At 34.7% G+C, this 284202-nt stretch overlaps 2 protein-coding genes and 1 pseudogene across 2 annotated transcripts; 1 reads left to right on the top strand and 2 right to left on the bottom strand.

Moving 5' to 3' along the window:
- Positions 1-3427: 3427 nt before the first annotated feature.
- On the top strand, positions 3428-39312 carry LOC138376986 (platelet glycoprotein 4-like). Its single transcript, XM_069461648.1, has 14 exons — positions 3428-3547; positions 19990-20150; positions 24532-24679; positions 25123-25301; positions 26554-26646; positions 28554-28600; positions 30059-30128; positions 31144-31331; positions 32090-32208; positions 33848-33921; positions 34431-34485; positions 35320-35475; positions 38660-38770; positions 39181-39312. The coding sequence occupies exons 1-14, from the start codon at positions 3428-3430 to the stop codon at positions 39310-39312; spliced, it is 1653 nt and encodes a 550-aa protein (XP_069317749.1).
- A 54951-nt stretch (positions 39313-94263) lies between these two features.
- SEMA3C (semaphorin 3C) lies at positions 94264-249126 on the bottom strand. Its single transcript, XM_069461916.1, has 17 exons — positions 248981-249126; positions 175685-175845; positions 174521-174583; positions 165878-165997; positions 159380-159470; positions 154653-154772; positions 153135-153277; positions 151778-151892; positions 149919-149988; positions 147856-148000; positions 139354-139576; positions 115898-115986; positions 112829-112870; positions 109568-109725; positions 103834-103901; positions 101443-101573; positions 94264-97042 (listed from the first exon to the last, which is right to left on the bottom strand). Exons 1-17 carry the CDS (start codon positions 249081-249083, stop codon positions 96629-96631), a joined length of 2256 nt encoding a protein of 751 aa, XP_069318017.1. The 5' UTR covers positions 249084-249126; the 3' UTR covers positions 94264-96628.
- An 18232-nt stretch (positions 249127-267358) lies between these two features.
- On the bottom strand, positions 267359-267904 carry LOC138377360 (ferritin heavy chain pseudogene; annotated as a pseudogene).
- Positions 267905-284202: the final 16298 nt, after the last annotated feature.

Genomic DNA, 284202 nt, shown 5'->3' with positions numbered 1-284202 from the left:
GTGCAATTTTTAATGGCCTCTCAAAATTATAGGATTCTACAGAGGTTTTTCTAGAGCTTCCTAAAAGCGTGAAAGGAGAGTGTCAGGGAGGAGTGGGGAGACCGAGTTAGGAATGAGTCTCAGCTGTATAATCACAGTCATTTTTGCCTATTGGTCTTTCATGTATGAATTGAAGAACCAGTTCAGCTGCTTAAATTAACAACTGCTGATCACATCTGAGCCTGTTATTTTACACATGATGAATATGAAATATAGAGAGATTAAGTGGCTTACCCGCTGTCACCTAGCAAGAGAATGGAGAATCATTCTTTGGTTTAATCTCTAGTCTCCTAACCTCAACTGCACCAGATTAGATCCCTGTATTGTGATTGCTTAAGTGTAACTAGCAAATAAGAGTTGGGGGAATGATCTATGAAATGAACATTCAGTAAAATGTCACGTACTTAATAAGCTACCCTGAATATGATTATTGGTTCCCAGCAGATTGAAGAGCAGAATGGTATTCTCTATTTAGCAATTAATATGGTTACTTAAAAATTTATGTTTCAAGAAAAGTTTAAGGTGCTTTACAATTACACTTTGCAGAAGAAATTCCATTTGTTAATATCTAGCCCTTATCGTCAGCCTTAAATAACATGTTCCATTGCAATATGACAACACTGGTCAAAGACATAGGAGGTAGCACATTAAGTGATTTCAATGGGCAGGAAAAGCTATTCTTCCCACTCCACTTCCAAACAGTTAATACCATGTCAGTTCAGTCCCATTTGCTCAGTGAGACATAAAATTCCACAGGAAAAACAATAACCCTTTTAGGCTTTGTATTTTCCTTTTACATTAAAAAAAATAACACTAATGAAATATTCAAGCTTCTCCTCACAAAGACATTGGTGTGAACGAGTTTGCTGCATCCTATGGTTTACAGTAGACGGGCCCCAGGTATAAGGGAGTAGGTAAAGAGAAATTCTAAAGGGTAAGAAAGAGTACATAAGTAAATAAATTAAATTTCAAAGCAAAAATTTAGCGACATTTATCTCTCTTCATTTTAGGAAACAATCTTATTTTCTTAGCTATTATGCTAGTAAGAATTTTTGAAAAACTAGACAGTTCCTCAAGTGAACCATTTAGTTTTTCAAGTGAAAATAAATACTAATAAAATCATAAAAGTGGTACTTCTATTGCAGCAGAGCTGTGGAGGCAAAACCTGAAACCATAACCAACCATAATTTTTATTATTAATAGTTAAGATAAAGACAAAAATATTCTGTGTGCCTTTTTTGTCTGTAGCTCTCTTTTCTGTTGGTATGTATGTTTTTCTTGGCCATGGGTATTTTGAAGTAGAGAATATTTGTTTATAAACTACAACACACGTTCTGACTATCAATGACAGGTCAACCCCATTATTTCAAAAAATTCCATTAAAATAAAAATCTCAAATTAATGTGTTTGTTAATATTAGTCATAAGTGATAAATTCATGTCAATTTTATTACAACCTGATCCACTCATTCCATATATTATATTCTTCCTGTCTTTATATAATAACAACCACATGCTATATAAAGGTACCAAAAATAAGATTGACTGAAATACATACTAGCACAAGCTGTTTGGTTTTTAAAATATTTGGCAAAAAATCAACTGCATGTGACAAAACAGTATTAGTTGAATATGTTAAAACATCTTTCAGATTAGTAAGAAAGCAATGCATATTGTTAAAACAAGACATTCTCTACATTATATATTTTCTTCAAATTCTTTACATCTATATTCTATCCAAAGGTCATTAACAATGAAAGTGAAAATAAAGTGGACTTCTTTGAAACAATTCAATGTTTTAAACACTGTATATAAGACAAACAATTCAGGCATAAACTTAGTATTTATGAAAATGAGATTTTTTTTTTTCTCCTAAGGAGGATTTATTTTACATTCCCATCAGTAGTATATAAGAGATCTAGTTCCTCTGCATATTCAACACTGGTTGACATGATCATTTTTTAATTTTAGGTATTCTAGTATGTGAGTAGTGACATCTAATTGTGGTTTTAAATGTTATTTTTTAATGAATGTTTTTCAACATCTTTCCTTCCTTGTGCTTATTTTCCTTCCATATACCTTCTTTGGTGAATTGTCTGTTCAAATATTTTACCAAGGTTTTCACTGGATTGTTGGTTTTCTTGAGTTTTGACAGTCCTTTATATATTGATAAAAATTCCTTATGTGATACAGTGCTTAATGGTGACCTAGTATCTTTTGTAAAAACCTGGGTGTCTGGAGACCATTGTTCTAAGTGAAATATCCCAAGAATGGAAAGACAAACACCACATGTACTCAACACTAAATTGAAACTAATAGATCAACACTTTTGTGCATATATGGAAGTAAAACTCAACGGAAATCAAGTAGGTGGGAGTAGGGATGAGGAGAGATGGGTAAATTCACACCTAACAGGTACAATACACACTACCTAGGTCAAGGGCATATTTATAACTTTGACTCAGATACAAAAGCAAATTATGTAACCAAAAGGTGTCTATCCCTGTAATATTCTGAAATTAAAAATAAATAAAAGAACAAAAGGATATAATGAACACTAGCAAAATTAAAAACTTCTCTTTGAAGAACACTGTTAAGAAAATGCAAAGACAAGTCACAAAGTGAGATTTTCTTTAGACACTTGTTATAATTATGGTGATATTAGAGGGTATGCTAGTATTAATTTTCTGACAATTTTTTTTTTCTGTTTACCTATGCTTTTTTAACAGCTACCTTTCCAATGATTAGAGGAATTGATTCTGAGATTTATCAGATTATTTCCTGTAAAATTCATGTCTTGCTGTTTCTTTGTGAATAAGGTATAGTAAAGAAAATATTTGTGACTGCATTTGCTTAGCATTAGGTAGAGAAGACAACAGTCCATCCACATCTATTTGCAGAACTCCAGGCAGGATGTGGTTGGCTGTGTTTGGGTGGAGAAGCCAGATAGAGGGTGAGGATGCACTTAAGTGTCCAAGCATCCCAGCCTGAGGGAAGAAAGATGAGGGAGAGAGTTTTCCAGAGATAAGGTTTCAATATGTTAATCATCCACAGCAAGAAAATTTAAAAGAGAATTCTGAAGAAATTCAAATATGATGCTATAACTTCTGCCACCAGTAAGTAGTCTGAAGGAAAAAAGGGGGAAAAGATCTATAAAGTCATTTTGGTAAAACAAAAAGAAAATCATTTGTTTATTCATAACTGGCAAAATGACTTATTCTAGTTGTTTGTCTTCTTTGTACTTTGATGTGTTTGTAGTGATAATTAAGCTTTTGTTTTGTTATCTCTTTCTAATGATAGAACCAGACCTTTCAGAAACTCCCTTACTCATATCTTGGAGTGTGAAAGAAAGAGGTGCTTAACCTTAATTCATCCCCTGAATAAGAAAAATGGGCTCTGATCGAAACTGTGGGCTCATCGCTGGGGCTGTCATCGGTGCCTTTCTGGCTGTGTGTGGAGGTATCCTAAGGCCAGCTGGAGACAAGCTGATTGAGAAGACAATTAAAAAGGTACAAGTAGTTTAAAGAATAGTTTTTGCATTCTAACTCATTCTATCTTCTGTCTCTTTTTTGTATTGGGTACCTGCTTTATATGTCATGGTAACTGCTAATTTTATGTCTTTGATAGTAAGGTAATTATGAACCACTGCAACTGTATATGATAGAGAAGTGACCATGTGTGAGATATTATAATTATAATGCATATTTCACATCAGTATATTGCTATCTTATATGCATATCTACACTGTGATACATGCTGTCTCTAGGTAGTGGAAATTTTTTTTAATTATGTCCAAAGAATGTGTTGGCATGCTTTTGAATAAGAAATGAGTCTATTCGGTGATGGAATATTTATAAACAGTTGCATTTTAGTTAATACTGAGAAAAGTAAAACCAAATATATGAGTACATATGTGTGTATATATCTATATTAAATATTGTGGTTGATATTGAAGCAGAAATCTTTGGTAAACTGGTAAACTTTGTTCTTTGGTTTGGTAATCCACTGCTTTATGTAATGTTGTAATTACCTGATTATCTCGTAAATTTTTCCTATTTATGAAGCTTCATATTAATATTTGACTCTTCAAAAATACTTTCAGAAATACATAAGAGGTATCTCAGTATATGAGGAATTGACTGTAGTTTAAAATAATAGAATGATTCAATAGACAGACTTTGAACAACAATCTAGAATTCATCTCCCACTCTAGTTCATTCTAATTTTCTACAAATGTACTCAACAGAAACTTTAACTAATAGAGGGAAGAAGAGAATAGCATGAGCATATCTGCTGAAATCCTTAACCGGGAATGGAAAATTCAAATGACTTCAGGAGTTTGGAGATAGGGATCAAACAAAATTTAAGGTGTCAAGAATAAGATAAATGAAGATAAGGAACTGATTGTGAACTGAAGAATGTGTGTCATGCCTGAAGGCATGCATGACCATTTTCTGAAACATAATGCTGGACAAGTAAAACATTTCCGAGTGCTGCCTTCAGCTCTCTACCTGGTTAGGATGGCAATGACCTAGACAAAGGGTTGGTAAATACAATCATGATGGAGAACAACAAGAATTAAATTTTATTAAATTTTTCATTGTTGTCTTCTTTTTAATATATTTGATCCATGGTTGGTTGAATCTGTGGATGTGGAACCTGCAGATACAGAGGGCTGATTGTAGAGTGATTTCTGTCTTTTTATTGCTACCATAGTGTAGATCTTTAACCTCATCCATTTAACTAAAAAAATATGTATATAAATTGAATGGTATCCCTGTCTTGGATTTCCCAGTTTTCTCAATAGTATTTTTAATATAGGCCAATGGAGAGAGACTGTGATGGTGAGGCAGGGCTGGTCTATCAGTGGATAGAATTCCCATTGCTCTAACATCCTTCCTGCTCTGTAAACTGTTTCCCACATGGATCTGCTGTGGAGAAAGGACAGGATCTGTCTGTGTTAACACATAGATTATAACTTATCTTTTTATTTCCAAATAAAAATGTCGCAGTAATCTTACAGTTCACAGCGACTTAGTCTATTTTCCTAACACATAATGAATGATCAATAGCTGAGTCTTGATCATTTATTTTCTTATTTGTCATGCAACGAAACTGGTACATGTGGACTGTCATGTGTGGTGCTACCATCTATTTTAATTTAGTTCTTTCATATTTATCTCTATGCTCATAAGGGTTAATCATGAGAAAGTGTTCTGAGATATCAAGATGTACTTTTGTATAGTGACTAAGAAAATAAATTATCTCAACAAGTGTATGATATAACCAAGGAAAAGTATATGGTAATAAAAAATACAAAGACTGTGAGACTCTAGAATTGAATTTGAAAAATAAATGTTATTTAGAAGAGAAATCTCTGAGTATTCAAGAAACTTCAAGAAAAGGGTGGGACTTGGGTTAAATTTTAAGGAGTATAAAATTTTGAAAAAATTGTGGAAATACAATTAAATGCAGTGAGGAGGGATGGAAGAAGGCAGAGAATATGTTAAGAATACTGGATTAACAAGAGAAAAGTTTAGAAAGGAACCTTAAGAAGCTTTGAATATCAGGCAGTGGAATATTTAATTGATGATGTGATACACAATGCTAGTTGGTGTATGTTTTCCGGTAACTGTAAGGCATAATAAAACATATATTGAGAGATTTATGTCATCAAATGACTAGCATTTGAATATAGGAAGCTTACTAAAAGCTTCCTATAGTCCTACATAATTCATTTAATCATCAGAAATATGTATCATAGGGTCCTATTATTTTACCCATTTTACAGGCACAAGTACCTAAATCAACTTGCCAACTCACCTAGCCAATAGGAAGAGGAGTCAGTTTCCAAACACCAGCAATCTGAAGCAAGAGCCTAAATGACACACAGTCTCGTACACTATGCTTCTGCCGTAGAAACCACTGGAAAGCGAGGAGACCAAAGACAGAAAAACAAGAAAAAAACTATGTAGGACATGACCAGTTTCAAGAACAATTTAATGTTCCCTTGTAGAAAGATCTTTCCATGGTGGAGGAGGTATGAAAAACTGATGGGTGAGGCATGCAATTGAAGTTTAGATAGGGGGACTAAATTAGGAGAGAGGGGAGTAAAAATAGTAAACTCAGATGTCCAGTTGAGTTACAGATAGAAATGTGCACCTTAGGAAATGAAAGAGAGGTTTTACAAGTAGTTTGATAGGTACATGAATCTGTATTTCAAAGGTCAGTTCTCAAATAGATTTGACCATTTCTATAGAGATTATAAATAAAGCTACATATTAGATTTGCTTTTAGGGAGTTTGAATGTAGAGGGGAAAGAACAGAAAGATTACTATAGCATTTGTACACAATTCAAGGGCAGGAAGACAAAAGTAGAAAAGGAAAAGAATGGTCTTATATGGAAAAATAGAAACAAAAGAGTCTCATTTCCTGGAAGTTAATAGGAGGCCAGAACTCAAGGAAAGAGAGAATGAAATGTTCTCTGGCAGATGAAAATTAAGGAAATAACGGTTACAACATGGTCACTAATGATTTTGAAGGTATAATTTAAGGTAAGTAGGTAAATAAAGGAGGGGGAATGAAATAAAGAAATAAAGTGTTTTTCCTTCTTGTTTTTGAAATGAGGTTTATCTGTGCAATCTTTTACAAGACAAAAGGGAGCAGTATGGATTCAGACTCCAGGAGGAGGAGGAGGCACAAAACTGAAATTTGTGAAGATTGTAAATGATAGTTTGCATTGTATGCCCACTACAAATCGAAAGACTAAGACACATTAGAATCCCTACAATGGTCAAGGTCTAGAGTCCATGTTAGCCTTAGTCCGAGTTTGCTCTCAGATTTCTATATAACCATGTTGCCCTTATCAATTTTAGTCACGTAATGATGGTAGAACTTTTTCTTTGTTTACATAAGGCTGTTTTTTTTTAGTTTACAAAACTATTTTGAAAATGATATTGGCATATGTGTATCTTTGCCATATATTAGGACTGAAATCTCTGAATTATGTATAAACCTAGAGAGCCAATTGACTTACCTCTGCCTCAGAAACACTTAGAATAATGCTATTATTTTACAAACATATGAGTGTCTCACTGGGGAATTCTTTTATAACATTGAAACTCACTGAATGTTAGTTTATTTAATTGACTAATAGCAAATCCAGGAAGCTATTACTTGTATACAAGTGACATTTTGAGAAAGAATTAAAATATTTAATTGAAAAAGATCAGAAAATCATCTATTTTTATCTCATTTATAGAATTGGAGTGTTATGATGCCTTCTAATTCTGAAAGATGACACGCTGACACTATCATTTGAAATGGTGAAAAATGGTTCAGAAACCTTACTTATGATAGATGATATTTTGCTCTTTATTTCCAAGGACGTTTTCTGGAAACTTCATTTTTTTTTTTTTTTTTTTTTTTTTTTTAATTTTAGCTGAAACCCTTCTTACTAGTATTTTTGACCATGATTCCTAATAGATGTCTGTGGAGCCAGCAAGTGTATGCAATCTTTCTAGATAGACTAAAAGTCAACAGCAGGAGCTACCATGAATGTAGAAACTACCAAAGGACTTTGACGAAAGGTCAGAGTTTTGCCACCTCCACAAAAGATAATTTATCACTTGATACTGTTAATATTAATATCACATGATAAAATGTTTAGTAAATACTGTATAAGAGAGGAAATTTTAAATACATTTTAATTTAATTTTCCTATGCTATTAAATATAGAACACCAAAAGAGAATTATAGGTTTTATCCTATGAAAACACTAATATTCAATTAAACCATCATTTTCCCTTCCCCATTTCTTGAAAAAAAAATGATCCTTTAATAGCTGGTAATAAATGTTTTCAGAGAGAATAAATTGAAAGAATAATTATTTATTAAAATGACTATACTTCTGAATCAATAGTCCATATTTTAATGAAATTATGTTTATGTTAACTTTATAATATATGCTTATATTTCCAGATATGATAAAATAATGTGTACTTTTTGAAGTATTTATAAAGCACAAAAAGAAATGCCTTAAATTTTAGTTGTTAAAGGTGGTAAAATTTGTTCTATATTTAATGACATAAGAACAAGAAACCATACAAAAAAATTAAGTTAAAATATTAACAGTATGAAAATGAACTAAACACTACATTTATTTGCCTATAATTCCAATAACAAATGACATCTAAAAGCAATGTTTCTAGAAATAGCAGGTAAGCATATGTTACTTTTTTCCTCCAGCCCAACTTAGTGTAACATAGTTTACTTTTCATGCCAAATACAAAATTTCCCATTTTAGGTTCTTAACAAATTATTGGTGTCTAATTTCTGAGTTTTAGAAAGCTACTAAAGCTTCCTTCCCCAATACATTTTACCAGTTTATTCTTGATTTTAGTTAATGATGATAATCTGAGACTAAAACCATTTTCTGATTCTTGGCACAGCTGTCATTAATATTCTAATTCATTCTCTCCTCCTCAACTTACACATGCATGTAATGTGTAAAGATGTGAGAATTTTTTGAAACATGGGGAAATTGTTCTTTTTAGGACCACTTACAAGCAAATTATAATAAAGGGTAGGAATTATAGAGGCCATTTCCAGTATGCTTTCTGCTTTTTTGTAATAGTTGGTGAAAATTATGGAGGCTATTTCCAGTATGCTTCTACTTTTTTGTAATAGTTGGTGAAAATTATGGAGGCAATTTCCGGTATGCTTCTGCTTTTTTGTAAAGGAAATTTTTATTTTACTGGAGAGAAAATAAACATAGAAATGATTAAGTAGCAGAAAAAGAAGTATCATAGGATTTTACATTAGATGTTGGCACATAACTGGCTTAGACAGTAAATGTTATGAACCTACCAGTGAAAGCAATGTGTGGAATAAATGATACAAGAGTTCTTCCTCTAGAGGGTAGAAGAAAGTGATTTTAAAAAAAGATGGATAGGATTTAAAAAATATTAATACCTGACACACTGAATGTCTTCTTTTTGCTAACACTGTTCTAAGTGCCTACTTTTATTAATCCTAGTAACAACCTATGAGGGTGAGGAGAAATATTTAATTAAACCATATGAAAATGCCAAACTTAAACATTTTAGACTTTCAGAAATACCAAGTTTATATTACTATTATTACCCTAACACATAAGGAGAAACTGAAGTACAATGAAATTAAATAACCTGCTCAAATGTAAATGGCTTTTAAGTGACCAAACTGGAGATCAACCTCATAGCAGCAAATATCATTGTTAACCATTTCACTCTATACCTTAGGGAAGAATCCACTGCATTTTGTTAGGGTAAAGATAGGGTAAGAGAATCTGACTCATAAATTAACATCTGCTAAATATGAATCTGTCTCTTAGTATTATTAGTACTTCCTAAGGTGCTTGAGAAATGAGGCAATATGTTTTCTACATTTGTACTCTACCTACTGCATGCACAGGAACATATCAAGGGCATTTTAATAATTACATTAAAGTTGCCAGTCCTGTAGATGACTACTATTTGCAGCAACAGTAATAATGAAGAGAGTTGTGACTATATAGAAGATATTACTGTCACAAACATCTGTTTTCAAATTAATGTAGCAGAATAGAAGTTTCAAGGTCAGTGGCTTCCATCCCAGCTGTAGACCATGCTGTATGAGACTCACTAGGTTCGAATCCAACTGTTACCAGGGCTGGATGGTTTCCATACTTAAAGTCAAGGATAAATACTGACTTTCACATTAATCAAGTGAGAATATTTTAAATTATATCATTTTTTTCTGTACACCTAATTATCAGTGTTGAACTTTAAACTTACTGAAATATTTGCGAAACAAATTTAAAATCAAGCCCTTTTTTATTCACACACACACAAAAAAATATAAATTTTCCAGGTATCGTGGCTCATGCCTGTAATTCTAGCACTGTGGGAAGCTGAGGCAGGAGGATTGGTTGAGGCCAGGTTTTCAAGCAAGAAAAGCAAGAGCAAGATCCTGTCTCAACTAAAAATAGAAAAAAATTAGCCGGGCATGGTGGCGCATGCCTGTCTGTAGTCCCAGCTACTCAGGAGGCTGAGGCAGGAGGATTGCGTTAGTCCAGGAATTTGAGATTGCTGTGAGCTATGATGATGCCACTGGCACTCTAGCCAGGGTGACAGAACGAGACTGTCTCAAAAAAAAAAAAAGAAAAAGAAAAAAATTCTTTTGCTTCTTTTAAAATGGAACTTATCATATGTTTAGTCTTGGTATTCAAGGAGTGGTTATACAATTTTCTAATACATACAGTAGTGTTAGCATCAGAAGAATTGCATTCCTGTTTTGACTACTTCAATATCCCTTATCTCTTTGTCTCTGAACAAATCATGGTGCTATGGAAACCACAAAATTTAAGTGAAAGGTCCCAATTTCCCCATTATTTCCTATAAAATTTGTCATGTAATATTCACTAGGACATCTCTTTTGGTCAAAAACTCATTTTCTACCTCTGAAAAAATGGATGGGGTTGGGTGGTCCATATTCTAACAATTAATAATCCATTGGCTGTGCAGAAGCTTTTTAATTTGATCAGCTCCCATTTATTTATTTTTATTGTTGCTGTGAGTGCCTTTGGGGTTTTCTTCATAAATTCTTTCCCTAGGCCAATGTCTATGAGAGTTTTTCCAACATTTTCTTCTAGAATTCTTATAGTTGCTTGCCTTAGGTTTAAGTCTGTTATCTACTGTGACTTGATTTTTGTGAAAGGTGAGAGATGTAGACCTTGTTTCAGTCTTCTACAGTGCATTCATGTCTACTCTTGGTGTTTCAACTTTGCCTTATTTGTTGCCATAGATATTTTTTAAGTGACTTATGAGTTTAGAAAAAAGGCATAATGCAGTACTATGTCTTTTGGTATTTAGACACACATGCATCACTGAGGCATTCTGTCCTTCAAGCATATTGTATCATAAACTGTTTTCATTTTCATGAGAATTTAATGAGTTCCTTTCATTAAGAACTGAAATAAAATATGTACCCTGAGAAGAACTTTATAAATAAAAGTTATCGCTTTTATCATCAAGATTCTTATACTGTGAGAATGATAAAGTATGTGTATGGTGTTTCTGTGTGTTTCCCTTTTATAAAGTCTCTTGGAATAGGTAAATTATCACAGTTTTCAGCTTCTATATAGCTTTCAGCTTTAACATCCTCATCAAATACTTTTATACTTAGAAGAACAGTCATATTGCTTTAAGCATTTTTGTTGTAATGTCAGAATTGTTAGTGTGGAAATAAGCTCTTCAAAGAGAAAATAAAAAGCTTTTTAAGGACAATTCATTGTAAAAAGTAAAAGATTCCAGCATCATTCCAGCAGGTCCAATGTACCCAGTGTAAATGGATTGCAATAGTACAAGACTCTGTAATTCCATTTTAACTGAGTGCCCAGTTCTTCTATAATGAATTCCCTTATTCTCTGCATTAAGCAATAGGTAAAATATCCTGAAAATATGAAACTCTTATATTTTACCAACTAAGTGCACAGGGTCATAGGGGAAAAAGGGGTAGTAAAAATATGATGTAAAAGAGGACTAGTATCAGGGTCAGAAACAAAAGTTTTCATTATGAATCCACTACTATTTGCCTAGGCTACCCTTAGGCTAGCCACCTGGCTGCTCAGAACTATGGTGTGCCCTACTAGAAAACGGGATGAGACTCAATGTCCTTTCTGGGTCCATCATTTTTTGAAATGATGCTTCCAGGTGAAAGAAAGAAATAGGTCACATTGTTCCTGCAGTCATGGCTCTTTTGAGGCTCATTTTCTGTGAAAATGGCTTTCTTACTCTTCCTTTAGCACATTAATCTTAAATTGGAGCTCTTTAACCTGGACATTCTTCCCAAGGTACTTAATTGGAAATATTGACTACTAAAAAAATCACCTTTGTTTGCACTAGTTACTATAGCTTCATAGACTTCCAGCTCAGAATGAGAGCCATGGAAGGAAACTGGGAGAACATCTGTGGTAATCCCCTCAATTAACTATCATGAAATTGACCCTGAAGGGTTTGGTGACTTTCTACCTGATCCCAAATCTCCTAAAGTGAGGAATCAGATCCCTTACATAGGGTTTTTAATTCTGCCACTGGTATAGTTTCAGTACAAGGGGCATCAATGATTTTTAATGGATTTTATAAAGGAATAATAGGGGAGCTTCCTTATCTTGTCATTTTCTTTAAAAGGTAGTAATTCAATAATTACAAATTGGGCTGTTATAACTTTTAGAAACATGTTACTAACCGGTTATTGCAAATATATTGAGTTAGGAAAGCCATACTGAGCATGGTTTTTAAGGGGTGAAGTCAAATTTGTGTTTTTCATTCAGATACAATTATTTTCTTAATGTTGTCATCCTCTGAAGTGTCCAACTCTTGAAGAAAAGGGAAAATCTTCCAATACCACTAAATTTTGCTTTCAGTGTTTGTTTTGCTTCATCAATCCAACTCACCTAAGAGTAGAAATAAATGTTCAACCTGGGGTGGGGAGCAGCAAGGTGGCAGACCAGAAATACCACCAGCCAGAGCATCTCTGTAAGAAGGAGAGGTTTTATTTATTTATTTATTTATTTTGAGACAGAGTCTCACTCTGTTGCCCATGCTAGAGTGCCATGGCATCAGCCTAGCTCACAGCAACCTCAAACTCCTGGCCTCAAGCAATCCTCCTGCCTCAGCCTCCCGAGTAGCTGGGACTACAGGCATGCGCCACCATGCCAGGCTAATGTTTTCTGTATGTATTTTTAGCTGTCCATATAATTTATTTCTATTTTTAGTAGAGACAGGGTCTCGCTCTTGCTCAGGCTGGTCTCGAACTCCTGAGCTCAAATGATCCACCCGCCTCGGCCTCCCAGGGTGCTAGGATTACAGGCATGAGCCACCACGCTCAGCCAAAGGAGAAGTTTTAGATGAAAGAGAAAAAACAAATAGACTGACAAACAGATTATATTAGGGTCTGAAGGAAGGGTGCCTGAACCTACAGGAGGCTCCAAGGGAAGAGGTTGCAGAGCAGAACTGGAGGTAGAAAAGAATCAGTGAGAATTAAGCCCAAGATGCCTGGAGAGCAGCGAGAAGAGTAGGTGCCATGGTTAACATCACACTCCCTTTCATCCTGGACTATTGGTGGGCTCCCCAGATGCTGGAGAGACCTTCTGCCTAAGTGAGCCCAGAGACTGCTGTCGATAGTGAGCGAAGAGCTTCTTGCAGACAGGGCACCAGGCTCCCTCCTCTCCCAGGGTGCCTCCTGCTCCACAGACCTGAGCCAGATGATAGGCACCATATTGCTTCTATACCTACTGGGCTCCTTTGTCCTCCCCAAGGGGCCTCAACCCCTCAGGTTCCACCTTGTTCATCCCCACACAGACATTTCTCAACTCTGGTCCAGACTGCAGGAGCCACAGGAGTCCAGTGGGTCCCAGGCAATCTGCATGACTCCAGAATCTGGTCATTCTGGGTATACTGCCTCCCAAAGAGAGGGTCTGAGACAACCAGGGTGTGGAATTTCCTCCACCTAGACTCTTATTCTCCTCTTCCCTTCCCTCACTCGTGGATGCCGAGAGAGACAATTGAGCCACCACATGGAGGTTTTCACAGGGAATGGGTCTCAGATATTTCCCTTTGGGGTCCTGGAGCAGACTGAGGAGTGCTCTGACTGTGAGCTGGCTGTCCACTGGCCCTGCCTGGTTGGTGCTGCTTGCCCAGTGACTTTAGCAGAGTGGGGCAAATCCTGAGGTGGAGGGACATTGAACCAGTTTGGGCACCACATGGGAACCTTGGGACCAGCATCCTTTTCCCTGGCATGGTCAGGGATGAATCTCTGGACCTGGGGGATGGACCCACACGCCAGATTCCATACACCCAGGTCTCAATTGCATTGCCCAGGAGCACAGAGAGGATAATTGCGAATTAGTCTCACAAGGTATGGGTGCCTGTAGGGGCAGACCAAGGGGGAAAAGTGCAATGTGCATCCTAGCTATGGCATGCTCGTAGGGCACCCCTCCTCCTATGGAAAGGCCATGCTCCCAACTCAGTCTGGGATCCTGGGAAGGGAACATCCTGGCCTGCATCACAGCTGTGGGAGAGATTGGCTGGCTTGATATCCTGCCTGCTGGCAGAGGCCAGGCAGTAACTGTAGAATAGGGGAGGATGGAAAGAAATGAGACCTGCTACAGACTGCCTGATTAAGGATCTCAAATAGCCCCGCCTCCACACACAGACTTTCTGGTTAAGTGAGGCTGCCTCAATTTTGCCCAGAGGTGGGGAACAGACCTTTGACCCCTGCTAAAAACATTTGTGGAACTTGAGAACAGGCTTCCCCAACTCAGCCATGCCCAGTCTCACTGCCCCACCCATCCCTGCTATGGTGAAGAATAAGGATGATGCTGAAAGTATCAGGGCCCCACCACCACCTGGGGCATTAGCGTGCTTTTCCTTAGGAAGTAGAGCTGGTTACAGGACCCAAAAACAACACTGCAGCTTGTTCCTTCCAGCAAGTGCCACCTAATGACAGGGAGGTCAATTTGCACACACTTTTACTTCATTTACTGACTCATCATACAGGCTGCAGTTGATTCTCACCCATAAGCACAACCTACTGGTTCACAGATTAAACTGGACATGTCATTATCTAAATAAAATTCAAAAATAAAAAGCAACAGCTGCTCCAGATGAGAAGGAATTAGCAACATAACTCCAGAAGTATGAAGAATCAAAGTGAAAGGACACCTCCAAAAGGGAGCATCAGCTCTCTAGCAACGGATACCAACCAAAATCAGAATATTGAAATGATAGATGAAGAATTTAAAACATGCTTTGTGTGGAAGCTCAATGAAATGCAAGATAAAATGGATAACCCAACACAAAGAAACCACAAAAACTATGCAGAAAATGAATGAAGAATTCACTAAAGAAATTGAAATAATAAAGAAATATCAAACAGAACTTCTGGAAATGAAAAATTCATTCAAGAAATTATAAAACACAGTGGAAAGCCTTAAGAATAGGTTAGATCAGGCAGAAGAAGATTCTCAGAGCTTGAAGATAATACTTTTTAATTAAACAAGTTAATTACAGAAACAGGGCAGAGAAATAAGAGGAATGAGCAAAGCCTACAAGAAATATGGGATTACAGAAAGAGGCTTAACATAAGAATCATAGGCATCCCTGAGGGTGAAGAAGAAAATACACAAGGGTTGGAAGGCCTACTTGAGGGAATAATTGAGGAAAATTTGCCTGGCCTTGATAGAAATCTAGATATCCAGGTACAAGAAGTTCAAAGAACTCCTGGAAGATTCTTTGCAAAGAAGCAAACACCATGACATACAGTCATCAGACTGGCCAAAATAAACATAAAAGAGGCACTCCTGTGAGCTGTAAGGTGAAAGCAGCAGGTAACTTACAAAGGAAAACCCATCAGACTAACTGCAGACTTCTCAACTCAGACCTTACAACTCAGAAGGAATGGGGGCTCTATTTTCAGTCTTCTCAAACAGAATTATGGCCAGCCTAGAATTTCGTATACTGCAAAAGTAAGTTTTGTGTATGAGGGGGAAGTAAAGACAAGCAAACAATCAGGAAATTTGTCAGGACAAGACCTACCCCCTGCAGGAAATACTTAGAACTGCACTGTACATGTATCAGCACAATAGACAACCATCAGTGCAAAACCACCCAAAAGATAAAGGTCAAAGGCCAGATGCCATAATGGTCCAAGAGATAAAACAAAGGAAAAAAGTTCTACTCAACAGAATGAACAGATATCTACCCAGTTATCAATCATTTCAATAAATGTTCAATCAATGTGAATGGCTTGAACTGCCCACTGAAGACACATAGGCTGGCTGAATGGACAAATATATAAAAGTCAAGGATCTGCGGTCTTTAGGAAACACACCTAACCCACAAGGACAGAGTTATATTCAAGGTGAAAGGATGGAAAACAATATTCCATGCAAAAGGAAACCAAAAGAAACTTTTCAAAACAAGATAGACTAATGGCCAACAAACATAAGAAAAACTGCTCAACATTTCTAATTATCAGGGAAATGCAAATCAAAACCACAATGAGATATCACTTATCTCCAGTGAGAACGGGCTTTATCAAAAAGTTTCAAAACAATAAATGTTGGCATCGATGTGGAGAGATAGGAACATTCATACACTGCTGGTGGGACTGTAAACTAGTGCAACCCCTGTGGAAAGCAATATGGAGATACCTTAAACAAATACAAGTAGACCTACCATTTGATCCAGCAATCCCATTATTGGGCATCTACCCAAAAGAAGAAAAGACATTCTATAAAAAAGACATCTGCATCTGAATGTTTATAGCAGCACAATTCACAATTGCAAAGATGTGGAAACAACCCAAATGCCCATCAATACATGAGTGGATTAGTAAAATGTGGTATATATATACACTATGGAGTATTACTCAGCTATAAGAAATAACGGTGACATAGAATCTCTTATGTTCTCCTGGAAAGAGTTGGAACCCATTCTACTAAGTGAGTATCCCAAGAATGGAAAAATAAGCACCACATGTACTCACCAGCAAATTGGTTTCCCTGATCATCACCTAAGTGCACATTTGGGAATAACACCAATTGGGTGTCGGGCAGATGTGGGGGGTGGGGGGAGGGGATGGGTGCATACCTACATAATGAGTGTGATGTGCACTCCCTGGGGTATGGACACGCTTGAAGTTCTGACTCGGGGGGGTGGGGGGCATAGGCAATATACATAACCTAAAATTTGTACCCCCATAATAAGCTGAAATAAAAAATAAATAAATAAATGAATAAAAATCTCTATACACATAAAGTTGAAAACATGAAGAAAATGGATAAATTCTTAGAAACACACACGCTTCTTGGCTCAATCAGGGAAACATATAATTCCTGAACAGACCAATATCAAGTACCCATATTGACACAGCAAGAAAAAAATCTTCTTACAAAAGAAAGCCCCAGACTAGATGGTTTCACACCCAACTTTTCCCATACCTACAAATATGAACTGGTACCTATCCCTGCAGAAATTATTTCACAACATTGAGAAGGAAAGAATCCTCCCCAACACATTTTATGAAGTCAACATCACCCTGATACCAACGCCAGGAAAGCACTCAACAAAAAGAGAAAACCATAGACCAATATCCCATATGAATATAGAGGTAAAAATTCTAAATAAAATCCTAGCAAATCTAATTCATCTGCTCATCAAAATAATAATCCATCACAATCAAATGGACTTCATCCTAGAGATGCAGGGATGGTTCAACATATGCAAGTCTATAAATGTAATTCACCACATAAATAAAAGTAAAAACTAAGACAATATTATATTCTCAATAGACACAGAAAAAGTATTCCACAAAATTCAGCACCCTTTTATATAAGAACTCTTAACAAAATAGGTATAGACTAGACTTACCTCAAAATGATAAAAGCCATATACGATAAACCCACAGCCAACATCATACTGAACAGGGAAAAATTGAAAGCATTCCTGCTTAGAACTGGAACCAGCCAAGGTTACCTTCTATCACCACTTCTATTCAATATAGTGCTCGAGGTCCTAGTCACAGCAATCAGAAAAAAAAAGGAAATCAAGGGCATCCAAATGGGGGCAGAAAAGGTCAAATTATTGCTCTTTGCAGGTGATATGATCTTATATCTAGAAAACTCCAAAGACTCTTCCAAGAGACCGCTAGGATTGATAAATAAGTTGAGCAAAGTCTCAGGTTACAAAATCAAAGTACACAAATCAGTAGCATTCATATATGCCAACAACAGTCAAACTGAGAACCAAATTAAAGACTTAATATCGTTCACAATAGCAACAAAGAAAACAAAATATCTGGGAATATATTTAATTAAGGGGGTGAAAAACCTCTAGAGGGAGAACTACAAAACACAGAGGAAAGGAATAGCAGAGGATATAAACAGATGGAAAACCATATCATGCTCATTGATCAGCAGAATATATTTAAAATGTCTATACTATCCAAAGTGATCTACAGATTCAATGCTATCCCTATTAAAAAACCAACATCATTTTTTGCAGATCTAGAAAAAATGAACCTATGCTTCATATGGAAACAGAGAAGACCCTATATAGCCAAGGCAACCTTAAGCAAAAAGAATAAATTTGGAGGCATTAATTTACCAGACTTTATACTACAAGGCTAAAATAACCAAAATAGCATGGTACTGGCATAAGAACAGAGACATAGAGCAATGGAACAGAACTGAGAACCCAGATATAAAACCATCCCCATATAGCCATCTTATCTTTGACAAAGCAGACAAAAACATACACTGGGGAAAAGAATCCTTATTTAATAAATGGTTCTGGGAAAATTGGATAGCCACATGTAGAAGACTGAAACAGGATCTGCACCTCTCACAAAAATCAACTCCAGACTTAAACCTAAGGTTTAAGGTTTTATGAAACCATAAAAATTCTAGAAGAAAATGTTGGAAAAACCCTTAGAGATATCAGCCTAGGCAAAGAATTTATGAAGCAGAGCCCAAAAGCAATCATAGCTACAACAAAAACAAATAAATGGAACCTGATCAAATTAAAAAGCTGCACAGCCAAGGAAACTATCATTAGAGCAAATAGACAAGCTACATACTATACATCTGAGAAAATATTTGCATACTATACATCTGATAAAGGGCTGATAACTAGAATCTATTTAGAACTCAGGAAAATCAGCAAGAAAAAAATCCAAAAACCCTATTAAAAAGCAGACAAAGGACATGAACACAAAGTTTTGAAAAGAACATAGACTAATGGCCAAGAAATATTTGAAAAAATTATCAACATCTCTAATCATCATGGTAATCCAAATCAAAACCACAATGAGATATCACTTAACTCCAGTGAGAATGGCCTTTATCAAAAAGTCCCAAAACAATAAATGTTGGCTTGGAAGTGGAAAGATAGGAACACGCATACACTGCTGGTGGGACTGCAAACTAGTACAACCTCTATGGAAAGTAGTATGGAGATAACTGAAAGAACTAAAAGTATTAGGAGAATTACCATTTGATCCAGCAGTCCCACTACTGGGTATCTACCCAAAGGAAAAAAAAATCATTACATAAAAAATACATACTCACTCGAATGTTTATAGCAGCACAATTCACAATTGCAAAGCTGTGGAAATAACCCAGTGCCCATCAACACATGAATGGATTAATAAAATGAGGTGTATATATACCATGGAGTACTATCAGCCATTAAAACAATGGTGAACCACCTGTTGTATTATCCTGGAAGGAGCTGGAGCCCGTTTTTCTAAGTGAAGTATCACAAGAATGGAAAAACAAACACCACAGGTACTCACCATTAAATTGGTACTAAGGGATCAACACTAATACGCACATATGGGAAGTAACATTCCTAGGGTGTTGGGCAGGTGGGAGAGGGGAGAAGGGGCTGGGTAAATGTGCATCTAATGGATGCAGTGCATGCTGTCTGGGGGATGGGCAGGATTGTAGCTCAGACTTGGGTGGTGCAAAGGCAATTTCTAAAACCAAAGTGTTTGTCCTCCTGTAATACTCTGGAAAAAAAAAAAAAAATATATATATATATATATATATATATATACCTGATAAAAAGATTTTTGGAACTTTAATAATATTTACTTAATAAATTGTGTTACTGATTTTTGCAACATTGCCAAGGGGCACTCTAAAGCTTGCCAATGGTTTGCTTTAAAATAAATAGTTGTGTCTTCAGTACTACACACTGATTCTCTTTGTATTAATAAAAAGTTGACTAAAAAGAGGTTGCTGAAAGTGTGTGACATGTTTGCAAAGGTTGTCATGAACCAGGTACTTGCGTTTATTCCTTTTATTCTGGCTGTAGAAATGCCTGTATTTACTACCAAGATACAACCCCAATGTGTCCTTTCACAGGAAGTTGTCCTTGAAGAAGGTACAATTGCTTTTAAAAATTGGGTTAAAACTGACACAGACATATACAGACAGTTTTGGATCTTTGATGTGCAAAATCCACAGGAAGTGATGGTGAATAGCAGCAACATTAAAGTTAAGCAAAGAGGTCCTTACATGTACAGGTGAGTCCCCACAAATAAGTGGCAGATTGAACATAACTGACCTTGAACATATATATTTCTGAGAAGGATTCCAGTTGAAGAATGCCATTTTATTGAAATGTTCTTATTTTCCTGCCAATAATATACTTTGAAATATTTTATCTGTATAGACTCCTAACATAAGGATTAAGTGATTAAAATATATTTATTTTGAATAGATATGTAAATTACACAGAAATTAATTAGACAGTATGTAGAAAAGAAATACAAATTTTATAATAAATGTACCAGCATCAAATAACAACCCTATGTTTAAGAAGTTACAAGTGTTTTACACTTGTGGCATATATACTCAACTCTGAAATATGCATGACGAAGAGGGCAAAAAAAGCTATCAGTCATTAACATCTTAAAATCAAATGTAGACATTATATTGGCAGTTTGTAAAGTGTGGCTCCTGGACCAGCAGCATCAGCATCACCAGAGAACTTGGTAGACATGAAAATTCTCAGGCCCCATCCTGGACCAAAGGAATTGGAGACTCCTGAGTTGGGGCTCACTAATGAGTTTTGAAACCCTCTGGGTTATTCTAATACACACTCAATTTTGAGAACCATGACACTAAGCTTATTTTTATATAACTATATTAAGGATTTATATCCAAACTAATATACAGGTCATATAGATATGTACATTTATCTAGTATTAATACTTTCATTCTTATATTTTCTATTCTACTGAGACTGACCATTCAACACCTATAGTCTACATTACCTGATAGTTTAACACACTCTTGAATAGAGCCTTAGACTACTAGAACTAGAAGAAATGATTAGCCAGAATCTTTCTTGTAAATAAAAAATACCTTAACCACTGGATATAAAGGAACTTGTTCATGTTCACACAGATGTAGGAACTGGTAACTCTTAAGATTTTTGTATACATTTTCTATTCAAATTATAAACGATGTCTTTTCCAATTATTAAATTTAAAAAAGTGGAGCTTGAGGCACTAAAAACACTAACTTAACCAAAGATTAGGGATATATTTATGATATCCATATGGGAACATTGTTATATCCTGCTATCTCATTTGTTATATAAAAGTGTATTTCCCTTATGGATAATTACAACTATTTATATATCATGATTCTTACCTTATGACAAAATTTCTGATTTGTAATAATTTATAATAATTCAAAGTTTTAGTATCTTGTCTCTTTTGGATACTCTATATAATTTTCCTTCCTCTCCAATGCATCAATATGTTTCTATATTGACAACACATATCCAAAATATAATGAAATAACAGTAGTCATGTGAGGTACTGCCTACTACTGTATCATATGATATATGAGCTGCAGAGAGCCTTGGTGCCTATCCTTTCTTGGCAGTGTTCCCCAAGACTATTGCCTCTATGTCAATTTCTGGTACTATTCACGACTTTGTCAAAGACAACTTGGTTTTCATTGTTACAAGAAATCTCATCTTGGAAAATATTTTTATGGTCTTATAGTTGTTATGCTATTAGTAAAAGGCTATATAAATACCTTGTTTCAAAAGAGGGTTATAGGTATATGTACCTGTGAAAATCTATAATTCACATGTGACCTAATGAGAATGTGAGCATAACTGTTTAAAAGGTAGAACATGGATGGACTAAGTATGAGGTGGAATAGTTTTTAGAATTTGAGAACTCACATTTTCTATTTTGTTTTTTGTTTTGGGGAGGTTATATTTTCTACTTTTAAGGATATTATTTGGGATATAAGAGTATATAAACACATTATGTAACCTAGTTCTCCTCTGACAGTTAACAATTAATATCTGTTTTATTCTTAGAGCCTTTATCTCTTTAAGGGACAAAAAGGGGGTTGGTGAGATATACTTGACTTGTTTGGGGAGGTGATGGAAGGGCGTGGGAGAAGAGTTAGATTTACAGATAAATTTTATAAACAATAAACCCCTCTTTATATAACAATTTGAAAGAGATCCCTAATCAACTAGAGGTCATTTGTCCCATGTTACCAAATGGAGTCTTTTTGTTTGTTCGAATGCCTTCAATAATGTGAAAGCTGGTACCTTTTAGAAAAATGTTAGTACTTTGATAGTCTTCTATGTGTGGAGCTAAACATGCTTTCCCATAATTAACTATACCCTAAATCAAGTTGAAATTGAGAGTGTCAGAGAGGTCCCTCCTCAAACAGGATCACAGGCTTTATTTGGCCATGGCTGTTCAAGTGAGTTTGATGACACTTTGACAAAACATGACATGAGACAAACCATGAAATTGTCTGGACTGAGATCTTACATATATTCCAACCTATACCATTTCTATGAAGGCACTGATACCCCCATAATATTCTCAGATATGACGTAAATCATTTTTTAAGTTACATTACTTTGTCAGGAATACAAAGAAAGTAATAATTGGGAAAACTATAGGACAAATTACTTTCTTTGACCTTATTAACCCACCCTTCCCCAAACTTGTATACAATGTAATTTTTAAACAACAAAGAAAGAAAGTAATAGTGATTATGTTGTTTTTAGAAGTACATTCTAGTGCAGATATCTTTTTTATAGAATGCCTGTTTTTCCTTTGGGTAGATGCCCAGTAATGGGATTGCTGCATCAAATGGTAGTTCTACTTGTAGCTCTTTGAGATATCTTCATATTACTTTCCAGAGAGGTTGTGCTAGTTTGCAGTCCTACCATTAGTGTATGAGTATTCCTCTCTCTCCTGGCAGGTGGGAGGGGGGAAAAAGGGGTGGGCATGTTCACATCTAATGGGTGTGGTGCGCACCGTCTGGGGGATGGACACACATGAAACTCTGATTTGGGCGGGCAAAGGCAATATATGTAACCTAAACATTTGTACCCCTGTAATATGCTGAAATAAAATAAATAACTAGAAGTACATTCTAAAGGTAGGGCTCAGTTTTAAGGATTTTTCTCTTAGTGAGTGCCATCTGCTGTTTTATTGTTGTAAGTACAATTTAGGTAAGCTCTAGAATTTGGGTCACAATTATTTTGCTATTGTTTTAATTATTTATATACAAATGTTCCTAAAAAATTAAAATATTTTAATTTTAAATGTTAACATTTAATACAACTTTGAAAAGCTTTTTGACAGAAAAGGCACTACTTGTAGTTAACTATTCTGGGTGCCGTTTCAGATTTTTGTATTCTTTGTGTGTCTACAAGTACTCCAACGAGAATGATGAGGTTTTCATCAAATTACATTAGAAATATCTTTCTATCTGATTTTGAATCCCCTTTTTAAAGGATGGGCCACTAATGTATTTATTTATGATAGATATTTATTGAGGACTATGTCCAAGGCACTCTGCTTAGAGATACAAAACAACCATAACCCCTACACTATGGCAATTTACTTTTTTTATAATAGTTGAAAAAATTTGTTTCTTTAAATTTCAGTCCCCCCTTTTAGTCTTTGTGTTAGCTAGCCATTCATCTCATAAAATGATGATGTATACCTTATTTCTTCTCAGTGAGTACCCTGTACTTGCAAAGTATTCTTCCCCGTAATAATCACCCTTTACCACCTCCCTAAAATGTAGTTGGTACTTTTCAACATGGAGATGTTAGAGCCAGGGGCTTAGAGCTAGTATGTATTCAATAAGTGGGGAAAATGGGGAGGGAGAAATTGGTTTGTAGCCCTTAAAAATGAAAATTATATTCTAATTCTCATTAAAGTACTGATAAAGATAGATGAGCCAGCATTGGATAGGCTATGTACTTTGAGGGTTCTTTCTTATATTAATATAAGAAAATGTGCTCCTCCTATTTCCCAGTTTAAGTCTCTCCACTCTTTCCTCCTTACCTTCAGGATAAAGTCTGTCATTTGAGTATGGGATATGACCTTTTCATGTTTGAGATCTTTATTTTCCACCACTCTCCTTATCTATTGCTTGATAATCCAATACACACAAAGAAATGCATTTCCTAAATTATATAATGTTCTTATCTTACACATGACACTGTCTACCCTATTTTACCTAACTAAACTTCTCTTTGTTATTTGGACCACTTAAGTGGAATGGCTACAAATTGTGTCTTGGCTCTCATCTCTACCCTGATAATCCCAAACCTGCATTTATTTGTATTTGCTCTGTGCTTTCCCATGGACTCTGTGTAAACTCACATTTTAACACATATCCCTTTCTCCTCTGCTATTGTAATTTCCTGTTTGCAAGTTTAAGACCCCTTTTGATGAGTCTACTAAAGACCCAGCACTGGCTTATTTAACCCCATTGTTTATCATAATATCTGGCACATTCTATGTGTTCAAATATTTGTTGAATTAATGAATGGCATTTGAGATCTAATATCTACATAAGCCAAATTTTTTGACTTTTGTTTACTTCTATTTTTCCCAGAGTTCATTATCTAGCCAAGGAAAACATAACCCAGGACGCTGAAGACCACACAGTCTCTTTCATGCAGCCCAATGGTGCCATCTTTGAACCTTCACTATCAGTTGGAACAGAGAATGACACTTTCACAGTTCCCAATCTGGCTGTAGCTGTGAGTAGACAAACCACAAAGTTACTTATTTTAAAATACTCTAGAATCCAGTATAATTAATCTCATCATTAGAGTTATTTGTAGGTTTTATGTATTTGGCCATTTTTGTAAAAATGTGTTCCTATGTCATTATTTTGAATGGAGTTATAGACATTTGGAAAGATGACAAAATAATATCAATTCAATTTGAAGACCAATTAAAATGTATCAATTAAAAAAATAGGACTTAACTTGTGATGCCTTCTGGTGGCTGGCATTGAAGCAGACAAATGTAATTATCTAGGGATTAGCCAAATTACACTTTTAGTTTTGGCAGGATTTAGCAGTAATTTTAAAGATATAGTTGTAAAATTTTTATTAAACTCAATTTTAGTGTTTAATCCAATTATTTGTTAAAATCTGATACTGTCTTGGTGTCTTAAACAGTGATTTTGTTTTTGTAGGCTGCAGCCTATCTCTATCCAAATGCAATTGTTCAGTCGTTCCTCAATTTACTTATCAAAAAGTCAAACTCTTCTATGTTCCAAAACAGAACTCTGAAAGAACTGTTATGGGGCTATGAGGATCCATTTTTGACTTTGATTCCATACCCTGCTCTTGCCACAGTTGGTGTGTTTTATCCTGTAAGTACCAAATATGAATGGCAATATTGTTGTTTTCTAATTAGATAAATAGAATGGCATTGGCATGGTATCATTTCATAATTTAGTGTATTAGCCCTACTGATGATCTGGAGATATATATCTTAACTTTTTAAAAAAGTTCTTATCTCATATGGCTTCAGCTTTCTTAGTTAGAAACTCATCTGGATTTAACAATTAAATTTAAAACAGAAAAACTGAGATATATTTAGGTCTCTACTCTTTTTATAAATATACAATTTGTCTAAAATTGGCTTATAAGCTAGCATATAAATCTTTGAATATTTTTTATTTTGATTTCCTTCTTGTATAATCAAGTTAAATACCATATTTTTGTGCTAATGCATGCATCCTATTATTCCTTCTTCTCTATTTACAAACTTGTCTTAGTTTATATTAAAAAGCCTAAATTTGCACATCTCAGTAAGATTGATGTCAATAGGCCTCATTTTAATAAGATTTACAAATAAGAATTTCCAATAGTCTACAAATATCATGAAATGGCAGTTTGAAAATTAAGGAAAATATGAACTTGATGGTTCACTTCAGTACAGCTTAATGTATTGAGTAACAAATAAGATAAGCTGACACACCTGCATTGGAATTTTGACTATGATTTCATTCAGCACTATATGTGAATATTAGTTATATTCTCCAGTTCATTGTTATTGTTTTACTTTTAGATAATGTTTAGGACTACAAGGTTATATATCAATATATAAGTAGAAATGTTTCAGGAATCAGAGATTCTTGATGAGTATTTTGATTCAATACTCAGAAGTCTTTTCTTGGCTAATTTTTATTTTGTATGACTAATTTTTATCATTTTATTAATAGTAACAACTTAAAATTCACAACATTTAGAATACCTTTACAAATAATTGTTCCTATCGATTTTATTCAATGTCCCCTCACCTCAATATGATAGGAGTAATGATCAAAATGTTCTTATTGGCTTAATTATGACAAAGAATGCTGGATTTAGGATCACGTCAACTTTTGATATTTATTTCATCATTTAACACTTATTTCTAGGAAGCTTTTATAGTCCATCCTTTAAAACATTTTAAAAGCCAATAATTTAAAGAATTATTGCATATATATTTCAAGTTATATAAAATAATTATGAACAAACAATGTTCTAGAAATGTGAAAGTGAGTTAATTACATATTTTATACTTTGAAATATGTGAGTTGTTTTAGAAGTAATTTTTTCTTGTACGTATGTTTTCGGTACAACAACACTGTAGATGGAGTTTATAAAATTTTCAGTGGAAAAGATAACATAAGCAAAGTTGCCATAATTGACACTTACAAAGGTAGAAGGTATGTATCTGGGTATAGCATGTGTGTTTGTGTGTATCTGTGCGTGTGTTACTAGCGTACTCTAAGGCAGGAGTGGTATTTGTTTAGCAACTGGAAAAGTGCAGGCATCAACCTATGGAACAGACTTGCTATATCTCAGCCCTGAAAACTCCTGTTCTGAAAGGCATTAAGCCTTTAGTTGTGCCAACTGGCATGTTCACACCAGTGCACAGCTGTGGAATATCAGCTCCACTTTAGGGTTTGGCTTGCGTTTATGGACAAATCCAAAGGGACTATTTTCATCTTTGCTGTATAACCAGCATCACAGTAGACCCCTGCAATTAGATAACCACAAATGAAAGCAAAGAAAATCAATACATCAACTGATTGCCTAGTAGATATTTACAAAAGTTAAAAAAAAAAAAACATGTTTCTGAGTATATCAAATAAAGTTGTATATTCCAGTGACATGACCTAAATTTGTCTGCAAAGTTGGAAGTTTAATGAACCCACGTGAATGCTTTCATGACTTCCCCTGCAAAAGGTCTTAAAATAATTGTCTATATTGATAGCTCAGTTTTAACATTTATCAATGCAAAAATGGAATTAGTATTTTGAGTGGAGTCCTAAAATTTACATATGAAATGTGAAAATAAAGACTATGCCACCTTTGAAATAGTAAAAACACAAGATAGTTTCATAAAGCCAGTATTTTCTTTTCTTCCTACTTCTGCATGTTGATCTGAAGGACTCATAATTTATCCTATGTGTAAGAAAGAACCCTAATAAATATTAAGGGAGAAAGCCTTTTTTAAAGTTGATAATTGTGCTTCATATCAGTTATTTCCTGAAAAAGGATAATCAAAACTGAAAGAGATGAAATGCTTTCGTTAAGTAACCACTATCTCAAACTGAGTCTTTATCTAATAATTACATATGAGTTAAATATTTGTGGCATAATTTCTCTTCTAAAGAGTCCATAGCTATTTATGTTTACAGAAAAGTCAAGTGGAGAAAACAAACACTTCCAAGTATTCATTGCAGAGGAAAAATTCAATTTTTTACATTGAGTCACAATGAACATTTCACTCTATTTCAATATTACAGAGGTTTTAATGTGAGTTGCTAAGCACTCCTAATTAAAGTAAGAATTTCACATCACTTTAAAATTATGATAAGGTTGGTTTAACTCATTTTAGCAACACTTAGCACAATTAACAGCTTATTCTGTTGAAAACATAAGCAACAGCTTGTGTTGACGTCACACTGGATAAAGCGAGGAATATAGAAAAAGATGCAGGAAAACTATTCCTATTGTTTTTCTACTTCTGGATATATACAGCTGATTTATACACCAGTGCATAAATAATAACTCTGTCCTACTTTAATGCCAGTCCATGCAGGAATTAAAAGAGGAAAAATATACACTGGGTGATTATCTACTGGTTTTGAATCTGTGTTGATCCAAATTTCTGCCTTCTTCCTTCCTTCCTCCCCACTCCCCTGTTCTACCTTATACTGAGCTTGCATCAACCCACTTAACACTTTCCTTCTAGCCTCATACTACTAAATGATTCATTTCTTCCATGGGGTAGGGGAATGAGAAACCAACTTCCCTAAATAGAGTTCTAAGTTTCTGATAAATGTTTTAAAATTTTTATCACAAGTTTTTTTTCTAATTAACTTAGCACTTGGAAGTTTTTATTTTATGATCTAGCCACATAATGGTATTGCGCACTTATTTCAGTAAGAGAAAAGGTTCAAACAAAACCTGAACCAAATGAATTAGAACATTTGTTAAACTTAGCACTTGCCACATCTAATCTTCATTATGTTAGCACAAATATTGAATCATAATAGAAAAAGTAATGTGAGAAAGGAGCTCTTGGAATGATAATTAGTTCATTTTCTTTCTTTTTATGCCTAAGGAATCTCTCCTATTGGCCAAGTTATTGCGACATGATTAATGGTACAGGTAAGGACATTTGTTTTGTGGCAATAATCCGAATATACCTACCTCACCTTCTCCCACAAATTCACCATCATAAATATAGTGCTCTGGAAGTTAAGGGTGTGTGTTTACCTGTGTTTGTAGCCCCACAACATAATTGAGGGTCTATTTTTATCTAGGCTTAGTAAATATTTAATGTGATGGAATTTCTGAAGATTAACGATAAAAAATTAGATTTTAGGGCATTACTAGGGAAATGTTTGCTTTGCAAAATCTTTTCTAAAAGAACTGCTGTCCTGGCAACAGAAACAAAGGGTTAAAAATAACTGAGAGAAGTAGTTACTATTCAAATCTTTTGTAAATATTGTAGAGATTACATAGAATAAAAAAATTAAGATAATTACAAAATGGAAAAAAACACAACCACAAAGGGTCCCAGCCTCGGTCTGGTTACTTGCTCCATAGAAAGCCAATTACTGAAACAAGGAGAACTGGCAAGGAAGTAAGGAATTTTTAATACAAAAGATATTAGTCAGGAGAAGGGGGCAGGGAAGACAGCCTCAAAACCATCTCCTGACTAAGGGAGAGCACAGGTTTTTTAAGGAGGGGCTATATGCATTGGGACAGGTTAGTGAGGGGTGATGAGTTGATATCAGGAAGTCTGTGCAGGGGCCTTTAGAATCTCCTTTGTCTTCCAGAAATTCTGCCAGTTTGGGGAAACAACTCAAAAATTGAAGTAGTTAAAAATTACAGGATTCTCATCATCAAGCCCTACTGACCTGAGAATCTAAAACATGAGAGGGAAAGGATTAGTAAAAAAATAAATAAATAAATAAAAGAACCATTGAAATTTGTACATAGAACCAGTTGCAATACTTCTAAGGAAAATTTAAAGCCAAGGTAGAATCAATAAAGTTGTAAGACAGAACCAGAACCATGTATTTTAGATAAGATGGTCAGAAAGAGAATTTTAAAAAAAGACTAGATGTCTACTAACCATGAAAAATTTGTGTAAAAAATTAGCATTCTGAATTAGAATAGAGGAAAAACAAACTGTAAACTTAGATTTAGGATATGGTTAGATCTGGATTATTATTCTCTTTGAAGAAAAGTAGAGTACACAATTACAACTTTAACGTCTGATTTAAAAGTTTTTTATGCCAGTGAATGTGTATAGATGTTGAATATGGTAGCTACTAGACACGTAGTTGTAAAACACTTGATGTGTGGCTAATACACACTGTATTTTGAGATTTTGAGACTGTAAAATATCTTGGTTTTTATTTCTTACATGTTTAAATTATATTTTGGATATATGTTAAATGTAGCTATCACTTTTTTTTTTAAATGTGGCTACTATATCAATTTTAAGTTACTGAGGTGGTTTGCATTATGTTTCTATTGACCATGCTGGAATAGACATTTATAGATTTGTCTAGAACACAACTCTAATCATTTGCTACTGACTTGATTTTTAAACAGATGGCACCTCATTTCCACCTTTTGTTGAGAAGACCCGGGTATTGCAATTCTTTTCCTCTGAAATTTGCAGGTAAGGCAAAGACACTGAAGTATGTGGGTGAATCAAACCCTTTTTCCTTAAGTGCTAGTTAGGGAAATTTTTTAATTTCTTAAGAAAATATACAATAGTATGGAATTCATAATGTTTATTTAGCTTTTGCAAACTATCCTCCTACATCCTTCGATCTCTTTTCACAATGCAAATCACTTTGTTTGAAGCAAGAGTTAGTTTGCCCTTCTTTTACTAAACTAGTAGTCTAATAGCAATCAGATCTAGAAGGGCATGCCCAGTCTTTCTAAAGATGTCCAGAGAAGATGATGAAAATGTCACAGAACTGTGTTAATTGACATGGTCTAATCAAATTGGGGGGGGGGCAGTAGATACTACAAATGCATTGGAGCCTTTGTCACTACACCTGAGCCCAAGCCCTGTCCCTAAGGACTGTGTGTAATTGTGGGAAAGCATTTAACTTCTCTAAATCTTCTCCTTATTTGAAAAAGTGAAGAGAGCAGTATTTCTTCATATAGTGGTATCTGAGGATTAGAAGAAATGTGTATTGAGACCTAGCTCATTTCCCAGGTTACGGCAGACATTTAGTAAAGGATGGAGGTGAATGAGGTATATATAAAACATGCACATACCCCAGCAAGGGAATGGCTTTTCTCTTCATGATTAAGTCATGAAAGATAGAAACTTTGTTTTTATTTCATTTATATTGGGCACAAAGCATTTGAGGAAAGTCATAAATATTTAATTTGTAGCAGAAATCAACTATGGGAAGTGCCTTTGGTATAAATACTCCATGGTAGTTCATAAGTTTAGAAGCTTTTGAGAACAAAGTAAGAATAGTTCATACTCAGGAGTTGAACTCCAGTATGTGTTTTAAATTTCACAAGAACTTTTTCTCCTGAGAATTAAAAAAGAACTTAAAATTCTAACAAGAGTATGTGAATTTTCTAAGTTAAGGTAAGAATATAAGAAAAATACAAATCTCCAGAATGTAGCTCAGAATCCTGGACTGCAGCTCTTTTTCATCTGTGTCTATGTCAATCTATGCTGTATTTGAATCCGACATTAATCTGAAAGGAATCCCTGTGTATAGATTTGTTCTTCCATCCAAGGCCTTTGCATCTCCGATTCAAAACCCAGACAACCATTGCTTCTGCACAGAAAAATTTATCTCAAAAAATTGTACATCCTATGGTGTGCTAGACATCAGCAAATGCAAAGACGGTGAGTAAATATTCACAGTAGCACAGTCCATGACATAATTTGCAACATTCTTTAAAATGGAACATTCACCCAGAATCCAAAATTTAAAGTTAATGTAAGAAAGAAATCAGGGTAAAAGAGTGGTGGCAGAAAATCTGTATTAATTTTGTATTGTTTTATTGTTACAAAATTTAGTTATCATTAGATAAAAACACACCTTTGTTTGCCTGTGCTGCTTTTAGATTTAGGGTGAAATGAAAATAATTTCTAGAGCACTTTGAGCATCTCTAGTTATCCATTTGCCATTGGTCTTTGCCCCTAGAAAATAGTAAATATTTTCAGTTTGTCTCTGAAACAAAAATTGACTGCAGACAAAAAATTTGGAGTGTGTTGTATCTTGCTCATATTCATCATGCTGAAAGGGGCTGTTGATGAAAACTCTTAAATGAAAGAAATTCTCAGTCCATAGACATATGACTGCTTGAAATATGAACATATTTAGTTAAAACTTTGTGTTCAGCAGCTAAACTTTAGATATTGAAAATTGATACCTAAGGAATGTAGAACAGGTATCAGCTTGTTAGTAGGATGCAGAATTTTATTTTTGCACAAAAGTAACCTGATGTTGCAATTCTCTCCCACCCTTAACCCCCAGAGTTCAAAATCAGCTATGTATATTTTTATGGAAAAAGCTTTATTTTCAAGGAAATGTTTTCTGAGTGATTTGTGAAATGAGCAAAGTTATTTATCCCCAGTTGACTCTTAAAACCTGTCTTCAGGAAAACCTCTGTATATTTCACTTCCTCATTTTCTATATGCAAGTCCTGATGTTTCAGAACCTACTGAAGGCTTAAATCCAAATGAAGATGATCATAGGACATACTTGGATATTGAACCTGTAAGTGAATGTATTATTGATCTGCTTTGGTTGATATTTTTTTAAAAAATTAAATTGAAAGAAAAAATCTTGTCAGTCATACTTATCGACCAAGTTTATTGAATCACATTTTGTGTCAGTGAAAACTATATTCATTTCTTCCTACTGTTGCTTATGAAATATAAAGAAAACTAAAATTTATTTTCAGCACATGGAATACTATAAGCCTTTTTAATAAATGATTAAAATAATTCTAATTCACTATAAACAATTTTATATAAAGTACTATTCTATGTTTATACTTAACAGATATTGCTTATATAAGGAGTCATCATATATTACGTGGGATTAAAAGATTTTATAGGAATTTGGGGCATGATCTATTATACTTTGTATCAAGAAAAATGTATAAGATTGTCACAGCACAACAATTTTATTACTTATTTTGATATTTTTCTTTTCAAAAGCTAAATGCAATTCTAGAATTTTAGCAGTCATGTTTCAACTTAAACAATGATAGTATTCTTACTGAATATACATGTGTCCATGCATAGTTCAGGAATTAAGCAATAGAAAATACAAAATGTAAGAGCTCAAGTAGTTAGTTTATTTCCTTAAAACCATTTTAGGTAAATCACAAATAGAACTAAAACCCTAACATTAAGTTGGGCAAAAAATTTGTGTATGCATAGATATGTATGTGCATACATCCAGAAAATACAATTATATATACAGTTATGTATGTAATAAATTTAATAGGTCTGGTGTTGGGAAATAGGGTTAAGAGACATGGAAAGTTTCAGGAGTTTTGCAGGGCTTTGCCTTCAAGGAATCTGGGCGTGTTAGTTCACAGACCAGAAGCTGCTTAGCAACAAGGGGGCATTCCACCGAGCAGGGGCAACTGCAAGGTGGCACTGATCTCAAGGCCTGCAAGCCAGAGCCTGGAGCTTGTGTAAGGCAGAGCTCAGCCTGGGGCCCAAGGGCAAGAAATTGATCAAGGGATGTCAGCCCAGCAGACATTTGCAGCTGGAACTATCATAAACCTCAAGGTTATTCCTGCTTCACTCCTGACCACATGTTTCAGTATATAGAGAAATAGATTAGATTAGTATGCAGGCTCGGTGTTCCTGTTTTACACATTTTTATCTTTAAGTTGTATGCTCAGCTAAGTCTATTTCTAACTTAGGGCTTGAAATGTTTATCTTGGAAAAATTTTGTAACCATTTACTCTTGTAGATAGAATTAGTTAAGGGATCTCTTGAAACCTTCGGGAGCCTTGAAACCTAAAACAAATAATCTGTACACATAATTCTATGACCAAGGACAACTGCTTGCTGTACCAATAAATACTGACGTGGGACTTCATTCAGTGCCTCCTGGCTCACAGGAATGCTAGAGGACCCCTGACTTCCCCAACACTTTAAACTACACTTTGTCTCTGTCTCTCTTATTTCCAAATCTATTGCGATGTTCCTGCCTGGGACCCATTTTGTTGGGAGAGTAGCTAACTCCCGGCAGTCTAGTTAATTAACTTTTACAAGTTTCAAGGAGTCCTGTTTTAAGTTCTATATTCTTTCTCTTCTGCTGTAATAGTAAGTTTTCGATATTATGAAATGTTTTAAAAAGACATTGGTAATTATTTTAGTTCTTCTCTTTTTAGATAACTGGATTCACTTTACAATTTGCCAAACGGTTGCAAGTCAACATGTTGGTCATGCCATCAAGAAAAATTGAGTGAGTATCTTGAATAAGGCTATCTTTATGCAATTTGTAGTATTTTCTTGTAAGAACATGAATAAGTCTATGAAAGTGAAAAGAATATCAAATTATCAAATTTCTTTAGCTTAACATCACTAAACAATAATTATTAAATGCTTATGACAACTTTCATCTGTAATATCTAGTATTTACTGAAATGGTATTTATATATATTTTAGAATGGTTTTTATTTGAGCATTTGGTAGCATCTCTCATTTTGTTGCCACCTAAATATTTCTCTAACAATAAATTTCTGTGCTTGGAAAAAATAAGTATGATTAGGAATCTGTATTAGCAAGATTTATAAGAGCAAAAGAAATGTGAGAAACCGCTGTACTAAAATTGAAATCATTCATGACATGGAACAAAATTAGAGAACTTAGCCAGTTCTGAACACTTACTTATAGTAGTAGTTATTAAAATGTTTGTAATATAGGTATAAATATATTAGTTTACATTTTCATAATTTTCAATGTGTATTACAGAGCACTAATGAGCCTGAAGAAGAACTATCTTGTGCCTATTCTGTGGTTTAATGAGGTAAGTATTTTAGTCATTAAAACAAACTTCTTTATATATAGAAAAAGCTTTTAATATTTCAAAAGATTGTATATTATTTGAATTTGTATGTATTTCCATTGCCCATATGGATAAGATTACACCTATTTGAAAGAACCTAATCATACAGAAATACGATCATATTTTCAGTTTTTCTTTTTTTTTTAAAAGCACTTCCTATCATTTAGGATTATCTTTAAAATGCATCTGTTAAACACTTTTTCTTGTCATAGTGCTTGTCTTAGGGAGAGGCATTTGCAACTGCAAGTAAATCAAGATTCACTGAATAATATAGCACTAATAAAAGCCAACTATACATATAAACACGAGGTTAGAGTAGGCGTAGGAAGTTTATCCTATTTCCTGACAAGGTATTTTTAGTGCAAACCACTGCATTTATTAGCTAGAGGAATAGAAGACACTGAGGGAGACTTCAGAACAAGTGAAACTGTTGACCCTGCCATTTCCCTCTGTCACTGGGAAACATCGTTTGGATAATTGGGCAATAGTTCAGGGATAGTTCTGAAGATAAAATGAGTCCTAGTACAATGATGAGTGCTTGATATACAGCATTTTTAAAGGCAGCAGGATTATCTTTCACTCTCTAAATACTCCATTTGGCATTTATTGCCCTCTTTGGCATAAGGAATTCCATTGATTTATCTTATAGATACAGATGACTAAGGCGTATACAAGTGAGAAAGGTCTATACAGGTGTATTATGTATATATACATAAATATATATATAATTGGAAGGTTAGAGTATTTTTCTTCACTAATCTGCCCAAATAATGGTAATTATTAATTTGCTTACAGACCGGGACCATTGGTGATGAGAAGGCAAAAATATTCGGAAATCACCTGACTGAAAAAATAAACCTCCTTGGCCTTATGGAAATAATCTTATGCAGTGTTGGTGTGGTGATGTTTCTTGCTTTTATGATTTCATATTGTGTATACAAGTCAAAAATAGTAAGTAAATACAAAAAATATGTATTGCCTAAGTAACGTTAATTGATATATTACTTGCTTTCATTTTACATTAGGCCATAAATATTTCTGGACATATATAATCAATTTTGAATGAGTAAATAAGATCTATGAATATCAAGCACATCACTAAATTACATCCTTAATTCTGGGAGGAGTGAAATAAAAGATTTAATTGTGACCATTTATAAGTTAGCACAAATAGCTTTTGTCCAAAGTTTTAACTTGTTCATTTCTTAATTATATAGCTAATTATTTAAAAATTAGATAATATATCATTGACTAGGAAAGATTATATTAATATACAATTAAATGTCATTGTTATTTGGAGATATTCAAATTAAATGGGGAAATTAAGTAGGCTAGAAATTGATGAGACTTAAAAATGTAAAAGAAAAACAGGCCATTTAAGAAAATAGCAAAATGAGAGGAATCATAAAAACAGGATTGTTGCATGTAGACATGCTGGCCATACATTCTCGAAATGCAGATGTGTACCTCAGAAGTTTAATGTGAAGAACTGATGAACAATTAAAAGACTTGACCTAAAATTTGAATATATTAGTACAAGAAAACAGGGAAAAATAGTGTTCAACACAGTAAAGCAAAAATCACTCAGAGTTTAGAGGAAAAAAACAGGTAAACATGGACAAGATTTAAGAGTTCTGGAAAAATGTTGTAAAGTGGGTTCAGGTCTCTGTGCTTTAGACATTACTGGCCCTTTCTCCCCTGTCAATAAACAAGAATGAATACCTGCCCTTTCCTTCTCTGAATGAAGGACTGTCTTTAGTTATCACTAAAGGGATTGGGATGGCTTGTGGGGGAGAGTTTTTCACTTTCTCCATTGTTTCCATCAGCACTCCCTTTCCAAACTCCCCCCCCAAAAAAATACACAATTTAAAAAAAAGCAGTATGCTTGGTATAAAAATCACAACTTCAAAATAACTCTTTCCTACTTCTAGATTGGTAACTTCAGCTGTCTTGTGTAGAAATTTGGGAGCTGCCACTGACACTAACTAGTAAGTACTATTTATTGAGCTTTTACTTTGGGTCAGTGTCATGCTAAACATTTTACATGAATTATCTCATTTTATCTCTAATACAATTTCACAAGTTTCCAATACTCTGGATTCATCAGCATCCACTCTATCTTCTGGAGACAGTCCATGAAATCGTAGATTTTAACAGAAGCAAAATTGTCTATGACCAAAGTATAAATCAGTTAAATTGATGATTTAAAAAAAAAATAAAGTAGAATTTGGGAATAAATAATTGCTTTTTTGTGGGACTATTAGTGTGTGTCTGGGGAGTCAATGCAATTTTCTGTTCTGATTATTTCTGCCACAATTTATTTGCTGAAAACAAGACCGAATAATTCTACCTGAAATTTATTTGGAATGTTTTCAAAAGGCTAACCTAATATTTTCACATTACAATAAATAAAGGAAATATTTCACTACCTTTAATGCCTGCCCAATAAGTTATGGTCAAACAAAGATATTTACAAGACCATTTATATAACAGAGAAAAAAGATTATCCACTGAAAAGTAAAACAATAAAAAAATGGGTTCTAGTGGGAAAGCATGCTTTTAAAAAGGAAATATGGAAGCTATAAAATTTTATAAGTATTAATAATATAATGTGTTAAAATAATATATAAATGTCATCACTGCTTAGTGATCCCTGGCTGTCAAATTCCTTGGGTATATATGTAGCTAAATTATACATTTGACTTTTATGAGGAAAAATTACTGCCCTTTTTCACAAGTAGAGAAGAAAATTATTCTTGATTTCATAGATTTAGAACAATCACCTAAGGTATAGATTTCCTTGAACAAGCCTCAATGTTTAATATCTTAAAAATTTTATCTGTGGGGCGATTTGTGAACAACTGAAACAAGTAAGGAGGCAGGTGTATAAGGTGGGGCAGCTAATGTGTGGTTTTACTCGATGCATGACAAGGAAAATAAGCCCATGATCCTTTTGAAAATAGAATATGTACCTTTAAGTGGAAGGTGGTCTGAAGGATGTGGAAGTGCTGGTCCAGAGCAGATTCAATTAGCTACCATTCCTTGTGTGGTATGTGCTGCTCTCCAGAGTAGCCCTCTATAATATGGTCTTTGAATGGGAATATGCATTGCCTTATTGGTAAAATCCATTAGAGAACTTCTCTCTGCAGCTTGAGAAATTGGATTGGGTAATAAAAAGCATGATATACTGGATAGCTATGATTTAACTATTATCTATTGTAGTATAACACAGCTTTCCAATAAATAAGATTTCTTCTACTTTACAGGCAACAATGAGCCTTTACACCTATGCACCAGCTGCGTCAGGACCTTTGGAGATCTCTACAAAATGCAGATTTAATATGCTTTAATTTCACAGACTACACCTTATTTTTTAGTTGAAGAAATGGTGGCACTACTGTTTTTTTGGCACTAAGCAGCAGCACATTTCTGAAGGATTATCAAGAGATCATTAAAATCTATACTTTGAACAAAACCAAGGAACTTTTAAAATGCATCATTTGCACAGTTAAATTAATTTCAGTTTCTACAGCGTGGCTCAAACATGAACCAATTTTTTGTTGTTGTTGTTCCAAGTCATTAATCAGTTCCCTGATGGGAAATCCAGCAGAGGAGAGGACATTCTAAACAAATCCTAAGCCCACACGCCTGTCTTCCTCAGCAGGGGGAAAGCATCATCAACCTAGTAGTCCCCTGTTCAGCTGCAACAGGCAGTCCCCAGGACTGTCAGTACAGTGCACTTCATGAGCACCACATATTTTGAAAGACATTTAAGAATGAAAAATGATTGACTCATAACCATTTATTATATCTTAAGTTTCTTTCTCTATGGAATACTTTGTACAGCAACAGTGGGCATCACCATTTTCTTACTTTATAATAATATGGGCTTATATTTTGTCACTGATCATGAAAATGGACATCATTTTTAGCACATTTCATCACTGAAAGACTGGCATTTTCCATACTCTGCAGCTCTTCTGAAAATCTGAAGCTTTTGATGTTTCTACTCAGTTGCAACTTATGCTTGGCAGCCTTAGAATGTTGGTCTAGCATTAAGAGATATAAATGATAATAAAGAAATTATGGTATGAAGCATTACAAAGAGTAACAGTTATTTGTTGTTCTCTCATAGTCACTTCAGAAAGACTGGCTTCAACCTTTAAGCCAGCAGTCCCCAACCTTTTTGGCACTAGGGACCGTGTACATGGAAAACAATTTTTCCATGGACCAGGAAGGAGGGATGGTTTGGGATGATTCAATTGCATTATATTTATTGTGCACTTTATTTATATTATTATTACTTTGTAATATATAATGAAATAATTATACAACTCCCATAGGTTGGGTACCCTTGCTTTGAAAAATGTTCTTCATTAAATTACTGTGCTTTATCTAGTTCCTATTGTGTCACAAAATAATCACCTTAATTTTATGTCTGAAGTATTTCATCTGAATTCATACTTCTTTAAAATCCATTGCCATTTCTGAAATATTCTTTCTAAATTCAATTTTGAACACTTTATTCTAGGCTGATTTTTTAAGCTGATTGGAGGAAGAGCAAAAACGATACTGAGTGTCATTCTTTACATCAACAAAATGCGAATTCAAGACTGAAGGAGACACATAAATGGGTAATCCTGCTTTCTTTTGTAGGGTTTGCTTATTGCACAGAACACTGATCCTCCTAAAGGTCTCTGGCATAGAAAAGGAAGACAAACTAAATTCCGTGTTGTGTCTTACATGCAGAGGGATATAGTACAAAGAAGTAACTACTGGCCTGTTTAGATACTAAAATCAAAATAACTTGGCCTCCTCATGGTAGCTACCTGGGTAACTTGAATTCCTATTGAAAATCATAAACCAAGATACTACCTGTTTGGAAGAATCCTTTGAATCTCTGAACATACTTGAGGCATCATGATTAATACCATTTTTTTCAACTGGGAGGCAAGAAAACTATCTCCCTAAGATATTGGCATGTAATATAAGACTTTGGACATTTAAAAATTGTATACCTACATGATGAGTGCGATGTGCACTGTCTGGGGAATGGACATGCTTGAAGCTCTGACTTGGGGGGATGGGAGGGCATGAGCAATATATATAACCTGAACTTTTGTATCCCCATAATAAGCTGAAAAAAAAAAGAAACAAAAAAATAAAAAATAAAAATTTGTTCTCTTTGCATTAGGACATTTGTAGACATGCCCATCTAAGAGAAATACAAAGGAAATATATTTAATTCTTGAGAAATGGAAAGCTGAACTATATAAAGTTGAAACTCTTAAAAAGAACTGGATAAAAATGATCTCCAGTTCCATTGAGGTTATTACAAAAGATACTAGATCACCATTTTTTTTTTTATGGCTGAATAGTGCACTATTGTATACATATAACACATTTTATTAATCCACTCATGCATTGATGGGCATTTGGGTTGATTCCACATCTTTGCCATTGTGAATTGTGCTGCTATAAACATTCAAAATACATATCAACTTCCTGTGTATCATGACTGTAATCATATAATTATTACCTGTTATGACTGAGGTCTTAACATTCTCTTATAGGAATGATCTCATGGCATTTATGTATCAGAAATGATTTGGGCCTAACTAGAATCTATATAGAACTCAGGAAAATCAGTAAGAAAATATCAAACAATCCCATTAAAAAGTGGACAAGGGACATGAACAGAAACTTTTCAAAAGAAGACAGAAGAATGGCCAATAAACATATGAAAAAATGCTCAACATCTCTAATCATCAGGGAAGTGCAAATCAAAATCACAATGAGATATCACTCAATCCATCGAGAATGGCTTTTATCAAAAAGTCCCAAAACAATAAATGTTGGTGTGGATGCAGAGAGATAGGAACACTCATACACTGGTGGTGGGACTGCAAACCAGTACAGCCTCTGTGGAAAGTAATATGCAGATACCTAAAAGAGCTAAAAGTAGAACTACCATTTCATCCAGCAATCCCATTACTGGGTATCTACCCAAAGGAGAATAAAAGACATTCTATAAAAAGATGTCTGCACTCAAATGTTTATAGCAGCATAATCCACAATTGCAAAGATGTGGAAGCAACCCAAGTGCCCATCAAGATATGTGTGGATTAATAAAATGTGGCATATACCTCTTGTATTATACTGGATCGAGCTGAACCCCATTCTACTAAGTATCACAAGAATGGAAAAACAAGCACCACATGTACTCACCACCAAAATGGTATTAATTGAGCAACACTTATGTGCACATATAGTAGTAACATTCATCAGGTGTTGGGCAGGTGGGAGAGGGCTGTAGGGATAGGTATATTCACACCTAACGGGTGCGGTGCACATTGTCTGGGGGATGGACACACTTACAGCTCTGATTTGGTCAGGGGAAAGGCAATATACGTAAGCTAAACATTTATACCCCTATAATATGCTGAAATAAAAAAAATAGATTTTGACCTATTATTAGTCTTTAGTATCATGTAACTAAATATATGTATATTATATACATCTTAATCATTCCTCAGAATTTCCCATCTCAAGTTCTATAAAATGTATACAAGAGGAAAGATAATTCATGCACAAGGATATGAATATTAAAAATATCCAGTAGAAAAATAACTCTTTAAAGAATGGGAGATTTTTCATATGAAAAATAAAAAAGTGGAGTTTGGATGTCTGTGTGTGCATGCACATATTTGCTGCAGTGGCAGTGGGACATTGTTTTACCTGGTAAAACTGTATGGTGGTCAGAGGGGGTAATGATTGAACACTACAATTGTTCGTGGATGAATTTGTGCACTTTATCCATACAAAATGCACCATTTGGTTGAGAGGCATATTTTCATTTCAAATTGTGGTTATTAACCACAAAAATTATAGCTGTTTTTAATAACTTAAGTTTGAAAATTCATAGTATCTGCAAATAGGTTAGTAAATTAGAGAATTTAAGCATCTAAAATTAGATTAATGCATATTGTTCCTTAAGTGTATATAAAGAAATAGAACAAGCTCTGTAGCTTTCAGTTCTGACAAAAAGGGGTAAATTTCAGAAAACATAGCTATGCCCATATTGGTTATCTCTGAAAATTCACTCTGGAAAAATGCTGAATATTTGTATTAAGATTTGTACATGAGCAATAATATGGCCATCTTTTATCAAGGCATGAGGTGCATAATTATCATCTTTCTAGTTGGAGTTTGTTTTAGGCATGTTCCCACTGGCAGTTCAGTTTTTCTGGGTTCAATGTATTAGTGACTCTGTGGCTCTTCTCTTCACCTTCTTCTTTTGGCCTATCCACCATTTTAAATGAATTTTGAACTCAAGAAATATTGTCCATTATGGTTTTCTGCATACATCAACACCATTACCTATGACTGACTTTTCCTGAGTTATTTTTATAGAGCTGAGCTAATGAACTAAAAATGAGTTATGTTTTATATTTGTACCAAATACAGAACACTGTACTTTTTCCTTTTGTGGCTCAAAGGTAGCTGCTTTTTTAAATATTTGTGAAAATAAATACTTATGTCAAAAAAATGGTTGTGCTTTTTATTTTTGAATGTATTTTACTTCCATGTTTGATATCACTACTATAATTTCACATCAGCTGTTATTATCTATTCATGAGTTATTTACATATCACTCCTGCTTTTTTTACCCAACTATTCTCAGATGCTAGTAGCTTATGTCTACACATGGCAAACGTGTTCCATTCTACATATTCATGAAGAGGGTTGTGACATAGCTAGGACCAATGTAAATGCTTTTAAATCTTCCTTTTTTAGTTAGGTTAAACCTGGATGAACAATCTCTGCATCACCTGGAAACTTGTTAAAATTGTAGAATCTCAGGTCTTACCTCAGAACTACTGAATCAGAATCTATAGCTTAACAGGATATTTAAGTGATTCACAGACACATGAAATCTTGAAAAGTCCCAATTTAAGTCATATTGAAGTTTTACTAGCATCTGTAAGAGTTTTATTAGCCCTGTAGTTGGTATTAATTTATAAACAGAAGGATGTAAGAGTTATATAAGCCTACTGAGATGAAAGAAAATTCATTAGACTTTAAAATGGTGCTCTAAGAATTCCATGAAAATTTATCATTTTCCCTGTTGAGCTTGTAAACTGCAATGATATTTTCAGACAATAATAAAGCTAATCTATATGGCATAAAAGAATGTAAAGTGGTAGTAACTTTATACTCCCTTCATTTGCTAGAATTGTGTTATTTGATCTATTATTACTTGACAATATTTATAAAAAATATTCATACTTATTGCATGTAAAGTAGGGAATAAGTTAGGGATAGGTAAGAGACAAGAAAATTGAAAATATCTCCTAGAATTTATCTGAGATGGAAATTAACCATCTGAATAGAAGGACTTTTAAGGATCTGGTAGTCTTACATATTGTATAAATTGTGATGAATATAATAACAGCTACAGAGTTTTACTCTAGGCAAAAACCTGGGTTAGATTGCTTGCTTGCTGCATGTTTGCAGTGCTGTAGAGAACAGGGGAAAAGGGGGAGATAAAGAGAAGAGAATGCAAAGAGTTTGTTCATGGTGGAGAATGCCTACACCATTATATGGGTGAATGAGGCTAGTGTGGAAGAAAGAGCTGAACTTGGAATTATCTAATCACCAAGTGCCAGGTTGACAGCTTTTGCTCTACCCTATTCCTATCTTCAGTTGACACAGCTGAAGACTATGGCATCTGTGGAAAGATGGGTCTACATAACATAGCAGGGTGTGAAGTTAAGTGGTGAGTAGGTTCACATACTCTACCTCCTAAGAATTTAAGAATTATTTGAGACTTCTATGGAATTATCTTAGAATAGAAATACATAACATCGACAAAATTCAGCACCCTTTCATAATAAAAATTCTCAACAAACTAGGCATAGAAGGAACATATATCAAAATTACAAAGCCATATATGAAAAACCCATCTCCAGCTTCATACTGAGTGGGGAAAAGTTCAAATTATTCCCACAAAAAACTAGAATAAGATAAGGATGCCCATTGTCACCACTTCTATTCAAAATAGTGCTAAAAGTCCTAGCCAGAACAATCAGACAAGAGAAAGAAATTAAGGATTTCCAAATCAGGAAAGAGGAGGTCAAGCTATCACTTTTTGCTGATAATATGATCTTATATCTAGAAAATCCCAAAGAGTCCACAAAGGGACTCCTAGAATTGATAAATTCAGCAAAGTCCCAGGTTACAAAATCAATACACACAAGTCTGTAGTATTTTTATGTACTAATAACAGTGAAGATGAGAGTCAAAGACTCAATATCATTCACCATAGCTATAAAAAATAAAATACTTAGAAATACACTTAACCAAAGAGGTGAAAGATCTCTTCAAAGAGAACTATGAAATACTGAGGAAAGAAATTGTTGATGATGCAAATAGATGGAAAAACACATGGATTGTAGAATCAACATTGTAAAAATGTCCATCCATCCTGAAGTGATTTACAGCTTCAATGCAATCCCCACCAAAAAACCAACATCATATTTCATAGATCTAAAAAAAATTATTCTATGCTTTGTTTGGAACTAGAAAAGGGCCCAAACAGCCAAAGCAATCTTAAGCAAAAAGAACAAATCTGGAGGCATCATATTACCAGACTTCAAACTACACTACAAGGCTATGGCAATCAAACAGCATGGTATTGGCACAAAAAGAGACATAGACCAATGGAACAGAACAGAAAACACACACATAAAACCATTCACACACAGCCGACTGATCTCTGACAAAGCAGACAACAATATACAATGGGGAAAAGAAGCCCTATTTGATACATGGTGTTGGGACTACTGGATAGCCACATGCAGAAGAATAAAATAGGATCCATACCTCTCATCTCTCACAAAAATTAAATCAAGATGGATAAAAGCCTTAAATATAAGGCAGGAAACCATAAGAACTCTAGAAGAGAATGTTGGAAAAACTCTTCTAGATATTGGCCTAGGCAAAGAATTTGTGAAGAAGATCTCAAGGACAATTGCAGCAACAACAAATATGAAGAAATGGTTCTTGATTAAATTAAAAAGATTCTGCACAGCCAAGGAAATATTAATAATCAACAAAGTGAATAAACAACCTACAGAATGGAAGACAATATTTGCAAGCTATGCATACATCTGTTAAACAACTAGTAAACAGAATCTACAAGGGACTCAATATAGCAGGATGAAAAAAATCAAACAACCCCATTAAAAAGTGAGCAAAAGACATGAAGAGAAAGAAGCTTTCTAAAATAAGACAAATGGCCAATGAACATATAAAAAAATTCTCAACGTCACTAACCATCATGGAAATGCAAATTAAAATCACAATGAGATATCACTTTATCCCAGTTAGAAAGGCTTTTATTAAAAAGTCCAAAAGCAATAGATGCTCGCATGGATGCCCAGAGAAAGAAATGCTTATATACTGTTGGTAGAAGCACACATTAGTACAATCTCCATGGAAAACTGTATGGAGATTCTTCAAAGAATTAAAAGTAGACCTACAATTCAATCCAGCAATCCCACTACTAAGTATTTACTCAGAAGAAAAAAAAAGTCATTTTATCAAAAAGACACCCTTACTTGAATATTTATTACAGCCCAGATGTAAAGATGTGGAATCAACCCAAATACGATCAATTCATGAGTGATTAACAAAACATGGGATATGTATACCATGGAATACTACTCAAGCATGAAGAATAATGACTTGATGCTTTTGGCAACAATATGAATGGAAGTGAAAACCATTTCCTAAGTGAAATGTCTAAAGAATGGAAATGGAAACACCACATGTGCTGCTATTAAATTAGAAATGATGAGCACACATGTGCATACATGGAAGTGTAACTCAATTGAAATCACTCATGGGGAAGGAGGAACAAGGGGATGGGCAAAAACCTACCTAACGTGTACAATGAACACTATCTGAGTGACAGGTACACTTATAAACCTGACTCAAGCATTATAAAAGTGATCCTGGCCGGGCGTGGTGGCTCACGCCTGTAATCCTAGCACTCTGGGAGGCCGAGGTGGGCGGATCGTTTGAGCTCAGGAGTTCGAGACCAGCCTGAGCAAGAGCGAGACCCCACCTCTACTAAAAATAGAAAGAAATTATATGGACAGCTAAAAATATATATAGAAAAAATTAGCCGGGCATGGTGGCGCATGCCTGTAGTCCCAGCTACTCGGGAGGCTGAGACAGGAGGATCGCTTGAGCTCAGGAGTTTGAGGTTGCTGTGAGCTAGGCTGACGCCACGGCACTCACTCTAGCCTGGGCAACAGAGTGAGACTCTGTCTCAAAAAAAAAAAAAAAAGTGATCCTTCTAACCGAAAACTAAGGATGGCTATGTCTTACAATTGTACTTTCCTAGTACTTCTAATAGTACTGGATAGTTTGTTATAGCTTTTTCTTCTTTTTTACCCTTCCCTACCCCTATGATAAAAAATTTGGTGAATTTAGTACACATTAAACTGATTTATTCTTAGAAGTCTTCCCAGAGTCTTTGATGTGCTATAAAACTATAAATGGAAAAATCACTGTTCAGTGTTTACCAAAGTATTATGACCACAGAATCCTTTTGCTTAATAATAATTGTTTAGGAATGCAGAATACATCTTAAAAAAAACAAAATCTTGTCTGTTGCTATTTTGCTTGCTTCCCATAATTTATTTCCTGACTTTTTAATCATTGTAAGATGCTATACATTTATTCTGTGCATGATTATAAAGGGGAACATATACTCAATATTTTAAACGTTAATTGTGTCCCCTTATTTTGTGATTTTCATCGACACATTTACCTCAATCATCTGACCATGGTAGTGAGTGCACTGTTTTAACTATGTGCACCACATGACACATTCCTAGTTACCATTTGTAATCAGAATGTCAAACATTCCCTTAATTGGCTGCCATAACTGTCTAAAATTCTTCTCTTACACTTACATATCAGACATATTGCTAGTTATTTAATCTTCCTTTATATGCAATACTTAATTCTGTGGCAAACTTTATTACCCATCTTTCAATATTTATGTTAATCTATCATTACTCATGGCAGTCATCAATCTGTTAATACCATGAAACTTTGTTTGTAAAAAGAAATTAAGGAGCATTCTTAGCTGTGGCAGACAGATTAGTGATCAGTAAACATTTTGTGTACCTCGTTGCCCCTTTCAGACCTTTACAATTAGGAGGAATAATGCAATACGTTTTGGCCAATTTTGTGTGGACGGAAGTGTCAGGCAAGGAACCTCAGAAGCATTGAAGAGCTTCCACATCTCTGTCAACTATTGCTACAACTGACTATAATACAGAGGAGATGGTGGGTGCAATCAGCTTGGCTTCCTAAGTGACTGTGTAGAGTAAAGCCCTAGCTCACAAGTTTGAGACATAAGATATAATAAAGAAACTGTTGTCATATTATGCCATGGTTATTTTAGGTTATACTGTGACAAAATGTTTATTTGTTTTATCATATATTGAATAAAATATCCTCTCAAAAAGGAAAGGTTTTCAGGTTGTATTTGAAGCCCCCAACACCTTACATAAAATCTGTGTTGTTTTTGAAACCCTGTAGATCCTGATATTTGAGAATTAAAACACCCTGTAGTAATGTTTACTAAATGGTATCCCTTAGAACACTAGTTTGGGGATATGATAATATATATTTTATAAGAAAAATTGGTCCTCTGTGAAATATTTGGAAAATTTTTCAAACCAAATAGCATTCCTGATGATTTGCTAGATTCAAAAACATGATAAACATCCCAAGACACCATTATTCTTTCAATCCAATGTTTCTGAATTTCACTATGGAGTAGTTTTTTTTCTTTCTTTTATTAGATATTTTCAGTAGTGACTTACAGAATTACTAATTGGGAAAATGCTAACATAGATAAAAGCTTAATACTTCTTATTAAGGCTGCTATGTGATAGAAAGGTTATGTATATTCCATGCAGCTCAAGACTTCCAGGAAAAATGGGTGCAATATAAGGAAGATAAGGAAGATAAGGAAGGTACATCTGAACCTTAACTTCTGAATCATAGCAAAAATTTCCTGTTATACATAAAATTTTGAAGCAGGAAGAGGGAAGAAAATACAGAATATATTTTACATATACATGTATATACAAATATACACATATATTCATAAATACACACATACGTATGTACATGTTTGTACATCAGATGAAAGTCTTTCCCTAAGAAAAAAGCCACTCTGACAAGTTTAGAAGTGGTCACTGTACCACCAGATGTACAGACATCAATGCAGACACACAAGAAACAAGAAAAGCAAGAAAACATGACATCACCAAAGGAAGACAATAATTCTCCAGTAACTGACCCCCAAAGAAATGGAATTTATGAATTGCCTGAGAAGGAATTAAAAACATCTTAAGGAACTCAGTGAGATATAAGGAAATACACAGACAATTAAATGAAATAAAAATAATTCATGATCTGAATAAGAAATTCAGAGATATCATAAAAGAAGATAAAACAAATCTTGGAGCTAAAGGATTCAATCAATGGTAGAAAAAGATAATTGGGAGCTTTGACAGCAGACTAGATCAAGCTACGGAAAGAATCTGAACTTGAAGATAATTCTTTTCAAATGACTCAGAGAAAAAGAGAACAGAATAAAAAAGAGTGAACACAGCCTACAGGAGTCATGGAACACTATTAAGCAAACAAATATTCACATCATAAGAATTCAAAAAGTAGAAAATTTACAGAGAGGGACAGAAAACTTATTTAATTAAATATTTGCTGACAGTTTCCCAAGTCTTAGGAGACATATGGGCATTCAGATCTATGAAGCTCATATGTGCCCAGATTCAACAAAATATGCCTCTTCTCTGAGGCATATTGTAATCAAACTGTCAAAAGTGAAATACAAAGAGAATTCTAAAAGTAGCAAGAGAAAAGCATCAAATCACATATAAGGAAGTCTCTATTAGGCTATTTATGAATTTCTTGGTAGAAAGCTTATAGGCCAGGAGAAAAAAGAGCTGATACATTCAAAGTACTGAAAGAAAAAAACTGGTAGCCAAGCTAATGTATTCAACAAAACTGCCCTTCAAAAATGAAGGAAAAATAAAGTCTTACATAGACCAGCAAAAGCTGAAAGAATTGGTTTTCACTAGACCTTCTTACAAGAAATGCTTAAGGGAGTTCTGAAAGTGTAAAGAAAAGGAAATTGCTATAATGAATACATATTAAAGTACAAAACTCACTAGTAGAGGTAAATACATAATCAAACCCAGAATATTCCAATACTGTAATGGTGGTGTCTAAATGTTACATATGTCTATTATAAAGGTTAAAATTCAAACAGTCAGGCTGGGCGCAGTGGTTCACACCTGTAATCCTAGCACTCTGGGAGGCCGAGGTGGAAGGATCGCTCAAGGTCAGGAGTTTGAGACCAGCCTGAGCAAGAGCGAGACCCCGTCCTTTACAAAAAAAAAAAAAAAAAAAGAAAGAAAGAAATTATCTGGACAGCTAAAAATATATATAGAAAAAAAATTAGCCGGGCATGGTGGCGCATGCCTGTAGTCCCAGCTACTTGGGAGGCTGAGGCAGAAGAATTGCTTAAGCCCAGGAGTTTGAGGTTGCTGTGAGCTAGGCAGAGGCCACGGCACTGTAGCCTGGGCAACAGAGTGAGACTCTGTCTTAAAAAAAAAAAAAATTCAAATAGTCAAAAATAACTAATGCTATAATAAGCTGTTTAAAGTACACAATATAAAAAGATGTAAATTGTGACAGTAAAAACATAAACTGTATGGGTATAAGTTTACAGTTTTTATGTGCAAGAGAAGTCAGTATCTGCTTAAAATAATAGATTGTAGATTATAAGATGTTATAGTTGTAAGATTCACAGTAACCACAAAACAAAACACTATAGTAGATAGACAAAGATAATTAGAAAGCAATGAAAGCTTAGCATTACAGAAAATTATCAAATCACAAATCACAACAGCAGAGAAAGAAAGGAATAAAGGAGCTACAAAACTAGAAAACAAAGTGTAAGCAGTAAGCCTTTTTCTCTCAATAACCACCTTGAATGTAAATAAACTAAATTCTTTAACAAATAGGCTGTAGATAAATGGATTAAAAACAAAATCAATTGTATGTTGCCTACAAGAGACCCATTTAAGTTTTAAGGTCACATGTAGGCTAAAAGTGAAAGGATGGAAGAAGATATTCCATGCAAATTGTAACCAAAAGAAAGAAAGCAGGGTTGGCTAAACTTATATCTGAATATAAGGAATAACCATTGTAGGTATATATGCACCAAATTTTGGAGTGTCTAAATACATAAAACAAATATTAATGGGCATAAAGGGAAAAACAGAACAATACAATTGTAGGGAACTTCAATAGATCAACAAGACAGAAAATTAATAAGGGAATACTATACTTGAGTTCCACTTGTGACCAAATGGACCTAACATACATATGAAGAACTTTCCATTCAATGGCATCAGAATACACATTTTCCTGAAGTGCACATAGGACAGTCATTAAAATAGACTAATATTAGCCCACAAAACAAATCTACAAGACAAATTTAACAATATTGAAATCATATCTATTATCATTTCAGACTATAATGACATAGAACTAGAAATCAATAACATGAGGAATCTTGGTAAATTCAAATATGTGGAAATTAAGCAAGATGCTTCTTTGATCAGGGAGTCAAAGAAGACATCAAAAGGGATGCTGGCCAATTCATTATTGCAAGGATGTGGAAGCAACCCAAGCACCCATCAATCCATGAGTGGATTAATAAAATATGGTATATGTATATAATAGAATACTACTCAATTATAAAAAATGACAGTGATCTAGCATCTCTTATATTTTCCTAGATAGAGCTTGAGCCCATCCTCCGAAGTGAGGTATCACAAGAATGGAAGAATAGGCACCACATGTACTCGCCATCAAATTGGCACTGACTGATCAACACAAAGGTGCTCACACAGTAGTAATATTCTTTGGGGGTTGGGGGGTTAGGGGTAGGGGTAAACTCACAACTAATGGACACGGTGAGCATTGTTGGGGGGAAGGGCACATCTCAAATCATGGTTTGGATGTGGCAAAGTCATAACATGTAACCAAAATGTCTGTACCCCCATAATATCCTGAAATTACAAATAAATAAATAATAAAAAAAGGGAGGCTGAGCATGGTGACTCACTCCTGTAATCCCATAACTTTGGGAAGGCAAGGCAGGTAAATCACTTGAGCCCAGGAATTCAAAGTTATAGTCAGCTATGATCAGGCTACTGCATTCTAGTCTGGGTGACAAAGCAAGACCAAGAAAGAAGAAAGAAGAAAGAAAAGAAAGAAAGAAGGAAAAGAGAAAGAAAAGAAAAGAAAAGAAAAGAAAAAAGAATATAAGAAATCCAAAGAGAAATTAAAAATTCCTGGGACAACAACAATAGAAACACAACATGCCTACTATGGGATGCAGAGGGAAGTTTATAGCAATAACCCCCTACATCAAAAGCAAAGAAGATCTAAAATAACTTAACATTACAAACTGTAGGCCCCCAAACTGTTAGACAGCTTCTCCAACCTCATGACCCCAAAAGCTGCTGCTGCCAGTGAACTAGGATCTTCTAGAGAACAGAGCACTGGGCTGCCAGCCCCCTCCAGGCTATCTCCCCCCTCACCACAGACCCGAGCTGAGGTGATGGCCACCATACTACTTCTACAACCATGTGTGCCTTTGTCCTTCCAAGCGTACGTTAGCCTTTCACTTTTCTTGCCACTGGCCCCATATGAACATTTCCCAACTCCTTCCCAGACTGTGCTGGCCACAGGGGACCAGGGGGTACCAGAGGAACTGGGTGATTCCAGAGCTTGGACATTCTGGGCAGGCTGCCTTCAGAGAAGAGGAGAGTACAGCAAGCTGGCTAAGGGGAAGTGGCGGGCTCAGGACAAAAGGGACCAGACTGCCAGCTGTCCTCCATTCAGACTCTTCTCTCCTCTCCCTTCCCTACCACCCAACACAGCTGCCAATGTAGCTATGGCAGTTCCCCAATGAGTCAACATTGGTGCAAAAATGGACAATTGAGCCAGGGCTCCCAGGAGTGGCAGCTTCCCTTCTGTTGGCATGCCCACCACATCCAGGTTTCACAGGGAGTTAGGCTCATGCCTTTCCTTTTAAAGACTGGTAGTGGACCAAGGGGTACTTGGACCGTGAGCTCCCAGCCCTCCAGCCCTCCCCAATGCTACCCACCTGGCTGCTGTAGCAGAACAGGGCATACCCTGAAGTGGAGGGACATTAAACCTGCTTGAGCAGTCCCCAGGCAACTGGGGATTAGCATGCTTTTCCCTGGCATGGTCAGGGATTGAACTTGGGGGATCAGAGGAGAAGCCCACAGGCCAGAAGCCATACTCACAGGACTTGATTTTGTCACTTAGAGGCATGGAGGAGAGATTTGTGAGCCAAATAAACTTGGGAGGTGAGGGAGCCTACACAGGCAGAACTACAAGGAGAGCTGGAGACTTCAGTGTTGTTCCAAGCTGCAGGACACATGTGGAGCACACCTCCCCTCACAGGAAATCCCCAGGGTCTGGGGTGGGATCCTGGGCAGGGAAGCTCGCAGCCTGCAGCAGCAGTGCTGTGAGCTTGGCTACTTTGGGTTGCTATTTATGATTAGACTCTCGAAGGAGATCTGTGGGGCAAGGGAAGAGAGAGAAGAGTGAAACCCTACTCCCACCTGCCAGACTGTGAATCCCAGAATGCCTCTCCCCAACAAGCAGACATTTTGGTTTGGTGGGGCCACTTCAACCCCTGCCTTATGGCTTTCCCCAGCATCCTGGGAATTGACCCTCAGTCTCTGCTTAGATAGCTCTTGTGCCTGCCTCTGTGGACCCTGAATTCAGGCTTATCTGACCAGCCCCACCTAATCTCATTCTCCCACACCCGTCAGTTGTGGTGGAGCATAAGGAGTCCCCTGGGAGCTTCAGAGTCCTACCCACCAACTGGGACATCTGAGTGCTTCACCTGATTGACTAGAGCTAAGGAACAAGTCCCATGAAACACTACTGCAGCTGGTTCTCTCTTGCAAGTGGCACATTTTGTCAGGGAGGACATTTACAGCCCATTATAGCATTTGCTAATGGGCATGGCTGACTCTTAGACACCAAAATTACCTACTGACTTAGAGATTAAAGCGGACATCCCAATATAATTCATACTGCTAAGAATACCACAGGGCTAGGAAAAGAGTAAAGATTTTAAGGACTGCCTTCTCCCTGTTTACAAAAAGCAGGGAATCTGCCCATGAATATAGTACACCACTGCTACAGCCTACAAATAACTCGCAATTGAGAAAACCACCACACTAAGGATATCTATAACTAAAGTATCCATCCAGAACGTATACCTCCTTAAATTACCCATAAGCATTGCCAAAGGTCCTTACCCAACATAACTACAGGCACACCATTAAGACTGGAGGGAGGGGAAGTCCCATCTAAACAAAACAATGTCCCAAAACAAGAAATGATGGTTGCTCCGAGTGAGAAGGAATCAGCACTAGAACTTCAGAAGTATGAAAACTCTGAGTGAAATGACCCAGCATGGGATCACACCAACTCTCTAGCAATGGATCCCAACCAAAATGAAAATACTAAAATGACAGGTTAAGAATTCCAAATATGGATTGTAAGGAAGCTCAATAAAATCCAAGAGAAAATGGAAAAACAAATCAAAGAAACCATAAAAATAACTCAGGAAATGAATGAGAAATTTAATAATTTTTTTTTAAATTGAACTTCTGGAAAAAAATTCATTTAGAGAAATATAAAACACAGTGGAACATTTTAATAATAGACTAGACCAAGTAAAAGAAAACATTTCAAAATTTGAAGACAACTCCTTCAAATTAACCCAGTCAGGCCGGGCGCGGTGGCTCATGCCTGTAATCCTAGCACTCTGGGAGGCCGAGGCGGGTGGATCGCTCAAGGGCAGGAGTTCGAGACCAGCCTGAGCAATGAGTGAGAACTCGTCTCTACTAAAAATAGAAAGAAATTATCTGGCCAACTAAAATATATATAGAAAAAAAAATTAGCCGGGCATGGTGGCGCATGCCTGTAGTCCCAGCTACTCGGGAGGCTGAGGCAGTAGGATTGCTTAAGCCCAGGCGTTTGAGGTTGCTGTGAGCTAGGCTGATGCCACGGCACTCACTCTAGCCTGGGCAACAAAGCGACACTCTGTCTCAAAAAAAAAAAAAAAAAAAAACAAATTAACCCAGTCAGTCAAAATAAAAAAAAAAGAATCAAGAGGAATGAACAAAGCCTATGACATATATGGGATTATGTAAAATGGCCAAATATAAGAATTATAGGCATCCCTAAGGGTGGAGAAGAAAAAGCACAAGGTATGGAAAATCTATTTGAGGAAATAATGAGGAAAACTTCCCTGGTCTTGCTAGAGTTTTAGACATTCAGATACAAGAAGCTCAAGAAACACCTGGGAGATTTGTTGCAAACAAGTATCACCAGGGCATGCAATCATCGGACTGGCAAAAGTCAACATGAAGGAGGAACTCCAATGAGCCATGAGGCAAAAACAAGTAACTTAAAAAAGAAAACCCATCAGACTAATAGACTTCTCAAGAGAAATCTTATAAGGAAGAAAATAATCCGGTCCTATCTATAGTCTCCTTAAACAGAATAACTACCAGATAAGGCTCTGTGTCATGCAAAACTAAGTTTCATAAATGAAGAAAAAATAAAGTCTTTCCTAGATAAGAAAACGCTAAGAGATATTATAACCACTAGACCTGCCTACAAGAAATGCTTAAAAGTGTTATATACAAGGAACAGAACAATTGCTAGCTACTAGTATAATAATACCTAAAAGTTAAAACTCACAGCTCTTGTAAAAGAGTAACACAAGGGAGAGAATAAAGCAACTAGGTAACAATTAACACTGGATGACCACAACAGTATCTAACATGTCAATACTAACATTGAATGTGAGTGGTCTTAATGACTCCCTTAAAAGATGTAGATTGGCTGAATGGGGGGAAAAAAACCCTTAAATACATGTTGTCTCCAGGAAAACAATTTAGCATGCAAATATTCACATAGACACAAGGTAAAGGGTTGTAAAAAATTTTTCAAGCAAATAGAAACCAAATATGACCAGGCATAGCTATTCTCTCATGTCAGATAAAATAGACTTTAAATTAATAAGGGTAAAAAAGGCAAAGATGGTCATTACATAATGATGAAGGAGGAACAATTCATCAAGAAGAAATAAAAATTCTAAATATATATGTATCCAACACAGGAGCTCCCAGATTCATAAAAAATTCTACTACATCTAAGGAAATAAACAGTGTGATCACAATAGTTGGGGTCTTCAAAATTCCACTGATACATCATAGAGGCAGAAGATCAACAAAGAAACACTGGGTTTAAATGGCACTCAAAAGCAAATGGACCTAACAGACATTTTCAGAACTTCTACTCAAAAGCTGCAGAATAAAAATTCTTTTCATCAGCCCATGGGACATTCTCCTAGATTAACTGCATTTTAGGCCACAAAACATGTCTCAAGAAATTAAAAAAAAAAAATGGAAATCATATCATGTATCTTCTCAGATCACAGTGGAACAAAACTAGAATTCAATACCAAGAGAAACATTTAAAACTACACAAACTCATGGAAATTAAACAACCCACTGCTGAACAATTATTGGGTCAAGAATGAAATTGAGATGGAAATCAAAAGATTCCTTGAACTGAATGACAAAGGGGACATAAGCTTTCAAAATCTGCTGGATTCAGCCAAACCAGTCCTAATAGGAAAATTTAAAACCTCAAATGCCCACATCAGAAAGACAGATCACAAATTAATAACCTAATGTCACATCTGAAGGAACTAGAAAAGGAAGAACAAACCAAACCCATAGCCAGCAGAAGAAAATAAATAGCAAAGTTCAGAGCAGAACTAAATGATATGGAAAACAAATAATACAAGGGATCAATCAAACAAGAAGTTGGTTCTTTGAAAAGATAAACAAGATTGATAGATCTCATTAGATTGAAATGGAAAACAGAAAAATACAAAGGATCAATAAAAGGTAGTTATTTGAATAGGTAAACAAAATTGATCAATCTCTTGCTAGATTAACAAGGAATATAAGAGAAAGGACCAAAATCAACTCAATCAGAAATGGAAAAGAAGATAATACAACTGATACCACAGATTTAAAAATATCATTCATGACTACTACAAAAACTCTATGCACATAAACTAGAAAATGTGGAGTAAGTGGACAAATTCCTAGAAACACACAACTTCCCACGGCTCAGTCAGGAAAAAAATAGAGCTCCAGAAAAGATCCATAATGAACAGTGAGATCAAAGCGGTAAGAAAAAAAAAAAAATCTCCCAACAAAACAAAGCTCTGGATCAGATAGATTCACTCTAAAAGACCTACAAAGAAAAGCTGGTACAAATACCACAGAAATTATTCCATTATATCAAAAAGGAAAGAATCCTCCCAACTCATTCTACAAAGCCAGTATCATTTTGATACCAAAGCCAGGAAACAAAACAACAAAGAAAGAAAACAATAGAACAATATCCCTTATGAATATAGATGCAAAAATTCTCAAAATAATATCAGGAAACCAAATTCAACAGAACATTAAAGAAATAGTCCACCATGACCAAGTGTGCTTCATCCCAGGGATGCAAGGATGGTTCAACATACATAAATCAATAAATGTGTTTCATCACATAAACAGAAACAAAAACAAATATCATAAAATCATCTCAATAGATTCAGAAAAAGCATTTGATAAACTCTAAGAGTTTCATGGAAAAAAACACTCAATAGTTTTTGCATAGAAGGAAACAATCTCAAAATTATAAAAGCCATTTTGACAAGTCCACAGCCAACATTATACTGAATGGGGAAAAGTTTTAAGTATTCCCCCTCAGAAAGGGAATGAGACAAGAGAGCCCACTGTCACCACTTCTATTCAACATAGTGCTGGAAGTCCTAGCCAGAGAAATCAGATAAGAGAAAGAAATAAAATGTATACAAACCAGGCTAGAAGATGTCAAACTATTGCTTTTTTACTGATGATACGATTTTGTATATAGAAAATCCCAAAGTCTCCACCAAGAGATTCCCTACAACTGTTGGCAGTTGTGAGATCCATCAAGTCAATAAATATTTTTGTTTCCGTTTACTCTTTGGCAAATAGTGATAACACGCCTGCTCTTACGGCCTTACAGAGCTACTGAAAAGGTAAATGAGATTTTACATGATGACTCATTAGAATTTATGAACATATCCATGGATTTTTATATGGATTCAATGGTTCAATGAGTAGGTACATTTTATCCTCTTTGTGATGACATGTGACAAATGTCATTTGTTGATTTTCCACATGATTCTTTTTTCTTATAATTCACTGACCCACTGGAATGCTCTGAGGAGGGAAGAGGGTAGGGAAGAGTTAGGTATTGGGAATAGAGGGAGAATATCGACTGAAAAAATCAGAGTCATTTTTACTGTTACTAGGTAAAGGTATAGTAGAGTCACACAATTTTATAGCTGAAAGTGACTTTTACCTCATTTATTTTGTGGAAGAAGAAATGGAGATTCAAAAAAAAAGGAATTATTTTAATTCACATAGCATATTAGTAGTCAAGAACTAGGTTGTACCAAAATTCAGGCTGACAGAACACATACTGCTTTTTGAGATAACAAAAATTCTGCACATAAAAGTGCTAAAAAATATGAGGTGAAGATGAAAACAATCTGATGGAGGGAATGCAATAATTTTTATTTGTGATTTTTCAAAATTCCACTAGAGGGCAGACAAAAGCCAATGTTAAACGAAGGTACGTAAAAGGAGGAAAAATGGAAACAAACAAATTATCTCTTTATTGAAAGACTGGGCCACAGATATTGACGTATTTGTTCATTTTATTAACATAACTCCTATCACTGATTTAATATATAGAAGTGTTTCTTATGATACATTTCCTATGCTTTTTTTTTTATATTGAACTAATGACAAAGCTACATATACAAAAGGAAAATTATTAGGTATAGAAAAAAAAAAATTAAAAAAACCCCTTAAGTCCTGGTCACAGTTTTGACATTAAATAAAGAGGCAATCTTGAGTAAATTATCTAATCCATGAATCTCATCTTCTCAACCATAAAATGTAGGTGATAAATAATAATGCACTACTAAGTTGTAGGGTAGTTGGGGTTATACAGAAAATTGCTTTGTAAACTATTAAGCACTACACAATTATTCATTACTGTTATTATTTCAAAGCCTTTCCCCCAACTTTCTTGTCTGAGATGGTAGGACTGAGAACCTGAAATCAGGTAGGCCCTCCTCCACCAGATCCCACTCTGGTAACCCCTCTTGGTGCCCTCAAGCTCTGAGAATCAACATTTTTTTTTTGAGACAGAGTCTCACTGTGATGCCCGGGCTAGAGTGAGTGCCATGGTGTTAGCCTAGCTCACAGCAACCTCAAACTCCTGGGCTCAAGCGATCCTTCTGCCTCAGCCTCCCAAGTAGCTGGGACTATAGGCATGCACCACCATGCCCGGCTAATTTTTCTATACATATTTTAGCTGTCCATATAATTTCTTTCTATTTTTAGTAGAGACGGGGTCTCGCTCTTGCTCAGGCTGGTCTCAAACTCCTGAGCTCAAACAATCCGCCCACCTCGGCCTTCCAGAGTGCTAGGATTACAGGCGTGAGCCACCGCGCCTGGCCTGAGAATCCACATTTTTCACTGATTCTGGATGGTGTCCAAATTTGGCTTCCAGATTCCTTGGAACATCTACATGTTTCTCTACTCCAAGTAACACAGTCTGCTGGTTCTATTACTGCATGACACAAGGACTCTTGTTCCCTCTGTGAGTTAAAGCCTCACCTGGCTCTCAGGAGAGAAAACTAGAAAATTTCTTCAGAGTCACATTACTAGAGTCACCTAGCTCTCAAATGTATGCCACAGAAGTCAAATAGTGCCATACTTGTCCCTTCACACTTCTCTCTGGCCTTCTAGGATTTTTTATGTCGAGGTATTCCTCTCTCCTGGTACTATTTAAACTCCATTATTTCAGAGACTCAGCAACAGCCCAAACTCTCTTTACCAGGAAAGATATTGCAAACCATATCACAACAATAATGTTTAGTTTAAAATTCAAATTACTTACTGCCATCTGAGGTTACAACGGAATATGACTCAAAACTCTACCATAGCAGGCAACACTTGAAGACAACTTGAGCTATCCATATTTGAGGGGGAATAGAATGTGATCTGTCAGATCTGTAGTTGCTTAGAAGAATAAGTTGAATGTTTCTTAAAGGCTGCAGCCAGGTCTTACTATTGGGGAACGTTGGCCAAGTGCATTAACTATAGGTTCATCTGGCCATTTCATGCACAAAGTGAGTATCTTTGATGAACTCCACATTCCAAAACAACAAAGCACTTATCTGCCACTTACAGGCTGTTAGAAAGGTGCATTCTATTGTAGAAACTTTCCCCAGGCCCTTTTGCTAATAATTTTTCACTATGAAACTTAAGTTCCTTAACCGTTAACATTACCATCAAGACATGCATGACCTCACTTTTAAGGAGGTAAAGTGGATCTACTGTGGTTTCTCTCTGGTAATATACCATTCCCAATTTCCTAGTAGTGCCTCTGCATTCAACTTCCTGAACTTGAATTTATACTGAAGCATAAACACCCATAGTAAGTTCAGAATGAATGAATTACTCCCTCCAATACTTTTCACATTTTAAAGTCATCAGAACAGGATGAAACAAGAACAATGGTAGAGATTTCACCTGGCTTCTAATCCACCAAAAATTCCCTCACAAGATTAAGGTCTCCTAGCATGTTTTCTTTATACAAATACATTGTACACTGATCTGAAATATAGGCTACCTGAGTATGTGTTGACTTTAAATGGCTTCAGGAGCAAATCTCAAAGGTATACATGACCAGCCGTCAGAAAAAAAGCAACTGGGGTGAAAATAAAGGTCCATGTAACTTACAACTGGACAGAGTGTCCCACACAAATTAGAACATTCCATATAGAGAAAACATTCCATATAGAGAAAGCTTTTAATGGAAAGCCCGTAGGTAAAATGTGGCAAGAAGAGATCATCCAAAATGCAAGTGTTAATATGTCACTGAATAGCTTTTCACTTGAACAACTACAGAGTGAGTGGCAGGAGAATCATTCACATAGACTGAGCAGTGGGAAGGAGGCCAGGTACTAAATATATGTGGATACATATTAATAAACTTGTTTATTGCAATGCTACTATCAAGCTCACATTAGGGAAATAGTTTGGGAATTCTGGTGGATATAGCAGAGTCTAAAGCAGTATAGAAGCAGCTTCCGATAAGTGGAGAACCTTGGAATATTCTGTTCACATCCCTTAAAGTTGCTGGTGAGAAACTGGGGAACAGCTCTCATCCTGCCATGGCCTGCTCAAGGAGCCCACAACTTTACCCCCTAATTCACAGAGTAAACAGGTTACCACCCCAGCAAATTCTCAGATTGCTTTTTATCCACCAGCATGCTTATTTTCATGTCCTGCCATCTAAATCTCATCTCTGTATCAATAGAGGCAGTATTATCTTTTCTTGTCTAAGGTTAAGCCTTTTACCTGAGAATATGAATATGGTAAAATATTTCCTATTTTTAAATGAACTAAAACAAACACCCTTCTGCTACTACCAATATTCTGGGCAACTAGTCAAAACCACCACTATCTTTCTTAACTGGAAAGGATGCTTCCATCATTGTCACCCTCCCCACCTCCTGAACTCCAGTCTATTTTGAACCCGGCAGTCAGAGTGTGCCTGTTACAGTGTTGTTCCATGTTACTCATCTGTCTAAAGCCCTCACTCGGAGCATAAGCCAATGCTTATAAATTTCCTTCAAGACCCAAGGTGCTTGGTTCACCTTCCACCTTTAACTCTGGTCGTATCTTCCCTTCCTGTCACCCTACTTCACCAGTTCTAGACTCCCCGATCAACTTGTCCATCCCCACACATGCCAGGCACACTCTCACTGCCTGGCCTTTGTGTTTGCTGCTCCCTCTGCCTGGGGGAGTATCTACATTCCCATGTATTCTCATGGCTTTCTCCTTTATCCCATTCAACTTTTGTGCTTAAAAAGAACCTTCCTCTGAGATCATCCCTAATCACCCTATTAAATTTGCATACCACCCTCAGGCCCGCTTTTCTGCTTTGTCTTTCTCCTTGCACTTATCTCCTAATAATATGCCGTATATAAATTTTCCATACACATAATAATTGTGCATATGAGTATATATCCAGAGAGAGAGAGAGAGAGAGAAGAGGAGGAGGAGGAGGAGGAAGGGGAGGAGGAGGAGGAACAGCAGGAGGGAGAAAAGGAAGGAGGGAGAGAGAGAGAGATTGTATTTTTTCCTTACTACATCTTAGAGAATCATAGTCATTTTAGTCTGTTCTATATCAATGTAAACTCCTGCAACAGTGCTGGGCACATAGATGCTCATGGAATATATACTGAATGAAGGAAATGGTGATCTGGGCGTAGACTAAGAGCTGGTAGTGGGGATGGAGAGAAGTGGACAGATGTCAGCTATATGTAGGAGACAGAAATGTCAGGACTTGGTGAGTGGCTGGAAGACATGAGAGAAGAGAATGTGCTGTCAAAGAGGATTGTGAAGAGGCAAACAGGTAAAAGCCAGGAGAGGACAAACAATGAGGACCAAGGATGGTCTCTTCTAGGGGTTGGGGGAATAGTCAGCAGTATCAAAGCAAGACAAGGACTAAAACAGAATTTCATTGAATATAGTGGCATGAAGTGCACTGTGAAAATAAGTTCAAAATAACTCAATAAATATTCTGTGATCATCCCACCATGCTGCTTCTGACCAAACAAAACTCCTTTTTCCTCCTCTCTCCTATCAGCACCCATGTATCCTACATCATCATCTTGTATATCTTAAATATGCATATTTTAAATTTTTTTTTAAACTTTGGGTATTTCAGAGTTAGTGATATGAGTGATATCTAGTTGAAATACAAAAGGGACTCCTTGTGTTGTATTAGTATCATAATTATATATATTTTAAAAAAGGAAATACCCCAAAAAAGACTATTGAATTTTCTACTTAAGAAAAACAGGATTCTCCTATGGAATCTAACAAACACATTTGCATATTGATTTTTTTAACTTTATATTTAAAGGGCACTTATAGATTTTTCCCTGGTGTTATTAAGGCCTCAACACTTTCAAAATTTTTCATATGACCTGTAGAAAAATTTGATATCTATCAAATTTGATTCAGGCCATCAAGTAAAATATGAATATTTCTTACTTTGTCCATTGAAATTCATAACTCCCATTCCACACAGTTGTTTCTTAATCATTTTTAGGCTTGGAGTCTCGACTTGATAATTTTGCTCAATAAAAACTGTAGTATTTTTAATTTTATATAAGAAGAAGTTAATGTAAAAGCAGAAGCAGAAAAAATACACTGGAGGCATGATGGAGCAGACAGAACAGTGGTAACTCAATTAATTTTTCCTATGCTGTCCTTTTTCCTTTATTATCTATATTAGTGAATGGCTTCAACCCTTAGCCAGCTGTAAATAAAATAAACTTAAGTTGTTTTCAACTTAGTGCTGTTACAAACAAGTAGGAAACAGCAATACATTGTTATAATCAGGGCAGAACAAGAAGCCTATGGAAAAATCAGACTGAGAAATTTAGAAAAAGAAAGGTCAGAAAAATTAGTTGCCAGTGAAATCAAAGCAGAGAGAGCTCTAAGAAGAATTAACATCATATGAAAAGATTCAGAGGAGGGACATTCACTGGAGGAGCAAAAACAAGTTTCATATGGCTGCAATCGCCAGTGCAAGTCAGGGATTGGCAAGAATGGCGCTGAAGAGAGGAACCGTAAGTGAGCAAGGAAGGATTCTACATCAGGCTACAGAGTACTGGATTTACTGAGGGCAAGGTGCAGACCTTGAAGGTTTTAGGTAGGAAAGTGACATAACCAGAAAATACTTTAGAAAGATCATGCTGTCTTCTATGTAGTGAATCTACTTTAGGATGTTATAACAAGTTCAGTGGAAAATATTAGTGATCTGAACTAAGGTCATTGATGCTTGCAGCGAAAGTGGATGGTAATCAAGAATTATGGAGGGAATTGAATTAACAGAATTTTTTGATTAATTTGATACAGGAGTTCATTTATTTAGATGCTGGGGCAACTCGATTGATGAGCGTGCCAATCACTGGCACAGGCAACACAGAAGTAGATGTGGTTTTGGTTGGGGGAACTGATGTCCTCAACCTTAGAAGTCCTGTTTTTTTCAGATGTGTATAGAATTTATAAATGGAATGAGAGAGCGAGAGAGAGAGAGAGCGTGAGCAAGAATGCGTGCACATGTGCAGGACAAAGATTGAACCCACAGACTTGAATGAAATCACCCAGGGGAAGTGCATAGGCTAAAACGATAAATAAATAGGATTCTGTTTAGACTGCTTTATTTTTGTTGTTGCTGTGATTACCTTTGGGGTTTTCTTCATAAATTCATTGGTAGGCCAATATCTACAAGACTTTTTCCAACCTCTTCTAGAATTCTTATCCTTTCATGCCTTAGGCTTAAGTCTGTTATCAGTCATGAGTTAGTTTTTGTGAGTAGTGAGAAGTGAAGATCCTGTTTCAGTCTTCTATTAATACATGTGGCTACCCAATTTTCTCAGGACCATTTACTGAATAGGGGTTCTTTTCCCCAATGTATGCTGTTGTCTGCTTTGTCAAAGATCAGATGGCAGTAAAAGGGTGGTTTTATATCTGTGTTCTCTGTTCTGATCCATATGTCTATGTCTCTGTTTTTGTGCCAGTAGCATGTTGTGTTGGTTACTATAGCCTTGTATTAAATAGTACAGCTTGAAGTCAGGTAAGGTGATGCCTCCCGATTTGCTCCTTTTGGGAAAGGTTGCTTTGGCCCTTTGCTTAAGGACCTTTCCTGGTTCCATATGAAGAATAGAACTATTTTTCCTAGATCTTTAAAAAATAATGTTGGTATTTTAATGGGGATTGCATTGAATCTGTAAATCACTTTGGGAAGTACAGACATTTTGACAATATTGATTCTGCTTATCCATGAGCATGATATGTTTTTCCATCTGTTTACATCCTCTGTAGTTTCCTTCCTCAGTGTTTTGTAGTTCTCCCTGTAGAGGTCTCTCACCTCCTTAGTTAAATATATTTCTAGATACTTTATTTTCTTTGTTGCTATTGTGAAAAGTATCGAGTCTTTGATTTGACTCATAAATGGGGCCTGACTAAATTAAAAAACCTTCTGTACCACACCAAGGAAACAATCAATAGAGTGAATAGACAACCTACAGAATGGGAGAAAGTGTTTCCATATTATACATCTGATAGAGGGCTAATAACCGGAATCTATGGAGAAATCAAGCAAATCAGCAAGAACACATCAACAACCCCATTAAAAAGTGGGCAAAAGATAGGAACATAAGCTTTTCAAAAGAAGATAGACTAATGGCCAACAAACTTATGAAAAAATGCTCAACAACTCTAATCATCAGGGAAATGCAAATTAAAAGAACAACGAGATATCACCTAACTCCAGGGAGAGTGGATTTTATCAAAAAGTCCCCAAACAATGGATACTGGTATAGATGTGGAGAGAAAGGAATACTTATATATTGTTGGTGGGACTGCAAACTGCTATAACCTCTATGGAAAGTAATATGGAGACACCTGAAAGAACTAAAAGTAAACTGACTATTTGACCCAGCAATCCCACTACTGGGTATTTACCCAAAAGGTAAAAAGTCATTTTACAAAAAAGACACTTGCATTCAAATGTTTATGGCAGCACAATTCACAATCATAAAGATGTGGAAACAACCCAAATGCCCATCAACATGAGTAGATTAATAAAATGTGGTAAATGTATACTATGGAGTACTGCCATAGGTTAAATGATGAACTAAGACCATTTTTAACAATCTAGATGGAACTAGAGGCCTTTCTTCTAAGCGAAGTATTGCAAGAATGGAAAAAACACCACATATACTTACCATTACATTGGAACTGATCAGTCAACACTCATGTATACATATGGTAGTAAAACTCACAGGAAACCAAGCAGGGGGTGGGGAGGGAAGAGGAAGGAATGGTAAATTCACACCTAATGGGTATAACGCATGCTATCTCGGAGATGGGCACATTTATTACTTTGACTCAAATGGCACAAAAGCAATTCATGTAGTCAAAATATTTGTACCTCCATAATACGCTGAAATAAAAATAAATAAATAAATCTAAAAAACCCACACAAAACAGAATCCCATGGAGTACTAACTATAAAGGATGGGCTGGAAAAAGAAACATTTCCAAAGGAACCTAGAAGGAATGCCAGGAATACGAGGAGAACAACCACATGAGCCAAGAGAAGACTATGCTTTAGGAAGGAAGCATTGGTGATTAGCAGTCCCTGTCCTTATAGGAGAACTTGGAGGGGAGCAGCTGCAGTGGAGTGGTGGTCGTGGAAACCAAGTTGCCAAACAGTGAAGTGTTGAGAAATGTGAAAAAGTATACAAAACTCTTTCAGGAGGTATAGCTGATAAAAAGAAGTCATCAGCTATTTCTCATCACATATATAAATCAACAAACTAAAAGAAGTTAGCCAGAATGTTGTAATGTAGATAATTCTCCTACCTATTCCTCTTTAACTGCAACCTAACTACCAGGATTCTGGTACTATATTACTCAGGATAACCTATCACCGAGATAAATCTGTGCAGTGATCCTATCTTTACTAATATAGGCTCACCTTCATATTGTTAGTTGAAATGACTGCCTGAACTGACATTTCAACCATGTAAGGAAAAAATACTCCATTCGAAACGATCAACTTGCTTACAGATAAAAGAATTTTGATACCTCAAGGAAATAGAAAATGAGTCTGATGAGTCTAATTTGAGGTTGAGTCATAGTACCTGAAGTTTTTCAAAAACAAGCCAAGCTTTAACTCTTATTTGGTGGAAATTTCACGTAATTTGTTATACAGCTATGCTTATATGAATGCTCCTCCTCCATTTAAAACTTTTCTGGCCTGGCACAGGTCACCATAATTCACTAGAATTAACATCCTTTTCATGTCTTTTGACAAACATCAAAACTTTTTGATTGAAAGCATACAGTCTTGAGGCAAAATGCCTGGGTTCAAACCCCATGTCTATTTTCTACCAGCTCTGTGACATCAGACAAATTATTCATCCTTTCTGTCCCTCAGTTTCCTCATCTATAAAATGAAGATATTAGTAGACTCTTACTTCCTAGATTGTTACAAAGATTAAATATGTTACTATTTTTAAAGAACTTAGAATGATACATAGTACCTATTGAGTAATAAATAGAAGTAGAGGAAATACTTCTGAACTTATTTTATTAGGCCAGAATTACCAATACCAAAGCCAGACAAACCACAGGAGAAAGAAACTATAGACCAATATCTCCGATGAATACAAATGCAAAAATCCTCAAATAGTAGCAAACTGAATTCAACAACACACTTACAAGATTATATACCATGACCAAATGGAATTTATGGCTGTGATGCAAGTTTGGTTTAACATATACAAATCAATCAAATTATCTAGCACATTAACAGATTGAAGGATAAAAACCATATCATATTAAAAAACACAGATCATTTGACAAAAATCAATATACTCTCTTTTATTTTATTTATTTATTTATTTAGAGACAGAGTGTCACTCTGTTGCCTGGGCTAGAGTGCTATGGCATCAGCCTAGCTCACAGCAACCTCAAATTCCTGGGCTCAAGCAATCCTCCTGCCTCAGCCTCCCAACTAGTTGTGACTATAGGTGCACGCCACCACACCTGGCTAATTTTTTATAGTTTTAGCTGTCTGGCTAATTTCTTTTTATTTTAATAGAGACGGGGTCATGATCTTGGTCAGGGTGGTCTCAAACTCCTGACCTCAAACGATCCTCCTGCCTTGGCCTCCCAGAGTGCTAGGATTATTGGCATGAGCCACCACGACCAGCCAACATCCTTTTTTAATTAAAAACTTGCAAATAGGTATAGAAGAAAATTTCCCCAACATAATAAAAGTTATTTATGAGAAGCCCATAACCATAATCATAATCAATGGAGAAAAACTGAGAGCATTCTAAGATCCAGTACAAGGCAAGGATGTCCACTCTAGCCACTTCTATTCAAAATCATACTAGAAGAACTAACAAAAGTAATCAGATAAGAAAAATAAAGACATACAAATGAGAAAGAAGAAGTAAAAACTATACTTGGTTGCAAATAACAAGATCCTATATGCAAAAACCCCTACAGAATTAACCAAAAGATTAAAACTAAAGAAATTTAATAAAGCTGCAGGATAAAAAATAAACATACAAAAATCAGTTTTTTTATCCCTCCCACACTGGAAAATCCTACCAAACATTTATTATTTTATTAATTTTATTTTTGTTACACATATGGACACTTTAAAATTTTTAATTAACAAATAATTATATGCATTTATGGTATGCAGCATGATGTTTCGACATATGTGTACATTGTGGGATGATTAAATCAAGATAATTAACATTTGCCTCTCAAAAAGAAACGAAGAAAACAACTCAATTTACAAATAGCATCAAAAGAACCAAATACTTCAAAATAAATTGAACCAAGGCAGTGAAAAATCTGTATACTGGAAACAATAAAACACTGATAGAAGAAATTGAAGAAATAAATTGAAAGAGGCTGAGCTTGGTGGCTCACACCTGTAATCCTAGCACTGTGGGAAGAAGAGGCTGGAGGATCACTTGAGGTCAGGAGTTCAAAATCAGTATGATCAAGAGCAAGACTCTTTCTCTACAAAAAATATAAAAATTAGCTGGGCATGGTGGGTCACACCTATACTCCCAGCTACTGGAGAGGCTGAGGTGGGAAGATTGCTTGAGCCCAGGAATTTGAGGTTGTAGTGATCTATCATACCACTGCACTCTAGCCCAGGTACCACAGTGAGACTCTGTCTCAAGAAAACAAAAACAAAAGAAATCCTGTGTTCATGAATTGGGAGAATTAATATTGCCAAATGTTCATACTTCACAAAACTATAAGCAGATACAGCAAAATGTGTATCAAAATTCCTATCACATTTTCTAAAAAATGGAAAAAATGAAAAAATTCACATAAAAGACCTGAATAGCCAAAGCTATCTTGAGAAAGAACATTGTTGGAAACATAAAACTTCCTAATTTCAAATTATATTACAAAGCTAGAGTAATCAAAACAGTATTGGACTGGCATAAAAACAGATATATGAACCAATGAAACACAATAGAGACCCCAGGAATAAACCCAAGCCCATACAGTCAACTAATTTTTGACAAGGGCATAAGAATATATATAATGGAGAAAGATAATCCTTTCAATAAATGTTGCTAGTAAAACTGGATATTCACATGCAAGAGGATGAAATTGGACCTTTTTTGCATCATATGCACACAGAAAAAAATCAACTCAAAATGGATTGAAGATTTAAAAATGTAAAGCCTAAAATCATAAGATTTCTAGCAGAAAACATAGGATAAAAAACCCCTTGATACTAGTCTGGGTAATGATATTTTGGATATCACATCAAAAGCTCAGGCAATGAAAATAATAATAAACAAGTTGGACTACGTCAAAAGCTTCTGCACAGCAAAGAAAACAATCAACAAAATAAAAAGATAATCTAAAGATTGTGAGAACATATTTGCAAACCATATATCTGATAAGAGGATAATATCTAAAATATATAAAGAACCCACACAACTTAGTAGGAAAAAAACAGAAGAAAAACTCAAATAATCTGAACAAAAAATGGTCAAAAGACTTTAGTAGACATTTTTCCAAAGATGACATAAAAATGGCCAACAGGCATATGAAAAGATGCTCAACATCACTAATCATTAGGGAAATGCAAACCAAAACCACTGTGACACATCATCACCTATTAGGATGGCTATTAACAAAAATACAAGAGATAAGTGTTGGTGAGAGTATGGAGAAAAGGGAACACTTTTATACTGTCAGTGGGAATATAAATATGTAAAATAATATGGAACTTTCTCAAACATAAAAAATATATAAATTAAAAATAGAACTACCATATGATCCAGCAACCCCTTATCTGGGTATTACCAAAGGAAATGAAATTATTACCTCAAAGTGATAGCTGTGCTCTCATGTTCACTGTAGCATTATTAATAATACCAAAGACATAAACAGGAGAATGGATGAAAAAATGTGCTATATATACAGTGGAATATTATTCAGCCTTTACAAAGGAAATTTTGCTATTTGCAACAACATGGATGAACCTGGAGGACATTCTGCTAAGGAATAAGCCAGACACACAAAGAAAAGCACTTCATGATTTCACTTATATATAGAATCCAAAAAAGTTGAATATATAGAGGCAGAGAATAGAATGATTTTTTTTAACCAGGAGAGAGAGAGAGAATGGGGAAAACAGGAAAATATTGGTCAAAGGGTACAAAGTTGTGGTTTTACAGGACAAACAAGTCAGGAGATGAAATGTACATATGATAATCATAGTTAATACTGTATTATTTATTGGAAACTTGCAAAAAGAGATCATTTCAGGTATACCCACAACAAAAATGTAACTGAGGAAATAGATGTTAATTTGCTTAACTGTAGTCATCATTTTACTACATATATGCATATAAGAATATGTTATGCACCTTAGTTTTTATGAAAAACAAAAATACATTAAAATATTTGTAAGTGAAGTGAATCATTTTGGAATCTCAGTTGGCTTAAATCACATCCAAATTGCAGTTTACTGAGGATAAACTCCTTGAAGGCAGAGTCTTTCCACACCATTATCTCCCTTGTCTGGCATATTTATCTGCACATAGTAATTACTCAGTAAGGGTTTATTGATTTTAAATTACTCCATAAGAACAAAAGCCTGCATAACATTGGAGAATTGGCTATAGGGAGCTAACCACATGCCAAAGAAGAGGATGATAATATCAGAGGTGTTTCAAGAAGAGTACAACTCTAATAACGGTACCATATGCAAACAGTGGTATTTTCTGGTTAGAATTGTAATTTTCATGCAAGCATTTCAAATGCTGAAAGTGTGATAAATGCTGCTATCATGTCTGTTATAAATTTATGTTTGTTCTTACCAAGGAGCTCCAGTTTACAATTGAATTCTCTATGACTTAACTGTCTTCTTGCATGCATAATTGACTCAGCTTGGCTCCTAGATATCCCTGGGGCACCCTTTGGCTCTCTGCTCACACATGGTTCCCCCTCCATGGTGTATTCAGCACTTCACACACCTCATTGTCAGGCACACCCACCTGAACCCTTTCTCCCTCTGACTCGCATGGGATGCTGCCAACCTCATCATCATCTTCTTGAGTCACTACTCCCCAGTGGTGTTGCATCTGGCTGAAGTATGTGGAGCCTCAGGAGTCACTTCCAGAATTCCTGTATCTCTCTTATTGCCAACTAGGATTAACGTTTGGGTTGGACAAACCATGCTTGGGCTTTCTATGAACAGAGAAATGCAGTGAACCTAATTGTGTCCAGTTGACCAAGTCTTGAATCCCCAATCCTCCTCCTGCACACAGCCAGGATTTACATTTTTTTTCTTTTTATCCTTCATTCTGTTGCATTAGGTGACTTCCATTTACTTTATTTTAACCACCACTCAATGGCGATAATAACATTAAAGGTAACTCAAAGAATTTTATCTTGTCAGAGGATTAAAAAGTGGGGTAAAAGAATTTTAACATAATAAAGCAGCTTTCTAACTTGGCAAGGACAATTTTACTTTGGACATGACTAAATTTTAAATTGTCAAAAGCAGTGTTCTCTAACACATGATCTTAGAATACTATTTCCAAAGACTGTTGATAGCATTTACTCAAAGAAATATTTAATAAAAAACTTTAAAAAAGGAAGAAGTAGGGTAATATAATAACTCTGAGCAAAGCTGGAGGGAATAAATAAATTAAACAGGTTGTGTTATTGCAGAATTCTTCAGCCATTAGTAAACAACAGTGCAGCATGAATACTTAAGAGGACAGGAATGCCGTGTGCACCATTTCTTGCTGGAGCTTCACGGGGGGGGGGGGGGGGGGCTGGTTAGTGTTTCATAGAATATGATAGCAAAAAATACTCCTCTAAGGGCATCATTACCACCAGTCACACCTAAGTCATGCATACACATGACCTATCAAATTGCTGATCATTTTGTTTAACATTAGCTCCAAGATTGGAGAGGACTATCACTTGCATTGTTCTCTGGTGCTCCTATGGGCTCCAGTACAATAGACTAACTAAGTAGTAGATTGGCTGAATTAAGTCATGATCAATCAGCTAAATAAACCAACATCAACTTCAACTTGCAGTTTGCCTCCAGATTGAAACGTAAAGAAAAACTAATAATGTCCTTGGCCCCATCTAACACTTTAGCTAGTTAGCATTATCACTCAAGTGTCTATATAAATATGAAATTTGAAAAAGATATGCCGAAGCAGGTGTAACTTCCTTTAAGAAATACAATTGAAAAGATGGTACTGTATTGGTCACCTGGTGACCAGATTTTCTGCATGTATAAGTTATTAAGTAAGAAATGTCAGATTTCTTTAAATATTAAATTTGACAGTTGAAATCTCTGACATACCACTTTGACACTTCTTGTTTTATTGTTATTATGAAGGTACATCCTCAGTCTTTCAAACACACATTTTGGCTTGTGATTATATTTCAAATTCTTTTTTAGAATAAATTTTGTGAAACCATGGATAAGTCAAAAAGTTGTGTTATTTTAAAATATGAGTTCCGTCGTGGAACCAGTGTAGGGCAAACAGCTCAAAACATCAACGAAGTGTTTGGGAACAATATGGCTAATGAATGCACAGTATATCTATCGATGGTTTGAGCAGTTCCATTCTTGGTGAGTTTAATCTTGAAAATGAGCCATGTGGGTGATCTGAGACCAAGATGGATAATGATGAGCTGAAAGCTGTATGGAAGTGAATCCATCTCAACCTATGGTGAATTAGAAGCAAGGTATGATGTTACTGTTCCAACAATATTGGACCATTTGGAACAAATGGGGAAGGTAAAGAAGTTGAATAGATGGGATTCACATGAACAAAATGAGCATCAGAAGAGAAATCATCTCAAAGCTTGCCTTCCTTTGCTGTTACAACATAAAGGTGGACCATTTCTACACCGTATTGTTACATGTGATGAAAAATGGATTCTTTTTGATAATTGCAAGCATTTGGTACAATGGCTGGATAAATATGAAGTGCTGAAACACAGTCCAAAACTGAATATATATCAAAAAAAGCTAATGGTGTTTGTTTGGTGGTCCAGTGCTGGTATTATCCACTACAGCTTCATGAAACCTGGTCAACAGATTACAGAAGATGTCTACTGCAAACAACTGGATGAAATGATGAGGATGCTTGTGATTAAGCAGCCAAGATTGGTCAATAGAGACACACCAATCCTCTTGCAAGACAACGTTCAACCACGTTACACAAACAATGCTGCTCAAACAACAGAGGCTGGACTTGGAAAATCTCTGTCATCCACCATATTCACCAGACCTTGCACCAACTGACTACCACTTCTTCCAGGTTTTGGATCACTTCTTGCAAGGAAAAATATTCAATTCTCAACAAGCTCTGAAAAAGGCCTTTGTCGATTTCATCACCACTTGCTCTCTAGATTTCCTCACTGCTGGCATAAAAAAGCTACCATTAAGATGGCAAAACTGTGTTGATAGTTTAGGCTCATATTTTAATTGTATTGCTTCTTTAGATATAATAAACTACACTTTCAATTTGAAATCAGATATTTCATATTTAATAACCTAATATTTCCAGAATCAACTGATACATAAAAGAATATTGGAAGCACGAAATGGGATCATGGTAAGTTCTCTCCTTCCAGTAACATAGCTGAGAAGGATTCCTCTTATGGAAGCAAAAAAGAGAAAAAATTCTACCATCATTCTTGAGACAAGGGGAAAAGAAGCCAAGGGGGGAACCCACCCTGTCCATCTCCCATGGATATATTGTGTCTAAAACTGAATAGCAGGTCTCTTATGTATATGGGAAATGGCTTTGAATTCTTAGAAATAAGAGTATCACATTAGCCTTAAGCGTATCACATTAGTTCTAAAAGATTATTTTGAGAGTGTTCTGCTTATCTCAGACTTTATCTCTGATGTGTGAGTACTATTATTTCAGGATCTAGTGTCCTGGTAGTAATGAGTTGCCACACACTGATCAGTGGTGTTATTTAACCGAGTGTGCCTTAAAACAGCATCTGTTGCTACAAATTGACAAAGGCATCAATAATTCCTTAAAGCCCAGCAAGCAGAGAGTCCAATTTTCTCCTTCCAAAGATAGAGAGTATAATATCAAAGAGCTGATACTGAGAGCCCATACTCTGCAATCACTGAGGGTGGTCTCATTGTCCAGACAATTCACTGAAGCAAGAATGTGTGTACTGTGACCTGTATACTAAATATTAATTTACTCTGACAGAGCTCTTATATAAATATACCATATATTTCTCATATAACACATCAGTACACAAAAATTTAATGTTTATTATATAAAATATTTCTAATAGAACAAATGAAATGTAATTAGTAGAAATATAAATTTTAAGGATACTTTTTAATATAAATATTTAGGAAATAAAAACAGGAATCTGCAATGAACCATAAATAATGAAAATAAAATACTATTTGATCACTGCAAAGAAATTCAATCTCAAATATATATATCAGGTATTCATAATGACTTAAAATTAGAAACAACTCAAATGTTCTGCTGATAAGACTATAAACTAAAGGTAATATATACATAAATGGAAAATTAAGCAATAAAGAAATGAAATATCCATGTGCAACATGTATAAATATTGAGAACATTATGCTGATTGTAAGAAACTATCACAAATGACCACATATTATATAATTCCATTTATCTGAAATTCATAATGCAAAAACCCATAGAGAGAACGTAAATTAGTGGCTGCCTGGTGCTAGAAGAGGGAAGAAGATGCAAAGTGACTTTATTTGGTACAGGGTTTCCTTTGGGGGTGATAAATATATATTTGGGTGATGGTTGTACAACCATGAATATCTAAAAACTACAGAATGCACACATAAATAGGTGAATTGGATATGTGAATTATATCTCAATAAAGGTACATAGACACACATCCCAATAGCGTTTCTTTGAGTCCTAAGAATATTGTTATGCAATTTTAATTTGCTGATTAAAAGCTATTTATGCTTCTATACCAATTGAAGGAAGAATGTTGACATATTTTAAACTAACTTCGATTATTTTTCTTTACTGCTTTAATCTTCAAATAATTCCCACAGTCCTTTGATAACTTTGGGTAGACCATTCTGTATTTTTTAAAACAGGGACTGCAATTTTTTATCAGCAAGAGCCATATTTCATTTCAAAGTACACTTTCCAGTTTGCCTTAAATTTTCTGGTTCATGAACAGTCTGATGCAGAATACCTGAAACAGTTTGTTGTGTTGAAATCCTGGTGATTTCGAAAACCCAAAGTCTAAATTACAAGCCTTTTTCTTTCCTTTATATTACAAGTAACTCAGTGTGATAGCGTGCTGTGATTCACACAAGTGCACATCTGCCTGGCTGGAGTCAAGGAAGAAAAACTGGAGTAAGGAGACTCATTACTGTTGAATGGAAGACATAAGAGTTTTCCAAATTTCAAAATAACTTGGTATCAGAACAACAAAATTATCCTTAGTTCAGTAATGCAAAAATATTTAAAAATAATTTAAGGACAATTTCCAGGACACTAGCCTGGCAGCTTTTACTCTTATTGTGACTTCACAGGAATCTGGGTGCCACTCAGGTAAGGGTCACTGTGTATGGCCTCGTTTTCCGAGCCTTGAGGACTCTCAAAATAAGATGCTTCTATTGATCATGAGTTCAGTGCATCCAGGGTCCTTAACTGTTTGAGAGTGCTGCCACTGTCACCTTCTTAGTTTCTGCTACCCCCTCAAAAGCCAGCAAGTTCCCCTGCTGCTCTTGGACCAGGAGACCTCCTTCCCTTCCCAGCCTCTAAAAATTTCTCCTCCCTCCTTCGTCCTCCCAGCCATCACTCTCTTCTGATGTTCCACAGTGGTCCCCTCAAAGAGTTCAGGCACTAGAAAACCAAATCACAGAGCCAACTTTTTCAAAGCAATTTGATTTGTAATCAAGCTATGCCAAACTGCCTAGGGGCAAGGGAGCACCACGGCCTGGGAGGAGAAGAGAAAAGAGTGAGAGCAAAATCAATATCTAATTTATTCTGCCATATTTGGACTCAATTTCTAACAGTTCAGTCCTAATAATTCTGTGATTACGTAGAAAGATGCCATCCAATTTGCCATTGAATGACCTTTCACATTCCCATGACCCACAATAGTCAGCAGTGGTGATGGATTAAGGCTGCTCAATCTGCTCCTTTTCTGTGTCTCTCAGTCGGTCCATCAGCATGAGCCATTGCACCCCGCACCAGTATACTCTGTGCCCCTTCCCACTGGCCTCTGCATTGCTCTCTCATCAGTCTCATCTGGACCACTGGGCCTTCTGTTAAACTTGATTCCACATGACACGTTTCCCCATCTGTGTCTTACAGTGATTATTTTCTGTTGCTCTCTCACAAGGTCTTTCATTGTCCTGGATTGCTTTCATTTCCTTATACACTTCATTATGATTAATGATTAGGATTACAACACATTTCTGTAATTTAACACAGTATTTCCAACACTCATTTTGTTGTGGCACCAAACAAATATGGGACATAACACTGGATTAATAAACTTTTATTAAAATGGGCTTATTTCTTTTCACCTTTGCACTCCAGGTATCATGTGTGTATGTGTGTGTAGTAGTAGCAGTAGTAGTAGTAAAAGCAAATAATGAAAGATTTATGTCAACTTCTCACTTGAGAAGGGAAATTCCTAAAATTTTCACAAAAATGCCTTAAAAAGCCTTAATTAAATACCTGAATCAGCACCCCCTGGGTGTCACTTGGAGCATTAAAATCTTGCCCCATTCAATGTACATAGTTCAGTCTGCATTTTAGAAGTGTTTTTTCTTCCCCTCCCAAACTAGTTGTAAGCAACCCTTTGATCAATTAGACATTTTCTAAATTAAAACTGATTTAAAAGATGCATATAGAAAATCAACCTCTTTAAAAACTCAGTAGCCTAGTACCATACTAGGTACTATCAATATAAGGGTTTCAAAATAGTCTGATATCCTTGTCTACACACATTTTAAAAATAGGATTAAATATATAACAACAAAAACTCAAATAGCATATGGTAGTACATTTTTCAGATAAATGTTATAGACAAACACTCTCAGATGGAACTTAGGAGGAATCAGAGATCATGCAAGGAATTATTCAGTAGGCCAGCTTCACCCCCAGCAAGCTATCCTTGCTACTACAATTAAACTTCAGGGCTAGAGTTGGAAGATGTTTCTAAAGAGAGAGAATGCGAAACTGGGAGAGCAGTAAATGCAGGAAAAAAAAAAAAAAGAGAGAAAGAAGCAGAACCGAGAGAGAAGAAATGAACATAAAAGCCAGAGAGAATGTCCCCAATAAAAGACTTTCTGCTGAGTTGCACCTGTGCTGCAGAGGCCAGGGTGCCCTCTGGAATGGGAGGGAACACGGAGGCTTGGATGGAAATCGGGTTCATGTGAGTGCATTACTTAACTTACCTTAGTCCCACTTTTCTTTTCTGCATAGGAAAAGACAGCCTGACCCCAAGGATCACCAAGATTTCTTTTCGATTTAAAATGTGGAAATTCTATGAAAGGTCACACACTAAGCCAGGTGGCAGCTGGGCAATTCAACTGTATGTTTACTTTCCAAACATATTCCTCAAGCCCCCTGTAGAGTTTGAAAAGGCCTCCAAATTTGTCCCTTAAAAAACCATCTTAAACATGAGCTGTTCTTTGGATTTTGGTAAAGTCTTCTTTTCATCTTTTGTAAGACATCTCTATCTGAAAAAGCCATCTGGGAAATATTCACCTTAAGACTATTTCTAAGATCGAAGCATGGCTGCAGGCTAACTTCCTAGAACGAGTACAAATCGACCCAATGGTCACTAACTGCCATCAAAGCCCTAAATCATTTTCAGCTTCAAGAAGACATATGTGTTGGGATGGGTCCCATTTAATTAGTCTTTTTTGTTGAACTCCAGAGTGTATGAGGGCTTTAGCCAACTCTTAATAAATACACCAGATTTTAGCATCTGGAAGGAAACGGATCCAAAACAAATTATATGATCCACATAGTATGTAGCTCTGGTGTGGTCATTTGATTCCTGAGTTGTGACCATACTCTGGATGTGTAGGACGAACTTTTAACCCAACAAATGACAATTTGGCAAACAACAGCTGCATAGGACTTTCACCAGTGGAACTATAAAAACTCATAAAATAAATTGTGTTTACAGTGGTATTAGCACTTCAAAAATTGCTATTTCTTTTAGTCTGCAGAAAATAAGAAAGCCTGCAGCAATCACAGGATTCAGCTCATTTTTAGAAGTTAAACCATGGCTTGGAAAAGCGGATAAGATTAGTGTCTTTTCTTCTGCTCAACTGGCTACTTGCTTTCATCTTTAGCTCTATGTTGAATCTTTGCTGAGGAAAAGACGACTTTGTCTTGGATGGCTTTGTTAACATGGCTTATGCTATGTTTTATGACTAATTAAAATGGAACTGAAATTTATTGCATGGTGTCCCAAATTAATATGCTCCCATTTGGACAACCCCCTCCACCCCCATGCTTGACCCACTTGCACCTCCCCCCTTGACTCAGCAGGCTGTGCCCTAATCCTGCAGCCCTAGGCACTTTCACTGGGTTATTGATTGAAGCCACAGATTCAGTTACAGCAAATGACACTGTGTGGTCAGTCTCTTAATGACTTAATGCAGTCTCTGTGGGTCATGACAATATGCACACTGAAACAGGTGGTGTAAATATAGCTGGAATGAGTCTAGCTGAGGCAATTTTTATAAAAGCTGCTCTACCCAAATGGGAGGTGTCTCAAATTCAGTTAGGAAAAGTGTTTCACTGAAAATGATGCATTATCCTTGAAGCCTTTTGAATGATATTATCTGTTATGGATAAAATGCCCAAATGAGAAAATTAAGTTAGTAACTAATCCATAAGTGTCTATGTTGGAGTCTAGATGAGCAGGGTAATATTTTGCTTTGCAGAAAGACTCCTTTTTAAAGTAAAATAGGGATGAACCATGATGTCTAATTACTAAACAGAGATTAGTGGGTCCTTATTAAGGATTCCTACCTTGTCCTAAACATCCTTCAGGCATACCTTAATGCTAGATATGGGAAATGTATAATCACAAGGCAGCAAACCAATTTAGTTAAATCATCTGCCAGTTTTCTATTTTTAATGCTTTATTATTTGTTGAAATCCATTTACTTTTTATTTTTTATTCACTTTTAGTTGAAGCTGATTAGCTGGTTTTTATTTTTTTTTCCTCTTTTTTCCCCTCTCGTCCTTTTCTCTTCTTTTTCCCACCTGTTTGGTCCAAAAACATTTCAAGGAAGCCAAAGATGAACATTTGTGAGAAACTCCTGGGCTCAGGCAGTCAATGAGGAGGAGTGGTCTCCCATTTTCAGAGATTCTAAGATTGTTGAACATTCCATGAGTAATTGAAAGTTGTGCATATTTCTTAATGATTTACCATTTCACACATATTACCACTAGCACTTACACACATTGCCATTAGGTCCTTGGCCAATTAATTTTTGTTTTAAATTACTGAGACTCAGAGCCCAGAATCAAAACACTATGCTATGTCATTCAATATCCTGTTATAATTCCTACTTTTTTACATAAAAAGTGCTTCTAAAACTGCTAAAACAGATCCAGGTTGTTTTATCAAAAGTTAATTATTCCCAGAATTTTTAATTGCTTTTATAGTTTTATTAATTTACCATTTAGAAAGTATAATATATTCTGTACTCATAGTTATATTTCACATTTAATCTGTGAAATATAAAAAGAAGAGAAAAGGAAGGGATGTATCTACCAGATGAATAAGGAATGTCTGGTCTATTGCTTAAGAATAATTACTCCTCCAGGAAACTAACCCGGTTTGTATGAATAAAGAAAAATATCATAGGAACTAGTTTTTGATAAGGAATTTATTCATGTTACAGACACAGCCCACATGACTTTTCAGGCTTTGGCTTTTGAGACAAAGACGTTTTGAAATGTCTAGTCTATTGCTTAAGTCCAACAGCTATGCTCTTTTTTCCATGTATTCATCAGTCTTGTGAACTCAGATCATGAAACTATATAACATTTCTTCAAAAATAAAGGAACTTGAACAATTCTCTTGTGGCTTATGCAAACCACAACTCCTGTGCCCGTTGGATTATCCTGTTGAGTAGCTTCATCTTCAATAGCAGTGATGGACAAGTTCCTCTTTGCCGACCCCACTGCCATCTGTCATTCTGGATTCCACCTACAGTGCATTGTCTGAGCTACACTGAACAGGTTTCACCCTGGTCAAGGTCACTGCCCAGCCAATCACAACTGATGGGGTCACTGCAAATATCCAAATTACTTCCAAATGGAGGTGCTGACAGACACTGTTAATGAGCACTGTTTTGTCAGACTTGTTGATGACCTTTGACAACATCTTTCTTCCAGACTGCCAGGATTAGTCTAAATTTTCTCCTTCTGACATTTAGGTGGTATCTGATACTTAAATGCACAATTGAGGGTAATCTGAATATGGTGTGCGAAGATGAATTTGCAGAAGTGATAAAACTGATGGTGTTGCTGTCCACCGATTAGTTAAGAAAATATTTTATTTGCTTATCTCAAGAAAGATCTAAGCCCATACCTCTGGGTAACTGTTATTGGAGAAGTAGATGTGAGATACACGAATCTGTATGTTTGCAAATACAGTACAGTGATGATAGCAGAGCCAATAATCCTGTTTCCAAGCAGTAGCAGGCACCTTACTTTTCCACTTGTGTCCTGTGCTGGCCCATAAGATATAGAATGCGGGAGATCACGGATCATTCAAAGCTGTACTTTATCAACCTAAAATAACACCTGCTTATGTTGGTGCCCGGATGTTATGACAAAACAATCAGGATTATCATCCAATAGAGCATAGCCTCGCTCTTTTACACTTCCAGTTATCCTCTGCGTTAAATCATCCAAATCTCAACACCCTGGGGAAGCCACTTAACATCATGAAGCCTTAGAGTGTGTGCAAGTGTATAGGTAGGAAGCCTATAAACTGATAGACCATTGACGGGTCTACAGTTCAATAAAAGAGTTTAACATATAATTTTGTTCCTTAGTTTTCAAATTATTTTACCCAGCAGCTTCCTTTCATGCTGTTTTCAGCGATGAGTGCCTTAGAGTGTTGTAATTAAATGCTACTTTGTTCAATACTTCTCCTTCACAGCCACTCTGTTCTTTAGTTGTCCACAAACTTCAATTATACAAAGAGAAATCCTTACATGACTATCTCCTTAACCCCCAGGGAAGTTCCATGATCTCAGTTCTCTTCTTCACTGGGTAGATTTAATCTCCTTTTATAAGCAGACACTCACTATCTGTTGCCTCTCTCAGGATTCTGCTATTCACCTGTTTTACAACCTAAATCTCAAAGGCTGATTTATAATTCTTTCAAAACTTCAGATAAGATTACTTCAGAAAAAGAAGAACTTGTTTAGAATATTTATAAGTTATAAAATAGTCAGTTTTTAAAAAAAAAAAAATCAGGTGATCACCATAGATATTTATCTGTCCTTTTTTCCATTAAAAAGTTATACTTGTGCTTTATGTTTCCTCTGCAACAATTGTTTTAACTGAGTCAATTTTTATGCCCCCTCTATTTGCAATTCAACATCTATTTTTAAAAATCATTTACTATAAATGTAAAGGACCAAAGACACTTAGAACAGACTTATGATCTAATGTCTGGGGAACAAATCCAAAAGTAACTATGAGACAAAGATAAATATAATAGAAGCCTTAATATAGATACAAGTTTTAGAAGATGATAGGACACTCAACATTTTTTCTCCTTTATAATTTTTTGGGGGTTATGTCTTCCTTCCTTATAGCTTCAACTATCTCTTTGTGGAGAGTCTTTTTGTGGTTTCTTCTACCAGTTCTGATGGCCAATTGTGTGAATCTTTTCCCAGTGTTGTATTCAAAGACCTCATGCTGGGTAGGCTGAATTTGGCTATGATGATAGTACTGCATTTACACCACAGAAGTAGGTAAATGCTACACATGGAGGCTTTTTTCCTCTCCTCCTTCTGGAAAGACTGTTCAGCTCATCACTTGTCTTAATCCTATCCTCATTCAATTCAAGTTAAGTCTTGGTAAAATGTTATTTTACTTTGTTTTTCTTTGTCTTTAAAATAACCATACCAAAAAGTCATTTTAACTTAGTGAATGATTGCTATAAAAAGTATGCAAAATTAAGTTACTCTTCATATATTACCTTTCTCCATCCGTATATTACTTCAAAAGCGACAGGTAATTTTACACAAAGATAAAGTGTATATTCTTAGACTTTGCCACGCCTCTCCTAGTGGAAGACTATTTCTATTTGCAAAGAAAAGAAACACTGGTTTCACTTTGAAGGATAAGAAAAGAAGAAGAAAAATTCTCTTTTCTTTCTCCCTGATCTACCTGCACCCTCTCAGTCATCAATTACAAAGTAAAATAGAGCCTGATAACCCAAATGTGTCCTGCAGAACAGCAGCCTGGCCATGTTCTAGGAGCTCATGAGAAATGCAGAGCCTCCAGATCAACCCCAGACCTACTGAATGAGAATCTACCTTTTAACAAGGCTCAGAGGTGATTCACGCACATTCAAGTTTGAGAAGCACTAGAACTGAGGAGACAGACACAAGACAGAGCTAGGGGAAGAAGAGACTTGGGAGGACAGTAAGATAATTGCTGGGTTAGGCCAGAGGGACATCCATTCTGTTAACAGGCCCTCCAGCTTCTCCACAAAGAAGAGGCACAACAAAGGACAAACTTGAGTTTTTTTAAACAATTTTGTTAGAAGGCTTTTCTATCCTCTACACCTGTGGCTGGCTGTCTCCCAGCACCTGTTAAAACAGACAGTGATACTGACAAGATAATTCTCAACTTCTGCTGAGAAATTTGGAGAAAGTGATCATTGTAATCCCTGAGGGTGAAGCTCTTCATTGTTTCACCAAGTTGAAAATGTGGACTGAGGAAAGTATATTCTCCTTTCGTTTTGGCCCTGCTTCACACTGAGGCCATGTGTAGCTGAGCAGAGCCAAACGAGACTGACCCAAAAAATCTGGTCTAGTTAGTGCAATTGAACAGCAGCCAGGCATGAAATGGAATCCCAGAAATTCAAGCCCTTACTTTTGTTGATGCTGACAGCCTAAAAGAATAATTTTCTGTTCTTTTGTGTACTTTTCTGTGTTACATAACTATCTCTAGCTCACTTTTGTGGACCTGGCTTTATTAAAAAAAAATGTGTGACCCCTTTATGTCTTAGTTTTATCATCTGTAAAATGGTTGTGTGTGACAGCTCTGGGGACCACCCAGGTCTTTTCACCTGTCCTCACACTTTTCACTCAGAGTATTCTGATCTGTAAGAGTCATTTAACTAAAAACTCTTTGTTCTCTGGCTCCAGCTGTTTCAAAATATCCTGACAATGTGTTTCACTAAGGTATTTTGGGTTCTTAAGGCCTACATTTGTGAAATTTGTCAGAAATATTTTATTAACTAAAATGTGTACATTGTGAATACTTGTACATAGTATTTTTAACCTAGTCTCAATCACTGATTTTTCTTGCAATAAAAGTGGTGTCCTGAGACATATAAACTATGGTGGTATTATGCTAGTTAATAGGTATTTGTATGTCATATGATAAACTCATTATCTGTAGAAGCAAATATCTACAGTTAGGAAGACAAAGCAGGAAGTCCTCATTTATACACATTATTCTAACATTTTATACCAAAAATTATCAATATTAAAAACCTATTGAGTCTTAGAACATCTGTGGATGGCTCTTTATAATTTAATAGAGTATCATAGTTTAGATTACAATATTTCAGTTACTCTCTTATTAATGTCAAGTTTCTTAATATTATGTCTCTGTTTCCTCATTTGTAAAAGGTAAATAATAATAGTGCCTACTTCCTAGGTTTGAACATAAGAATTAAACAAGATAATGCATGTAAACCACAATCCCTGGCAATTAATAAGCATCCTATTCATGTTAGCTTTATTCTTTTACAAAATCCTCATAGCACAATGTTGGCAATATCCAAATGCATTATTATTCAGTTAGCCAAAATCTAAATATCAAGTGGCTTCTATGTATTTTGACACATAAATATTAATGATAAAATAATAAAACCATAGTCTCAGTGTGCCCACTGCATCATTGAGGGAAAATAAAAACCAAGCCCTCGTTATTGTTGTGATTTCTAATGCAATAGTTTAATTTGTTCTTGAGGTCTGTTTCTTAAGAGTGGCCATAAGCCAAGATAGTCACTCTTAGGACAGCCGTGACCAGGAAACGTTAGGCTCGAGTTGGGGTATGTTGGTCAGGTGAGGCACAATAGAAAAAACAAAACAAAAATATATCAAACATAAGAAATCCATTACTTACAGGTCTCAGAGCGATTAGGGGTGCCAACCGGATGCTGACAGAAGTCTGGAGGTATCCGGGTGCTCAACTCACGAGAGAGGAGGGAGGAGCAAGAAAGAGCGTAAGAGAGAGCGTGAGACGGAATAAAAGGAAGCCCGATAGCACTAGGCCTTTATTAAGCCCCGTGTACATTAACCCTTAGACTTTCCTGCAGAGCTTGTGGATTGGCTAGTTTAAAGACGACACTCACGAAGCCTGATCTTATTTATCCGACTCTGGTGTTGGCCATTAGGTTTATCATGGTCAGCAGCTGTGGGGTATGTTGAAGTTTCGGTGATTGAGATGAGGAACAAGTGGGCTCTATTGCAACAGCCACCCAGGGAAGGGAAGTTCTTACTAGGCCAAGGGCACAACTGGGTTTCAAAAAACATGTCTGGCCCAGAAATGGATGCCAAGGCAGGAACTATATTAAATAAATTCATGACAATTATTCTTGCACTGACACCTAATTGTATCTCTCAGATTCCTTTGGGAAGCAGCCAGGGCATCAATCAATCAATCAATCACAGTACACGTTTGCCTCTCACGTCCCTTCTTAGGTATATCTAATCCCCAAAGCAGCGACATTGATCAACCGTTCTCAAAAACCAACAGCAGAGGGAGGGGCCAAGATGGGAGACTAGGAGCAGCCTGCACACGCGGCTCTCAGGGAGAGGAAGGAAGGTGGGGAGTAGATATTCACCTTCAGGTCCCTTGTCTAGGAGAGAGCACAGGGAATCAACACAGTGGGGATGGGAGACTCCAAAGGTGAAGGAGAGGGAAGTGGGGTGACGACAGGATCCGAGGTACCCAGGGAAGGCACCTGCACACAGGGAAGAGACAGGGGAGAGAACCCTGGGGCTCCACACTCCCTCTGATGACACTGCAGTTGGAGCTGCGGGAGGGCCCCTCCTCTGCAGCAGGCCTCCCGGCCTCCCGGCCTCCCGTCTGATACAGGAAGCTGACTGGAGACTGCAGAGAGAAGGCACACCAGGGTCCTGCTGGTTCCTGAACCCTGGGCGCTGCAGCTGGTGTCATTGTGAGGTCCCAGCCCCAGGGCACCTGTGTCTACCTCGTGGTCAGACCCATTGCTGCTGCCTCCCCACCGCCGTCCCAGCCAGGCTGGGGAGGGAGTGGAGAGGCTGGGCTCCTACACATCCCATGGGTGGGTGCTGTGTGCCCCCATTGTTGCCTTGGAACCTGTGCCCACTGCCACTGCTTGGGTGGCCTCCCGCAAACACAGATGCCAAGGAATCCACGTGCAGCACTTGCCATTGCCACCTAAGTAGCACCACCATGAATTGACCAGGCAGGGACGAATGTTCAGGCCTCCCTTGCTGCCCCTGGACCTGGCTGGAGCTAACGCCCACACAGACTGCCCCCCGCCCCCCTGCACCTGCCAGGTGCTGCCGTCTGTTTCCAGATGAGAGAAGAGGTTCTAGATGAAAAGAAACCAGCAGAACAACTCTGGCAACATGAAAAAACAAGCTGTTTCGACACTTCCAAAGGATCACACTAGTTCTCCAGGAGTGGACTTTAGCCAAAAGGAAACTGTTGAAATGTCAGATATAGATTTCAGAGTATGGATCACAAGTAAGGTCAATGGGATTGATGAGAAAGTTGAAAACCAAAATAATAATTCAAGACATGAATGAAAAATTCACTGAGATAAATAATGTTGATATAAGGAAAATATAACAGAACTTCTGGATATAAAAGAGTCATGTAATGAATTTCAAAATACAGTGGAAAGTTTTAACAACAGACTAGATCAAGCAGAAGAAAGAATTTCAGAGCTCGAAGGCAAAGCTTTCAAATTAACCCACCTAGTGAAAAATGAAGAAAACTAAATAATCTCTCTGAGAAATACTGTATTATGTAAAATGAACAAATGTAGGAATCATAGGTATCTCTGAGGGAGAAGAAGAAAAGGCAAAAAACATGGAAAAGAGGGAATATTGGATGAGAAGTTCCCTGGTATTGCTAGAGACTTAGACATCTAGGTACAAGAAGGTCAGTGAATACCTGGGAGATTCAAGGCAAATCAATTTTGTACACTTCTACCCTGTAAATCCATAGGAAAAAAAAACAATCACAGACCAAGTTTATTTCATAATTTACTACATTCACATGCACATGTATCCATCTTGATCTCTACTATTCCCTACCTTCAACTCTTGGAATCAATCAGTGGCTCTGTTTTGGGTTATTATTCATCATGTGTTTCCCTCCCCTGAACCTATGGAATCTTCTTCCCACACATTCTTTCAGAATTCTCTATGTTACAATATCCATTCCAAGCTCCTCCCACAGCAGAAAGCCTTCCCTGTTTACTACAGTGAAGTCTCCATTCTCTGACATTCTGACTACTTGGATGGTTTAGGACAAAAAGCAGATGTAGTTTTTTAATCCTATTCCAGAAACTTGCTAGTTGTAGAGACTCTTAGATTATTTTCCCATCTATAAAATTCATATAATAATATCTACCAACTAAATATTACTGTAGGAAGTAGATAAAATAATGAACAAATAGAACTGAAATAGCATAGAAAAAATAGATTTTTAAATCATTTTCTCTTGTTGCCCTTGTGATACAGTCTAAATTATCATTTAAACATCATCTTGTATTATTAAGCATTTGTCTTAGCTTACTCTTGGAAAATATAGATGATGTTATTCATTTCTTATATGGGAGTACAGGGTAGAATTTCAATTGTCTGCATGATAAGTTCTAGTGAGGGTTCTACTTACCATACTGAAAATTCTGTAGACTTTCAAGCCAATAACTTCTCATGTTCTAAAATCTGTATTATGGCATGTAGCGGTAATGGTACCCTATTCATTAGATATTAGAGTCTATAAAAATTCATTATATGTTGTCAAAAAGAGAAGGCCCAAGTAAATTCTATACATGTTTATAAAACAATCAGGCACCTATCATGTGCCTGGCACTGTCCTGGATACAAGGTATAAAAAGTAATTGAGACATGAAGCTTACACTCTAGTTGTGATTTTTTTTAATGAAAGTATTTTAAGAGAGTCTGAAAAGGATTTCCATGTGTCTTTTGACCAATTAAAAAAAAAAAGAAAAAACCAGTGCCAACTATCTCAGAACACATTAAGCACTCCTGCTGTTCATTGGCCATAAATATTTTTTTTCTCCACTCAAGCTCATGGTTTTGGTGGTGGTTATAGTAGGGAAGTGAAAATTAATGCACTTTAAGGAGAAGCAAAGACATAAATCAACCTATGTTTCCTTCTTTCTCTGCCTCAAATTCATCATGCATAAGTATTTTTATCCACAAGTATCCATAATTATCGCATTCCTGAGAAGGAAACTGGATTTGGGTCCATTTTGAAAGCCTCAATGCTAACTTTTGATGAAATCATCTCAATGAGTTCAGAGATAATCTTTCTAGAAACTGTTTTCCTTCTTTTACATGGCGGAGGAAAGCAGTGATCTGTGGTGGGAGGGCGTCCATTGTGAGGAGTTGTCCTGGAATCACTGTTCCAATGCTGACCCCATACCCCAGTTTAAGACTGAGTTCCCCCATGAACTGAATTGTGAATCTCACTCTTCTGGAAAAGTATATTTCACCACAAACTCCATTCCCTAAGCTTTTCTCATTCGCTTAGACAGCTTGTTTCTAAATGCAGGATTAAAGCGCATCACTCCCTAGTAAATAATATTAGGATTAAGTAACAGCGTCATTAAAGCAGCTGGTTTTTGCAAATAGTTGGTCTTAATCATGTCACATTGTATCTTCAGTAAGGTTATTTCCTGTGGCCTCTCATCCATAAAGGCAGTTTGCATCCTCAGTTGTTTAGCGCCACGGTCCATGTGACCCTAGCCTGTCATAAAACATCCACACAGCCTGGTCTTTACTAGTTGATGTTCTTCCATGGCTATTTTGGTTCTCATTATTAAAACCAAAGCATTTCTTCTTTTGGACATTCCTGGGTAATAAATTCCTGCTCTGACAGTTTCTGCATATTCTAACTCCAGCACCACCTTTAGGGCTCTTTTCAAGCCTCTTCTTGACCTCTTTTGGTGTTCCTTTTTCCTTCTGGAGCGCACCACCCAACCAATCCTTCTTTACCTAAACTCAGGGGATGAATAATGTTTCAAATCACTTCTTCCTGTTACTTCAAAAGTGCATGTCAGAAGGGATCTATTACAAGCTGTTTATACCTCTGTGTGAATGAAAGTCAATACTTAAATCTACCAGAGCTATGTGCTCTTTTTAATATATGGTTTGGACTCCTAGGTAGTTTTTCTGTTTTCTTTGTTTTCATTCTTCCTCTAAAAAGGCCTCTAAAATGCAGCCAGAAATGTGTTATATTGAATGTAAATCACTCACGTCAAATCATTGGCTTATGTGGTTTTTATAACCCTTAGAATCAAACCCAAACTTCTCAACATGGTCCTCAGAACCCAAGTGACTTGGTTTCTTTACATTTTGGATCCAGTCTCATTTCTGTCTTTTGGTTTCTCACTTATATGCAGCCACACAGGATTTCTTTTCTTTTTCTCAAATCTGCCAAAATTGTTTTCACCCTAAAGTATTTTACTGGCTTGTCCTTCTGCCTGGAATGGCCTTTTCCCTAATTTTCACAGAATTCCCTTATTTTAATTTTCTTCATGGTACTCATCTGAACCTAACTTATTACATAATTGTTTATTTGTTTTTCTATTTTCTTCCCCTCTAGAAAGGAGGCTTTATCACATAAGGGACTTTGCTTTGTTCCCTGCTATGGCCTCAATGCCTAAAATACTTCTGGGCACATAGTAAATGCTCAATAAATATTTGATGAAATCATTAGTAAATAGTATTTCCAGCATCAGAGGCATAGTCATAAAAAGAGCCAACATTTACCTGATACTCAAATGTCAGGTAAGTTCTAAGCACTTTACATCAATTATCTCAATTGTGACAGTAGCTCCATGAAATTGATAGTATAATAATGATTTCAGACAGGTAAAGGTAGAAAGTAGTAAGCTAGAAAGGCAAAGCTAGGTATTCTGACTTCATAGCCTAAGCTAGATGCTACCTAGACTCCCATAAATCCTATTATAAAAGGTGTTACAATGCATCAAACCCTCAATTTTGCTATTTATAAAACATATTAGTAGTATTTACTTCAGAAGATCCTGTGAAGGAAGCAGACACTTGTGTATAGTCTGTGGTTTTACATAGAAATACTCACAGGAAATGCTCAGTAAATGGTTATTTTTATGAGGATACTGGTGGTGGAAGTCCTGGTGGTGGGACGACTGCTGCTGGTGTGAGGTGGGCAGCACAGGGTTTAGCTTCTCTGCCCATATGAATTCAGGCTGGGTTGGCCAGGCCTGGAGCATGGCCAGGACAGAAATGACAGGAGGCCATATTGAGGAGTTTTAGGAAAAGTCAAATTCCTAATGCTGAGGATGACAGCTGCCATCTAGGATGAATTATTCTAAACTCCAGGGTGGTACCTCCAAGGTTGCCAGGTGGATGAAGAAGGAATTCAACTCAAGGAAGGAGTGAGTTAAGGGCCTACCCTTGGTTTGAGGGAAAAAAAGTTTAGGATAAAAAAATGAAGACCTGTAAGGTTCATGTCATGATAATGATTATCAGATTGTCTGCCAGCCAGTGCCAGGGGCACAAGGGGACATGAGCAACAATAAAGATAACACTTCTGAATGAGTGGAGGGTTTTTTAAATGGCAGGTAATAAGAGCAGTAATTAAACTAATAACCATTATCTTCATTATGTGGCAGAAATATTTAAACTATTTTATGTATAAATACTGTTGTATCCTCATAACAACCCTATGAGGTGAATAATATTATCCCTGTTATTCAGATGAAGAACCCAACAGGCACAGGAGATTAAGTAACTTTCTTAAGGTCACTAAATTAGCAAGTGGCTGCTGGAAGTCTGTGTAAGTAGAAGAAACAGAGGAATATCCTGGAAACACCGTGGAGATGGTTCCATCAAGCCAGAGAACACATCAAAGGCATAACTGAAAATAGTGGTACAAGTATTGAGAAGAATAATGATGATTTCCAAAACTCATATTTAAAAAAATTGTAAGAGAGACTAATCATATTGTCATCACATTAATTAAAATAAACTTTGTGAATTAAAATAAACTATGTGAAATACGGTCTTCAAAAGATATTTAAATGTTTGAGCAATGGAACTATATATAATGAAACTCCTTCCATCTCCATTTAATTATGTAAGCAAAGTTACTTACTGTTTTTATATCTCTAAAAATTAGAAATAGCATTTTGGTTGAACTCTTTTCGTCTCTCAACTAAGCCTCACCCTCAGGTAATTTAATTAATGGAAGAAAAAGAAGCTCCATCTAGCTTATTGTACACATTTTCACGTAATATTTTTCCTTTTTATGTTTAATGATTTTCATATATTGGAATATATTTATGTTCTTCAGCCAAATCGTGTCAACTTATAATTTTATTTAATTCAAAAGAAAAATATTAATACTTCGAGTCTTGTGGTCATATTATATTTTAAATAAGAATTAAATTAATATATATTTTTTGTTGCAGACTTGTATGACAGTAAGCGTAATCTTAGTTATAAATTCTTTCCTACTACAATGTCTAGATGAGTTTTTCCTAGATTTTCTTCTAATATTTTTATGGTTTCAGGTCTTACATTTATTTACGTATTTATCCATCTTGATTTAATTTTTGTATTGATTCTTCTGCATGTGGCTGTCCAGTTTTCCCAGTACCATCATTTCCCCAGTGTATGTTTTATTCTTCTTTGTCAAAAATCAGTTATTTTTAGCTATATGGTTTTATTTCTGGGTTCTCTATTCTGCCCCATTGGTCTATGTCTTTACTTTTATTCCAGCACTTCTTGTTTTGTAGTATAATTTGAAGTCAGGTAATATGATGCTTCCAGATTTGTTCTTTTTGTTTAGGATTGCTTTGGCTATTTGGGTTTGTTTTTGTTATTGTTGTGGTTGTTCCTTATGAATTTTAGGATTATTTTTTCTAGATTTGTGAAAAATGATGTGGGTAATATGTTGGAAATTGCATTGAATCAGTAAATCACCTTGGGCAGTATGCACATTTTAACAATGTTGATTATTCCAATCCATGAGCATGGCATGTTTTCCCATTTGTTTATGTCATCTATGGTTGCTTTCATCAGTGGTTTGTAGTTCTCTTTATAGAGATTTTTCACCTCCTTGGCTAAGTATATTCATAGGCATTTTATTTTCTTTGCAGCTGTCGTAAATGGTACTGAGCTTTTGATTTGACTCTCAGCTTGACTGTTATTAGTATATAGAAATGCTACTGATTTGTGCTCATTGATTTTGTAACCTGAGACTTTGCTGAATTTATTTATCAATTCTAGGAGCCTTTTGGTGGAGTCTTTATGATTTTCTAGATATAAGATAATGCTATCAGCACACAAACTATCAGGGATAGTTTGACCTCCTCTTTCCTGATTTGGATGCCCTTTACTTTTTCTCTTTCCAAATTGCTCTGGCTATGACTTCTAGTATTATTTTGAGTAGAAGTGGCGACAGTAGGCCATTATGGTTATTTCTAAAATGGGATATAACTATTTTCTTTAAAAATTTTGGAATTTAGAGCATACTAGAAATCATATCCTTTGCATCTACTTGAACATAGATAAAAATTTAGATGTTAATTTAAAAATAAGTTAGAGGTTACATAACTTTTCAAAATTTTCTTGGAGGTACTTGAGTCATATGGTTGAAACCCACTGCTCAAGGTCTTGGGAGATAATGGATAATCTTTGTGCCAGAGACTACACTACAACGAAGAGTGAATTGATGGAGGGAGATAGCACATAGGGAATTGTGGGTTCTATGTTTCTTCCTCACTTCTAAGTTTGTGTCCTGTGAAGGTACAAAATCCCAGAGGGGCTAACAACACACAAACATCCTACTGTTTTAGGTAAAAGAGGCTCTCAAAATGCCCATTAGTGAGGTGCAGAAATAGCAGAAAAAATTCCTTTTTCCCTAAATCGTGTTTGTACGTAGTGAAAAGTTCACCTGCCATGAACAGACCTGGCAATAGGAATAAGAGATAACCCAGAGGACACTTGTGAATTGATGGCAAAGTTAAATAGAAAAATGCTGTCATTATAGATGCCAATATAGATAAATGCCATGAAATATCAATTGAGCTATTTAGAAGTAAAATCTGAAGTAAAAGAGACAAACGCTCAAATGAAATAAATGATTTTGTTCTCCTTATTGAAAAATAACAGCATACACTATTAAGCACTTCACTTATATTATTTTATTCTCACAATACAACTACCAAATTGTGTAGATGTTATAATAATTTCAATTGTAGAGAAAGCAACAATCCATCAAGAGGGATGAAATAACATTTCCAGGTTATACCATTTATAAATGAAGAAGTTGGAATGGGAACTTGAAGCTGAAATTGAGGTTCAGCTTCCCAAGTTGACGTATTTATTATTTAGAAATAAGAAACATATTGACTATAGCTGGTTTGTGGATTTGTGGGTGCATAATCTATGAATACACAGACACATCTATGTGCACATAAAATCTTCACCAGGACTCCACTGAATGTGCCAGGCCAGTGTGGCTTGAGTAGAATCTCCATTTTCTGTTGCCTGAGTTCTGCTTTTCCTATTTGTGAGACAAGGTGACTATCAATGTCAAACCACAGCTTACAACAACTGCCGGTTTACCTCATCTCAGAAGAAGGTACTTTAGTGTTCTAATTTCTCTGTTCAGCTATCTGTGATTTGGCAGAGAAGTGAAGATGATTATGATTTATCCCCAAAATCAGTTTCATGAAAAAATTTAAAAAATATAACTTTATTTTCCTATATAGAATTGTGGGACTAATATTATGAAAAAGCCTAAGAATGTAGAATATTCCTTTTATCTCATGAGCCAAGGATCACAAGTATATTGAAAAATATCCAGAAAAACAATAGGAATGGCTTTTATTTTCATAATAATTCCATCAAATATCCATTTGCCTTGCAGAAATAATAATTTTGATAAAATCTTTGGGTGACCCATATTTTGGATGAATAATTCAGAAAGAAAAATATTAAGAAATAGAAATTCATCCTGCTTTTGTACTTGGGGATTGGGTGGTAACCTTACATAGAACAAACAAGTTTAATGTGTTTGTTATAATGTCATTCTTCAACAGCACTCTATGTAAGTAACACTCAAGCCTGGCAACATAATATCCCTGAGAAATACACAATTTAAACTATGTGGAAAGTAGTATTTTATGAGGTGAATAGACAAATACATTAGAGCTATTTGAATGAAACTGGCTTTTTTTTTTTTTAAATCTTGGAGCTAGTTCTTTCAATTCTCAATACCTGCACACTATGAAATTAAAATTGTTATGAAACTGTAAAAATTGAGATGTATACCAAAGTTCCCTTAAGGAAATTGACAATGAAGTCCACCAGTTGGCACGTATGCAGGATCTGTTATGATTTGTTTTGATTTTGGGGGAGGTTTGTACTCTTGTACAAAAGGTGGTTGGTTTAATTTGGCGGTATGATTAACTCTTAAGAAAAAAATTCACAATGACATTCTACAGCTTTGTCATCATACACAGAATTCAATAAAATTCTCAATGCCCCTGGTTAAATAAACACTTTTGCTTCCTTAGTCTGCTTTTTTTTCTTTTTGGGTCTAGACTTAAGCTTTTTAATAGGCTATAAAACAAAGCCGAATGTCTCTCTTGACCTTAGCTATCAGAGGAGATGTAGGAAACTCATCTTTTTCTTAAAAACTAAATTCACTTAGGTAAGATACATAAAGCAAACATAAAAATCATAAGGCTACATTAAATATTTTAAAACTAAGATTACATTGAAATATAAGCCAGACAGATACTGAGAAATAATCATGCAATTAGGGAGTAGTGCAGAATCAGTAAGTTGGAAGATCTGCTGAGGCAATTTTTAATTTTTGTTGCTTCTTTTTTCTCCACTCACAGTATTATAGATTGAAATCCCAGAGGTAGACAGAAGAAAACTGTAATAGTTCCGTCATTCAAATGTGCTAACAGAAGGATGAATTCATGTGTGGCTTCTTACCCCTCGTTTTTATTAAGGCTCATTTTCCTGGTAAGGTATTGCCTGTTCCAATGACTGCAGGCTCCCTGCCTAGATCACCGGCATTTCACTTGACACAGAACACACTTGAAACAGTCCTTCCAGTTTTAGCAAGATGATACCCTTTAAATAAGGGACTATTCAGACATTTATTGAATGCTTACTATATGAAATCTTCTGTTCTAACACTTTACTGGTATGAGATTGTGTAGAAATCTAAGGCAGAAATTTAAAAACTTTCCCAAAATATTAATAAGACAGTGAGCTTGCTTTCAAATCTAGGCAGTCTGGCTTGAAACCCATGCATTTCTAAACAATATACTTTACTTCCAATGTAGACACAACATACTCTGGATAATTATCTATAGACACGGATGGTTGTACAATACTAGGGAGAAAAGAAATATGTATCTGCTAGCTTATGTACAAAATATGTTGGAAATATATACAGAAAACTGATGTTATTGGATATCTCTGGGGTTGGGCCTTAGACAAATGAAGGTTAGTGGCACTAGAAGAGTTTTACATGCATACCTTTCTGGAATTTTTAAATTTTGAAATATCTAGATGCATTACTTCATAAAAATTGATAAATAAATAAAAGTTAAAAATTTATAAGAATTCAGTAGATTCTATTATTTTAACAAGTAACTTACCCCTACATTAAAAGAAAAGCTAAAGACATCCCTAGGGGAATTCAACATGTTTTATTTTGCCAGGCCAAAAATTTCTTCAATATCCAATTAAACTTTAGTGTGATAGTTACATTTAGTTTGTTTTCTTACACAAAGTAACATTCACCGTAATGACAGTTTCATCATGCTAAAGTCTGTTCACAAACCTACTCTTTTAAAAAAAAAGGTATATTTCTAGGAAATTTTATGTACAGTACAAATGGAAAACATATTAACTTATTGAATTGTCAAACTACACAAAATAAAATCAATCAACCACCAATATTCAGTATACATTAACAATATTTTTGAGAAAGAAAATTCTCTTTACAGTTGGCAGAGTTATGTTCAAGAATTTTTATAATCTTAAAAAAGTAATAAAAGTATACACAATTTAATAATGCACAAAATGGAAAGTATTAAATAGCACAAATAATATTATAAATTTAAACACCCTTATTGTCTATCAGTTTGGACTTACATGAAGCAAGGAAAACTGATCCTGAAACAATTTTGCTTTTAACTCTGTACATAGAATAAATTGGCCATAAGCACAAAAGATGGTTTTGGCTTTACACTGACACATTTCTACTTGTGCGTGTACAGGAGAAAAGAAGTTTAATTACACCTTTTAAGCAGGCAAACCATTTATATCATAAACTGCATTAAAGATTGCTTTAGAATCATACACATTTAGAATGACAGTATTTTTTAATGACATTTAGTACTATGTTGTGTATTTTAACTGCTACTTTTGCCACATTGAGACCTCTTTTACCACCACTGAAGTAATACATCATATTCTTAGATTCTTATCAAGAATCACATCCATTTTGACAATGATTTTAGTTTTTGAAGTTTTATATTGCAATGCTTAAAAAGGCAATGCAACTACCTCGATTACCTTCTTCATGGATTGTTAACAATAAATAAAATTTTTGTATTAGATATTGATTAGGTATATGGTACAATTTCTGTTTTTATCTGGAAACATGACCTTTCTTAAAAAGTAAATAAAATGAAACAGCAAAAGTTGTGCTTTTAAAAGAAATATGAGAAAATGAGGAAATTATTCATATCTTTTCCAGCTATTTTTTCTTAGGAGGAAATAATTTCAGTATTATTCTAATAAAGTTATCCAATCATAAAATTAGAAGATAACTATTCCATCCATCATAAAACTTACCATATGTATATTTATAGACCAATAAACATATGCACCATAATTCTTTTAAAAGAATGTCTATTTTTCTTCTTATTACGTTGTTTTTTCCTTTCTGGACATATTGAGCACCTCATCACCACACCCAAAAGATCATTAAAAAATTAAGTGTTGAGTTAAAAATCAGTAGGATAACTGAGATTGGTTTTAATAAAAGTGAGAGTCATTGAGCTTGAGTATTGAAGTTGTAAAGCAGCCACATTTGTTATAAATTTTCTTAATAAAATTGCATTTTCTACTTTTATTTTACAGTTTCACCCGCATATAGAAATTTGATACTCCAAAATTTTTTTCTTCTTACATTAATTTGCCACAAAGACTGGGAAATTAGGATAAAAATAGTAATCATTCAACAGTGCGAGATTATATTCGTTGAGACTGGAATAACTTAAATAACTTCCAAAATAAGAAAGTACTTTTGTTTGGAAGGCAATGACATAAACCTAACTGCTTCACTGACATGACTCCTATCAAAGATCTTCATGGTATAGGTTATTGATTTCATCTTCCTGAAACAAGGAATCAGAGGTCAATGACAGATATCAGCAACTGATAATTTTTACAATCTTAAAAAAATAATATATTTCACTGGAAGCATATAAACTCACCATTTTCTCTTTATGAATCACTCATGTTTTTACACAAATTTTAGATGCCCTCTTCCTTGTCTTTTATCTACTATGACATTTCTTTTGATAGCCACTCTGTCACATGCATTTATATGACTTTTACTATGTGAAAGTTGTGATTTTGGAGTTTGTTTTCATATATAAAATCATTCACAATTAGAAATCTAAAGCCCCAAAGCAGGGAAGAAATATCACAGGGTTATAGCCCTTGTTCTATTGAGGGATGTGACGATTCTAGTTTTGTAGCCTCACTGTTGATTTCGAAGCAAAGGTGAGTAAAGATATAAATAAAATCTAGGTTAAGTTAAATATTTATGTGCACCATGAGGACCATGACATGTCTAGTGCTAGTCAATATCATACAAGAAAATGCATGCTCATTTCAGTTCATGTAAAACTCACTTTAGGAGTGAGTAATCACCTTTCTCAGGAATTTCCCATGAGTAAAGCCCAAGATTCTTTGCTCAAAATTTGATTGTTTGAAGACAGAGCATTTGTTACTAGTAGCATAAGCCCTATGGAAGAAAATATTATGACTCTGGCAACTGATTCCTCCTGTTTCTACTTTTCCGGCTGTTGATGAGAGCCTTTAACTTGCCATAGTCTCCTCTCATTTTCTGTGAGTCTCCTCCCTGTTGAGGCTGCTGCCGAGTGTCTTTGCAGTACTGATTAATCATCTGCATTTCTGAGTGGCTGAATGCCCCCATGATGTCTTTCGGGTGGAAGGGTAAAGCCCTTACCGAACTGGCCCAGGTCCATGGGGACCATTTGTCTGTCACAACAGCCACCATTTCGGAATCTAAAACTTTGAAGTTGATCTTGGCTATGGTCTGCTTGAAACTGTTCTCAGTAGCAATGCAGTGATACAGTCCTTGGTCAGAATCTTGAACAGAGCGGATCAGCAGTCCTTGAGAAGTGGCTATGATTCGTTCATTCAGCTTCACCTAAAAAGAGAGACATGCTAAATTTCCTACAACTGAACCCTTATTTCCTAAAGAACTATGTTCAACATACATAGAAAAACAAATCACATTTGGAAAAAGTATTAAGTACTACTTAGCTTCCTTTTCAGTGGACACAAAATGTCAGTCAGTTCTGCCAATTCCATTGCCTTATTATTATTGTTATTGTTATTATTATTATTAACATGGGAGATCTTGTCTGAGGGGTATTGAATCTAATAAAGAATGGGTGACGGTATCATCCATGTTGGCAAAAATATCTTAGTGCTGTTCCCCAGATAGAAGTAGTTTCTCAACATATAAGCACAGAATTTTGGTTGCTTTTGAAATCAGACTCACAGCCAACATGAATGCATGGATAATTTGAAATACCTATTTCATCCTGAAGTTCATATTTATAAAAATACTCACTGGTAAAAACATGAAACTACAATTAAAGGGTGAATTTTATCTTTTTTTCAATGAATGAATGTTCTTTGGAATAAAAAAATATATGAGCAGAGGCAAAGTTTTGAACATTATCAAAGGCCCTTTCCAATTATTCCAAAATAAAGAATGTCTAAAAATGAGCTGGAATGTCATTACATTGTAAGTCTTCTAAGTGGTTTTACCTCCAAGGAAAGGTAATAAAGAACTGTGGATTAATATTTAATTACTTTATAGACTTATACTAGAAGAATGATCATTTGCTGAATATCAGCTAAGTGCTTGAAATTTGTCTTCCTTACAGTTCCAGCTATAGTATTGCCAATGAAGAAATAAGTGGTAAGAAGTTCCTTGACATGTATACTCTAAAATACGCTTTCATTGAGGAGAAAAGAAATTTGACCAAAATCAAAATGAGGTAATACATGTGAAATGTTTTTCTAAATGATAAAAGTTCTGTGCAAATAGACAAGTTATTGCTAATTAAATCCAAATCAAATATTGATTGTTTTTGATAAAAATTGACCCCCACACAAAAGCACAAAAAGGTGATATAGTATTAAAATGCAAACAATAGAATAGAACTAACTAGAAAAGAGATACTCATTAGAAGGAGCTGGGCTCAACTGATCCTTCTGCCCCAACCTTTCAAGTAACTGGGCGGGCCTACAGGTGCATGCCACCACACCTGGCTGATTCTTCTATTTTTTTGTAGAAATGGGGTATCTCACTATGTTGATCAGGCTGGTCTTGAACTCTTGACCTTAGGTGATCCTCCCACCTTGGCCTCCCAAAGTGCTGGGATTATAGGCATGAGCCACCATGCCTGGCCCCAAATTTGGATATTAATTTAATTTATTAAGTATAAATGTGCCTCCAAAATGATTTAAATAATGTATAAATGCATTGAGAAATTAAAAGAAAGTCTTTTCTATTTGTGAAAAATTGGGAAAAAATTTTGAGGACAATTTGATAATATCCACAAAACATATATATGATATTTGGTACAGTAATTTCAATTCTAGGAATTTATCTAGAAGATATACTCTTAAAAGTATGTAGATATTTGTTTATATAATATTTTTGATAAGAGGAAGCAAGAAATAACCTAGCCAGCAGCCAGTAAATGGCTACGTAAAAAGCAAAAAACAAAACAAAACAAAAAACCCCCCAAAACATCTAAGATAACATTTATACAATGGAATACTGTGCAGCCAGGGAAAAAAATGAGCTACCTCCACGTGTAGTGATATGAAAGTGATGTGTTGTGTGTGCATGTGTGTGTATCTGACAGAGAGCAGGGGAGGAAAATCATAGAGCATATTTGGAGGAATACTGAAGTGGAGAAGTTTATTTTTCACTTTATGCTATTTAGTATGAACTATTTTCACTTGCTCCATGAGTTTTCATCATTTGTTTTACTTTTCTAAAACAAAGTTTAATTATCAGCAATGTGAGCAATAAACCTATGTTTGCCTGAAATAGTAAAATGAAATCAGGATAAATTTAATAAATATTATAGTTTATTTCACTAAATTAAGAATTTAAACACAGCTTAAATTCTAAATGAAACTGATTTTCACAATTGTGTTAAATTTTATTGTAATCTTAAATTATTACATTGTTATGTTTTTGAGAATGTAAGAAAAATCAAGATAATACTATTTGAGTCTCCATTTTCTTGAGCATTCTGAAATAGAACATTAGAAACATCACAAGAGAGAATAAATTCATAACACATTCCATTTTAAATTTTATTGCTAATTTCCATGGCATTTATTCAAGCCTATATATACACATATGTATTTAATTTTAAATCATAGAAATTATATTCACTTCCATACTATTCTATTGACATTGCTACTGAATAAAGGAAAATTACTTTCTCTATATTAGTTAATCCCTGTTGAGGGTGGGAGGAGGAGTGAGGGATAAAAACTTACCTATTGGATACAATGAACACTATTCTGGTGATGGGCACACCAAAGGCCCTGACCTAAGCATTATACAAGGTATCCATGTAATAAAACATTTGTACCTTCTTAATATTTAGAAATAAAAAAAAATCTAACATGTATTAGTTTAATATTCAATAAATTAATGAGACATAGAAACTAATTGTGCCATATACTCTCTGGCTGATAATTCCTGAAGACAAAAATCATGTAATGTACATATAATTATGAAATTAAAACACATGTTCACTGCAATAAAAAGAGCTTCCCTTCATCCTTGTTTTCTACAGCCCCTCTTCTCAAGGGCCACCTGTCTTATTTCCTCACAATTAATAGTAGCTACTGCATTTTATCACATCTAGTGTTTGCCCTTGATATGATGTGATGAAATGGTACTTTGCCTCTGTGCTCTTCCAAAAACCCATAACCTTTGTCTAATCATGAGAGAAAAATCCCGACTGAGGGACATTTAAAAAAAAAAAAATCTGATCAGTATTCCTCAAAACTGTCAAGGTCATCACAAATAAGGAAAGTCTAAGAAACTGTCACAGCGAAGGGCGGCTCAAGAGACCTGAGGACTAAATGTAATGAGGTATCCTGGATGGGATCCTGGAACAGAAAAAGGACATTAGATGAAAGCTAAGGACATCTGAGTAAAGTAAGAACTTTAATTAATAGTAACATATCAGTATTGGTTCGTTAATTGTAATGAGTGTAACATAATGTTAGATGATAATAATTGGGGAAACTTCACAATCTTTCTGTAAATCCAAAACTGTTCTAGAAAATAAAGCCTATTAAAATTTCAAAAGAGAAAATAGATCTCAAATAAATAATAAATTTGTTATTAAAATTTTTAGAAGTATTTTTTAGTATCATAGAATTCTGGGCAAGATGAGGCTCTGAAATCTGTCTAGCTCATCTTTCCTCGCGATAATTAAATCTCCTCTTACGCAAGTGGTCATCTGCCATTGGCTTAATATTCCAGTAACAGGGGACATGCAATTTCCTAAACAGCTCATGACATCTTTGGATAGGCAAGTCTGAGAGTTGGAAAGTATTTTCTCAAATGAAGCCAACATTAATTTAGTAACTTTGATGCAGTATCTGTGTTCTACAGCTTGGGATGGTATGCACTCTACATAGCCTTAATTAACTTAATATGTAGCATCAAAATTACCCACAACAGAAGAATACACAGAAATGCAGAGGGTTCTAATTTTTCCCTTAGCTCCATCACACTTTATGATGCACTAATAGTAGTACATTTCAGACTTCCCTAAGGCTTCATATATACATATATATTTTTATCTTCTCATTTGTGAAGACAACACACCACCAATATCATGCAATTCATTATTTACAATATGCCACCCTACGCCATTTTACAATGCTGCCCTTATAAAACAGCTCTTTCCAATCAGTGAAAGGCTACAGTAAGTATCCTTTTATTTGAAAATCTAAGGCTTTTTTCCATATCATTAACTAAATGCAATAATCCTATAAACAATGATTCTATATATTACCTACGCAAAGCATAAGAGTTATGAATAATAAAGCAATGGAAACAGATTACCACACAGCAGAAAAATGCTTTTGCCATGAAGGTTATAGTTCAGTGTAATTTCTTGCTGAGGGAAATTGAACTTTTTAAAAAGCCTCCTTTTTAAAAAGGAGCTATTGTGTGAAAACTAGGCATCTAGATTTGTGCACAACTTGTTTCTTTTACTAATGTTTCCTCACATCAATACCACCGTCTTAGTGCCCAAGCGCTTGTTTCAATCACCATATTACAGAGGTGAGTAGGCAGAAAGAATTTCTAATGAATCCATCAATTCTTAGGACAAAGGATTTTAAAGAAAGTGGCACTTGTCATCCCAAAGACATAAAAGGATGTTCGTATGCCTTTCCTTTTTTGTTTGATCTGAACCTCACTGAGGGATGGTGATTTAATGCTCTTCCCAAAGCCCTGATGGATTGCCGCCGCGCTGCATCACTCACCTCTTTCCTCCTGTCTTTGTCTTTCTGTAGCAACCACTTGATAGATGCCTGTGGAGACTTGGGGGCACACTCAAGAAAAGTGGTGTTATTTTTTACTCCATACTGAACAATTTCAGCTGCATTTCTGTATGCTGAAAAGCAAAAACAAAAGGAAAGAGAGAGAGAGAGAGAAACACAACAGAATTCAGAGCATATTCTCCTATATAAATGTTTCTTTCTTTATAAAATTGTAGACAACTATGGAAGCCGGCAAAAGGCAGTGATGATCATTAAGCAAGCAAATTGTTATACATTGTTTACCTGTTTTATTTAATGTAAAGGGAAGGAGAGAAAGACCATGAAGTTAATTAAGGCTGTGTTGATAAGGGACATGACGTTTGTTCAAGAATTACTCTGTGTCAATGATTTACTTAATATCACTTTAGACACTCAATTATTACAAAATTCTTGTAAGATTTTCTCAGCTTTTTATAGCTGAGCAGACTGAGGCTGTGAGTTAAGAGGAAATATACTGTAGTTAAAGAGTTAGTGTCTGGCAATGCTGAAGCTAGTTTTATCCTCCCCTAAACTCCATACTTGGTGTAGTACAGAGGAAGCTCAGAAGCCCTAGGAAAGGGTGGGAATTAAGGAGTGGCCTCAGCGAAATGCAGTGGCTGAGGACACAAGCTTTGCAATCAGAGGAACACGGGGTAAAATCCTGACTCTACCCATACTGGCTGAACAAATTCAGACAAGTTAATTGATCTCTCTGCACCTCAGTGTTATTCATTTCTAACAAATATGGATAGTTTTTTCACACAGGTTCATCAATTAAAGTATTAAATTAGGTGAAGCATTTAATATAATAATGTGGTAGCTTAGACATGGACAGGATCTTCATTAATAAAGCAGGCATAATAATAGACTCTGCTTTAGTATAGTTTCTTGAGTATTAAGTGAGAGAATCATAAAAAAGCACTTAGCTCAGGTTGTGACCGAAAGCTGGCATCAATATTTATTTGTCATGACCTCAACTGCCACTATTCTTAACACTGTGACAACTACTATTATTAATGGGGACTGAGAAATAAATACTTATTTATTTCTCTAATAATAAATTTCTCAGCAAATAGAGAAATGGAAATCTGGATTTATTCTCTCAACTAGATGTATGGAACAATTAAGCAAAATCTATCTTAATTTCCTCCTTGTAGTTAGGGTAGTTAGTGACAAGATTGCCATCCTTTACTAAAAGAAAGCCCAAACTTAAAAGGATTAGATATAGAAGTCTTAGTGTTAATTTTTAATATAGTATATCTGTAATATCTGCTTGGAGATAATTGTGGTTGATGGTGTTGAGGTGGGGGGAAGGGATTAGTGGGAAAGTATAACAACATGGTATCTCCATGTCATAATGGGAAGGAAGAGATTAGATTAATTGTAAGACACAGGCAGGATGGTCAACCTATGTTCATACTATGTAGTACACCTATGTTCATAGCAGGATTATTCACTATAGCTAAAAGGTGGAAGGAAACCAAACAGCCAGCGATGGACAAATGGATAAACAAAATGTTTATATACATATAATGGAATATTATTCAATCTTAAATACGAAGAAAATTCTGGTACATGTTACAATACAAATGAACCTTGAATACATCATGCTAAGTGAGATAAGCCAGTCACAAAAGAACAAATATTGCATGATTCCACTTATGTGAAGTGTCCAGAATAATCAAATTCATAATAAATTCATAAGAAATAGAATGGTGGATGCTAGAGGCTGGGGGAAAGAGGGAATGGTTAGTTAGTATTTAATGTGTACATAGTTTCAGTTTGGGAAGATGAAAATATCTACAGATGGCTGGTAATATGGTCGTACAACAATGTGAATGCATTTAATGCCATAGAACTATAAACTTTAAAATCGTTAAAGTAGTAAATTTTATGTTATGTATTGAAGCTTACACCCTAACATGTATATTTGCTGTAATACGTAATCTAAACTTTTGTACCACCATAATACGCTGAAATAAAAAAAAAAACACACTTAAAAAGTACTCTTCAATGTGTTCTTCAATGGTAAATTTTAAAATTTAAAAATGGTAAAATGATTTTTCTTTAGAAAGAAAATAGTTGCTAAGAAAATCTGTAATTATCATCTGTGTGAAAGACCTAACAACTAACATAGAAGTACAGGTGTTCCCAGACATTTGTTTTTTCACAGTGCTTAATACACATACAAATAACATTTAAATTTTAATTACCATACATTAATAGCAAAAATTTTCACAGTGAGTCATTCTTGAAAATGAAAGGCCTGAATCTATTACAATGTTTCCCTTACTGACATGTGATATGTAGCATTACTACTGTTTACAAAGATTGACCATTGCTCACTTTTAATACCTTTTAAATTAAATCCTCTGCATTGAGTAAGTGGATTTCCATGTCTCACATCTTGTCTTCGGCTCCTCCTGCAGGTGCAGAAATATGTAAAAATGACTTAAAATTGTCATTGCCAATTATACCACATTTAAAGCCTTGCATTTTTAACTGAGTGTCCTTTTGATTGCCTAAGCTTCCATTAGATTTTTTTTAAAGAGATCTGATAATCTTATGTGGCAATCTGACATTTCTCATTTACTTCATCAATGATAGGGTGGGTACTTATCCTTGCTTTTCAATCTGAACAAACGCAGTCCCTCCCCAACTACCACTCATGATAGAATGGCTATGGATCTCCCATTATGTGTATATCCCGGGTAAATGCTAGACTTTAAAATTAACAGTGCAAATTTTTAGTTTAGAGATATTCATCCAGAATTTTCTAAAATAAGTTCTAAAGTACATATTCACTAGAATTTTCCTTCTTATAATAGTTTTTTCTTAAATAAACATACTTTTAATACAAAAATCAATGCTTTTTAACACTTTCAAATATATTAAAACTTTTCTGAAATAAGTGATACAGAGATAAAACACAGACATTTAATGTAAGTAAAGTTAAGTAACATTGATCATTTATAATACTACAGTAGCATCCCCCCTGCCAACTTTTAACTTTGAAAAATTTAAAGTCTACAAAAAAGTGAGTATATGAGTACAATGAACACTGGTACACCTAGATCCACAAATTGTTATATTTTGCCATATTTTTTTCTCTCTCACATGTATTTATCATGTATATATTGTTTATGCATATCTATGAAGACCCTTAGAAAATAAGTTGCAGACATGATAATGTCTTACCCTTAAATACTTTAGCATGTATCTTCCAACAATAACTGATTTCTCTACATAAGAGCATCATTAGCATACTAAAATATTAATATTTAAAAATATAATTTTTATATGCATTCATATTAAAATTTCCCTAGTTATGACCAAAATATTCCATTTGGGCTTTTTAAAGTTTATACAGGATCCAATCAAAGTTCATTCTTTGCATTTAGTTGTTATGTACTACTAGCTTAAGGATTTCAAAAATTTATTTACATTTTTGTAAGTTGGTTATTTAAATGAAAGTTTTAAATTATTTGTATTCTAACTTTTTAATTTCCTGAGTCTTAGAATCACTGAGCATCTTCATTTCAACTGTATTACATAGTGTAACAAATTAAAATAGAGCAACTGAAATCTTCTGAGCAAAGCATCATGATACAAACACTGCTGTAAGTGAGAAGGAAGGGGATTCTGTATAAATATTGGGAATATGACTGTTTACTCTCAATGCTGAAAAGTATATTTGAATGAGCGTATCACTTAAATGGGTTAAATGTTAAGTCTTTCTTAGTATTTTTGCCATAAAGATAAATTAGAATCAAGAAGAAGAAAAATATTAAAATTACACCGTGGTTATTAAACTTACAAAGCAAAATTAATCTCAAAGTCATTAATAATGGAAAAAACTCATTTAAGAATACAGAAAATAGTTAATACTTTATGTACACAATGGACTGTATACATCTATTTACGGAAACATGGGAATAAAGTATTATACCACTTAAGTATTCCTTTTCCAATTGTCACATGATACTTTTTAATTAAATATTTCTGTATAACCATACACACAAAATAGGGGAAATGATAGTCATTCTTATCTCAGGAAATATGATTAATACTGTACTATATTCTAGAATAGCTTCCATATCAGGCTTTTACTGCATTGCATTTGCTATATTTTGAAATTACAGAATAATTTACTACAAGCCAACTTGACAGTATACAAGCACTATGTGAGAGTTCTTTTGGCTTACCTCTTCATTTTTAGCCATCTAGACAAGCAATGTCATTCACGATGATTAAATTAACTGTCGTGCGATCAGCACTCTGTCATGGTTTACTCATATTTACAAACTCTCAGGCTGGACAATCTGAATTTACAGTATCACATAGCTTCCAGACATTCAAATATAGAAGAACGTTATTATGCCTTGGCTTACAACATGAGATGGGCAAGGCAGCCATCTAGCCTTTTCTATGTGTAGATTCCTTTCAAGGCATTCAGATCTCATCACAGAAACATGCTGGTAGGCAGAGTAGTATTATATTGCATGTAGGATTTGGGATTTGGCTCAAGTTGCCAATGTTTCATCCATTATAGTCAATTCCTTCGGATAAACAATGAAATCATTTTCTTCTTGTATAGAAGAGATATTTACTTGAAGATTGAATTGATTATCTTATCTCTAAAAAAGTTCCTAAGTACATGTCTGAATCCAGAATAATAACAATAGAGACTAAATTGAAATATCTGATACAAATGCACAAATATTTAAAATACTTGAGAGTGGAAAAATGCTTATATTGTTTATTATGAACCAAGCTATTTAAAAAAAGAGACACTATTGAGCCAATGATACTAAACAACTGTATTATGTCAAAGTATAAATTCCATTGATTTCCAAGTACAACTGTATTTGTCTGTTTCCATACAAGAATATGTTTTTGCTTTACATTCCTATGAACTGCTAAGTGATCTTTGTGTTTTGGTTAGATAGTACAATCAGAGTAAAACCAGGTAAGTTAACATTATTAAAGAAAATGAATGTGGAAAATACTTCAAAGGATCATTTTCATCATTACTACTAATTTCAAAAAAAATACTATATATGGAAATTTAAAAAATAATTCAGCAAACATGTTTTGAATTCATTATAAGCATATCCTTAACCAAGTTTGGAAATAATTTGGAGAATTTAAATGATATAGGTATTTTTAGTGAAACATCAGTATGCTAGTTAAAAATGAATATGGGTAGGCGCACACATATATTTTATATATATAGCATTTTCTGGCTCTTCATGATAGAATTAAGGCACTGCTAGAGATAATCAAGATAGTTCTTCAAATAATTAACTCTTTTTTCTCAACTCATGATGAATGATTTAATATAGGGCATGATATTGTAACAGTAAAACAATTGCAAGATAGACTCAGTTCTTTGTTTATTAAAAAGACATCATTAAGATTATGGTTTGTGGTGCTGGGATGACAATGTGGAATCTAGAAGTGTAACTGGGATTGTAATAGATGGGAGGATATGCAAACAAATGAGCCAACTCATGTTTCAACAGAAACTTCTAAAGTGTAAAAAATAAATTCAAATATGTAATGATAATCCATATATAATATGGAATTTTACTTGACACATTCTTTGTTAAATAAAAATCTTTATTGGTCAAAGCCAAGGATTTTGCAGGGAATGTGTACTAATCTCCAATTCCCTCCCATTATATAAGAGCTGGTATGCCTACAGGACTATAGTAACATTCCATTTATAGTCTCCACACCACTTTCTTCCTTGGAAAATGTAGTGATATAGCTTCCTTCAGCACCAAATCTGCTTAATAGATTAAAGATTGTATTCTAGGTATTAGATATGCCAATTTTTAGAGCTTCTTACCAAGAAAAAGTATTTCCTTATATTTAGTCGTGGTACTTTAAGATATCATATTTGGAAGTGCAAAACAAATATGGTTGAGAAATATGAACAATGATCACAAAAATCATTTTTTAAATTTGACATTATATTTGGAATTTGCTTCCCTCACACTTTGTGTCCAGGTTCATACCTCCAGCCCAGTACAAAGGCAGAAGATCACAGAGCAATGAGATCCAGAAATTCTATGTAGAAATAAAAAGAAGTCAAGGACCTCCTCACTAACTCCTAAAATAAAGTGGGAGAACATAGTGTCTTTGAACACATACAAGAAAGATTCCTGGTTTAAAGAGTGGGAATTTTCTTCATCTCTCATGACCTTAAATTCAGGAGACTCTGATATGATCCAGCCGAGGCTACTCCTCTCTACTCCAGACTCATATTGCCAACTGCCTACTCAATATCCACACTTGAGTAAACTCATAGACACCATTAACTTAACATCATCTTTCTCCCCACAAACCTGATCTTTTCAGTCTTCTCTTTTTCAGGAAATGACATCTACATTCTCAGTTCTGAGAATTTGGGTCATTTTTGACTCCTTTGTTTTTCTGACTTTCCACATCCAGTACATCAACAGACTCTGTGAGTTGTATGAAGGACAGATCAGATCACTTTTTACCACCTTTACCTGTGTCATACCTGTGCAGGCCACAGTTATATTTTATCTAGAGTATTACAGTAGCTTCCTGTCTTGTAGTTTCTCTCCCCCACAACACCCTCCCTCCAGGGCTTCAGTGATCTTTTGAAACCAATATAATTCATGGGCTCAAAAACCCTCAGTCATTTTTCATTTCACTCTAAAAAGTCCTGGATCATCTGACACTCTGACTACCTGTCCTATTCTCATTTCCGTATACCTTCATTAGCTTTGGTGCTGTTTCTTGAAGAGTCCTGACATGTTAGAGATTTCTGGTCCCTCTCCCTGCAATGCCATTCACCCAGATAATGCCTTGGTGCTATTCCACATCAAGTCCTTGATCACATACTATGCCCACAGTAGGGCCCTCCCTGACTACACATTTAACATTGCAACCCCCTGCTTCCCACATGTCCTACCCACTTTCTTTGCCCTTTGTAAATTCATAAACCTTACCATTATTTGATATGCTAGAAGTGTTCCTTAGTTATTTATTGTATGTTTTCCCCCTTTAGAATTTATAACACCTGAAGAAGAGACTTTTACCTTTTTGTTGTTGTTTTTCATCTTACTTAGGATCTAAAACAATGCCTGGGGAATACTTGTCCTGTGATCGATTTTCTGAACTAATGAATAAAAGAATCAGAATACTCCTGATATGTGAAAGTGCTAGGGTTGTTTTAGTCTGTCAAGATCCTTAAAGGAATATAGAGAACAAAAGCTATAAAACATCATCACCCCAATAGTTTACTTGAAAGATCTTTGATGCTCATGGCAGGTATATTTATTTCTTCTGCTAACTCAAAATTTTAAAGGTTTTGCCCCTGTCACCCATCATGGTCCACATTACTATATGAGTGAAAATAGCTACGACCTTGGCTCACCCTAAATTCTGATTGTTCTTTGTTTTACAGTCAATTTCTCTACTGGTGGTTCCTTTTAACTTGGTGCAAGTTGGTACAGAATTTCCCACTTAAGTCTTCGCTTGGTTAAAAGACACCCTGCCTCAGACCGCCTTTCTTTCTTAACCTAACCAGTAATCGTGCACTCACCACTCTAAGGGTAAAGCATGGTCATCAAGGTTTGAAACCAAATCAGGGTACCCACTCCGGAACAATGCTCTAGTAGCTTGAACTAGACCATGCCTTTGATTACAAGATGATTAAATGATGTAGAGAAATCCTAGGAAGGTAGGATTTAAGGATACACTAAAGCATAGAAAACAAAAAAGACATGATTAGGTGATATAAACAAATAAAGCTAAATGATGGTTGAAATATTTTGTGGGTCTTAGGAGAGTAGGTGTTGCAGAGGATTTTTTGAGAGAGGAAAAAATCTTTCCAAAGTGCCATACTCCATAATTAGCATCTTCGTGAGAATCTCAAGTTATAAAGCATTGCCATTTTCTTCATTCAAACACTATGTGTGATGCTAAAAATAGCTAATATGTTTAATGTCATTTTAAAAAAACAGCAATAAAACTGATTTTAACAATATGGAGCACTTATTACTGTCTGGAGACTTACATTTTGATTTTTGGCTGTATGTTTAGTACTTACCGCTTCCCAGTTGGGTAGAACCTAGAGCAAGAGTGGCCATCCCAGGCACAGTACGGGTCCCTTGCCAGGCAGCAATCAGCACAGGCTGTGCCGTAGATGTGGCAGCGATGCAGAGACACTTGGGAAACCCCTTCATTGGAGCTCACATACAACTGTTGCTATTAGAGAAATGATGATGATTTATTTCAGATGTGGAAGTTAAAAGAAGACTTTCAGCAGGAACACATTATAATATATGCCCACAAACCCTTGGATTCATTTTGAAACAGACTAAAAACGTGAGGCAAAGCACAGAAGGGTATAAAGCCAAAATAAATAGAATTTTCCTACGTTAATATGCCTATAACATTACCACTTTCCTGTTCCAAAAAAAGGCTCAGAGCACCATGTAGAATGGTAATGTGTTTTAGACATTGGGATTCATTGTTCTTTCAGAATTGAGGTAATATATTACAGATTTAAATTATGATGTTTTCTTTTTTTCATTCAGTGCTGTCTCTTACCAAAGCACAAGGAAGCATTCTTACTTTTCAAGTCTGGCAACACATTACTTTGTAGATTTGAAAAAGTCAGGTTCAAAATAAAGGGCATTTTTAGTTTAGAAGAAAAAAAATGATAAATAGTATTACATGAAATGAAAAAAATAAAAAATATTTTGGTCACATGCTTTTGAACGTGGCATATTATTGATTAAAACTATATTAAAATTATTTAGAAGAATATCAATATTTATATTTAAATGACTTAAAATTTCTGCTTGCTCCAGTGATCTTCATCACCCTAAGGAAGTCATGAATAAAGATTTCATCCTCCTTTATTTAGAGGGTGTCAACAGCTTCTTAAGATACTGCTCTGATTCCTTTAGCTGTGTATAAAGTAATCATCGGGAGTTGAAGGAATGAGCTTCCAATTGATACTCCTTATTTTCCAAAGGGCTGATATTATATAATTCAAGTTAGCCTGGAATCTCTTAGCTGGAACTTGAATAGATGCAGGTGAGAGGGAGCATATATACCCATATTTACATATATATTTAAAAATTAAATTTATGGAGACGTCATTGGTTCACCAGGCTCTGGAGCTTTGGAGGCAAACTTTTTGGATTCAAATCTCAGAAGCCACAAACTTGCTGTGTAACTTTTCTGAATCTTAGCTTCCTCATTAATAAAATTGGGATGACACCCTATAGAGTTTTTGTAAGAAATAAATGTTGTAAGGGCTATGTCCACATAATTTGGAATAGTTTTTGGTTCATAGGTGATCAATGAATATAAATTAATGGTAATAGAATAAAATACCAATTAACAAACTGTCAAACTATAAGTTTTTAATTCTACCCAATCATTTCAATGACTTCTTACTCTATTATTTCTAATGAAATTATTTTATTTAGATCAATTTATTTTCCAGAAATTGTGATGAAATTGATTCCAGTTGAGACATCCAAGTTAGAAGAAAAATGCTGCATGTTTTGACAATAACCATTTGTCTAGCAATGTTTGAAATAAGTGTTTATTCAGGAAATTAGTGAATAATCTAGTGAATATATCAATTTCATTAAAATACTTCCAGGATGCTAATTTATTTTGAGGAAAGGACACAGTTTCATTCTAGATGATATCTTTTTTGTTACTCCCACTATTTTCTGTTATATACAGAATAATACATGAATAAATTTAAAAAAGAGTGTACAAAATTGATAAAATAGGAAACACTAAGAAAGGTATTTAAATTTATATAAAAATATAAAGGTATTTAAATATGTATATATACAACAATTTGTAGTCCTCTCCTACTGAAAAAATAATGCAGTATGCAGTTGTGCCAATGAATTCCAAAGAGCTAAACAATTACTCCTACCTTGAATCTAATTGTTTTAATGAAACATTTTCAATTATCTACAATATAAGATGTTGAAGGCAGACATAATACGTAAACTACTAATAAATTGAAACTTGTATATAGGACGACTATGGCACACAAATGCTTTGTGTCCATTGTAAATTTTGCTCTGATACTTTCCCTTTCCACTAAACTACTGTAAACAAAAGGCTTCCCTGCTGACTTCAAAGAAAATTCTGACTTGAGATCAGCTCCCTAGGACATTAGGCAAAATGACGAATGGCTTCTTGTTACTTGGGAAAATGTTTGTTATGCACCATACAAACATTTTTACAGATGAGATCTTTAGCTCCATTGTACCTTATTTATTTTTCCTCATAAAATTCAGTCAAGGGAAAAGAGTATAAGACTAACTATGAAATAGTACTTCATCTCTAACAGACCAAATATGGTGAGGAGCACTAAAATTATGTAATCAGTTGTGCTAACACATAAAACCTTTATTCTGTTTTCCAAGAAAAATAAGTCCCAGGCTCTTACAAACAGCATTTGCTGAGGACCCACTTTATTTTAGGCATTTTAAATGAGTCAACCTGTTTGTAAGAAAGGCATTGTGTTGTAGATACAGAAACTTAGGTCAGTGAACTTAAATGATTTGTCTATACTTTATAGTCAGGTTGGAAATCTAATGTATGTCAATCCTACTCTGAAGCCTACTCCATTTTGACTATATTTGACTCTTAGAACATTTGTTCTAAGATAACATCTTTAGGGGCTGGAAAGGTACATATTTTTCACACATAGATATTGAAATCGGGCTTTTCATTTTTAAAATCATTATATATATGCATGTGCAGACACAAATTAGAGGATTAATTAGAAGATTCTGATTATCATAGTTAAATATTTCTTCCCCAAATCCTGAACCCTTAGATTTCAGACTATTTTTTTACTGACATGTATAAACCCTAGGAAATAGCATTTCCTTTAAAATAAGCATAAAAGAATGCATTGCATATTTCAAACGTGACAACAGCAGGAACTTAAAAGAGCATTGAGTACTCATTTCAAGCCCCTGAGAAAGTTGTGACATGATAGTAGCCCAAACATTATGTTAAATTCTTCCCTTAGAAAGTTGGCTTTACACACTGTAATAGTTGAGAATATGTGATATAAAAATGTTGAAATATCTTGCTGTATATATGTTCTACTCTGACTTTTTTACAAAAATAAACCTGTTCAGTCTTTCACTAATAACTAGTAAATTCTACATCAATTAAAAGTGATTTTGTGGTATGCGTTAAGCATTATAATTTATTTTGTCAGCACTAAAACTAATTTTCAGAAGTTACAAAATACATCTTTCATAAGGGCAAACATTTTAATATGTAAAGAACATAAAAGTAATTGTGTTTTTACCTTTTTAGATGAAATTTTCATTGTTGTTATGGGAGCATGATTCTAAAAGATTAGAAAACATCATGTCAGTTGCTCAAATGATCCTTAGAAAGAATTTTACATTAAAAAATCATTTTCTATTAAAACGCAAGAAATTATCATTTTTCTTTACGTGTGTGTACTTTGGAAGTATGTATACTTATATTTATATATAAAGTACATTTCTTCTTTGGAAACTATGGATGGATTTGTTACACAGATATATACCTAAACAAAAATAGTAATTATAATACATCTATAAATATTAGCATTAGAATAAAAAATGAAAATTTCAGAAGAAAGTTTGAGATAATTATAAAAAATATATTTTGGAATATTGAATCCAGTGAATAACTCAGAATTGGATCTAAGCACTTAGGTGGGGAGACTATAGAATGATACACCATCTAATTCTTCCACGACACAACACAAGTGCTCTGCATGAGACACTATTGTTCATCTGCCAAGTGTTGTTTTGGAAAGATGTATTAGGCTGAACCATATTAATTAATTCTCATTGTTGCAAACAAAGACATATTATTAGAAAAGGTCCTCTTTTGATAAATGTGAATGAGTAAAAGAACCTAAGATTTTTCTAAAATAGTAATGCTTTTGAGAATCACTGTATTCATAACTTTACTTATTAAATGTTATTAGTTCCTTTTGATGATTAAAAACTAGACTGCTGATAACCTGATGAAGATCCATGAGTTTTATGTGCATAACTCAAGTGGGAACACGCTCTCAAAATCAAATGTACCCATAGTTATTTTGCCTTCTGGAGTTGCAAGTACTTATAAACATTTACAAAGAAAAAACAGTGACATCTTTGACTCTCCATCGCAACAATTTTTGATCATCTCTTATAAATACACACACACACACACACACACACACACGTTGCAACTTATAACCACCTAGGCAATTGCTAACAGTTACACTTCCAATTCAAGTTAAGCATAGGGAAACTAGACTATTTTCAGAAAATATGAACAGAGGACTAAAAGAAGAGCTTGTGTATACTGTATAAAAAATGTACTATATAAAAACCAAACACCTGGTTTTTCAAAGTTACATTGAATTTTCTACAGTATATCACTGTGACACTTGGCTAAGAAAAGTTTTTAGTTTAAATGCATTATTTCTTCACGTGCTCATCACACTATATCATACACACTCAATTATTTTTTACCTCAGCTCAGAAAATGTGACACAAACACCATGTTGAAGATAGTAACTATATTCAGTAACTGTGTCTCTTGATCTAGCCACATCCATCACTGGCACACGCAGCAGTAAGAAAGCTCAAACATTTTCTAGTCTCTCTCTTAGGCTGATGTCCCCCACATGCATTGTGACTGACTCTATTTTTCCACTGAGAGTTTATTCTTCATGATGATAACACCAGCATAACTCATATAACAGACCATAAGTAGTTAGCACATGATCAGAATAACTCACATTTCTTTAAGACCTTTCCATAACATATATGTTTGGGTTTGTGTCAAGCTCACTTAATTAATGTTTCCTGATAATCAAAAAAAGATATTTCAGTATTAAAAATGAAGTGCTACAAAATGACATTTTTGCTGTCTTCAAGAAAACTCCAGAATAAAGCACGTTATATTTTTTGGCCAGCCAAGTTGTCCCTATTGAATTAAATGAGAAAAATATCTTAAATATAGTGCAATTTTGGTTAATCTAATAAAACAATGAATTTCTTCACAAAACAAGGCATGGAAAAAGCACTTGCTGGACATAACATATTCGATGAGCACAATTTTAATGCATTAATCACAAAGTACCTATGCCAAAGTGAGCCTAGCATTAAAAACTGTAAATTTAGTAACACATTAGGAAATTTGCCAGAATTCTTCAGATTTTATATTTGATTTTTTTATATTTCTTTACATTTTAAATGTATTAGCAAAATCTAACAGCATTCCATCTTAACCATTTGTTTGCTTATAAATTCAATTTCTTTTGTGAACATGAGAATTTATATTAATGAGTCAATACATTCTGAGTCCACTGAATCAAACAAAGCAACTTGCTGTACTAGCAATATTCTGCTACTGGGAGTTCTGAAGTGCTACTTTTACTCAGTCATGGGCTGACTCTGCTCTTTTGTTGTCCCTAAGCCATTGTTTCTTAATTGATTTAGTCGAAAATAGAGGCCTGCAGCAGGATTGATTCTATGCCAGTTTCTTTACAATTCTAATAGCTCCTCTGCTGTGCTTTACCCATCTTTCCAAATGCAGATAAAAAGGACCTCTTGAACTAGGGTGAACAACTGTAAGGAGAGAAGGGAATGAACGGCAGGACACCACAATTCCCCTCTCCTGGCTCTCACATAACAAAGAACAGGCACTCTGCCCTGACCAGGTGAAATCTCATAGGACTGAACTTCCCTCTATGTACCTGTTTTACTGTGTTTTCTTATTCTTTTTCTTTTTTATAAAAAAAAAAAAAAATCTCAAATTCAAGGACAAGGAGAATAACACAATGAAATCTCAAGTTCTAATAGAACACGAAGTTCTGAGTGGTAAAGAAACAGTATTTGTTTTAGTTAACTAGGGTGACATTTGAATTAAAAGCAATAAAACAAGAGAAAACAAAGCAGTTTTTCTTGAAATCACTGGCTAAAATAATATAAGAAAGTTTATCTAACAATCAATAATGTGAAAGCATTTGAGTTTCAGTGGCTTGTGAAGCAAACGATAAAAGCCCTTTCATGGCAAGATCTTCTAGACCTTGACCACTAGAACTCATTTTTTAAAAATAATGATGACCAAAATTCTTCAAGTTGTGATGATAGCTGAAAAAAACCCTAATGCTTTTATGTTAAGATAACTTGAAATGTTAAAAAAATACTTTACAAAAATATTTTCCTATATTTTTCATTTTATCCGATGTTTTCCTACCCTCAAAAATTTATAACATTCATTTATTTGATCTTTTATCAAATATTTTTTCCTCCCAAGTATCTGCAAGATTAAAGAATTTCACTTATCTTGCATGTTCTGAAATTAATAGAAAAGATGTTCAAACCTTAAAGACTTCCAACTCCTCCAGAATGAGCTCGCCGCTGGCAGAGCTGTTAGTAGGAAGAACAACCACCTTTTGCACAGTGCCCTGATCTAAATTAGAGAAAGAAACAATGAGATGTTACAATACGTTTTTAAAGGAAAGAACATATTTAGACATAAGATTAGTTAGAACTTACAACATTATTTATATAAGTATTCAGTCATCAAAAATATATTGTATATATTGAGCTACAACCATTTGCAATATGGTACATATATTTTAAATTGAGATTACATATAATTTGAAAGAAACTAACATGATTATCTTATATTTTGCACATATTTTGTGTAGCCTTAACTATGAGATAAAGAATCTCCAAATATCTTAAGTCAAAAGTTCTGAACTAAGTATTTAGAATATAACACATATATTAATATTATGGAATGTAATATATAACTTGGAATATAATGAATATGATGAATAATAATGAATGTAATATAATGAATGACTTTGACTATAATACATGACTTTAAGTTTGGTCCTTAAAAATATTTCTTACTCCTCCAAACCAGCATTATAAAGTGATACTCCCATCATTTTGTTAATATTGACACACAACGATTTCATTATCTGAAGAAAGATTACTATAAGTGAATTTTTGTAACAATTGTAATATAAATTACTAGTACTGGAAAAATGGCATTTGATCTATAGAGATGACAGAGTTTGGACATGGTAAAATGTTTCACTCATAACTGAAAATAATTTTCAAAGAAGATACATAACTGGTTTTATTTCAGGTGTGGATATCTATTCATAGAATAATTTTATTGTTTTCAGAATTTATCATTTGGCAGCAAGTTTCTTTAAATAGTCTCAAAATGTAGATGAAATTTTGAAATTAGATGGTCGAAATAAACTAAAGGAAATAAGAAATTTGTTCATATTTCCCAGTTACAGATGACTAAAAAAAGAGATGCTCAAGTAAATGTTTGACATAAACTGTTATTTATGTCAAGATTTATAATTAAGATAGTTTTATGTAGTAACATAAGTATTATCTATACATATAATTATGACACTCTACTACTCACACAAATTTTATGTTTAAAAGAAATTCATTGCTATTTGGCAATATGAGGTGAAGATAAATTTGTGAGTAATTTGGTAAGATAGAAATATATTTACTAACCAAAATTTATTTCTATTAAAATAATTCATGAGCTTATTCATAAATATCAACTTATTCTTTTGAATTATAACTGTAAATTTATAATTTGAAAATATGCATTATCAATAGATACTGCAGTATTTTTTTAATTCTGTTGAGAAATATCAATAAGAAGAATTAACTTCAACTAAATTGTACAGGATTTTACAACTAGGAACCATTTTATAATTAACACTACAAATCTCAACTCTGCCATCTCAAATTGGCTTCTATTCCAGAGGCAAGAGTTACTCTGACATAAAATCCACATAAAAAGATATTCTGATTTCAAATGTTCCCAAAGATAAAATTATCAGCTCTGAAAAGAATTAAGTACTCTTAAATAAGACAACTCGTTCCTAATGTTTTAACTTACTATGACAGCATTTCATGTGTACAGTTTATTTTAAGGATGGAAGTAATAATTCATAATTGTTCACATATTTATAATTCATAATAATTCACAATAATCCATAATTCTTAAAAAGTAAACTCAACTTTATTATAAACTAAAAAAATTTATAAGTAAATTATATAAAATTTAAAAAAATTATACAGAAAAGCAAGACAATTTGTCAGAACAATCCCTGAAACTTCTGAGGATCCACAGTTTGGGCACATCTTAGAAGCTTCAAAGTATACTCTATAATTTAAAATTTACTTCTTAAAACTCAAAAATAAAAACAATCTCAAAGCTTTGTAGGATCTAGCTGTAATTAAAAGGCTCTGAAATTTCTCTGTTTCACTGAGCATTTTCCTTAAAATCAGCCCTAATAACAATTTGGACTATTTTCTTGGAAGAGAAGTAATGCGAGTAAAAATTGGAAGTGAAAAAACCTTTGGAGATGCTGTGCAGATATATGTCTCAATTGAAAGGGGATGAATGTAGTTGGAGGTGTTCCCTGATTTCTATTAACAATCTATCACAATGAGCAGAGGAAACTTCTAGGGGAATACAACATACCAAAAATGCTAACCTGAAAGCCACAAAATTTTAACAGCTAGGGCAAGATCTGTGTGGTATTCTGTGTGTGTGTGTGGGCGTGTGCGTGGAAGTGAATGCATACATGAGCAAACGTGTCCTGCTAAATATCTGTTGAATGAATTTATGGGCATAAAGAAAGAGAGAAGATTCAGAACCAAGATGGGGGTGTAAAATCTTTGTTTTAGTTCATGCTATCATAAAGGGCATGTTCTTTTATTTTTTTAAAGAACTCACAATAGAGTTTTGTGGTTTCCTGCTGCAGCTCGTAAGAATCACCACCATTCAATATGACAGCAAAGACCTCTCTTGAGTAGTGACTGAGTAGAGGCTGTGTATAACATAGCCCCAAATAAAACCACATAAAAAAGGTATCCTGATTTCAAAGGTTCCTAAAGATAAAACTATCAGCTCTGAAAAGAATTAAATACTGCCAAATGAGACAACTGGTTCTATTTTTACCTAATGTTTTAACCTACTATGAGAGCAAAATTTACATAAATCACCATTTTCTTCTGACAGGACACAATAAACATACTTGGTTTATAGCCATTTATAAATATTACACAAAGAACAGCTATAAAAATGAGACAGTAAAAAGAAAGTACAAAATCTTCTTTTCACTCGTTTTTTTCTTCTTCTTCTTATTTTAGTTAGTTTCTGTTTTGCTGGTAATGATGAGTTTCCTGAATAGGAAATACTTCTGAGGTATCTTTGGGTTGTATCATTTACTACTAAGTAAGTAAGTTGACTTGAAATGCCTTCCACCCATTTTTACTTATTAATTCAAAGAGAAATTACTGAGGGCCTTCAGTGAGTCCGGCAGTATGGATGCCAAGATGAATAGGCAAAGGACTCAAGAGTTCACACAGTGCGGATTTATGTTTTTCTGAGTAGTGAGTGTGTTCCCATTAAAATGTTAGTCATTGAGAGATACGCATTCCAGAATGGCCATAAAACTGCCAATTACTTATGTCTACATAAAGCCATGTCTGTACCCTTGCGTTTGAAGATGATAATATAGTTATCAAATGTCTTCCTTCTGAGGGTGGTGAGAATGGTATTCCTTGAATGTATTTATTCACAACTATAAATCCTTTTTATTGTTCAGCAGAATTGGGATATTGCTTTTATATCCTTAGGAAAAGCACAGTATAGTTACAGTGAAGTACAGTCTCTTGCTTTTTTTCTTTAAGCTTCACTTTGCTACTGTGTTAAATGTAAATAATAACCATACCTTTTGCAATGGGTATCTGTTACTAAAGCCTAGCCAGAATCACTTATCCCTTTTTTACAGTAACATCCTATAGTTTTTATAGAAAACTTTCGGAAACCACATGTCATCTTTCATTCTCAGTCTACATGGTTAAGGAATGGTTTACCTCTCTGCTAGCTCCAGCGAGACCCATACGACTTCGGTCTGTTCAGTAGACAGCCGCTTGCCCCTGTGATTTACAGAGGAATGGGCCTCTCTGGGAACTGGGTAAGTGGGAGTCTCTTTCTTTCTGAGATCAGGAAATTCGGAAATATGGAGGTGCTGGAGCCATCCTTGCTACCACATACAGAGACTCCGTTTGAGCACAAACAGTGCACAGAAAAGCAAAACTGAAAGACGATAAAATAAGTTTCTGACAACAAATTCAGCTATGTGCATAGCTGCCTTCTGGATTTTCAGTTAAACAAAGAAAAAAATATTTTTTTAACTAGTTTGAATAATGTGTGTTGTCACTTTCAGTTGAAAGAGTTCTGACTAATAAAAACTAAACAAATAATACATGGAAATTGCTTAGTATGGTGTCTGCACATAGTGTACTCTCAGTAAGTAGAAGTTATTTTTTAGTTCTAGCTCAATTACTTGCCTAACTTGTGACACTTTGCAATCACTTTCTTTTACTGAACCCCATGTTCATCATGTATGAAATATAGATAATAGAGACACCCTGAATACATTAAAGCACTGTGCAAATAAGCAGGACACAGCGGAAGTGATTTACATAATGCAAACCTATACACAAAGATAAAATAGTAGACTCATCAACCTACATTAGTGATTTTTTCTTTTGTTTCATTAAATTATTAAAAATTTCCTAGACAAGCTTCTTTCATGCCTTATATATATATTTTTTTTTATTTAACTTTTTTTTTTCTGCTTTTTTTTTTTTTTTTTTATTTTATCTTGTTATGTGGGATACAGAATTGCAGGTTACATGCGTTGCTCCTGTACCGCCTTTCCCCCCAAGTCAGAGCTCCAGGCGTGTCTGTTCCCCAGGTCGTGCGCATTGCACCCATCATGAGGTATATATCCCTCCCTTCCCCACCCCCCCTTCCCGAGTCAGCACCTTCAAGTGTTACCACTCCCCAAACGGTGCGCAATGCACTCATTGTGTAGGCATACCCCCATCCCCTCCCCGACCCCCCACCTCAGTCTGATATCCAATTGGTGTCGTTCCCACGTAGGCATACCCCCATCCCCTCCCCCACCAGTCTGATATCCAATTGGTGTCGTTCCCAGATTTGTATTTAGGTGATGATCAGGGAAACCAATTTTCTGGTGAGTACATGTGATGCTTGTTTTTCCATTCTTGGGATACTTCACTTAATATAATGGGTTCCAACTCTCTCCAGGAGAACCATAGAGATGTCGTATCTTCATCATTCCTTATAGCTGAGTAATATTCCATGGTGTACATATACCACAGCTTACTAATCCAATCATGTATTGATGGGCATTTGGGTTGTTTCCACATCTTTGCTATTGTGAATTGTGCTGCTATAAACATTCGGGTACATGTGTCTTTGTTAAAGAATGACCTTTTTTCCTTTGAGTATATGCCCAGTAATGGGATTGCTGGGTCAAATGGCAGGTCTACTTGAATCTGTTTAAGATACCTCCATAATGCTTTCCACAGGGGTTGCACTAGTTTGCAGTCCCACCAGCAGTGTATTAGTGTTCCTGTCTCTCCACACCCACGCCAACATGTGTTGTTTTGGGTTTTTTTGATAAAGGCCATTCTCACTGGGGTTAAGTGATATCTCATTGTGGTTTTGATTTGCATTTCTCTGATGATTAGGGATGTTGAGCCTTATATATTTTATACTATCTATTTTTTTTTCTATCTAATATGAGAGAACAGAGCAATATTATCCTTAAACCTTTCCACTCTCTCCAGCCAAGGGATCAGCTTGCATTTATAGTGCTGTAAGTGTTGGCTGTCTCAAACAAGTGGTCACACATAGCTCATTACCCAGCAGGTCATTCAAATAGTCATTTGTATGCCTATCTCCTGAGTCTTATTTAAACAGTTCTTAGAGGGTTTCCCTGGAAACTGATGTGCCAAACTGTCTGCTTGCCACTGAGTTTCTGGTCGCCTAGGAATTTGGGAGCACACTGCCTCCTTAATCAGATCTGGTCAGTCTCTTTCTCCTGGTTGCTAACCTAGGAAAGTATTCTAGTAAGAGCTGGCTTCATGGCTATGTGATGTGCTGTCACACAAGTTCTTGTGCTTAGAAGGGCTTCCTACTTCATTTAAAGCTCTGCTGTCTCTTCCTTGAAATTCTTAGTAATTTTTTAACAAGGGATCCTGAATTTTCATTTTGCACTGTGCCCTGCAAATTATGTAGTCAGTTCTGATTTAGGTGCTGATAATTAATAGCAAATTGTACCAGCTAAGAAGCAGCTCTGTTTACTTTAGGGAAGGTAAATGTACAAATCTCAACTTCATGTACTCAACCCTTTCCTCCGTTTTCTCTCTCTTCACCACAGTGCCCCTGGATGTCAATCTAGGCAGCCCCACACATGACTTTAGAGGTAAATTATTATAAGATAATCAGTTCTAGTATTTATTAATTAAAACTAGTATTATAAAATATAAAATCACCACATTTATTAACTGGCAATTCTTCCATAATTATAATTTACTGAGTCAATTTGTTTATTAAAACAAAGAAACATAATTTTAAATCCCCCTCAAAAAAAAAGAACCTCAAAATTTTTGCTTGGCAAATGAAAGCTTTATAGATATGTGGGAAGTATGACTAGACATCATACCTTATTACTTTCTCTAATTACATCTTATCAATTGACTGCCTTATTTTATGTGAGTAAAAATACCCATTCCTATTAGATTTATTTGCCCTGTTAGGTAATCAAACTGCTGTCACATTATTTTAACAGTAATTTTTTTTAAGTTTCAGAATAAAACTGAATCATGCGTTTATAAAATCTGTATGAGTAGCTCACTGGATCTACTTTTACAAAGTGGCATTCTACTCATGCATACCCCCTGTTTCAAAAAATAAAATATTTCTAAACTAGGTCATCTAGCACAATCTCCACATTTAGCAGTTTCTCACATGGTGAGCTTCCAATAGGTAATTGAAAAGCTGTGATGTTGACACCTTCAGCTTCAGCCCTGGGGCAGTTAGAGCCCTAGTTGGCCATCAATGGCATCTCAAGTGTCTCTATGTGGGGGGGGGGGGTGGCCTTCAGAAGGCAGTATCAACAAAAGCTATCTCATCAGCATCTTCTGAAGTGTGTTGATGCTAAAGGGCATGTGGGGTCATATAAATTTGAAAGTACGGAGTTATCCTAAGTTAAACAGGTTTCTTTGCTGCAGAACCATTCAGAAAGGTTAAAATACTTTTCTGCATTGTAAAGAAAATAGACTATTTGGTGACTTTGAAGTTTATTTGCTGATACCATTAATTTCAATCGGCTCCTTAGCTCCTAGAGTCATGTTCAACTATACAAATACTTCCTCAAAGTGTGGCTTTCAGATTATCTGACTCAAAGTCACCTGGGAAGTTTACTAAAAATACAGATGCTGGTTCCCATGGCAGACCACAGACTTAAAATTTTTTGAAGTACCGCTGCATATTAAATGAGCTTTACAGAAGAAACATACGTCTGCTCAAACATTTGAGAATCATGAGACAAACAGTATATTTCTTTTTAACCTATTTATTTCTTGGTAATTGTCTGTATTTATCAAAAGGGAAGCTACCAAATTAGTTTTTTTATATAAATATCTTAAGTTTTCTTTTCTTTCTGTCTAAAATTTAGCTAAAATAACACATTTTCTACTAATACATAAAATTAATGACTTATTTACAATGTACTAAAAAACTCTGGGAAAGTCCCCAGGCAAAATTATAATAAAGAAGTTTCAGATGAAAATCAGATTTATGAAATTACAAAAAGAAAACTCAATTAATCTTCAAATGTTAAAATGAATGATAAAACCTAGAGTTGGCATGGATGTAAGGAAATAGATATTTTCAAACACTTTTGGTAGCAAATGGAAGCAGAAAATCTTTCTAGAGCGTAACATGGCCATTGACCATGATTAACCATTACTTGAGTATTTTCCTGCAGTAAACAAACATAAAACTGGACAAAGTGTATGAGGCAATTCTTTTTAAGATAATAGATAACAGGAAGTGCAAAACTAAAACAAAGGATACTCACAAGCTAATCTCATGATCATGCCCCACTTTCTGTCTGGGAACAATTTCCCAGCAGAGGTTAAGAGAGCTGGTGTCCAAGTAGTGCATGGCAGGTCCCACTGAGAGGAGGTGGCAGATATGAAGATTTGGGGTAGAAGAGGAAATGAATTTTCTGGTGCAGAATGCTACAGAGAGAAAGCTGCCCAGAAAGGGGGTTATATAAATCTGTGTGGAAACACCCTAGAGTGTGTAGCTGTGTCCTGGGCTAAATATATGCAGGATGAGACCTCAGACCCTCATCACACTGCAATGGCAATGGGACAATAGAATAGATAATCGACAGATTCAGCAGTTCTGGGAGACCAGCAAAGCTCAGTGAAGTTGTGGTTTTGGCCTCATTCAGATCTCATTAATACCTTGTTAAAATTCCTGGCATCCAGCTGACACAAGAAAGGTTTTAAGAGTAAGTGCCATAAAGATCTACTTTAGGCCTGCGCTAACAAAACCTATAACGAAGACCAGATAAGACACGAAAGGGAGAGAATTTGGAGTTTGAGTCCTGCAAAACTGGAGTGACTTACTCTGAACAGATGCATTCTGACAAAGAGTACAAGACCAAATAAGTCCAAGGCGATCAGCTAATAATTAAGAGCTTGCTATAATAATAATTAACACTATTCAGAGGAAGATAACAGAATCCAAAACCAAGGTATTACTCATAACGTCCAGTATTCAACAAGAAAATTCATTATATATAAAAAAGAGAGAAAATATGACCAAGAGTCAAGAAAAATAAAGAAGTCAAGAAAACCCCAGATGTTAGATTTAGTAAATAATATCTTTAAAGCAGTTATTTTAGCTATTATAAATATGTTCAAAGAATTAAAAGATATATGTTCAAAAACTAAGGGAAGATATAGTCTCAATGAGTTAACAGACAGGAAAATTCAGCAAACAAATGAAAACTATTAAAAAACAAAATGGAAATTTTAGAACTAAGAATACAAGAATTGAAATAAAACATTAGCTCTATGGGCTTAATAGCAGATTGAGGGATTGGAGTTGAAAGAAGAAAAGAGTCAATGAACATGAAGATAGATTAATAGAGCTTATCCAATTGGAAGAACAGGGGAAAAAAAGGTCGAAGAAAGTGAACAGACCCTTTTGGGCTTGTGTGTTATTATCAAGTAGTCTAACATGTATGTTGTTCAGAGTTTCAAAAGGGGAATAGAGATCAGAGAAAAATATTTGAAAAATAATGGCTGAAAACTTCCCAAATTTGATCAAAAATATTACATTACACATCTAAGAATTCTTCAAGAACCAAGCCGAGTAGGCCAGGAGCAATGGCTCACACCTGTAATCCTAGCATTTTAGAAGGCTGAGGCAGGAGGATCACTTGAGGCCAGGAATTCAAGACCAACCTGGCCAACATAGCTGGACTGTCTCTACAAAAAACATAAAAATTAGCTAAGCATGGTAGTGCATGCCTGTAGTCCCAGCTACTTGGGAGGGTAAGCTAGGAGGCTTGCTTGAGCCTAGGAGTTTGACATTGCAGTGAGCTGTGATGAAGCCACTATACCCCAGCTGGGAAACAGAGCAAGAAGACCATGTCTTAAAAAAAAAAAAAAAGAAAAGAAAAGAAAAGAAAAGAAAAAAATAAAGTTGTAGAATATAAAAAGAGAGGAAAAAAATAAAAAGACACTATGTCATGAAAACAAGGAATATAATTATTGGCACAATGGAGGCCAGAAGATAATGGAATGATATTTTTTAAATGTTGAAAGAATAAAGTAAATCCAGAATTCTATTTCCATGAAAACACTCTTGAAAAAAGGAAGGTAAAAACAATCAATAAAAGCTTGGAATATGTGTTGCCTGCGTATCTCCTGCATTTGAAGAAATTCTAAAGGATGCCTTTTAGAGAAGTGAAATTATACAAAACGAAAATTCAGATCTGTTGAAAGGAATAATGAGAATCAGATATGATCCTCTTTCTGTAAGGGCTGATTGGTTTGTGGATATAAGTTTTGGAACTGCTGAAGACATTTGAAAATGTGATAAAAGCTGACATAAGGACAAAGCTGATCCCTTCTCCCTCCTAAGGAAGATAGAACCAAAAATTCCAAAGAAAGAAGCTGCAGCCCTAGTCAAAGCACATCCCAAATCTACCCTACCATGTGCTTTTCAGTTTTGTGAACAAATAAATCACATTTAATAAAAACACACACACGACATTTCTGAAAAATTTAGTGACAGTAAAATAAATATATTTACTCTAAAAAAAAAGCCAAATAGAGCTATTTGTGACATCTTATAGAATGTTAAAAAAATCATTATTTATAGTCAAATCCCTGTATATAAGTAGGGGATTACACTCTATTTTTAATGCAGGTTCATTATCTTTTATCTTCAAATCTAAAACTCCCAAGTTGGTTTTTGTTTTTGTTGCTGCTTTTTATTTCCTTTGAAGGCAAAACCTGTCCTGACTTGAACTGATTTGGTCACAAAATCTGACCTGAACTGACTTGGGGTTACTTATGATAGTTATTTATTATATTTAGTTTGAAAATTTCTATGTTTCACTGCAGAAATAGTTCTGGGCATTATTATAGGGTGTGGTTCAAGGTTGTGCAAGAAATTTTGCTTTATATGCACATATTACCTCTGAAACACATTTGATTTCAAGTAAGGGAATATAAACTACAATTGCTTTTTCTTCTCTTTCTTCTTTTTTGTTTATTTACTTTCCAGATTTTTTACAATATGCATATATAACTTGAGCAATAAAAAATAATAATTTCAGGGATATAGTTAAGTAAATATATAGACTGAAATCTTATCTCTGTTTTTACTTAAAATAATAGAGTATAAATCTGCAAAAGCAGATCTACTAAAACTACTTTACTAATTCAAGAAACTACTGTTGTGTCTGCCCAACAGTGGTTATATTAGAAGGGATATAACTAGTTAGTGATGTTCTCTCATATGCTGAACACTGTGTGTGTGAATGATTGTGCTCTGTGACGGTTCTCTTTTTGTAGTTAGCTCTCAAGAGTAGATAACTATTCCTCATTAATAGCTCAGTTAATGGCAGTTCCTATAATAATGCTGAGTAAATTACAAAGGAAAAAAATACCCCTTTCCTTGAACCTGCAATAGTGTCCTCTATTTCCATTTCATTCATTCTGGTTTTGCACTTGATAAGGTTGAGCAAAACCTTCTGCCTGCACTCTTTTTTGTTTCTCTATAATATGTACATATGGTATTTGCCCTACACACCTGAAAAGGCTGTTCAAGATCAAAGAGAGCCTATGTGAACCTTCCTTGGAAATGCTACAGAGTATAACTAATTTCACTCCCCATGGTTTGAAGTTGTTCTTCCTTATCTTTTCTCCTTACCTGTTACATAAATTATTTATGCACTTTTCTTATATGTCAGTGCTTTACTTTTATGTATAATTTCCAACAAAAGAAATGCCTCCCACCTATTACCCACAGCATCATCTAGGATGTCATTAAAGTTGTTTTATTTATTTATGTATTTATTTGTTTCTTATAGCTTATTCTAATATGTTGTATACTCAAATTTTGGTAATACTGTAAAATAATCACATGCATATTGTTCATTGTCATTCATATTGCTCACAAGAATCTGAGCTCTAGGAAAGGGGATTACATTTTTGTGTTTTGTTCACTGCTATTTCTAGTGAATAGAACAGTGTCAGGATACATAATTGACATTCAAAATATTTATTAAATATATAGATGTGTATGACATATATTATAGATATATGTGATTGATTTCAATAAATATACATCTACTAAATGGGTACATGTATTTATGCATCATCAGATGCTTACTAATTACTGGGCAGTACACTTGGGGCTGTATATACATTATCTCATTTAATCTTTAAAGTAAACCTATAAAGTAGGTATAGGTATAATTAAGGAAACTAGGCTTAGAGATGTTTCACGATTTGCTCAGGGTCATACAACTGATAAGTGATAGAAGGCAGGATTTAAACCTAGCTCCCTGAATGCCCAAACATGTTCCCTAATTTTTACCCTAGAATTCATCCAGGAATAACATGAAAAGCCATTTAACAAATTATTTTGTATTTGGTTTTATACAAGATTTTGGAGAAATCCCACCCAAAACTAGAAATGCTCATTATTGGGAAAATCTCTTAATTAACATACCACAGTGCCATATGTTAACCTAGAATTTGGTAGGTACACACACATGCTTGCATCCATCACTGCTGTGGAGGTTTCAGTTACACTTTTAGGCAGGTTGATTGAAAAGTAGACTTCTGGGACAAAGTTGAAAGAGAAAATTTAAGGCCAATGATTTTACTACACTTGGAATTATACAAGAAGGAATGACTAAATTATGTTTTTATTTAATTGAGGCATAACAATAACCCAGAAAACGGAAAAATAATTTCTTTTAAATATTTCACCTAATACTTCATCTATTCAACTAAGGTGTCTGTCTCCAGGAAAATACCTGCTATATCTAATGTATGAAAAGTGGTTAATATGTATGGAATTAATACATTTGTGTAGTCTGGTTCTAAAAGCTAACTTTCTCTGTGAGTGTTAAGAAAAACATTATAATATGGCATTGGCTCAAGTAATACTCTTTCAACGTATGGATTATTATGGTTATTTCCTGGTGATATGGCTAAAAAATATTCAAATAGGGCCTCAGCAATTCCTAAAATTAATGTTTTGGGACTCTGAAAATTACTAAAAATTATTTATCATATGTTTTAGTATTCTTTGCTACATTACATCAAGAATTGCTTTTATTTATATTTAAATTTCAGACAAATTGACCTACCTTGAATAATGCAGGTGTGTTATGTAAAGTGTTACAGTCCTATAAAGAATGTAACAACTAAATTTCCATGTTTATCATAAGATAGACTCTTCTGCATTAGTTTTCAAAGTTTAAAACACATACATAAACTGGCCTGGAACATCTATCCACATTTCTTGGTGCCCAGGTAAAGAAAGAAAAGATCTTCTCCTTCTGAATCTGGTCATCTTTCAACCACTATTAATTTGCTTATGTTAATCTCTTCCTACTCCTTTTTGTTCGCATCTCATTATTTCCTTCCAGAATGATTATTCCTGTGTCGAATGTTACCAGTGTGTAAGAAGAGGGGATAATGAGGAGAGCAGCACATTATAAGGGTTCTCAGACACAATTGTGCCACATCTGGTGCATTTGCCCCCTGCTTCTCCCTGCCTGCTACAACTTGTTCTCAAGGCCACCATGATATTATATTATTTAATACTTTCTAGTATTCTCCCATTACTTTCATGACCATTCCTTCTCCATCTTCTTGGTAAATATTCTTTATTCTCACACTCCTTAAATCAGTTCTCAGAGTTAAACCCTTATCTGCATAGTCCCCTAAAGTGACCTCAAGCATTGTCATGGATTCAGCTAACACCTACGTTGCTAATGACTCTCATATCTCCATCTCTAGCACAGCCCTCTCTGCTGAAGTGCATCTGCAAAAACACCCTCTTTGACTTATCTATCTGGATAGTCCACCAAATCTTCAACAAAATGTGAGACAGACTTGAGCTTGAATTTGATTACTTTTCCTAACAGCTTCACAATCCTAAGCAAGCCATTTAATGTCTCAAAGCCTCAGCTTACATAACTATAACATGGGGATAATGATTCTATCTCACTGGGTTCTTGTGAAGTTTTAAAGAGATAATGTATGTTAAGTGATCTATTCTCTGATATATAATAGGCCAAAGGAAAGGATAAGTGTGTCATTCAAAGAGGGATTCATTACTCTCCAAATCTGCTTGCTGATTCTCTATTACCCTGATCAATCAAAGTACTTCTTTTCACTATTTGCCAATCCACAAATCCACAAACTGATCCACAAATCCATGTGTTATCATCAGGTCCTTTCCTCCTCCTAAATATCTTTTAAGCCTTATAATATCTCTCAACCTTCCATTTGTAACCACTGACTTATCATTTCTGACTCATCATTTCTTACCTATACTATGCAAAAAGTCTTCTTTTCTTTTCTCTGTCTTTAGTGTATCCTCTATATCATCACCAAAGTGATCTATCTAAAATGTGTGTGGGTCGTGGCTGACACACTCTAAGGGGACCCCTAATGAGTCATGCCAGTCTATAACTCCTCCCCTTGAGTGCAGGTGGAACATGTGAATTGCTTCTAACCAACAGAAAAATGAAAAGGTGATATGTCAATACCATGATTATGCTACAGTATATGAGATTCTGTCTTACCAGATTGAAGGGAGAGATTCTACTAGCCTGGAAGAAGCAACCAACCATGCTTTGAATACAAAACGAAGAGATCCATGTGACAAAAAACTGTGGGCAACCTCAAGGAACTAAGGGCCTTATTTCTGCAACAGTAAGAAACTTAATTTTGCCAAAAACCTTGTGAGTCTAGAAGAGGATCCTAAACTTCAAAAAGTAACGCAGCTGGCCTACACTTTGATTACAACCTTGTGAGACCCTGATCAGAGAGGCCTGCTAAACCATCATCCTTGAAATCTGTGAGATAATAAATGTGTGTAGTTTTAAGCCACTAATTTTATGGTAATTTGTTATGCAGCAATAGAAAACTATCTAAAATGGCGGCCACTCCTATGCTAAATAAATATTTACTGAATTGGATTCAATTTCCTTTCCATTGGGCCAAGAGATCATTAAAGGAAAGTGATGCTGCCATTGTTCTTTATATATCATAAGCCCTGGCATGCAATAAGCTCAATAAATCCTCATGAATGAGTAAATTACATCTTTATGATGTATGACTATATTACTCTGTACTGGTTGAGAAAGAGCTATAGAATATAACACATTATCTTTTTGCATGAATCAAATCAGTAGCTTATTTCTAGAGTTTTAAAACATCAGAATTAATCTTTATCTTAAAAATTAAGAAATACATCAACTAAGCTAGAAAACAGAACCTAGTTAAATTAGTTTTCTGTTGCTGCCCTAAACAAATTATTACCAATTTAGTGTCTTAAAATAACACAAATGTATTATCTTAGAATTCTGTATCATAGAAGTCCAACACAGGTTTCACCGTACTAAAATCAAGGTTTTAGGATGGTTGCATTTCTTTCTGGATGCTTTAGGGAGAATCCACTTCCTTGCATTCTCCAGCTTCTAGAGACCACCTGCATTCCTTGGAATATATCCTATTCCTCTATCCCCAAGGCCAGCAAAGTCACATTTCTCTTACATTTTTTTCCACTGTCACATCTCTAACTATAGCCAGGAAAGTTTGTCTGCTTATAAGGAGTCCTGTGAGTAGATGCAGCACACCCAGTTTAAGAAAATCTCCCCATCTCAAGGTCTGTAACATTAAATATATCTGCAAGTCCCTTTTGCCAATTAAGATAACATATCCACAGTTGCGGGAATTAGGACATAAAGATATTTGGGGGGCCATTATTCTGCCTACCACATTTATTAGTGGAAGAGGAAAATAAGCAGTCAACTAAGTAAAGTATAACACATGATTTTAATACCACAGACTTCCTCAGAAACTCCAGTTCCAAATCTTTTTGCTCCAATTTACACAACATTTCTCATTCTATAATGAAATATTTCCTTCCATTTTCTATAATTTGAACTTTTCCAAGCTCAACAAAAATTTTTAAAAAGCTCGTTTTCCACAAAAACCACCACAACTGGCAGCTATAGACCTCCTATGGGTAGACACATAGAGAAGACCTGGCCTGGCTGAGAAATAGTCTGAATTCTTCTCCTAGGGACAAGGGCTGCCAAGTCTGCCAGGGGAAACTTGGCAGCACATCAAGAAACAAACACAGTGTGGCTATTTATTCCTTACACATAGATAATAGACTTCACAAATTAATGTCTTCAGGCTAGAAAATTTTCTTACATTCATAGGACTAGAGAGTTAAATAGAGGGAATACCCAGGGATGAGGCTTGGCTGTAGTTGTTTTCTAGTTATCTAGGGAAATGTCAGTGATCAAATAGGAAATGAGCCAGTGGTACAGAGCAAATTATCACCATCGCTCCTCCTGCCTGGAGGCACTATGTCCTTGCATGATATTCTAAAATCCTCCAAATATATCAATCAACTACACAGGATCTACTTTAATTAAGTAAACAGAAGTAGGCCAATGAGTTTTACGTGTATTTTGGTGAGTGTGTAAGATATTCCGAGTATAAATACAAGCCCCATTTAAAAACAAATTTCAAATGTGTAAAAATTCAGTTATATATCAAAAATCAAGGTAAAGTTCTGCTCCATTTTTATATCCTCCCTTCTCTCCTCAAATTCTTACCTTTCATACATTTAAGTATAATGTAACTGACATAAAAAAGTATCAGCTTCACAGGTTGAATTCTAGCACAGTTAATCACACACAAAAATACAGTCTGTTCCAAGGTGAAGTTCATCCAAATCTTCTGTCACCTTGTAGGATGCATTTGCTGACATGTAAGATTTGGTGACAACATGTGGATGAGTTAGAGTGATATCACTCAAACCAACGAATACCAAGGCTAATGTTGGATGTCAACACATCAGCAATATCATCTTGACATATGTAGATGAAGCATTTAATTTATAGTAAAATCAGAAAATATAAATGAAATAAATTTCATTAAAGAAAAAATATAAAGCAATTATGGTAAATGAGGTAGAAATGTAAAGAGGATAAATGCTCAGAATGTGAAATTAGACAGCATGGGCTTATATTCTAGTTGTATCATGTACTAACTACCATCTATGCGACCTTGACTTACCTGAGATTCTGCTCAAACACAATACAATGGTGGATAATAAGTACAACTCATTCATTCATTCATTCATTCAAATAGCATCTATTGAGGGGCTTCTTTGAGTGATGCACTAGTCTAGGTAGTAAGGATAAAGCAATGAGTAAATCAAACTAATATCCCTACCCTCCATTGAACCTACATTCTTCCAGTTCCTTATAGGATACGTATAAGGGTTGGATAAGATAATTCATATTGCATGGCTGGCAAAAGCTAAGCACTGTAGATAAATTTAATTATCAACATTAGAATATTAATAAAATTTTCCAGGAATCTTGAAAAAATTATATTTGCATAAGTAGAATACTTAATAAATAAATGGGTAACTCAAACAGACTAGCAACAATTATATATATATTTATGGCTAAACTATTCATTTATTATTTATATATATTTTTATATATTTATGTGTGTATATAAACTTTATATTATACAATTATTACTTAACATGTTACACTGTCCTTAAAATAACTTATCTTTGAAGAATACCTTATTGGAAACAAATTCTGCTATTTGAAATAATTTTTTTCAGCAATTAGCTATATTTTTAGTTTTAATAAATTATCTTTTTGAGGTAAAATTTAAATGTGAACACTTGTGTCTAAACTAGCAATCACTCTATGGGCTAAGTTCCTTTTTTTTTTTCCCCCCTCTCTCTTCACATGCCCCTGTTTGCTACTGTTCTACATGATCAAGTAGTCATGACATCGTGACTTATCAACTTTTTCCCATTAATTCAGCCATCATTCCACTCTGTTCCATTAGTATTTCCTGCTGTGAAAATCCCTGTAGAATCCATTGTAAACTCTCAGAAGTTTCCATATTCTGCTTTGGAAACCAGTGACCCACAATGCTATTAAACATCAGTGACTTACAAAGGGATTTTTTCCTTACTCCAAAGCAAAGGGGAAGTCTAGACATCATCCTTAAAGTAACATTCATGCACAGCTTCCAACTGACGGTCGTCTTTTCTGAACTCAAATGCACTACTCCAGCTATCAAATTTTACATGGAGTATTTTAGGGAGTTCTTTAAAAATCAAAATTCCTGGCTCTGCAGTTCATTAAGTGTACCATTACAAGAGATGCAACTGCCAGAACTGGTTAGTTGCTATGAGGGCAGTTATATTCTAACGCTGCAAGGCAAGCATTTTAAGGCTTTAGTCACATATGTGGCACACACTTCAAAACTCCACACTTTCAAAGGACTTAGTGGAGCCAACATTCCAACTTAGTACTCACCCAGTTAAACGGAAGCTAATATAAGAAGCATGAAACAGTATATACTATATAAGAATTTTGGCAGAACACCACATGTATTGACCCTACATTAAAAAAATAATAATAGCATTAAATCATCCTAACCCTCTAACACTCACTTATAAGAATACTCTCACTCTTTCCTCAAAAACCGCATGTCATTCTGATTCATTTATAGTGCTAAAAATATAAATTTGACAGAATATATCTGAACCTGACCCATACACTTAAATATTTTCATAACACCAGAAGCAAAAGGAAAACAGGCAAAAAAAAATCTCTTGACTGTGTAACACAGTCTGCTTTGAACAAATGGCCTAGATGTAAGCAGTAGGTGGCAAAGTTAAAATAGAAATGTTAATCCTACGAGAGCCCCTGCCTGCTGTTTTATAGCCCTTCCTAAAGATTAAAAAAAAAAAAAAAAGTGGAGTAAGGAACATAAAAATGCCCACAGCCCCAATACTACAGAATAAAACAAAGCACTGATTTTAAAATAATTTTTTTCAACCTGTGATTTTTTTATAGGGAGGTAGTAGCAGGAATGAATGGGAAAATAAATAAGCTTAGTTTCTAGTTTTAATAAAATGGCAATTTTTTTTTTTTTTTACTCAAGATGGAAGAAATATTGATTTGGGGCAACATTATGAATTCCTGCATTATATTTACATATTAGAAAATGGTTTCTTTAAGAAGCCTTAATTGTTCTAAAATTTTGCAATTGTCAACCAAAGCAGAAGTCAGCAAACTTTTCCTGTAAAAGGCCAAAAAATATATATTTCAGGATTTGCCAGCTTAAAAGTCTCTGTGGCAATTACCGAACTCTGCTGTTATAGTACAAAAGCAGTGACAGACACAATGTAAATGAATGGGTGTGGCAATATTCTAATAACACTTTATGGATATTGAAATCTAAAATTCTTATAATTTTCATTGTTTGTGAAATATCTTTTTTCAAATCATTTAAAAATGTAAAACAACATTCTTAGCTTATGTACCACACAGAACATGGAACAGGCTAGATTTGGTTGTATTTTGTCAAACGTTATACAATGCAAACTTTGTCAGAGGACAAAACTCACTTTTTTTTTTTTTTTTTTTTGTTGAGACAGAGTCTCACTTTGTTGCCCAGGCTAGAGTGAGTGCCGTGGCGTCAGCCTAGCTCACAGCAACCTCAAACTCCTCAGCTTAAGCGATCCTACTGCCTCAGCCTCCCGAGTAGCTGGGACTACAGGCATGCGCCACCATGCCCGGCTAATTTTTTCTATATAGATTTTTAGTTGTCCATATAATATCTTTCTATTTTTAGTAGAGACGGGGTCTCGCTCTTGCTCAGGCTGGTCTCGAACTCCTGACCTCGAGTGATCCACCCGCCTCGGCCTCCCAGAGTGCTAGGATTACAGGCGTGAGCCACCGCGCCCGGCCAAAACTCACTTTTATTTACCCGTCTGCCTTCCTCCCTCCTTCCATCTTTTCCTTCCTTACTTTTTTTTCATCATTTTTTTCATTTTTTTAATTAATTTATTTATTTTGTTTGTCATTAGGTAGCACACAAAACATAATCTGAGGAGTCCAATGTGAGTAGAAGGCCAGATTATCACTGTCTCAAATTCAGCCAGAGTTGTACACCACAATGGTAATGGGCTAACTGTAAGAGTTACCAGGCATGAAGCCCACACAACTATCATGGAGATTCTGTGAGCTACAAAATCATTCATAATATCTAAAGTGAATGCAATTACATGATCTCCTACTTGCGTTCCAATGAACTATCACATAAGTTTTCACTCTGGTATCTTCTTTGACAATCAGTGTTTCCACTGAGTCCCCCTAAATTTTCCATGAGGTACAGAAGAAGAAGGGAAGCCATGACAGAAGTGTCTTCCTTGTGGCAATAAGTGGAGCCTAATTATTTGTTTGTAATAGCTAAAGGGTTCTCTGGCACTGGGGGATTTGGCAATACCCCAAAAATGTTATATCCTTCCCAAGACATTTAGATACACAAAGCTAAGAAATCCTGAGACAAAGACCTCTGATTCTCCCAAGAACTATTTCAGATAAGGCTGTTTTGTTCACTTTTAGTTACAAACAAGAGACCTCTCTTTGGAAGAAATTTCACCAGCTATCTATCATAAGAACTACTTGGGTAGGAAATATTTTATATCAATATGTTGGTTGTCAGAGTTTCAGGTAAATTGAAATCATTGTTTTTAAATTATAGTATAGTCTGATATGCCAATGAGGATAAGTTTCAATGGTTAAGTGAGTTGCCATCTCTTCAGAAAGATGCTGTTGGCAGAGGCATTGTCACAGCGTGCACTTTCCTATTAGGACAGAACCCTCAAGAGACTCATGTGGCTTTGCAAGCAATCATTAGTGCAGCTTCCCACTACAATTAAAAACATATGCCTAAATATTGTTTTTGAAAATGACACAAGTGTTTAAATACCAACAAAAAAAGTTTATGTAAAGGTGCCAGAAACTTATGTGGTATGAAAAGCCAAAGAATTTGTACAAAAGCATGTTTCTTACTGTCTTCTATCTGAATATACACTGCTGAACAATTTTAAAAGGCTTAAAAATTCCATCCATGAAATCTACATAAACTATGTAGATTTTCATGGAAAAAAAAAAAACCTGATTGTGGCATCAAAGTCCATATTTAAGACAGGCTTCAAAAGCAAAAAGCAAAAACAACAACAACAACAACAACAAAAACGCCATCTTTTCTGAGTAATATGAGACATTAGGGAGAGGTGTGACTCCAAATTACAACTTAGCTTCAGAAAAAAAAAATTTTTTTTTCAAATGTAAACTTCACATTGGATGATCTGAGCTGAGGATAAAAGCAACTCTTCGTAGTCATTTACATAGAGGCCGTATAGAGAAGACAGCTTATATGTAAATGAAGATTAGCTTCTGGAGTTATTTATTAATTTGTTTCATTATATAAGTAGCAGTAGACAGAGTTATGATTTTCAATTTATCTTGATAAATATTTCTTGAGCCTACCAGGTACTATGCTATTCCTAGAGAGAAATTATATATCAAGGAGAGGTAGAACCTTGAGAGGAATGTACAGTAATCAATACAAATATGGGAGATAAGATTAAGTGATGGTTAGAAAATTTTCGAAGAGGATAAACTGAGTTTGAAGTATGATGTTTGAAATGTTAATGGGTTGTACAATGTCTGTTACCCAACAGTAAGTTGTAAATGCAAATACAAGCATAAAAATGGCAAGGACTAATGGTACACATTTGTGATTTGTTCTCAAAGGATAGATAATTGAAGCCAAATGAATAAAAAAGATAGCCAAGAAATTAATACATACATATATATATATATATGTATATATATATACAGAGGGAGAGAGAGAGAGAGAGAGAGAGAGAGAGAACATGAACCATGGACAGAACCTTGGGGAATACTGACACTCATGGGCAGGAGAAAGCCAGCTGATGAAGAGGGAGCAGCCAAGGAAAGAAGGGAATTATGTCATACATGGCTGAAGCAATAGGCAAAGAGAGATTCTACAATGCCAAATGATGCAAAGAGGAGACAGAGGTATTTCAGTGGTTACAAGACTGTTTTTCTTATCATGAGAACATGCAAGACCTTGCGAAATCAATAACACAACAGAGGTGGCTGTGGGTGAAGATGTATATACAGTTTTGTATCCCAACATAAGCTTTCTAAGCTAAGTATTCAGTAGAGGATTAAAAGGAAGAGTAAAATGAATAAGAATGTAATTGATAACAAAGGTCCTAGAGATGGCAGGATGAGATACACATTGAGAGCAGAATGGGGAATGGTTAGTTTGGGAAGGGAGGATTATTCCTCCAACATTGGGCAAGCAAAGAGAGGACCAGTGAAAACTTGGCCATGTCCAAGCATGGGAGAGGGTGCCAAACTATGGTATATTTTAGAAGATTCTCAATCTCAGACCAGTACAAACTGAAATTATATGAGAATGAAACTTTCAGGTCTGAGGTTTGAAGTTTAAGAATATAAAAGGATAAAATAAGAACATTATAAGAGAAGCATGCTTTAGAAATTTTATTTAGCTAAGAAAAAAAATCCACATATTAAATTGATTGACTTCTGAGTGCAATGCATTCCTTAACAAAGAGTACATATTCTAACACTGCCATATTTTATAATGACTTTTATAGATTTTTTTTTTCCTTTTTTTTTTTATTTAATTTTACAGAATCAAAGAGTCTAACAGTATATCTTGTTAGATACAGTATGTCCTCATAATGTATACATTATTTCTTGTACAATGATATGAAATAATATGGGAAATATTCATGATAAATTATTAAGTGAACAGTGCAAGTTAAAAACAATAGTTTCATATTTTTTTCCCCACCCCCCCTTTCCCGAGTCAGCACCTTCAAGTGTTACCACTCCCCAAACGGTGCGCAATGCACTAGATTTTTTAATATCTATTTCCTAATCTAGTAGAGAAACTACCTAATTTCATGGAAGAGTCCTAAAATTACAATAAGACATGACTGTAAAGAGTGTTATTGTAAGAGAAGAGATTTCATCACTGCCTACAATGTAGTTAGGGATGTTTGGAAATTATTTTTAATTTCAGACTGACTGGCAAGCCAGGTTTTCTTTCTCATGAGCAGTGGTTCTCAAACTGTATAGTGTGTGTCAGAATTACCTGGAGGGATTATTAAACACAGATGACTGGGTTTCATCCTTAGAATTTTGGGGGTGGTGCCTGAGAATCTGCATTTCTAACAAGTTCTCAGTGATACTGATTTTGCTAGTCCAGGGACCACACTTTGAGAACCACTGTTGCAGAACATACATGGCTTATCATTTCTAATTCTATAGGTCTACAAACAAGAGTATTGTCATTTAATTTCTATTAAAGCAAATTGAAAAATTAGAATTTGTGGATGTGTTAAAACAGCAGCATCAATAGTTTCAAAAAACCTATCTGTATGCGAGTTAAATTCACTTCCAAATGTTATATAGAACATGGTATTTATCATCATTATCCTTCAAAAATGGCTCCATGTATTTAATTAAGAAGTCACGGCCGGGCGCGGTGGCTCACGCCTGTAATCCTAGCACTCTGCGAGGCCGAGGTGGGCGGATCGCTTGAGCTCAGGAGTTCGAGACCAGCCTGAGCAAGAGCGAGACCCCACCTCTACTAAAAAAATAGAAAGAAATTATATGGACAGCTAAAAATATATATAGAAAAAATTAGCCGGGCATGGTGGCGCATGCCTGTAGTCCCAGCTACTCGGGAGGCTGAGACAGGAGGATCGCTTGAGCTCAGGAGTTTGAGGTTGCTGTGAGCTAGGCTGACGCCACGGCACTCACTCTAGCCTGGGCAACAGAGTGAGACTCTGTCTCAAAAAAAAAAAAAAATAAAAAAAGAAGTCACGAGAGTTTGCTTCAGTTGAGAGGAATACTTACCCACAGTTAAAATTATTCCCATCCCTTAATTTAGCTCATTATTCTTATGTTTCATTATAATAGATGCTATATATACACACACACACACATATATACACACATATATATACATATTCATGTGTTTCTCAGAACTCCATAAAGCTATAAAGTAATTTACTTTATTAGCTCCATTTTACAAATGTAGAAACTGAGGCATAGAGAGATTAAATACATTGCTAAGATCCAGACAGAAATAAATATTGGAGTCTCTCCTCTTTTACTACACATTGATGTATAGCTTGAACTTAAATACTTACCTGTTCCAAGAAACAGGACGTGGTATCTACCATCAGCAGCGTTCACTCGATCCACAGCTATCTTCGTATACTTGTAGTCAGTGCCGATACGAACAATCAAAGGCCTTCTGTGGATTGGGTAGATGGAATTGTACATGAGAGGATGGTTCCGAATAAAAGTGACAACATCATCTGGGAACTCCTTGGTGGTTCGCATATTGGGTGTAAATGCTCCTCCTGGACACTAGAAAAATATTTTAAAAAGAACCAAGTTAATTAAACAGCTCCTTTGTTTGGGTAATAATCAAAAGGTCTCTATTTTTCAAAACACTTAGAAGTACCAGTTGTTTTAAGTGTATTTGCTACCCACTGAGGAGAAAATAAATAGCATGACTATATATATTTATATTTGTAGAAAATATATAATGTGTGTATAATTTGAAAATTTGTTTTTGTTTTGTTTTGATTTTGTAATTTGATTATTTGAATGAGGCTAAACCCAGCTCTCTTACCTTATTTGTTTTCAGAGAGGAGGTGATGCCATTTTGTATAAGATATAACCTTTCCCTCTTCTTCTTCATCAATTTTCTATTTTTATTTTGTGCCATAGATTATATTGCTAGGAAAAAAACTTGTGGACACAATCTCATGCCGCTACTTGTTAAAATAAATTACATTATCATCATCAAATTCAATCACAGCTCTGAAGGACAAGAATTTTATTCCATCTGATCACACCTCCCAAAAGACATATCTCAGAAGTTGGAGCTTAGATCAGATGTGGTAAACTAGATCTGATAATCCCCCTCTATAAATGACTCCAGGGATGTCCATTACCCTTCGAGTAAAATCCCAACAGCCTAGAACGGCCTGCAAGCCCCTGCATGCTCTGGCCTGAGGCTGCCACTCTCCTGTAGTTCTCACTGCTCCTGGACCTCAAGTGTGCTCCGCTGCAGGGTCTCAGCACTTGCAGTCCCCATCTGGCACAGTCCTTGCCAGACCACCCCATGTGGCTTCTCTGTGACCTCACTCAGTTCTCAGTTCAAAAGTTTCTTCCCTTTAGTCATATATAAAATGAGCTCCCCCTGTCCCTCTCCATTTTCTACCTCCTTAGCCTGCTGTTTTTCTTCACAGCCCTTATTTATGAAACAGTATAATAATATCAGTTGCTTGTATTTTTATTATCTCTTTCCCCCTCTAGAATGTAATTTGTGTGTTTACCGAGTCTATTTTGTTCATTGCTTTGCCATCAGACCTATAGCAAAGCTGGTAGAAGTAGATATTTGACGAAGAGTTGTTGAATGAATGCATTATATTTGTGGTTCAACCCGCCAGCACAGCAGGAGGCGAGGGGTGGGCAAGGGAGCAAAGCCCCACCTGCAGGCAAAGCTGCTCCCCATTGCTCCTGCCACCGCCCGAGCCCCGCCCTGGGTCAGATCAGCCACTGCATCAGACCCTGGCTATCCAGGGATCCAGGCTGCGCATTCTGATGAGAATCCAAGGCCTGAGGATTCAAGGTGGAGCCAACAGCACCCCGCAGGCCACCACCACCCTCCATCCCCACCGTCCATGGAAAAACTATCTTCCAGGAAATTGGTTCCTAGTATCAAAAAAGTTGGGAACCGCTGCATTATATCATTTATTATATTTGACTTGTAATTTTGGTCCAGGGGCTGTATGAATTAAGGGCCTCAATTCTGGCCATGAGGGGAAAGATTCAGAGCATCAAGGTCAAGGGGCAGGAAGAAAGCAATAATGAGATCTGCAAAAAGGCCTGCTGGACAGCTTTAGCAGCTCTGGAAAGGGAACCTGACAAGGGCTTCTGAGGAGAAGCTTCCATATATAGGGCATCTGAGGCCCAGCATAAGGCTGGGCTGTGCACTGCTGATGCTACGAGCTCACACTCACTCACTGCTAGGATCTGGGTGTTGTTACATGATCAAAACTGTTTTTGTATAATATTTTAACACATATAAACATCATTTGCCTAACCCTATTAAATACCTCTCAGTATCTCTACTTCCAGAAACAAAAACACCATGCTATATTTTTCTTGAAACACACAGCGCTTTTGTTCTAGTTTTCTTTAGAGAGGTACGAGGGAAAAGGCAAGTGACACAGCAAGCTGCCCGATGAAGAGCAGTGGGCACAGCCTCAGTGGTAAACAGCAGTGAGAAATGAGGACTCTGACAAACTGGAAAATTGTGCCTTACCCAAAGATGGCAATGGACACGTATTTCCAGCGCATTGCTCCCAGCGCTGCCAGATTTCAACAGAAGATAGAAATTTGCCAAATTTTTTAATGTTCACTCAGTAAAACAAAGAAAAACAACTTTGGGGACCAAAATTCGACAGCCTCGGGGTGAAATCCTTGCAACCGCTATCCAACAGCATTAGTGCCTCTGGGCAAGTGCTGCCAAGCAGGTCCACGTGTGCAGATATGTGTCAGCAGATGACTAATGTGGTCTCACTCATTCAGACTACATCATCAGGAGTGCAGTTTTTAGCCTAACTGACCAGTTAACATTGCTAGAACTTTTAACAGGACTGGTAAATATAGTTCTCTTTTTGTGGAAAGGTACAAGGAGCAATTAAATGACTTAACAGAGGAGAGAAAATGAGAAAAGTAATAAAACTAAGCCTTTCATTCTTTATTCCATTAACTAGACTTTCATCTGGGGTTCACATGTTTTTCTTTTAATAAAAGGCATCATATTTAAAGACACATGTTTATAAATTGCCCACAATGAAGACCAAAATGAGGACAAAGAATTTAATTTGAGGTTGTTCTAAGAAGATGTGTTCTACACTTCTCCAAAGTATAGAATTATGGGTATTTTCTACCCTCATTCTTCACACAAAGTGGAAAAAGGGAAATACGTTGCTCACTGGATGAAAACATGGAAAGAACAATGCATGGGCAATTTAAATAGTTCCAGACCTTCATAAAACACCACTAATTATGGTTTGCTAAGGTGATATATCTCCTTAAGTATTTGCAAGCATCTAAGTTCTGGAAAAATCCACAGTTAGCATATGTTACTAGGCAATTTATATAATTTTCAGTTAGTAAAGTTTGGTGTGTGATAAGCTTATTAAATTATAAGTGCCTAGTTTCTGGCTTTTACTTAAAGGTAATTGAAATTAAGATAAAAATTATGTTAGTGTTGCTTAACACTGTAGGTATTAAATAGGTAACTCGAATCAAATCAATTATTTTACATTCATTCAAATATCTCCCATTTGGGACTTTTGTTTTAAATTCACAATGAACTTCTCACTTAAACACAAGTGTTTCCTAGTATGAGTTTAATTTCAAATTTACCAAAGAATTATTTTTTATAATAATTAATTTTTCCATTGATTTCTGGCATAAACTTTGGAGATAAGACATAGAATGAGTGACAATAATGGTGACAAGAACAAAAATTGATTACCGTTTGCAGATTCTATCTGTACTAGTGAGTTTGCTCAGTCTAACACTGCCAAGTATAAATAACATGTGATTAGCTTTTCCCTCACCTTGTAATATAATCAATCATGCATATTGAAACCTCAAGATAATACATCTATGTGCTATCATAAAATAAAGCCTTTGTCCATTAATTAAGCTGGTGTTTCATTCTTTAGAAGGTTAATTTTACTATGCAAATAGTCATTAAATAATTTTGATTAAACTTCCCCTTTAAGTGTTTGTTTTTCTTCAGTTAGTCTAGCTTTTTGTTTATCAAGCAGTGATAAGCACTCCTTTTTGAGTAAAGACATTTTAAGTGTTTCTATTACTAAGGTGTTAGGTGAATGCTAGGAACAATAAGAGTGTCATGTTGAGGAATTAATAGCAATTTCCCTTCCCTAACTTCTTTCCTACACTCAGGTATTTATAAACTCCTGCTGCCTTCTGAAGCTCTTAAATGTTCTCATAATCTTCACATCCACTTAAATAGTTTTTAGCATTAACATATTTATATATTAATATGTGTCCCATTCTTTGGACATATTTCGTTCAAAAAGCACTTTGATGTGTCCAGTAGGAGACATAAGAATAAGAAGCTACTGTTGTCTTCTCGACACACATATTCTAGTAAGAAGAGGGACATATTCAGAGCAACCAAATAGCAAAATTAAGACAAATAGTAATAGTTTGAGATAAATATAAAATAAATAACAGAGCTTAGTTCTATTGCTTAAATTAATCGATTACTGTATATACTCAAGAACCAGTATTTTCTTAATATGAATTTAGAATAGTGGAGAACTTAAGACTTCCAGGGTCAGTCAAGATGTCTAGAGATGAGAAAACAAAGTTTGGAGTATTTAGGGTACTGTAGTTCCTGGGACATTGCCGGATCATAGAGCCTAAAGTGAAGAACGAAGTAGGATGTGAGGCTACAGACAGACAGCAGGAAATAAATGCAAAACCAGTTAGAGACCCACTGGCATGGTAGAGGGGATCTTGACTTAACACTTGAAAGACGGGTGGCATATGGATAAATAAAGGGAAGTAGTGGCAACCAGAATCTGGGCTAGTTTCTATCATTGGTCTATGAAACTTGTATACTGAAAGAAACTGATTTTATGTTTAAGCACTTGGTAACTGAGGCCCTGTGTTTGAAGCCCAAAGAATTACATGGCTGAAGACTTGTACTTACATACTAGCTGGCCCTCGTGTTACTTACATTTGCCCTCCACTACTAACAAAAATGCTCTACTCCCATCCTACTGGCCCATGAAAGGCTTCCAGGACTCAATTATTAATTTCTATCTGTGCCTTGTAGTGCAGTAATTTCTATCTGTAACCTTTGTCTAAAATATCTTTAATTCCTTATTTATCCAGTTTGTCCACATCCAATCACCGTTCGGGGCCAGCTCAATCTCAAATTTTTTTCTACCTTCTCACATAAGGCTGTTCTACTACAATATCTCTCTCCTCTAGACTGCAATCATATTTATTTTACGCACATGTTTTGTATAATGACGTGAGACAACATGTAATTAACTTTTTATGTCTATGTGCCTTGTACATTCAATTTTCTTGTAACCTTTCCTAACCGAATGTTTTCAAACAACTGAGAGAAAAAGAAGTAATGTAGGCACAACCAGAAAATGTACGTAATCAACAAAAGTGCCAGCAATAAACTTCTCTTTTCCTTGCCACCACCGACTGTGTGAATCATGACTTTTCTCTATTCCTTTGCTGGTATCAGACCTGTTCAAAGCATGATGATTGAAGCAGATGGTTCCATTACGCTTATAAATAGATGTTAAAATTGAACATTTTTATTAGGTTCTGCTTTAACAGGATATACAGTATATACAAACACAATCTCCTGCAGAAGCTTTATATCTGTTGCAACAGAATAATGTAACATGTTAGCTCAGCCACACAGAGTCTGCAGTCTTTGGCTGCCCTTTGCAACATACCAAAGGTGTCTTGTTTCTTCCACAAACTTGAATTACTTATGGAAAAATATTATGACACAATTGGCAGGCTTCTTCCTACTGACACAGCTTTGCTGGTTGGGCTGTTTGCTAACAGAACTATCAACCCTGCCTTAAAAGAAGCACTTACAGGGAACGTAGGAATGAGGGTATAAGATTTCTGCCAGTGTCATTTCTTTAAGAACCGTCATATATTTATGGGGTGACCTGGCAACCATACTACTGTATAGGGAAATTAAATACAACAATCACAGTTGATCATTCATTGAGAGGACTTCGGAAGCAACGTTCTTAACCCTGGAAAAAAGAGAATGCTTGGGGTCATTTGGCTGCAGATTTTCTGGCTACATGAATGGGATATTAAACCCTAGAAGTCCAGGGAAGAGACAAACACTGGCTACGCTGGGTCAGAGAGCTGACTTCATGGTGTTTTGTTCCTTAAAGGGTGGAGGACTAGATCTTCAGGGAAGTATGCTTTTCTAGGAGGAGCTCCAGAGGTCACTCCTCCACCCTGCCTTTTTAATCCCTAAGGATCACTCATCTGACAATTTTTTGATTTAAAGATGCTGCTCTGGTCTCAACACCAGATGTAAGAAACCACATTATAGAAACATGCCTCAAGTACTGACTACTCCCTTTTTTCAGAGAGTTTGCTCCAGATGTGTGTCACTAATCCCTGGCTTATTCTGCAGTGCTTCAGAACAAGAAAAAATGCTTATTCTTGAGAGCTAAAAAATAGTAATAAGTGGGACTGTTAGCACAATTTTCTAATTTAGCATCGATTTGTTTTGTTTTACTAAAAAGGGTTTATCTATTCCTACATTTTATGTAGAATATTTGCTACTTGACATGAATGGTTTTCTTACTGTGATTCTTAGAGTCCAACAAACTTGTTAAGGTACCCTTTTTAAGTTGCCATGTGGGTGAAGAGCCTGATGAAGGGCGGGGCCAAAGGTCGCTTTTCTCAGGAAAAAAAAAGTCCCTGATTTGTAGCATTTGCCAGTTTCCATGGTGTAAATATTCTCTCCATGGATGATTTCAAGGTAACGCCATGATATCTGTAATTGAACTGGGTACAGGTTGCCTTCGGCACACACTGTAGGAGGCTCTGATTCAATCAGCATGGTTCTCTTTTATCTGCTTAATTTCTTTACCTGAGGGGTTTCTCTTTTTAGGGGTGGTGGGAATGAAATTTTGTTGAGTTTACAAATCAATTGCTCCTGTATTAATCCCACGCATATGTTGTTCAAAAGAATCATCAATAAAAGCATATGTGATTATAACCACCTCTTAATTTTCCATATTAAAATGAAGATATGACTAGGTCAACATCAAATACCAACTCATTCCAAAAACTATGATTTATCCTTGAATATGTCATCAGTGAGTCATTTGGAAATGCATAAATACAGTGAATGAAATAATAAGAGCCTCTGATATTCACATGGAATTTGAAAATTGCTCAACCTCCCCTTCTGCTTCCTTTTCTCTTATGTAATCCCTGCTTCTTATCCAATACTCTCCTATCTGAGTTATCCTACGATAGCTATCTCTGCTGATTTTTTTCCTTGTGTTATACAAAATAAGTAAATGATTTGCTTATCTTCTTTTGAGCTGTGAACAGCAAAGAGAGAGAATTTAAAAGGATATTACAAAATCTATGTCAGGACTTTGTTGTCAATCATGATTAATTATGACTTTTTAAAATTTAATGTTCTCCTGAATAAGTAGCAATTCTCATAATTTTGCAAGGTTAATTAAAGATCAAATGTTCTATATAAAGTACATATGAATATTTAATCTTTGAGCTTCCTAGCCAGGAAACCAAACTCAAGCCCTTTTAATTTTAAATAAATAGTTTTTTTAAAGGCTTAGTAAACTATTTTTTCCTACATTTTTAAAATTGACAGCAATGTAATTTAAGATGATGAGAAAAGAAAAATACAGTGCAAATAAACTCTAATAACTTACAATTAAAAAGAGTCAACAATAAGTAAAAACTTATGTGGTATGAGTAAAAAGAAAAAAGAACACTTTGTTTCAAAACTTAAATGTTAATAGCTATCTTTTGATTTTTTCATAAAATTATTCTTTATTTATGTTCACCCATTTTATAATTATAACCTTATTCTATGAAATTCAGATATAAGATTTTATTTCTCTTTATTGTCAATTATTTACCATACACTCGAAATCTGTATACTGTCTGACATTTCACATAGACAGAAACTAATCAATATTCTAGAAGGCATCATTATTATAGGCCAAATGAAAAACAAATAGTAGGACCGTTATCATTAAAGTACTAGAAAAATTCCGATTCCAATATGCCAGTGTACCGTCTGTATCTTCATCTGGGAAAGTTAGTTTACAATGTCTCCTTTAGTACTACTGATGTTGAATGATATGGGTATATCTACATGCTTTAAAAACAGTAGTTCTAGTTTAGGTGATTTCTAATTAGAAAGCTGCATATAGTTAAACAGTTCTAATTTTTATATTACCTTATAGTTTATAAATATTTTATTTGAATAACATCACTTTTGTTGAAATTATACTCACACATACCAAATTTTCTTTCTTTGAGAAACAAATAACATAATTTTTAACCAAATATATTCCTAGAAATTGAAATATCTCCATATGAAGTTATCTCAAAATTAATTCTCACATGGTTACTCCTTCATTAAAATAGATGAGATTCCTTAATATAGAGAAATGTTGTTTAAGGTAATCAGCATTCAAATTCTTAGGCTGCCATTGAGAAGTTAACACTTTCAAAGCTATGGTTTCTATGCCAATAAAATTAGGAAAATATCTCTGCCTCGTCTAACTTACGTAGCTGTTTTGGAATCTAAATGAGATTTTTGTTTCCAATAGCACTTAGAAAAAATACAGAGAGCATTCTATAATTTATGTGACATATCAGTAAAATCCTAAATCTAGGAATCCATGAACTGAAAAATTATAATAAGCACACCAGTTGGTCTATGCTTGTATTTACCAAATGTCAATATAATATTCATTTCTTGTTAAAAAACTTTTTTAAAGCATGATAACAAAGAAATTTTCCTGCATACTTACAGTTCCAGGGCGAGGATATGGAATTCTACCCTGATAGGAAATCAGTTGATGATTGGGTCCCTCTTTGTGAGCAAAAGGTCCATTAAACACAGTCTGTATATCAGATAGATGATACACACACACTGCTGATCCTTTGAAAACTGAGCTATGAAAGAAAACAGAAAAAGTCTATTTTTAATTTTTTAAATTTAAATATAATTTAAATTTACAATCTAAAAAATAGATGATGTTTAAAAGTTGGTATAATTAATTATGGTTAAATGTTATGGTACACATGTGTAAAGTGGAAAAAGTTCTACTGTGGTAAAACAAGGCTTGATATATAAAGTATTAAAATATTCAATACAGCAATGGAGGTAGTGGACAATAATAAGTTACAGAAAAGTTCTTCTGAATGTTTTTGAAAAATAGGACAAGTCGAAAAAGTTTCTAACTAGTTTATCTTAGCAACAACAAAAAAGCGTTTTGATATTTTATTTATAGATGTGAATTTGAATTTTAAATCACTATGAATACAACCTATCATAATTTAACTCAGAGAAATAAATCCCTTTAATAACAGAACAGCATATATTTTTGTAGCATGATTATTTTAATGTGAAAGTGTTCTCACATGGTATTCTGAATATTAGTTGGAGGAGTCTAAGTTGCCACTGTTTATGTACTTTCCATCTTATTCACAAAAAGAAAAATGGGGATTCAAAAATGATTAATTATCTTCAGACAATAAGATCTCAAAATTTGTTTGAATCCTTACTAAAAGTATTTCCATTGTCACTACAGCAGATTGTCTTAAATCAACATTTCTCTCATTTACATATTAATCTCAAGTTAGATACCTAATGGAAAAAGTTTTGCATTTCCATGGAAATAAATAAGATATATTACTAGTCATTACCATTAACAGTCAAAAAATAATTTTGAATTTTCTGATATTAAAATTATTGGTGTCGAGAAAAAGAGAAACCAGAGAAATAGTTTTATTGAGGTCAACGTTTTCTTAAAAAACTTGTTATTTTTTCTTTGTTCAATTCTTTGTGAGTTAAATCAAGACTACTTCTTTGTTAGAACAAGAGTAAAAAACATCCTTAAAGACATCTTTTTAGATATGCTTGGCAAATGTAAATATGATTTAAAATCAATATCTCTGTAATCTTCTTTTAGTTTGAATAGCTCATTGTAGTTTACAATTCTAGCATGTTTTTCCCAGTTAGTAAAGGATGCTAAACTTTTAGATTTTTGTTTGGTAGTTGATGAATGGGCCCATTACATTCTGCATTGGCCAAGTCACAGCGGAAGTATTATGCTGAATTCTAAGTAATATTTCTAATATAAAATTAATAAACATAAATATGTACAGGAAAGGGTGAGAATACTATGAATTATCTTTAAACATATGCTAATTAAGTTTGAGCATCCCAGAGAAACTAGAAAACACTAAACCTATTTTCAAATATATGAAATACTGTCATCTAGACCATGGAAACTGTTTCAGTATTTTGTTAGTTTCTAAATAGCCATCACTTTAGATTGTTTCAGAGGAAAAAATATTTTGATGGAAGTGCCTAACTTTTTCCAGTTTTACTGAGGCATAACTGGTATACAAATAAACTATACATAATTAATTAACATATACAATTTGGTAAGTTTGGACATATGTATACACTTGTGTTACCATCACCACAATCCAGGGAATAACCATATCTATCACCTCCAAAAACAGCAACAAAAAAAATGCCAAAAGTTTTTGTTGATCATGAGTGCTCAAATAGTTTTCCTAAACCATAATATTTAATATACTTTATTCCCATATTATAATTCATATTTTTGTTTCTTAGAGAAAAATAGCATGTAATCATTACAAATACTCGGTACAAAACTATTTTGAAAGCATTAGCTCAACACAAATATATTTTGGTGTCAGCCGAAAGTAAATAAAACAGGAGGGCTATATTCCCAATAATACATAAAATTCAAAGTAGAAGAAAAGAAGGCTATTATAATAATTATTACTCAATACATTTTATCATATAATTCATAAAGTATAATTGATTAATAATTACCTTGATGTTGTAAAAATGCCATACACTAGTGTTGTCCTTGGATTATCAGTTTCCAGCAGAAACACATCCTCTATAAAAGGAAAACATTATTCTTTTAAAGTTTCCAAATATTAACCATATTGTTTTAAAAAATTACCCCAAGTATATAATTTCAACTAGGAAAAGTACTTCTCAAATAGATAATTGCTGTATCATCATAATTTGGATGACAGGAACACAGCAAAGTAAATCAAATAAAATATTACACAGACACTAATGGAATTTATGAAGACTTTGTATCCCTATGGAAAGCATGCTAATAAAATAATATTAAGTAGAAAAACACAATGCTATATAATATGGACTAGAACTACGTAAACCTTAAAACTATAATTCAGAATACAAGAAAAAGATTAACAGTGAGTATCTCAGAGTAGCAAACTATAGACATTTTTGTGGTTGCTTCCATATTTCTGGATTTTCTAAATATCCTTTAACAATGATATATTACCTTTTTAAATTTTAAAAATATTACAAATCTGGATTTCTTTTTGACCTAAGGTTAGATCATGGAACATGGTAGAAAACTTTTTCCCAGTGACTTTTTAAATATAAAATAAGACATTTTTTTTTTATGGTCAAAATTGATAGTGATATTTTTTACTTAATGAATAGTTCCTCTAACAAGATGTTTAAAGTATATTAAGGCAAAGACAAAGTAAAGCACAGTAATAAATAACAGAACATGAAAGTAGATTTCTGGTTGAAAATCTCAACTAATGATCAATTGCTATGTTTATAAGAAATGTCTGGATTTGGTGACAATCTTGAAAATATAATCCCTGCTAAGAAATACAAAGAAATATGTATTCACTTTAAATTAACAGTGAATTTAAATGACCTTTTAAGCAATAAATTAATAACCACTATCCTTTCCATATGTGAATAAAGGTTGACAATATCTAGTTCTCCCTAAAGAACAAGCAAGACTGACCTATAAACATACTTGCAAACAATATGGGGGATATAATGAGTGATTAGGCTATATCACAAAATGATATTAGAATTTTTTTCTAGAAAAGCTTATACCAAAAATTGTGCTCCCATGATCAACATAATGGCATTTGAGAAGAACAACTGTCTATTTCAGATACTGTTAGAACCACTAAATTTTTTTTCTTATTGTAATATAATTTTATTGTTTGCCTCAAAATCTTGAGAATAATCATTATTTACCATTTTAATAGGTTAATTCAAAAGAAATGGCACTTAGTAAATACGATGTGTAGCAGGTTATTATAATTAAAGAGAACTATTCCTTTAGAGAATGGAATCAGTTTGTTAGTCCTTATTTGACCTGTAAAGTATAAGACTCCTCATGTCATGCTGAGAATATTTGGTTTCAGGGTCACCAAGCAGAACTAAGACAGAAGCACAAGTCTCCAAATTTCTACTCTGATACTTTTCCACCCAAACTCTCTACTCTGTCACTTAGCTGCAATAGTAAAATTATATAGCTAAATTCTCATGCAATCTGATCTCAGATCAGAATATTAGACATTCAAATATACATGAAATACATATTCATTTATAAAAGCCCAAACCTATTACCTCTATATCAACTATACAAGTACTCCCCCAACACACACACATTCATATATCATGATTACTTCAATGAACTCAATGTTTCAGAAGTGTAATCAGGTGCAAAATAGATTTAAAAGATTATTATGAGCAGTATCTACATCATTCATTCAAATTGGCACATTATTTATGCTAAAATATCTAGAGAAAATACATTCTTTTCTGAGAGCTTACTGAAATATATAAGCCTTACAAGTTCCGTTTCAAAAACATTTTTCAATCTGATATCTATGTACCTAATTCATCAAAGTGTGTTTCTGGGCCATCTTCATCTGTTACAGAGCACACCAGTCTCGCTTTTAAGAAAGTGGTCCACTTGTTGACAAGGCTACGCAGTCCACCAGTGTCATTCTGAAACCATTTTGCAAACATAACTCAGATTGCTTAAATAAATATTGAAGTGCATTAAAAATTAAACTTGGACTCATTGCTTGCAGATGTTTTATATTCTGAAGAATGGAAATGTTAATCACATTTACACATCAATAGTCAAAGAAAAATATTTAATAGCTATAGTATTTTATACAATAGTTATACTATTATTCTGTTATAGTATGATATTGGCTAGAAATCAATTAATTTATTTGATAACTATATGCCCTAAATCCTTATAATTTTAACAATATATAATGGAAATATTTATAAAATGTTATAGAGAATGAAGAATTAATTTTCCTTTCTTGGTAACTCATCTTCAATATGAACATACATTATTGTATACAGTCTTGCAGATTCTACTGTGGTCAGGAGAGTAGATATATTTTTACATTATATAGTCCCCAATAGTTCTATTTTCCCTCCTTCATTTCTCTGTATTATCAATTAATTCTCAGTATTTCTAATCAGATACTTTATTATACATATTTATTCATATAGGACAGGGGAAATGGCATTTGGATTATTCACAACTAGTCTCTCTTGAGGACTTTATTTTTTCTCTGTGTCCAGAAAGCTTTTATTTCTTCGGCCGACTTTACTACCTTATTCCACGTGGTAGAGAAAGAAACAGCTGAGTGCCACCATCAATGGAATTTCGTAATATTTAAAGATAAACATTTTAAATGCTAAGCACTGCAAGAAATGTCTTTTCACAAAGGATGCTAGTCATAAATAAGTCAGGACAAGTCTCTAAAATGTTTAATGTGAGAGGACATCACAAACTTTCTTACATTGTTACTTATACTAACTGTTTATACACAAGAACATTCTGGCTACTGCTTAGCCAAAAATACAATTAGAATTGTAGTTTTTATTAAAGCATTTTTTAATTTTTACTACTTATAAGTTCTTTAATAATCTTAATAAATACCAATGTATTAAATAGATGTACAAAAATTAGTCAAACTGTTTATTTGTTTAAAACATAGCCAAAATATTTCCTTGAATTAAGATTTTTATTGAAATAGAGTATGCTTATCTCACATGACTGATGCTTTACCTGATGAATTAACATTATATTAAACGTCTCCTCTAGATACTTTATTTATTTGTAATAGCAGATAATAAAAACAGGAAGATAAACTATTAGCAAAAATATTTACATAAAGAATTGAATTTCTTAGTCTTTCTTCAATTAGAAAGTATTATACTTACAGGACATATCCTGGCAATCATGGAATGAATCTGTTTTGTGCTCCTGTTGTTGTCAGTCAGTTTTTCTTTGAAGAAGAAGTACACCTTAGCATCATTTGGATCAGTACCATCTGGGATGACATGTGCATCCACAAACATAGGTTCTGAAACAGAATATAAAGACTATCTATACTCATGACGAAAATCCATCTACTGTTCCTCCAAGTAGACCATGGGCACATGATTTCCCCATCTCTGATATAAAAGAACAATTCAGTGCTCACAGGCAAAATTTCTAAAAGCAGTAATTGTATTCACTCAACATACCACAGTTGGAATGTCTAGTACCACAAAGTATAGCTATAATATATATAATAGCTTAAACTATTTTTCTTTGTCTGAAATACATTCTAGAAGTTCAGCAAATGCAAAAATTCTTTGTGCATTGATGAGCTTTAAAAAATTGAAAAACTTTTCTACCAGTTATTTCCCATGGAATCTGATGGTTGATTTATTGAAAAAAAAAGTTTGTTTTTCAAAGTGTGGTTTTCAATCTAGTGCATATAAACTCAAAGTCTTTGAAGGAGAATGAGGAATTAGAAGTCCACGATCTGGAAAACATTTTTTTTTCTTAAAATACAGCATATGAAATGAACGGGAAACTTTTCAAGGAAAAAAAATGTAGTCATTTGAAGATATACGAGGTTTCCTTATTTCAAGAACAAAACAACTTTTAGATTACTCTATTTCCAGATGTACTGGGGCAATAATTTGAAGAAGTAAATGGACAATCAATGCTTTCTTGTGCTGGCCTATCAGCGAAATACGATGCTTAACTGTGGTGACTCATGCTTAACCCTGCAATGTTAAGTGAACTGCCAAATTCAGGATCAGCTGGAAATTTTCCCCAGGCTGACATGACAAAGATGTTAGTGGTTTCTTTCTCCTCTAAACAACAACTGATTGGAATTATACAGTAAAATCAAATGAGCATTTTTTTTGATGTGAATTATATATGATGCCAAGAATTAGAAACAGTTGAACAATAATCATAAAGTTATCATATGAATGATGTCAATTGAATACTAGACAAATTATTAAAAATAATATATATTAGTTTTATAATTTTAGAATCTAAGTATAAAACAAAAAGGAAGATCTCCTGAATATAACCTACTAATTATATTTAAATGCCACATTTTTAGGATAATTTTTAGATTTGGCATTATTAAAATATACAAGCAGATTAAATGAAGTAAAAAGCATATTTAATTGTAAGATGTTACAATTAAACAACTGGAAAAGATGCTTGGGTACTGGCATTATGATGAATGTCACTGTCTCTTCTATTTATTCATATTCATATGACAAATGTAGGATGGTTAATGGAATAAAGAATTGGAATATGGAGTATGGGCTATTTCAATTATTTATCTCAAATATTTTAAATCATAAAGTACAGAATTATCATTACTGATGTCATAACCTGATATTTTGATTTTTAAAAATTTTCCCTAGTTACATATAATATTTTCTTACCACTTAGCCATTTGGAATTGTGTTGATCAGTTCTGACTGCATTCCTCTTGGTTAAACTTCGAAAAATAGCAGCATCTGTCCCCATGAAATCTATATACATTCCAGAGAAAAGTTCTTCATCTGTGAAAAAGTAAGAAAATGTTAACAGAAATTTAAATGGTTTTTAAAGCTATTTTAAAATCCAAAGTGAATTTATTTATTAGTAGATCATCACATATTACAAAGTGTTTGTAATTATTAATTGGTTTCCACTGTCTACCAAATAAAAAAAATTTAGTAAATTTTAATCTTTTCTCATTATCGTCCATATGATTACTACTATATATTTCTATCAAATCCCCAAACAACTTTATTCTATACAAAGTTTCTCTGCCTATACTTAATTATACCAAATACAAATTTTTGTATAGAGTACATTAGAAATGTTGGATGTATAAAAGATAACAAAATAGCTTAATTAATTATTTTCTTTTAATAAATTATAAAAACAGTATAAAAGTCAGAAAACTTGGTTTCTAATTTTGGCAATCACTCATAAACTAGGAATTAGTACAAAGTTATTTAATAACCTGAGTCTCAATCTTCTCATCTATAAAATATGAGAAGTGGATTATGATCTCAAAAGTTCTTATCACATATTAAAATTTCTACAATCTTAGTGGATTGAACATAATAGTTTTTTGTTTAAATTATTATTATGACATGACATGGAGGCCACAATGAAATTGTCAAAAAATTAAAAGATTTAATCATTAACAGTATATATTTTAATCTTTAGTGCTGGAAGAGGTAATCAAAGTGTTACTTTTCAATTGTAACTCAGCCATAAAAAATAGAATATAGTGACAAGAAAGAAAATATATTTTATATCTAAAATAAATTATCATTATTAACAATCATATTGTTATCTGTATATATAGATAACATTAGATATTTAGTTTAGTTTTGAAGATCCATATTATTCTCTATCTAGTAAGGAGCAGCAAGCATTGAATTGGTAAGAAATAATGTGACCCTTGCGTATAAAACAGTAGCTAAACATCTACTTAAAAAGAAATTAGATTTATCAGGTCAGGCCCACTGACCTGCCACGCAGCTGTGTTCTTTGACTGATGTTCTAGGATTACTCCCCTGGCTACTTTCAGACTGTGGTCATTTTGGCAGGACTGGAAAACTGTGAAGCAGTCTGAGCTCACTGTTTAGTAATAAGCGAATGCCACTTGGCCCAGGGTATAATGGAGAATGGAATGTGTCTAATATGTGCTCCCAAGGCTATGAACTGGACCCCTACCACTTAGTGAGCTGGTAGGCATTTGGCTGCTCAGCTCTCCTTCCTAGTAGGGGTCTGAAGCCCATGAAAACAGATTATAGGGAGATAACAAAAGTGCACATGGAGCATTTTTGAGCAATTTAGCCTGTTTCAGATTCTGTGAACATGTGTGAGGCATATATACACATAGATTTGGCTGTTAAATTGCAATAACTTTGTAATTAATTATTCACATTTTTGTTATACCCAATTAACTGTAAAACTGTGGATTATAAATTCTTGCTGTTCCACAGGTTGATTGGCACAGCTATCAATTATCATATCTGTTTTGAAGAAAGAAAAGAAAAAAGATACGCAGAGGTTGGTGTATGGCAGAGAGGGCTAATTCTAATCCTACTGCATACTACCTTATTAGTTAGGTCCTAAACATTACACAAGCATGCACGTCTAATCGGCTTCCTTTCTTGTCTTAAATTCTCAGTAATTTTAATAGCAAGTTAGGAACTTTCTGTTTTATTTTGTATCAATAAGAAATATTTAATTAATGTCACTTTGAAAAAAAAATTTGAAAGTAAGGATTTTTTTTTTTTTATTCCAGAGTTTCTTTGCAGGGTTTTATGCAAACATAAACTCTTGCCTTTTAACTTTGATCCAAAAATATTTTGCTTTCCAATTGTAATCCCACTGACCAGAAAAACTTCATGAGATTGGTTCTTTAAAAGATAATATCTGACTTCTTTGTTGCCCTACAATAATGACTGAAAATAGCAAAAGAACACTGAACTTATACCATGGGTCAGATGTTACAACTATATCATGAAATTTGGAATTCTAATTCTAAGTTTTTCTTGGCATTTAATAGATATAAGTATTTTAACAAATTTGTATTATTTAGTGCATTGAAATTGAATGGAAATGATAAAGCACTATGATATGGTAAAGTGAGATGACCACACAAATTATTTGAGATAATTTCACAGGGATAATCAACTGGACAAAGAAAATGATAAATATAATCTTATAAAGCTTTCTGGTTTTTTTTTTATTTTCAGTTTTTAAGTTAAACAAATTGTTTAATGGCTTGGTTTTGATTACAAATTATAATTTTTTTTCAAATATTAAAAGGTAGCATAGGAATTTGAATTCCTGTGAATTCTCAGGTCCTTGAAAAACCAGGAGGGCCAATATCTAACTCCCATTTTGTAATCAAATCAAATTCTCTCAGGGTAAAACTATTAAAGGACTTTTGACAGTTTAGTAAGAAAATTTATGCTGACTTGTTCTAACTCTTTTTATTATAAACAATATTCAGTGAGACAAAACTTCAATATTGGGTATAGTAACAGATCTTTGAAGTTTTTTCATAGTATTTAATTTGAAATAAATGAAAACTATATATATTTAACTACTATTACACATATCATATGATTTCTAAAGATGAATAAAATTTTCTTCCTAATGGTAAAAAGATTTGCCAAAACATTGTTCTTATTAAGTGATATTCGGAAACTTACCTGAAAAGACCTTGCATCAGACATAATTGGATGGCTTTGTAGTTTCAAAGCCTTCTAACTTTTTGTCCTAATGATATGCTTTCACCTCCTCCCTGCCCAATTTGAATGACCATATGGAAGTAATTCACTGTATAACTTCCAAGGTATACCTGTCTTATGTTAATTTCCAGATATGAGAAAAAAAGATGAGATGCCTATTTAAATGATTCAAAGCAAACATTTTGAAAACAATTATTATTTTTTTTATTTGTTTTATTGTCAGAGGATACAATTTTACTAATGGGAACACATAAAGAAAGCAAAAAGGAAAAAGTACTGAACATTTAACATATTGAAATTCAAGGTTTGTCACCACAGTCAATTCATGATGACTCAGACACATGCTATAAGTGTCTTAACTAAATAAGAAAGCCTTTTAAATGAGTCATAGAAAGGCACTCAATGACTGAGGTTAAAAAGCAGATTGATTTGTCAATGTATGTATCAGCAAGCAAGTGGGATTGCCACTTAACTGATATTTTATGGAAAGTGAGAAAATAAAAAAGTAGCTTTATCACCACCTCCTTTGTAGTATACCAACACTTAGACAATTCACAGAGAATACACTTGGCTAAAAATGTACTTGATTTTCTTTAATTTGAAAGAAATATCATTTTTAATCATTTGTAAAAGATTAATAAAACATGAGAGTGCAGATATCTCTTCAACATACAGATTTCAATTCCTTTGTATATATATACTCAGAAGTGGAATTGCTGGATAATATAGTAATTCTATTTTTAGGTTTTTTTTTTTTTTTTGCAGAACATCCATAATATTTTTCAAAATGGTTGTACTAATTTATATTCCCACCAACAGTGTACAAGGGTTTTCCACACCCTCACTAACACTTGTCATCATTTGACTTTTTGATAGTAGCCATTCTAGTAAGTGTGAAGTGGTATTTCATTGTCTGCACTCTACGGTCATCTTAGCACATTCACAATAGCCAAGATATGGAAGCAACCTAAATTTCCATCAACAGATGAACGGATAAAGAAAATGTGATATGTATACACACAACGGAATGCTATATAGCATCTAAAAGGAAGGAAATTCTGTCATTCATGACAACATGAATGGAAACACAGGACGTTATACTAAGCGAAAAACTCTAGGCATGGAAAGACGAATACTGTATGATTTCACTTATATGTGGAATCTAAAAAGTTGACCTCACAGAAACAGAGAGAATTAACTGGTAGTTACCAGATGCTGGAGAGATGAGGAAAGGTAAGATGTTCCTTAAAGAGTACAAAGTTTCAGTTAGACTAGACGAATAAATTCTAGTGATCTATTTCACTGCACAGTGACCACAGTTAAAAACAATGAATTTTTCTTTCAAAATTGCTAAAACAATAGATTTTAACGTTTTCATCACAAAAAAATGGTAAGTTGATGAGGTGATGACCATGTTAATTATACTGATTGAATTTTCTATAATGTATACATAGATCAAAACATCACATCTTACCTTATAAATATGTACAATTATTTAATGAAAAATCACTAAAAATAATAATGAAATAAAGTCCAAAAATGTACTAAAACATGATTTTCCTCATGGGCGAACTTAATACTAGGAATACAATTACAGAAAACATTGAAAGCTACTTTATAATATATATAATTATATGTATACATATTTACACTTTTTAAAAAAATTCTTGGCTTGCTCTAGGAATGACAAAATTATCTTATATAGATGAGAAGATACATGCTCATCATTTAATCATACTCTTGGAAACGAGAAATTAAACTCTCGATTTCTCAACTGACATTGTTCTTCCTTTCATTTTACTCATATACTTTATCACACATGCAACCATCCAAAATGGGCATATCATATGTTAATTGTCTTTGTTATTTTAGATTTACTCCTACTTCTTTCATTTTCTACTTACTGATCATAACAGACACTGTGTTCACATTGGGGTTGAAAGAGCAGCGTCCTTTTCCAGATTCGCACTTGGAGTCAATCACAAAAACTTGGTCCTTTATTGCAGATAAAATTGAAAACGTAGTAATAATTACTTATTTAGAAAACCAATTGTTCTTTAGTAAAATGAAGCATCATTGAAATTAATATGCTTTCTACTTGGTTGTGTATGCCTTCCCAATTTACTATGTTAAGACTTACTTGACCTATAAGGAGAATCCATTTGTAATTATAATAACCTCAGCAGGGACAGGACTCATTCTATTACATTCCCTATCGAGCTGATCCAAGTTCTCCTCAAATCAACATAAGCAAAAATCACTTGAAAATCAAAGATATCGTTATAAATCCCAAATAGATGTGTTGAAATGAGCCAAAAGAAAAAAAAAAACCAAAAAAACAAAAACCTGTGCACAGAGAAACAATCTCTATAAAGACTACAATATTTTCATAATAATTAAGACTTTAAAAAAAATAAAATACCCTGTTACCACTTAGGTTTGTTATACAAAGCATTATACAAGATTCAACAAAGTAATGCATAACTTAGATTTAAAATATATCATTTTCTCGTGTATTTATTTAATAAAAATTTATTGAGCATCAACTATGTGCCAGACACTGACTAGACACTGGGGACAGTAAGCAAGATACACAACAATCTTTGTCCTCAAGTAATTTATAATCTAATGAGGAAGACAGAAAGTAAATAAGTAAAATATAGAGTATGTTAGATAGTGCTTGGGGCTTAGCAGAAAAAAATATGCATGGAAAGGGGATAGGAAAGGCTTGGGATTGGGGGCAACAGATTCAGTCTGAAATATGGGGGTCAGTTTAGCCTCACCGAGGGGAGACATTTTGTTGGTATATTTAAAAAAAATACATATATATATAATCACTATTTTTTTTGTTTTCCTCATGATTATAATTATTTGTTTAGTTTAGGCATTACATACTTGAAGACCCTTTGGAAAGCAGATATAGCTAGGAGTCAAGAGACCGAATTCAGATTTTATTTTTGTCACCCTTTAGATACATGGTCTTATATATATATATTTTCCAAAGGGAAAAATGATTCCTTTTTAAAGTTGTATCAGATGATAAAGGACCTTAATTATCAAGCTAAGGTTTTTTGAAAATTATTCTGAAATAAATGCGGACCCATTAATATTTTTGAGCGTGGAGATGAAAGGATCAAAACCCTGCTCTAAGAAGTAGGACCTTATCTTGAGTTTTGGAACACTGGGAATGGAATGTATAAAAACAGACACTGGATTCAGGAAAATAGGGTAGTTTTCTATTGCAAGAGTCTAGGAATTAGGGAATAATAATCTAACATGTCATGATCTCAGTGGTCATGGTAAGAGCTATAGAGATGGAAGAGAATTTGTATACTGACAATCAACAGAGCTTGGCAATCAATTAGAAATTGATTGTAGTTCAGAAAGATAAAGAAAGCAAAGATGATTCTGAACTTTTGCCACCTGGAACAAAATAAAACTATTTCATTTTTGTTATTTTGAGTTTGAAGTAGTGCAGGACATCCCCAAGGCAATACGGAATGATAGACCTTAAAAAGAATCACAGTCATCTGGCCTGATGAGGTCCTGCAGCGTGATCCTCATCCAGGAATTCATTCTAGAGGTAACTTATTCTCAGCTCATATTATTGCCAACTACTTTACAGGCAAAATGAAGCCCTTAAATAAGATATCTTCAACTTTTCACTACTCCACTAATGTATGATAGGAACTCTCTCTCTCTCTCTTACTTTGAGGTCAATCCTTCAACAAATGCTTTAAATTTTATGTTATAGGATCTTCTTAGGTACCATATACTTTCCATTATCCCTTTTGTTTCTTTGATATATACTTTCATCTTATTAACTGGATCCTTTACACCATCATTTAAACAACTCCTTCAGGTCCCATACATCACTCTTCTTAGGAATCACATTTCTCAAATAACTACATATATACTCATCACTGCTTTCTGACTTTTCATTTCCTTCTCAATTTACTTTAATTGGGCATCCAGCCTCAGTTATTCTATTGAAACACCTTTATAGTAAGATTTTTAATGACAGTCATGGTACACAATTCGGTGCTTAATTTTTGGACCTCATCCTACTTGGATTCTCAGTGGTATTCAAGATTTTCACCTCTTTTATGTTTTTAAATAACTGATTTTTAATCCCAAGAAACTACATACTCTTGTTTTTACCCCTTACTTCTCTGGCCGTTTAAGTCGCATTTATAAGTCGATTTTCCTCCATCTGGCCATTAAAGTTAGGAGATCCTCAAGTCTGAATCATCCTCTTTCTTCTGTTTTCACTCTATACTCCCTTGGCATGATTAAATCCACATTTTTCTTGGTCTTCATTTACTATTATAAAAAATGACTACATCTTTATATATTCAGCCTTCTGCTCAACTGCCTACTTGATATTACTAGTTGAATCCTTCAATGGCATCTCAGACTCAATAGACCAAATTTAGCTCATAATCTTTACCCCATGGTTTCTTCATTGTTTTTCATCTCAGTTCATGGCAACTATATAATTAATGAGGCTGAAAATAACAGTGTCAACATCTATATATATATATATATATATGTATATATTTTCCATGTCCAAATCCACCAACACCAGTTATAATATTTTGTACTTTGAGCCTGTCTCCATTGCCACCACCTGAGTACAATAATCTCTTTTTTGGCCTATTATGTTAACTATCTAACTGATCTCCCCACAACTCTTCCAATCCCTTCCAGCAACACCCCAGATCATTTATTACATAACACACGTGACAATACAATTCTGTTCATGCCATTTTCTGCAGAAGATTGTCTTAATTACTTCTCCTATGACATATGAGAAAGACCAATATCTTTAAAGTAGCCTACAAGTTGAATTGTGATTTTGTTTCTGCCTTTATTCTCATTAAATAAATAATATTTGTGGATTGACTCAATAATTGAAAATAATGGGACAAGAAAGAGAATAGGTAGTGAAAAAAAAATTTTTTAAAGGCATAGGAAAATGTCCCATGGTCATAGATGTCAATACAGGCATTGAAAAATAGAGGGTGAGACCAACAGAGTTTAATGTTATATCAATAGATTGGTCTAGGAGAAGGGGTCTGAAGGAAGGAGGCAATTTGGTCATTGAGGTATCTTGGTCACTAGTCAAACAGTTTTAGTTAATGTGTGGGAGTGAAAGTTAGATTAGAACAGTTTATTAAGGACACGGAGAAGAGGAGCATATAAGCTGGAAATTCCTAACGAGTCTGAGAAGCTTTGTAATGAAGTAAAAGAGATGACAAAGAGAAAAATTGAAAACAAAACAAAACAAAACAAAACTCACATAGTCAAGATAACAGTTTTTAGGAAAGGAAACAAAATCCTCTTTCTAAATAGAAAAAAAAAAAAGATAAATGCAGAGGAAGGAGAATAAAGACATGAAACAATGATGAAGCTTATTTATCAAAGAACTTTATTGTTATGGAAAAATGCATATTTTTTCTTCCAAAACAGGAGGAAAGCTACAAAAAGATGTTGAAACAGACTAGTTTGGTGACTAATTTGCTTCAAAAAGCATAGAGAATAATTGGGATGTCTGTGATATTCTTGGTCAGTAAAGGTATCTGCTTCATGAGGGGCAGGAGTTTAAATGGTATTTGCTTGTTGAAATAGATGCAATAGAAATGTGATAAAAATCAACCAGAGATAAGATGTGGTAATATTCCTGCAAAATAACCAAATATTTTTCCCCCCTTAGTTTAAAGCCATGATATACTCATGTTGCTTTATCTTTTTCTAGGAACAGAAGCCAGGGAGCAAAGACAATGGATAGAAGAGAAGAAACATGGCCAGGTCTTGATACAGCAAGGATTCTAGGCTCTTTAAAAGGGGACCGCTGAAATGCTCCAGGAAAGCTCTGAATCAGTCCCACAAAATATTAGATGAGTAATACGATATAATGAAAGTGTGTGATGCTCCAAATATGAAGTAGGCTTATAACATATTATCATAAAATGAATGAAGTTCTATGAAGACAGTGAGAGGAAAGGTTGTAGGTAATGTCTCATAAATAAAACTGAGTATTTAAAAGTGGTGCCAATCTAACCTGGTACACTTTCAAACTCGTTTCAAAAAGATGAAAAATGCCATATCTTAATATTAACAAAGGGTGTTACCAGTAAGTACTACCCTTGGTCATTACAAATACAATATTAGTGATAAAGAAGAAGGAAAATTCTTGGCCAGGTGCAGTGGCTCATGCCTGTAATCCTAGCTCTCTGGGAGGCCAAGGTGGGAGGATCACTTGAGGTCAGGAGTTCAAGAGACGCCTGAGCAAGAATAAGACCTCAACTCTACTAAAAATAAAAAAAATTAGTTGGATGTAGTGGTGTGTGCCTGTAGTCCCAGGTATTTGGGAGGCTGAGGCAGGAGGATCACTTGAGTTCAGGAGTTCAAGGTTGCAGTGAGCTATGATGATGCCACTGCACTCTAGGCTGGGCAACAGAGTGAGACCGTCTCAATCAATCAATCAATAAAGGAGAATTCTCTCAAAATAAAACTTTCTGCATCACATGGTCATTTTATGGTAGGCACTCTTATATACTAAACTAAATGAAAATAAATACATTAGATGTTTGATAAAACTGTGTAGTTCTGTGTTTATATCATTGTGTTACACTACAGATATATAAAATAAGGTTATGGTAAAACTCTTTGACTACAGCCACTATCAACAAAAACATATAAAGCTTAAAAATCATAACCAGTTCATGCCTAAATTGGTTCTTAAGACAGTCACATATTATTTAAGAGATTAAATTAATTAATGCAAATGCTTCCCCTTTGAAATATATCTTTTGAAGTGAGACTAAAGTAGTTCATATTAGCACAGTGATTAAAATTTATTCCATGCTGGTTTTCCAAAGGAGATTGTTTTTGGGGCAGACATTCCAATTAAGTGCATAGTGGGAAATCTGTACAAAGGAAAATAATTTTATTTGAAATCTGTGCGCTGAAAGCTGCTATGCTATTATTGGCCTGTACAGTGACTGCACAGACTTCAGGGGAGTGTCTGACAGATTGTAGACGTCTGAGGCAGTAGTTTATTTAATCAATTGATCACAGGCATGTGGTTCTAATGACAAGCTCAATGCAGCCTACTGTATTCTTCCAAGAAGCATAACCTTACTTTTCCTTTAAGAATTTTACTATTTCATAGCATCTTGAACTACCTTTGAAAAATGTCTCTATTTGGGGTCAAATTATAATTACTGTTATTTTTAAATGACTTTTAATTCATCTAAAATATATGTATAAATTACATATCTGAAAAAAAATTAATAATAAAGGACTATGGAGAGAATCACTGTTCAATTGCATTAGTACTAAAGTAGATTAATTCTTGTTGAAGAAATATAAACTATGTAAGTTTTATAAGTAGCAACATTAATTTTTTTCAAAATTCTAATCACTAAAATTGAATTAAGACATTATTTAAGAACTAGATTTTCTGGATTTAAATTGCATAATGAAACCAAATCAAGATAGTTTGAAAAATTCATTTGTTAGTTATGTTTAGAAAAACATGTTTGACTAAAAGAATGAGGAAAAATTCTTTTGGTTGAATACATAGTTTCCTTAGTCCACATTTATGGATGGAGATAACAAACACAGTCTTAAATATTAATATCACAAGTAAAGTTCAACCAGCTAATGCATTTGACTATACATTAGCTATATATTTGACTAATATTTAGCAAACACAATATCACAATATACCACATCATTTTAACTAATGTAAGAACAAGGCTAGAATAGTCTAATGTAGGGCAATGTTGGTCTACAATGAAAGTGTAATTTATTAATTATATAAAGTTATTTTCAGTAATGACACTTGGCATACTGCTTTATACATCATGCAGGTAAATATCTCATAAAAATGTACTGAATTTGAAAGATAAATAAGAAATTACCTAAAATATATTTGAGAAGGTAAGTTTATACTACAATATTTCTATAATTTGGAGCAAATAGTAATAGTACTTTACATTCAATGTAATTATGAAATTAGAACATTTTTCTTTCTTGTATCTTTTATAGCTTTTCCATTAAAATATATACTAAAAATAGTATGCACTAAATATATATACTAAAAATATATGCACTAAAATGATACTTAGTTGCCCTCAACTAAAATATATTTATATATATAAAACATACATAAATGCATAATAAATATATACATATATTTTTTAGTTGAGGGAAAAAGGTTATACTTTAAGTAATTTGGCAGACAGGAACAAAATGTAATATACTTTATACTTAAAGGGCATGAAAATATTGTATGAATAGTGATGATAGTCCCAAGTTTTTACTCTAAAATACAGTTTCAAAAATCTTCGACACTAACATAAAAACTAAGAATGTTAAATTGTTACACTTACCTCTGATCTCCTCCCTCTGTTCAAATAAGTACAAACTGGGCTGAAAGCACCACTCCCACAGACATACAAATGAGTGCGGTTGAAAGTCTGAATTACACGGACGAAGTTCCCACAGCCATGCTAAAAGAATCAGTAAATATGCAGTTAATAACTCAATGACGTTTATTGCTATTTCTACTAGCTATGTTAATTTGAGATTTTGTATGACAGGTAACAATGAGGTGACATAAATTTTGATGTAGTATTCCATATCTTTGAGAAACTATGTGTGCACATCATAAAGGTAATTTGAGAATGAATACTTGTCTAACTTATGGAAGTACCAAATAAAATATTAAGATTTTGTGCCACTGAAGAAAAAGTATGACTCAGGAATAGTCACTAAATTATTACAGAAACAGTTACTCAATAAATATTTACCTATTATACACCAGGTTATACTCTATTCTTCTGGATATCCTCAGTGAAAAAAACAGAGAAAAATCTCTACCCTTGTAGAGGTCAATTAAACAATATATATCCTGCTTTTGCTATTGCTGTTTAAATCTTTACTAATTCTAATGCTTCATTTGAAAATACTTCTAAATGTATATATGTCAATATAAATGTTATCTAGTGATACTATATATTTTCCTTTCTGCTATATTGTTTATTATTGTTAAGAGATATATTTGGGGCAATAATAAAAGAACAACATAGTTTATTCCATTGATTTATTTCAGGAGTAAGGTAGCTCACCTCAGATAATAAGTAAAATGATCTGCCTCTCTCATATTTAAATATTTTTTATATTGTATAAGTTTTTATATTTTGAAACTTTTATAAACTTTTATAAACATACTCTTTACCTGAGAAAGTTTAGAAATTGTGACATACAAGTTTTTCTTACTACATATATATATATATATGCATATATGTGTATGTGTGTGTTTTGAATGTAATTGTGCTTATACAAATTCCATATATCATGACAAACACCACTGGCTTGAACAACTGGCAAATAAAACTAACCTTAAACAAAATGCCAGCACAACTATTGTTTATAACGAAAAATGATATAATTATTTTTTTTGTTCTTGATCCCCTAAAATATTCCTTTCTTTTTCCTCAGAACCTCCTTTCTCACCCGGTCCCAGTTTAACTAAAAGCAAGTCTGTCATTTATTCACATGATGAAACAAAAAATAATTGTTGTAATTTTACGTTGACTGTGACCTTGCAGGAGTGTATAAACATGGTCAGTACCAAATGCAGATCTGTGTGACGGAATTAATCACTGAATGTTCCACATTTGCTAGGCTCACTATCCTTTTCTGATTATAAATTAATCAAGCCTAAGATTGAATTCTTTTCCTGTCACAAATTCATTTTTCTCTCAAAGAAAGTTATTAAAATGATTTTATAATTAGAGACAGAGCATTTCCATGAGAGTCTATAAAGAAATATATCAAAAGTTGGTCATTTTTCCCTGGGTGGTCAGATAACATATATTGCTTTTTTTTTCCTCTTCTAGGTACCATGTATGTTCCTATTTTTTTATAACCCACATCTATTAGTTATATTATTGGAAACTAAAATAAAACAAACTGTGCTAAAATACAAGTTAAATTTAAAGTAAATATTATTTTATATCTTTCCATCACTTTCTTCTTTTATATTCATTATTACTTGCCAGCAAATATATGCTTCTTTCCATACATAGTAATTTTATACAGATGTTTCTGTGACATATTTTATCAAATAATCAATCTCTAACTCTACTGTCAAAGAAATTAATCCTCCTAGACCAGACTATACACTTTATTTTTAGTTTAAGACATTAAGGATTTTTGTTAAATATACAGTGCCCTTGTATCTTGACACCTGTTTATAGAGTACCTGGAAATTGATTACATAACTACAGATGATAACATGTTTCTGGAGAAAAAGCATAGATGAAATATGGTGTGTATATAATAAGTCTATGTTAAAGGAATCTGTGAGCAATGAGACCTATGCTTATTTTTTTGACATTCAAGTTTAGTCATTCTGGAATTTAGGAATTCTGTATATAATATTTTCCCAGAAGACTTGAATTCAATCCCATTCTATTAATAATAAGTTGTATGAATCTCATCTTGGCTTTTGTAGACAGTCAATTTACTTTCATGAATTACAGGTATTGGCAAAAAGAAAGAAGTCAATAGTGTCTCTTTTATATTTCAAATACTAATTATACTCATTTAATGTATATGTTTATATCTATTTATATATCTGTCTACATATTATGGCCAATATTTATTGAGAATTTATTATGTGCTAAACATTGAAAGAATCATTTTATACATTTTATTTTTTTTAATCTCCTAGAAGGTTTGATTTTCACTTTTGCAGCTAACATCTACTTAACATTTAGTACATGCTACTTAGGTGCTTTACATGTCTTAAGTCAATTTTTTCAATTCCTCAGCCCATTTTTATAAAAATAAAGCTTAGAACTTTTTGAATTAACTTGCCCAAGGTCATCTAGGCAGAAAAGCAGATTTGCAAACACATTGAATCCTGAGCTTTTAGCTCGCTACTTTATAATTTATCATTGGGTGAAGAATCCATGGTTGTTTTTGTAACAGTTAATATTTATAAAACTTTTTACAGTTTTTATAACGTTTACTAATATTTATAGACATCTTAACCCTTTCATGTGGATTGCCTTAATTCTCACAAGGCTTAATTTATTAGTATTCCATTTTAGTGATGAGGAAATTGAGTCCCAGAGAGGTTCTAGGTTTAAAAAGTAACTGAGCTGGGACTTGAACCATGGCCTCTGTCCACCAAGCAACTTTTCTATAGGATTTTGATTAGCAATGAACTGTTTCCCACACTGCCTCATACTCAGTGTGCTCCCCAGCCCTCCACACACACACGAACACAAAAGGAAAAACAAATCAGTTGAGTTTATTATTGGAAATCATTATCTAGGTCCATTCCACTTCCATTGTACTGCCTTTGTTTCTTGTCCACGTTATTTCTGACCTAGACCATTGCAATGGTATCAATTCCCCCTTGCAAATATTTACCAAGCTCATTCTAGGCAAGGCACTGAATGTGGTGCTAGCAGCACTCGAATGAATAGACTCAATTCCTGCTTACAACCTGAAAGAAGGCTGTAATATATCAGGTGTGATAGATGCTTCAATAGGGCTATATTTTATAAAATGTGCCGTAAAGAATAATTAATGCTGAATTGGGTGTGAAGGTTTGAGAGGAGGTATTACTTAATCTGGGTCTTGCAGAATAATCTAGAGATTCTGACAGGCAAAAACATAAGGATAGAACTTTTCAATAACAAAACAACATAAACTAAACACAGACGCATCAGAGTGCAGGATTTACTTGGGGAATAGTGCTTGGAGGGGAGGATTACTGTGTGATGGAACTACAGAGGCACTTAGAGTTGGTATGTCATCTTGCCACAGTCTTCAGAAGGGCAGTAGAGAGTTCTGCAGAGAGGACAGAGTAGATTTCAAGGATGCAGATCTCAGAGTCAGACAACATGGGTTGAAACCTTGGCTTCATCTTTTACTAGCTGTTAAAACTTAAGCCAAATTACTTAGCTTCTCTGTGCTTCAATCTTTGTAATTGTAAATTTATGATGATAATATTTGTTGTGAATAATATATTATTAAGCAGTTGAAACAGTATCTGGCACATAATAAACACATCCAACAGTTAGACATTAGATTCTTTAACTTGCATTTTTGACCTATATTGTCTGTATAAACCCTGTGAAGTAAACAGGACATCTGTCCTGCACAGAGCTTAGTACAGGTCCAACCATAGTAGAAATCCACAGAAGGTCTGGAGAATGAATAAAGCCTTAGAGACTTCAGTGGACATAAATACTAGGGATGGTTTCTTTTCATTATTTAATTCGCATTCGAAACTATTTCCTGGTACAATGCTAAAGAAATATAAGGCTCTAACATTAAGCAGAATATAATATCATTTATTTTATATACACATGTATGTCTATATGATAAAATGCTGAAAGAATATATCTTAAATTGTTAGGAGTGATTATGTTTCAGTAGTGTAATATATTTTATTTAACAGTGATATAGTATTTACTGTGTACTATGTACTACTCTAAGCACACTGCAAATATTAACTCATTAATCCTCTTAACAGCCCAATATGGTAGGTGCAATGAATTAGCACATTTCACAGATAAGGAGACCAAGACACAGAGAGTTTAGGTCTCCAAGGTTAAAGAGCTAAGAAGACATGATTTATTTTCTGTTGCTTTCCATGTGCTTGTCTAGGCATTCAAAGATTTCTGTATTGAAAATATATTAGTTTTATAATATAAAAATAGATGTTTTAGAAATATATCCTGTATCAGAGGTAAACAGACCTTTAAAAATATTGACTCTTCATGGTCCATAGGGTGCAATGAAATATATCTCTTATTTTTTTCTTCTTGGTCTACACTTCTTTGGTCTAGGGAGTAAATCAAGGAGTTTTGATGAAGTTATTTCTAAAGAAAATATATTTTTCAGGAGTTTCAGATCTTCTGGTCACAGAAACTGGGAAACTGATATTCCACAATTAATAAATCAAGTTTGACACTGTGTGCATGTAATGTACATATGTCTAAATATATATAATCTTGCTTAATATTTCTTCAGTCTCCTGTGGTATTTACATAGTTCATTCATTAAGCCCTATCTTATTGGATATGTTTGACAGCATGTGCTATTGTTTAAGCTCAATTTATTTAGAGTATGAATAACATATTAACATTTAGAAATAAATGGAGCATGTAGGAATGTGAGTATGTAGGGCCAGAGAGTGAGATGGGAAGTAGGTTATACTCTCTTTAGCTGAGGCAGAAATTTAGCTACATTCCTACCATAATAATTTATTTTCTTTATAAACATTAGTTTATTACAGAATTATGATATATTATTAATTAGGATCAAATTTTAAATTATATTAAAATTCCTTCATATAATTGTTATCTTTTTAATAACCTCAATTAAAATTTGATATAACCAAAAACTCTGAAGGATTAAGGGATGCTTGATTCTGTTTAATTTTTGCTTTCAGTTGTTACAATAGAGATTTTAATTGTTGCCGCTTTATGTTTTGCTTAGAAGGTGAGTAATATATCTAAAAGCAGAGAACTTTAACAAAAATGTACTTCTAAAATATATGTAGAAAGAATTTGCTACAAACAGTATTAATCTAAAAGCATTACTATGCTCATCATGTACTGTGTCTCAACACTGGGAACAGATTCCCACGTTTGCTTGCTTCCATCCCTGTTTATTCAGATCTTGCTTAAATTGTATGAAGTACCTAGATGCAGATCTGGACACTGTGGATAATGACATTTACCAAACAGTATTTCCGATCAGTAAGGGGAGACTTACAAGTAAAAACTGCAAAGAAGAGAGTGCTAGAGTGTGGCAGGTCTACATACAAAGAGGGGCAACTAGCCCAGTCCTGGGTGGGTTGAGTAGACCCTCCAGGGAGGTGACATATGCACGGTGGTCTGAAAGGGTAAGTAGATATTTCCCAGGCTGAAAAGATGGGAAGATAATTGAGGGAGAAGAGAATCACATGTAGCATATACAAAAGGCTGGAAGAGGAAGAGTATGGCTTATTGGAATTTCAGTATCATTGAAACAAAATAAGGGGAAGGATTAACAGAAACTCTAATTTGATTGCCACCAAATCTATCAAACCTTCCTTAAATATCCCAACTGCACTATACTTTTCTCTATCTTTTGCATGTATCCTTAGCATGTGCTGTTTTCTCCCTGGAGAGAGAGCATGTTTAATGGGTAAGGGTGCAAGATATATGCCTGAGTCAAAAACAGATCATCCCATTTCCAAGTAGTGCTGCTTGAGTAAGTTGCTCATTCTCAGTGATTCAGTTTCTTTATCATAAAAATATGAATCGTGACAATAATGTCTACCCTGTAGCATTGTTATAAGGATAAAAATAAAGCACTTAGACCAGTGCCTGCACTGTACTATTAAATGTCGGGCATGATTATTTGCTAATTATTGCATATATAGCTCATCAATTTTAGTATATTGTACAGACTCTTGAATGTAGGAACTCCATCTTATTCACCTCCAGTTTATTCACAATAGATAACTTGTGCAAATTAAAATGTTCAATTCCTTTGTTTTAAAAATGAAATATTAAGTTATTAGATGACATTTATTATAATAGCCTTAAGAAATTCTTAAATACGTGATTTCATTGAGAAGTGTAATAAAAATAGTTTGTTCAGTAGATCTTCCAAAGATCTATTACACAATATTTTTCTACTACTGGTCTTTTTTTTTGCCCTGTGGCTTAATTAAAGGACATTTCTCTGTAAATGTCTCACTTATAAGGTTTATCATTCTCTTCTCTTGCACAGACAGAACATTTATTTGAAAAAAATAGTTTATTATTTCCCAAGACTCAACAACAATGTTGTATGGACAAACAAAATCTTTCCAGCTGAGTCCTAAAAATATGTATAACAGTGCCCTCCACTAGTTATTTCCCTTATGTATAGCAACTGGCCATGTAGCAGAATTTAAAGATAACCACAAATGATATTACAGCATGGTAAAACTATGGGAAAATGTAAGCAGGTATTGAGGATTTTATCCAATAACTTTTAATGATCAGAAAGCAAAAGACAGAGGGTTTCTATTTTATCAAAGAGAGCAAGAACCAAATGACTTGGCAAAGATTTTCCAGAAAGTCAAAAGCAATCTTTTAGAAATAGAATGTACAAAGGTATCTAAATTCTACACATTCTGCCTGCAGCAGTTCGTAAGAAAGGAAAATGCAAATCTTTTTAAACAAAGGATAATCAAATTCACAAATTATAGCCACAGGATGTTATCGTGGCAAAAAGCAAGACATGATCAGATACACATCAATCGAAAATATCTCTGTATTACAGCATGGAAGAAAATAGTTTTAATTCCTATGCAATTATTGAAACAATAGCTTCAGTGGCCATAACATCATTCCTACAACCTTATACTTCATTGTACTGTTGGTTTCCTGGAAGTTTCTTCTACATTTTTCTGGATTTTTCCCTCTAGATTGTAGTCCAGTGGATCCCTTGGATAGCAAATATGCCCCTGCAATTTTCTTCTGCCCACTTCCAGTTCCCCTTATTGGATGAATTATAAACTGAAAAAATGAGACCCAGAGTTGAGTCACTCTTGGTGATCTCTATGGCCAAGAACCCTCCAGTGAGACCCAGAGATCCTCCATTCTAGAGTCTTCCATGGCCCTGCCTTGAGTCAGACTTTTTGGAACTTTACACCTGAGACTGTTAAGAGTCAATGAAAATAAAAGTTTCATTTCCACATTTCCACCTTCCACATGGATTAGTGTTTCCCCCATGTTTGGCCTAATCTGATGAATCTCAGAAACACTTACTACCAAAGCTTAATACACAATCTGTATTCCTGAAATCAGCGTCTCTGGACTCTACTGCAAAGTGCGTGCCTAGTCAACATTTTTTGACACTAAGTTGAGCAGTCGTGCTATTATTAATGTTTGTTATGATCTCAAACCAAATGTATGTATGTGTGTACATTTACTAGTTTGTCTACCTAATCACCATATTTCTGTCTCATTCCAGAATTAACATGTACTTTCACGCTCATTTGATTAAGGTTGACTTTTCCAACAAGACAGAAAAGTTGATTAGAGGCAGAACTGTGTCTGTTTTTACACAAATTATGTCTTCAGCCAACTACGCCAGATATATAATAGGTGCTCAATCAGTGTTTATTGAGTGAATAATTCAAAGAATGAATGACTGAATAAAGAAAACTCTTTATCAAATTATTTGTGAAGGAATAGGTGATTTTGATACTTGGTTCCATTATATTATTTTTCATGATTTGAGGCAAAAAGGTAAAATGATGCTTCATTATATGCTTCATTATAAACATTACACGGTTTGTGCCCATTAAAGATTTGCTCCCTGCATTTCTCTTATAATATTCAAGAATAGTTTATTGTGTCAGTTTCAGCAAGTCCTTTTCTAGAAATCATTATAGGTTTCTTCCTTGACCGTATATATTGAATCCCACCTATGGGAATACAATTTGCACAACGGTGCACACTGAACATTTATTGATACTTACATCTGCCTTGATTATTGATTTTGTGGTTAATTTTAAATAACAAAAGTATCATTCATCTCTGGTGACTTATATCTCTGGAATGTGCTGGCTAACCACTATCCTTTTGCCTAGAATTTCTCTTTAAAAAGCCCACACAGTATCTGGGAGCTGCTCCAGACACTTGCATTATCATTATTTCAGCAGCCTGCTGAAAATTTTGCAGGTTGTATCCACTTGGAACAGAGGTTATTACTGAAATCCATCATGTAACATGTCTGTGTTAAATAATGAAAGCAAGGCAGGAAATTTTTACTCGCTCAGGAATTCCAAATTACAGATAGTGTGAAAGTTCCAATCTCCTTGCATTTACATTTTTAGCATGTGTCCAGCTGAGGATTTAAAACACCAACACCTTTGTCTCACTCCTGGCATTACTCAAAGTGCATGGATTCAAAGACCAAATATTTAAGTTTGTGTGTGTGTGTTTTATTTTTTAAACACTTACTGTGGGATCTTTGCCAGCCATTTTGCATTCTTCAACTTTGATTGTAGATGCTGGCCAGAAAACCTGCTCCGAAAGAAAAATAAAGGTTGCATAATCTCACTTGGACATATGACAGCTCAGTGCTCTTCATTTACTTTTTGCTAACAGATTTCTTTAAGGTATTTCTATATTTATATTTTAAAATTCTTTTTGTTTCATGAACTCAAGTTGTTAAAGAGTCTCATTTTATTAGAACAATTATCATTTTATTTCTCTTATGAGTTTTTCCTTTAATAAAAGTCTTTCAATAATGTGTGCACATTTACTATTTATACATTAAAATAAGGTCATTATTAATATAAATGTGTACAACATAATGCATATCTCACTCCTTTTGACTTATGGTACACTTTTCCTAAGTGCTTATGTCACAATGAATTTACATTACTATTTAAGTTTAATATTATTTTTGGTAAACTACCGCCAGACTGGTAGATTTACTTAAGGTGGGGCCCTAGGTACTTCAACAGCTAAAATAACTTGGTTAAAATCCAAGAGCTTCCCTCTCTGAAACACTGTGCTAGCATTCTAAGTCATTGTAGACCTGGGGCAGGCCCAGCAGTAATAATTACTTTTTTTAGTTGTCAGCCCATTGCCCATGTTAACATAGTAAACGTAGAAGTCTCCTTGCTGTAATAAATTGATAATTAATCTATTTTTATTTCTTTACTCCAATAAAGTTTAATTTTATTTCCTTGTTGTAAAATGGAATGATAAACGTAGGCCACATTTGTCCTAATAACAGTGCACTTAATAGCTGTGTTCCCTTCAGGCCCTCCATGGGTTATATACAGATGACAAGGTAGGTCCTCCTTTGATCTGACCATTATTTCATGCTATACTCCATGCTCTTTTCCCCTTTTTATATAGGTATACATGGGAAGTATTTTCTCATTTAAGTCCAGGTTTTGGACTGTTAAAAACTATGAAACTTGACAAGGAAGATTAAATGTAATATATTTTCAGCCCATGAAATAAGCACTTACTTCCAACTATTTATTGATATGGGACCGGTATTTCCTATTGTTCTAATAAAATACAAATTGTTTTTCATTGTATTTGAAATTTTTAAAGAAAAAGTCTCCTAGAAGGTCAATATTTCCCTCATGAAAATGATAGACTTACACTCAAAGGTTCTTGACTTATATTGTTAATATTCAAGGAAAGAATGTGATCTTTGCTGCCCACATATATTCGATCCTGATCTTCATCCATTAATAAAATCCTGTAGTCTAAAGGGTGGTGTGATAGGCTGAAGTATTCGGAGGTCTTCGTTTCTCGAAGCTCTGAAAGAGTGAACAGCACAAGTGTAAACAGAATATCTTTCTTCTATAATTCTATTATTTTAACAAAAAATCTAACAGGAATACTTGCCAACAAAGTCAGGATACATTTTCCTCCTATAGCAATAAGTTAATTTTAAAATAGAGTAAGGGATATTTTTACTTATTCCCTTTATGCTGAAATAAAACATAAATCAATAACTATGTTACAGTTTATGGTAATACTAGGTGATTACAAAATTAGTCACATTCGCAATAATCTCAATTGTGTTTTATTGCTGGATGTCATAAGCTCAAAACTATTTAAAATACATAAACCAAAGAAATACATTCAGTGAGCAAACTGAACAGAAAATAGAACCAATAGCAGTGTGAATGTCTTCTGATCCTCTATTAATGTTTTATTCTTGGACTCAATACATTCATCATTTTAGATCTGTTATTTCCTTCTCTAAATATTTGCCTTATTTCTTCAACATACTTCTAATTAGTCTAATGTATTTTTCTATAATTACTTGAAAAATAGATCTACTTTTTTTCATGACATCTCATTCAGGAAGCAATGTCATCTAAATGCCAATATGCCTATGCATATATCAAAAGGAAAAATATGAATTTTCAGATAACTGAATTTAAAAATTTTAAGTATCCTCAATGATCAGTGATTCATACTCATTTAACTTCTTTTACATCAAATATGTGCCTATATAGATGACCTTTGAAGACAATGAATGTATCATGACAAGAAAAACAGTCAATAATCAGTATAGTAGATTCAATTCACTCTCCAGTCAAAATGGTCCTTTTAAACAGTACAGTTTTAGACTTTTTAATCCAAATGGTTCAGGATTTCTTTGTTCTTTCAACTGTAATCTTAAGAGAGACAAACTATATTAAAGACACTGCTTTTTGGAATTACTGCCATAATGATGAACTATTAATATTTCAAAAATTGTAGTTATTGAATCAAAAAGACACTTTTAGAAATTGTGATGGGGTTGTAGTTTGACTTAATCCAAAATAAAAATGATAAGAATTCTTATATGAAGCCATGAACTAAATTCTATGAATACTTAGGCCATATCCCATATGAAAAGACAGAGAAGTCACAAATTTTTTTTGACCTGTTTTTTGGGCACACCAGTTCAGAATGTCTGCTATAAAATTCCTCAAATAGTTTTAGCCAATAATCTGAAAATGCCATGGAAGTAGCATAGTGATTATGAAAGCAGGCTCTGGTGCCAAAAATCCCATGATATTTAGCAAGTTACTTAACCTCTCCGTGTCTTAATTTTCCCATTTGTAAAAAGCAACAATAATAGTATCTTCTACCGAGATTTCTTGTGGAAATCAATTTAATTGATACATGTAAATATTTGAAATGAATGAAAGAAATTATTCAATAAACTTCAATTATTACTATTATATTAGTATTAAGTTTGGATCATTATTTATAAAAAAGGTACAAATTTAGGTAAAATGGATATATGTTTTCCTACTTCAATTTAGGGACCTCAATCCATAAAATTATTAACACATAATCTTAAAGCGTAGTCTCAGATATACTGTGCACATCACAATAGTGAAGTACAGGATTGTTTATGTGGAAGAAACAATCAAGAAGTTAGAAAAAATATTTCAGAAGCATCTTGAAAAGTAAAATCATGACAACATACAAAAACAAAAGACAGATCATTGACAACAAGAGACAAAGTCATAGATCTTTGGAAACAGGGGATTTCGGGTGCCTGGTATGGTGCACCAAGCTGACCTATCAGTTACTGAGCACAACTAGGTATCACAGAGGGGACACATTTAGCAGGTGATGCCACTGACCCAGAAATTGGAATAGCTTCCTTCATAAGAAGAACAAAAAAGAGGAGAGGTATGTCACTCAGGAAAAAAATCAGCCCACGCTAGACCAGAGGTTAGGGCTAACATGAGGGTGGGGAAAAGAAAAAATAAGACCTGAGAACATGGGAGAGAATATAGCAAGTCAGAGCAAGTGTCATTCAAAGGTTGGAAAAGACACAGACTGCCTTAATTTTGTCTAAGTCCAGGTGCTTTATAAAGCTTGCTTTTCATCTCAGGGATGTGATTCATGGTTGTGCAAGTTTCTGTAAAACTTCAGTAGTAAGGTGTAGCTTTGGCTACAGAATAGACGTTCAGCAAACGCCTCTTGAATAAATAACTGTACAATGAAATATGTAGGCTGAAGCAGTAAAATATGATTGAGTTCATGGCCTCTGGGGCTCAATCACTGGAGTCAAAATCCTGGCTCTGCCATTTCATTTCTAGAGGTACTTGGCAAGTACCTTTATCTCTCTGAACTCCAGTGTTCTCATCTGAAAAGTCAGAATAATAATGTTACCTACATCACTGGGTGGCTGTACACTTTAAACTAATAATAAACATAAAGGGTTTAAAAGAGTATCTGAGCTACAGTGACGTGGATTACATGGTTACCTATTATGCGTAAGGGCAAGACATCAATCTTCAGCCAGGAAAGTCAGAACAATTCTTTACACAGGAAGAAAACAATGGAGGAGTAGCATGCTTGATTTGTATTTAATATTAATACATTCACTATTTAATTTTTCACATGCAGAATCTACTCAAATTATTGAAGCAGGAGAACACAATAATAAAATGAGGCACTTTAAAAAAATTGTTTAAATATGCAGGATAATTTTGGAGTGCATGAACTGGAAGACTAAGAGACATTATTCTAGTCAAGATATATTGATGAACACATGGTATGCTAGAAATGGAAAGCAAGAGTTGATGTGGGAAACACTTTTAAGAATTTCAAAAGACTTTATATGAGTGTAGGCTTGCGGTAAAGGAAAGATGTGAATTTCCCCCAAAGTTGTAAGCTAAGAATAGGAAAAATGAGAACTTTTGGGAGAAACAAAAGGGAGATTTCTTTAGTAGAGAGATTACTCAGGTGTTGACTGATTAAATTCAAATCAAAGTAGAAATGTCCCACAAGCATGTAAAATTAAGTAACTAATCTAAACTTGTCATTGGAAATATCAAATATGCAGGGAGAGATTTCCAATTCTTCTCATGGATTATTATGTGAAGCTCTGAGAGTAGATATAATTTCTGAGGAAGAGTATATCTAAAGTGAAAAGCAAAGAATAGAGATGCATCGGTTGTCAGATACAAAAAGGGAACCCTAGAATTGAAAGTGAAGGTGATTCATGATGCATAGGTTACAGTCTGACATTGTGAAGACAGTACTGAATTGCGGTCAGTTCTGCTTTGAAATGTCAGTTTCATCACTTACAAGTATATTATGTTGGGAAAGCCAACTCATTTCTCCAAGTTTCAATTTCCTCATCTGTAAATTGGTAATAATAATATACAACTCAAAGAATGTTCCACCAGTACACAGTATAGGATCCATGTACGTTCCTCTAGGCAGGAGACACTGGTGATTGTCTACCTTATAGATACATACCATCCTTTTCTTCTTCCTTGGCAAAACCACTCTATGCCAACCATAGTGGTCCCATTCCTCTGACCAGTGAGTGGTTTAAATGTGGCCATGTGAACAATTCTGCCCAGTGAAAATTTAAAGGGAAGTCTTCTGTTGGGCTAAAGAGACTACTTGGATATTGAAAACTGGTGTAAAAAAGTGCCGATTTCTTTTTCTGCCTCTGGATATTGGTATGTGACTATATGATACTGGCAAAATTGCATCTGCTAAGATAGTGGCTAGCTGAGAATGGCATGAAAAAATGTAGAAAAAAAATCTGGGTCTTTTAAGAAATCATTGTGCCACTGAACTAATCCTGGTACTACGCTATTACTGGATGCTTCTCTGTTATATGAGATAAATAAAAAATCCTTGCATTTTTTAGGCACCTTTAATTGAGGTTTTCTTTTTCTGTTATAGAAATCCATGCTGACTGATACATCTTTTCAGTGTTCATAGCTCCCAACTATAGCTTTCTCACCCTTTCTACCATGGTTTGTTTAGATATTTTTTCAAAATAGTCATTTTTTTCTTTTCCCCTTCTTTTCCTAATATATTTTGAAATAAAACCAAGAATGTGATTTTATCTGGGAAAATAGACTCAACTAAATTTTGTTTGCTAGTAACAAACAACTGTAGTTCTCCTCTTTACCTGTTTCATTACAAAATAATCTATTTCTTGAATTAATTCAAACACCAGAGGGAACAATAACCACATCAACTTAAGGCCTGTTTGGTCCAAGGATTTTTATCTATTTTTCTGAGCCAAAAAGCATCTTCAAATCTAATTACCTGTAACTCACTGACAGTTGACAGCTGTTAACCAAGGAAGATTTACTTTAGAAGCGCCCTTGTGATAAAAGCCTAGGCTATTTTGTTAAATTGCTATTTAAATTGCTATTAGCAGACCTAATTGAACTTTGGGGGTTGGGGAAAAAAGCAAAACAAACATTGTTTGTTTTTTTTTGTTTTTTTTTAAGAATAAAGAGATGAGTTCAAAGCAATAATAATTTTATCTATAAAAAGAATGACTCAGTAATCCATCATTTTGGTTTAATGCAGATCCAACTTATTTCAATGATTTGGCCACAGTTATAGAAAATGACTGATTTAATGATTTGGCTACAGTGAGACAAGAAAGGTCATAATTTCTAGTCCATCATGTAAACAGGTCAAAGAATGGCACTGTCCTACAATTCTTTAAATCTTAATAATGCTACCATGCTTTTTAAAGCCTAAAAGGTACAGCTAGTTGTTTTGTTTCTCAGGACATGCTCAACTAATTGAGAAGAGACTTTGACTGAGATTATGTAGTATTAGAAAATGCAGTGGCTCCACAAAGGCCAGATAGGTCTCCTAGTCCCTGGGAAAATCTCCTGGGAAAGAACATTTAACAAAAAATGCTCCATGCTGCTATCCTAGAATCCACATTATTGTAGAGCTCTTTGATGGAAAAGTACTGTAATGTCTTCTATGCCAATGTTCCCTGAGGGAAAATATGCAGTACAATATCCTTACCTAAAATTCATGTATTCACATAAACTTTTCTTTGTAATGGAAGCAACTGTGAGCCTTGAGAATGTAACTCAAGCTGGAAGAAAAATAGGTTTCTCCAAAATATAAATCTTAGAAATATAAGCTTCTGGATCTACCTGAATATAGTCAATACATTGTTATAACAATTACAATCACAACTTAGTTTAATATATCTGTCAGTAACCCTCTTTTCCTAACCACGTAAGAACTAACCTTCGTTCTCTGTTAAGCCAGTCAATGATCTTGACATTTCTGAGGTAACTACGCCATTAAGAATCTAATTCATCTCATTCATGTGCTCAGAAATGTGATCTTGATGGAAAGTGGAGAGAGTTTAGGGTTTACTTTTATGAATAATATTATATATGGTCATCCCTTGGTATCCATGGGTGTTTGGTTCCAGGACCCCCATCCAATAAATGCCAAAATCTACATATACTCAATCCCTTATATAAAATAGCATAGTATTTGCATAAAACCTATACACATAGACATATTTTAAATCACCTCTAGATTACTTATAACACCTAATACAATGTAATTGCTATATAAATAGTTGTTATACTTTATTGCTTTTAAAACTGTATTTTTTTATTGTAGTACTATTGTTTTTTTTTTTGAGAATATTTTTGATCAGTGGTTAGTTGAATCCATGGATGTGGAACCCACAGATATGGAGGGCCGACTGCACACCTATTAAACTACCCAACGGGGGGACTCATTCGTTCAGAATACTACATTATCTTTGGTCTTTAATGAAATTCAAAAATAGGTGAAAGATTACATGATTTAAAATCAATTCCCAGAAGTCTTTCTATTAGGAGCATATGAAATAACTACTCATTAATTTAAAGTTCATGATGTATTATTAATTTATTCAATACATATTTAGGCTTTGATCACAGCAGGCTAGATACTTTGCTCAAATAAGCGGATGCAAATATGAAGATACCATGCTCTTATGACCATTTCAAGGCTTCCTTTCCATTCTGTGATTCTGTCTGACTAGCCCATTATGCCATTCTCCCCGTCATAAACCTCAGATCTGCCTCAGGCAGAATGCATGTCTACAGATTTCAAAGTAAATCCTTAGGATACCTTTTACTTCAGAGATATTGCTACTGACAGGATAATTTCCTTTCCTGAATGTCTTATCTCAGAAGAATTTTAAGTAGAGTGGGGTCCAATGACCCATTGTCTCCCTGAGGCTCATTGTTTCGAAACTGGGTTAGAAACTGAACTTCACCTGTCCCTTTAGAAAAAGCAGGCAAAGACAAGAGCTGTGAAACCTTCAGCAGACTGAAGCTACAGCTCTGGATTCCTAACGTAAACAGAGATCAGAAGGCATGCTATTAAAATCACACTTTCTCAAAAACAATAGCCCCAAATGGCAGCCACCTGTGGACTTACCAGTAGGAGCAAGTGTTCTACGTACTTTATGAACTTATTTCATGCAATTTTCATTCAAATACTCTGCATTAAGTCCTAGTCCCCTGCATTAAGTCCTAGATACTCTGCATCTAGTCCCACACACAAAGAAACTAAAAGTCAGCAACTTCAAGCAAACTACTAAGTCACACAGTAAACACGAGAAGAGGTAAGATCCAGGATTCAAAGCAAGGTCGGTTCTTAATCTGTGAACTAATCAGATGTCCTCTTGCTTTTCTAATCAGACTAACAACTTCTATGGTTATTTCTTGGGTTTCTATCATGTTCTTGCCTTGCACGTGAGTCTGTGTAGTATCAAACATAGTATAATAAATGCCTCAGCCCCTGAAATTTTCTTTGCCACTTGGGGAGAGGTGGAGAACACACTCCAAACAACTCGAGAACAATCAAAGTCTCAGTGACACTCTTCTCGCTAAACTATCACGGCAGGTCTGAGGGGCTGCATGAAAGTGGGATCACACACAGCTTCAGGGAAAAGATAAAAAAAGTCCATCTTTCTATGTTTTTATATGGGCTTGATTGGTTAAGTGGAAGCAAAATGCCAAACAGATGAAAGAAGGAATGAAGGAAACAGTTGTATTCAAGGAGCCTGGCTAGAGAAAGGCAAGAGTGAACACAGGATGTATCTCCCGGGCATTGCTCCAGAGGGAAGATTAGCAAACACAGACGAGCCTTTAAAGAAGAGTGATTCTCACCCTGGTTTGCCCCAGACAGCCCTATTTGTGCCTATTTTCTCAGCATCATTATCAATAATGCCTGCCCCCTTTCACTCAAAAGATTCAAGTTTGGGATGTTAAATTATATAGTCACTCTGCTTTTTATACTTCTACTTCATTGTCTTGAATGGCTTTCTATTAGTTTTAGGACAAAATCCAAAATATTAACATGGTCTTTTAGGCCTGCCATGATCTGATCAAGATTAGCTCACTAGAAATCTTAATTATCACTGCTGACCCAGCCTCTCTGAGTTCTTGCTCTCCTGGCCTTCTTCATACGTCTTCAAACTTGCTCCTTTCGCTTCACGGCTTTTGTGCCTGTTAGTCCTCTTGCTTACAAGATTCTTCCTGCCTTTCTCTAACTCCTACTCATAACTGTAGCAATAGTTTCAATGGAATTCAAACAGGGCTGTCTCATAAAAGCTTCCTTGATTCTCTAGGTGAGGTCAAGTCTCAGGTCTGCGGATATTTGCTCATGTTTTTTTATTGTTTTTCTCTTCTCTTGAAGGCTGCCTGAAAGATCCTCTGAAATGGTCTAAATGGGTTGGGGGCTGGGAGACCACACAGTGTGACTTGCTAAGACTTACCTTGTTTTCTGTACAATTTTGAAGTTGAAACTGACTCTGAATTTGAGACATTTGTTCAAATTCTTTGTTCATTCACATTCTTTTTTTCTGCTATATTGAGTTTTATGATCTTTAATCTTGGTGACTTAAAAATAGCATAAACCAATAAAATGAGAAAATGCCATTATATTGCAGAAAATTAGGGTTTTTATGAAATAATTTATCACTATTAAAAAGTAGGATGTACGTATATGGCAGGGAAAGAAGGGGAAGGACCAGTTTTGGAATTAGCTAACTGGGGTTGAAGCTCTAGTTTCATCATTGCTAATACAGGGCTTCCCCCAAAAAAACCTCCCTCCAGACCACTCCCCTGGTATCTTAGGTCCTGCATCTCCAAAAAAACTGGGAAGAAGGGGATTATTTAATAACCAGAATGATCTCTAATGTTCTCTACAGAAATAAAAATGCCTATGGAAAAAATTCCTTTTTCACTGTTTGCAAATATTATCTATTGTTGTAGAATATCTGTAAATCTTATATAACCCTTCATGTTACTATAAATCTGCTGGGGAAAAAAAGGGATCTATTTAAAAAACCTATCTTAGAAATATAGCCACCTGTAATAAAATTGTGTATGTTTTTGGAAAAATGAAGCTAAACCAAAGAACAAGGTTTCTAGCAAAAACATCTTTGATTTGTGTTCTCCACTTCAATTAAGTAGAGAATTCTAAATTCTGACTTATCTTCCCTAAGCTCACTTGGGAAACATCAAAGATTTCAAAGACTTTAGTTGCCAATCTTTGCTTTCTTGTATGAGAAGTTGTAGATAGATTCTATCTGGGGGTAAGAAGAATATATAATTAGAGAATATATCAGATGTTTTGAGAGATTCTGAACTGGCAAGAAGTACTTCTGGAAGGTAGAATCAAATCTGAACCTATTGCTAAACTATATGAGGACAGCATGTATGAGTTGAGATATCACTATCAACAGTGTTCATACTGTCAGGAAGGCCTCAGTTTCAGAGTGTCCACTTGAGATGTAAACAAGGGAGATAAACTTGTGAAGGAGGAAACACTTCATTTGACACCTGATATCTAGAGCTCTTGACACTTCTGGAAAGCTGCTTTGAGGCAAGGTGTGCAAGAATAGTAGGTCCAAGGTGGTTAGCAAAACAAAAACAGAAACATACCAACAGAAAGGAAAAAAGGAAGGGAGAAAATATAATAACAATTGGAAGATCGGTATAAATCAATGTACCTCTACTAAATAAAACATTGTGCTGTCATTACAATTGTTTAGGTAGAGACTCTAAGAGATGGAGAACATTTTATCATGCTCTTAAGTTTTAAAAGCAGGCCATATTCAATATGAAAACAATTGTTAAATGTTATTCCCAGAAAATAAGACTAGGAGGGAAATATTTTTAAAACATGGGTAGCAAAGCCCTTGGATGATGGGACAGAAATTTAAAGACAAGGAGACAATACTTCAGATCAAATTCTGAAGTGTGCAGGGGTTATGAGCTAACATGGTGGACCATGCCTGCAAAACTCCAGAGCAGAGAGAATGCAATGGACCCCATTCCCTACTCCCATACCCTAAAGTGACTATATTGGAACCACATATGGAAAGATTCTTACAACAACATTTAACACTTGTCCATCATAAAATTTAAATTTATATTATTTATTGGTTTTCCAGGCTTTCAATAAAACTCCCTAAGATAAACTGTGGCCTTCCTATGGGAACTTCTAGTTTAGCACACTTAATTATACAAAGAAGAACAGGAGATTTCATGTGCTGAGTGAAGTATCTTGTCCCATCTCATCCCCATAAAGTTTTCTGACTTTGTGCCACTGTTTTCTATTATATAACACTTGTGTTTATATATAATACAGCAGGCTCTACACAAAATAAAAATATTCTCTGGGGTATATTTTATTTAATAATTCAATAGATGGTATATGAGCCAAGGGGTAAGTCAAAAGATGAAAAATCTTGGTCTCTCCTCTCAAAGAAGATAGTCTAGAGTGTAGGTACACAAACAATTGCAGTACAAGATGACTCAGGAAATTAAGGAAGCATTGAAGAAGTAAGATTAAGTCTTCCTGGAAATAGGGAAAACTTAGATAGAAGCAAGTGCTTGACCTTATTTCTTCATTTAACAAATACTAGTTGAGACATTCAATATTAAACTAATCAGCACAGTAATAAATTTACAAAGTATAATAAAAGACTGAATAAGTGTTTATGAAAAGGGCTTTATACCAGGGATCAGAAAATGCTGCTGTGGAGATGTAATAAAGAAATAAGCATTTTCCAGGGAGTGGAACGTTGTATAGAAACCCTGAGTTGGGAGATTCAAAAGATAATCAGAAGCTTTTGGAGTTGATAAAGAAAAGGACTTGGGTTGGGTTTTCTAAGCAGAAACCAGGAGCCAACCAATATGCAAAAATGCAAACTTCTTGAATGTCACACAAGCAACACACAAAGATGCAAACTCTCTGAATGTCAAACCAAAGTGGTTAGACTTTCCCCAAGTCACTTAGGATGCCAATGAAAAAATCTGAGAAAGTGTCTTCCATGATACAAACATACAAGTTTGTGGATTCTGCTAATGAAAAGTTCTTGATATCATGATTATTTGATACAATATTAAGTGAATAAAGTAGAACAAAAATAATTCATGTACTTAAACTACTATATGTCTGCAAAGAAACAAATATATATATATATATATATATAAAAGTTTTGGAAAAATTTCAACACAATATTGTTCTTCATGATGTGTTATATCAGAAATAAGAGTCTGATAATCCTGAGGGCTCATTTCAATGTTCTGTCTGTCTGCTTAAAGAAGTGCAATTCCTCCTTGATCAACAATCAGGCAGTGCAAACTTTCTTTACAGATCGTTGCGATTAACACACATTCTTTTACAGGAGTCTGGTTGGACTGCACCTAACAAAATGTTGAACTAGACAATGAAAGGAATATCAATTAGCAACTGGAAAACAGCTATATATTGTCAAAATTTCTCTATCTCTAGATTCTGTCAGAATGATGGAAGACCGCCCACAACTTTCCATAAGACAGACTATTTGGAACTTAACAACTCAGCTCCCCGCACCACCCAAAATTCTTCAACTATGCTTTCACTTGATGCATTCATAAAGCCATTTTCATTTGAGCACAGACAAAATATTATAAGCTGTATGCCATAAAATCTCAAATTTAAAAAAAAAAAACAAGACTTTGTGAACAAAGAGATATTTTCCTAAAGAAACAGCAATTTTATCTAAATATTATTTAGTTCAATGGGACTTATTGTTTAGCCAAGTTACTGAATTTGGCCTCAAAACAGTGGAGGACAGTGGAGACATGTTCATTTCACTTTAAACACAATGGTCAGTCATTCAGGGCAGAAGCCTGCTTTTCTCCTTTTTTCTTGTATCTTTCTACCCTGACACTATCTAAAATACAAGAATCACTTCTGCCACACTCAGCTGCTGGAGAGATTTTAACAGTCCTTAGGAGTGTGCTTCTACATAGTAATAGAGCCACCCTTTGATTCTTTTCAAGAGAAGCACAAAGGATCCAACTATGTTTCCTGCAGCTTTGAAAGCCCAAGACTCATCATATATACAATGGCTTTTCAATGTATATGCAAGACATTTCTCTTTTCTTCATGCCAGACCGGAGAAACCATTTGTTTCCAAATTTCACGTGATGGTATTTTGAGATGGCATCACTCCATCTTTCAGAAGAGAAGATCAGCGTTATACTTTTCTGTTTTTGCTCTGGAAACATAATATTTATCATTCTTACATGCACTTCAAGAAGAATAGCAGAATATGGGACTCAAAGTTTGTTTATTTTACAAAATGTGGCTGCCTTCAAGAGGTAAACATTAGGCATGACTTGAAAACTTTTACTTGTACACTTAATTTACAGTGTACAAGTAAAATCTTTTGGTGGAAACAAGGCACACTTAAAAGAGGAAGTGATAAGCCATCAGAAATCAACAGTTTGACCTGAGTATTAACAGCTCACAGACACCTTTTTAATGTGGAGGGAAGTTTCCTTCCACTGATTTACAGCCATTTTTATCCCTGAGTCTGAAAAAAGCAAAACATATTTTATTAGGCAAAATGACGGGTATAGATAGCTGGGATGGTGTTATTTGAGGGACTTCACATTAAACAACTTAAGTGACTTTACAAGATTAACTCAAACAAGCCACATTATGCCACACAATCAGAAAGTGGATAAACAGGTTTCTAGTTTGGCATTCACCTTTTGTTTCTCTTCATCAGAGACATACAAGTTGTACTTCCTTAATTTTAAAAGTCTGCAAGCTTTGTTACTTTATAAATAATGAATGTAAAAGTACAAAACTATCTTTTAACATCCAAGTGTAAAATTAATCCAAGTTAATACAATTCAAGTCCAAAAATCAAGTTACCCTAAATCATACAGATAATTAGAGGCTGGGAAGTGTGGGGGTGGCAAAGGGTTTAGGGGGATAGAGAGAGGTTGGTTAATGGGTACAAACATACAGTTAGATAAAAGGTATAAGTTCTAATGTTCAAGAGCAGATTAGGATGACTGTAGTTAACATTATATTATATATTTCAAATTAGCTAGAAGAAAGGACTTGAATTGTTCCCAACACAGGAATGATAAATAGTTAAGGCGATGGATATTCCAAATACCTTGACTTGATTACATTCTATGTATGTAACAAAAAAAATCACATGTACCCCATAAATATGTAGAATATTATGTATCAATGAAAAAGAAAGTAAGCATACAATTAAAATGAATTTTTTTTTAACCTAAGGCATTTTCCTGGAAAGAAGACTGGCTTTTTTTTTTTTTTTTTTTAATTTCTAAGTATTTAAAGGCATACAGGCATTTTGGTTACATGAATTGCTTTTGTGTCACTTGAGACAAAGTTATAAGTGTGCCCATCACCAACACAGTATGCATTATACCTGTTAGGTGTGAATTTACCCGGCCCCTCCTCCCCCCTCCCACCTGCTTGGTTTCTGCTATGTTTTACTACCATATGTGCATGTGGTATATGTATACTCTGGAGTACCAATCAACTATAAAAAAATACCTTTTGTAACAACCTGGATGGAACTGGAGACCATTCTTCTAAGTGAAGTATCGCAAGAATGGAAAACTGGCTTTTGAAGACAGACCTTCTCCAAAATTTTCGTACTGTATCTGACTAGCTTTAGGTGAGTTACTTAAATTATTATTGCCTAAGTGTTCCCACCTGAATGGTGGCAATAATACCTATCTCATGGGACAACTGGGCTAATTGAATGAGAAAATAGCGTGAAGCCCCTGGAACATAGCATATCTATCAGTCATAACTGGCAGTCTCTATGTAGAGATAAAAGTTTTAATTTTATGTTATTTTATTTTATTTTTTGTTTGTGTTTTTATTTCAGCATAGGATATTTGTGCATTGTCATAACCTTAAGGCATTACTCCACAATTGTTTCCTGAGTTAATCCTGCTAAATAAAATCTACTGAATTAACATACAATTTGTATTGAAGTACAATCAGTATACTGATAAAAAGTTATGACAGCTCAAAATTCTAGCAAAAATAATTCTTGAATTCCAAAGGAAAAATAAATGATGAGGAAAAAAAACAAAACTTTTTAAAACCCTTATCCAGTCTGCCTATTAGCTCCATCTCATTGACTCTACACCCTCGGTTACTCTCTGTTAACTCTAGGCCTTCTTATTTTCCCCATTAAATATATGAGTGAACTGCAGAAGAATCTTGGGTACCTTCTCCGAATTCTGAGTGTGAGTGCATGTGCCCTTGCTCTGCAGTGCTCACAAAGGATGAAAACATACTCAGCTGACAGACACGGCTGCACTTTTCCCTGAGGACAGCTGTGGTCTTCAAATTTTAATGGACATAGGAGATATGTCAGTTGCTTATTAAAAATAAAAATGCTTTGAAATAAATTATTTCCAGAAACACTTACTTAGAGTGTCTGTTCAGCTCAGTCAGTCGAATACAGCAACTTGTTGTCATGCCAGGGCCACTGCCAAGATTAACCCAGATCTTCCCAGTGTTGCCTCCTTCATGTGATTCAGACCTCAAGGACATCCCCATTCACCTTAGCTAAAGGAGTCACTTCTACGTTGTTCTCTATGTCATAGCCCTATTTTGTTATCTTCAAGGCCTTGACATTATTTCTGGCCTTAAAGCTCAAATTTATTTTAATTATTATGCTGTTTGGGGGTAGAATTAATATCATTATGTGACTAGGAGAATAGTTATTGGAGGGTATGCATTTAGAAACTAATTTTTGACAATGCTTTTTATTTGAAACCAACTGAAAAATAAAGAACTGGAAACCCTCCAAAAGATTAGCTTCTTTTTCTTCACAAAGCTTTGGGAAGATCAGTGATAATTTACACTGTTGCCAATTTTTCTCTTTCCAGGAAGAAGCTGGGAAGAGTCTCAAAACGGTGTGAGATAGAAACAGGGGAGAGGAACTGAAGCCCAATACACAGTTGCAACACCTATGCAAAAACCCTTTCTCCCCAGTATGGGTGCATGGGGTCCCTAATTTATATATAAATGTGTTTCAAAAGTTTATAAGCCAGTCAATTATTTGAACTTCAAAACTTATTTTTTCCTTTAAAAACCTAATGTTGTAAGTTGTACTGAGACCAACAGTTCTTCCACAAAACCCTATTTGACCAATTGTTATGTTAATATAGAAATAATGATATTGAACCAAACATCTGTCCAATATTATTTTCTAAGATTTTTAGATAAATTATTATTTATCTTCATTACAGTCCTACAAGTTATAGACTGGTTCAGATTGAAAGCCTTGGGAACAAAATACCAGTGTAAACAACCTCTTTGACACTTATTTGTTTTATTATCTAGTAATACTACTTAATTCTTTAAAGCCTCAGTTTACTTATCTGTAAAATGGGGATAATGATATTATCTATCTCATGGGTTTGTTGTTAAGACAAAATAAGTTAAAAATTAAAGCAGAGCAGTTCCAAGTACATTATATTACTCAGAAAATATTAACTATTATCATTCTTCTCATTTTTAAGTAATAAAGGTAATATTCCTCAGAGAGATCAGACATCTTTCTTAAGGTCATACAACCAAAAATGGCCCATGGGATTAAATTGAAATGATGTCTTTCTACCTCTAGAACCACTGCCCTTTCCAACAAAACACACCATCTTTTTACACTGTCAATGCACACTTGGCCATCAATGAACCATGTCTCTTTGAGAAAATGCACAAAATGTGCTAAATTAGCACATTGCTGCAATACTTTTCAAGATATATAACACAGCCACTATGAAAATATCCCTCTAAATTTGTGTATGTTTTATGAAACATCTTTCTCTTTCAGAGGGTTTCATTCTCTACCTGTTTGAGAATTTTCCAAATGAAATCAGAAACCAAAAATGCAAAACTACTCAATGAGAATCTGCTCTTGTTCAATCTCCAGCAGAACCTCTCAAACCCTGTCTGTCCATCCTCTCCCCCTCCATTTCCAAAGGGGAGCCCCAGGGCTCCGCTTTTACTCTCAGTCTATGAGAGGTCCCAGATCCCTACTGTTCCCTCACATACATTGAAAACTATCGTGAGGCAAAAACTGTCAGAAAATTTGAAATGGAAGACAAAAGGTTATCATTCTTATAGGTACTAAGAATTTAACTACACCTTCTGTGGCATCTTTAACTTTTCTGCAGCCTGTATTTCCTGAGTACTTCTTAGCTAGGCATCAATAAACCAACTGCAATTGATTTTGAGAATACAAAAAAAATTAAATAAAACATTCTGCAAGGGGAGAGACTGCATGTTCACGGTGGTAGAATACAAGGCAGTGTATGATAAATGCCTTCAAAGACATGCACAGAATGGTACCGGCATCCACATTCATCCTAACAAGGAAATCATTCTTGATTCCTCCTTCACAGCCAATTAGCTGCTGAGTTATGCTGATTTTACCTCTTCAATGTCTCCCCTGTCATTTCTTCTCCATCTTCATTATCACTCTTTAATTCTGAACATGCATCATGTCATCATCTCTGATGGATAATGGCATGAGTCTGCTAACTGTTCTTCCTGTCTTAAGTCTTATCCTTTGTTCAAATATTTATAGACTGTTGGACAAACGTGGGCACAGGGGACAGTCTGTGTGGTGGGGGCCAGGAATACCCAGACTCAGACCCTACCCTCCAAGGCAAGTGGAATTCTCATAGCAGCTTTATGACTCCTGCTCATTGCCACCCAAAGGCTAAACATGACCATGCTTTCACACACATTACTCCTCACTCCTGTCCCACTTAAAAACTCTTCAGTGACTTTCTACCTCCTAAGCCAATAGTTCTGAGAAGCCATGAGGACTTAAAGAATATAGAAAATGCTACGGCCTCTCATTTTCTAAAAAAATTCATATATAATCATAGTCATAAAAAGTTTCATGCAAATTCAGGATATAACTGATACTATGAAATTCATTCAAGTACCTCACCATTTTTCCAGAAGGAGAGTCTACCTGCCTACATGATAAATGTCTCACTCAAGGGGAAAATTCATGCCTATAAATATGCTAACCAAGGCCCTTTATGACCTGACCCTTGCTACCTCCCCAGCCTCAACATCTGGTGTTTCCTTCTTGATCTTTGTGCTCCTGCAGTGGAGCTACCTGTAATGTCTGGAGAACATCATACTATTTCACGCTTCTCAGCTGTGCTCATACTAGCCGCCTTTGCCTTTTTTGCCTTGCTAATTTGTCCGTGTTTTCAAGGCTTAACTAATACTACCATTTCTATAAAGTCTTTCCTGATTCTCACTTTCTCCTGTGAGAAATGAGAAAAGTAGCTTACCTTTATTTAATAACATACTATTTTACAGGCACTGAGATAAGTATAGAAATGGCATGCATTTAATTTTTGCAACAACACTATGATATGAATACACTGTACTTCATGTCTTATACATAAGGAGACTACATTTAAGAGGAGTATGTGTGATGAATTATAGCTACAGAGTGGCAGAGTCAGGATGAGAACTCAGGAAAGCTTAACTCTAATGTTCTTTCCATTGTAATATAATCCTCCACAACTCCTTCTATACACTAGTTCATATCTATTCTTACACACATTAGACACAACCAGCGTGATTTATCCAAGTCTGAGCACTCCTTAAACATTTTATTTATTTTAGAAAACTCCATAGTACTTTAGAGAGATTGGAAGACTGTTCAATGGAAATTGTCTGAATTGACCTGGATGAGAACTTAAATTTTCCACTCAATGTTTCCCTTTGGGTTTTGACTAGGTCTATACTCCCCCTTTTTAATCTCATAATTGAATGTGAAGCTCTGATTTTTGACCTTAGGAAATTTATGTACTCTCCTGATTACAATCCTGTACCTAAAAAAGAGTGCAATTTTAAATATTTAATAACTCCCTCCACTATCTAGTGTATAGTAATGGATAAAATCCAGCAATTTAAAAATTATTATTTATTAGATGATAACTTTACTACCTTCATGCCTACATACCCTGGACATTGAATAACACTCAAGGTCGTATCATGGGGCACCATGCTCCACCCTGCCAAATACTTCTTCTCTTAACACATTGAGGGAAAAAAAACTTAGCCTTCTTTAAATAAGGCTAAAACAACTTCTTAGTCCATCCCTCTTATAGTTTTTGGTGTTTGTATTATTCAAAGGATTTCTCTTCTCTTTATTCCTCTCCTAAGTATATTTAGAAAACACAAACAATATACTCCAAGCAAGTCCAAAATTTTCTTCAAAAAGATCATTCTTTCACTTCATCCTTGCTTTTTATCTCATTTTAAGTTAGAGCTTTTTGCCCCTACATACAATTTATGTAGCCTATATATTTTATGGAAGGCAATCAATTTCACCCCATGTTTTCATTTCATTTTCAGTCTTTAATGGTTCCATTCATGGTGATTTTGTTGTTAAATCTAGATCAAGAAATTCTTTTTTCTAACTCTGGAAGCCCTCTTTTGAAATTGAACACAGTCTCTTACATGGGAAGATGATAAGATCACTCATAAACTCACTTCAACACCCTTTCCCTCATCATGTTTCACAGCAACACATGTCTCTTCACGCAAGAGATTTTACTGCCTTTTAAGCCAGCTTTTGAATGTCATACAAAACATCATTTTGCAGCTAAGTTCCTAAAATTAGCCTTAAGTATGTCTACCTAATTCTACCGTGAGTGGATAATTGCTTAATCTTCTAGCATAATCTTCTTTACTGCTCTTCGTGAAAAGGAATACAAGAATATTTACTTAACCTCCATTTTATGTCATTTATAAACAGCTTTTCCACCTAGAATTTCAAACAAGTAGTAATACTAAGTTTTAGTAATGGTGACACTGTTAATGAACTTTGATGCTTTTGCTGAGTAAATATATAAAAAGAAAAATCACCACTGCTGACAAAACACTTTTCTATGATTTTTAAAACCTGAATTTTTTTTTTTTTTTGAGACAGAGTCTCACTCTGTTGCCCAGGCTAGAGTGAGTGCCGTGGCGTCAGCCTAGCTCACAGCAACCTCAAACTCCTGGGCTCAAGCGATCCTACTGCCTCAGCCTCCCGAGTAGCTGGGACTACAGGCATGCGCCACCATGCCCGGCTAATTTTTTCTATATATATTTTTAGCTGTCCATATAATTTCTTTCTATTTTTAGTAGAGGTGGGGTTTCGCTCTTGCTCAGGCTGGTCTCGAACTCCTGAGCTCAAACGATCCGCCCACCTCGGCCTCCCAGAGTGCTAGGATTACAGGCGTGAGCCACCGCGCCCGGCCCAAAACCTGAATATTTTGTTTTTAAACTGATAGACTTTAAGTTAATTTTATCGCAAACTCTATTTCATGCATAACAAAAAAATCACATGCTTAAAAATAAATTTTCTTAATGTTAGGCACTACTGAATGTAGTAGATAAATCTTGTACCTTTTCATAACAGATGCTCAAAGAGAAGGAAAATAAACACTATATATGAGGAGTGTACAAAGTAACAAACATCCTCAGTTGGTGCAAAAATAAATTGATATATTATTTCTGGAGGGCTAGTCTATTATAGATTGAAATGTGAAGTTATACAACGAAAGCCCTGGAGAATGATTTAGGGGACTATCTTTATGGTCTTGGGATAGGCAAAGATTTCTTAAACAGGGCAAAAACATATAAACCATAAAGTAAAGAATGATGAGTTGGAATACATTAAAATTTGGATTTTCATTTATACAATACCACCATTAAGTGGCAAAAAAGCAATCCAAACAATGGGAAAAGATGCATAAACATATAACCTATAAAGGGATCATATTCAGAATGTATCACAAACTCCTAGGAACCAATTAGGAAAAGATAAAATAAAATGGGCAATGGCTTGAAATAAATGTCTTACAAGATATCTAAATGACTAATATTGAAAAATGTTCAAATTTATTAATAATCTAGAGAATACAAACTAAAACTATAATGAGATACTACTACATAGCCAACTGATTGGCTTAATTTTTTTGCTTTTAAATAATAAAAATAGAAATGTTCATTGCCAAGATTTAACAAGGATACAGAACAATTAGAAGTTTCATATACTACTAGAAAGAATATAAATTGGTATAACCACATTGAAAAATGGTTTGACTTTATCTGCTCAATTTGACCATATGCATACTATGTGACCCAGCAATTCAATTCCTAGGTATATACCAAAATATATGTGCAAGAATGTTCACAGCAGTTTTATTCATGATACGTCGAAATTGGAAATGGCATAAATGTCCATCAACAGGGGACTAGGTGAACAAATTATCGTATTTTCCTTACAATGGGTACTACCCAGTAATAAAAAAATAACTACTTCTGTAAGTAATAACATCAATGAATCTCCCAAAATACTAAACAAAATAAGTCATACACAAAAAAACATACTAAAATTTCCATTTATATAAAGTTCAAAAACAGGTAAAATTAATCTGTGGTGTCAGAAGTCAGGACAGTGGTTACTTTCAGGGAGAAGGGAGAGGATAGTCTTTGGGAAGGACAAAAGGGGTTTAGATATATTTTTCAACTTGGGTGGTATGGTCTTTTTACTAACCCATGTGATAATTTATATATACTGAAAGTTTCTGCACTGTTTCTATACCTCTGCCTGATTAGTTGATACTTTTTAAAAGTACTTAAATCTATACAGGCATAGTATTTGAAGCAGTGTGTATTAGTTCTTGTGGTTGCTATAACAAATTATCACAAGTGTGGTGACTTAAAACAACAGACATTTATTCTCTCACACGTCTAAAGACCAAAAGCATAAAATCAGTATCACTGGGCTAAAATCCAGGTGTTGTTGACAGGGCTACACTCCCTCTGGAGGCTTTGAGAAGAATCTGTTTCTTGCCCCTTTCAGCTTCTGTTGATTTCCTGGCTTGAGATCACCTCACTCCATTCCCTCCCTCCGCAGTCATGCTTTCTCCTCCGCCTCTTCTGTGCCAGCCTCTCAGCCTCTTTCTCCTAAGGACACTGTGATTGCATTTATTGCTCACCTGGATAAGCTAGGATAATTTCCATAATTTCCCCATCTCAAGAGTTTAAATTTATTCATATCTATAAAGTCAATTTTCCCATATAATATGACATTCACAGGTTCCAGGGATTAGGATGAAAACATCTTTTAAAGGGCCATTACTTAGGCTACCACAGAGCGCCATCGACAATTCCCACTGTGAGTTCAGAGGAGAATGAAATGACTGAGTACTAGAATCAGCTGAGAAAGCTTCATGGCAGGGGCGTGGAAAACTGCATTTTTATGGATAATGGTATCAGAACATGTAGAGAGGAACAGGCATTCACAGCACAAAATGACTGCAAAGGATGTCAAGTGATAAAGAAAAAAGTTGAATACAATCCACTATTAGTAAAAGCAAATTGAAATACATGTGCCTAAAATGTGGTACATTTTTACCAAAGAAGACAGTGTTAATTTTAGTTGTAATTACAAATTGGAAACTTATAACAGTGAAAATACTAATTTTTATATGATAAAAATAAGATAGAAGGTGACTATCATGAACAATTTTTGTTTGTTTTGGTTTGTTTTTCCACGCTTCAGAAATCTTTTGTCTTCTCTAAATGCCTGTACTTGCTCACTCTTATGCAGAGCTACTCAGGCTGCTAATGCAAACACAATGGCAGAATGTTGCCAGAGATGAAGCACTTCATCACTACTCTGGCGCTACAAGACTCAGACACAGTTTGTTGGAAGCAGATGAACCCCTTCATTATATCCCCCAATTTGGTATCTGAGAGAAATCCCTGTGGAGAGGCACGACACTCTCATATATCTGCCCTTCACATTATTGTTATATGTGACAGCTTAATCCCTGAACTTATTCATGTTACTACTTTGAAATGCAAGCCTATCCTCTTGGATAGCTGATGTCATTTGCTATTCGTGTATCTCTACCATAGAAAAGGAGATGCAATTCGGACATTCTTTCAGATAAAATGAAATAAATAAATATTTGTTTATTATTTCAGAATATTACAGGGGTGCAAATACTTTGGTTACATATATTGTCTTTGCACCACCTGAGTCAGAGCTACAAGCAAGCTCATCCCCCATAAAGTGCACACCACACCCATTAGGTATGAATTTACCCATCCTCTCTTCCCTCCCAACCTGCCCAACATACGATGAATGTTACTTCCATATGTGCACATAAGTGTTGATCAGTTAGTACCACCTTTAAGGGTGAGTACATGTGGTGCTTGTTTTTCCATTCTTGTAATACTTCACTTTGAAGAATGGGCTCCAGCTCCATACAGCATAATTTATTATAAAATCTCCATAAGGAAAACTCAGGTCACTGTGAAATTTTTTTAAAATGATTTTGCCCTAATTAATATAGTATGATTGTAAGTGAGACAATATATTATGTATTTTAGGTGAGGTTATTGATGAAAATATTCTTTTAATTCTGGAAGATTGCATATACTCCAACAAAATGCTCTCAAAGAAAATGACAAAAAGCCTTTTCAAGGATTTCCATCTGTTCTTCTTTGCCCAAGGTGACCTTCAGATCAGACTCCACATGAACTTGCACAAAAAGGCAGCTTATGAATGTACATGGAAAGGGGAGACTTACTGTTCCTTTAACTGACATGTTTTGGAAAGAAAAAATTTCCCTATGCCATCCACTCAGGAGTGCCTTAAAGGAACAGCATAGGTACCTCCCATTAGAGAGATCATAGTCTTATGCTGGAGGTGAATTCTGGGGCCATATTGCTGGACCAGAAACGAACCACTTAGTTGTTGGATCCTGGTTGAGACTGAGGTTCTTGGGTAGGTCTGAAGTGACCAATGTGGGAAAGGGTCCCCCGGAATATTCTAATTTTTCGGTGTTAGTACAGGTATGTTGATGCTTATTATCAGGCCTGCATCCATTATTTTAGTGGGTGGCCATGTATGCTCTTTTATATCTTTATGGAGAGGTTGTTTACCCAACATCTAAACCCAGAGTTGGCTTATGATTAATACATAACCTATTATTTGCCTAAAATATCTGCGTAAAAGACCAAGACTAACTTCTGTACATATTTTCTACCAATAAAATTACTTTATATTTTTGCATTTTATTACTGTAGTGGCTTCAAATTTTCAGAATGTGGACCCACTGATGAAACACCATTGTTTCTGTATTTAAGTATAAGACATAACCATATTTTTTGCATATAGACATTTTGAGAATATGTTGGATGTCCATACTGCTCCATTGTTCACCATGAGTGGTATATGGGGTAGGTGGCAGGTATAGCTCTTTGGATTTCCCTTGTCAATTCTATTTTATATTGGAATTACAATAAACAATAAATAATCTTATATGGATATGTAATATTTCTCTAAGCCCTTTCTATGATTATGAATTGTCGCATTTAATCTTTACAATAGCTATGTAAGAAACTGTAAGTTATTATCCAAAATGGGACATTTTCGAATGTCAAAGGGGGAAGCTAGCAATGATTACTTCAGGACAATTGGCATACGTGGGGCTGTCCTTGGCAAGCTATGATGGATGGTTATCCTACACATGAAAATTATTTTTATCCTAATATACAGTCAAGGAACCTGAGGCCCAGATGTGTCAACAATGTGCCCAATTCACAGCAGAATCAGGGCTGGCTCCCTGGGCAGTCTGACTCTAGAATCCCTGCTCTTAAACACAAGGCTGGATACTCCAGTGGCTTCAAGGTGATGCAAACACAGGGAACTGGGAGTGATAAATGGAGATTACAATTTTAACAATTTACCTTCTGTGAAATATAACTGAAATATGTAACACTAGTCTGAGCTGGGAGATAACTTTTTTGCTTCACTGCAATATAAAAAAATTTTAAAAGGCATAAAAACCTTCCTCTATCACTCATATTGTGTTTTAACCAGACTTGGCATGTATTTAGCAGTCTCATTATCATGTATTTATGTAAAAGATAAGCTTTTGTGAATTTATTTATTGCTTCTTAAAAATAAGTCACATGTAGTGGGATATCTGGATTAAATATATTTAGATAACAGCTTTTAATAGTCTTTCATAAATTAAAAAAGGGTTTTTAATTAAATATCGTTACCAAGATTTTTAGAGTTTCTTCAAAAATGTTTATTATTTCATAAAGAGCTAACCATGAATATGCAGTAAAAATTCACTATTCTTCCAATTTCATAAAAGTGTGAGGATAACAATGGATTTGATAAATCACCTGAATTTTAAGAATGACCCTCTTGCAGCTATATTCCAGAACATTTGCTATTTTCTATCCATTCCCTCCTATGTATAGTAGGCAAAGCATGTCCACTTCTGATATATAATAACACACCCATATTTGAACAAAAACGGAACATGAATATGAATTAATCATGGACTAACAAAAAATAACCTTGCAGGAATGAGGATTAGCAAAAGCAGAGAGAAGCTGGCATTGCCACGCCGTACAGCATTCAATGTAATGGTGACAGCCCAGCTAGAGATTTTCAAAGGATACACAATCCCACATTGGTTAGGAAAATTAGGTCAGAAGAGGAATTTATGCTGAAAAAAAAATCTTTGTACCTTAAGCTTAGAGTTTAAAGGATTAGTAAACAAAGGGGCATTGTGAATATAAATTCTTTTCTGGAAAAAAATGTATAAACATTATTTCATTATATCACTGACACTTCTGTTCCTAGATAAAGCTCACCCACTGCATGTCTCTGTTGCTGAAGGAGCTACATTGAAAAGAAACTGGACCCGATCCTATACCTGGGCCTTAGCAGAGAGAACAAGAAGAGATTCTGCCCCCGCCCCACTTTGTGCCAACAAATAGGGCTGAAATTCAAGGTGGTATCATCCTCAATGGCCATTCTATTTGCCTCCCCCATGTCTTGGAATGATAATTACAGCCCTCAGGATTGAGCTTGAAGCAAAAAATAACATTATCCTCATCCTCCTCTTCCTCCCTCTTATTTCATTCTAACAACCACATGCCATTGAATCATGAGAAGATCAGTCGCTAAGGTCCTAACCTCACAAACTCCATCATCAATATTTTTTAAAAAGAAAGAAAGATTCTCTTCACCTCTACCTACACATTACATTAAATTAATTCTTGAGTTTAAGGCATTTTACTTTCATCTTGCCTTGTCATATATGTGTATGTGTTCCTCAAATTAGAGTCAAATTCTGATGTGAACAGCACTTCCTGAAGAGTATATAAATGCTTCAAATGATGTAGGTTTTGGAATCAGTGACATGGGGTCCTCTAATGAATGGAATTTAAACTTTCAGGACATGTTCAAGTGCCATATAATCTTAAACCCCCCTAAATAATAAATTCATAAATATTTAGCAGGTACACAAAAGTAAAGAAAAAGGCAAGTAATGACCAAAAAAGAAAAATAAACAAAACCCAACATCTAAATTACATGCTCCATTACAAATTCAGCTAGGAGGACATCTCAGAATTGTTTATCATTAGATAAAATATTTGCTTCAGGTATATTAATTTTGGGTGACTGCTTGCCAAGATTAGTTTTTTAATTAGTAGCCATAAACTTATATGAAAAGTTCCCTTATCACTCAACAATACTTCATAAAATTAATATATCTATGAGCATTTAAATATATCAAAAAGTTTATTTTCCAGCTACTCCGTTTCTCTAGATCCCTGACTGCTTAAAAATAATATTGAGAAAAATATTTTGATTGATCAATTTAAAGTTAAAATTGACATGAAGAACTTGTAAAGGAACCAAAAATTCTTTACTAACTAAACAAACCAAGAACTTTTACTAGCTCAAAATTTTCTTAGCAAAGACTTACATTGTCTCAATTGCATGACAGTTTTAATGATGTCTTGTATGTGATGTTTTAAAACACAAGCAAGGGTTCTGTGTTCACATAGTAAAAAACTCAATCAAATAAATTGATAATGTTTTTCTTCTCTCCCAAAATTTCCATAATGTTCAGATATCAGACCATATATACTATGGGAAGTTTTGCTGTTATCTCAGATATTGATTAAATTTCCCCTTAATATTTTTATGTGTCTAAAGGACTCAACTATGCTCACAGCATTGACATATTGAAAACAAATGTTAGGCATCTGCTACCTGAGATAGTATAAAATCCTAAAGCTATTTGTATAATGAAGAAGGCTTTCTGGAGAGTCTTACAAGAATAGGTATCCAAATCCCACTGTAAACTACTAGATCACAATTTCTTTGGGTGGAGCTTAAAAATGTATGCTTTAAATACATCTTCCAGATGTATATTTAGATATACATATTTAGATTACTAACTATTTTCCTTAGTGTTTTTGTATTTAGAAATCAATTCCTTCACTGCTTAGAACAAGTATATTACAAAGTTTTGTTATAGCTTAGAGTTTTTGGTTGTTTTGGAAAAGTACCCAACAAGCTTCCTAGAGAGGATACCTGATCTGTTCTATGATTTATAGGTTCATCCTAAAGATTTGTAGCAAGCCCCAGGTGGGTCCATAACATCACAAATGCCTAGAGGAGCCTCTCTAAGTCGGAGCAGCAGCTAGTCCTCTCAAACACGGCTATACAACTGCATAGACTGAATTCCCTATGTTGAAAACAAGGAAACAAAAAGGAGATTTAAATCAAGTACAAAGCTAATGTGATTTTTGGTGTGTGTATTTTATATTAACAATTGTTTGGGGGCACACATTTTAAAGCTTAGCACCCTGCTATTGCCACAGTATGTTGACGGCCTCCACTTAGATGTCTCTTGGGTCCACGGGACGGCAAGCTCCTCTCTGAGACGAGGCACAAGGCCTTATTTGGTGATGATAGCTCAGCCTTCAGCTCAGTGGCTGGCACAGAAAATGTTTCTGAACTGAACTTGAAATTTAGCAATCTCTGACACCTTTCACACATGTTTTGGTTTAGGAGTCCCTTTGTAATTCTGCCAGACACACTTTATTTTTAAAATAATCAGGTTTCAAGAATGTCTCATCTATTGGGCAACAAATTCAATTAAACTTGGGAAACAATATTTTAATTAATAAGTGTAAAATATAAAGACTATTTATATAACACCCACTTAGCTTTTATTTAAAGATTGTATTCTTCTGAAACAGTCTTTTTCTGGTTATACATATGCTTAGCAAATGCATACACATTAGTGCTTGTAACCCACTTATTCAGCAATAATATTATTTCCTAGGAGAAATTAACTATTGTTTAGTTTTTACTGAATTAAGTATGGCTATGATCTAGTACTATAAATTTATAATCATAAAAATAAGTGTTTTTTTAAAAGGATTGTGAATCTTTCCCAATGGCCAACTATTTCTGAATCTCTTCATTAAGATTTTGAAAATATATGAACACTATTATTGCTTCCCCAAGATATATCACCATCTCTATTACAGCTACTTTCAGAGTGGAACACCATCATATTTCTGCTAACATGAGGCTCTGGACATAAAATGGATCCAACTATGCTCCTTGAAACACTGCTACAACACGGTAAAGAAAACTGACTTTACATGGTAAAATCTATAGCCTGAGCTCTGCCCAACAAGTGTCACTGAGTGTCACAGAGGCATTACTCAGTTTCCATTTGATAGAGGTAATCTCAGAGAGTAGATCTAAGTTTAACTGGCAGAAATGCAGAACGGAGGTTGGAGATCCCAAACTGCAGAGGTCAAGGTCCTATGGCCATTACTCTTCCAATAGTGGCAGAGACAGAACAGGCAAGTGCGTTCAATCAAAGGGCATGAAGAGTGAAGACAGGCCACCCACACAATCCTTTGTTTGCTTACTTGGTTCTTTTCATAGGATACTGTGAAGCCAGGTGTTGTGGGGTTTGAAAAATTCTGTTTGGGGAGACCTACTGCTTGGTGAGTGCTTTTATTCTGTAGGTACCTCAGGAGCATACTATCTACGTTTCTTCTTTAACTGATGTTTGTTTATCGAGTGTCAGTAATGTTGACATAGTTTTATGTGTGACTTTAAATCAAAGGCACACTGCAAGAAATAATATGGATTTTTCACTTAATTAACAAAGGCTTTTATCCAGTTAACCAAACATGAGAAAATGAGAACATACCAATATGAACATTCCTTTGCCATTTTGTTTCCTGACAACAGCACTACGAGACAGAGTTTTGAATATAGGATACATGAAAAAGATGTTCTTTTCTCCTATCTTCAGCAAAACTTTGATTTTTAAATTTATTAAGCCATCCATTATTCTTAAACCATCAGAATGTCTATCTTTAAAAAGAAATATAATAATGTATATTTATAAAGTATTTTCAAAGGGCAACAGCTTCCAGATCAGTTACTTCTGAAAACTCATTACATATATATTAGAAAATAATTCAGTCATTTTTAATAATGTAATAATGTAGGTTTCAGTTAAACTTGTCACTTAATAGCATTATGTCACATGTTTACTTGCAATGATTTTCAATATTCTGGGCCTTGCTTTGAATATTGAATATAATATCCAAATTTTAGAAGTTACTTTATTTTGTGCCTATATCACATTTAAGAAGTATTTATGGCAATATATCAAGTCAAACATATATGAAGACAGATTTAAAACAAAACCCATCTCTGTTCACACAAATTAAGTAGCTATAAATTTAAATAGTTAAAGCCTTTAGAAAGCTGATCTGAAAGGTCATAAAATGTAACTATTATTGAAATAGCAACATTCACTATTTCAAAAATATTGAGTATTATTTGTCAACCACTGTACTAGGTTCTGAGGATGTTGAATTAAATAATGTGTCTCTTTCCTCATGGATATTTTATTCAATGTTTAACTTAATGATGCAAGGGTTATTAAGTTATTACTGATGTAATTTTCAATTATCCAGTGATAGGGAAATATATCAAGAAAAATTGAATAGAAAAGAGAAAAATAATAAATAAAAACTAATAAAAAACCCTCTATAATAACATTGCCTTAAAAGAGCCTCCAAAATATTAAAATAAAATTTATTTTATTCCCATAGATTCACATACATACTGATGGTTCCTACCTAGATCAGTCTAGATTCTACTTCTTTCCTGACCTATGAAATTCTTGTTTTTCCAAATGCCTACTAAATACCTCTTCCTGATTTTTCTAAGTAGAACTCCGGCTCAGTATATGTTGACCAGAACTTATTATCTTACCTTCAAACCAGCTCTTTGCCTTGTCTATCTTCTCCTGTTAAAAGTACAGTAACTCTCCTAGACACCTTGGGTCAACATCTTTCATTTCCTCTCTTATTATTTCTCCAACTCTCCTCACATCCTGTCTGCTGGGTTTCTTAATACCTTTTATCACATATAGAATGGTACTTTTCATCACCTGACCATTGAAATTACCTTTTAAATATTTTTGTTAACCTATCTTAATCATCTTTGGCATTTCTATATACTCTGGTGCAATATTAATCTTCCTAATATAGAGTTTCTTTAAATCCCCTTGTTATTAATTAGCTTTGTAGTCTTAAAAGGGTCATACAAGTTCTCTGAGAAATAAATATGTGAAATTAAATGACATCTAAAAATCTCCTTGTCCTTTAAAATTCAACGATTCTATGTTGGAGACACCCAAACTTTTTTTAAGAGCCTCATTTATACATATATTAAATATATAATTGGACTCAATAATACTTAGCTAACCTCTGTAGCCATATCATCTATGATGCCTCTAAATGTTTCTTAGAGGCATCATTAGGCCTATTGAACTACTTATTATGCCAAAAATATAATATATTCTAATCACTCTATCTCCATGTCTCTGCTTTTCTTGTCCCTTTTATCTGGAATATTCTTTCTCCAATTTCATCTTTCAATTTTTAAGAATGCATATCAAATATCAGTATCATAATGGAAGCACTGTTGCTCTCTCTCTCTCTTTCATGTCCATAATACTTAGTTTATACTTTTTATCATACCCGATCTTTGAGGAGATGATGCCTTACATTATAGTTATGATCTGTAAATGTATTAAAAGGGGGTACTATAGTTTGCTCCTGCTGTATTTCTCCGTAGTACCTAATTCAATGTTTTGCATATAGTAAGTACTGTATAAGCATCTTTTAAATAACATTTCTGTAACAACTGGAATAACATGGCTTACACTATTAGAGCTGGTTAAAGATCTCAAAGTGCTTTCAGATATGTTTCTTCATTAACTTTCAAAAAACTCTATGATGCAGATCATAGATTTAATTTATATCTAATGAAACTGATTTTCAGGGAAGTTAAGTAATTTGTCAAGATTATAAAACTAGACATTACCACTCAGGCTCAAGACTAAAAGACAAACTGTCTTCTGAGGAGTCCAGTGTCTTTTCTATGATGTTATAGTCAAAATTCAAATTAAAAGACTTCTATTTGCACAATAAAAAACATATTTAACACAAGAGGTGTAATCAAATCGTTTAACACAATAATTTTTACTTCTATTTATTTTTCACGCTTCTTGTTCCTTAAGAAGTAGTCATGTCACCTGGTTAAAGCATGGTTTATCAAAGAATTCCATGATAATGTCTATACATAATCATAACCAGCATTCCAGAAAGATTCCAAGGCAGCTGAAAAAAGTGTTTGTTTTGAATGAGAGCTGTCTGGGCATTCTAGAGAAACAAATATTAATTTGGTGTTGAGGGTGCTCATTTCTACAGCTTCTTATAATCTATAAGTAATTTTTAAAAAAATCACCCAACATATGAGGCATTTAAAATATATGGAACATCCATTTGTATTTATAGTCACTGCTATTTTGCCATAAGATTCCTCTGGTGGAAAAATTAAATAAGAATATAAACTTCCCATAAAATTAACTTCTTGAGCCTATATAGCTTAAAAGCTTACATATTTGCTTAAATTGTGTAAACAATGGAACTCATGAATCAAGAAAAGTGGGAAAGAATTCCAGGGAAAGCATCAGATTGGAATGCCTGTTGAGGGAATCCCTATTTGGAAAGCATGTATTTTTTTAAATATCTGAAACACACAACAAAATTACTAATTTAATATGAAATTATGGAAATTCATAATAATATTTTCTGATTAATGGTTGCAGGAAAATACTTTAAAATAATCAAAATATACCTCTTAATACAAACAGAAAATGCATCTATGTTACAATACCCATAAAAACAAATTTCTTGTTATTAGGACCCACATACTGAGCAAGGTTCCAATATTTCAAAATATTACAGTATGGAAATCACTAATAATGATGTTGTGAAGTTAACCCTATCCTCACATTTTTATACAGCATTGAGTCCACTGACCTCTCCATGTTTCCCTGTCTTATTATCCTAGGTGCTCTGTGAAATTTTGGGAGTTGCTAATATAGGCAGAAGACATGTCATAATGTTGAGGAAAATGAGGGTACAGAGTAGTATTATAATGCTGGGAGCAAATGTATCATATCCTTATATTTATATATCCATATGTATGTATCATGTGCGCGCGCGCGCGCGCACACACACACACACACACACACACACACATTAACTGTTTCTCTGCTGGAAAGAGGCATGAGAGGGAAGCACTCAGTACCTTCAGAGACAAAATATGTAATGCCAATGAGTCAAGCAAGCCGGGAGATACTATAAATTGATGATAAGTTGGAACTGAGTCTTGGTCTCAGTGTCAAGAAAATGATAGTCTGGAAGTTGCCAGATTTTCCAATTTTTAAGAGAAATGATCATTTGCTATTTATTAGGAAATCTTGTAATTTAGAAATATTGACAACTAAACCGTTGTGTTTAACATCATGTAGGTCAAGCTACACATGTCTCTGGGCCCATCTGTCCTGTAAGCAGCAATTTGTGACTTCTGAAATAGAAGATGGTACAAGTCTCTCTCCCAGTGAAGACAAAAGAAATGGCAGATTTGAGGCAGCACCAAGAACAGAACATATTCCTTTTCTCCCAGTTCCCTCCTTTATATTTTAAAATAGAATTTTGACTATCAATATATTCATTAATCATATGTCTGTAACCAGCTGATGACCATACTTTCCTTTCTCTGGAAGCAAAGACTATTCATAAAATGTATATCCAAAAAAAAATTTTTTTTAAGAGATCAGGTCTCATTCTATCACTCAAGCTGAGTGCAATGGTGACGTCATAGCTCACTGTAGCCTCAAACTCCTGGGCTCAAGCAATCCTCCTATCTCAGCCTACAAATAGCTGGGAATACAGGTGCATGCCACTATGACTGTCTAATTTTTTTTTTTATATTTTCTTAGAGATGTGGTCTCACTACACTGTCTAGGCTAGTCTTGAACTCCTGGCCTCAAGTGATCCTCTCACTTCATTCTCATGAGTCTCTGGGATTATAGGCATGAGCCACTGTGCCTGGCTATATCAAAATTTGTCATATAGGGCAAAGGGCATGTGAGGTGATTGTAGTCTGGAGAAATTCTAGAAGTAATAGATTGCAGGAATCCACAGCTGATGGCTGTGTGGTTATATAGCCTGCTATTGTGGATACACCAGGTGTCATAAAAGAAAACAGGGAAAACAACCAACAACATTTTGGAAAACAATTCATCTGTAAATTAGGAATTGCCCATATTAAATGCATAACAAACTGTTCTTGTCAAAGCAAAAGCTGTATTACTACAGTAAAATGCATATTTAAAATTAGATACATCAGGAAAGATTATTTACTATTCCTAAAACATAAGTTAAATGGATATTTAAGAGCATAATATACCTTGCCTATTTTAACTACAGTTAAACAGTAACTGCAGTAACTACAATTTTAACTACAAAGAGGATAGTGGAGGTTTATCAAAAGTATATTTTTATATAGAATCCTGGTGTTTCAACTCAGTACAATTTTTAGTCACTTGGATGAATGAACTAGAATACCTCCCTCCTCTTCTTCCATACACAGACTTGGCAATGCTGTAAGCAATCACATATGAATTTAATGTTCATAATTAACTGCAATTAGCTAGCAAAATGTTAATGAAAGTGAGTTTGCTAGCAGCAAAGAACATCAGCATCTCATTACAAGACAAGCCGAGATTGCCCGGCATATAAACATACTTGTTCATAGATCAGTTCTTCAATGTTAAAAATACAAATTTTGTGTTCCTTTTAAAATTGATAGCCCATGAAAACTCTCGCAGAAGGAGTAAAAATGTGTATTAGGTGATGTTTTTCCCCATAGCCACATTTCCGTTTCCTACATTCTTCTTTGCCTTTCCAGACCAGACCTCACAGCAGAGCCCTTCAGTGTTCAAAGGAAAAGAATTCATTTTTGCTGATGGCCTCCATGACGAGCACCATGACAGGAGGAAAGTGAATCAGGAGGGCCATGAGCACCTCAAATACGCTTTTGATTAATATGCTCCTCCTGTCAGTATTTAAAATTATAAAATTGTTAGATGTGTTACTTTCTTTCTTAAACAGCATCTCCCTCCCCTGAGAGCACTGGCATTTAACAGCATCTTCCCAGTTTCTGGGATTCACACCTCAGTATCACCCTTGACCCCTACTCCTTCATTTTTCAAACCGAAACAGGCCTGGTGTCCTATGGGCCCTAACCCTGGAATCGCCCTGTCTCTAACTCCAACTTCAGGTACTTCTCATTCCCGGCTACTTTTTCTGATGGTACTTTTTCTTCTCACCAATTCTTCCTTTGCCTTGTTATCAGAGTTAATTTTCTCATAAAACCAGGTGATCAAAACTCCTCATTTTCAACATTTTTAAAGGTATCTTTCTCTCTCTTTTTCAGAATAAAATCCCAGCCTATAATTTGTAGAGTCAAATACTCTCCATGCTCTGTCTGGACTTTGTCTCCCATCTTCTGTTTCCATCACATCGCTTCTTACTGTGTGCGAAGCACTGAGAACTGCTGGTCACTATGCAAACAAACAGGGCTAATCTTTCCCTACCTGGACTGACCTTGCCCTACCTGGGTAGCATGACGATACCTTTCTAATGTATCCAAAGTCCATCTGAAAAGTGGACTCGCTCTCGGTGCCCTGTCTGATGCCACCAATCGAAATCATCAATATCATCATTTTCTCCTCTATGACACAACAGTACCTTATGAATGCCTCCATAAGAACAGCCTGAAGAGTCTGTGCTCTATTGGTTCTCTCCCCATTAGATGATAAAGTGCCTGAGACCAAGGGCCATATTAACTTTTCTGTAAGTCATTATTTATTCCTTTCACTCAGCACATCTGTTTGTTAAATAAGTTTCCTCCTTTTCAACTGAACTAAAGCCAGACTTTTCTTTCCCTATTTTCAGATAAGGAAATCAAAGTTTAGCCATACTGCATGACTTAATCAGAGTCTCATGGCGATTTAGTTGCAAAGCTAGTTCATCTTGACACCCAGCCTCCTACACTACCTACCGTGCCATCATGACAGACACTAATACGGACAGGCCTGTCATGTATCAGGGGCTGTTTTAAGTATTTTTACATGTGTTATTTAATTCTCACAACAACTCTGTAGGAATCTGTATTTTACAAATGCTTCAACTAAAGCAGAGAGACAATCAATCAGTTCCTCAAGATCTTGCAGTTAATATAACATGGAGCCAAAGTTAAGCATAGGAGTTTGGCATCAAAGCCAAAATTCTTAATGTTCTGCTATGAAATCTGTATTTTAAAAGAGCACAGCAGAAGAGACACTTTAAAGAAAGTTCATCTAATGACAGAGTATAGATACTTGTGCCCCCTGGGTGGGAGGGAGAAAGTAACTCCCCTGGAGCCCTTCAAATCACCCCACAGGTACCATATCTTTTTGTTTTATATTAAGGGTTTGCCTTGAGGGAACATGTGTACCTTTGCCTGAGTGAGTTCAGACTTTAATACTGGCCCTCTGAACAAGATTTGGCCACTTTTAATTTATGTTCTGCTATAAAAGTCAACAAGAGTTTCTGGCTGTAAATTTGTCATGCCTTACTAATGAGCTAAATTGTGTTTTCTGTCAGTGTTCCATTTAAATTGATGTGACCTCATTCATTAGCACATATGTATTTATAGTTTTAAGAAATGCAAAAAGGTTTCAAAACCTTCTACCCACTAAAAAAGTCAAGAGGGGAGTGGGTTGAAGAATTGGTAAAGATATGTGGGAAAAGGAAGAAAAATGAATAGTTCTCAAAATTTTTGGTCTCAAGACTCCTTTGCACTCTTAAAAATTACTGGGTACCTCAAAGAACTTTTTTGGGGGGAAGTATATATTTACTGATATCTATCTATCATAGCAGATGTGAAAACTGAAGAAGTTTAAATATTTCTTAATTTATTCAAAATAACCATAAAATTCATGACATATTAATATATACAATATCATTTTATGAAAATAACTATTTTTAAAACAAATAATGATTGAGAAGTGTTTCATATTTTTCAAATCTCTTTAATGTCTGGTTCTATAAAAGACAACTGAATTCTCATACTGATTCTGGATTCAGTGTCACCATATCACTTGTCATGTAGCTTCTGGAAAACTTCACTATACATTCATGACAGAATGAGAGGGGAAAATAGGAAGCTACATCTTACTATTGTCATGAAACTAGTTTTAACCTTGTGAATTCCTGGAAAGGACCTCAGGGGCCTTCAAGGCTCCCAAGACCACACTTTGAGAACCACACTGGTAGAAGGGAAGGAAAGAAAAAGGGATGGAGTAGTAACTTTAGTTAGGATGAGGGGTCAGGAAGTATGACTTTGAGGAAGTAAAAGCTGAGATGAGGTTGAAGAATGAGAAGGACCCAAACCAACTCTAGGCATAAAAAACAAACAGTATAAAGGATCCACAGCAGGGAAGAGCACGAGAAATTTGAGAACCTGTAAAGAAGCCACTGTGGTGAGAATGTGGTGAGCAGGGGAAAGGGTGCTGTGAACTGTGGTTGCAGAGCAGGCAGAGCTGGACTTGTGGATGGCAGAGGTCATAAACTATGGCCTCTGGTTCTGACATGGATATCTGTCTTGCAGATGCATTGAGTTTGCACAGTGTTTATTATTACTAATTTCATGACAATTATGACAATAGTAAGGAGGAGGATGATGATGATTGAGTCAATTTTTAAATGGAAATCTTGTGAAGGTATTGTGAGCAACAAAGAAAATAAAATACCTAGGAGTATATATAACCAAGGTAGTAAAAGACCTCTACAGGGACAACTATGAGACACTGAGGAAGGAAACAGCAGAGGACGTAAACAAATAGAAAAACACATCATGCTCATGAATCAGCAGAATCAACATTGTTAAATGTTTACTCTACCCAAAGTGACTTACAGATTCAATGCAATCCCCACTAAAATACCAACATCATTTTTTGCAGATCTAGAAAAAATAATTGTACACTTCATATGGAACCAGAAAAAAAAAAAAACAAACCCAAATAACCAAAGTAACCTTAAGCAAAAAGAACAAATCAGGAGGCATCACTTTACCAGAATTCAAGCTATAAGGCTACAGTAAGTAAAACAGCATAGTACTGGCATAAGAATGGAGACATAGACTAATGGATCAGAACAGAGAATCCAGATATAAAACAATCCTCATGTTGTCATCTGATCTTTGACAAAGCAAACTAAAACATACACTGGAGGAAAAAATCCCTATTCAATAAATGGTGCTGGGAAAATTGGATAGCCACATATTGAAGACTGAAACAGGATCCACACCTCTCACCACTCACAAAAATTTATGATGGATAACAGACATAAACCTAAAGAAAGAAACTATAAGAATTCTAGAAGAAGAAGTCATAAAAACTCTTAGAGATATCAGCTTAAGCAAAGAATTTATGAAGATCCCAAAGGCAATCACAGCAACAGCAAAAATAAATAAATGGGACCTGATTAAATTAAAAAGCTTTTGCATAGCCAAGGACACAATCAATAGAGCGAACAGACAACCTACAGAATGGGAGAAAATATTTGCATGCTACACATCCCATAAAGGGCTAATAACTAGAATTTACAGAGAACTCAAGCAAATCAGCAAAAAAAAAAAAATGAATCAACCCCATTAAAAAATGGGCAAAAGACATAAATAGAAACTTTTCAAAACAAGATAGACTAATGGCCAGTAAACAGAAAATAGTGCTCAACATCTCTAATCATCAGGGAAATGCAAATCAAAACCACAATGAGATACCACCTAACATAGGTGAGAATGGCTTTTATCAAAAAGTCCAAAACAACAAATACCGGCATGGATGTGGAGAGAAAGGAACACTTATACACTGTTGGTGGGACTGCAAACTACTACAACCTCTATGGAAAGTAGTATGCAGTACCTCGAAGAACTAAAAGTAGATCTATCATTTGACCCAGCAATCCCATTATTGGGTATTTACCCAAAGGTAAAAAAAGTCATTTTATCAAAAAGGCACTTGCACTAGAATGTTTACTGCAGCACAATTCACAATTGCAAAGATGTGGAATTAAACCAAGTGCCCATCAATACATGAGTGGATTAATAAAATGTTGTATGAGTATACCATGGAATACTACTCAGCCATTAAAAAATTGGTGAACTAATACCTTTTGTAGGAACCGGGATGGAACTGGAGACCATTCTTCTAAGTGAAGTATCACAAGAATGGAAAATCAAACATCACATGTGCTCACTATTAAATCGGAATTAATTGATCAACACTCATGTGTACATGTGGAAGTAAAGCTCAATGGACATCAATCAAGTGGGAGGGGGGAAGAAGGGATGGGTAAATACACACCTAACGGGCACACTGCACACTATCAGGGGGATGGGCACACTTATAACTTTGACTCAAACTGTACAAAACCAATTCATGTAACCAAAATGTATATACCCCCATAATATTCTGAAATCTAAATAAATAATGGAAAATTTTCAAAAAAAATATGGATTTCTGAATTTTCTTAAACAAATCAGAACACCAGGCAAAACTAGGCCCATTTCTATATGGGGAAACTCAAACTGAGCAGCACCTATTGAATTAGAGAAAGCCATAGTCTCTAATACCCCCTGTGGCCTCTTCAAAGTTGAAGCCCTCTCCGTTTTCATTCATTCTGGCCTAACTCACTTATTAAACTTATCTCCTGGCCAGGTGCAATAAGTCATGCCTGCAAGCCTAGCATTTTGGAAGGCCAAGGCAAGAGGATTACTTGAGGCCAGGAATTCAACACCAGCCTGGGCAACATAGAAAGACCCTGTCTCAAATAAATAAACAATAAACAAATAAAGTCACCTTCTTTATCCCACAGACATGCTGTGTGTGTGAGATCACTAAGGAGGGACTTTTGTAGCATTTGGGTTTTTATTCTAAGTGAAATGGGAAATATTTTTATTGTGGTATGCAAGAGACTGATATATCTTAATTCCTGTTTTTAACAGCCTACCAGTTGATGTGTGGAAAATAGATTGTAGGGGGAAAGGGTAGAAGCTCCCATCAGCATGTTCACTGTGCTCTGGCCTCTGCTGCCCTAAAGGACATCATGAATTTTGTTTTTGCTCCTGCTTTTCCCATGTTGAAAGCTCTTCCTCCTACTCACACCTTCCCTTACCTTTTCCTCCTTCAAGATCACCTCAAAGCCCCTCCCTCAGGGTGGAGACAATGGTGTGAGGTGTCCTTCAATCACAAGTGCTCCCTGTCTGAGGCATTTACTGCACTCTAGTTTATATTAAGAATTTATAGTAAAGCTTTTTCCATTAAGAGTAACCTCGTCAATTAGACTATAAATTCCTTGAGGGCTGAACCCTACCCTACTGCTCTTACCTCCTAGAACTAACTGCTCTTATCTCCTAGAACTAACTGCTCTTAACAACCCCAACAACAACAACAACAAAAAATCACAAATAGCAGTGGTGTTTACAGCATTTACAACTCCTTAGGTGCTTTTCTCACATTGTCTTGGCTTTCAGAACCCCTTGCTTATTGGTTCATTGATCAGGATAGGCAGAATTTTGAGAAATTATCACAATTATGTCCCTATCATAAGCAATTATTTTTACAACTAAGGTACTGCCTTGTTCTGTGTATTATATAAAAGGCCATGGCAAGTTATTTAACCTCTCTCTCTCTGTTTCTTCATCTGTGATACGGAATTATAATAAATAGCACCTCCCTCATAGGCTGTTGTGAAGATTAAATGAGATAGTACATACTAACCGCTCAGTCCTTGTTCACTGTGTGACTGTGTGATAAACACTAGCCATCAGCAGCCACATGGCTCCTCAATGCTCATTGCCACATACGAAAGAAATAATTGTCTCCATTATTCAAAATCAGGAAAAATTTTGTGACATTTACACAACATCCTCCCCACTAAAGAGCATCTGGAAGCATAGCTTATTTGGTGATATTAACTTAGTAATAAAAATTATTTCCCACACCTTTAGCATGTATATTACTTAAAGATACCATTCTGGGGAGAAAATTATGATTAATCAATTAATGTACAGTAGTCCCCCGTATACACAGTTTTGCTTTCTGTGGTAACTGTTTCGCTTAATAAACCACAGTGCAAAAATACTAAACAGACAATTCCAGAAATCAACAATTCATAAGTTTTACAGTTTGTGCCACTGTGAGTAGCATGATGAAATCTCATCCCACTCCATCTGCTGGGAATCATCCCTTTGTCCAGTGTATTGAATACTCACCCCTTAGTCACTTAGTGACGATCTCTGTTACCAGATGACTGTCTAGGTCCTGCAGTGCCTGTGGTCTAGCAACCCTTATTTTGCTTAACAATGGTCCCCCAAAACACAAGACTGATGATGCTGACAATTGGCATATACCAAAGAAAAGAAGCTGTAAAGTGCTTCCTTTAAGTGAAAAGTTAAAAGTTGACTTAAAAAAAAAAATGTATGCTGAGATCTAAAGTAAGAATAAATCTTCTATCTGTAAAATTGTGAAGAAGGAAAAAGAAATTTGTGCTAGTTTTGTTGCTGCACCTCAAACTGAAAAAGTTATGGCCACAGTACATGATAAGTGCTTAGTTAAGATGGAAAAGACATTAAACTTGTGGGTGGAAGACATGAACAGGAATGTGTTCCAATTGACAGCAATTAGGTTCGGTGCTATCTGTGATTTCAGGCATCCACTGGGATTCTTTGGAACATATCTCTGTGGATATAAAGGAACTACTGTGTTAATAATTTTTCTAATCTATTTCTAATAACTTTAGAATTTTAGACTTTCTTACACAATCTGGTTTCAGCATCAAGCTCCATAACATTTACTGGTGCTACCATGCTACACAGGTGGGCTGAGCATTTTAAAGACATACATAAGGTGGCACGGGGAGAATTGAAATGATTAAGAACAGGGACTCTGGAGCCAGATGCAGTGGTTTGGGCCCTGGATCTACCACTTGTTCTGAGATGTCATAACTAACCCCCTTGTGCCTCATTCACCCCATCTGTAAATTGTAACTAATAATAATATCTAATTTATAGTGTTCTTTTAAATATTAAACAAGTTTGAGTGAAAATTTATAATTTATGTTCTAAAATATAAAAGAATATTACTAAATTATTTAGCAAATAATTAAAATATAGTGATACTGCTTTCTATCATTGAATAGCTGCTTCTGCAATACAAAGCCCTTTGATAATATTTAAATTAGGCCACACTGAAAGTCCCACAAAATTTTTCAGTTTTTTTTTTTTCAAATTGATTCATCACATGCAAAATACTTATTCTTAAACAGTGTGAAAACACTTGTCGGGCAAATGAAAATGCTACTGGTCTCAAAAACCTCTGGTTTCTTTGCTCTTTCCTTCATTGCATTGCTCCCAGGAGTGTCTGGGGAATTGCTTTCACGGTCACACCAAACTGGACCCAAGAGATTGCAATAATTACATCCCAGTGGTGTTGACATGCAGCTTTGTCCCACAAGCTGCTGAAGACAGGCAGGGCACCATCTGTCATGTTAGATGGTCACTAGTTAACTATAAGTGGTGGAGATTACTTTCCTGACATTCTGCAGTTTGCTTCTGAGCCAACCTTGTAAAATCTGAAGCAATCAGAGTTATCTTGGAAAAAGATCATAGCGAGATTATACCAAGATTATGAGCCTATATCAATAATATATAGTTACAAATTTTAAAGTACAATATTACAGGAAACATGTATACATCACTATTAATTATACTACAACCTTTTCTTTTTTTTACAGTGACAACTGCATATTTTTAAGCAGTGTCCTAATTTATTTTTTATTCCAAGATATGACACTTGTTAGTCAAGCCTACTGAATTCTCCAAATTTGGAATGTTTTGTCTCATTCTTCAACTGCCAAGCTCTTTGTAACCTAAAGCTCTCTAACTTCAGCAGAATTATTTTCCTTTAGACTGAAAGATTTATTTTAATCCTTGTAAAGATTAATCTAAGGTGTGATTTTAATTAACATATACTTCCTCATCTAATCTCATCTTAATGTTTTCGTGCCATTTGGTGATAATGGCCTCTAATGTTTCAAACAGTATTTTAAATACATTTATCTTTAAGTATGTTTATAATTGACAGATGGAATGAAAGGAAATACATTTACCCTGCGTTCTCCTCTGTTTTTAAAATTGAAGTCTGTGTTTACACAGTTTTAATGATTATATAAACATTTTTCCCATCTAGTCTTTTGTTTTGCTTTGATAAGAAAACTGATTGTAACAAAGTATTTTGTAATTTTAATGTTTTTCTCAATATTACTTTTGAAATGTAAGAGCTAATTTATGATGTGTGAGATTGGATGCGGTAGAGTTGGAAGCAATATGACTGAAAAAGGCAAACTCCTCCCAGTAAGTCCCGTGTCATAAATACCCAGAAGAGGTGACATTATTTCTTTCAACCTAAATCACACCTTTAGGGTTTTGTAATGACAAGTTTCAAATTTATCTTCTTCATTTAAATTTAATTACATTTTATGAGTTGAGCTTCTTCCATTTACATGAATTTTATTTTCATAATGAAATTTATCGTATTTGTTTCAAGCTTGACAGAATTAAAACGGATACATTAATAACTTCACAAAAATTGCCACTGGGACACCGAAGTAATTTAGGAAGTTTTATATTGTAAGCTATAAAGGGCAAAGTAAGGGAAGAGGGAGTAAAAGTAACCAAGAATGGTGCTCAAGTTCCTCGCTTGGACATTGGGTTTATAGGGCTGAAGAGAAAGGAGTTTGGGGAAAGACGTGGGTGGTGCTCTAGTGAGACAACTCGAATTTGAGGGTGCCTCTGGCCTGTGGATGTTCACTAGGTGTCCAGGACACAGTTGGATATGAAAACACTGGATTCAGGACAGACCTGGAGTGGAGACGTATCTGCGATGATCATAGCATAAAGATAGTGATGGAAGCCTTGGAAGGGGATGAGATTGCCCAGAATGTGGAGTGTGACGCTGAGGACACTGATATTTAAGAAAGCACAAAAAGAGGTATTGGAAAAGAGTAGAACGAAGTTGCCATCAAGGCAGAAAACTGCATTAAAAATATTGTCATTAAAGCTAAAGAAAAGAATATTTTCAAGGAGAAGAATGGTCCATAGCGCCAATGTTACAAAGAGATCAAATCAGTTAAGAGGTGAGCAGTCTCCCAATGTAGCAATAAAGAGGCAGGTGACCCTTCAGTGAGATAATGGTGAAGAACCTCAGTTGCAGAGGCCTGAAAACTAATGAGTTCTTTTAGGACTTGCAAACAGCAACTACAGCAATGCATCCGAAGAGCTTGTTACTGAACAGAAGACAGGCACTGCTAGGAAATTGGACCTAGGAAGGGATTTCTTTAAACAATAGGAGACATCTGAGCATAAATTAATGAAAATGGGCATTTGAGCAGGATTTGTTGGAGGCACAGGAGAGGGACAATAAGTGATGGAACCAGGTTCCTTCAGAGACAAGGGATGTAGAATTCCAGCGCACAAGGAATCCGATAGCCTTAGAAGAGAGGCATGCGGTCCTTTGCAGCCAGCGGGTCAGAGGCAGAGAGATGTGGATGCAGTGAGATTGCAAGCACCTGGCTGTCCTCTCAAGAAGCTGCAGGAGACTGGGGAGGGGAGGGGCACAGATTGCAAACACATATCACACTTTGTGAAACCCTCGTTCACATGAATTAAATTTTTCATGGAATTTAGCTACTCCTTTCCTTGGTTTATATTATGGAATCTCCTGTTTTTATATATATAGCGTTTGAGCTAAATTCATAGTGTAAAACACCAACATAGAGTAAGAATAACATGAGGAAAACCACAAAGAGGTTAGGAGGTATTTAAAATTAGTTTGGACACATGGCCAAACCTAATTCAGGGTGACATTGAGCCAAAAATCTTTTATAGGGCTTCTCTATGAAGTTTACAGATTTCCAATTCTCTTCTTTGTAGGGGGCCCATCACAGTGTCAGCCCAGTGAAATCTGCACCACCCCCGTTCAGCCCAATTCCTTTATGACTTTAGCCCCGACTACTCTATCTCTCACTCATTCTGCTGGCCTTCTTCCCAGAATATGCTAGGAATTCTTCATCACACCTTAGGGCCTTTGCTCTGGCTCTGTCTTCTGTCTGGAATGTTCTTCCCACAGACATCCACTTGGTTAAGTCCCTCATCTGATTCAAGTCTTTGCTCAAAGCTCGCTGTCTCAGGAGGCCAACGTGACTACCATTTTAACACTGCAGCCTGCCTTTCCCCGTCCCTGCTAAACACCATTATCTTGCTCTATACTTTCTTGTCCTTAGTGCTTATGACTGTCCAAGATACTGAATAATTTACTTATTTACTACTCTTCATTTTTTTAAATCTGTCTCTTTCTACAAGAATATAAGGTCCACTATGGTAAGAGTATTTATTTTGTTCAGTGATGTATTCTGAGTCCCTATCAGAGTATCTGGCACATAGTGCTAAGTAAGTATTTGTTAAATGAATGAATGAATTTGAATGATGCTGTCATAATTCATTATGTTTAAAAATCATAATAGTTGCTTATCATAGAAATATATGTTGCATAATTTATAGAAATCTTCCAAAAGATCTGTGCCCTTCAGTGTATTTGATGGGGAGTTAGGGGGGGAAGCAATTAAAACATTCACTCTTACCTCTACTTATAAACAATAATTTTGTACAAAAGCAAATCATACTACAGTGAGAAATACCGCATCATATTTTTGAAGGAAGTCTTACTTTATAAATATTCAATAGTAGCTATTCTTACAAAATTATAATTTTTTCAAATGAAGTTAATTTGATTGCTGGGATGTACAATGGTGTTTCTGACAGATAATGTTCTTTAATCAAAAAACTTTATGCCTCAGTGTTATTTGTATTGCTGCCTAGGGAAGGATAAACATACACACACAAACACACACACACATATCATCTTAAGGTTTCCGTTTACCCAAAAAGTCAATAAGATGAACACAATTATTCTTCCAAATGAACCTCAAATATTGTCCTATCTATATTTTCTTAGATATTCTTGTATCATTTTAATTTTTGAAAACTGTAAGATATAAGGAAATCTGTAAGATATAATGAAATTTTGAAATGTGCTGTATGCTGAAGTCATTTTTTTTTACCACTGACATAGCAGTACCAGCTTCCAAGAAAATACTAATAGAATTGATACTTCCTGAGTGCACTCTGAGTTTTATACAATGCTTACAAGAAATGAGGAACAATTTTTGGCATCATTGGAGGGCTTGTACATGTGTAATTGATTAGGAAACTGAATGCTACAATTGCTACATTCTCCCAGAGCTTATCTTTTTTAGTATGGAAAAATCAAGTCTCTCCTACATGTGATGTTTGTCTTAGTAATCGTGGGAACAATTAAATGCATTTACAGTTGGCTTCATAGCAGCAACAGCAATGAGTTCAAATAAGGTTAGAGAATTAGATTCATATTTTTCCTTATGGAGATAACCAATTAGTAGGGCTTAAAACCTCTAATCAGCCAGTATATTAAAATGAAGACAGTGTGAGGGGAAAATGTCAAGCCACATAAAATTTGTTGCAACAGAGAAAGCTCGCTGAGTATCATAAAAGGGTGAGAAGGCTTATCCATAAGTGAATTTATATTCCCAATTTAATTTCCCGATAAATAATACAAATACCATTTACTGGGAAAATTATGAAATAAAGTGCTCATGTAATTCTGTTCATTTAATCTAATAATAAATATTTTAGAATTCATTATATTTAAATAAAACAAATATTCTAGTAATGGAAAAGTTGTAACATACAGAAACATTTAGGCACATAAGAAGTGGTTGTGTTCTTTCATCCATGTAGTACAAAATTTACTGTGACCATATATAAAAGAACTACAATCACAGCTGACTTTAGTCATTACAGTTGATAATACAGATTACTATACCTAGTTTCCAAAATGCTATTGATTCAATATTGTGTGGATAAAACCACTAAAATGGTACCCCTACAATTTCAAGTAATCTCGATTAATAAAATAAAATATGTTAATCATGTCTATCAACACAGTCATCATTTTCCTGGGAGGTACTTTTCTGGCCTGAAATGCAATACACCTTCTGGTGTTTTTATTTTCTTGGAGACTAGACTGTAGCAAGAACTGTAGAGCATTGTGTAAAACCTCAAAATACATTTGGAATTTTTAAGTAGTACATTCTTTTCTGGTATTTTACACTGTCAACTATGCTTCATATAACTTACCCTATCTGCTAAAATACAGTCACATAGGAAAAAGGCATTAAATAGAGCTCCTGACACATAGTGAGTATTCTTTGAACATTTGGTGATTTGTTAAGCACTAACATCAATGAAACGTTTCAGCTCAACAGGCATGTTAGAGCCAGATTAGCATTGGCTTCTCCCCTTGAGGAGTCCCTATTACCTCATGTCTCACTTCAAACAATTTATTTTTCTTGTATGCATGGCTGGGTTCAAGAGTTCTTTTCTTGTTTTAATTGGATATATTCTTTCTTTTTTTCTTTGCTCTTTTTTCTTTTTCTTTTTTTCTAAGTCCCATAATACAGTAAAGACATCCAATAGAATTCTTGGAGAGTTATCTGGAAAACTTTTACACATAAACGTTTAATTTGGACAGTTTCCACATAAAAACAGATATACACATGTGAAAAAATTCCAAAAAAAGGAAAGAAAGATCCTGAAGAAGAGGCTCCTATCAGTAAATGAAATTTACCTAAACTCACTTATATAACAGAAGGAATGTAAATACATCTTAAAGATAAGAATGAGGATTCCAGGACATACCCCAGACTGAGGAAACAAGGAGTTCTCTCTTTCAGCAAGTAAATTGGTTTGAATGTCTTCTTTCATGTTTTGCTGTTATAATTCTTTATATTTTCTCTCAAGCATTTGCTAATATGCCACAAACAGCCCTATGTGTTTCTTGTTAGCAATGAATAAAAATTTTACAGATTAACAAATGTTAATTCTAACAAATCAATAGCCTCTTTCCAAAATTAGAGGCAAGGGGCCTGAAAAAGTTGATTGTGACTGAGCAGAGCACATCACATCACACGTGAAATGCAGATTCTGCTGCGAATCTCAGAGGACAGATGCATACACCTTCTCAAGCCCCCTTGTTCCAAATCACAAAGAGCAGCACTAGGCCCAGGAAGGTCTGTGTTTGGACTCTGCCTGATCTGGGACAGTTTCAAACTGAATCAGAGGTAGCTCAGTTGAGTTATCAAATAAAAGTAATTGTATAATTCAATGGCATAACCTCCTAAAAGGAAAATTTGGTTTTGCCCTTGTTACATGAACTTTAAGAACAGGCCCCTTACTTCGCCAATTCAGTCTTTGCATACTCAGACATAAGGTCACCACTCTCTCTTTAGAATGACATTTTGTGTTTTTGTCCTATGACTCATCCATGCTTCTTGCTGTTCCTCCCACCCTGGACACAAATGCAGGCTCGCAATTTGCCCTAAGGCATGCTTCAGAAGCAGCTCCACAGCGATTCACTGCTCTGTAGTCCTTCATAGCATCAAAGCACATCTTTAAATCATGAGGAAAAAACTCAAGATGTCAACAAAATGCAGTCATACCATTAATTAAACCATAATCTCTAAGAATCGTCACTCAACTTTCATTTTCACTCAGTAGTCATTATTTCCCACAAAAATCTCTCTGGAGTCGGAACTAGGTGTGAGGCACTGTGATAAATCCAAGGGGTGGTTTTCTGACCTCTGGGGCTTAAGTCAGTGTCATGATCACTTTATGAGCAGAAATTGTATTTCAGCAAAACATATATGCTAACTTAGTACCTACCCTTCCTTTGAATAGTATTACTTTTGAATTTTAATTCTAATCTAATAAAGTCATTCTTATTTTATAGTCATAAAAAGTTATAAGCATAAGAAATTTACTCCTGATTTTATATATAGACATATAAGTAAAATTGCATGCATTCAATTAACTTTTCTTTTAAAAGTATGACATGTTTTAGATTAGAACTATCTGTTTGAATTTGTACATTTGACAGATAAGACAACCGAGATTAGTCCAAAATCATCAGGCTTTCAATGAAAGAATCAAGATAAAGTTTCATGACTCCACCATAGAATACTTTTAATTTTACATAATTAGTCTCTATCTAATTGTTACAGATATTTGAGGCCCTATTATCTAACTTTACAGACATGAAATATTCTGTAAGAATATCTGATCTAAAAACTACCATGTTCCAACAGGGTGATAAATGAATGAAACCTGTGTTTTACAGGCTTCTTTATGGATAATTCTATGGTGAAGATAAGCAGAAACTATTTTCCATCAATCTAAACAGAAAGGTCAGGCAGAGCAAAACTTCAGCCTTGGAGGGAAAGTGTTGATGCGAGAACACGAGCAGTCCACTCTCATACAAACGGGGCCATTGTTTTCCATCTAAGCTAGTGCAAGGTAACCGAGATATAAACTCTAACCACATGTTCAGCAGAAATAGTAGAGTGACTATGTTTCTCTGTGGAAGAATTTCTTTATGTGTTTATTACTGCTTTGATGTACACCATAAATTTCTGCTTAAAGGTCACAAGATCGTGATGACGAATCAAAAACCAGGTTGTAATAATATGTTGACTGTATAGGAAAACTGTGTGAAGAAGGGGAGAAAAATAAACATTAAAACCAGCACATGTATCAAAAAAAATACAGATTAGTTGCCCTTAAAAAAACCTTCTAAGGGAATCTTTGGTTCCCACAAAGTACAAGCAAAATGTTTTACTATTGAATTGAAGTCATTCTTTTTATGAAACCATTTCACCTGAAAGCTTTCATAAGATTACTTTTTTTTTTTTTTTTTTTTGAGACAGAGTCTCGCTCTGTTGCCCGGGCTAGAGTGAGTGCCGTGGCGTCAGCCTAGCTCACAGCAACCTCAAACTCCTGGGCTTAAGCGATCCTACTGCCTCAGCCTCCCGAGTAGCTGGGACTACAGGCATGCGCCACCATGCCCGGCTAATTTTTTGTATATATATATTTTAGTTGTCCATATAATTTCTTTCTATTTTTAGTAGAGACAGGGTCTCGCTCTTGCTCAGGCTGGTCTCGAACTCCTGACCTCGAGCGATCCACCCGCCTCGGCCTCCCAGAGTGCTAGGATTACAGGCGTGAGCCACCGCGCCCGGCCATAAGATTACTTTTGTGATGACATTCCTCTTTAGAATGAAACAGGGAAGATAATTCTTAGGGCTAAATTTGATAATTGGTTCAATAGTTTTACAGATCAGGATTTTTCTCCATATATTGTTTCTAAAGCAGACTACTTGATATCTGAAATATAAATATAACATCTTTTTATGTTTTCGGACATTTGGAACATAGCTCTTCTTCCCATTTTTCCCTTTTTGATCCCTAGGCAAATTTTGTAAGGGATAATTTTTGCCTTCTTAAAAAAAATCTATACATTGGAGAATTCATATAAAAATACAATTGTTTAAAGTAAAAAATTTAATAGCTCTTTGATAATACTTGAGTTTTAAATACTAATATATGAATCAATTCAAAATGGCTGCTATGTAGATATAAATTTATTATGTTTAAAATCTTTATACAATACTATATCCCAGTACAAGCATCTGTGAACTCTGTACCACCCTAAAAATACTGCATTTATATATTTGCATCATGTACTGCCCCAGGCCAGTGAGTCTGCCTGTGCAGTCCTTTAATCTTAATGACTGTCTTGTCATTGCATAGTGTGCCATTAGTTTATACAAACCTGCTGTGCTAAGCATCTATTACAACAAACCTGCTGGTGACATATTGATTTTTTTAGTTTCAGTTGTCCCCCTTGAGACTTTAGAGCAGCTGTGTTTTCTGTAAGATTCCACTGAGTCTAGAACATATTCAAATTATCCATTCAAACTAATTCAAATAGAAGGATCGTTGATCACTAGTGAATGCATCTACTGTTGAAGATTTTATCTAACAGTGAAGAGCAATTAGCAAATTAATTAATTATACTGTTGCACATATCAAGTCTATTTTTGACTTTATTTCTAACATCTGATAATGTGCTTATAACATGGTATGTGTGCAAGAAATTTATATTATATATGCACTGTGTATTCATATGTCTGTGCATTTATGAAAAAAGCCTAAGCTGAGTGCTATACAAATAAAAATAACTTGCATTCTCAAGCTCTCCCATGACAAATGATATTGGAAGTTGTGTAGAGCAAAAATTTAGATGTCTAAGAGTTAATTGAATGTAATATCATAAAACTTATTAAACCAATCTTGTGCCAAGAAGTCACCAGTGTTTATTCTAGTCCTTAATGATGGTAATATGACTGAATTTACATATGCATTTAGTAATATGTCAGTATTTTCTTATTAAAGAAACCACTAAGAAAGGAATTAGAGTATCACTAGGTAACAAATATAAATCAATTCTTATCTCATTTCAACAATGAATACTAAGATCTTAAAATGCGTGCATATTTGTGTAAAATCGATAGGTTATATTAATTAAATATGGCATGTATTTTTAGCCTATCAATTCTTGACATACAGGGAATTAAATTTAAATAGTCCATGAAATGATTTCTATTTTAATGTATCAATGTAATTTTACAGAGAAGTTCCAAAATTTAAGGCATGATACATAAGTAAATTTAAATTTTCTCACATGAAATATTTTATATGTTTGCAGAGTTTTAAATAGATAGTTATTAAGTATCTAAACAAATGGATCTTGCCAATTTTTAGATAGTATTTAAAACAATTATTTCAATTTGGCATAATAGTATAAGGAAAAAAGTCACTAAAATAGAAAATAGTGACTCATGGAAACTTTGAGTTTTTGAATGCCTCTCACTGTGGTTCTATCTTCAGTAAATATATTGAATTTAGAATAAAGCAGGAAGATTAAATCAATGATTCAAATTCCTAAACCAAGATTAAATGAATGAATCAAATCCCCAACTCAAAGCATTGGTGATATGTCTAACAAATTATAGTATTAAACAATACAGTAGCCTTGAGGCAAAGGTTAAAGACTATTACCGTCAATCTGTCAAACCAGTTATTCAGATGCTGGTTAAAGGCTTTACGTTTCTTAGAGTTAATTATAACACAGATTTGTTAAATGAATTGAAAGAGCTTCTTACCCTGAGTAAAAAGCATAATTGAGATTGGATACATACTAGCAATTATATGTCATGGCAAAAAAGACTTCAAATTTATTCAACTCTCTAAAGCAATATTCTAGTATTTAACATAGTCTAATGTAGAAACTTTTTAAATATTGATTTTTATATTATCTTAGACATCTCTATAGTAATAATTTTGATTTTAGTTTATCATAGTAAATAGTCTATACAAAGAATGTAGTTGGAAGGACAGAAATACAGATCAATGCTACTTGTCTGAAAAAGTCTATTACATGTTTTAAAGATTAACTGATTTTTACATTATAAAATAAACGAAATGTTTCAGAAAGAAGTCTGGCATTTTTTCCTCTTGAACCACTTAAAGTCAGAAATGATTCCTAAGATGTCCTCTAACAAACTTAAAAGAAATAATTTTGTGGTTGATATGACATTGTTCACATGGACACTAAGTTTCCAATAGTAATGTAGCAAAGAGATATCTAGAAGGAAGTATATAGACACAGGACATATTTTAATATTGTAATTAACAAAGAACTAGGAAGAAATTTCTTTTATCATTCTTAAGTGTCTCAATTTTTGTCTGTCACTACTTCTGTTTCATGTCTCAAGTATAAAGATCCTCGAATTGGTTTTGATTATGAATGGACATTACAGACATTTAAAATATTATAACTACAACTAAAGAAACTTATCAAATCCAGTTAAGGAGATACAGTGTGCTATATTTTGTCCTATAGTTTAATGCTAAAATGTATTTTGATTTGATCTTATATTTGAAATGTTTTTTGAATTTTGTATTACAAAGGTAAATGTCCTTTTGTTAAAAAAATTTGACCCCATAATAACCCTGTTTGAGAAAGAGTAGTTATTATTGTATTCATTTAGATATCACAGAAGAAAAACTGTGAATTTCACAGGAATAAAATGTAGTAAAATTAAAATTAAAATCCAGGCCTTTATATTCCTAATCTTATATGCAATCTTTCTGTCCCATGCAATCAATCACCTTTTTGTGTTACAAATAAATCTATAAATAATTACTTATACATAATTTACTATCAATATCAAAGATGTTCTTATTCTCTTTTTTATATTATCACACATTCCTGTAACAGACTTTTTAAGACACCTGCAATATAGGTTATAAATAATAACTTAATCCTTAAACTGTATCATCTTCAAAGAGGTATGGTTACAAACTTATTATGCATTATTAGTAAAAGCATATATTATTTTAGATAACATAAATACAAATCAAAGTAATTGCATACTTTTCCAAATAGAGTGCAATGTTTTAAAGGCAGCAATGTCATCATTATGATAGAAATGATGACATTATATTGTAAAAAGAAAAATAATTCATTTGTAGTATGCTCCCAAATAATGCCCAGTGCTATAAATATTTTTTCATCCATGATAACTTTTAATAACAGAACCACAAATAACTAATTCAGTCAAGCCAACCAGTTGGAGTTGGGGGCGTGCAATTGATAATTCCAATTATACTTTTGGCACCTTTAAGTAAAACGAGTGGTCAAATTATTCAGTTTTTAGATGTTTGCTTGCTTAATATATCGTCTATTATCCTCACAATTGTAAAAACTAAGTAAAGTGTGCAAAAGTGAATCCAATTAGATGTGCATTAATAGAAACTATTTGTTTTCACAAGTCTAACATATTGAGGAGAATGACATTGTAGCTAAAAAAAATCTGTTGTCTTTGATAATCTGGGCACTCATCTAATTTAATCTATCACATTTTCAATACATAAATCTTTTACATTTGTTGCTATCACTTTTGGATAAAACATCACCAAGATCAATGAAAGGCAAGAAAGAAAGAAAGTTTATTTTTGGTTTTGATCTCTTCAGTGGCTGATACAAGCAAATGTTTCCTGAAGGAAGCTGAGGGTTTTCCAAGGCTCCAAAGATTCCCTAAGATTCCTCCCTTTAGTTGCAGCACCCCTTTCAACAAAGGCCTTAAAGCTCAATAAAAAAGATTAATGTCAAGATTAAAAGTGTGTAAAAAAATAAAAATAAGTTCAGAAAACTTAAAATCTTGAAGAGGTACTTGGTAAAATAAACTTTGGAAACCACTTCTAAACAACCAAATTTAAAGGCTGAAATATGAAAGTTGCTTTTTACTTGAGGTTTGGCTGAGTTATTGTATTATATATACTTTCTACTTTTTACATTTGTTGGTCTGAAAACTGAAATACACATATTCAGTGATGACTGAACTTTCCCCAACTAGCTTGACAGATGATAAACTACAAAGTTCTTGAAGTTCCAAAAACACCAAAGAAGAATCAAGAGTTCATGGCAGAAAAAAAGCACTACAAAGAAAATTTAGATTCTGGCAAGTTTTTTTTTTTAAATAAAATAATGTCCTAGGACATATGATGATACTAGCATATTACCGCTTTCTCCAAAACCCCAAACAGCCAAATGTCCTGTACATCAAATGGATACATCATCTAGGTACAATGCCAATATTTTAAGATCTTTGCAGTATCGTATTTCCTTGTCTAGCCCTCCTTTTCTCCTCATGCTATACCTTGAACTCCAACCAATTGCCTTGCCATGACAACTTGTCTCATCATTTATACAACTCATTAGCCAGGTTAGTTTCTTCAATCGCATTGTGTCCTAATCTCTAAAATCAACATTGTTCAAATTCATCACATGTCTCAGATTCAAGACAGAACAGGTTAGGAAATGACTGCTCATACCATTACTCATTAGATACACACTCTGCCTTTTTTCCCAGCCATATATTCTTGAACTGTACTCTTTCTTGAGGGACAAATAAGATTTTATATTCCTCTTTTTTTTATCTATATGTCTAGCCTTCAACTCCAGTTACTAATAATGTTCTGTGTAGTAGAGTTGTTATTCTCTTCATCTCCTTATGGAATTGGAAGTTCATGGAAAGCAAGAAATTGATCATTTACTGATGTTCTTTCTGTTCAATACAGGAGACAATGCCTTAAATTCAGTAGGTGCTTAATCAGAATTTTTAAATTATTTTATTTAAGGGAAATATCTTGAAAGCCTTGGGGTAGTCATACTGATATGTACTAATGTGTATTTGTGTTAGATGTCACCCTAGATTTATGTAGAATCTGAAGTTACATAAATAATACAGCAAATAAATTAAGAATATTTCCAAGATATATAAATAATGCCTGGAAAACAAAAGAAAGATGACTCTATCAAAAAAATTAACTTAAATTGTACTTCAGCCATTATAAAAGAGATAAACATTTAAAAATGTAAACCTTAAAATGTTATAAGAATTTTCATATTATATCATGAATAAAAGGTAACTGAAGAAATTTCTGTAAATACTATTGCTATAACTCGAGTTCTTACCCTTGTCACACATGAATGCTGAGAAAACTAGTACTATCTCCCAAAAATGAGCAAATCTATTTTTGCAATTGTTATAAATATCCAGTTTATGATGCAACAATGAGATAATTCTTTCCATTGTAGATAATACACACTACTTCAGATTAGTTTCTGAATACTGTGAATTACAATTTTAATTATGGCAGGTGCATAACAGAATGTATTAGAGTATATCATTTTTTTAATTTAAATGTATTGGCCTCTATTGGTAAAAAATATATATATATAAAGAAAACATAGCAATTTATATTTAAATTGCACATACAGACTTGTATATGATATGAGTAATTTAAAGATAAACTTTTTGTTCCCCCCAATAAAGTGGAATATAAATTGTTCTTCATGTGTTGCATGATTGTTTCACATTGTTATTTCAATAGAATGTTCATTAGAATTAAACTTTACTTGATTTAGTTTTTCAGAATTTTTCCACAAAGATTATGGGAATTTTTCAAAAATGTAGAGTTCATGGATACATGTTTCTATGAACAGATTTTTTAAAAAATCATATATTTCTTGTTTCCAAGGTAGAGGGATTGGGACCCTCTCTGACACATTAGCACTTGGGGTTTTGAAGGCTGATAACTACATGCTTTCTTTTTTTTCTTCTTTTTTTAGATGCTAACTGTAAACAGTGGGTATTTTCATAAGTCAATTAATTTTTATTTGTTTGGGGTCCCCAAACTTTCCCAATTCACAGATCCCAATTTACCTCTCATGACTCTGTCTTCTTTTTAATGCCTGATTGGACTATTCTTAGCCTCTCTTATAACACTTCATCATCTTTCATACTGCATTATCCCAATGCCTCCATTTACTTAAGTGGTTAGGTAGAGAAGAGAGTGCTGATGAGGGAATGCCATGGACGGACAAGTAACGAGCATATCCAAGTGGCAGTTATACTGCCTAGTGGCTGAGATTCTTAATCTTCTTGAGCCTCCGTCAGCTATAACATAAAAGGACCAGATTAGATGAAGTCTAATTTTTCTTTCAGCAACAAAATTCTAACTCTAAATATAGGAAAGTGATATATATTCTTTCTGGCCACCAGGATGCGACTTAGCACTTCACCACATTTGGACAGCAACATAAAATATGTCCCAATCACTAATGGCATCCAAATACCATCACCTGATTTCTTCCTTATTGATTTATCCCAGCACACATGTGAGCATGCACACACACACACTCCATAAATCCATGTTCTCTTTGAAAGTGCCATTTATTTTAGTTAAAACTGTTCCTAAACTAGTCTTTACTAATGGTGCTTAATCTCCATGTGGCTTAAAGTAACAAACCAAGGAGTCTGTGTGTGAACGTGTGGTTGTGAATAGAAGGAAATCTGAATTTAAAGGGCAGAAAGCAATGGAAAACGAAAGCCAGCCAACTACCTCTGTTTTTCCAGCTGTTTCACTGGTAAAAAATTCTAATAAAACAGATAGTGTTTCTTTATAGCCTCATTAGTTTCCCCTATGTAAACGGACAATGCAAGGCAATGTTCATTGCATCCAATGTTCAGATACAGCAGTCTTTTAATTTTTAAAGTATAGTTCTTGACTCCAAGCTTAACAAAGTGGCAAACTTTCATAACAGTGTTAAAAATCTGCAGAAATTCTAATCCCTGATACATAAAACAAATTCAAAGTCCTGATATGCACATCAAACTATACATTAGAGCAGAAAGATTAGAAAATTGCAGAGATTATTAAGTTTAAACATAAAGGGGTCTCAGTAATATATACAGTCTATTAAATATCTAGGTAGAAACAAAGACGGGCTTTATAAAGAGGAGGATGCCTAAAAATATTCTTGTTAAACATCCAATTACCTCATTTTCCAAAATATCTCTGTGATCTGGAAAAATCAAGGTGATGATTCAATTTAGGGTGAAGGCAAAGTTTACTCCATAGCAATTAATTATGTTAATTGCTCCCATTTAAAGAGCTTTCTTCTACAATCCACTTTTAACATCTGACTGATTTTTAGGCATATGGATAGAATTTGTAGGTGTTCTTTTATAAATCTAATTAATGCTTTTCATAATACTTTCTTACATACTATAAAATAAAAAGAGAAAAATGCAGAGAAGACAGCAATATGAATATAAGATTTGTGGCTAGCTTTTCATACTGACTATATTCAGTAATATCTCCACAGTGGTATAATAATATAATTCATATTACAATGTGATTTTTAAATTGCTTCAATTTTCAATTTCTCAGAAATAGTAAAATAGTAGATCGTTGTCTTTTAAAAAGCCCTACAACTATAAACGTGATTCATTTATTAATTTATAATGACTTGATGCAATTGTAGAGAACTGGAAAATGCTTCTAACCTCCATAAAATTGGGATCATAAAGTGATTACTCTAGGTATCCGTTGATATAATCTTTTGTGTCAAATAAAGGTAACAGTAAAAACTCTTTTTGTTTGCCCTTCAGTTACTTTAAATTTAGGAGTCCTTTCTCATCTCACTATCCCTGTACACTATTATTTAGCTAGGCCTCAGTAATAAACCTTCTATCAGGAATGGATATATCTCAGCTTACCTTTGGTATATACATTAAATATATAATTGTATGTGTGTGCATGTGTATGTATATATATACCCATACACACATATATGTAAGTATGCATATGTGTATGTGTGTGCATATATATACATATATATGTATACACACACACACACATACACACAAACACATATAAAAGATACAGTAGAAAGGGAAACAGAAAAGTTGTCTTAGCAGCCTCCTAAACCAGCCTAATAGTTAACTGGAATCTCAGCTGAAATGGGACTAGTAGCTATAATCGTTGAATATGATTTCTTCTGACCTTCTGTCAACCTTAGTTGTTGTTCCTTCAGAAGTAGCTGTCACAAGGCTGTCTGTTGAGCCCTACTCTGGTCCTCACCATGCTATAAACCAGCTAGCCTATTGTCTCAGCTTCTCTTCCTTCTGGGCCAGTTTTCTGTATTCTGCTTCTTGAACCAAGGCTTTTCCTTGTTTATTGCTTCTCCTGTTGCACAGTTTCAAATATGTGCTTTCTCTCTATGTATCTCAACTCCTTCACCCTCCACTAATGCTCCTGTCTTGTGTTCGGCCTCCCAAGAGAGGAAACCTGGTCAGGCTGTGTGGCAGGGCAGCAGGGCTTGTGGGGCCAGGGTGTGGGAGGCCCACATGGGGCTGTGGGCCTGGCCAGCACCTTGCACTGCCCAACAAAACCACTGGCCCACACTTTCTAAACATTAGTAATTCTACTCAATTCTTCTCCCACTAATTTCCCTTTTAGTAATTATTAGAAAAATAAAGATCTAAAATGAACTGTAGCTAGACAAAATTATTCATTTTTATTTTCTTGGTTATGAGGCATTGTATGGAAATATTAAATTTAGGAATTTCCATCAAAAACAAAGAAAATATAAAACAACTAAGAAAAAATCCATAAAAATATCAACATTCTTTTCCTTTGTTCCCTGTGGAATAAGTGGATCTCCAGAAGGAACTAATGCCTCCTTTTGAGGTCAGGGACTATAGAGAGGTTTATTAATAAAACGGCTGCTTAAGTAAGTTTTAGTTAACAGACTTTACACCAGCCTACCTGCCCAGGCCAATCTGGCCTCTCCATAAACACCAAAGAAGAAAAGTAAAGGAGAAATAAAAATGGGAGGAGATGTGCATAACAGGGACCATAGAAAAGAGTGCTCAGATATGCATGAAGAAGGGTAGTAGTAGAAATAAGAATTGGGAAAATTGAGGAGAAGAATTATACCTAGCTGAAGAAAAAACAGTAAATATAAAAGTTTGAACTTGATTAATTGATTGCAACATTTGATACTGGGGTAACAAAGAATTGAATAGAAATTCAAGTTAGGAAGGCTTCATTTACAGTTTAAAAGATTAAAGCTACCATTCTGCTTTGATTAGCCATAATTTTTTTACCAATTATATTTTTTAATTTGTTTTTAATTTGTCCTGCAGTACCTTTATTAATCAATAGTATAGTCAGATAGCATAGACCAGTGGATCATAAATATGTTGGAATGAATACATAATTAACCTATCTCTATAAACTATTCACAAAGTTGAAAATTACAGGGTTTTTTCCTTTGTATTAATAGTTACAGATTGACATGCCTTGCTAAAACTCAGGCCCATTGTCATAAGAGATAAGAGAATTTAGGTGTTGTTTATGTTGACTATTTCCAGATATTTTTTCCCAGATCATATGCTACAATAAAAAACTGAAAAAGTATAAATCCAAATACAAAATGTGAAATAATTCTTATCAAACATCAGTAACATCAAACTCTATTATTCTATAAGAATAATAGAACAAAAATAAAGATGTGTCATAACAATTATAACAATAAAACAAGAATTACTCTAGGAATCAGAATATATGTATATATGCCAAGCAATGTTCTTGTCTGTTAGTATTTAGAAAAATAGAGAGAGAACCAAATCACACCAGTTCTGCAGCTCACAGGACATGGGAATCAGGCTTCCATAATCATATTGTATTGAATATCAGAACATTTAGGTAGGGTATCTCTTTCCTTAAATATATCAGCATAAGGCTAGGATAGATTTTCACTGAAATGACTGAATGAAAATTTTTATCAACTTTTTAAATGCAAAATAATAGCTCACATCAGTAGCCACAGCCTGCCTATAATTTTTGTGAGATCAAAATAAAACAAAATGAAACAAACAAAAAAAAACCTATAACTGCTGATCAGAGTACTGGCTTGATAAATTCTATCCCAAAGTCTGTCTACATATCCTAAATTAATTTATAGGTGATTTGTGGCTTTATGCAAACCTCAACACATGAACCTGTACATATAAATGTACAAAAAAGAAGTCACTCTATTATTGAGTCCCTTCACTAAATAAATGTTCTTATATCCCCAAATTCTCAACTTACTTTTTAATATTTTCATAAAGATAAAAATGAATGTATTATTTTGTTCAATTTAACATCATAAACATGATACATATTTTTAATGAAGATATGATATACATCTTGTTTTATGATTTTAACAACCTTTTTTCTAACTCTATTTTCCTTGAAAGAAATATTTTTTTTTCTTTTCTGCCCCAATACTACCATGGAGCAAGATTCTTACAAGAATTACTGCTTTACATAGAAATTAATTTTTTATCTGGCTTTGTGCTTCACTCAGAATCTAGACCAAGAGTAGAAAACTCTATGTTGGTAGGGTCAGCCAGGTAACATCAATGAATAAAGGAAACCAGGCTCGAAGGGGACAGTCCTACTCAGACCCAATTAGTCCTTGCTAGATCCTCTGATTTTTCAAGAAAAATGAGACATAGAAATTGTCAACTGAAATCTCCTGATTCTTAAATGGTAGCAGCTGATTCATTTTTAAATATCATGGGAGCCAAGAACATCCTTTTCTAAGCTAATGACCCACAAGTTTTCCACTTCTAGATTAGTATTTCTTAATATAACTAGATAATATATTTCTTAAGGACAGGGAGTATATCCTAGTTATCTTTTAATTTTCTCAAGTTATACAAAATAATAATGCCTAACATTTAGTATAGGTTTACTATGTGTCACGTCTTGCTAAGTGTTTTATATGCATTACTTAATTTAATAGTCACAATGACATTATCTAGTAGCAACTAACATCATCCTTATTTTATAGCCTAGTAAATAAAATTTAGGGAAGTCGAGGCACTTGACAAGAATTACATGGCACATGAGTAGTAAAGCAAGATTTCGAACTCAGGCAGTCTGCTCCTGAGCCTGACCTAGGCTTTCTATTAATACATTTGCCTTAGCTAGTAGAGGTTGTGCAAAGCAGGATCAATTGCTTCCATTTTGGTTTAAACAAGGCAAAGATAATGGTTGGGAGGGCCCATTCACTACTGTCCTATACCTTGTCCGTTAAATACAAGTAAACAAAGTCACTCTATATGACAAACAAATATATAAAATATAGTCCTCTTGCAGCTAGTTTATTGTATAACCATTACCTTTTTTCCTCTTTACTTCTAAGATAACAAAGAGAAAAGAATAAAGTATGGAAAAATGTGTAATTTGTGTTTTAGTTTGTGTTCCCTAGAATAGAAGATGTTGGATATATTGCCTGAGTGTCTTAAAAATAAATTGGGAAATATTGCACTATAACACCTCATTTTGTACATTGCACTAAACAGGTCTGGCATAATTGGGTGGGAGAAATGAGTCATAGTTTTGCCTGCTGGAGGGTGGTACAAGGAATTACTACACGTAATTTTGGTGGATGAACTCCAGAAATGAATTAGGAACATGAAGATTATAACAAAGTAAAGCAACTTTTCCAGCTGTCAAGTTAGAATTAATGATATAATTTGAGTTTTACTAATAATGCTCCAAAACAAATAAATAAGTGAAATATTCTGTGAAAAATAAAAACTATCCTTGACTACATGATCCTATAATTTACTAATATGTTATTTTAGTATTGTGCACAATTTCCATTTGGCAAAAAAGTGTTTTCTTTGTCCCATTCAGGGAAGTGCCACAATTGTGAAATTTATATTTTGACATACATACAGTCTTACTGTCTCCTAAACCAGACACTGATATTTTACTCCTGGAAAGATCTGAAGCATCTCTTACTTATCAGGCACTTCACTTTGTCTATGTAATTTGCAAGACTTGCCAACAAGTGCTAAGTGAAGGAGCACACTAATTGTTTATTTCAAAGGCAAGATATATCTCTTTCCATTAAAAATCAATCAATAGTTATAGGTGGAAGTTTGGAAACAATATCTCCATTCTCTGCAACAATCCTAAAAATATACAATGTCCAAGAATATCATGTGTTGATTCATTTAATAAAACAGCTGTCTGATTTTCACCTCCTGCCTAAATTGAATGCAATGTGCAACATTTGTTTTTCTGACTTTGCCCATATTAGGTATATTATACGTTATAAGGTGTTAAATTTATACCTTCCACATAAAGATTTTTTTCCTCTTTTTTCCATAATATAACGAAAGACATTACACTGGTGCATTGAAACAAATAACATTATAAACTCTTGAAAAAGGCCATGTGAAGTTTTTAATTCATATTGCTTTAATAAGTAAAGATGACATAACCTTAATAGCCAACACTAACATTTTCAAAGGTTCTATAGACTTAATTTGTGTTCTGTTTATTATTGACCTGTCCATAAGACTGCTTAATTATTTTTACCTCATAACCCTTACACATAGTTTTTCTGCAAAATTTTTCCAATTGTAAGTGTATAGCTATGTTTATAAGTTAATAAAAGCATCTAACTGTGTATATATTAAAACAAAGTTTATCTCTCATCAAACTATAGAAAAGTTATTATTTTCCTAAAAAAGCACAAACAGCAAATTGGTCAAATGAACAAGTACTATATAAATTGCCATGATTCAAATCAATCTTTCCACTATCCATATATTCAAGACTAACATCCTTGATTCCTCTAAAACCAAAAAACATGTAACTATAACATCACAGTATCATACCAAAGTTATATATAATGATATATAACTTATAATAGCAAGGGCAGTATTGTTCCCATATCCAGGACCCACTGAAGTTTTCAATATTCATCAATGGAATCCCAGGCCTATCTTGTAGAGGTCCATGGACATTTATGCTTTTCTTTCGGTATGAAAAGTATACTAAAGCAGGGAACTCCGGGCATTAGCTTGTGGCTTTTCCACCTACATGAAAATAGTAAGAACATAGTACAAAGGACAGAGACCTAAGCTAAGATCATTTGCTGAGAAGAGAGGCATATTTAAAACGGCCTCTGAATTATTGACATCTTATGACCCAGGAACAGAGAGCCCTGACAGGGTTTGATCCATTATTTTTGTCCTTTCTGATCTACTTCTGTCCCTGTCCTAAAAGAGATACGGTTCATTCATTCTTTCACCTTCAAGTGTTTGCAGTATTAAGTATCTACTATGCATAATGCATCATTTAAAAGGCTGGAAAAAGAATGATATACAAAAGGACAAGAACCTGCTTCCATTGCCATAGGTGACATATTTTTCTGAGTGAGAAGAAACTTTCCCTATCCACCCCCACCTCTACTATGCATAATGCATCATTTAAAAGGCTGGAAAAAGAATGATATACAAAAGGACAAGAACCTGCTTCCATTGCCATAGGTGACATATTTTTCTGAGTGAGAAGAAACTTTCCCACCCACCCCCACCTCTGCTGCCACAATAGCCTCTTCACCTCCTAGAGAGTGTGTTATCCCACAGTTAGACAGAAAGGGCATCCACTGTGCAAAGCTGTATTTACTCCTCTCTATGCCAGGCCTGATGATGTAACCTAAATCAAGACCCAGTTCAGTTTGTCAAGAATCTTACTGTGATGTCACTAGATTTCAAAATGTGAAGGGAATGGAACATAATTTTCTAGGTCGTGGCTTTGGAGTGGATCTTCACATTTCACGAAGAAGTGAAGGGATATCTGTTCACTCAAACTGCATTAACACTACACTAATGATGATTTCTCTGGCTTTGAAAATCTCACTTATTAAGAGGCTAAATTTTAATTTTTAGGAATGACCCTAATGTGGAAACTGCTAGAACACTAGATTGAATGTTCTCTTTTATTTTTAAAATGAGTTAGTTCCCTGACAATTTCACATTATCTAATAGAAACTACATTTTAGGGATTGTGGGGCAGAGGTTTCTAAATATAGCTGCAGGTTGGAATCACCTGGGATGATTTAGAAACTCTAGTGCCATCCCGAGAGGTATTGACTTTACTGGTCTGGATGTGGCATCAGGATTTTCAAAAGCTTCCAGGTGCCTCTAACGTACAGCCAAGGTTGAGAATCACTGTTCTAGGGTCTCAGGTTTAACCTTACCAGTCATTACAAAAAGCTCAGAATTACTGATTATTTTTTCAGAATTAGTCTCTAATTTTCTTCTAATTTCTAACCTGTGGCCTTAAGATGGGGTGACAAACTGTGGATGAAAATGAAAGTCTAAAGAAAGGACATGGAACTCTGTATATGGAATTTGCCCTTGAGTACAAAAGACATTTGTTAAGATAAGGTTGTTTTGAATTTCTGTTATTTAAAATAGTCTCCTTCTTGTCTTTATTCCAACCCTCAAATATGTTCAATATTCACACACACACACACACACACACACACACAGAGAGAGAGAATAAGAGAACAAGAGGGATTCAGAAATTGAGATAGGGAGAGGACTCTAAAAATAGTCCCCTACCCCTACCACCACCACAGACAGTTTAGGACTTTACATTATTCTCTGGGCATTTGGAGTTAATTGGAGTTAATTGAAAGTCAACCTGTTTGTCAATTGATCAGTCAGGCAGTCATAATGACTCTGCATTGTTACAGGCACTGCTGGGAATTTGAAGGTAAAATACAAAACAAAACCCAACAAAAGTGCTTTACCCCAAGCCCCTTGGTTAAGTGCAATAAGCTCCTCCTTGCCATTCCATTTTAACTCCTCTCTCTATCCAGTTTATAACCGTAAAACTGGAATCCCACCAGCAAAATGATTAATGCCTACCATGGGTTTAAAGCTAATATTCTTAACTAGTTTATTTTTTTTTTTATTTCAGAAATGTACCCTTTTGTGAGGTGTCCATGTCTCTTTTATGATACACATCAGAGTTTGTCTGGTGTAATGGTTACTTACGGTGTTGGTTTATACTGCTTACTAGAACGGATGGCCCCAGGACAGGATTCATGCCATATTTCTCACCGTACCTACAGAAGTACACACAGCATTGCACAAGGTAGGCTGTCTAAAACATTCATGGCACGGAATGCAGTGCTTTGGGTCTTTTTCTTTGAAGGAATAATAGAACCTCTCTGGAAGGAGGGTCGGTGAGTGGAGGGCAAAGGAAGAAGAGACAGATGGACATAACATTCTTTATAACAGGGCCTCAAAGCTTTTTCTCATATTGACCCATAATTCACCAACAATTAATTCTAACCAGACTTTCCAGTTTCCACTGTAAGGTGAACAAAATTTGTGGTGTTGGAACTTAAAGCAGATATTTACATACCTTGAAATATGTCTGTGCTATTAATGGACCCCAGCAAATTTATCTGTGGTTATTAAAACTCTAATATTCTTTTTACCCAGAAGAAATATTAGAAAAGGTTTTAAAATTCTGCTTTAATATCAAATATTTATTGTAAACTTTAGAAAGGTTGGTTCGATGGTTATTGTAGAGGTAATTTCTTTAAGTGCTCATGGCACTGAATTTCATTTTCAAAGCCACCTTAACTGCATTCCTACTACACATTCCATCAGCACCTGGGCTCTGAGGCTTTTACCATTTCATGAATAATTCCAGGCTAAGCTTGACAATCTTTTTCTCATGTCAATTAAAAAAAAAAGGAAAAGAAAAAATAAATAAAGCCAGACAGAGGAGAGGAGAAAACAAATGCAAGGAGATCACCTGCTAGAGAGTTTAATTTTTAAATTTCTAATGTAATATCTGAAAATGCCTATAGATAATTATATGTGTAGAGAAGTGTCTAACACATATCAAAAAAGTAGAAGGTTGATGTAAAAACAAGTGAACCAATGTAGATAATTATAAAATATTCTCTGAAGATAAAGTGTTGAACATAAACACATTATAAAAGAGACATGGATATTACAGACATAATAAGGTGGGGACGATCATTCCCTTACACCTAAAATCAGAATATTTTATTATTCAGTAGCAAAGTGCTATACACTGGGTTTCTTTTTCTTCAACAAAATAAAGCTTAGTGAATGTTCTTTTTCTTCTATAATAGAAAACTGATTAGACCACTGTTGTCAATATAATTAAATGAATAGCCAAAGGATATAATACCAGCATGAAGAACTCTTTGCTTATCCTACTTTAATATCAAAATAAAAAATACAGCTACATAGATCATATGCATTATCAGGTCCCCCTGAAAAAATTTTGCATAATTAGATTTTTACACAAAGGTTTTAAAACTCCAGTCATATCAGCAGGTTTTGACTACTAATGGAAAATGAAATTGATGCAATTATGTTGAACAGTGGCAGGAAGCATGGCTTTTAAGAGAATCAGCTTAAAGAAAAATTCCCTGTTGCATGTGCATTAAAGCTGTCAAAACTCTAAGCTAAAGATCCGCTCTCTGTGCCAGCTAAACCCCTGCCCAACTCCGGAAAGTAACTTTCTGAAGCCATGCCAAGCCTTTTGCTTGAAAATAACATCTTAATTGGTTTCTTCTAATAAAATTCACAATGTTCTTTTCGTGATGATAATACACTCATTGTTTTATTCCAGCTTAATGTTCTGGTCTCTTGGAATTTTCTGAGTATTACTGTTCAGGAAAAAAACAAAAGCCCATGAGCCTGAATTTATGAAGCGACAATCTAGCTAGAAGGACCAACAAAGTTGGAAGCTTTTGATTCCAGAAAGACTGCTTCTCTGAAGGATGGTTCTGTTTAATCTCAGATTTCTATACAATGGCAATGAGACTCCAATCTCTTCCCCTTGACTTCACCATTAGTACATAATAATATTTGGGTGTGTATACAGAACTAGAGGTTATTTAGAGAATGCTTAGGCTCTGATCAGCAACTAACACAAATTGAATTATCCAATTATTATTTTCAAATCAAGGGATAATTTAAGTCATGAGGTTTTGCTTTTGCTTGCATTAAGATACAAGTGTGAATCTATCTAATGGGTTAGAAAGGTTATAAAAAGAGTTCCAAAATATTTCCCACACCATAACAAAACTTCCACATGCCCAGTCATCATCTTAAGTTTCGTTATTAAAAGTTTTTCAATTCAGTCTATTGAATGTCTTGTATACATATGGATTTAACTCTAATTACATAATGAAATTCAATAAAGCTGTTATTTATATATTATTTATACAAGTCGATTTTATAACCACTTTGCTACTATTCACTTATTCCCTTAAACGAGAGGCCCCTGTGTTAAGAATTACATTTCTAGTGGAATTGTGTTTCTACATTTAATAGTGGCCCCGTATACTACTTCTACCTGACCCAATTACAAGTAAGGCCAAAAATACTAGGGTGTTAAACTCTGCTAACAGTTTCTAATTTTGTTAGTGCTGTCTTAAAACCTTCAGATCCATTGTGTTCATCATCAAATTTCAGTAATGCATGAAATGCCAGGTTGGTGCACTTCACACAGTTTGTACAACATTGTGTCTGTTTACAAAAGAGAAAAGGACTTCATTAATTTAACTTTTGTGAAGTGATGAGGATTTTGGAAAACAGAAGCACAGAATTAAAGATTATATTTCACATGCTATAATTGGGACTCTGCTCACTCTTTGGCCATTGATGCTAACTATAGTAACACCAGCAACTTGGGTTGTAAGACTTCACTGGCTGGAAAAAAAAGCAGGTATAGAGAACAAACGGAGGTATTTATCTTATTGGTGCCTTTACATATTATGTGCTCCCTTTATGTTCCTGTTATCTGGGCTAAAGATGGATTACCTCCTTCTTGCAGTCTGTTATTTGACAAGTCACTTTTTTCTCACTATCACTAGCCATCAGTAAAATGGGAGGGAGACTGGGCTCAAATACGTAAGTTACCAGAGTTTCTCCTCCTGGTCCTCAGCTCACTTGCACTAAGCTGTTACTACATAACTGTTACTATAACATTTTAAGTAATAAACTGTTTGCTAAACTAATAATCCAATTATTATATAATTATACATGTGTGGTTGTTCATAAAGGTAAGAAAACACATAAATAGGGCATTGAAAATGATGCCAGGAGTGCAACAGCTTTTTTTCTTACAGGTTTTGGTTATGTGCATTTACAAGAGGATATAGACTTAAAAAAGACCAAAATGGTATTAAAATATAATGGATTTTTACTTTTAGACCATGTGTATGTATGCGTGTATTTATTTATTTCAGATATATATACCCTCTCTATCATTCATTCTACCTTTAGAAAGTAAAAATCTATACTGAGGAAGTAGGTTTTCCATAAAAGAATTCAGCAGTTGCTTCTTTAGTGCCATTAAGTCTACACAGAGTCAATGTTTTCTTTTTGCTAGATCACCAGTCTGACCCTCATCTTAGAGGAACAGAAATTGTCTTCTGTAAAATTAAATTGTTTTAACTCTCTTGATCTATCAATTTCATATAGACTAGAGACCTGGCTTTAGCCATTACATTATATATAAGATTGAATATGAGAGCAGTCTTGTATTCAAAGTCTGAAAACCTGGTCATTTTTATAAGAAAATAGTTTAAGCAAGGTAGTAATTTAGAAATTAATTAGGTAGAATACTTCATTCTTTTATTATCCAGAATTTTAAATGCTCGTTAGTGTTAAAGTTGGTAAGGTAAGGATATTTTGCACTTCCACTGGCATCAGTTCAAACCAGAACATAAGATTACTTTAATGATTTATTCCTTCTAAGCCAATATATAGATGAAAAGAGTAGAATATTCTAGGGATTAATTATGGGGAAAATGGAAACCTGATGTACATAGCACATCAAATGAACTCTTGACTACAAGAGCAGTAACTTGGGAAAGGCAAGACACAAACAATATGTTAATTAATTTGCATGAATTAGTGATAAATTAAAATATAAATTTTCATATTTCTCTATTGCCTCAATCTTTGCAAAGAGAATTTGGAGACACATAATGTGGTATTAAGCATATTTAATATCTGATATATAATTACCTTCAAATTATTGCTAAAAACCAGTAGTTAGTTAAAAAGGTAAAGTAGGTTAAAGCTACAGTGTTGTACATACTTTGAGGGAAGAAATAGCCTGAGGGAAGTTTGTTAATATTCATATTAATGGCCTGGAATTTCTACAGATTTGGTAATATGCATTTGCACGATGTCTTGGATTCTATACAAGCATTGCTCACAACTAATTTCTTCTTCTTATACCATTTTGTCTTCTAGTTTTGTCACTGATATAGGACCTTAGCCAAGAGAGTTAGCCCCCTGGGGCTCCATGCCTACCCAATTTATGGGCATTCTATAATAAATGAGATAATGGCGAAATTCTTGGAAAAGTAAAAAGCACCCTACATATTACTACTGAGTGCTCAAAGACAGTTAATTCCTCTTGGATAAGGAGGGAGGGTTGAAATGATTTTCTGAAGAGCATACACCTTGAAAATGTAGAACGTATTTGCCATCTTTTACAACTCAGCACATTGTTTCATGGCTAGTACTACCCTAAAATAGCACATGGCTCAGCACTTAGCTCTGCCTTTTATGTACCCTTCTTGCCAACTCATACTCTGCACTAGAAAATGTCTCACCTTTCTGTTCCTTGCTTTTAAATGTGTTCTCTTTGACAACACAGGTTCTCAGTAATAAGTAAATAAAAATGCACAAGGCAAAGGAGTGCTGAAATTTGCCCAAACCTTGCAGCTCTCTTTCCTAATACTTCTGTATTTTTAAGAGTAATGGAACTAAAACCAAAATGATAATTATTTATACCTTGTTATATAAAAGATGTTCATGAAATAGAAAAATTGAGTGTATCTCAGTGTTATATATTTTTAATAATACAATGACATCCATGCAAAAGAATTCTTACATCACTTTTTTGTTATTTTTTTAAGAGAAAGTATAGAGTATATTGAACTTACAGAGATATACTCTGATAAATTTGCATAGTGAAATGAGGAGACTAAATAATAATTCTTTTTGATGGTTGTCCTTTACCCGAACTCACACTTGCTCCCTCAGCCACAAAGAGAGATCTCAACTATAGCAACAAAATAAACATGTTCTAGAGAAGTAATTCCCCTTATGCTTGCCTGGATGAATGACAAATTGCAGGGAGAATGTGAGATGATGTAGAGAATTAATTTTATTCCCTTTATTTTTAGGAAGGCTTCATGTTCTAAGCAAAAAGCGAAACTGTATGGTGACAATTTGAGCATGATAAAATCAGTTTACAGAACGCCTTCTTAAAAAACTTCATGTTATTTTCATTATGATTTTTGTGGATATTAAAACTATTTCTAGTGGCATCTACGGAAATGGCTCTGTCTCTAGAATCTGACTGCTTGTGTTCTAATCTCACCTCTTTCTGTCCCTGTGACCTCAGAAAAGTTACTTAATTTCTCCTCACCTCCATTTAATGAGGACAAAATTTTGCCTAATTCACAGTTTTGTTAGAGAATTAGGTGAGATAACGTGAATTATTTCGGACAATTCCTGTCAAAAAGGAAATATTAATGTTAGTGATTATTATAACCAACATAAATTACCAGAAATATTTTAGAAATACAGAAGACAAAATAGAATACTGCTATAATTAATGGAAAAATGCCTAACTTTGGATCTAGGTATATTTTTCTAAACTAAAATTGCAAATAAAAGCTATATAGCATACAGTTTTATCAATACACGTGAATACATCAACATATATGACCAACATGTGAACAAATTTAAAATTAGCTCTCTAGCATCACTGGAGCCATCTTCATTTGATTAAGAGTGCAATTTACTTAAACATAAATATTTAGACATATCTGTGGTTAATCCATGGAATATTATACTTTCTTTCCATGCAATTGCTTTGGTTGAATGACTGAATAAGCATAACACACAAGCTCAAGTACTGCTTTTTCACTCCCAGTTGCAGGAAACTTGTATTTTTGGAATGGCTTAACATCATAACATCATCTTTTGGTAACAGAATCAAGCTTATTAGATTCTGAGAAAACTCACCTAGGATGATAATTACCTTTTTTTATAAAAGGAAACTATATTTCCACATTTTTCTAAAATGTTTCATGAGAAATCCATAGAATGTTAATGTAAAATATCTCTATCCTAATATTTTCTAAGAGACATTCTTTGGAAAACCTGATTTAAAATTTCTCCCCTCCAATTCAAGTCTACAACAGAGATTTTGTTTTATTTTGATTACTAGAGTCCTATATTAGTATAGATTATAGGGAAAAATAGACATATAAAGCTATAACTCTTGGCAATTCTTCTCATCTTCTATTGCAATTGTATTTTATAACAGTTTTTAACTTCCTGCTTTACAGGAAGTTATTCTAGAGTTACTCTAGAGTTTATGCTTTAGATAATGTCCAAATCACACTTGCATTCATCAATCCCTTATTGATTTTGATGACACTCTCACAAAGGGAAAAGTATAGAGAGCTTCTTATATACACAGCACCCCTTGAGTTTTCATTTATTAAAACTTGCAGGTGTCTTTCAAGATCCTTAAGTAACATTTAACTGAAACCATCCTAAAGGGACTTAAAGGAAACTGTAATAACACAAACCTGAGAAAAATATTTCAGAAGATTCAGTATCACCAGAGTGAGTACTCTCTAAGATTAATGAAGAAATCAAGAACAACTGGCTCTATTTTTATCTCTTGGGCAACCACAAGATAAACTGTTTTAAAAAAATGTGCCTTGTAATGTTAATGCTACTAGAGTTCATAAAGAGACGATTTATTATTTTGAGTTTATTGTCCAATAGCAATTCATCAGCTTTTGGATCTAGCTCACTAGTTCACAGGGTTCCTTTTATTTGTTGTTTAATTAACTAAACTTCTTGTCAAATGAGGCAGATATTAAAAGATAAATGATGTTTTGTAAAATTCCACTGTCTTTCACTTACATACTATCAATGACCTGGAGACTTTGGGAGATTTATTACTGAAAATTCAGCACTGAAAAAAGGCAAAAAGAATCACAATGTAAATAAATGAAAGAAATGATAATCCTACGCAAGTATAAACCCTACTGGTATTATACCTATTTCCCAATTCAAAACTCATACTAAGTCACTTTTATGTTTTTCAACCACTGTCATGCATATGCAAATGTAAATGTAAAATTCAACCTTGCGCTGGAAGAGTCAATATTAGCTGAGAAAAATCTTAAGAAGCATTTGCATGAACCTTATAACCATTTGAAAAATTATTTGGCATGAAATCAGAATTATACAAATTACAAAAGATAATACCTATTAGAAGTTACGATTCTTTTAACATGCAAGATTTAGGTAGCACAAATGTAACTAATTAATAACATCTGAAGTGCATTCTCCCATAGGACTGATGCCCATCTGGTTGACCTTGCACTAGATCAAGAGGAAAGGCAAATCTGTAAATCACTGTTTCTCAAATGTTATCACTCCATCATTTCACCACAAGAAGAAGGAATGGTATGTGGATAGGAAAGCAGACCTCTTGTTTCACACACCTTTAAATTGACTGTGATGCTTATTTGCACTGTAAGCGAGGCAAGACTGAGTGGCTTCTTCTAAAGTTCCACCCCAACAGAGATAGGGAGAGGACAGTTTTAGTGAGGGAGACGTTTTCAAGACAAAAGAGCCAGTAGGCAAGGTAATTATGAGAATATCAAGATTCATAGAGGTATACAACAAATGATGCAAATGACCTCTGATGCAACTTGAAATTGTTTGTATTTCCTCAAAACTTCTTCCAATTGCTGTTTTTGACTGAGAAACAGTGATCGAAATTTTGAAATAGAAAACAAATGAAACTATATAAATATATATGCATGCTAATCCTGTACAAAGTTCTATATTTTGACTTCAAGAATAAACCATTTTGGAGGAAAGTTAGTAACCTACTCAGTGTGATATACAGATAAGGCATCCATTTGACTAATGAGAAACTTCAAATAAGAAACTTGGAATAGGCATCTCAACCTATGAAATCTCTTAAAAATGATATTGAATTAATGATCAAAATTTGTATTTTTTTTTTTTAAGACAGAATCTCGCTTTGTTGCCTGGGCTAGAGTAAGTGAAAATTTGTATATTTTAACAATCATTTTTGCCAATGGCACTTTTCCTATGATAGCTTGGCTAATATATAGTCCATTTTAAGAGTTTTAAAAATTGTTAACCTAGAAATTGTGGAATTTTATTAGATTTATTCTCTCTTGTTAATATAGCTCTTGAAAACATTATTCAAAATAAGTGATATTCTATCTCCCTCATTATTTATTAGTAATACTTTTGGAAAGGAAAAAATATCAGGAATTCTAGAACTTTTAGATCTATAATCTTATTCCATATTCTACATAAATTATAAAGTAAGTCATTCTGCGATAATCTGTTTTGAGTTTGAGAGCATTTAAAATATTAGAAATGTAGTATTTTAAAAATCCATCATAACTTCCAGTCACTGTATACCATAGCAGTCTCTGTCCTACATAGTTTTGAAGTTTGGTTCTAAAAGATTATATTACTTAATTTCCTTCTGTAAAATATAAATTGAAATTGTCTTTTCAAATACAGACTTGATGAATTATCTGTTGACATACTTTTTGTTAATATTTCCATTAAAAAGTTTGGGTTCATTTTGATAGAAGAGAAGGCAGTTTAGATACTTATACTTAACCTATTAGATCACTTCATCTCTATGTATACTATGAGAAATATAAAAAAACAGAGGGGACATTGTACTGCCTCTTAATGTCTTTTCTTTTTTGTACTTGATAAGCTATTTCATAGTTCTCAACTTGGGAGTAAAAGTGTGAGCAGACTGTAAGGTGGTTTAATAATTAAGAAAAAAATTACTACAAAGGCCTGTTTTTCCATTCTTCACAACTTAACTGCATAGCTATGGGTTTTAAGGGGAATGCCTGGCTTGGAGGCTAAGGACACAATTAGAAGCTCACACACTCCAAGTTCCAAATATGGCTCCTTCAGTGCTCATGCTGACCTTGGGGAAAGCTCTTGGTGACTTAAAAAGAAAGGGAAAAAAGATAGTCACTTGACTGATAAGTGTCAGTCATTCTGCTATTTGAAATCTGAGATAACAGAGAGTTTCAGAGACACTATAGGAAAATCTGTGAGTGTATTGTTTATTAAATGAAATTGAAAATATTTTTAATGACACTGAGGTTTATGCAGACAGAGTTGAAAGAAGCAATAAAAATATAAATGACCTTGACTGGCAGGATGGTGTTTCTCATCCATTACTTACTCCATCTGTCCAATTAGTATGGGTTACTCAACTGACCAAAATCATCCATCTGTAATTCGTTTCAACTGTAAATTTAAGCTCATGCATAAAACTCACGCATACCATTCTCTTAGAAGACCTTGCACCTTTTATGTATGTGAAAATCTGAATTCACACTCATTTCCCGAAGCTTCTGAAGACAACATTTGTACACACCAGCAATCAAAGGCATATTTCTAATTATTCTTTTAGGTCCTTTTCTATAAATTAGGGGACTATGCCAACCTCAGGAAATCCTTGTGGAAATAAGAGAAACACCATTAGAACAACACATTGTGTAACTAGTTTTGAGGCTAACATCCAAAATTTATTGGGAAAACTTTTTAGTAATTAGACCCACATAGCTCTTTCTGCTGGTGAGAATCAGCACAAAGGGGGCATTTCTAGGTAAATAACCAGGTAAATAATAAGATCAAAGACATTAGGCTTTGAGGTATTATTGACCATCTCCCCATACACACATGTGCAAATAGGAAGAAATATTTAAAAAATAAAAAGTATATATTTCAATCCTTCAACCATTTTCATGAATATTGTCTCAAGTGCAACAGAGGGTTCAGGGTTCTTTCTATTAACCAATAATATAAAATAACCATTTCACCGAAAAAGCAGCCCAGTAAATATTTTTAAAATTAATCAATTCTCAGTGATATTTTACTTTCTTTAACTTATTCATATTTGAATCTGGATAAGGAAGGAAAAAAAAAAAAGACTTCAAATAACATTTTTCCCAGAGTGTTTATCAACTTTCTTACCATCAAATGTTAAATAAACTCTTGCTTGGGGCTGGGAAGATCCTTTTACACAGATAGAGCATATCAATACTCCAACCAACACGCAAATTCCCCGGAATGTCATTTCTTCAGATTAGCAAGTTAATATCCAAGGGAAAAATACCTTTAAAAGAGAGATAACAAGTTTGTTATATTTCACTTCACATTTTAGGGGTACAAAACCCCAGCAATCTAGACAAAACACCCTATTCACAAAAGACACATCTGAACTTTTACAGTAATGCAAACAGTAGGAGGTGCTGTGACTTTGCTTCTCAGATATTGAAATTTGGATTTGATTCATTTGTGTCTGGAAGTCTTTGTAATAAGAGGAACTGCTTCACCTTCCAGCAAAATAATGCTACCATCAAAACAGAACAAAACACTGAGGAAAAAAAAAACTTATTGATTCCCAAGGGAAATGTCAATATTTTAACAGAACTTCTCCATAAAAATCCATTATATTGAAAGATGAGAATTGTACCAATAGGTTATTACTGGATGAAAAGTCTTTTTCCCCTAAATGTAATATAATACTAGTAGAGAAATCCCACATGAACATCCATATGTACCCACTCACTTCCATGCTCATCAGCTCTTTTGAAGTAATTGTCTCTGAAATGCTGTTTCTATACATAAATCTATGTGTGCTCAATCCTTGGTCACTAAAATCACTTGAATCAGTTATCTGCCAATTTATCCAGATGATCGAACAGCTGTTAAAGGATGCAGATGAGGTAACGAGGGACTTGTGCCAAATTCAAACCAATGACCCAGTGATGAGCGATCCAGGGAGCCATGTATCCACCAATGCATATTTTAAATAAATCAACCAGAAAGTAGGCTGTCAAAATTCCAAAAGATAAATCAAAGAGACAAGTAGTACTGCTTGAAACTGTAACTATAAAAATTGATACATGCTATTAACTAATGTCTGAATCCCAAAGATCATGTAATGTATTATAACAAATCTACCGGAGCTCTAGTGGCCACTAGAGCAAAGTAAACTCAGGACCATAAAAGAAATATGATCATTTTGCATCTACTGTAATTAAACAATAAAATGATAAACCAGTTTAATCTAGAAATTTATTTTTACAGGTTACAACAATGCTGATCTTCAATATTATGTAGCTTATTAAATTAAAATTATATCACTAACTGTATTCACTTCTTTACAAGTGCCACCAAGTGAAAAGACTGCTTCATTAATACAGAAAAAAAGGAAATTAAGCTGAACACGCAATTTTAAACAAACATAAGTTGAATTCCTATGTAGTGCACATGCTAAGAGAGTTAGAAATGAAATTGTATGCTTCCTTTACCACACAGATGGAGGAAACCCTAGAGATGTTTGTCTTGGTAATTTTCAAAAGAAACAGTTTCTTCCTGCTTCCACAACCTCTTCACCCAGTCATCCCTAAATTAACTTAGAAGAAAATTGATTTTATGGGTGACTTTCCCTTAGTAATTTGCTCCTTTGTTTTGTTGACTTTATAGTTAAAGCCAAAAAAATCTATTAATATGTCTAACCTTTGTATGTTTATTAAGCAGTCTCATACTATTTACACATTTTTTTTTACATATTGCTATTGCCAGTATCTTATTTTTGATATGTGTCCTCCAAAAGAACATGTGCCACAAATTTAAAAGAATAATACTGGGGATGAAATGACAGGTCAAATGAAGCTAGTCTCCCAAGCCATCTGATTTTCACCCTACCTAGTGAGAGAGGTGAGAGACCGAAAGCCAAGTGTTTTAAATATGCCCCCTCCAACACCCCCCCCCCACACACACAAGTGGTATCTTACAACTTTGTCCCTTTAACTCAGCCACAAACGCTTCTCTAGGCGTTTTCACTTGTACTCATTAAAAACTAATAACATATAAGAAAAGAATTCTCATATGCCTTTTGAAGCAATTTTGCCTTACAAGGCGTTGTAATACTCAACTTTAAACTCTCCGCAGGTGTCACAGCCTAAAGAAACAACTCAAGCCGGGCTCTCAGCAAGCAGAACGTTTCCCTTACAAACCGCGCGTGCTCTTAAGAAAATGTCCAGGTTGGAGCACACCAATGTATGAAAAGTCAATACACAGACCCAAAAGTTACATTTTGCTAAATGGGTAATGCTGAAAATAATTAATCCAACTTACCACGGTTGGAAGAAATCAGCACGGAAAAGTCCTCAACTTGGTACCGGGTTGGATCCGTGTGTGTCTCCAATCCTTTTCCCAGAAGACCTTAATTTCTAGAGCGTCCCAACGGAGAAATTCTTTCTTCCTGGTCCTCTGAGTTTCTTTGTAAAGGAATCCTCAGCGCTGCAGTGCCGCGGCACCCGGGTCCCTTCTCCGCGGCGCTCAATCAAGCACCTCGGAGTGAATGGAAAGCGGCCGGGCGCGGGGGGCGAGCACTCTGGTGTCCGATTACAGCGACGCGGCGCGCGGCTCGGGCTGCCCCGGCGCGCCGCCCAGCCGCTCGCATCACCGGCCGCGCAGCCCCGGCCGCATCTCCACCGGCCGCGAGGCCCCACCCAGAGCGCGCCCGCGAGAGCGTGGCAGGGAGCCGCGAGGGCGGGCCTGGCGGGGCCGACCCTTGGCGGGGGCTCCCCTCGAGATGCAGGAATCCGCGGCAGCAGGCTGCAAGACCTGCCGAAGAAGAACTCTGTCTCTTTCTCAGTCCACGGTGGAGTGAACAACTTGCAGGGTGCGCTCCAAGGTTTTTGTTACTGGCAGCTCTTGGAAAGCACACGCTTTGCGTGGCCGTAAATACCAAAGTGCAAAACAGATTTTTTTTTTTTTCCACGAGGAGGATCACTGCATCCTTTTAAGGCAAAGAGATGCGTTTTTAAAAGGGCATGAGCCTTGTCCTTATCCTGCAGGAAATTTTCTAAAACTGGTCGAGATAAACCAACAATCTGGTCTCAGAAGTTTATTCTTTGAACGGGTATTGTTTCCGATTGCGTTTCCTTAACGTCCCGAAGGCAGTAATTCTGTTGACCTCTTCACTGACTCATATGAAGTTCCCTCCCCTCTAGAATACGCCCCAAACATAATTACAAGAAGAAATTATTTCACAATTTTGTGGAGAAAAGCTGTTCTGAATCATGCCAACAGATTGAGGTTTACAGATCCCGCACATCAGAGTGTATTTCCAGCATATCCTTTCAGGTATACTCGTAAAACTCTGGAAATGACTTTGATGTTTAAGTGAAAATTACTACTCTGGACCCCAGTGAACTAGATGTTTGAACATGGGGAGAAATGAGCTTTGATCCCCATAAAACGAGCAGGCACTTGCTTAAAATCAGTGTGGGCTACAGCCCAGTAGATGTCACTATACAGAGGGAACGTGGTGTAATTTCTCCACCTTATACCTTACAATTTTCCTTAGGTAAGGAAGCAGAATCATTAAATTCTTATCAACTGTTTCCTAGAAAACAACTCTAAGAATACAAAGTCATTGCTCAGTGGTCCAGAATGACATCTCGGGTAGGAGGAAGGGAAGAGGTGATTGAGACACACATTTCATGTGTCTAGGCGCCACCTTTGATGTCCAGTAGACATAAATGTGTTTCTGATTCTTGCTGCATAGTTGAGAAATGAAGAGATAAGTCGAATAACAATGTGAATTTAAGAGTTCAAAAGTAATATTCTAGAGCTAGCATTATCATCAAACTTATCTGTGTTTATGAAAGAAATTTCCAATCCAATGTATATGTTATTTCAAAAAAATAGTATAGTAACAGTCAGACTATTTTTGCAATGATTAGTGCAATAGGTGGGTAAGCAGTTCCTTGACATAAATCTGTAATAATGGATTTAACCCACAAAATATCTGACAGTATTGAAATCTAGATGTAAACACGAATAAGCACAATGCTTGCTTCTCTGAAACACTTCAGAAACTGAGATCTGGGATAAATACTATCCACTGTTATCATCCTACTGATATTTGAGTCAGCATTTATAAATTAAGGAGTGAAGAATAAATGATTAGAAGACAAGTGTGAGGATTAAATGATATGATGGCTAATTTAGACATGAGCTGTTAGAAACTGATTAATCTACAAATCTATGTAAGGTAGAATTTGTTTTTACATTTTATTTTTAAATTTTAGGGAACCAAGATAAGGAAATGCAAGGTGAAATGCACATCTAATGATGTATTTACCAGGGAGTTTAATTCCAAACTCAATTTACAAAAACCCAAAGAATTAACTTAATCTCTCATACATACTCCCAAGGCTTTGGAGACTATAACAAATAGATTTAATCACAGTCTATGAAACTTGTGCTGAGATTCCCTCTATTTTGCCTGAATAAACTTCTTTTCAGTGTGCTCCTGGGATTTAATGGTATTTGCTTAGTGCTGAGACATTTACAGTTGGCCACACCTCAAAATGAATCATAAAAATACTGATAGGAATTAGCCAAGAAAGATTCAAACACAAGGACACAGCTAGCGCTCATGGTTGCCTGAGAGTTAGATCACAGAGTGAAATTTTAAAAGTGGCACTAGAAGCCCTAATAAGATCTCTCTCTGCTCCCATTTCCCCATACTGCTTAGTATCCTAAAATACCTGGACAAAACAGGACTTGTATAAGAACCATTGGTGGCCAATACCACCTTTTTAGGATGTGGTCTTTGACTATGTCCTTACAGGCAGGAAACAACATGAGCTAATTGAGGAAGCTGTTTCTAGAAAGGCAGGCACTAAATGGATCTACAAAAGTAATGACACAACTAAATATAAAGGGCACTAATTACAAAGTTTGCCCCCATTGAAATGTCTTGGAAAAACAGCCACATTAAAATACTTAGGCTCACTTTTATTAAGACGTTATCAAAATGGTGCAGTATCTTATACACTGAAGTTTCTCTGCCCGCTGATATATAGTAACCATATTTTTTAAATTGTACTTTTTTGATGATCTTGAAGAAAGCTATTTAACCTACTCTCTTGCACTGACTTTGAGTGATATACTTACTTTCCTTTATGAGTTTCTGTATCTATAAATTCTTTTATTTCAAATTTAAAGAAAATAGATTTTTTTCCTATTATGCAGATGAATTATATGAATAAACTCTACACTAGAGAATCTCAATCCTTCAGAAATTGAAAATTATCTTCTTATTTAGTCATAACTAACATTTGTAATGATAAAAGATAGACCATATATTTGCTGGGCCCTTTGCATGTTATCTGCACAGCATTCTTTAATAAAGTTACTCTCTTACATAAGCAAACATTGAAGGTTTGCCCAAAGTCAAATGGGTAGCAAATATTGGAATAGAAAGAGAAACTCAAGCATGACTCAACATCTCATGTTTTTCAGTATGTTTCAATAGTTTCCTCTCCTCCTCTCTTCTGCTTAACTTTCTTCTCCTCCCTTTTCTTCTCCACTCCCCTTTTTTCTCCTTTACTCAAGTTCTGGATAGTAGCCTTTTTTAAATTTCCTAAAATGTATCTTAAGAAGGTTTGAACTTCCAGTGATGGTTTACTTTGTTTACATCAGCCTTACTTCTTCTTATATTAGCAGCTCTGAGACCAAGCCGGTCAAACAGGTCCAATCTAGAAATCTGTGTGTAAAACTGCTATCTGCATGATTGATAGACTTTAATATTTCCTCATCAAAATCATTCCTAATTTTTCAACAGGATGAGTGCATCTCTACTTTCATTCCTAATGCATTACTAATCTATATCCCTGACCTTTGATCTCTTTCTCTGTTGATATATACTAGACTCTATACTTCTCAAATTGTAGGGGCCCTGGCGTTAAACAAGATAAACCCCAGTGGTTTTTTTGCTCTGAAGAGGAAAACTGGCCAGAAAGAAAATTTTCATTGTTTGTTTCATTTTAACCTTTGTAATTTTAAACTAGGTGAGTATATAAGCTATTACAAAATTCAAAGTTTAAGTCTTCAATTTCTTTAAACATCTCAAATACATAAAGCACAATATTTCCCAACTCAACCAAAATAAGAGCATATTGACTCTAATGTTTATATGTTACAGTGTTTCATGTATAAAGTAGAATAGTAAAGCATTTCAGTAGAGTCTGTTAGTGATTTTACTTCTTTAGTACAAAAATATCATGTGTGCACAACAAAAGTTGTAAAAGTTCTGTTGTAGTCATTCACACTTTCATCATAGGAGTAAAATGTAAACTTTGTGTTTGTTTTGTTCCTTCTAGAATATTTTATGTGAAGCTGCAACAAGGATAGAGTATATATATGTGAATTAACTCTATATAACTGCAGTTAACTGCAGTTACAAAGTATCCCACAGTTATTTAATAAATGATGTTTGTTAGTTGAATATATGTACACACACCCACAGTTATATATGTCTTGGAGAAAAGTCAGCTGCTCTTATCGATCTATTGTATCTACAGCTCTCTTTCTCTTCACCTGAGAGTACAAAACCCTTTCCCATATCTATTCTCACAGGAGAGGCCTGTGTAAGAGCCTCTGATTGTCAGATGCATGTAATGAGGCTCAAAAATAATAACCTCCTGGAGCAATGAATGCAGGACTCTTGGTTATGGCAAATTGACTCTTATCTACAGCTTTTCACCATGGCCAAAGGCCTTTTCGTGTAATTTTTCAGATTTTACTATGTTTCTGCTATTCTCAGACTTTAAATGCCTGACTAGAAAGTGGGGTATAAAATTGTGTAAACAACTCTCACATCCTAACATATGCGTTCTCATAATGGAAGTCACAATGAAAAACCCTGTTGTCTTCTTTCTCTACCAGGATTTCCAGGAGGTAGAGGGCTGTGTTGAAAGCTTGAAAAGAATTAGTCACTTATTCAATTTATTTGCCTTATTTTCAATTATGATGCTTTGAAATTTCAAGTAGTATTTAATAACTGTAAACAAGGATGTATTAATACAATGTTCATTTTTTAAACAAGCATGACATAATTTAAGATCTCTTGGGGTGTATTTCCATTAAATATTTTTCCTTCATGGATTGTATCCATTGCAATGGGCTCATTGAACTTTGGACCGGAAGTGTATCAAAAGGGGCAGTATGATTGAAAATGCATGTGTTATTAACAGACATTTTACAAAGAGTATTCCTTTCAATCTCCCTAACAGCCCTAAAAAGAAGATACAAGTGTCTCCATTATGCAAACAAAAAAGCCAGTTCAGAAATTTGAGGACCCCAGGCAATAAATTCAGGCTTGCTTTTCCCAAAGTTCATATACTTCCTGCTTTCTACTATTTCTTGGTGCATTAATCTAATAAAAAGTTCAGTAAACAGGAAAGGAGAATGGAGACCTTTACTTTTCTCTTAGGCTCTTTGGGTCCTGAAGAAGGTTTTCTGTTTTCTTTGGATGGTCATCAAATTCTCTCTCAGATTTGAATGATAAATGCAGACATCATGTCTTCACTATTAAATTATAGACAGCTCAACAGAACAATCAGTGTCTAATTTTCCATTGTATCTTTTAGAATATCTAGAACAAAAATGATTAATGAACAGCCTTGCCATACAGATGGAGAAGGAGTTCAATAGATGGAGAAGGAGTTCAATGAGTATGGATAGAAAGGAAGAAGGAATCAATAATAAATTGATTAGGTAAAAGATCACATATTATAAAACAGAAAATCATACAATTTTTTATCATACATCCAAGTACATGTATACTTATATAAATTGCCTCTACTCTCTTCAAATACATAGTTTGTTACTTATGTAAATACAGTAAATGACAACCCAGAAACAAGCTTGAGCAGTGGATTCAAGCCTAAGTAACAGGAAATTCATCCATATCAGGGAAGGTCAAGTCTGATTTTAAAATTAAAAGTCACAGGTTACCTGTTCTACAAATTGTCACCAGGGTTACTGAAAAGTCTTTTGTTCATTTACTGATTTCCTGAAGGATGAAGTCCCAGCTTATTTCTTGGCTCATATACTCCCTTTCATAGCCTGTTCTGGGTTAGTTCCTCATCCTCTCTCATCCATTCCTTCCACTAGCACTGTAAATTTTATGTTAATAGGTAGCAAATATCTTACCTTCCCATTCTTTGACCCCACCGTGCCTCCTCACATTTCCATGGTTTTGCACAGGCTCTTTCCTCTCTTTTCCCCTATTTCACTCCAGCTAGCAAATCCTTTCTCATTCATCCAGAATCGCCTCAAATACATCCTCATTATAGCACTTTCCCTTTCTATAATCCTAAGCAAAATTAGTCAAGTTCTGGATATTATATATAGAATTGTAACCATATCAATATTGATGTCAAGTAGATTTTGAATTAAATCTCTCATTCCTTTTTTTTTTTATTTCAGCATATTATGGGGCTACAAATGTTTAGTCAGAGCTTCGGGAGTGTCCATCCCCCAGACAGTGCACACTGCACCCTTTAGGTGTGACTATACCCATCCCCTCCTCCCCACACCCACCTGCCTGACACCCAATGACTGTTACCACTATATGTGCACATAAGTGTTGAATCTCTGATTCCTAACTTATTTAGAGTATTGCTTGATTTCTACTTTTAGTTTTGTCATTTGTAATAAGAGAATTAAAACAACTACATTAGGTTTATTGGTTAAATACTATAATGTGTGTTAACATATTTTTTCTCACTTTTGTATTTGCATAAGTTTCTTCATGTCTGCTCTATCACTTAACGTTATGATTATGTGAAAATTTTCTCTGTTGACTCCCAACTACTCCAGAGCAGGACATAGGTATCTTAGACATTTTGTAGTCATCAGTAAAGCCAAGTCTGAGCACATAGTGACAGCTGGATAAATGGTTGCTCAATTAATTAAATTAAACTTTTCTTTCAATGCTGTTTTGTGGAGCCTAAAAACCTAAATAAAATATGTCGATAGTGGGTCATTGCAACACGTGCAATTTCTTACAAGATTCTTAAGGTTTCCAAGGTTCATAATTTTACTCCCAAAGGTAATCATGTGTGTATTATCCCCTTTAAACTGTATTATAATTTTATTTTGAATTTGTAAAAGCTGTGGGAACATTGGAACTGGGTTGATTCTTGACAATCAACAGCTACAGGAACAGGTGGCATGAATTAATTTTAACTTTTTTTGAGACAGAATCTTGCTCTGTCACCCTGGGTAGAGTGCAGTGGCATTGTTGTAGCTCACTGCAACATCAAACTCCTGGGTTCAAGCGATGTCTCAGTCTCCCAAGTAGGTGGGACTACAGGTCCCACCTGTAGCCACAATGCCTGACTAATTTTTTAATTTTTATAATAAAAATAGATATGAGAGTCTTGCTCTTGCTCAGACTGATCTTGAACTCCTGAGCTTAGGCAATCCTACTTCCTCGGCCTCCCAGAGTGCCAGGATTATAGGCATGAGCCACTGCGCCCAGCCTAAATTCTTAAATTAAGTTTTAAAATGAAAATTCAGAAAATATTTTGAGTTTTCTATCTATGATTTAAAATAAGATTCCCTGAAAGTCATATCACAATAAAAGTGAAAATAAAATATGATTAAAAAGAAACTTGTAGCAATTCTTGACATGGAAAGGGAAAAAGTAACTTCATATCCAAAAGAGCCCTTTAATTAGCAACTTCCCCTAATGCATTCAAGTTAAAAGATTATATATTGATTTTCAGAAAATGTCTATGGTTTAAAAGATAAAAGATTTATAAAAATATCAACAATATCAGTTATTCAATTTTAAAATGATATAATAGGTAGGCTAACTCAAAATTTTTGTAATTATTAGCATATTACTTCAAGAATATGTGGCATATTATACATATTTATCTATAGATAATTCATATCAATTAGGGAAAAAAGCATTTGTACTTCATTGCTATAGAAAACATAAAAGTTTTGTGAAAATAAACCTTATAGAGAAGTATTGTGCTATAGCCATAGAGTTAAGGGCTATTGTTGGCTATTTTTATCACTGGTCCCTTAGGAAGTGTAAATGTGTACCTGTAACTTCAGAAAAGTCTATTTAGAGAACATCCCTTTTCAAAATGAGCTATTATTACTCTTTGCTGCCTTTAAAAAGCCCACCCTGCCACCCCCAGACACGTATTTTTGAAGAAGTGTTCTCTTAAATTTTTAAAAGAATATTCTTACACTGAAACCATAAAACATTAAAGTATATTGTAATTTCATTACAACATAGGCATACTGAAGTCATGACCTCAATTTTGAGAATACACATTAGATTTGTGTATCCATTTATTGATGTAGTCATTTGTCTATGTGTTTACTTATGGACCACATTGGAAATGTTTCCAAAGTGTAACAGTCTTTGATACTGGGAAATATTTCATTATTTGCCTTCCATTTAATGTAGGTCTCTTAAGTATGCCTAGGCTTTTTGGTCACAAGGTATTGCTTCTCCATGTGACTTATGTATGTTGTATACTTTATACACACATACACACACATTGGGGTATGGATAGTTTAGGTATATGACACATTTATACAAAATATAAACATATTTAATTCTCTTAGCTTCTCATTTTCATTTACAGCCCTTTAACCCCATAATCATTTGTTGTTTTAATTCTTTTTTGCATTTCCTTTCTTGTCAGTCTTTTTTTTTAAATTTAGGATAATTATTTGAATAAAATAAAAATATGGTGAGAATATCTGCAAAGTGAAAAAACAAGAAAATACTTTTAATGAAAAAAGTAGCTTTTGGAAATACTTTAAACAATGACTGGTTGAACAATGCACTGAAGCTTTGGATGTTCCCTGTTTTAATCATCTGAGATTGCTATATTTTTTGAAGGACAAACAAATGTTCTCTGATTTTAAAGCTTAACATTCCCCCAACATTTAGACTTGGAGAAATTTCTTCACTGCTCAGTATCACTATTTTTAAATTAAGATCCAAAATCATAGATTGGCATAAAATTAAGTATAAGTCTACTTTCCTCAAGCATCACAACCTTGACATTAATCAATTCACACTAATGATTCATATTTTACTGAACTTGTCAATTTATATAACAGCTTAACCCAAATAAATTTCTTCCCTATTTCAGTAGTGATTTTCAAAGTTTTTCTTACATTCTTTGTAAATGAATCCAGTCAGCTACCCTGGCACCTACTGTCTCTTCCCTTTTCTGCTAATCTAACCCCACCCTCACCTTTGAGCCCAAATCCCCTATGCCTGCTGTTGAAATATGGATGCCTGCAAAAGATCCCAAAGTTTTGCTCTGCATGATGCCAAAGAGGGGTGGAAGTGGAAGGGAAATACTTTATGTCCTATTTCTGTTACTTTCTAATGGAGAATTATATTAGGTCAGTTTGTGTCCTTACATCTTAAGGCATTTTGCCAGAAACAGCCCTCTTAGCATTTGTATCTTGTATTTTCAGCATATCCTACCTTCTACCCCTCTACCAAGATTTGATGACAAGGGAAAGATAGGTAAGGAAATACATCTGAATGAAACGTAGGAAAGGCAGAAGGCTCTACTCACAATCTCAGCTACTTTTCACCCATTTCATGCTATGTGTAAGGAATCTGGCTACTGGGCACTGGGCACAGGTCACCACCATCTAGGCTTGCTACATACTTTGGAGTGTCCTTTCTCCATGCACACCTTGGACACATTGTCTTGACAACAGTTTCAGTGGCTCTCTGAATGATATAAGCATCACTCAGGAGGAATTATGGGTCGAATTGTGTTCTCCCAAAAAATATGTAGAAGTCCTAACCCTCTTGTAGCTGTGAATGTGACCTTACTTGGAAACAGGTGTTTTGTGGATATCATCCATTTAACATGGGGCCATAGGTAGGCTCTTAAATTAATCCAATATGGCTGGTGTCTTGAAAATAAGAAGTCCATGTGAAGACAGGGGCAGAGATCAGAGTCATGCTGCCACAAACCAAGAATATCTGGGACTATCAGAAGCTGCAAAGACAAGAAAGGATCCTCCTCTGAAGCCTTTGGAGGAAGCGTGGGTCTGCTAACACCTTGTTTTTTGACTTCTAACCTCAGAATTGTGAAAGAATAAGTTTCTTTGTTTTAAGCCACACTGTTTTTGGTACTTTGTTATGGTAGCCCTAAGAATTTAATTCATGTTAATTTTCTGCTCCTGTTCACTGCACTATATCTCCTTTCCACTGGATCATACTATTTGTTAAAAATTAACACTCTGTGAGAACTTAGACACGTTCTCTCTTCTCTCTGAGCTTCAGATTCCTGACTTGTCAAATGCTTTCATTATTTCCCTCCCATAATTGTACAGCTTAAACCAAATAAGAAACATAAAATATCTGACATGTAGCAGGAATTAATGATTATTTCACTCCGTGCTTCAATAATTTCTAACAACTTTTTTGATTAAACATAATCTTAAAATTTCCAATTTCATACTTATTAATGAAATTATTTCAAGATGTGCAGTGTTGTAAAATATTTTATTAAAAATGAAGTTACACATATCTATTAGATATCAGTATGAACTTACCTTTAACTTAATATGTAAACACATATGAATATATAATAGATACAGAAATAGTTACAGATATGTATGTGTGATGGTTAATTGTATATGTTAACTTGTCTGGGCTGCAGTTCCTCCAAGTTTGATTAAACGTTATTCTAGATGTTTTTATAAGGGTGTTTTTGGATGAAATTAAATCAGTGGATTTTACTTAGTGGATTTTGAGTAAAGTATTAATAGATTGCCCTCCACAAGGTGGATAGGTACCATTTAATCCTTTGAAGGCCTACAGAGATCAAAAAGACTGCCTTAACCCAAACAAGAAGGAATTCTGCAGCAGACCTCAACTGCAACATCTGCTTTTCTATGGGTTTCTAGCCTGCTGGCCCATGCTCCAGAGTCTGGACTTGTCAAGACTCCGTAATTGCCTGAGCTAATTCCTTAACATAAATCTTTGTGTATATACATGCACTCTACTAGTTCTGTTTCTTTGATGAACCTAATATAGTATGTATACATGACTTACTTATTAATTATATGCATATATATGTGACTTAGCTTCATCCATTGAGAAGTCCTAGAAGCAATGAAGCAATGACACCACAATAGCAACAATCGCACCCAACACTCAGACATTGATTTCCAAATATTAATATTATTCTCCATTGGAAAACAAAACAAAACAAAACAGCATTCTTTGGGAAACGGCAAATGGCTGATTCTAAAACCAGGGCAGAAAAAAATAAAAGATGAGCCTGGAGTTTCTTTTAGCTCCAGAAAGTAATGAAGTGCTCTAGAACAAAAGGATGAGACCCAAATAACCTAAGGACACAAATAACCTAAACGAGGTCCTGATTACCAAAGCTGGAAAACTTTGAACAACAAAATAAGTAATATAGTACTGCATTATAAACTAAAGTATAAAATAAGTATACATGAATCCATACTGATACAAAACAAATGACTGAATGAATAAAATGTCTTCCAGAAGAATTCCAAATAAAATGTGTAGATATTCCCCAATACAGGAGGTGGAGCTTTATTCCTACCCCCACGCCCACTGGAGTGTGGCCTAGACTTAATGACTTGCTTCCAAAGAATAGAGCAGGGAAAAGAATAATAGCAACTGTACAATGGAAAAACTTAACCAAATAATCAAGGTTAACCTCATGAGTGATGTAACCTGGCTACCATGTACTTCCAATGTGATGTGAAGAGACGAGCACTTCACTTCTCTTATAATCTTTCCAAAACCCATAAACACAGTCTAATCATGAGAAAAACAGACAAACTCAGATTGGAAGACATTGTAAAGAATACCTGGCCGGCACCTTCTCAAGATTATCAAGGTCATTCAAAGCAAAGAAAAACAGAGGAACTGCCACAGACCAGAAAAGACTGGGTGACATGACAACTAAATGGAATGTGGTACCTTTGGTAGGATCTGGAACGTAAAGAGCATGTTAATGAAAGTCCTGGTGAAATGCAAATAAAGCTTAGAGTTCAACTAACATTACAGTAATGTACCACGTCAGTTTCTTAGTTCTGATAAATGTACCATGCTCATGTTAAATGTTAACAATAAGGGTAACTGAGTGTGGGTTTGAGAACTGTTTGTAATATCTTTGTCACCTTTCTATGACTCTAAAATTATTACAAAATAGAAAGTTTATTTTTTAAAAAAGTAGCATCAATCTAAAAAATATCAATAGTAGAGATGGGTTTATAATGAAAAATAACATTTTCATTATACTTCTCTTCCTTTAATCTTTTTCTCTACTTTTAAACAGGTATCATCGTCTATACTGTTTCTTAATTAATTAAAAAGTAGCTTTGGTGTTTGTAGAATTATAGGTGGAAATAGAGACCTTACTCAGCATTCACTCTCAATAGTTTCTTTTTGTGAGAGTGAGATTGCTATTATTTTTTGTTTAGTTTTCTTTATGTCATAAATTATATCCTTATACTTTTATTCTTATTCCATCAACAATAGGCAATATCTCTCAAATATCCATTGTTCAAGATGTGTATGTTATTATCACCCATAACATTTTTTCATGCTCTTCTTAAACTTCCTTCCTTTAGTTGTTAAAATATTTTTATCTTGTGCTATCAAAATTAGTTACATTTTATTTTGTTTCATAATCAAAATTAACCCTTCTGGTCTTTATCTATAGTTTAGTTTATAAAATTGAAAGGCAATAAGAGGTGGTTTTAATTTATGTCCATCTGAATAATGTTTGTATGGAACCACAGGGTATGCTGTGAGCACATTTTCTTTTCTGTCTAATTTTATTCATTTGTTCATTCTTTCATTTCTATTTTTTTCTGGAATATAAAGGTGACTTTTTTTTCTTTATACTTTTTGTCATATTTGAGGTTCTTCAGAATTCTAAAAATAAAAAACCTATGATACACCTCTTTTTTTTTTCTTCCTGAAATAATTCCCTTTTCTAACTTTGTATTCTGCTGCTTCAATCTGGGCTTACTTTATAAACCCTTCTGGTACAATTCTATGTGACTCATGGGTGGTATTCTCTATTTTCTATATTCCATAGTTCTGTCCTCCTCTTTTTATTTATTTGTTTGGTTACTCCCTATTTTTTCTGGAACTCACACTTGAGGAGCTTCCTAAGAAAGGCTATGTGCAGAGTGACATTATGACATCTTAATTGTGTGACAAAGACTACCCTGTCTACCATCCTCTCCCTAAGATGAAGATTGGTTAACTCAGAAAACATTGTAGCATTTTTTTTCAGGATGCAGTTTTGTTGTTAAGAAAATTGATGCCTGTTTGATTATTATTCCTTTGTAGTTGACTAGTTTGGTTTCTTTTTTAGGAATTCCTCTTTGTCATTGTGGTGTTGAAATTATGCAATACTTTCCTTATTGTATACATTTTTTAAACAGAAAAAGGCATACAAATTTTATTACATGCTCACATGTGTTCAGAAGTCATACAAAACATAAGAACTCAGAGAAATGGTCAACTTGCTGATGCTTTTATATCATCCTTAGGTTACAGAAAGAATAGGGGTTCAGAGCATGGAAAAATAGGTTATGGGAGCAGGAGAAGAAAGTAAATGTGTATCTTTTTCACATGCTGTGCTAAAACTCAATTCACCCTTTTGCTCTAGGCCTGTATCTCTCAGAAATGACTATTAATTTCTTTTTAATTATTTCTCTTGTATTTTCTCTTTTCTTGCTTTCTAGAATGACCCTTGTTATATTTGTGGATGTTTTATTTTCTTTTGTGAATATCTGTTTCCCAGGATCATTTATTTGTTTGTTTACTTTGACTTTTTCATGTTTTAGGCTTCTCCCAACCGTCCTGAGCATGTCGGTTATCCATTATATAGGTTCATGACCATGAATTCTTCCGATGTGTGAGGGACCTGATTTTGCTTTAGGATGAGGTCGGAGAGCCGGACTGCTAAACATGTGGCTCCCTATCTATCACAAGATAGATGGTCTTATTTTGGGTGGCTACTTCCACACATTCAACTACCCTTAAAATGTTAATTTTTGATTGTAGAATTAGAAAGCTGTCTTCCAAGTGTTTTGCATCCAGTTGTGGGAAATGAAGTAGGCCACTTATGCTATCTACCTGCCTTAAATTAATCTCCTGCCTTTTATGGTAACTGCTGCTCCAAGTCCTGAACCTTCCTATGGTTTTGCAGCACATGTTGACTCTCTCCTCCCCAGCTGCTGCCTTCTCTTCCTGTCCTCTAGGGCGACAGATTTTTCTATCCTGTTGCAATAGTACCACTTTGCCATCTGCTTTCTGTCTTATAGAAATGTGTTAAAAGCTTGTGAATAACACCATTCTGCTCATTTTGTTGCAAATTTATATTATTTATGAATCCCTTTAATATCACTTTAAGGTAAAGTTAAGTGGAAAAAGATATAAATGCAAGTGTTCCATCTACATTTTGAACAAAGCCTCCCTTCCCTCGCCAATTAGCCCTTGATCCACCCTCCCACACACACTGCTTTTTGTTTGGAATTCTTGTTGTTCCCTTTCACCTTAACATTGGTAAAAATTTTGTTTTGCACTGGGAAGATGAACTCACTAAGAAAAACACAATGCTCATACAATTGTTCTCAAGACACCTTGATAACAGACTCCAGGTACTCTAAGAGTTCACTACATGTGAGAAATTGGACAATTCTAAAAATAAAATACATTATGTGTTATGTAGAAAAGATTGACCATCTTCTCTCATTTAATTCCTGGCCCTAATTCCTCATCTACAGAATTAAAAAAAAAAAAAAAACCAAAGCCCCTTTCTCAGTTGAATATTTTATAATTTTATACATAATCCATATGTTAGAGGGCTTTTTATAATTTTAAATAACATCTCAATAGTATAATCAGGAAACAATATTATTAGCATTTTCAAGGCATGCTATAAAATATTTTCAAAACTGGTTTTGAGTTATGAATGGAAAGACTGTCTTGGAATTTGTCCTCATAATTCTTACAATTGAATACCACTTATGGGCTTTATTATACACTATGAGTAAGAATATATATACTAAACATTTTCATATAAAATTTTTCATACATTTACTGGTATTGGAGACTATGTGAGTCACTGTATCCTCTTGCAAGAATATTTTTCTTTATCAACAGACAGTATAATTACCTTTTATGTGGAGTGGATCAGTGACTTTAATGACATTTTAATGGATTTTAAGTGGATCCTGACCCTGACCTTATCTTATTTGTATGTGACTTTCCATAAACCATTAGGCCTATGCCCTTTATTCAGTTAAGTTGTGTGAAACAAAGCTGGTATATGCCCCACTTGCCTTGCATTTCTTTTGTTATATGATGAAACAATATTTGTAAATCACTTTAACTCATAAATTAGTGACAAGATTGGAAAGTTATTTTGAATTATGGCATAAAAAAGTATTGGTGAGCCAATTTTGGATGAGAGCTTTTGAGATAAACATTCCTTAGGAATGTCCTCTGTGTAATGTATGGTCATTTCAATGAGGTCTAGGCTGCCTTCTCTTTCTCCACTGGAGGTATTTATAGAATTTTCTTATGTGACTGGCTCGTCTCTTTAAACTACTTATTGTAAAAACATGGCCATTTTTATTTCTGTATGTAAATAACAAAATTAAAAGCAAATGCATTAAAGCAGAGAGTTTATAATACTTTGATTGTGATAATATACAAATTATAAATAAACATTTCCTTATTAGAAGATATCTTTAATTTTTATTTTGGCAAGAAACCAGTGTTATCTTCTAAAAATCAGTTTTCTAACTGATTAGACTAAAATCTTGTCAAACTACCTTTTATTCCTAAATGATCTGCAATATGTAGACTCTTAGACATAAAAGGGATTTTGGAGATCGTCTTGTCTAATCTATTCATTATACCTAAGGAAACTGAGGCTTGGAGTGGTTGGTGATTGTTAGGGTAACAAAATTAATATGCAGCAGTCTCAGAGAGAACTAATATCTGTCGGTCACTAGACCAGGTTCTTCCAATTGTCACTTTGTGTCCACTACACTTTCATACTTTAATGAATCAGATAGTCATTCTTCATTGGTTCAAAGAACTGACATGAATGAGTAAATATATCAAAAGCTATTTGTCATTTACCATCGTACAGGAATTTGTAGAGTCCTGGCATTAGAGGATAAGAAGGCTCTCAGAGGCCTTCTAATCTATCTTCCACTGTCTGTACCCTATGACCGTGTGTATGTGTAGTATTACATAGCATACATATAAATACACACACACACACACATATACACACGTACTTTTTTTTCTTTGCTTTAAGAACCAGATAACTTTATTGGAAACAATGGTAAAACTGAAAGGAAAAAAACTTAAGTGAACGTCCTGAAAGGGGAATATGCACACCTGGCTGGTGGCCTGACCTGGGAAGGCACCCATAGCTGCGCGGAGACAGTCCCGGATCAGTTCTCCTTGTCGCCGCCGCCCAGGGTGAGCTTGTCAAAGAGGTACTCCGCCATGCCGCCGTCCGGGGTCCCCATCTTGCGCAGGTTGCTGAGGTGGCCACCCAGCTCCTTGATGGCTTTGACCTGGTCGTGCAGGTAGTGGTTCTCCAGGAAGTCGCAGAGCTGCGCGTCGCCCTTGTCGGTGGCCAGCTGGTGCAGCTCCAGGAGGCTCTGGTTGACGCTCTTCTCCAGGTGGAAGGCGAACTCCATGGCCTGCAGCGCGCCCTGCCAGTCGTCGCGGTCGGGCTTCTTGATGCTGCGGAGGCAGATGCGGCCACCGCGCTGGTTCTGCAGGCCCATCAGCTTCTCGGCGTGCTCCCTCTCCTCGTGTGACTGGCGCAGAAAGTAGCGGGAGAAGTGCTTCAGGGCCACGTCGTCGCGGTCGAAGTAGAAGGCCATGGAGAGGTACACGTAGGAGGCGTGGAGCTCCCGGTTGATCTGGCTGTTGATGGCGGCCTCACAGTCGGTGTGGTAGTTTTGGCGCACCTGAGAGACTGCGGCCATGACGGGCGATGCAGGCGCGGAGAGCATGAAGAACGCAAAGGCGCCTCGGGAGCGCTGCCTGCCGAGCGGGAAGTGGCGGCGTTGGCGGCGGCAGAGGCCTTGGGGTGAACCAGGGGTGGGCGAGAGAGGCGGCTGGCGGAGGGCAGGCTCCTGGCCGGGTGGCGTGTAAATGGCGGCGGGTCTGCCCCGGAACCGGAAGTGGGCGTGGGGGCGGTTAGACACACAAGTATCTTTATGTATCTTTTGTATTCCACTTTATACACTCTGTATATTTATAACTTTTGAATTTTTTATCGAATTAAAACTATCATTGAGTACACACTATGTAAAAGACATAACATTTAGCCATTTACATGTGTTACCTAATTTAATTTTCCCAATAATCCAGAGAAGTTCTTTTATGCCCAATCATAGACAATGAAACAATGTTGAGGAAACAGTCTTTGAGGGAGTGAACATCTCACTTCATATCTCATAGAGCAGGGATTCAAATTTAAGTATATCTTTCTCCACAGCTTGCATTGTTAACCATACTTTTCTTTGGCTTTTCACACCTCTTCCAAACTGTCAAACTTTCTCTCACTTCAGGGTCTTCAACCTATTGGGTCTCTGTGTCTGGGAATGTTCTCCCTGCCACCATGGAGTGATTCATTCCTTCTACTAATTGAGATCCCAGCTGCAATATCAATTCCTCAGAAAGTTATTTCTTGTTCATTTATTTGTTTATCATCATCTATCTGTCTGTGTGTGTGTGTGTGTGTGTGTGTATATATTTTCTATTGTCCTTTCTCCCTACTAGAATGTAAATTTTATGAAAGTAATAAATTTTTTTCCCTCACCACTATAATATCCCTATTCTAATATCCATCTGGCATGGAGTAGCTTTCAAAAAGTGTGACTTGAATGAATAAATTAATTTACACAATTTATAGACTGTCAGTATTTTCTGCATTGTTATAATCTCATCATAGGTGTTAATAAACATTTTTAACAAAATAATTTATTTTTACTTATAGCATATTATTTTGCCTAAGGGATATATTATAATTTTCTTAATCATTCTCTATTTTTAGAGTTTTAAAATATTTAATTTTCTTTCAACTTTTTCTTGTCGTACATTACAGCTTCTCAACTATGCACTATAGACATTTTGGTTCAGCTGTTTCTTTGTTGAGGGTGGGAATGGGAGGCTGTACTGTGCATTGTAGGTTATATAGCAGCATCCCTAGTCTTTATGTACTGGCAGCTAGTAACTTCCCATCCCTGAGTTGTAGAAACAAAATGTCTCCAGATATGACCACATGTTCCTTGAACTCCAGTTGGAGACCACATCTTTAAATCATCCTGCAATAAATACCTTTAGGTATAATGTTCTTTCCGTATTTAAAAGTATTTCTAAGAGTTAGCATCTCAGGTTTATTTTATAGATGGAAAAACAGAGGCTTAGAGAGTAAAAGACTTTGCCCAAGATTAAAGACTTATGAAGTAGTCTGTATGAGGTCAGTATGAGATCAGTATTAGATCAGGGCTTTTTGTTTGAGTGCTGTTTCAGCACCCCTAAATGAAGGCCTCGTGTACTGTGGTACCAGTACAGTACCTTGCTTCTTGGTTCTCCCTTCACCCTACTTCCACTCCTTTCTCCCAAGATTACTTTGATTTCTCCTATTCGAACATCCAATAACCTATTTTTTTTTTATCTCACTTTCAGGGACTCATATTCTCTCTGTCTCTCCCCTTTTCTTCACCTCTCCCTTTGGCTTGATCAGGTTCAGCAGAAGCTGACCCTCAGCCAAGGATGGATGTGTAAGAAATTGATTAAAGAAATACTACTAGGAAATACTGGTTAGGGAGCTGGAGGAAGGAGGAGAGGGAAGGGAAGGGTGCAGGTACAGAGGCATAAATCTTGCAGGGGGTAACTCTAGCCTAATTTTGCAGGCAGATATGGAGTGTATGTTACACCTTAGAGTCACGTAACTAGAAGCAAGAGAGCTGGTTTTCATAGCATTTGATAGTCTTCTGTCATTGTTACACACAGAAATGGTAAAGAATATATAAATAAATAAATAATAAAAGAGGATCTGTGAAGAGTTCCCATATTCTTCATTACAAACTTCTCAGGTACCAAGTCATCTCCACCAGGAAATTTGCCATCTGCTTACTGTTTTCTATTCCTGCAATCACTCTACTGGGTCCTTGCTAATAAGCCAGGGCCATTTAAGCTGGGTATGAACAATGGTTTGGGGAATCAAAGATCTGAGATAGCCTCCTTGTGAATGTCCTTGTTTTTTATCTCAAAAGAAAAAAACGGCCGGGCGCGGTGGCTCACACCTGTAATCCTAGCACTCTGGGAGGCCGAGGTGGGCGGATCGTTTGAGCTCAGGAGTTCGAGACCAGCCTGAGCAAGAGCGAGACCCCATCTCTACTAAAAATAGAAAGAAATTATATGGACAGCTAAAAATATATATAGAAAAAAATTAGCCGGGCGTGGTGGTGCATGCCTGTAGTCCCAGCTACTCGGGAGGCTGAGACAGAAGGATCGCTTGAGCTCAGGAGTTTGAGGTTGCTGTGAGCTAGGCTGACGCCACGGCACTCACTCTAGCCTGGGCAACAGAGTGAGACTCTGTCTCAAAAAAAAAAAAAAGAAAAAAACAATAGAGTTTGCTCATGTGTGTGGAAATTCACTGAAATTTTGATAAGAGATCTCTGGATCAAAAGTGTTCTCTTAGGGAATACTCATTTCAAGGCCCTGTCATATGTCAAAATGGAATTTTTGGCCTGAGGAAAATGGCAATTATCTCACTTAGCAACAGCTGTCACCTTCTTGGAGGTTTAAATTTAACTTTGCAACTAGAAGCTAGTCATCTTTAGATTCATAAATATGAATTCATTGTAACAGAAGGGACATCAAGGGTGCACTGGAGGGACACAGCAAAGACAATGACAGTCTTAAATTTCAGTGTCATAAAGGAATTGTCATATGAACCTTAACACAAATTCCCACAACTGAGCATCATGCAACCATTGCCCAATAAAGTTAAACAGAGTGATTGTACTTGGTCTTAATTGCCCAGTTTCTATCATTAAAAAAAATAGACTCTGAATAACTCAGTGATGCATAATGGAGAGAGAAATTTTTAAACTTCTTCATAGCAGAGACAATCTAAAAATAAATATTAAATTATCAAAACTCTAATGCAAAATACGTATCTATTTGGATATGATAACATGTATAGGGAAAATTTATGTTATTAATATAAGGGCTATTTATTAGACACTCCCTATCAATAGCCTCTTTCATCCTTCTGCTCTGTTACTTGGCCACCTTTCTTCTCTCTCTTCTCTTTCCCTTTTCCTTTTTTCCATCTTCAACTTAGTATTTATTTCTTAAGAAACAAGTTTACATATTTCTTAACTATTTCTTTGCTAACAGAAACTTCCTCACTTTTCAGCTGTAAAAATTAAGGTGTTTTTCTAAAGAATTCTCTAAAGAGGAGTTCCAATGTCCACTGATTAAGTAATAATTGTCCTCAATGTGCTTCAAATACATTGATGATATTTGAGAAAGTTATTGCAAGCAGACAGCAGACTTGTTCTCTTACTATCACAGTGCTGACAAAAAACTCAAGCCCGTTTATACAGATTGCTATTTAAGAGTTCCAATTCTGACTAAAAGGCTCAGTTTTCTCCTCTCTATCCAGCAAACACTGCCTGATCCACAACTCCTGCCAGCATTCTCAGAGCTGCCCCAGACAGTCGGTTGCAGAAACTCTGGCTGAGTCATGTCTCTGTTCTGCTACTCAGTAATGAGCCATCCCTTAGGGACATTCCTGAGATGTGCCAGAGATGTGTTTCTGGTCTCCACCTATTTCTTTGTCATGCCCCAGGCTGTGCCCACATTAGTGGAATTTCCAGTGCATTGCCCTGCTCAGTAGGACAAAGGAAAGTCTGCAGAATTGCCACTTAATATTACTCAATAACTTAGTAACAGAAGCAATGAATGGAATGGAATGAAAATTTCTTGGCTCTTAGCCTCAGATAGAACCACTTCCTTCCTATGAACAAATAGCAGTTAATAGCTTGGCTTAGGGGGCTACAGGAAAGGGATAGCTTCTAAGTAGTAAATTTCACTCTGAATAAAATATGGAAAATACCCTTTTCAAGAGAAGTGGCTATACTACTTTTTTTCTCCCTCTTGGAGTATTGATTCTATATTACTCAGGTAATATAGAATCAATGAAGAAATATTTGCTGATTTTAATATTATACAAAATGATTCAAATAGTTACTGAACAAACATTTGATGATTTAATAAATAACATAATGATTCATATATGAAATGTTTTGTTAGATTCTACAAGTACTATATTCTTTCCTTTCAACCAAAATTTTCCTTTTATTCCAGGATAGCCTCCAAAGGAAATTGCTGCTGCCATCTGAGAAAAAATAAAAAAGATAACAAGTTAATAAAATATAATAAAAAGATAGTGGAGACTGTCAAATGTAGAGAATGCAGAAGCAATTCTTCTTTTAGTCCCTATTTTATTAATAGCCCCTTCTGTACCAAAACAAAAGAATCAAAATGGACAAATTTTCTTTCAGATTCAAGAAAATTGCTTCATATCACTGTTTCCTATTTGTCTTTTTCAAGATGCCATCCTGCTGTTGACATCTAAAATATCTCTTAAGTTTAAGGGCTCCATTTGTTCCCTCACTACAATTGTCCCAGTGCTATAGAAACTCCTCCCTCTGAACTTCTCACCCAGTACTCAATGTGTTGATGCTAGACTTGTGACCAGACCTCCATCTGCACATATGGACAAACATTACTGTTGGGTCAACAACACTTTCTGCAAAGATTTCCTTTTGAAACATGTATCTAAGGTGCCAGTGGTTAACTAGAATTGGTGAAAAAGATAAAATCTATTTTCTCCACTAACTGTGGTCATTCATCCTTAATTTATTTCACACTTCAAAACACCACCACTGTTTTGTTTCAAAAAATCAATCTGTCTGGGCTTGGTGGCTCATGTCTATAATCCTAGCACTCTGGGAGGCCAAGGCAGGGGGATAGCTTGAGCTCAGGAGTTCGAGACCAGCCAGAGCAAGAGTACAATTCTGTCTCTACAAAAAATAGAAAAATTAGACAGGTGTTGTGGTGTGGGCCAGTAGTCCCAGCTGCTCTGGAGGCTGAGGCAGGAGGATCCTTGAGTCCAGGAGTTTGAGGTTGCAGTGAGCTACCATGATGTGATGACACTGCTGCATTCTACTTGGGGAGGAAGAGTGAGACTCTGTCTCAAAAAAAAAAAAAAAGAAAAAAGAAGAAAGAAAGACAGAAAGAAACAATCTGAGTATTCCACTTTCCTGTTCAAATCTTGCATGTATCCCTATTTCCTAGAAATTTAAAGTAAACTCCTTAGCACGGTAAAATGGCTTTCCAATGTGACCTTAACCAGTCTCTTCCTTTGCCTATCTCATTATAAGTTCCGAGATCAATAAGCTCTAAATCACTCATTGTTCTCAGCAGGTGATTCCCTCTCAAGTCTCTGTCTGTGTCTTTTCATTTGCTCTTCCCTTGAGCTAGAATAACTTTCTCTTTCACACTGCAGCTGCTTCTCAGTTTTAGGATTTGTTTTAAATGGAACTATGAAAATATTTCAATTATAGTTTTTGTTTTTTACTTGATATTTTACTTATTTTCTATAGTCCTTGCTGAACTCTGAACTCTTTGCAGACAAAAATCATGACTTGATCGTTTTGTTAACATTGAATGTGAAGTGTAGGCAGAAGTCACTGGGGGCCATAAGCCAATTGCAAGATCTCACCACTACTAGCTGAGTACTGGTCAGTGCATTAAAGAGAAACAGGTCCTGCGACATTAGCTTTCCAAATAGGCATCACTTTTTAAAAAATTTATTGAGATGCAGTGACAGCTGCAGATCTGCCTCGGGATGTCCTGGCTATTAATTTTCTTTAGAGCAGAGTTAGAATGGCACTTAGAAACATCAGATAATTAAAGGAAGTGGATTATGGTTACAACTTTAGAAGAAAACCAAGCCGTTAGAGTCATTCCTTTATAAAGCAAATTCTCTTAGAAGGTGCAATACTTTAGGCAGCATCTTAGTATTCATTTATTTATTACCTCTTTAACAAATGTTTATTGATGATCTTCTCTGTGTAAAATATTGTGCCATGTAGAGGTGACACAACAGATAAATCTCTCTTATGGAGCTTATATTCAGAGGGCAAAGAAAAACAATAAATAACTAATGTGCAATAACATAAATTATGTTATTAATTATTTAATTATAATCTGAGAATTGGGGTAAAGAAACCATAGAATAGAAGAATATAATCTAAACTTTGTGGTCAGACAAATTTTCTATGAGGAACTGATATTTAAGCCATGATATGAGGATGGCATGAGTTAGCAGGTGAGGAGGGGATGGCAGAGAATGCCTGGCTCTTAGGTAATAGCCTGTGCAAATCCCCTGGGCTTGTGTGGTGGATCTGAAGGCAGAAATGTTTGGAAAGCAGAAACTTAGAACAAAATGTGTTAAAATGAATTGAGAGACTTAGGGAGTTATCAGATTTTTGTGGGCCATATTCAGAATTTTAAATTTTGTTATAAAAGCAATGGGTAGTCCTTTACTCTTCCCTTTAAGAATTTTGAGTAGAACATTGATTTCATTAGATTTTTCTGGCTGAAGTATCGTAGCTTGGAGATGGATAATGTTGATGTGATGAGTCCAGTTAGCATGGAAGAAATAATGACACTTGAAATATATTGATCTACAATTAACAGAACTTGATGCTAGATTGCATATAAAGTTTAAGGGAGAAGGAAGTATCAAGGATGACTGCCTGCTTTCTGGCTTAAGCGACTGGGTAGATGTAAAAGCCACTCTCTACCATTAAAACACAGGAGGGGGCAGTGGGCAGATCATACCTTTAGTTCTGCAGACATTGAATGTCAGGTAGCCATAGCAAATTCAAGTGGGTTGCCCAGTAGGTAAATGGTTACACTCGTATGAGCTCAAATGACAGTTATAGGACCAAGATATCTATACAGGGTAAATGAAGCCATTGGAGAAGATAATAAAGCCCAAGTAAAAAGTGTGAAGTGGTAAGGGCAGAAGGACTAGAAGAGAGCCCCAAGGAATTACAGCATTTAAAAGTTTAATAGAGGAGAGGTGTCAGCTAATCATAATGAAAGTGAGTGTGAAGTAATTTACCAGCAGGAACAGTTAGCAAGCTAGAGATCTAAAAGGAGAAAGTACTTTCACAAAGATTTTCAAAAGACTTGGATAATTTCCATGACAAAGTCTTTCTTCTATACTTAAGCAATTTAAGCGAAGTTCAGAGAAAAATGTTAGGAAATATTTAATAGTTGTAAAAATAATACTGGTTCAAATACTATAAAATCTAATATAGATAGATATTATATGATTTTTTTCTGAATAGAAGCAACAATATTTGCCTAGTGAATTCTTCTTATGAATTGTGTAATTGTGTAATTAGAAAAGTAATGTAATCAAAATTGCCTAAGATTATTAGATAAATAAAAAAGGTTAAAAAGTGAACTTTGGAAGAAAATAAAGCAATCCATCCCAAGGATAAAATTTCTAGACTAAAAATCAAACTTCTGTGCTAAGTGTCACCATTTTGACACTCTCCATTGTCTTTAGATAACTAATTAATTTTGATTTACATCATAAATCATCCATTTGCCTAACAATGAGTTGGCTTTTAAATTTACCTCTCTATAAGGTGCTTCTGAGAGCACATGAATGTGTTGGTCTTGGAACTTCCTGCTAGAGCAGTGAACTAATGTTGATAAGCAAATTTAAGACAAATTTCATTTTATACAAAATTAACATATTATGAAGCATAGACCAGGGTATTTTTTTAGATTTTTAGTGAGAATTTAATTATTCATTTTAGAAAGTAATTTTTAGTAAAATCTAATTTTCACCTCAAGGAATTCCTTTATAATAAAAATACCCCTTGAGAACTAAATTTTTCTTTGTAGAAACAAGTCAAACGGCTCGATGTGTGACATTGTCATTACTGTCTATTAGTGCCGTAGGAAAAGAGATTTAGCCTGGAAAGTGAATTTGTGTTCATAAATCTCTCTACACTAAAATCAAATATCCTCGTCTTTTAGAAAGCATTTGTAGTAATTCTTGAAACAGAGTACAATATAAGAACAAGTCAAGAGTTAAGAGGGCTCTGAAATGTTCAAGCACTGAAAAAGCACTCTCAGAATCATGACAATATTATTGTTAAATCTTGCATATAGTAGTAAGCGGTTTGAATACCAGAGAACTAGGAATTTCAGAAATCCACTTCTCTTCTAGGAAAATTAACATTTGAGATATACTTAGAAAAATGGGAATTTCTATAGGCAGAGAGAAATTATAAGACTCTACTGTCTGAGAAAAGATACACAGGGTTGAATGAAAATGAAAGTGGGTTAGAGGGTTAGCGGGTATTATGGTGCATCTAGAGCCCAAATCTAAAAGGAGCCTAAAAGGAAGTAGCAAGAGGTTAGGGTAAAATAGCAGCACAGGATACAGTCATTGTTTGGCCCATCTAGCACTTTTCTCTCCTTCTGAGAAAAGCCATTTCTTCTTTCAATGAACTATTTCTCATCTCACTCCCAATATACAGTTTTATTTGTTGCTGCCAATTATGATATATTTCCTGGCTCCCAATGCCATCCTTAACACAAGAATAAGCAAGTGGCTCTTGTTAGCCTAATAGGAATTCTTCTCTAGGATTTTTGTTTTTAAATTGAAACAAAGGGAAGCTACTTCTTTGTCTTTTCTGCAGTTTGGTCATTGTATTGGACAGAATAATGCAGAATAAAGATATCTACATCCTAATCCATAGAGCCTGTGAATATATTACATTATATGGCAAAGTGAAATTAAGGCTGAAAATATGCTCACCTTAAAATATGGAGATTATCTGAGATTATTCATTTGAGCCCATTATAATCACAGGGGCCTTAAATGTGGAAGAAGGAGGAAGAAGAGGAGGTCAGAGTAATGAGATGTTAGGAGGACTCAACCCATTTTTGCTGGCTTTGGAAATGGAGGAAGAGGGGCACCCTTTAGAAGCTGGAAAAGTCAAGAAAACAGACCTTCTCCTACAGCCTCCAGAAAAAATCATAGCATTGCTGATACCTTGACTAATACCCAGCATATTAGTCTTCTTGGACAGCCATAACAAAATACCATAGGCTGGATGGCTTAAACAACAGAAATTTATTTTTTAAAGTTCTAAATACTGGGATTTCAAGGTCAAAGTGTCATCAAGGTTGACGTCTGGTGAAGCCTCCCTTCCTGGCATGAAGATGGCTGCCTTCCTGCTACATCCTCACATGGACTTTCTTCTGTTTCCATGGAGAGAAGGAGAGAGAGCGCTAGTGTCTCTTCCTCTTCTTAAAAGGACACCAGTTCTATCAGATTAAAGTCCCACTTTTATTACCCAATTTAATCTTTAATACCTTCATATAGGCTCTATCTCCAAATACAGTCACATCGGAAGTTAAGGCTCCAGTACATGAATTGGGAAGGGACACACTTCAGTCCATAATACCCAGTATAACATGCTTTGGTCACCTGAACTATAGAACTATAAGACAATATATTCGTGTTGTTTTAAGCCAATAAGTAGGTGATAATTTGTTATAGCAGCAATAGAAAACTCATACAGTTATATTAGCCAAAAGGAAAAAAATCATTTTGGCTTAATCTGGATGAGTTTCTGTCCCTTTCAAAAAAGAGCCTTGATTTGGATTCAGGACATTTGTAAAGAATTAGGACCATAATGTCATTGAGGCTTTTGCTAAAAAGAGAAATATGATCTAATTTATATTTAGGGTAATTAATACAGATTCTGGATTAGAAAGGCAAGACTTTGGAACCTATTCATTAGCTTAAGTAACACATAGTACAATTATTTACAATGTATAGAACCTAACAAAATTTAAAAGTATTACCATTTTTGATGGGTTCATTCCCATATTATTATATGAAATGATTATTTGTACTCTGGAGGTTGTGCCATTTTTGTGGGGAGCAGCCAGTTTTAGGACCTAACACAAAGGACTGTTTAGGATACTTGTGCACAATAACACAATTTATTTATTATTTATTAATTTGCTTATTTATTATTTATTATTTATTAAATAAATTTATTCTATCCAAAAGAAAAAGAGAGAGAGACACACACACACTGCACAAAGGAAGAAAGAAAGGAAAAAAAGGAAGGAGGGAAGGAAAGATGAAGGAAGGGAAGATTCTGTGGTGGATTTCTACCTAGGGTCAAAGATGGTCACTTTGATTACTCTTTCCAATCCAGTCCAATTCTGCAATTGAGATTATTTTTTAAATTATTAGTTATGAATTAACATTCAACAATGCTTATTCTTCTGATACTCTTTATTACTATTATCAAATTATGTCACTATTCAGGATGTTTTAATGTTTTTATCTACTAACCTAACTGCAAACATTTTCCAAATAGATTAATTCACTCTCTTAATGTTTATATGTCTGCAAAAGTCATGTCATCATATATATATATTATTCTAAATGTTTCTTATTTTTAAAGAGACATGAATAATATAGATCTTATACAATTACTTTCCTGCTACTCTCTTTATTTTTCAAATTTCTGCTAATAGTGGTATCTTATAACCTTCTTTTGTAGATAAATAGATCAAATCATAAAAATTATTCATATGATGATCTTTAAGAAAATTCCTTTCAAGTCTTCCAGCTTATAGGGCCTTACATGTTTGAGAAATGATAGGATTGATTGGAGATATTCTGCTTTACTGGGTAGACTTGCTATTACTGAATATCTTTGTATCTTCTACTGTTTTTTAGCTGACTTATTCTACTCACAGCTGTGTGTGTGTGTGTGTGTGTGTGTGTCTGTGCTAATGCTTGTGCAGAGACAGAAAGACAGAGACAGAGATAGATTAAAATGGAAACTGCTTGCTCTTTCACACAAACTAAACTATTGTGTTTCCTTCATTTTAGAGCATCCTAAATTCATTGTAGAACATCTGGCCTGACGCTCATATTACCCACTCGGGAACAAAACTCAAAATCTGCATATATACTTGTAGAATCTGATGCAATCTGGCCATTTCCACAATATTTCCTTGGAATATCCTCACTGATATATTTCTGTCTTCCTCCTTCCTCCATGTGCAACAGGCACAGCAAATTGTAATTGAGGGAGCATGTTAAGAAAGATAAACTTCTTCTCAGTCTGGAAGACCTTATTTAAGCAACATAATAAAGAAGCAACTCAATAAGAACTACTCACTTTTGATTGAGTGCAGGCTCACAGATCTATACAGGGAAAGATCCTTAAGAATAACCTAAAATCCCTCCCTCCCCCAGGAATAAAGGGTTCAGTTTTTCTATATCTCTAATTCCCAGTAAAAACATTCTAGTACACAAACTATCCATAAAACTCATGTGGTGGCAGTATCAAAACCTTCCACCACTGCACTCAGGAACTTTGAGAAACTGGTCTTCCACTAATTTAGAATTTTAGTTTTCCATTCTCCTTTACATTTTGTACTTCCTGGTTCATATTTTCTTCCTTTAGTTTCCTTATTAATATAGGGGTCAATATATTACATTTCTTTGGTCCTGAGACATAAATTTTTTATCTTTAAATATTCATTAATTTGGGATGCATCGTATAATCAGTATGACGTTTATATGGTACGTATTTTTCCTTAAATGCTGCCTTCAAGGCTATGTCTACAAAAGAGAATATCTTTTTTTTAAAAATTTCAGGATATTATGGGGGTACATTTTGGTTACATGTTATGACTTTGCCTCACACAAGCCAAGATTTGAGGTGTGCCCTTTCCCCACTACAATGCTCACCACATCCATTAGTTGTGAGTTTACTCACTCCCATCTCCCCAAGCCCTAATTAAGCAAAAAGAGAATATCTTAGTATTGAGGAAATGTGCTAATTGTCATGAGGATTAAATGAGTTAGTATGTGTAAAGCACTTAGAATAGTACTTAATACACAAGTGTCACTGAACAAATAAATGTCAGTCATTATTATCGTAAACATAATCATTATTACCTTAGGCAGTATAGTAGAGATGTTAGGAGCTTAGTTTCTGAAGCAAAAGATACCTGAGTTGAAATCTCATTCTGCCATTTATTACCTGTGGGTCCTGACACATTATACAATTTCTCTAAACATTGGTTTCCTCTTATTGGAAATGGAAGTATAAGACTTATATTTAAAAAGTAGTGAGATTAAATGAGAACATCTATTTTACGAGCTTATCATAGTACTTGGATCAGAGCAAAATCTTAGTTGAGAAGCTAGCAATTGCTCCCAATTAGCTGCAGTCATTAATTAGAGCATTTAGCTTTCTGAATCCTGGGCTATGCTCATAGGACTGTCATTCACCAGAAGGTATCTTCAGGAAATAGAGAAACAAGAGAGAGCAGAATGTATCTGATGTGCCTGGTCCTGGCTTGCATCCTTATTCCTAAATCCAGTAGCATTACTTTTGGATTTAAACTTGATGACATCTGTGGGCCTTAAATGACAGATGATCACAACTTTGTTGCTACTGTCATTTATAGAAAAGGATAAAACACTGTCTTGGGGCACCCTGATGGTGACCTTGAGTACAAGTTTTGGCCGATTCATATAGTAACCCTTTGGTGTCTCTCTGTGTAGAGGCCTCTCAGTTTGGTGTGTGGTTCCAAGTGTTTCCATTACTGTCACATAATTGACAGGGGCGTTGCTGGGCAGTAAGAGTTATTGGCATGCAGAGCAGGCTTGTACTGGCCTTGCAGAAATGATTGTTAAATTTTCAGGATTTTTTTCAAGCCAGTTGTTAAAACCCAGTCATTATTAATAATTAAAGTATATAAATTTACAATTAAATAATTCATATTAAAAGCAGAGGTAATAAACTTTCAAAACTCATCACTTCCTAATTATTTTACTATTTAAAACATATTACTATTACCTGTGCTCTTGTGACTATCTAAATCTATTTTCTCTGTGTAGTGAAAATGCTATTTAATGGTATGCTACTAAGTGTAGCTTTTCAAATCTCATTGGCATCATGTTGTTAGATTTAAATCAGCCATGGAGGGAGTATATACTACAAAATAGGCACCGGCCTCACTGAGCTTGCTCATAGCAATTACCAGCACACCACTTCAGCTGGAATAGAGTTGGATATACTAGACCATAGAGGAAATGTTTTTAAGTAATTATCATAGACAATGGATCTTTGCTAGGTTTTCCTTAATGCATTTGATATCAAAGTAATGGTAGTTTTAAAACTGTGTATGTCTGTATGTCAGTGTGTGTGTGTGTGTGTGTGTGTGTGTGTATGTGTGTCTGCCTGTCTGTCTTTTAAATAAAAGTCAGTTTAGGGTGAGGACAAATCTATTCCCAGTATGATATGATTGTTACATATTCAGGAATTTTGATAGTCAGTTGGTAATCTGTTGGTTTACCAACAGTTGAAATTGTCTATGATGTGAGAATATTTGTACTACAAATTAGAGTGTTTTTTCGTCTATTTTTAAAAACTGGTTTATCAATACCCTGCCTAAAATACTTATCTTTTTCCAGAGCTCTGACAAAATGTTACCTGATATATCATTGTATTCAGTCATTTTAGGGTTATTCTCTTTCAGTTCTTACATAATAATTAGTCACACTCTCTGCATGACACAGGGGTAAACCTTGTACTAAACCTTCAGAAAATGCAGTAAAATGGAACCCACAAGAAACAGTACAATCATGTATTGATACAATACATGTACTGTATAAAACCAATTTTATGTATTTTTTCTGTTTTCAAAATGTTATTTTCTGAGTTCCTCTAGCATTTTCTTTCATTTGAATTCTGTCCCTTATTGTATACTTGATAACATACTGGAATTTCTTTTGTTTGGTAACAGTTTTAGTCAATAGGTAGCTTTTTTCAGTAGGAATAAAAATGTACAATAAAATGCTTTTGCTCAATTTTCTAGACACTTCTACCAAATCTACATTTTATAGATTTTAAAATAGAACGGCTTATGTTATATAAAAATATCAAATTCTATAACATAATAGGTACTTGTGAATTGATTGCTAGAAATTTTTGCTTGCTTATCAGTGTTTGGTTTGAGTAATTAGCTAACAATTACATTAAATTTTGGAGATCTATCACACTAAAAATGCTAAAACAAATTAGCATAGAAATATTGCTAACCCAAGTTGTTTTAACATACCTGAAAACAAACTACTTAATAAAAAAACATCATTTACCAAAAAGTATTTTTACAGGGATATTTTTAGATAACTTTGTGGAGACTGTTTCTTTCAACAGTTGTAAGAAAATAGTTTGATAACAGAGGATCATCAGGACATTGGTATTGTCTTTTAAAATCTCTAATATAACTGGTTCTGCCTTTCCTATTTTGAGTGTGGTGCATCATTGCCAAGAATCACCACAGCATGCCTGAGGCTTTTGAAACTTTATCCTCAAATTCCAGAGGGTCTATCACGAAACCCTTTTTGACTTCATCTGTTAATCCAGTGCCCGCCCAGATGATGTTCCCAGGATAGAACCAGGAGGCCCCATAGTTTGGCAATCAGTCCATGGGACATAGCATAAAGAATCATAAAACAGAGTAAAGATATATATCATTACATATGAGAATGTATTGAAATTATTTCAATGACAAAATGAATGTAATTTCTACATTGCAGGTATTTCACATGATTTTAGAATTTTCTTCATTTATGAGATTAAATTTGTTTGTCATGGCCAAGAATCAATGCCAAGCTTAGTAGTTGAGCTAATTTTGAGTGATAAAGCAAAACTATGCAATATTATAACAATTCTATTTTTTTATCTTCTTATTTATTCATTATTTATTTTTCATATATTTCAAATATACTGGGTCTTGAATAGACTCTGGGGAACAATGATTAAAGAAAATGACATATTTCTTTTTCTCATGGAACTATGGAGTACTGTGGAAAATATAGACAGAGAATAAGTGCAATTATAAGTGTTATAAGCAGCACAGGTAAAGGGGGAATCAATAACACATGGTTTAACATGGTTTGGGGAAGTCTGGGATGTGTTCGAGGAAGTGATGTTTCCACTCAAGGTGGAAGGAATCAAAGGAATTAATTAACCAGAGAAGGCAGGCAGCATTAGAAGCCAACAGGCATCTCTCTTTCTCATCTGTGTTCCATGCACTTGTCCTCTTACTATTTGAATTATTTTGGAAAATAGGGTTGTAGAGAAAAGCAGTTTAATAGGGGAAGTAAAGGAGGATACTCCCACACTGACACTATTTCTGATGCTTCCCATCCCCTTAATAACCTTTGCTACTTCTATGATCCCAAAACTTGCACAGGATTCAGTTTAATTCAGGAAGCCACTGGGACTATGTAAAAGAAAACTCATTTCTGGAGGATGAAGTGAGAGCAGTGATATGTGACTTACTACTTCTCTTTATTCCCTCCCTTTTATTGATAAATCATTTATAATTATATGCAGAATTTTCTATGCATGCATGTTTCCCTTCTTCTTCCCAGAGAAAGGCTCTATAACCATTCATTTAATTATCAAATAGATCTAAGCCAAAAATAGTTAGAATTGTCAAAAGAAATGGTCTGATTTTCTAATATTACTTAAAAAATAACTATATTTTCTTTTCATTCTTTTAAAATTTTTAATTGATACATAATAGATGTACATATTTTGGGGGTACAAGTGATATTTTGATACATTCATATAATGTGTAAAGTTCAAACCAGGGTACTTGGGGTAATCATCACCTTAAATATTTATCTTATTTTTATGCTAGTAACTTCTCATTCTTTTGTGGCTTTATTTTAAATGTAGTTATTTAAATAAACATAATTTGGTAATAATATTAATACAAGGTAAAGACTCAATTTTTCTTATACTATATGTTCAAAAATAAATGCCTTTGTCATCAATTTGCAAGGCATCTTTTATTACGTATTATGTTACTATATGTTATACAGTCCATTTTGGGGCTATTCATAATAATCTGTTAATCTATGTGCTTCTTTTTATACCAACTCTTGGTGTTTTAATTATAATTTCATAATGAGCTTGCATAGCTCAATACATCCTCTCTAGCTTTTATTTCATTTTTCAATGTAAACCATTTAAAGCTATTTTGTCAAGTAACCAAAAACAGCCCACTGAGGTTGTGATTTGGAGATCAATCTTACTTTCAC

This window comes from Eulemur rufifrons, chromosome 29, assembly GCF_041146395.1.
Source record: "Eulemur rufifrons isolate Redbay chromosome 29, OSU_ERuf_1, whole genome shotgun sequence".
Classification (NCBI taxonomy): Eukaryota; Metazoa; Chordata; class Mammalia; order Primates; family Lemuridae; genus Eulemur; species Eulemur rufifrons.
The sequence above is the reverse complement of the archived record's forward strand: the minus strand, read 5'-3'. Positions and strand labels throughout refer to the sequence as shown.

Coding starts and splice junctions, on each gene's coding strand:
- LOC138376986 (XM_069461648.1), top strand. CDS start 3,428: ATGGGCTCTGATCGAAACTGTGGGCTCATCGCTGGGGCTGTCATCGGT. Junction 3,548..19,989: donor TTGAGAAGACAATTAAAAAG/GTACAAGTAGTT, acceptor GTCCTTTCACAG/GAAGTTGTCCTTGAAGAAGG. Junction 31,332..32,089: donor CATCAGCAAATGCAAAGACG/GTGAGTAAATAT, acceptor ACCTGTCTTCAG/GAAAACCTCTGTATATTTCA.
- SEMA3C (XM_069461916.1), bottom strand. CDS start 249,083: ATGACATTCCGGGGAATTTGCGTGTTGGTTGGAGTATTGATATGCTCT. Junction 165,998..174,520: donor TGGCTGGCAAAGATCCCACA/GTAAGTGTTTAA, acceptor TGATTCTTTTAG/CATGGCTGTGGGAACTTCGT. Junction 148,001..149,918: donor GGCATTTTTACAACATCAAG/GTAATTATTAAT, acceptor TTTCTTTCATAG/CTCAGTTTTCAAAGGATCAG.